The sequence below is a fragment of the Dromaius novaehollandiae genome, chromosome 1, assembly GCF_036370855.1.
Source record: "Dromaius novaehollandiae isolate bDroNov1 chromosome 1, bDroNov1.hap1, whole genome shotgun sequence".
In the NCBI taxonomy this organism is placed as follows: Eukaryota; Metazoa; Chordata; class Aves; order Casuariiformes; family Dromaiidae; genus Dromaius; species Dromaius novaehollandiae.
The window spans coordinates 32,928,044-33,170,440 of record NC_088098.1 but is presented as its reverse complement, the minus strand read 5'-3'; the positions used below and the strand labels follow the sequence as shown (position 1 = coordinate 33,170,440).

Genomic DNA, 242,397 nt, shown 5'->3' with positions numbered 1-242,397 from the left:
AATATTTTAAAAGGTATTATAGGAGCAGGTTTTAGTTATGGTTGGCAGATGAGTCAAAACTCTTATCAGTTTCTGTATTTGATTTGCACGCCACAGTGGATCCAGATTTTCCCCTGTATGCTTGATAAATGAACTGTTTGCATTTGAAGGCAAGAGGTAAAATTAAATTTATTAAGTAGACACAAAACATGTCAGTTAATATAATTCAAGAGAAACAAGTTTTAAAAGGGTGATTCATAATGTAGAGTTTAAGCAGTAGCTCCTGAAGATTTATGAAATCTAAACATAATGTAGAAGTTAGGTTTGGTAAGGTTTGCCCTTTGTATGCTAAAAATAGGCTGCTCTTCTATGAAAATAGTTGGTACTTAAGTGGAAGGAGATAATAGTGAGACTTATAGCAGGACCTAATATAGACAACAGTCAAGCTGAAGAAATTAATATTGCTGGCGTAAGTATATTTTTCAGCTGTCTAAAGTATGAATAAATTACTATTCATTTTATTAACAAAGTATCATTGAAAACCAAGAGAACATGAAGCAAAATACCGGTTTAGGATGAGAATAAATTTAAACTTTACATGTACAAACACATATGGATATGGCAACCATTAAAGCAATATCACAGTTAAGGTATATTTTCTTATACGTCGTGTAAAATTACCTAAAGACATGTGGTAGTACTGTACATTTTAGATACGTGGCTTCTGCTTTCCTATTGTAAGCCTCCTTTATAATAAAACATTACTGTTACTGTAGCATCTGATAAAACTTATTCGAACTGGGAAAATATTTGAACAGGGTGTTGGCAAAGCAAGTTATAGAGAAAGGGAGAATGTCAGTTGATCTGCAGAAGAAAAAATAATAAATATTTTGACTGAAATATCTCAGGCAGGGAAAGATTTAAAAATTGGAAGATTCCTGAATTGCTGTTCTGACCTTCCAAAATTGCTATAGGAGATTTTGTTGATGACAGATTTTTGAGGAGAAAAAGTGTAAGAAGTATGCTAATTTCATTAAATAATAGCGTTGTCTCTTGCTGGGTGTGTATGGGAATTAATAAGGAGCAACAATTAACTTGAAGTTGTGGAGCACAAGATTTGGCTGCGCTGGTGTGTGTGGCACAAAAATTCTTTTTTACTTTCTGCAGTGGGACCAACTGCCTGCTGTAAGAGTATGAAGGAAAGCTATTTCCGCTTCCAGCCTAGTGTGAAGTAGATGTCAGTGATGGTCCTGGACAGAGGTGTGATCAGCTAATGAGCAGACTGGAGCTGTGCCCACCAGCGCTTTAGGGAGAGTGTTAAAGAAACTGTTCAAACTGCCTTCTCCTTGTATGAGGGGAAGACTAGCTTTTTACAAGTCAGCTCTTCCCTACAGGCAGTAAGGTTACCTAGTGTCAGTTATTCAAGCTCTGAAAAGTATTTCCCACAAAAATAGTAGTATCTGTCCCTCATGAGGGTATATGAAAGGGGTATCTATAAAGCATGCATGCTTTAATTAACAGATTTTTATTCATTGCAAATAAAATAAATGTGAGCTTGGATGGACCAAGAAATCAGGATTACACTTAAAAAAAAAAAAAAAAAGAGCTGTCTCTGATATTGCCAAAAGCTATGCTGATTATGAAAGGAAGTAGCAGAGTAATGCAAGAAGGATGTAAACTGTTACAAACAACTAATGAACTTAAGTGGTTTTAATATTTCCTTAAATTCTTTAGTGTAAGTTAGTAACAGAATTACAAAGTTTGTACCCGTTTAAGTATGTCTAGCTAGAGGTTTGTTCTGGCATAATTTTGTAACATATGCATGATATTAATTCATAGATAACGTGAATACTGCTGGAGTGCTTTACTTAAATTTTGATGCCAGTTCTCTGTGACCTTGGACAAGCCTGGATAAGTCTTCTGATGGTCAGTTCACTCCTTGGCAGGGACTCTGTGAAGCTTCATTAGATGATGATATTTATACCTCTGTCTCTATCTCTGTCTCTAGATATCTGTATCTTAAATATAGACATAAATGGCCATTTGAAATTCTTGTAAATAGAGTATTGTTCACTTCAAACAGCTGCAAGACTCAGGCCTTTGTGAACCATTTGATGGTTGAACTATTTAATGGTCAGATTAATAGAGGACTGGGAAGGGAGGCAGGAGACTGGTTTCTGTTCTCAGCTGTACAGCTGGTCTATCATACAGCTTTCTCCCTCTTTATCTGTGTTATCTGTTATTTGGGACATTACCCAGCTACTGAGGACAAGGGCTCTCTCTTCCTCTGTGAATGGTCTCTACCATAAATGGACTCGGGGGCCATATAGATGCTTTTTTGTATAAATAATAATAGATATGTTAAAATTTAGAATTATTCTTGACTTTATGAATAAGGATTTCTTACACCATGCATTGGCCTTAAATTAATTATTTCATGGGTAATATCATGCTTTATCAAAAATTGATCTGAACATCATTCTTCTGGAATACGTGTAGAATATGTTTTTAGGCAAATAACTTTAGACCTATTCCCATGTGCACTGAGCTTAACAGAACACATTCTAAGAGCAGAAATGTAGTATGGCTATTTTGAATCTTAAAAATAAGTGGAAAATTATTTGGGAAAGGAAAGAAATTACATCTAATTAGCAGTGGAAATATCTCCTGGGTGTAAAATGAACAACAAAAGTGAAATGTGAAAATGGTACAGTTAAAGTGCATATAATTGAGGAATATAATTTAAGATGGAAATTTGATAATTGATGAAGGGTAGAGGTATATTGTGAAAAATACTGCAGACTGCAGCACATACTGCAATTAGACTGACAGGTTTAAATGTTAAAATACTGTTCTGTGACAGGTAACTAAAGAACTTATTTTATGCTCACAGAATTGTTACACAGTATAGTGTTGTCTTCTGTAGCACAGAGATGTGTTGCAGACTCTCTGAAATGGTGATTGCATCTTTTATTCCAGTGTAGAATTAGAGAACATAATTCAGAAGTTAGAAGAATCCAGAATGGTATTTTGAGTAAACGGGAGTGCAGGTGTTCGGCACCTCTGGGTGCCAGCTTGTAGCAGTAAGTTGTAACTGATTTCTCAATTTCTTTATCTCCAGAGTTTTAGTTGACTTAAACGGTGTGAAAGAGAGTGGACCTACTATTAAACCCTCTCTCCCACTTCCATATACTAATATGAGAAATGGAAGTATATTTTGTCTTAGTTCACCATCTGTGAGATTCATCTGAGATCACTTTAATATTGAAATGTTAGTGTCTGGTCTTAGCTAGCTGGTCCTTCATTTGTCACTGGAGAAACATGGGCTCTTCTGAAGGATGATTCATCCTGTCTGTGTCAGGGTGAGATAAATTGCTGTCTGGAGATGTCTTTCTGGTGTTCGTAAAGGGAACTTAGAGAAGGAGAGAACAGCAGCTAATGCTTGGTGAGATGAGTCCTACTTCAAGTGCCTTCTGAATTTTGAGATCCAGATTTGAGACTGAAGAGTAACAAGCATTGATGTCAAAACAGCTCAGAAGTTATTGAGTAGTGATGGCTGAGTGATGGTATTCTGGCTTGTATTCTTTCTAACATAAAATAATTGATTTTTTTTAAAACAAACCCAAAGTAGTTTCCTTTCAATCCTTAAGTATCCTCTCAGAAGAGTGAAACATCTTCTCTTCTCTATCTTTAAAAAACTAAGCCCCCCTGGATGAAATGCTAGCTCCTGGGAAAAAATCCTGTTGCCATGACAGCTGAAATGGTGGCTTCACTTGTTTTTTAATGGAACTGGCTTTTGTGCTTGTGTTTTGTACCAGCATTATTTATTGAGGATTGCAGTCTTTTTAATTTTATTCAGAGTAAAAGCTATATTAATATCCATTTCTAATCAGCTTTGGAGAAACTAGAAACTGGTCCTTATTTATATCCACTTTGAAGCTGTTTCTGTGTGAAGGTGATTTTAATTTGAAAATAAGTTATTTCTGAAGGATAAGGGAGACAGTGACATTAGGCCGCTGACTGATAAATTCAGGTCAACACTCCTAATTAAAAAAGCAGTAGGTATCTCTTTAGTTAGAAATAAAAATTATAGACAGGAACAGGCAAATCTACCTCACATAAACTGTGAAGAACTGAAAAGTTAAGCTTAAGTTAGGGACTAATCTGTGCATTCTGGAAAGCAAATGAATTTGCACACTTTTATGGTTTAGTTACTTTTAGGAGCTACCAGATGAACTTCAAAAGTGCTAGCAACTTTTTTTTTGGTATAGCTATCCCCTCGAAAAGAGAGCTTTTAACTAATACTTTTCAGAATGTCTTATTTGACCTCTCTTCTTTCTCCTATAATATTTTTAACCCTCAAAATAGTGAAAAGAGTTAGAGAGAGTTCACATGAACTGGCAAATCAGAGACGGAGGCAAACTCCAATGGGGAAGGGCTAGCCTTTTCTACAGGACCATCTGTGTCTAGAAAAGGACATTTGTCCACTGGAAAAATCTAGTTAAATGGTGAATTAATGGAATATTTTGAAAAATAATTCCTCTCCATTTCTCAGGGTTTCTTTTTTCCAGCATTATAGTCTGTCGACTATGTCAAATGCTACTTATTTTAGTTGATAAATTGAAGTGTAAGTCCCAGGCCTCTCAAAAATGCCTGTGGAGAATAGGCACCCAAGCAGAGGAGCCTCAGAAATACACAGGCATGGGAACCACATAAACTAGTCTGAGATTAAGCATGAAAACTGATGATTTCAGTAGGAATGGTATGTGGAAAATATGGACACTTTGACACATAACTATTTCAGAGGCAGGTTCCTTTCTTGGGAGTCCCAAGCTGTGAATATTCTTTTAGATTTAAGTACTTAAACCAGATCATATTCTTAGGCAGATTTTCTTCTGGTACATAAAGAAAGAACAGGGAGAATAAGATAGACAAACTGTACAATAGCCAGAACACTTACCTGGGATATTCGAGTTCTTTTTGAAGTCCCTGCCCTGTCCTCCTCAGGTAACAAGGGAGGGCCCAGGGCTTGGCTTTACGTTGGGGAATGCCCCCCATGCCATGCGGGGACTCCAGCAGATTGGGGATTTGCATGTACAGAACTGGAGGGGTGAAGTGGCTTACATGGAAACGTGAAAGGAGAGTATGGTAGGAGTCAAAACACTGAGTCAGGCTCAGCCCTGGAGACTCGGCAGGCTCCTTTGGCTTTGGGTGTCTGGGGTTTTGGTGTAAACTAAGCCTCTCAACAGCTTCTTAGCTGTGGTGTTATCATTAGTCACCTCACTTCCCAGTTGCTGAGTGGCAAAATCTTAAATGTCTAGGGACATTTGGACATGCGGGAATGTTAGCTGTGCTGAAATGAGAGATCTAGTAGAAGAAATCCAGCTGAAAGTGAGAATAAGGGTTGTACGCTTCAGATACAGACAGCACATACACTGAGGAGCAGACCTGCATGTTGCAGGCAAAGCTCCTGGCTTGTTTCTTGTGGCCTAACACTGGTTTGGCCTCAAATTGCCACAATGTACTTAAGCAGAACTAAATTTGACGTATTTCTGGCAGCAAACACTAAGCTGAAAAGCATCAAGTGGAGATGGGGTGCTCTCTCACTCAAGAGGTGCACAGGAGGCTTGAGGATTTTCAGTGGGGGCAGTGGGAAAGTCTGGCTTTGACAGTGTGCTTACTCGTGTAGACAGATGCCTTTATATAGATCATCAGAGGTGTTTAGGCACCTCTTTAGATACCTCACTTAAGTAAGTGCCTTAATCCCAATCTACATCTTATTGTTACATTTGAGACAAAACATACTCTAGTGTTGCTATCTGCTTCTAACTGCAAGCGTCTGTGTTCTGATTTTATCTTTTTTTTAATCTGACACTAAAATAAATACAAATTAGTTAAAAATGTGATACATTAGCAATGGAAATAAAGGTCTTCTGTTCCTTACTTGGGAGTTTAATGTAAATGCTCTAGGTTATTGAAGACTTCCCTTGAAAGAAGAGGCATGAAGTACTTCAAGAGATGCTCAGTCAGGGTAGGTCAGACTCATGTACCTTGTTCGAATACAGAAAAAATTATTCTACTGTTGACATTCAGTATGACGCTCAACCTATAATGTAATAAAAAAATTACTGATTGACAGCTAACACTGTAAAATTAAATTCTTTCCTTTTGAATTCACAAGGATCTTCAAATAAATTTTTGAAAAACTTGGGTTTTTTTGGAGGTGGCAGTGAAGAATGAAAGGTGATTTAAAAGAACTTTGGAACAAAGCTGCCTGGCAAAAACCTGCTGTAAGAGATTAAAACCGAAGCCAGAGGAGCGAGTTGGAGCTGGCAGACACACGAGGGCAGCAATGCCTCAGCCATCTCAAAGAGCTGAGCACACTTCAGAGCTTCTGCCTTCACGCCTCCGGGACTCCTCGCATTTCTATCATACAGCTTTTTGTGGGTCATCTCCCTATTTCACTTTATCGAAGAGCTAAATATACACCTAGCAAAACACAGGAAAAATTACTGGAGAGGTCTTGCTCCTACACCAGCTGTGGGACCAGATTTCTGAAGTGGACTGCAACTGGGGACAGCACAGTTATCATTGGCCTGAATATGGCCATGCTTGTACTTAAAAAAAACAACAGAAACCAAAACCCACTCCAGTATTTTACACATAATATTTACATATGAAGGGACACAGTTTCCCGTTAGAGAATTTCCCTTGGTTATAATATCATCAGGGAGAAAATAGTAATTTGGCTGAAGAAAGTGGCTGTGTTCTCAGCAGTGCCTTTCTCAGCAGTACCATTCTCAGCAGGCCTTTCTTGCAGAGCTGAGGACCCAGGAGACTGATATAAAAAAAAAAAAACAGACAGTAGGAGGAAGTTAGTGTGGATATATTTTCCCTCTTGAGATGGACACTTTCAGTTATGAAGTCTGCAGTCCTTACAACCCCCACTCCCCTCCCAGCTTTCTGTTTGAGCTGATCTGCGTGAATACAAAAGAGAATATAAAGTGCAAACAGGTGCTTAAAGCTAGAAACAGCTACACTGATGATGAAGCAGTGGTTTCTGCTATGAATTCAATGCATGTTCCACCTTTTGTCATCCAGACTTCTGCAACCAGGCCCTTTGGCTTGGATCTTGTTTAGCATTACTTCTTCTGAGGAGGTGGTGACTTTTCATCTCCCCAGCTACCTACAACCTGCACCTAATATTTCTTCAAACAGGAATTCTGGAATATGACCCACCATTGGCCTACACATGACAAACATACAAACTTCAACTAGGGCTGAATAGGGATTTAGCAGTTCACATTTCTTCACCAGTAACCCAACAGCCTACAGAACTATAGCCATTTTCTTGGAATACTTAAAAGTGTTGGCATTCAATTTGGGTATCCATAAATTAGAAATCCACTATATTTTTGTTGTGTTTAGTTGTGTTTTCCATTAGTTTGGACTAGATGAGATAATGTAGTTTATCACACTCACAGGAGCAAAAACATTTTGCTTGGTCATTTATTCTTCTCTCCTGATCTGTGACAGCTCAAGAGTGTTTATTTTCAGTGTATGCTGGAAAATCTATTTCTTCCACTTCTTGTCTGCTTGTCAGTCTGTTCAAGGGTGGTAATAGGGCAGGCAGGGAAGCTGCTTTTAATGTGTTCAGACAATTCTAATGGGCCAGTCTGACTTTTTTTTTAAGAATGAACGAGATGTGCATTTGGAGACTTGTGTAAGTACTTTAAAAATACTGTCTCATGTTAAACTATGACATTAAAATTTCATATACTCTATCAGTGTTTATGATCAAGTCCAGATGCCTCCATTTAGTAAGTGGATCCATTGACCTCCGAAGATGTGCACTGTGTAACGAGAGGGTTACTCTGGAAGAAAGGCAGATGTTAAGGGGCACTAGGATGAAAGCTGTCCTTAACTAACAATATCCACAGTATTGACAATAAAGGGGAGGAGTAAGAAAGAAGGATTTTAAAAATCTGTTGCTAAATTTTTTTGATGGTATATACTCTCAAGTTAGGTAGGATAAGCAATCATTGTAATGCAACACAAACAGCTTCACAATACAAAGGGATTAATTTAAGGTGAGTATTTAAATAATAGCTAATAAAAAACTCATTACGCTTACATTTTAAGAGCTAGACAAATCAAAGCTTAAAATGTGATGGGATAATAAAGCAAAGCTAATTAACGTAGTAAAAATACATACAGTCAAAAGAGCTGGAGTAAGCACAAGCTTATGAGAAGAGAAAAATGCTGAGGGTTTAACCTAATTCTTGTTGAAGTAATTGTAGAAATTCTGAGCAACATCAGCTGGAGTTACATCATACACAAAGTAGGCAAATCTGCTCTTCTCTTACTGTTATCAGTGCTGCCTCTTTTGCTGTACCAGATAAATGTGCAAACTTGGTGTAAAGGATGCACATGCTATCCAGCAGCTCTTTGTTTTGTAAAGAAAGGAGAAAAAAAGAGGAGTGAGATAACCCACTAATACACGATCATAGCAACTAGGGTTTCATCAGGCACATTTCAGCATATTCCATAAATTCATAATCTGGTAGAAAAATGAGGAATCATCAGAATACTTAATGGAACACTTAAATTGCCAGTACAAGTTCAGGTGTTTAAGTAATTCTAGCAGACCTATACTATAAAATAAATGGTCTCATTAATCTGAGTCTTTAGTAGACTAAACTGTCCTTGCATTTTCTTTGCTGAGTTTCCTATGGAAGCAAGTCTTGTGCGACCACAATGTCTGTGTTTCCTGTTGCCCTTATAACTTTTCACCCCCAGCTGATTTCAACCAAATTTCAGAGATGAGTAGTAGCCTTAAAGGTATTCAGTTACAATAAAAATAGATGCCTGCATAGAAGAGAGAAAAGCCACAAGTGCCTCAGTCTGAAAAGCTGTCTCTTGGGATCATCTTTACACAAAAGAGAGAAAATTTGCAGTGCCTAAGCACAGGAAAAGCTTCAGTCAACCATGAGGTAAAGTTCATAGGCAACTAGACTTCATTAGTTCTGGAGCTCACAGAACTTGTTATTATTCAGTTTGTTTGGCAGCTTCAAATTTTAGATAACGCCCAGTTTTTTATATGTTGCCTTAAGCTTAACAGGGGGTTAGATCTTCTGCTTTCTATCTGTATAAGGCTACATTGACGGCAACAAAATAAACGGGCCTTCCCTGGGTGCTTTTCTTTCTGTATAGACATGCATATACGTTACAGGAAAGAAAGAAAAGAGGAGGAAGAGAAAACATAAAAGAACTAAAGTCCTTTTGCAAGACTTCATAATGCACTGTTAACCATAAAGTCTGTTTTCTGCCTACTGATATCTAGTGGCAAAATCTCTTAATATCAGTATTTCGTCTGAATTTTTCAAAGGTACCCCACACCCACAACTCTGAAGGCTTCTCTGACATTTGTGGGTGCTTAATGCAAATAAAAACCAGGCCACTTGTGGATGATGAGGTAATTCTAGCGTCAAGCAAGGAACAACAGCAGATATACCATGAAACTTAAAGTGGGAGGAAAACAAAAAAGATTTACATAATGGGTTTATTGCTTTAGCTTGACAGGAAAATTCGCAGCCCCCTAGGCTATGCCTTAGTCCTAAACTGCTCAGAAAAGCAATTTTTTCCATGCAGAGCTTTGAGCACTCAGCCTGTTTCCAATTGCCAAGCTCCAGTCTACCTGCCTGACACTGCATCTGCCATGTATGTGTGCCCTCCAGGCTGGAGGCTAAAATGCTCATTCTTCTCACGGTGAAAATTGAACTTCTGGCCTGAAAGCACATACAGAAATGATCAGTCCTAAAATACTTTTTTAGAAGAAGCATTAAGTGGTTAAGCATTGTTAGAATGAAAAATATCTAAATAATTCTCATGATCACTCAAGATACACACATCCCCAAGAACCCAGGGCTGCCGCAATTATTGCTCATCATCCTTATGTTAGATTTGGGCTGAGTTTCAGAAAGCAGGTGTTACCCTCATCCAAGAACAAGCTGAGAGATTTAGCATTAAGTTTACTATATCCTATGTGTGAGAAAGAAATTGTAATTTGAACGGACCTTCTGCCATGTGAGGCTATCTCCCAGGTGGTGAAGCTCTTCTGGTTTGCCTGAGTTGAGGCAGTCCCTCAGGGCAGATGTTTCTCCAGAGTGTCAGCCACCAGGCAGGGGGGACACACTGTCTACAGCAAGGCAGGTGGTGACATTTCTGTCCATCCATGTATGACTATTTAGCATGGACAATCAGTTATTGATTTAATTTCACCTCAGTTATGTAAGGGTGGACTTAGTTGTAGCACCGGAGGGGCTTTCAGGAACTCTTCTGGGGAGTCTCAAGGCATCATAGTGCTGGGCCGTCATGAAGTCTGAGCTGTGTATAAGCCAAGGTTAATCTGAAGGAGCACTGAGTCCAAACTTACTCCCTTCAAAAGATAATGACAGCCACAAAGGCAGGAAAACTCAGAAGTACACATCCTTTAGCATTGCCTGCCATGTATTTGATGAGGGAGGAAAGGCTGCAGAAGGAGTGCAGAGTTCATTCGGAGGATGGCTTCCTGGCCCTGCAGAGCCTGAGATCTAAGGTGCATATGGTTTTCTTTCATATTCACACACCGAGAAATGCCTTATGTTCAGACTACTAACTATGCAATCTATTAGGTGCACATGTATAATTTCATTGAAAGGTATGGGTAATCTAAATAGAAAAATGTAACTTTTTACATATGTGGGGTTGACTTTTTTGATTCTGCATTGATCAGAAGTGTTGTTTTCAGTCTGAAGAAATAGCTGCCTGTCTTCAGCCAAGCTGAAATGTTCTTCAGTTCTCTTTCCTCAAAAAAAAAAAAAAAAAAAAAAAAAAAAAAAAAAGTGTTTCCTTGTTATTGGTCTTGCTTTCGAAAAAGCCTTGAAATCTGCAGTTTGGAACATTTAAACTTGATCATCTTCTGTTCTTGTTTTGGTGTCGTTTCCCCCCCTCCCCCCCCAGTTTCAGGCTGTTTTAGAATAAATACAGCATATATGCTAAATAGTAGCACTGCCTCTGCTCTCAACTCTTCAAAAGCTCTACTTTTGCCTATAATCAATATGCAGAAAGATGATATCAAAACACACCTTTTTGCCTTACTATTAAAACACCATAAAATGTAAAGTCTATAACAACCTTTAAGGCATCTTTTAATGCTTTTTAATCCACATACACAAGCCTAGTGCATACTAGACTGTAAATCTCTTTTATTTTTCCTTCCCTTATTAAAATATAGGTGGTTAAAATTCAGAATAAAAAAGACTTAAAAACAGGAAGAAATCCTGAGAGACAGAACAACTTATTGCTATTTAATGCACAGTATTCTGCACTGGAATTACTTACTGAACTTTGGATGGTGTTATTTGAAAGACTGTGTTGTAATTATAAAACAGAGGTAGTATTATTTCTCTAAAAAAAAAAAAAATAATGCAGGTAAGTTCACACTGATGCTTTTTGCAGCAAACAACACATCAGACAACCCCCTAATTTATTTCCCACTGTGAGGGAACTGAGTTACTAGGCTAATAAGTGTTGACACCTTTTTTACCAGAATTTGTGATGCCTGTTTTTAAAATGACACTACACAGATTAGAAAATGGTATATCATGAGATAATAAATGGCACCATGAATCTCTACAGTGAAATCTAATCCTTCTTGTAGATGAGTTCTCAGTCTGCCAACAGAGGCTTCCCTTAGTAAAGGGGTTTCAGAAACAACTAAATATGATCCCTTTTATGAAAATAGCCTGACCTTTACTTTCCTCTACTACTGTTGGTCAGCCTAACATCCTGTTTTCTCAAGGTCTCCTTTTCTTTAGTACAATTTAATTATATGAAAATATATAATTAATAAAAATAATTCAAGACATCATTTTTCAAATAGTTATATTTATTTTAAATAGTGTAGTTCCTGTTTTGGAAAAATCCCATCTGCATCAATCTCATCTATCTCCCGCAAAATTGTAAATTAAGAAGTTTAAGTTTTGTTTGCCTGTATGTATATAGGCATAATATATGCCTATATATATAATGTAACTTTTAGTGTAATGTTGAAACAAAGCTAGTGCAAGTTTAACCAAGGATAAAATATTGGTTGATTTTGAAGTTCTTGGTAATCACAGTTGCAAGACCTGATACTGTTTGATACACAGGAAAATAGGAATTGCCATATTGTATCAGATCAAGAAATACCTAAGGGCAAAGAATGAGTTCTGTCATTTACTAACTCAACTTTAGGCCGGATCTGTATGAACATTTTTTCCCCTGCTAGCAGTTTTTTAAATACAAAAAGCTCAGTGAGTCCCTTTGTGAAACATGCCTTTGCAATGTTAAAATGGTCCATGAGCCTCTTGCTGTGACAGTTTGGTCTACAGTGAGATTTTCATCTTGCAATCATTATTTGGTCAAAACTTCAGATAAATACTTTGATGGAGGACCGAAGGATTAAATAAACCTCAGAAGGTAAATTAGTATTTCTGTCTGCATTTAATGTACAGACTTTTCAGATTATCTTTCAGGTTTTTTTCCCCAATTTCTCCCTTCAGATACTGATTTAGCAATTGTTTCTGTTTCCTGCCCAAAGTCCCACAATATAGGTGGAGGAGTAGTTTAAAAATAAAAAGGAAAAATGGCTGACCTTTTTTCCCCAGATATAGTTTTGAGCTTTTCCCAAGCTTATGAGTAGTACCAGCACTATACTTAACCTTACTGTAACCTTTGTTGTGCAATAGAATCCTGTAGCCACCCAGAAATGTTTGGTGCATGGACTATTCTTCTTAGTGTAATAAAGCACATACCTGTTGCTTATGAAATGTACAATGTAGCCAAGAAAATTATTTGTTCAAAAGAGAATTTAAGACCATGTCCAAAAGATGTGTAGCAAGGCCCAGTATTGCTCTACTTTTGATCTGAGTTCTTCTGATGGTCAGACCACTGTTTTTCACATTGGTTACAGCCTAGATTCGAAAAGAAACTTAGATGTTGCAGAATTCTGAGCTGTGGTGCCTAACTTTCTGGTACATGCCCCACCCCGATCAATATTCAGAAGCTGCATCTAGCAGCATAGTGTCTTTGACACATGGAAAAAGTAAGGTACCTTATGATGATATATAAAAGACCTAATAAGCTCAGTAGTGACTTGTCAAAAGGTAGCAAAAAAAGAAAAAAAAGAGGAGTGCAGGTTTTTACATCTTCCCCCTCTAGGGACTAAGGCGCTTTATCAAGTATTAGAAAGAAGCATCATCTTATTTCAAAATAGAGAGCTATAGTTCTTACAGCTGAGGGATTCTGCTCCTTTTAGTGAAATATCTCAAGAAGTCTGTTCACAAGGTGTTCTATGGGGTAGGTTAGACAAACAGCATTTGTCCCATGATTTGGTGTGGATCTTTCTTCATCCGTGTGTAACGCTGACCTGTGTTGCACATAGCTTCAAAAACTGGGGGCCTAGTGCCAGCAGACATGAAAAAGGCTGAGATACTCAATGCCTCCTTTGCTTCAGTCTTTAATGACAAGGCCTTCCCTGCGAGGGAAGGGGTCTCCGGGTCTCTGAGGCCCCTTTGCTTTGTGGTAGAGTTTGGGAGAGTGAAGTACCACCCATGACAGAGGAACATCAATAGGGATTAAGTAAAATGAATGTGCAGTCGTCCATGGCACCAGATGCATCCAAGTTTGCTGAGGGTGTTGACTTCTGAAACTGTGAGTCTACTTTCTAACATTCTTAAAAGTTCGTGGTGACAGGGGGAGTTCCTAATGACTGGAAAACAGTAAACGTTGTGCCCATCTTCCAGAAGGCAAGAAGGAGGATCTGGGGAGCCAAAAGTAAGTCCCTGGGAAGGTTATGGAGAAAATTCTCTTGGAAACCAAATGAAGGATAGGAAGGTGATCTGGAACAGCCCGTCTGGATTTACTAAGGGCAAATTGTGCCTGACCAATCTGATTGCCTTCTGCAATGAGATGACTGACTGTGGGAAGGGGAGAAGAATGGATGCTGTTTATCTTCGCTTTGGTGAGACTTTCAGCATGGTCTCCCATAATGTTCTTGTAGCTAAACTGGACAGATGTGGACTGGTTGGGTGGATTATAAGGTGGGTGAAAACGGGTTGAACTGCCAGGCTGAAAGGGCGGTGGTTAGTCACTAGTGGTATTCCTCAGGGCTCAGTACTGGAGTCACTACTGCTTAATGTCTTCACTAACGACCTGGATGACAGAGTGACACATCCTTCCAGCACATGACACCAAACTGGGGGGGGGGGGGGGGGGCGGTCAGTACACTGGGGAGCCTGCCTCTCAGAGGCATCGAAACAGGTCAGAGAAGCGGGCTGACAGAAACCACATGAAGTTCAACACAGACAAGTGCAAGTCCAGCACCTGGGACAGAATAGCAACAGTGCAAGCCTGGTGCTGAATATAGAAAGTATCTTTGCATAGAAATACCTGTGCAAGCTGGTGGACAAGTTGAACATAAGTCAGCAGTGTGCCCCAGCAGTGGTGAAGGCTAATGGCGTACTGAGATGTATTAGCTAGAGTGTACGCAGTAGGTCAGGAGAAGTGATTATTTCCCTCTATTAGACACTTGTGGTAAGGTATCTCTCGTACAGTGTCCAGTTTTGGGTCCTGATTTTCAGCTTTCTCACCTCTTAAATGAAGGCAACAAAGTTTTGTTGACAAATAGGCATTGAATATGTTCATGTATCTGGTTTTTTGATCCTGGAAAGTGACATTACTCTAACAGAAGCATTTATGTTAGCACAAGTGATCCATGTCATTTTATACTTCAGGAGAATGGTTGTAAATGGTAAAAAATCATCACAGTGTTTCTCTGTGTCACTTATGTGCTGGAGAAGAGGAAGACTGGCTATTTCTGTTATTTTTCTGCAATCAGCTTTTTCCATGTTACATGGAAGCTTTGAAAAATCAGTGATGACCTCAGTGTTCTAATTAAACACCTTATTTCCTTCCAAATCCAATAACCAGCATGATTTTAATAAATGCCTGTGGGAGACTTGTTTAATAACCCCAGAAAAACTTTGCTCCATTGCCATTTCACCTTCCATCAGCTTTTCAGGACACTTTCTGCTGGTTAGCTTTATTTTCACATGTGAATATTTGGATTGTATCATAGCTTTTAAAGAACTTTAAATTCGGTGTACCAGACTCTTGCTTGAGTGACATAAAAATATGAGTGTATACCTGTATATGCACATATATATATAGTAAAGCTGACTTTTATGGACTGATGTACTGTCCCAGCTATAGCGACACAGAGTATCAGGCTGGTAAGCACAAATAAATTACGGCAGCTGGCTTTTGAAGCCTGTGCTTCCTCTTCCCCAGCTTTAAGGGGTGGGGATAGAGGTATATTGTAGGACTTTGCACATCATGATCTAAGCTACTACAGGACTCTCTGTATGCCTGGTGAGAGCAGGTGCTATGGTCTGCGTCCCTGCTTATTTTAGTGTCTGAAGCTCAGCATTAAGAAGGATGGAAGACCCAAATAAAATCCTAATCTTTATGAACAAAATGAGAAACCAAGTTCCTAACACCTAAACTGAAGAACAGTGTTGTAACTGGAAGCTGCAGTAAGCAGTATCATGAGTGACAGAAAGGGCATCTCTTAGCAAAGAAAAAGGAGCAAAATTGTTGGTAGACAATTTTGAGCTCATCAGTTCTTAGAGACAAAACCTACATGAGTCTACCAAAATATAAATTTTCCTTTTCTCTGTTTAGCAGAGAATGTGCATGCCCCTGAGTAAAATCAGTGTAAAAGACAGACACTTAGTAGATCAACATAAATGCAAGTATTCCTTCTGAAACAGGTTTTTATTTTCCTGATTTTTACACTGTGCTGTTCAATTTGGAATGGAGTCAGTAGGAAAAAAAATTAAAGTTGTTCCAAATACTATACCTGTTGTGAGTGCCAATGCCAATTTTCATGTTTTATGTTTTTCTTTCAGCACTACAAAGGGATGAAAAGTAGGAAATAGTGACACTAACTCAAAAATGAGACAAACCGAAGAAAGAAAAAGAGAGCAGATGTAATAATTGTGTTTCATTACTGTCTCACGTGTTCTAATGCCACAGTATTCTGACTGTTCCAATCAGAAGCTTGTGTATATGATGAGTAGGGCAAAGACTGCCAATTCAATATTTCCAGAAAATGGCAAATATGTCATCTTGCTTGTATGTAGCTTGCACAAACACACCTTTGGAGATGAGTCAGGCTTACTAACCACCTGTAAAATCAGCTGCACTGTATAGATGCAATGGATCATTCTCATTCTTCCAGGAAGTGTTGACCCTACTTATCTATTGCTTTTCTACCATTTTTTCTTCTCTTGTTTGTAGCTGGCTTGTTTGTATTATTTTAACTAGGTTATAACAGTTCTGTGTCTTCCAATATGTTTGCCCAATTCCTGTACAGCTAGACAGCAATATAAAACTATTAAGCATCCTCTGGTCTCACAATATGCCATCAGTCTAATGAGTTAATATAGGCATATGTGCTCTTAGAGTTGTAAGGTGTTAATTATGTCTACACTGCCATAGCAGCTGTAATTTCATTTTAGACGAACTTTGGCTCCTTCTAACCCAGAAACAGTATCTGTAGTCCTACGGTGACCCAGGCAACAGTAAAGACTACCCATTCCCTTATGTGTTCAGGGTCCTTGGCCACTTTGTGTTGCCAGGGCAGGAGGATCCGACCCATGTGTATCCACGTTAGTTTGGGTCTACCTCTATGTACCAGCTTTCTTCCAATGGATGAGGTTAAGACCACATTTGTCTTTATAACCAACAGTCTTTCAATTGGCTACAGTCTGCACGTAGGTATGTATTACCACAGTGCTGGCTGTAACACTGTGCTGACCAGGTACCGGGTTACTTTCAGCATGCCCTTTCCATACCAGCCTCTCTGCATTCTGTCCCACAGCCGTGTCGCGGATGGTGCGGTAGCCAACATTAAGCTTTCTTCTTCTTCATTTTGCACTTTCTTTTTTGACTGTACCTTTAGGTTTGTATTTGTTTTGAAAAAAAAAGCCCCAAACATTCTATAGTTCTTTTTTAAAGTAGATAAAAATCAAGTAGGAGCACTCACATTTGGGGAAGTCTGTTGTTTGGCTTCCCTTTTCTATTTCTCAGAGTTGACCATCAAGTTCATATATGATGTGATGATTGCTAAGGACTCAACAGAAGCTGCTTTTCACAAAACTGACTATTACAGTGGCTGGTCCAGATTTTTTTTTTTTTTTAGAAGATAACAGATGATAGACTATATGAGTACTTCTTAATCCTGCATACATTTATTCCCATTTTAACCTAGGCGGAGACAGGAGTTTGAGGAGAAAAGTGAGAAGTTGACCCTCCCTGTATCTGTTTGATACTACTGCAATGAATGAGGGGACCTTCCAGCCTCCTATGACTCTCCTCTGCTCCACTTCTCCGCATCCCTTTTGGAACAGCCCAAAACACACAGGGAAAAAAAAAACAACATAGCAAGCTATGCTTTTATTTATCCTCGCACGCCAGCAGTTCTCCTTGATAATCGGCGGCAGCGGGCTGCGACCCCCCGCCGGGCCCAGACCCGCCGGGCCCGGGCCCCACGGCCGAGCCCCGCCGCCGTCGCGGGGAGCCGGAGGCGGCGGCCTGGCCGCCCCCGGGCCGGGCTCGGCGCCGCCGGAGCCGCCGTGAACGACTCCCTTCGCCCTCTGGAGGGAGACACAGGCCGGCTCTTGGCTTTCGGCGCCACCGCGTCCCTCTCGCTCCCGCCGCGGCCCCGGCCGCCCCTCTCGGGGGGCCGCGAGCGAGGCCGCCCCACCGCGCCGCCCCCAGCCCGCCGCCCCCTCGCTGCCGGCGCGGCGCGGCGCGGCGCGGCGCGGCGCGGCTCCCCCGCGGGGGACGGGGCCTCCCCGCCCGGGCAGCCCGCGGGCACGGCCGGGCCCCGGGGGGCGGCCGGGGGTTCCCCCCCTCCTCAAGCCACGTGTGCCGTCGCCGAAACTTCGCCGCCAGCCCCCGCCCCGCCGCTGGGGGGCCCGGAGACGGCGGCCCGGCCGCGGGGGGAGCTGCTGCCGGCGCCACGGGCCCAGCAGCAGCAGAGGCTGCCGGGGACCTGGTGCCTCGCCAACGGGTTTGGCACGGGAGGAGCGAGCGGCCGGACGGACAGCGCGGAGGCAGCGACCCCCGCCGCCTCGCCGGGACGCGCCCGCCCGCCGCCGGCCCCGCTCCCCGGGCGGCCCTTCCGCCGGCGCGGTGCGCGCAGGCTGCGCGCGGGGCCGCTGCTCCTGAAGGTGAATCTCTCACTCTCCAATTACTTTTCCCAAGAGGGAGAAGGAGGCACCAGGAGGGGGGAAGTCGTGCGGTGTCTGAAAGGCAAACCAATCAGAGATGCAATAACGGGGGGACTGCTGCAGGACGCGCCGGGCTTTCCTGCCCTTCCCTGCTGGCGAGGCTGAATCGGGGCCGCACTCAGCTGCCGGAGGGGCCAGGGCCACACCGGACTGCAGGACTTCCTCGCTCTCCTGGTTTCCGATAGCTAACCCGTACTTCTTCCTCTCCGAAAAGATTTTTTTTTTAATACTCTGAAATCGTGCACGAGAAACACATCAAGTCATCCCTCCCCTTCTCACTCGCTTCACCCCTCCTCTAGCAGCTCCTTGCCGGATCCCCGGCTGCTTTCCAGAGAGGAGGGGGCAGACGGGCACCCGCAGCCGCCGCCCGAGCCGCTCCATGCCCCGGGCGCCGGGGCAGCGCGGGGCTCTCGTCGGCGATGCAGGCGCGGTGAGGCCGGAGCTGCGCCCCGACGTGAGGCGGCGGATCGCTCGGCGCTTCCAGCGGGGAGCGGGGCTGCAGGTAGGTGAGCGGCGTGCCCCGGCGGGGTGAGTGTGGGTGTGCGAGTGTGCGGGCGTGCGCCGCGGGGGCGGGCGGTGCGCTCCGCGCCGGCTGCCGGAGAGCCCCGCGATGCCGCGGAGGGGCGGCGGGCGCTGCGCGCCTCCGGCTCCGGAAAGTTGCGGCGAGCCGGCCGTGAGCGGCTGCCTCTGGCTCCCGTCTGCGGCTCCGGCCGGGCTCCGGGCAGCCTGCTCCAGCCCTGCGCCGGGGGCTTGCGTGTCTTTCTTCCCCCCCCCCCCCTTTATTTTATTCTTTTTAATTAAAACACTCTTCAGCCTTTCTGCAGAGCTCTGTGTGTGTGTGGGGGGGCTAAGTGAGCCCACCGATTTTTCAGCCCAACTACTTGCATGGGAAGGGTGACGGCTAACTCCCAGCACCCCCGGGCGCTTGGGGTGTCCTCCGTTCTGGAGACCGGCCGCTCTGCTGGACGGCGGCGGGGACGGCTTTGGAGAGAGGGGTCGCTTTACCAGTCATTTTAAAAAGAGCTATAGAGAACTGACTCATGACTTCATTTATTTCTGCGTGTAATGCTCCCCAAATTGTGGTGTATACAGTTGGAAACATATCTTGTTTCTCTGTACTGCTTTCTTTTCCATTTTGGTGAACTCATTTACCTACTGAATATATTACGGGCTCTGTATTTCAGAGTGAAAAGGCTCTCCTTTTTTTTCTACCCCACTTACACCTTTGCAAGAGAGTTTTAAAATAACCTGCTTTGTTTGTGTGGAGCTGTAGGATCGGACACCAGTCTATCTATGCAAAGGGTAAAGAGCAATAGCTTTCACTGCCCTGTTCAGAGTTGTCATCTATGTCTCTACTGTAGGTTTCATTCTTACCAGAAGTTAAAATCATTGCTTGAAGTATCTTAAATTATATGTGTAGTTACAGTTGTGTCTTTCCAGCTTTTCCTTTGAGATTCTCAATTTTTTTAAACTGCTGAGCATGTCACTCACTGCTACCACCCACCCCCAGCAGAGACCGGTTCTGTGTTTAAAGAACCGTGCTTTGACTCCTGAAGAACCGTCAATTTTAATAATAAACAAACTCAACCCCTGTCCCTGAAAGCCCCATAAACATTCAGGGTCTTAGAGTCTTCTAACAGCACTGGATACATTTAAATTACTATTGACTAAATGATAATTGTTATCTGGTTTCTCTGTCTTACCAACTAGTTTCAGGCATCAGCATTCAGCCTGCTATGTATTTAACACTTTGAAGCTACTTTATGGACTGATCCAAATGATCTGATGCCAAATGACTGAAGCCAAATTGGCAAATTAAGATTCTTTTCTGAAGCATAGCATAAAAACTTAAAATATAGTAGTCCAGTACTACTAGGAATACATCTTAGTTGAAGTTGGGAAAGACCGTACTTCTGAGGCATTTTTATCACGAGTGGCGAAGGTTACATCTGTTAGACTTTTTTCACAGTAATTATGCAGTCATTTCATACTGATGCCTCTGAATTATTTTTAAGTGTTCAATGAACAGCAGTAAAGTAATTCATATAAATTTCATAATTGAAAATTTATTTATTTCAAAGAGCTGATGTTGCTGAGGCAATATTCCAAACTATGTATTTTGTGGCTTCATATAGTCCTAATTTCAAAAACTAGCATACTATTGCTATTATAATTCTAAGCTTGTTAAGTGCCATAATTTTAGTGGAAAGCGTTGCTCAATTAGTTGATAGTAGATCGGGGTTACTATTCACTGTTTCCATATGCTGTTTGAACATAAGGGGGATTTAAAAAATATGGTACTACTTGTAGATATGCTGGTGGTAGTGGGTGACTTTGAGATAAAATCTTGATTCCTGTCATACTGTTTTAATCAGAGAATGAGGACTAATCTGGCAGTGCCTTTTATCATATTGGGGTATCCTCTTTACCTGTCTCTTTCTATGAAGTCAGGGATCTCACCTTTCTTGTAGATACAGGTAATAAACCTGATAATTCTGGTAGAGAATGCATAAAAAACTGCTTTTGTGTGGAGGTAAATAGATGTGTGTACAGATGAATATTGGAGATTGTTTTAGTGGCAAGTTGCAAAGTGATGATTCATTGAATCCTGTTTCAATTTACTTAAAGCATAAAATACTTTACACGGAATTGCGGTGGTTGAAAAACATTTAGTAGCCAAGAAGTTTCATAATTTCATCACAGGTGATGACAGGCTTTTGATAAAGGACATCTTTACAATTGCAAACTGTATGTTTTCAGATGAGCAAAACAAAACATGGAATTTTTTCAGATCTGAGTATCTCCACTCTTGCATTTATTGCTGACTGTATTACTACTTACCAACCTGTGTAAAGCATAAATTGTGCATCAGAAAAATATGTTGCCTTAATTACGTTGTATGTTTTACTTACTATAAATACGTAATAGAAAAATGCTAACCAATTTTCACACTAAAAGAAACCACTGGCTTTGGAAGACAGAAAATCACATTACCTAATACTCATCTACACAAAAATGTAATCACCATCTTGAAAAATTATTCTGAATGATACAACTGTCATTGAGCAAGCAGTTGTATGCCCCTGTTTTAACTTCTGTGGTATTTTATTAGAAATGCTTCATTAAGTCACATTATTCTGCAGCTGTTTGTTCATTGAAAATTACAATAAAAATCAGGAATTTTATCCAGCAAAGCAATATTATTTCCTTTGTTAAAGACTGAAAGTTCAAACAGAAAAAAATCCTTTAGCATCACCATGCTAGGAACACTGAGCACATTCTATTTTTGTGATATATGGGTGGCATTTACTGATGCAATTCATCAATGCATTTATTAGTCAAACGTCATCAAACAAAGAAAATAAATGGAAGTAAACAAAGACTGTATGATGAAACAAAGGCCAAAGCAAGTGAAGACTCTACAAATCTAATTAATTAATGTTCAGTCTCATATTTACAGTCTATATTTAAACATCTCATTTAAATGATGTGTTTGTTGTCTTACTCGCATTGATTTTCTACTATAGCTCCAGATAATTCAGGTAGCAATAGCTTTTCATTCGCAAATGCATTTTCCATTTTCCTTTTGAAGCACAGAATTTTAAAACGATTGAGTCAGAAGTTGTGCTTGCGTGAATATAACAAAAAGGTCCTATGTCAGGAGAGCTGAATGCTAAACTCTCCCCATTCACCACCATTTTTATGTGTTAAGAGATACACTCAACTCATGTGGACTGTCATAGCTCCATTAAAGTGGCTGAAGCTCTGACATTTTTAACCAACTGGAGGTTTGCTCTGTTATCTTTAGGTCACTGAGTTCAAGTTTGGACTTAAAATGGATTTCACTTACTTTTTTAGGATGAGAAAACATTTACATAGTGAGCTTCACAGAATCCATTTTAGGTGCACATCTTCTCATTTGAAATACTTTTTAAAGACAGAGACCCACTGTTGGAACTATGCAGTTTATTTCAACAGAAAATTTGGCCCAGTTATTTAGTTTTGTAAGCCGTTAATATACACTTATGCTTAAGAACAGTCCTCCCCATATCTCAGTTCAGACTTATAAGACTCACCAGGCATGAGCCTTTAGGATGAATGTGGCGACCTTGACAATAATGTCATTCCTGTTCCCGGCAACAGTCTACAGAGCTATCTCATTTTGCTCTTGGTAGAACCTGGAAGGGGAGTGATTATTATGCTTTGATTCTTTATACACCCTTGCCAGCCACTCTTGCTCAGCATATATAGACAGTTATTTATCAAAAGAGAACACAAAATAATAATGTCTGTCTGATGTACTTTTTCATAATGCTACTGTGAAACAGCCACATTTTCAAGATAAACAATTGAAGGTATTTTTATGGAACTTCTTTCATGCAGCATTTTTTGAAAAACACTTTAGAGATAGAAGAGAGAAAATAATAATGAGATCAGGCTTTACAATAGTAGCTATGGCAGGACACTACATACTTAGAAAAACAGGAAGAAGTTACCCAAAAAAGCTTTCTTAGCTTTTTCTTCAATTCTGGTATGTCAAAATACTTATTTGCAGAATGCTTTGTAGCTGTAGCTATTGCTTGATGTAGCACTGGAAAATGCTTTATATAGATTTGATCCTTGGTCCTACTAGCAGGTTCTTTCATGAGTAAGCATTTGCAAAAGTAGCTCCCATATCTTTTGCAGTATAAAAGTAGTCTCTTATATAATTGCATGCATGAAAAGTGGGAAATTGGGTTAATCCCTTGTTTAAAGCTTATCAAACCTCATCATCTGTACTATGTTAATAGATGACATTTTCCAGTAGCCTCATTTCATATCTTCTTGTTGATGTTGTAATATTAAACTTGAACATGAGTCTCTTAACACCCGGACAGCGTTGTATATAGCTTCCTGTATTTTGAGCCCCCCTTCAACAATGCCAAGGGAAGGGCAATAATACAGGGCAGCACACAGATAAAAGCATGTAGAGCATTTTTAGGACTCGTTGAAGTTTGGTAATCTTCTATGCTTAAATCATGAATTGGAATTAGGACTACGTGAGGTGCTTTAGATTGCCAAACTTCTTAAGTTAACAAACGCACAAACACAGTGCAAAAACCCTATTCAGTTGTTTAAATAGCAAATTGATTTTGAAATGGAATTGTAATTATGAAATGTTTTTGAAATAGATACACAACCTTTTACTTTTGGGTGGACACCAGCCTCTCCCTGTGTGGAAGATTTCTTACCTCTGCTGCAGTATTAACATTGACTATTTGCAGATGAGGTACTGGACTAGTCGGACCACTGGCCTAATCCAATAAAGCAATTTCCTTCTTGAAATGCAAGGAGACGGTTTTGGAGTATTGTATGTTTTCACTGACTTATTAGAACCAAACTGCAACTGCCTAGTGTAATGTTTTTGCTTTTTTTTTTTTTTTTTTTTTTTTTTTCCATTTTAAAAGCATGATATAATACATTTTAAAAATAAATCTCTTAGTAATGTGCAGTCTCACACTAGCTCTTTTGGAGACAGGAACACAGACCTGACAAGTCTCTCACGTTCACAATGATACTTTCATATTGGATTTTGTCCTCACGCTCCCCCACTGTGGTTCCTGCATCACACGTATTTATCTGGCAGGGCACTGTGTCACACACTGATATGTGGCCCTCCACTCGTCTCTGACGTGGAAGGGGGGAGGCAATACAGTGCTGTTTGTGGATCACCAAATGGCTTTTCATGCTCAAAGGAGAGTCCGAGCATCTTTGTAGGAGAGGCTCTCCCTGGCTCCAGTCTCTCCCTGTGGCTCATCATGAGAAACTACATGTAAGAGAGAAGCTACCCCAGAGCATCCGATGTGCAGGCTCAAGCTAGGTGCCTTCTTCTGCCATGTGACCACACACAGGGGATCGTATACATTGGCAGAAATGCAAGTAAGGAGGTCTGTGAGCACTGGGTTAAAACTATGCGCTCTATTTCCCCTTTGAGCTGAGAGTTTTTGGGTGTTTGCTGCTGTGTAAGATATCTGTTTGGCCTTTGGAGTTCTAAGCTCAACTGTAATTCATAGTTAGGTGTTGTATCATTACACTTAATGACACTGTAAAGTACAGTAGAGTGGCTGGATGGCTCCGAGGATGGATAATGTTTTTCTGTGTCATTTCTATATAGGAAACCATTTGAAATTTGGATCTTTTCCAGTAAGGGACAAAAGTCAGTACCATCTGAAGCTTGTTTCATGGTTTATCTAAAATGAGTTAGTAGTCTCAGTTCAGTTCGTACTGTAGAGGTGTCTAAGTCATGAAAGTCACCACTAGCAAAAATTAGGATGTGCTCTTGCTATATGCACAGAGAGGCAAAAATAAAGGTCTGATCAAGCAAAGCACTTGAGCTGTCAGCACGTGGCTTCAATGGGACCAGTAATATTAATTATATGCTTAAAGACTTTTCTGGAACAAGCCTGGGTAAGTGTCGCCAGCTACACTTTTATGGCTTAGAGCGATCCATGTTGAAGGCTTGTGGGTGTGGTGCTGCTCAGAAGATTACATTTGTGTCTGTGCTCTATGTATAAATTCAAAACTTGAGTTTATTCTCGATGGATTGTCAGCCCTACTTCTTTTATAGATATTCAATCCCCTTACATTTAGAACAGAGACTATATATCAGTAGGTAATTTTCAGGAAGATGATACAAGTAGCTATCCTGAATTATATTAGAAACTGCAATTACAATCATGTTATTCTTCAATGTGATATTGCTAGTGTAGAACCTAGAGCAAAATATCACTTTATGAAGAAGTATATAAGTATTCCTGTAAGAAGTTACGTCATATTTAAAGCTTAATTGGAGAAAAAAGTTCTGTTTCAATACCATGACAGGAGAAGAATACCATCTCTGTACGGTTACCTGTGTTTATTTAGCTTTGAAAATTATTTATCTATGTATTGTAACAAATAAGCTGTGCTTAAATAAGATGGGAAGTTTTATCTTGAGGTCTGGTAAAAGCAGGAAATAAAGTGAGATAAGCTCTGGTTTCTAAGCTTACTGGAACCAAGACAGAAGAAATATTGTATTTGTATGCTAACATAACACGCTATAAATTCAGATACGATATTATCAGCCAATACGGTTAATGTTGCCTGACACTTCTCATTATATGATCCTGCTTTTTTCTGTTCAAGCTAGAATCATGAAGGATATTGCTTGCATAGGAATTAAGATAATATTTAAAATACACTACTTCCAAAGTGTTCAGACCTTCATAATCGAGGCATTGCACTGATAGTTATATAATGGATGTCCCCCTCCAAAACAAGAAATGGCCTTGAATATAGGGACTGGTTGAACTCCAGTCTTGGGAAATGCTTTTTTCATTTCCACACAGGTTCATTCTTCTTTATGGCAACACAGTTTTGATATTTTCTATTTATAGACATTATAATTTGACAGAAACATTTTTGGTGATTGTACTAGAGTTTTTTTCCTTACCACACAGATCGACTTGTCAAAAACTAACAAGAAAAGAATGTAACACTGTGTGACTTTCTTCCTCTTATAAGCTGCTTGTGCTTCATCTGCAAATCTGAGCCCACAGTACTTCAGACATCACTTCATGCTTTTAGATGACTGTAAGAGGCATTAACCTTCACAGTCCTGCAGGCTAATGTGGCACGTGTGCCTTGATCTAGTGGTGGCCATGCAAGTGCACAGCCACCTTCTCCCATTTCGATGATGCCTTCATGCTCTCCTGTCATTGCTGGGGGTCACTGCTTATGTGAAAATGTGCTGGAGGAAAGTCCGATTGTAGCTTGGACTTTTTGAACTTCTTTCTCTTTGAGGCTGTGATGTAATCTTTTGGGATTTTTTTTTACCAGTATAATAATTCCTAAATGTTTCAGAATTTCTTTAGAGTTGCTCTAATTTGTTGTGTCTATTATAAATACATAACTGACATCTGGTAAATACATACTTTAGGCTCTTAAAAAATGAAGTGTGCTTTTACAATCATATTCAGAGCAATTGATACATAACAGTTACTATGTTTTCTTATTATTAGAGAAATTATAAAATCACTTGTTATTCACCTATAGGAGTTCTAAATAAAACTCCTCTGTGAGAAAAGTGCTGACACAGCTATCACTATAATTGCATGAATACCCTAAGTCTCTTTAATATAGCACCTTGTTCCCATTGCCACTATAAAGATTAAACTCCTGATAATGACACTCATATTCTCCTCTTCCTCATCATACACCAACCACTCATAATCTAATTTTGTCTCCTCTAGCTCTCCTTGCCCTTCCTTTTCTTCTCACTGTTTAAGTTCACCTCATCTGCATCGGTGTCATATGATCTTTCCGAATGTCAAGTAAATGCAGTCTGCAGTCAGCATTACCAAACTGCTTTCCTGCCAAAAAACTCTTTTCATATGCCATGACCCATCATCTCACAGTTAGCTGCAAGTCATTCTGATTCCCAAATTTACAGTATATTTTCTATTTAATGAGCTATTAAACATTATGCACTTTTAAACTTCATCTTTTCTGACTAACTGCATTCCTCCTGATAATTATAGCTTTAGAAAGAAACAATTAATTTGAAACCAATTCTGCAATAGAAGTGACATTATTTGGATAGCGTTCCTCCATTCCGTACTCTAGGGATTGTCTCATTAGAATATATATATATTTAGAAACTCTGAAGATCATTATGTCAGTCCAATAGCCACCATGTTGTCATCAATAATATAGACAAGACTACTGCATATGCTATTTTAACAGCATACCAAATCAAAATCCAAAATGGATGGATAATTTTTTTTGTTTTGAACAAGTTAAAAAAATCAGTTTATGTTCTTCCCCCACCCCTGGAGAACATTTTGAGTAACACTTAATTTAAACATAGACATAAGTAATATTCTGTATGTTTTGTATAGATGCGGTCATTTTGGCATTGGTATGTAATTTTCATGTATTTTTTCATGAATGCTAATATTCAATTTATTACAATAATATTACAAATTAAGTAGTTATCTAAAAAAAAATTGCAAAAATTGCAGATAACTCAGTAACAGCAAGTGAATTCGGTTTTCATAGCTGATAGCTTAGATTACACCAGTGTATGTATTCAATCAATAATATCTACTGGCCGGGGCTATACAATTCTGTTTCTATCATTGTGGTAAATTATATCTAGTTGATGGATACAAACTAAATGCCGTAAATGTATATGCATTCTGTTGATAACATAGCTCGTGGTAAATCCCCCAAACTCTTCCATGAAATCCAATCTTTTTTTTCCTTTTGTCTACTGCTTAAAGTTTGCACTTTGACAGAATGTAGAAATGATTAATATAGCGAAACTTTGTCCATGACCCTGTCACAGCAGCAGGTGGAAATGCATGTTCTGAAGGTCTTCATCTTTCAGCTTTGAACCCGATAATCAAGCCATAGTGAAAGTAGCCTCTAATTGACTTACTTTCTTTGTTGCATATCACTGTTTGTGCCTGGTTCTCACAGTCGCTTTATAGGAACAATATTGAAAATGTTATAAGGGGTAAATTTCCTTTCTTTGAATCAATACCTGTTAAATGCTGAAGTAAAATGAGTGCAATGCACATATGAGGAAAAAAGTGTTGGTTTTCTAGCTACCTAATATTCTTGTCGCCTCCATAGCTCAGGGATATGATATGTTTCATCGGATACTGTAAGTTCAAAACTTATCTGTGCGTTAGACTGCTTTGCACTTCCTTTTGAGCACATAGTTAAGGTGGAAGTGGCACTTCCCTTGTTTCTCTTGGAGCTGGAACTTTTTAGCTCAACGCCATTTAAGTTGGGGTGCGATCTTTCTGCTTTCTTGGCCTCTGTCGCCTGAAATAAAATGTTTCTCACTAGTCAGTGAATAAGCCGATTCAAAGCAGCATTTTTAAAGCAAACTATTATTTATTTCCCAAAACATGTTAGCCATTAAACAAAGAGATAAAACAAAATGTCTGTGTGTACCCAATCCTACCGAAACTCTGCTATTTGATGGGAAAAAGAAGCTATCATTTCACCCACAGCTATCTGGAGCTGCATATTTCAGTCCGTCTGTGCATTTCTCAGTATTTTAACTCAAGTAATTGTTGGCAATTCATGGGCTCCTTCCTGCAGAGACAGTTTGTAGCTGTCCAGTGCTTTTAATTTCTGTATATATTTTGGTCTTGTCAGAAGATCTGTATAATTTTTATCTGGCACCTGGAAAGAGGATCTTTCTGGAAAATGGCCCACCTATTGTTACTTTAAAGTTATTGTCTCTCCACAGATATATCTATTCTTTGTTTTTTTCCAGCTTGCACTTCCACTTGCCTATAAAATATGGTATAACAGTCCTAAAAAAGTTATGAACTACTTGTATATAGCATTTATATAATTAATGTCTATCAGCCTTACATTATCGACAGAAACCTAGAGACAAGTGTGCATAGTTTTGCTCTATACACATTTGCATTCCAGATTCAGCAGTGGACTATGGAGCTCATGTCGTAGTAATGACAGAATGGAAGGATTTATAAAGATGCATATTTCTTTGTTATACCATTTTCTGGGTTGTTGTTTGCTGGGTAACTACATTTTCACAATTGGTCTTTGCTACAGGACAAGTCAGGCTTTCCACAAGAGTTTCAAGTTTTAGATTATTGGTAGTTTTGGAGGCAGAATCAATGTTGGAGCACAGTAGATAATGATACATTGGCTCCTGCAGTGTAATTATTTTTAATAGATATTATTATTTTTAAATCCTTGTTCACTCTTGTCTTTTCTTGCCTCTAATGTCAGGAGTATTCTTGAACTGATATCCATGTAACTGTCCATGGCATGAAAAGTCTGTCATTGAAGTCCACTGGAAAAGGAAATAGCATAATGGATGACCTTTTTCTTTGTTTTATTTTTAACAAGAGTTGCTAAGGTTCTCCAGTGACTATGGTCTTGGTAAACACCTTTAGTTTTTATCCAGTAGGTGTCTTTGGAGAAGGACAATGGGAGTTGCCCTGTTAAGGAACTTTTGTAAGGGCTGGAGCCCAGAGAACCAGGGGGAACAGACTCTCACAGAAGAAGGAGATGAGAATGTGAGACAGTGAGAAAATACTGCTTCATATCTGGCCAAATGTTTTGTCATACTCTTTCTGTTGTTAGTGGTAAGCAACTTTTCCCATAACACTGCTATGGGAAGGCTTACATAACACTGACTCTGACAGATATTGAACAATCATTCCCATTTGGGAGGAAAGAAACCTTTACACTTTTTTCCCCCTATTTTTAGTTTGTGTTCTTTTTGCATTTATTGAAGCTGTTTCATTTGTATTTACCAGAAATCTCAAACCATACACTGTAGAAAGACAAGTCTGCCTCTGACTTTTCTGTGGAAGCCTGATTTTTCAAGGCTTTTTCATTCTTAACTATTGTAAATACTTTCTAACATTGAAGAAGACAAGGCCATAATTGGGAAAGATGAGAATGCTGAAGAGATCATGCATGTCCTTCCTTTTTTAATTTAAACAATCTTTGATATAGGCTTCTGTCCAAGAAACTCTTTCTTTGAAAAATGAAACTGAATCTATTGTTCCATTAGATTTTTTTTTGATTGTGATTGGATGAAAGAGCATCCTTGATCAGTAACTATATGCCAATAATTAAGAACTTTTATATGCTTGTAAACATATGTTTCTGCAAAAACTGGACTTCTAAGGTGAATGTCCTTCACCACAGTGAATAGTAATGCTAAATTACTTTGGTACTGGTGTAATAATAGAACAGAAATTCTGTTCTTCTCTTTCCAGGCTTACCAGCACAATAATTTATAGTAGCAATTTTCTGTAGTTCTGATTTACCAGTTAATTTTTTAATGAACTTATCATGATTTTGGAACTAAGTCCATTTTTGTCTCTTTACTGTGTGAGTGTGAATTTCCTCATAACTTTGAATGGTTTCAGCCTCTATGCCTTTCTCTCTTTGGGCATAGCCATTGTTTTGCCATTCCCTAGTATGTACTGACCTTCACCACTGGGCTTACTCAGCAAGTCTAACTAACTGGCCTGAAAGCAGTGCTGTATAAAACAACCAGAAAAATTTTAAAGCCAAAGTTATTTTTAATGCTAATATTAGGAATTAAGTATAGCAATATAAAATGGATCTAAGAATGGGAGTTCTTTTTTCTGTCTAACTCTTCAAGCTATCTCTTCCTGTGGGTAGCTCAGGTGGGCTTGGGCTCTGCTGTTGATCTGAGCAAGTATCTGCCCAAGATAGAGTAGTTTTCGGGAGAAAGTTAAATGGCTTCACCAAGAGACACTACAAACAGGACAGAGATGCAGCTAATTTTGTAACTGCTCGCAGTCCTGTCTTTAATGTTGTTAAAATATCCCTTTGTGGTTAACTCCATGTGCTCAGTTTCTCTGCTAGCCTTCAGTACTGTGAAGCTTTCAGACTGAGTACCAAATAGCTCTTCTTTAATTTTGGTCTCTGAGGTGATGAAAGAAGTTTAAAACCTGCTCAGATGGCCTAAATCTGTCAGAGAAAAGGGAGTGGAGCCTTTCACACAAGCATTGCAGATACTCTGCAAATTCACTCTATGACTCTAACACAATAAAAGCTATTTGGGTGGCTGATTTCATTGAAAAGGTGAAGGCGGAGCTACCTTTCAGCATTTCCAACACTAATAAAACTTGTAGTTGGCATTTACCTTTTTACTGATACTAGCAAGTATGGAAACTGTAGAACAATACAATTGTGTTTTACCATCATCTTGTTTTATTTGATTGGCCTGAAAATCTTTTTTCCAGTGATTAAAATTTATGATTTGAAGTGATACAGCTGGGTGTAGCAGTAGTCTTGTAGTATTGTGGTTCTTGCCTGTCCAAAAGTATGATAGCAATTTTATTTTTTGAAGCTTTTCTTTTTAATCTTGAAGCCTCTGCTCTAAAGCATATTAAATCCCCCAGTATTTTGAGAACAGTAATAATGGTGTATCATCAAATAAAATTCCTGAGCCAGCATAAAGAATCTGAAAAGAAAGTCTTTCTAGACATCTCCCTCTTTCTTCAAAAAAACAAGCTACATAGGACTAAAAGTAAATATGCCTTTAGTTGTAATTCAGTCATTTTATTGTTAGATAATGAATCTTTACGAACATACATTCAAAGATACAGTGTGCTAATTTAATGTTTATAGAAACTTCTTCAGAGACTTAAGTGATATGCAAAGGATATAAAAACTTAGTGTTTCTCGCTTTGTTGATGCTTTCTGATGTTTTATGGAACAGGCCAATGCTGCTTGTTTTCTGGTATTGGAAATTCGGTCACAGTTTACCAAAGAGGACCTCAGAGGCAGCTTGAGATTGACACCTAAAACAGATGTCTGTCTGTAACTGTCTACATGTGAGCTAGATGCTTTAAGGTCATAGTCAGCGGAGATCTAGGGTAGAATTCAGCTGCCTCAGATCATTTTAGACACTGAAGTATCTTGTCTGGCCTCCAAGTGCTACCCCAGGTGGGTGCAGAATCCTATATGCCACGCACCATATCTGCCAGTCCCTTGCCCGGGGGCATATTGGAGGGTGCTAGATGGTTATATTTAGGCATCTGAGTCCTGTCCCTGTCAATAGACTTGTAGAGTGATTCTGCTTGCCTTAAGACAGGCACCTACTTTGGATCAACTGTATTTCAAATCACGGCAAGTTAGGAAAGTTGAATAACTTGCCCAAACTTGTGATGTAACCAATAGTAGCAAGCATATTAAATGTGCCGAAGTATCTAAGATATCTGCACGGGACTTACAGTTCTGTATCAGATCTATGACATGAGACTCATAGGCATGTCAGATGGCACCAGACGACCATGTTAAGTCAACTGAATCGAGTACTTATATTTTGAATCGAGTACTTATATTTAGATGCCTAAATTTAGGTCTCTTGATCTTGAATTGAGTCCTGTCTCAAGACCCACTAGATAACAGGAAGAATTATAATATCATACAGAACAATTATGAAATTAATTAAGCTTGGGGACATTTTCCGCTCAACTTTAGTTTCAGCTCTTTGTATGGGTGTTATTTAGTGATGTAATCTATTGCAAAATCCAAACCAGGTCAGAAAATATCTCTGCTCCCAATTCAAAGGCTGGATCTTCAGCTGACTGAAAAAGCTCACAAGAAAGTTATGAGCCTGTTGGCAAAACTGAGTAAGCTAGATTTTATGTTCCTGGTAATTCTAAGAGAAATAAATAATCAGAAAATAATTTTGTTTAAAGTAGTTCTGGAAAGGTTGATTTCAGCTTTCACTTTAAATCATAAAGGGCATGATATTAACTAAATTTTATTTCTCAGATCACCTTTTGTTCCTGAAAGCATCACCTAGAAGGAGAGTTCACTTCAGCACAAGCATTTGTTGGACTATGGTGTAATATGGGGAGAGGCAACAAAGAGCTTCCATGTAAATTAATGGATTTATACTGAATCAGTGTACAAATCTTGTTTCAGAGCAATAGACCAAATGCACAAGCATAAGAGAGGTAAATTCTATATTCATTATTTTTGTGACAGTGGCATTTACCATATCCAGTCAGGATCACAACCTTATTGGGTGAGGTACTATACAAAGATGAAGCAAAAGATTTTGCTGTCCTTTATTTTGGTTCAGTTGCAGGACTGACATTTGCAAGAGGATCTTTCAGTCCTTGGCCCTTACCTTAGCTATCTGCCTCTGGGTCTATAGCTGTAAATCAGAACATCTTCCTAGCTGGGGCAATGATCCATTTGCCTTGATATATAAGAGTGAGAAATACATTTTTTCTAATGTGTACTAATGTTTTATCAAAGCAAACAATGGGAATGTTATAAAGATTTCCTTTGTGGTTTTGATTTTCCTAGGAGTGATTTGACTGTGATTCATTAAGCTTCTTTAGTGATTAGCCTTGGCTGCTATGTAGAATTTAGGTCTCCTGGCATCAGCCCCCAAACTCCCACTGTCCTCAGTGGAGCTGGATAGAATCAGTCTGCAGAACCAGAATGTGAAAGAAAAATACAGAAAACAAAACAAAGCAACTCATCTACTCCATTGTCTAACGGGAAGAAGTAATATAAGAAGTGCATCTTCTTTAGTACTCCTTAGATTATTAAAAGCTTTACCAGAGAATTACAGAGGATTTTAAATGTACTAAGTGGTTTTGCTTATCATTTGTCTTATGAAGTGATTCTTACTGTAGGAAAAATTATTTGCTACAGCAATAGTTGAAGTTACTGAGGTAAACAAAATACTAAACAAAAAGTCCCAACCCTGACGTGATTGGGCAGTATGCCCTGTCTCCTCATCCCTTATCCCTCTCTTTGTTTCTTCCCCAGAATTCTTCTCTTCACTCCTCAATATCATCAAAATAGTTTTTCACTGTATTTTAATTTGCTGAAGGTCTTCAAGTATCCTTACTATTTTTGGACTGTTAAGGAACTGCCTTGATCCTCCCTGCACCTCTGTGTGAGCAGGCGATGTTGCAGGACTCTTCTGTTAGCAGAGCATCGATATGTGACTAACTGGAGACTAAACACCCAATGAGTATTCAGTAATGCAGTTTTCTAAATTTCTAATTGATGGCAAAACACACGAAAACATTAATTACGGTTGGAAAGTTTCTACATACCGTTTTGTGAAGAGTTCTTTTAACTTTAATTACAACAAATGATGTAAATAACCAAAGATATAATATTTGAAAAAAGTTTCTAATGCCACATGTGACACAGACAGAAAATATTTTATGGCAGGTCTAATTGTAAGCTCCTGCAGGAGAAAAATATTTTAAAATTCCTAGTACATTATCTATGATAATTTACAATAACTGTTGGAGGTTTCATAACTAATGACCTAATCTGTCTTTAAATGTTAGAGTGCATAGATATACTTAGATTGATGGATACGGTTTAAAACCCTAGGGCCTGTCTATGATAGAAAGAATTAGTGTCAGCAATTTGTACAGCTGAACTGATGCTGAACACTATTTAGGTAGAAATGAATGAAGGATGAACTTTGTTCAGCCCTAGTTCAGAATAACCATTAAGTATCTGACCAGGGTTTCTGACCAAGCCATGAGCCTGCATATGCCTGGAATGACCATGAACAGTGAGAAGACAGCTTTCAAACAAGACATCTGATGCACAGCAATAAGGCGATGCTACATCTGCTTTGGGCCATCTTCTGTCTGAGTTTATACAAAGGCATTTCACAGAAATGAGTACAAAATGCTGCCCCACAGTATTTGTACAAAGTGGAAGAAGTGTGATGAGCCCTTTTCAGTCTGCTCTACGAGCCACCCTTTGATGAGGTGCAGGTACTCGAAGGTTGTAACACAGCGTGGGCTGGAGGGCACAGTTCACATGCTGTACACATGCATAGGTACCTGCTGCAAACAACCAGAGACTTTGAAACAAACCAGAAAATAAAAATGATTTTTCTGCTTTTTGATTATCTACATAATGGCTTCTGTAGGACCTACATTAATCAGGATACATATATACTGTATTCATAGTAAGTATCTGTCAGTTGTAAAGTTCCTTCTCCATATTAAACAGATTTTGCTATTAACTTGGATTTACTATTTCCACTAAATTTGAGGCATTAACTTTGTAGCTTTTGGCAGTTTTTATTTCAATAGCTACATAGATGTATTTATAATCAGTTGCCATTTTGTAATAAAAAGGAGGGAGATGACAGAAGTGTGGAAGCTGTTCTGAATTGTTCCCCCTTTCTTTTGCTCAAAAACTTTCCCAAATGAGTTAATTAGCACCATTTTCCAGAAGAGATTTTGCTACTCTTACTTCTGGTTAAAGTTACATTTCTCTTTCATATCAATATAGAAGAGAACCTTAGAAAAACTGTCACTATAATCTTGAATTTCATCATATTTCCAGTCTAAACCTAGACCAGGAAGTTTGCTTTCTGGGGAACTCATTTGGTTATTTTTACCATGTCCAGATAACCTGTTTATGCTGAGCTACATCAGCAGTACTGCTCAGTGTGAATGGGAATGAAACTTCAACATGGGGAGGCAACAGTTTTTCCATTGGGTGGTGTAGATGTCTTTCTCAGAGCCAGTGAGCCTATTCTCTCCTCCTACCCCCCCACTGAAAGCATTTTTTTTGGACAACAGGACTGCATTTTCAGCTAACACAGGCCCACAGTAGCTGATGTTAGAGATTCTAAGTCCTTCCAGTCCTTCTAAGCTTCTGTTGATCTCAGTTATAATTTGCAGTTCTGCAACTCCAAGTGGAAACTTTCTGCAAACACAAATTAAGATGGCAGCATGCATAACGTGACTTATTGTCATTTGTGCATGGAAAAAAAATACTTGCATACAATGAGGACCCATATGCTGAAAAAAATCTCTGTATTTAAATCAAATTCCCCTAATTAAATCAGATATAAACTACTTGTAACTTTGTATGCCTTGAGGAGCCCTGATTCAGATCTTTATGAAACCCTTCTCAAAGAAGCCAGGTCAAAGTTTTAAAAAATTACTTGAGATAGAGCTGACTCCAAAGTAAGTCAGGAAGTGGAGAGGAACCTTAATAAGCTTTGTATTCAAGTAAGCTACTGAAAGAAGCTGATCCCTGTTCCCCCCAAATTTTCTCCCAAATAATGTGTTTACATACTTTTCCTATAATAATAATTGCAGTGGCTTTTATTTCCGAAACCTGCTGCAAAACATTCCCAAGAGAAAGTAGTTTGCTGATTGAAAGTAGTTTGTTGTGAGCTGAATTTCTTTTTTTCCCCTTGCTTTCTCTAACATTTAATTGAAAATTTTGGCTTAAAGCCAGATGTGATTTAGAACATTTTTGGTCTCAGTCACTGAACAAGCTGTTGTAAGAGCTGCATCTTCATTGCACAGAAGATAAGTTGGCATTTCTAGTTCAGGTTATTTATTTCAGTGATTCTAGCTGGTACGCAGTACAGGTGGCAAGAAGGACCTTGGCCTTTGAGCTGTAGTTTAGAAAGTTTAGTTCTTAATTCAGTCCCCTGTTAGCCAAGAGATGCTGTCACATCAATGGAGGCTCATCCAAGGTTAGAATCACTGTGGACTTTGGGTGGTTGGGAGAACCGTTGCAGCCTTAGATACAAAGATGCAGTTCTTTAGTTCAAGAATTGACATTCCATGCATTTTTAGCTGTGACATTCACTGTTTCAGTCCCTGGTGAGACAGTCTTGAAGTAATAATCACATTAGCTAATCCCAACAGAATTTGAATCACTTTTTCTAATCTGGACAAAGCTATAATGACAGCTGCATGCTGTTCTGAAGATCAAATCTGAGCTTTCTGTGGGGAATTCTGATTGGTCCATAAATACGCCTAAACTTGGGTTGCAGGGGCAGAAAAATTTCAGCTGATCAAACTTGCATATTTTCCTGTAGTTTGGGACTAATAGAATTTGGCCATCGATATGTGATGACTAGTTCATAATTATACAATGGGAAGTAATACTTTTATGACCTTGCCTATAATTCTTGAAAATATAATGTTTGCACATCACAATTTTGGGGAGCAATTTTAAAAATCATGGAAAAGAAGAGTTTGAATGTGGATAGCCATAGATATCTATGATGACTTGGAGAATTTGTACTGACCTGTTTTAATTTTAAAAGCAAATGTATCTCTTTTAACAAGTCTTGCCTCAGTTACACATTTTGTTTCATTTCATGACATTGCTGTACTGTTGATGTTTCCATTTATATGAAATTCACCGTCTGCTGTCTGGGAACCTATCAGACCAGGCACAGTAGAGCGTTATTGAGCCTTAATAATCGCTCATGCAAACTGGAGCACCTTGTGCTGTAGGAAGATTGGATGAATCCTTTTTTTTTTTTTTTTTTTGAGCACTAGTCTGAAAGACTGAAATTTCACCAGAAGCAGAACAGAGAAGTCAGGAATGAAACTTCTTCTTTGACAAGGGACCAATGAAGGTCAAGGGAACATAAACCCTATGAGAGACAGTGTCCTCCGTTTGGCAGAAGACTCTTGGGGAAAGGACTTGAAACTGAATAAATACCCCTTACTGATGAATAACACAGTGCTGTATGCAGGTCATGAATATTGTGCTCTATCTGAAGCACAGAGTAACTGCTTTCAGATCTCTGCACAGTCAGTTAAAACTACCTACTTCTGTTATGATGTGTCCTTCAAAGGACTACCCAAGAGACAATGTCCTTGAGACTGGAGTTCTGAGGAGAAAGGGTGACCCCATATTATCAGAAAGTGTTTAGTAATAAACATAGGGGCCAAGCAGTCGAACTGAGGCATCTCGAAAGGCGATGGAAAGCTAGATGGAAGACTGTGACAACATTGAAAATACCCATGCTTATTTGAGCACTTAGCCTGGATACCTGCCTGAGTATGCTCTAATTACATGCAGTTTTTTTCATCCATAGCTCAAGACTTGTTTTTAGAATAAAATTTGTCCTCAAATGGTTAACTTGAAATAGAAAAGAACATTAAACTTGCCTTTCTTTTTTTGACCTTTCCTGCTTTATACATCTCAGCATAATGTTGTTTACAATGTAAATATATTTAAGTATTTTAGGAACAAGAAGCAAGATCTCAAGTTCTGGAAGGAGTTGAAAAATGAAGTAAAACTTTTGGCTGCCCTTCAAAACCTTCAAATCCACAAAATCTTAGATCAATGAGCTTAGCTCATCTAGAGACTTCTAAAAGAAAGTGCTGTGTGTACAGATCCATGGCCTAAGCATAGATGTGCTTTGAACCATGCTTGTGAAAAATGGATCAAATACTAGATTTCATGATCTGCTTTCTTTGATTGCCTGGAATATAAGACTGTTCATAACAATTTTGTTTTGTTTATGTTTTCAAAAATAAATTAGATTTTGGCTATGATTACAGGATATTATTTGAATTGTGATTTTTTGGTAATGCCCTTGAGGAAGTGTTAGTATGTAACTTTTTTCCATGTTTGGATATTCTGAGCATTTCTAAATGTAACTGTCGAAGGAAAAGTAACATGCTAATACAAATGACCTATAATAAGTTACTACTGATTAGAATTTTTTCTTACTTACTGCTGTGGTTCACCTGCTTCGGTTGTTACAGAAGGGGAAAAGAGTCAGCTTCTCTTTTGAATGCTCTTGAGGTATTTATTTACAATTTAGCATCTATCCAGAGTTATTTGGGGTGTGGGAGAAGTGATTTCAAAACTGATGGATGGCATTTGTGTGTGAAGCCAAACAAATGATAGAGTCCCTTTCACCATCACATTGAGAAATCATTGAGAACTGTTACAAGGGCAAAATGGCAGAAATACAGCTCTGGTACCATAAATGCTGGCAGCTGTGCCCAAATTCAGCTAGCTGCTACCTGGGATGTGGGAATCCCAGGACTAGGGTAATGGTGGGAATAGGCAGTACCAGCAGCTGGAAGGAACACAACGAGGCTGAGAACAGTCCAGGGGGAATGGAAAGAGTAAGAAGGATAGAGTGTCCAGCACAGCAGTAGTTTTTGCCTGAAATCATAAACTGTTTTTCAAAGAAGTCAATGAAATTTATTAGTAGATAGATTAGAAATGGATTGCAGGCAACCCAATTTCTGTTTGCAGTTTTTTTCTCCTGAACATGTAAATGTGTAAGATTACATTTATATGTAATGGGAAATTAGTCTGAAGTCATCACTGGCTGTAGAATTTGCTGGGAATTAGACCTGCTGAAGCAGAGGTATGAGGGGATGAATTCGCTTCTCACTCCTGTAGACCACTCACGGCAGTGTTAGCAGCTTTGCTCTCTCCCCACACAGAGCTGACCTTGTGCTGGCTAGTCTTGTATTTTCTCATTTTCTTTGTTTTAAAACCAGCTGGTTCTCTCTATAGAAGTTCACAGCTAGGATCCTTTCAGCAGATGTCTACATGGCCTCAGCAGTTCTTTTCCTCTGCCCTTCTGTGGCATCATTAGGCTTTATCCTCACATTACAAAGTGAAAGCTGGGTCACTCAACTTTCTTGAAATGTGTTAGCAATTTGGAGACTATTTATAGTTGGACTACAGAGCATATGGAGTGAGCATGGCCAGAATATTTATGACCTCCAAATCATTGCCCTTTCTTCACTCAAGCCCCCGATTTACACAAGGCATTGTAACCTTTTATTTTGGGACCAGAATCTATCCTGGTGAGTACTGTGATTTCACAAGAAGGCTATCTCATGGAAACTACGCAGATAAGCTATCCTTTCCAGCAGCATAACTTTCGCAAAAGTTTTCACACAGTTTATAGCAAGATACTAGCTGTGAGAAGAACATTCTTTGTTCAGTGTGCAAGGGAGACTGAAGACAGGCTGGGAGATGGTGTCATCTACAAGACATGCTCAGACATGCTGAGAGGTCAAATAATAGCATTGTCAAAGGGGTGCAGCAAAGGATGTCTCTATCTCTGTCAGCTTTGGTAAAAACATTTGATAGTGTGTACTTGCTACGCTTCCTCGTCGTGCATCCTGTGCAGTAAGAATAAGAATTCTTTCCAATCTAGCAAAAGGCAGGCTTGATTCACACCAGACCAGCTGCCCATACGTCTTTTAGTACATGTTGCCCGTGCTGCTGCGTGTGAGATTTCATATGGGCTTTTAGCCTCCAAGAGAGACTGGGAAACTTGCTGTGTAATGTGACGGTGAAAACGGCGGTCTCAGCAAAGCTCAGTACTTCTTACAATTCACATTTTATAACTGCTTTCTGGCCACTTGTGCACTTCTAAAAGACCTCAGGCTATGTTAGCAGGATTCAAAGCTGTCATCAAGGCCTTTCTAAATGTGCTGCTTGCAGAAATTACAAGACTGACATCTTTGTTCAAACATAAAGCTGGACCAATCTTGCTTAGACTTGAGTTTCATTCTCAAATCAAAAATTTGTTTAAGATTTGTTATGGCTGGCAGGAATCTTGACAAAATTTCATGTGGCAGTCTTTCAGTATTTCTACTCTTCTGAGAAAGAAATATCTTTATGAAGAGAGTAATAAACCCAATGGCATGATATAGTAGTGTCTGGTTTTTTTTTTTTTTGATGAGCACATGGTTTTAATGGTCATTTTGAGTGTCTTATCCAGCATTCATTAGAAGGTATCAGGGCAGAGGAATGTTTCATACTTGGGGCTTCTGATATGATCCTGTTTTCCCCATGTAGGGGCATATATTTGAGAATATTTTTGAAATAGGAACAGAAAATGGGTGAAAATTTCCCAGCCTAAGTAGAAGCCAGGTTCCCCTTGCAGTATAAATGGCCTGAGATTCCCAATGAAAGTTCAAAGTGAAAAAAAATCTTCAATATGGCCAGAGAGTATCAACTCTATTTAATTTTGAAGCTTTCGGAATTTGTTATTGTTCTGTTTGGGAGCTGAATAAAAACCTTTTCCTTTAAGGTTTCTCCCAAAGTCAGAAATCTGTTTTGGACTTTAGCATGAGCTTTTTGAATGAAGAACAGGTGTGGTGACTAAAGGGGCCTTTCAATTGTGAGAGGTACTCAGATTCAAGACCTGTAAGAGGTTATTGTGGAATGGGAGAGTATTCACAGAAAATTGTGGAAAAGGCATTGCAGAAGGCCTTCACTGTCAAGTTGGTTCCTCGCCATCTGGCTGCAGAGCGTTGGCGACTATCTCTAGTTAACTAGTCCTTCAGGCTTACAATAGCTTCTGTAACTTCCAATGTGATGCCTTGTGGAGGTTGCGGTTTCCTTCAGGCACTCAGCAGAGCATGTTCTTTTAGCTGGGGACCTCACTCAAACTCCAATAATTGAAAATTATACGTTATGGCTCCTAACTATTTGTCTCGAATGCTTAGCAATGCCAGTTGTAGGGAATATACAACAACATGCTCCCAAGATAGCCTAGGCTTTTCTTTAGCCTTGGGATTATAATTCAGGGTGATGCTATTGATCTCTTTTTACTCGAACTTGCATCTCAACTACCTAAGAAACCAGTAGGGTAAAAGGTACTATTGATATGCAAACATGTCACCCAGATAAGGTGATTTTTTCACATAACAAAACTAGAAAATAAGGATATTTATTATAAAGAGGGTAACCCTGGTGGTCTGTCAGCAAGAGCCCTGAAATGTTTTTGATCTCAACATCAATATAATAGGCAAATGACTTACGTTATTGATAATGTTTGGTGAGATCAAGCCTTGTACTAGATCAGCAATCTTCCATCCACAACTGGTCAGCCAGGGATCAGGAGATTTTGAAGTGTCCTGGTTGGACAGAATGCTGAAAGAGGATGAAAGAAACCTCTGGGTCCATGAGAGAAGGAGAAGAAAGGAGAGAAAGGAGCCTCTGGAATCAAGTTTGGTCTTGCAGAGAGGTGGAGGGCGTTCTTCTCACACTTTGCGGTTGAGCTGTGAAAGTCCTTGCTGCAGTATATCATGGAATTTTACATGGTTTCAAAAATGACTGGGCACTTACATGAAGAAAACTCCACCAAGTCTGATTAAATACAAAAATGCCATTGCTATCTGAGGAATTTCCTGAGATGCAAATCTTTAGAAGTTGGGAGCCTGTTCTGGGGAAATATCACTGCGTCCTTACCCTCTTAAAAGCTCTGCATAAACTTACAAGGCATCTGCTATTGATGGCTGCTAGAAACCATGTAGTGGAGGAGGTGGGCATTCAGCCTGACCCCGTACGGTTGTTCTCATGAGCAGGAAGGCTGGTTTTCAAAAGTGAGAAACCGGTGAAGAGCAGATTGCCCTCTGGTAAGGGGAAGGACTGTCTGATGTGTTAGCTTTCTACAGATTTTGAAACAGAGCAGAAGTCCTCAGAAAATATCTGAATCAGAATCAGGAATGATGCACTTTCTGGACAGGAGAGGGTGGTAAAATGCCTTAGCTTTCTACACGGGAAGAAAGACAACTGGAAAAATTGCATTTTGCTTGGACCAAATCCCTTCCCATAACTTCTCACTCCAAGATTTGGCTCTGTAGGAGCTGGCTGTCTTGGAGGACCTGTAAGCTTGGTATTTGGGAGGATTTGGGTTTTTTTTAATTATTTCTCATGTTTCTCTGATTAAGCGTGAGTGTGAGGAATGGTATGGAGGCCACACATGAGCTCTCCATCAACCAGGATAATAAGTGTTATCCCTCTTTGTAGACGTTTCAGTTGATTTTCTCCACAAACAGAAGCTAATTTTGAGTTATTTGAAATGAATGATGCCAGGCATTTATATAAAGGATGGATTTAAAATCCTGTTTAAGATGTCCATTTAAACTGATAAACCCTTGCTGTTTCTTCCCTGTATAAATGCTTTACATTACTTCTGATTTCACGACTTCTCATTGATCTGCTTTTTCAAAGTTCCATAACTGAGATCAAAACAAACTCAAATCAGAAAATATCAACAACAGTCAGCAAAAAAACCCACTCTAGTCAGAGAAATACAGGGCAGAACTAATTTTTTAGTAGAATGCTTAGGTTAATGAAAGGTTATCAGTCTCAAAAAAGGTTTTACATTTATTAAGTTACTGCTGTGCTCAATCGAAAGTGGATGATGCAAATTTTTCAGAATGTTTGTTTTTAGTGAGTGGGGTTTTAAATTGGTTTAAGTTGCTGTACTCTTTTTTTGGAGAAGCTTTTACTTCTTTGTCTTACATACGGTTTGTCTAACTATAAATCGGAGCTCTCATTATACCTATCTAATAAGACTAAAAGGGAAACTGTCTTTAAATACTTTAAATGTACGTTTGAGATTTTCAGTGCTAGGTCTGGGAGTTAGCCATGCAACTGTTATGGAAATCTTTTAATGGACTTTGGAAATCAACATTACAAGAGTTACCGGAGCATGCAGGTGTACAACTGTGCATTTCTCATTTATGTGCACCATGATAATATCACTGGAATGGCAGGATTTTCTCCATCTCGACCTGCAGACTGTGAGTTCCCTTCAGAGCTATATTTAGCAGAGATTTTTCTACAGTCTTTTACGGTTTTCCATGTCATGGTTTTGCTTTGTCAAGCATAGGACTACCAGTGAGGTTCCTCTATAGATGTCACCACAAAAGTGCTACTTATATGTTGCATTTTGCTAATCTTTCATGGTCATTACACTTGTTTGGATTTTCTCTCCATGTAATCATTGCATAAGAGAAAAGTACCATTGAGTGTAATGTTTGCCTTACCTTTCCGTTATCTTTTACATGCAGTCCTTCAAAAAGGGAATAATACAAACGATCAGTTAACCACAGGAGAAATAATGTGTCACCAATATTTAGAGACTATAATTTACACATTGTAACCTTTTTATTTTACACATCCTGAAATATATTTTCACCTGATTTACACGTTTGGGGATGTTATAAGGAGAGGGTTGAACTGTTTGTGAAATGGGATGCAATGTGAGAAAGTAATTTGGTTGGGAATAAAAAGGGAATTTTGAAAACATAAAAATATCCTTAAATTCTAAGCCAAGCAACTGAATTTTTATTTTCAGAGATACACAGATTGTTGTAATGTTTAGAAATGAAATCATTTGATTTTTACTCTGAAATTACATTTCTGAAGTCTTAAAAGATTGAATAACCTATCAACAAAACTATAAAAAGCCCCATATGAGTCGGGTGAGACTTATGAGTTTAAACAGATTTTTGTTGTCCTTTTTGTTCACTGAGCAGAAAACTTTTTCTTGGTTTAATTTTTTTTGGCCTCTTCCTCTTATTACCTTAGCTGCGAAACTGGAAAATCCATTTTTTGTCCAGATCTATTAAAGGGTGCTATTTGATCCAGTACGTGGGGCCTGGCTACTTTATCCTGTTTTATAACAATGGGATATAATGACTTTTTTTTCCCCCCCGTATATGTGAAAATCACAAATGATTTTTTTATGCCTGTAGGTAGTGGTGCAGTTGCATAGCGACTAGCTTATGTACCCTTACGCTATTTTTTTAATGAGTTCTGTAGTTCAACAATCTCTTTTGGCAGCTGCTACTTTGTTTCTGGAGGAGGTGGGATCAGAATCACCTCTCCCTCCAAGAAGGGAAAAGAAGAGAGCTTTTGGGGAGCTTCTTCTCATCCTGTTCCTTTTTATTCACTCTGCAGATTGGCTTGTAATACATAATACTATGCAGTGTGCAGTCCGGCTTTTCCATCGGTGTCCCGACCAATAGCTATTAAAAATAAATGCATGTCTTGCACTGTGCCAACTTGCACACCTATGATTATTTAGTTAATTATCTTAACTCCCAAATTCTTCAAAGTAAAGTTTTTTATAGAGTAAGTATGGTGTGGATAATTCAACTCTACTCTGTAGTTTTCTGTTAAAAATACTAGTGATTCAAATAAGCCCAAGTTACCAATCCATCAAGGAACTTTGTAGAATCTGGATTTTTCTTAACATTATTTATGGCTAAGATGAGTTCAGAAATCCTACGAACAGTCATTTTACGGATTAGTATTTTTATCGGTGATCAAAAATAGATCCTATGGGATTCTACTAGAAACAGCACCACTGGGGAGGATTTTTTTTTTGAGATCTATCATTTAGTCAGTTTTTAATCCATTTAAGATGTGCTAAATTGATTTTATGTAATGCATTTTCATTAGAATGTCAGACAGTGCTGTGTCAAAGGCCTCATAGATGTCTAACTATGTTATATCAGCTAAACTTGAAACTACCCTGCTTCTCAGGATATATCTCTAATCTATGAGAAATTGAATTTAGAGGTATTAAATAAGATTGAATCTAATAAAATCTACTCTGTGATTGAGGAGTTGGTCAAATATCTCTAAATCACTTCCAAGCAAACGTACCTTACCATGGCAGTTTATGAGTGTTGTAGGTATCTGTCTTTTATATAGAGATTGTAGAGACTACAGACCTTTTTCCTTTCTACATGCATTGCTTCAAGCTAAATCATGCCACCTTAATCAGAAAGAGTATCCCCTACTGAAAAACTGTTATTATTTTTGGTGAGTGGCATGCCAATTTTAAACATGGTTTTAGGCTTTCATACGGTATGCACCAGCTAACCTTTGTTACATGTTCCTGTAATCTGCCTGTTTAAACAAGTGGGTCACCCAAGATTGCTTTGAGACTGGATAATGCTATATCGAACCCTAAATTTTCTCATATGCCAGTATCATCCGGCTTTAAGTAGAGCTACCTCTAATTACAGATTGTTCCACCTGTACTCTATTTACAGAAAAATGTTTAGGGTGCCCTTAAAAATATACTTTTTGTCATCACGAATCACCTAAATACTTAGAGTTTCCTGTGCAGTTATTTTCAAATGTTTCTCTGTGTGTTTGTGAATGCATTTAGAGAAGGCATCTGCTCAAATATTTATATTTGCTGAATGACAGAATGAGATGCCTCTGTAGAGGGAAAAAAGTAGATATATTCTACTGCAAATTATTCAAGCTGACAGAAGAATCACTGAAGAGACAAAAACTGTCACATCTTATATGAATTTAGACTGATATCTATCTGACCCATCTACACTGATATCTGTATTAAATGATCCGTAACACTTATAGACATTTTGTTTTTAACTAATCGGTCTTCAAAGCTTTCTAGTTCCTTGTTCTCTAAACTTGAGAACTTCTCTGAGTTTTCCTGATGTAATCCTAGACATTTTGAAGAGTATAAAGCTATTGATTACAGAGACTGGAATCAAATACTTCTTTTGTCTACCTTCATACTGAGGTATTGCTAAAACCTGAAGAAATATGTTTGTAGTTCAGTACAATAGATAAAAACTGTCTACACGTTAAGGCTTTTCAATGATAACTCTGATATTGCTGTGTCAGCATTGCTATTCTAGCATGAAAGATAATCTCATCCTTCCTGAAACATCTGGCATATTAATAAAAGCAAACCGAGAGAAAGAAAACGTAATTTATTCTTCAAAAGACTCTCTCTGTCTTATTTGTTGTGTTTAATTTCTGGGACAATTTGCAAATAAAGATAATATGTAGCTATACACACCTGTCAAATAGTTTTAACATAATGTCTTATACAATTTGTTGTTTCAGTAGATCTGATGCAAAGTGTATGTTCTGTTGCTAACATAACCTGATTATAGTTTTCCATGGTTAGCAAAAGAACTGTTAAAAATTCTTATCATTTTAAGTTGTATTTTAGTTTTTAAAGTATCTGGCTGAGAGTATTATTATTTTTTGTCAGATTGTTTTTTCACTTTTCTCTCTCCTAAATTTTCCTGGTTTATAATGTAGATTCCCTACATAATCTCCTGTTTCACAAGAGTGTGGAAAGCAATTAAGAATGCTTTTGGAATGGTTTGGCTCACAAAGGCCTTCCCCGAGATAATTTCAACACGCTGAAAGCAAACTCTGATTCTTGGCAGCAGAAAGAATTGAACCTTTTAGAAAGCAGGCTCCCAGTAAGCACAATTAAGTTATTCGACCAAGCGAAGGTTGAATTTAGCCTCTCAAATAAACAACTCTGCCAGCTGCGTCAGTACTGCACTGGTCCCAAATTCCCACTTCTTTGATCTGGCATGGCAAACTCATGAAGAAGAAAAGGCCAGATTCTGTGTTTATTTTACAGTCGGTAGATTGGAGTATAGACTAAGGCCAAACTCCACAATTGCCTGTAATTGCAGGGGGACTTGTGCAGAGATTATGGGGAGAATAAAGCTTTTGCCCCTAAAATTTATTTGTGTGTATTGACATTTGAAGTGTCTGCTTCTTACTAGATCATTCTTACTGCCTTTTGCTTTCTTTTCTCTGTTTTTCTCTCCTTTCTTCTGTCTTAGGCTTCCACTTTTCTCACCCCTCTGGCATCGTTTCCTTAGCCTCTGCTGCAGTAGTTCATGTGAAGGGTGAAGCATTACAGGCTTGTGTGTATCACCTCAGTGGGAGCGGTGGGATGCTCCCCATTGCCGAGCCGTCATTGCAGGCTGCTTGTAGCCTCAGGCAGTCACCGTGACCTGGCGTATAGCTCTGCTCACATCTGGGTGTTTATTCTACAGACACAGAAACAAGAACCTGAACAGTGATGCCCCGCAGAACGTATCCTGCAACACCAAAAACATGCAGAGGAGGAAGCACTATTTTGTTTAATTATCCCATTCTGAATTTTATGGTTTGTAATATCATGTTCAGTCTTTCTATGATATTCGTAGAAAAGGAATAGCTATTAATGAAATATCAGCTTGTGCATTTAGTATTTCTCATAATACTGAATTCTCACCATATAATTCTTGCTGTTTAACAATGTTCAATCCTCATGCATAATCTTATGTCCAAGTACCCAAAAGAATTGTGAAATGCTGGGGCCTGCTAGTCTGAGATGGGATAGAAGAGGGTCTTCTCTTTTCCTTGGTTCACTTCCTCCTCCATGAGTAACACTCATCTTGGAAGAAGAAACTCCATTTTAACTTAGAAAGAGTTTTCAGCTAGACTAAGAGAAAGGGAGAGAGAATCTGAAGTAATCAAATATTTACTCTTAAATATAATCTTAATAACATTTTTGTTAATTTTGGCATTTTGTAATTTTGTTCCATGCATGTTTCTTTGTGCACATACTCATTTTTCTTAGACACTATATAACAGTAAAGCTAAACCTGAGAGAACAGACTTACAACAAAGCTTTCCACAGAGGAGTGTATGGCAAATCTATACTCCTGCACACTGGGGCACCTTTACAAGTGCCCTGTTGTCTGAAATGCTCTTTGAGAGAAAAAAAAATTCAACAGAGTATACCTCTATGGAAGTTACAGAGAACCACTGTAAGATAGTTAGTCTCAATGCAGGAGAGGAAAAATTGGCATCTATTACCTCAGAAATCCAAAAGTTATTATTACTTTTCTTAAATTTATCACTATTCTATTGCTTCAGACACCTATCTTAGTTGTCTCCTGACTTTTTCTACAGTCAGCGGAGCCCGTAGGGCACTTTCAGAGGGCAATTCAGAGCATTTGCATGAGGTGCTTTGAGCCATCCTTTTTTCACCCTACAGATGATCTGTGTTTCACCCTCATAAGGCTTCAGAAATACATCTTTTCATTAAAGGGGGCTACTGAAAATGCCTTAAGTTTTGAAGAGGATTTTCTAGGTCAGCTTTGTGCCACCCTTAAACAGTTGTTACTCATCTCTACTTCAAAGAATGCCCCTAATTTCATTCATTTTGTGTATGTGTAAGAGGAAAGCTGAACCATATAGTCCAACTTCTGCAGGGTGACACTAAGTGATAAAGCTGCTGATTAATCCTTTTTCTTTAATTTTACTTAAGAATTCAACGTAAAGAAACCTTGTCTTTGAGTTTTGTGGTTAAGTCTTTTTAAAATAAATCAAAATAAAACTTCTCCCTCTGTGTTGTTGTCAGATGCACTGTGCTGGACACGTGAAAGGAAAGTTATGGTGGCAGCTTCGTATTTCAGATCATTCCTGTTAAAACTTGGTATTACTGCAGCCTTCTAGTATTTTGCATTTGCAACCAAGATAAGGAAGTGACATGCAGGGATAAAACTTCTGGAAATGTTTTTTAAGAATGATTTAAAAATCAAATGCTTGCCATAGACAGGCACTAGTAAGCTTTATTTCAAGTATTCAGTGAATATTTTGTGCGGGATAGGACACTGAAACACAATAGCAAGCCATCTCATTCTAATGAGGCTTGAAAATTCATATTTAGTGGCTTTAATAGGGCCACAGATATTTCTGTTTGATTCCTGCAGCCTTTAAAAAGAAGCTGATGTCATTCTCACTGCAATGTGTTGTTTGCATTTAGAATTGCTGAAATGACTCTTACAGGAGGGCTTCAAAGGCAAGTGGTAGAACTAGTAAGATAAATCAGATCTTTTTCACTAAGGACAAGGATTAGGTGAGAGTTTCAGAGAAGAACTGAGGTAGAAGATCTCTCAGATCCTATGCTGAGACTAATGAACCTCACCAGCAAATGACAGAGCACTTAAAGAAATATTATGAATACTTATTCTGTCATAGGGGACCTCTGAGTATCAGAACAGTCCTGTGTACCTAATCTCAAACTGCAGGAGCTCCCATCTGCCTATCACCCTTCCAGTCATGTAGAGGATCTTCTATTTAAACAGTCCACAGCCACTAAAGAAATGCAAAAAGATGAGTTTTGAAGATCTGTATTTCCAGAATACATATAGTCTACCTAAAAGTGCTGCAAATTGGATTAACTATGTACTAGGTAATGTTGAATTACTTAATTATACTTTGTAACTGGTTGAGCCTATTTCTAGATTGTGATTATGGTGGTGATTGTGGCCTAATGATCTTTAAAAAGCCAAAATGTTCCCCACAGAGGGAAGTAGCTTTGCAGGAGCTTTCCAGAATAAGTGGAAAAAGTATTTTGCATCAATCAGTGAAGATTGTCATAAAGCTTATTGTAGTTTATGTGGAAGAAGTTTCTAAATCGCTCATATATAAGACATGTAGTGGAGCATACCATAAAAAATAATTCTAGCATGTTTTCTAATAATTCCAGAAAGTTTTGGGTTGCTAATAAATGTAGAAATCAGAAAAAAAGCAAGGTGATTAATGAGGGACAAATAAAATCTGTAGTCACTGACCTTTATGAATGCAACAAAAAATTTAAGAGTAGTGTTACTCTAATCATGGAACACAACAGACTGATGTGCCTTGCTGGGGCAAAAGTTCATGTGCATTCTCTCTCCTATATCAGTGAGAAAATAACTAAAGAATTGGTTGAAAAGGACAGCAATTTTTCTGTGGTTGGTGGTTCCTCAAACTGTGGAATATCCAGACGTTTCTTAGAGTTGATTGTGATTACACAGGTGAAAGGGGGAATAATCCATTATCTCCATGACTGTCTTCAAGATAACAACAAAATTTCATTAGGAACATTTGGAAATACATAAAATGTCAAAATTGAAGTATTTGAACATTGACAGGATATACTTATATGTATTTTTAATGCTAATTTTAACATAGGGAGAGAACATTCTGCTTTCAAAGTAATGGAAGTTATTTGCTTCAAGTTATTTGACCAGCTCACGCACTACATCCTATGGAAGGTACGGGAGTGTTGGGTTATCGTTTCATCTTAGGATCATAGAATCAGAGGATAATTCAGGTTGGAAGGGACCTCAGGAGGTCTTTAGTCCAGCCTTTTACAAAAAGCAAGGTCAGGTCTGAAGAAAGACTGGGTTGCCCAGGATTTGATTTAGTCTGGTCCTGAAAACCTCCAGGGATGGAGACTGCACAACCTTCCTTGGCAACCTGCTCCACTGTTTGATCGTCCTCACGGGAAAAGGTTTTTTCTTATATCCAGTCTGAAATCTCCTGTTGCAACTTACTTCTATTGTCTCTTGACCTCCTGCCATGAAGTGTCTGGCTCCATCTTCTCTTAACAGTAGGTACTGACAGGCTGTTGTTAAGTCCTCCAAAGCTGTTTCTTTCTGAGGCTGAACAATTCAACTCCCTCAGCAACTCCTCACAGGGCAAGTGCTCCAGCCCCCGACCATCATGGTGGTCCTTCGCTGAACTCGCTTTTGATATCTTTCTTGTATTGAGGGGCCCAAACTGGATGCAGTATCTAGATGTAGTGTCATGAGTGCTGAATAAAGGAGGATAATCACACCCCTTGATCTGCTGGCTGTGCCCCTGCTAATGCAGCCCAGGACACTGTGGGTCTTCCTCGCTGCTAGGGCACACAGCTGGCCCACACTCAGCTCGCTGCCTGCAGGGCTCTTAAGGCCTTCTCTGCAGAGCTGCTCCCCAGCTGTCCGTCCCCAGGCCATGCTGCTGCAGGGGCTCTTCCTTCCCTGGGGCAGCGTGGTGCTTTTCTTCTTGTAGAATTTCATGAAGTTTCCAGCAGCCCATTTCTCTATCCTGTCTGGGTCTCTCTGAATGGCACTCCTGCCCTCCAGCATATCAGCAGCCCCGCAAAAGTTAGTGTCATCTGCAAGCCCGATGCTAGTGTCCTTCATCTCCTCTTCCAGGTCAGTGATAAAGATGTTAAGCAGAACAGGTCCCAAGATAGACCCCTGAAGTTCTCCACTTCTTACTGGTCTCCAGGTAGAGTATGGCCCATTAACCACTACCTTCTGATCCCAGCCATCCCCCCAGTGTTTTACTTATCTGGTCCATCCCTCCAGAGTGTAATGTCCTAGCATGGGTACAGGAGTATTTTGGGAGACATTGTTGAAAGCCTTGCTAAAGCTGACTTAAATGACATCTGCTGTGCTTCCGTTGTCCATGAAATCAGTCAGTTTTATCACAGAAGGCAGCCAGGTTGGTCAGGCATGATTTACCCTTGGCAAATCCATGCTGAGTGTTCCTAATCACTTCTTCTGAAGTTGAACTTTTTCCTTCTCCTCATTTGCCCAGAAGTGTACTCAAAGAGTACTCTCTCCATGATTTCCCAGGGACTGAAGTGAGGCTGAGCAGCCTGTAGTCCTTCGGATTGTGCTTTTGGCCTTTTTGGAAGATAGGTGCAGCATTTCCCCTTCTCCAGTTGTTGGCAGCTTCCCCCGAGCTGACCTTTTAAAGTTGATAGAGTGGCTGTGCAGGGACATTAGTTGGTTTTCCCCGCACCCTTGGAAGCAGTCCTTCTGGTCCCAGGAATGGGCAGGGGTTGAGTTCTTACAAGTAGTCCCTGACTTGACTCTCATTCACTGCTGGCATATCTCCTTCTTGAACCCATTCACTTAGTACACGGGCCTCGGAGACCTTGTTCGTGAAGACTGAGGCAAAGAAAGAGCTGAGTGCCTCAGCCTTATCTGTGGCTGCTGTCACTAAGTCACCCACCCCATTCAGCATGGTCTCACATTTTTCTTATTCAGCCTTTTAGTACTAATGTAGCGATAGAAGCTCATTAAAATGTTGTTTTGCTCCTAATGTCTTTGCAAGCCTCAACTCCTGTCGAACTTTGGCTTTCTTAACATCATCCTTACATACCCAGGCAATGTTTCTACATTCCTTCTTTGCAGCCTGTCCCTGCATTCCCCTCCTGTATGCTGCCTTTTTGCATCAGAGCTCTGCCATGGGTTCCCTGCTTAGCTAAGCCAGTCACCTGATATGTGCACCTATCTTCCTGAATGTCAAGATGGACCCATGCTTGGAGGATGCTGACCTTAAATAAAGACTTACCAGCTTTTGTGAGCTCCTTTTCCCTTTCAGAGCTGCCCTACGAGATCCCATCTACCAATTCACTGAATGAGCCTCAGTCTGCTTGCGCAGAGCCCAGGGTCTGTGCTCTGCTGCACTCCTTCCTCCCTCCCCTCCAGATCTTAAACCCTGCTATTGAGTGGTGACTATGGCCATGGCTGCCACTCTCAGGTCCCCAGATGGTTCTTCCTTGCTAGTGAATAGCAGCACACCTAGCTGTTTGTAACTTTTGTTGCCCCATCCAGTACCTGTATCAAGAAGTTATTCCTGACACCCTCCAGCAGTCTTCTTGGCTGCTTGTGTCCTGTTTTGTTGCCCTTCCAGAAGATGTCTTGAAAATTGTATAGCACAAATTTTCAACCACTTTTCTTTATCTACCAAGAGATTCAGAATTTCATAAAATATTTCATTTGTCAGTCCTTAAAACATGAGAATTTTGAGGCGTTACACTTCAAGGTTAATTATCTTTATAAACTACAGATGGGGGGATATAATGATAAATGTTTTCTTGTTTAATATTTACTTTTGTATGCTAGGAAATAATTGGCCACTTGTAATTTTTGCCTTAAGAATTATGAAGCTGTGGGTGATGGAAAGCTACTTTCCGTGATTGAATGCTAATTATAGTCCTTCTACAATATGTGAACATTTTTTTATGCTATAACAACTCCAGCAGTCTGATCTTGTGTATACTGAAGTTTATGCCATAATGCATTCATTTAAATGTGAGAGACAACAAAGATTCAATGATAAATCATTTGTCCATAAATGTAACTTTTCTCAGAAAATGTAAAATCAAAAGGGATTTCCTTCAGTGGAACAGAACAGCTCTAAAGTCTGCCCATAGATTTTGATTCCATTGAATGAAATTATATTAGCCAATAATCATTATTGAAGGATTGAAACTTTCTAGAGGACTGAGAGTGGTTTATTTGTATGAGGAACTGAGTATATGCAGATTCAGCAGAGCAGCTATGTGTGCTTCAGGAGTCTTGTGTTAGCAAGTATTCTATCCCAATTCTCTCAATTTTTTGAACCTTGGGGAATAGAGTATGTCAATTCCTGCCTCAAATTCAGCAGTGAAAATAACATTTTCACTATGTAAACAGACTTGAATATATTACTGATACCAACCAAATATTGATTCTGTTAAGGCCAAGTTTCAAATTAATTTCAGTTCTACACATAAAGAGTTTTATGAACAGCGTTAAAAAAATATAATCTATTAGCTGATAAGTAACATCTAGAATAATAAGTTGAAGCTCATGATAATAGAATTGTGTATTTGAGGAAATGTACATTGCAGAAATATACATTGGAGAGGAGCTGCATGAATAGCCAAGGCAAATGGCATTTCCTTTCAGAATCTCTTAAAATATAATATTGTCCATCATTTTTTATTCAAGAGATTGTCACTATATTTCCCTGTTAACATCCTGACTCATAATATCATTAAGTATGATAGCTTTATAAACAATTGTTGGTTTCATTGTTGTTGCTAATTTGCCATTTTTAATAGGAAGTTATAATTGCTGGCTAATAAATGCGCAAACATTTGCTTTTTTTGCTGATCTTTTCACTAAGTTAAGTGGCTGCTTGAAGGTAGTTCTGATGAACATGAGTTTTTCACAGGATGATGGCTACATTATTAGTCTTCTTGAATTAGATAATTAAGGGTTTTTGAATGTAAGGAAGGCAAGTAGTTTTCAGGATTCTTGGATGAACATAAATACAGGAGAATGTCAACGGCCCCAGTGAAAGTTTGAAGATGGTCTCTAGAGCGTCATGTTTTGTGGGAGTAATTTAGCTGATTTTGCAAGAATATATTTCAATGAACAGTTTTTTTGGTGGAATCTCCTGTTTTTCTATAAGCTTGCCGCAAGCTGACCTCTTTGCAAGTTAGTACGTTTATTATTTAATGTTAATATCTTTAATGTCTTGCTTTTATGTTTATTTTTATGTTTACTGTTTTATTTTTCTTGGGTATAAGGGTGTCTCAGTTTCTGGGCAAAGCTAGTTCTTGTCTGAGAGAAAAATTGAAGAGGCCAAGCTGATGACAAGCCAGAATTGTACATGGCATCTCTTTATGTGCTAAATTGTTCCTACAGCTTGAGTGTTGACTTAATTCACCCTTCACAAATATGCACTCTCTGTTAATGTGTTGTTTACAATGTACTAATGTTCCCACAAAGCCCACTGAAGTAAAGCAAATTGTCCCATTTCATTAGTACAGGGTTCTAACTTTGAATAATTTTACTTCATGTCAAATAGCTTTTTGGCTCTGCATCATCAATATAACCAGTATTTATTGTTTTGTAGAACAAGTTGTTGCTGTTTCCCATTTGTCATCTTTCTGGCTTGCTGACTCACTCTAGCCTTTATTCTTCCCTCTCAAATCATTCACACTCTCCTAAAAGGATTGCAGCTGAATGTAACCATTTACCTTTATGTTCAATTTTCACTCTTTTTTTTAGTATCATTGTGTAGATGGAGTCATGCAAAGAGGGTTGAGTCAGAATACCACCTGCCTACTGCTTCTGTCTTTAGATAGAGAAGAGTAAGCACTTTTTTTTTTCTTTCCCTATTAGCTCTGTTTAGGATGGGAGAAAATTGCCGGTTTCTTAAATTGCATGGCAGACTGGCACTGTCAGCACCCTTTCTTGTGCCCAGCACATGCGCAATGTGTGGTGTCTTCCAGCCTGGTGCTTTGCCTTTGCTCCTGGCAACCTCCTCGAGTGATATCTTATGGCATTGATGTACCAATATCCTTTAGGGAGTACAGCTTCATCTGATGCATTTCAACTGTTCATATACTTAGGGTTACGAATTGGCTTAGATGAAGTTAAGAGTTAAGAATTTGGGCTGAGAAGTGTGTGTTCAGGCAGCTGGAGGAGCCGTTTTCTGCCAGCCCTCTTCTCCCTGTTTGTGTGCCATGGTCCTACAGGAAAAGCGCGAGGGTGAGGGAAATTCTGGGTGTAATGGGCACATTTCGCCACTAGATGGTGTTGTTATATGAGATTAAGTATTTGCTTTGTGGGACGGGATGCGAGGGGAAGTGGACCTTTAACGGTTGTTAGTCATGTGAGAAGGTGCCAATGGCTGCTGCCCGAGACCTGTGCAGGTGGCCTGAGAAACAATGTTTGGCAGTTAATTAAACCATAACTGTTTTTTTTTAATTTGGAAGATTCCTTGAATAGCGTAAGTTTTTGCAAGTGACTAAGCTCAGCGTATATGCTGACAAAATAATGGAAGGTGGGGAATTTCTTCAAATGCTATCACTATGTTATACAATATGATCTATATTCTGGTCCACTCATGATTTTGTTCAATAAACACGTCTCCTCTGCTTGAACAAAGTGAGAATATTTTTTTTTCAGGAAAGGTATGAGAAGGGTGGATACCTATGAGAGCAGGAACACGAGCTGTTTCGACTTTTACCCCATGCCAGGCAGTGATACTCACGTGCTATACTTCTGCCAGTGCATTGCAATGTCTGAAAATCTCAAAGAATCAGCGATGCGTGACATATTGCACTGGTTGGCCGAATTATTTTGCATCCTATTTTTTGAGGAGAAAGATAACAAGAATTACCAGTTGTTAATTGTTTGGGTTCTTAGGATGTTCCATTCTGCGAAGTACCAAGCAGATCTGTACGAAAAGCTGTAGGTAGCTATTGTGTGGAAAGCATTAGTCACTTAGCTTGGAACTGAGAAGCAGATCTTCTAAGAACAAACTCATTCAGAACAGAATGCTGCCTCCATTTGAAAATCTTTAAATAAAAGACGGGGAGAAGCATTTTGTGTTTCTTGTAATGACTTTGAAACTGCCTTACAGCTTTGCTTTCTTAAAAATATTGAGCGAAAGCATTTTACTTCAGCTGATTTGGAGCGTAAATCATTTTTTCATGCCAGGCTTTGTTTGGAAATCTGCTGATTTCCTGTTTGAGTCACAGGCAGATGTATTGCGGGAGCTCTGTAGTGACTGACATTTGAATTTTCCCGTGTTGTTGCTGTGGCAGTGCTACAGTGCCGCAGTCACAGACCAGCCCCTGTTTTCCTGCGCATTGTACAAACCCAGCACAAAATAAGCTACCTGCTCCAGATGTATTCGTTCATGTATTCAGAAACAGCTTTCAGTACAGAGTAGTACCAGTCAACTGAATATTTTTTAATCATGCTCACTACTCCCACTGTCTTCTCAAACCGTCCACAGCTCACTCTAATCTTAGGCGAGATATACGTGCAAGACCTGCATTGTCACTGGGAGAAGATGAAGCTCTTGATGCTTGCTTCTCAGTGATACAATTTGTTTTAAGTAGACACTTGGCATTTTTATGATCTATGAAAAACTCATAGAGGCGGTGTAGATACCTCATGTGTCATATGCGAGGTGAAACATGGTTTAAAGGACTGGATTCCCAGCAGGTGCAAGTCACTCTGGTTCTTATCCCACTGTGGGACCTGGCCCAGGAAATGTGGTATCAAGCTCAGAGTAATTACCAGGCTCAGATCACTCACAGATAGCAAAGTCCTGAATAAAACTGTTGCATCAGACGATGCTGCTGACTAACCTGTGACAGCAAAATGTCTTTCATACAAAAAGTCATCATGAATATTTTAAAAGAACATGAAGGCCACTGGGGTTGTAAAATGTCATCATATTTTTTTCCTACATCAGTTTCATCTTCCTGTGTTTTCCTCATTACATAGTTTTCCATCAACTGGACATGCCTGACTCTCTTCTGCTGGATTTCATTTTGCTTCTTGTTTCAGTTACCTTCCTGATGGCCTTTCAAACGCTTGAGAGCAACCATGAAATCCACATCTTTTCTGTGTTTTACCAGATTCTGATATTAGCTAGCTGATATTATTTTCTCTAATAGTTTCCAGGCCTGAGCCCCTGGAAACTGGTGAAGCAGTTTTGTTTTCAGTGAGGAAATCCACTGTTTTAGATTTTCTTCCACTGTTGGCATAACAGCTCGGTCGGAGTTGGGGAGTAATGCCTAAGCAAAGTCAGTAGCTGTTTATGAATATGTGTTTGTGTTTTAAATGAGTGATTTTTGGTTTGACAATTTTTTGACTTTGAACTTTGTGTCTCTGATAAGAAACAGTAATAGGTGTATTTTAACCACTGTAACAATGAACATAGTGAATGATTGCACTTGTGATTAATAGAATAGCACAATTCAGTTCTACCAAGAGACTTTCAAGAACACAATTGTTTTAAGCATATTGCCGAAAAAAAGATTTTTTCTTTCATTCTCTCCTTCTTAACTAAGTTAGACAGTCATAGTTGCACATGTCAAGCATGAAATTTATAAAAAAAATGATCTAACGACACTCAGCATAGGCTTATCTTAATTCTCAGGAAACTGCAGTACTTTTATGTTAAGAAAATACTAAAATAAATAGTATAACTCATATGTAACCAATATTTTTTTCCTACAGATATATCCCAGGCATGGGCAGTCCTGGTAATTACGAATTTGGTGTTCAGTGACCTGCAGTGACATTATCAAAGGCAGTAAGGCAAAATCCAGCAATTTCACAGTGACTTGCTGGCTACCCTTATTAATTAAGGCTGGAGTATGGAAAGCATATTTTCCTCACTTTTCTGCGATTTGCTGGAAAGTGGTGGAGACAATGATCAAGAAGGACAGCAATTGTTAAAAAAGATTCTATTCAGAGGAAAGGAAAACTCATATCTAGCCAGTCTGTTCTACAGGTGTGTTCTCCGATGGGTGTTTTGTCACCAGCAGTGTTTTTGGACGTATCTCAGTTAGCTTGAAACTTAGAAGAAATAGTTATGACCCCTCTTGTCCAGAGTCCTTGGGGATGCTCACTATAAAAGGGATAGCAATTTTTCAATTCATTTTCAGGTCACCGCTGTTTTCTGTTTTACCGTTCTCTGATGTTGGTGCTAAGCTGTGCACAACCAAAAGTTAAGCTGACCTTAAAACTATTAGTAACAATTCAAATAATCTGTCATCTAAATAATCTGACTGGCTGGAGGACCTCAAATAGTGCCTCTGACTTGCAGTTTAATTCCAAACTAGCATTTGCTTTTAGTATTTCATAACTCTCTTTGCTCAACCTGCCAAAAAGCAAGTTGTATTTTCCCCAGTGTGTGTGCACTTAAACTATACCATGTATTCCCTCTGCAAGTTTAGCTACTGTGCTATTATAGTGATAATATCAAAAGCTTTGATTTATATTCCTTCAGCAATACTACCTAACTTCTTGTTTGCTTTCTTTACTACAACTGGATACTTGGCTAAAGGCTTTAAAGGATTTTTCTGTAATAACTTCCAATCTCTTTTTATGCTGCAGAATCTTTCTTTTTAGCTGATAGTCTGTCAGTTTAGTTCTTTGTTCCAGGGCTTGTCACTCTGCATTCATCTACATTTGCTTTTGGCAAGACCAGGGTCTTAAATGATATAAATCTTTTCCTCTTCAATTCCAGTTTCCATATGATATGCTGTGGCTCCTCGTCTAGTAACACTTACAGACTTTGAAATCTTCCACTTTAACACGGTTGTTCAGGTCTTTCAACACAAGAAAAAGATAAAACAAAAAAGAGAGGAAAAAATAAGACATTTGGGGACACATCTCCAACTTTTATAGCATCTTTTTGCTGTATTCTTTTGTTTGCCTGTGTATGTCCAAAATTTGACCAGACCTTAAAATTGTTATGGTCTAGGTAAGCAAACCTTCCAGACTGAACTTCCATAGTTCACTAGATTATCTACTATTTATTTTTATGCCATTCCTTCTTCACTTTAAAGACCATTTCCTTTATTGTAACAAGCACATCTCAGTCTGTTAAATTTTTTTAGGTCCTAATTCAACAGAACATTTAGGTCCTTTCCTAATGAACTAAAATGCTTGTAAGTTTTAACATTTCTTGAATTCCATAGAATAAAAGAACATGGTTAAAAAGCTGAACATTTGCCTGAGGATCCTTGTAGTGCCTTATCTGAGGCCCGTTAAAAGGAGGCAGTGTGCAACTGTGGTGGGGATGGCTGTGGATATCTGAGGCCATCCTCCCAGTGCCGTGTCACATTTTGGGACAACAGGCTGCTAGGTGGCCCAGTGTGACAGAGCAGGCTGCCCAGCTGGCATCCCAGGCAGTGTGTTGCCCATGATGGCTGTATTTTTGCTAATAAGTAGAAGGGACTGGAGTGTGTTCTGTGGGCCAGAAGACACATGGCATGGTTAAACTCATCCTTTCCACTTAAGCAGGATTTTCTCATCATCCTTCCTTTTGGGAGCACTGGCCTGGACATTACCTGGGTTCTGCCGTCCACTGGTACCATGCAGGGGCACTGTCTCGGAGGCTGCTAGTTGGCGTAGCCCAAAACCATGCCTGGGGGGTGCTAATTCCTAAGCAGCAAGGGCGTTCACATGACAACTCTTAAGCCACTCTTTTGCCTCGTGTGGTTTGCTGGCAGAGGTGTATGTGTTGGAGCTGCTCCAGACATGGGGCACTGGACTGCTCCAGTCCTGGCAAAATCCTTGCAAGGGCACCACTGCTGGCCCTGAGCTGTGCCCTGCAGCCCTCCTGCTTGTGGGGATGCTCTGGCCTGCCACAGTCAGGGCAAGAGGTCCTAGGCTCTGTCAGCCTTGGCACCAACCCTTTCAGAGAAACAATCTCTTTCTTCAGCCAGACACTGAGATTCTGGGGGAAATACAACAGCGCGGGCAGCAGAAGCTAAGAGAGTGAGAGCTAAGATCCTCTTTTTGCTTTTGATTTACCAAGGAAAATCAGTGCTTGCTCTTTAGTGCTTGTTTTGCTGATTCAGCTCCTTTTGCCAGAGCCTCGCCAGTTAGAAATGCAAAAAAGTCACGGTAATTCCTACCTCCTTAGAAGTGTTATCCTTCCTAACACGAGGGGTTAGAAAAAGTTTGCTGAATGAAATGCTCAACACCACAGGCATGACAATACTTATCCTTAGTTTCTAGGAAGGTATTTTAAACACCTGAGAACAAGAATGGATATAAACTGTGAAAGGTCTCTTGCTCAAAGATATTTCCACTTGAATCTTTTACAGTCCTTCTGATTTCTGCCCTTTGGCCTCCTTCCAGTTCAGTGAATGTCTTAGTCCCACACCAGGGAAAGCTTCACAGTTTCACAAAACTTTTGTCAAATAAGTCTCCAAATAAAATGTAACTGACATTTTTTTCACTGCCTCTTTTTCGCTCCGTCGGAACAGTCAGAACAGTGAATCGTGATCATACCGTCAAGGCAGTGGCATGGAAACACACCTTGCTGGTATTTTTGGCATGGCCCAGAATGTCCTTTTCTGGGGAGATGCGTGGAAGGGACATCTAGGGGCAGAGATTTCCTCCTGTCCACTCCTGAGGAGATGGCAAGGGGTTTGCACTGGGAGGAGGGGCCCTGCCCTCAAATGGCATCTCACATGACCATCATGGCCATGTGGTGGAAGACCTGTCTCTAGTTTTGGCCTCTTCCACATGTTTATCTTGCCACTTCTATGCATCTCATTTCTCAGCTTAAATCATCTATCAGATCACCTCCCTGTAGGGAGCTGTTTTCGGTAGGGATGAGCGGAGCGTGGGCAGTGCTCGAGGTGGCATTAGCGTTTCTTGCTGTAGCCAGTTCCTGCCGGGCATGGGATAGACATTGTCCTTCCTACTTATTCCTCCACTGCCCACTTTAATCTCATGTCTGTCACTCTCTGGCATGATGGGACAACATGGACAGGACTGTGGGGACTGTGGAAGTGGACAGAGGGAGCAGTGGCACCAAGTCCGTTATGAATTTGCTGTTTTGGCTAGTGTCAACGTTAGTTCAGTGTGTGGCATGTTTTCCACAGGATCTGTTCAGCTCAGCTAATCTAACATGTCTTATTTCTGAATTTCCTTTGTCATAAAAACACACCTGCTCCTGACCTTTCTAGGAGTCACGGACTTAACCTCTATTTTTGAAATAGATTTGAAGATTACTGTGTTAGGCAGTGGAGAGCAAAGGGGACAAGACGGTTGATAGCTTTGTAACAAACAGCGCGGTCAGAGAAAAGGTGGTTTTCTCAAGAGATCTTGAGAAGTCATGTAGTCCTTCCTGGACCAAGACAGGGTTAATCAAAACTGGGACTATGTTTGTGTAGCCTGCTTGATCTTAAAAACTTCCAGCACTGAGTTTCTGTACCCTCCTGAGGCAATCTTTTCCAGGATATCACTAGTGTCTCTTATAGAAAATGTTCCTTGTGCCCACAAAACGAGGGGAAAACAAATAGCAGCGTGGCTTTGGGTAGCCTGGCCTCAGATCTGAAACTTCTAGGCACAAGATGGGTACTGAGTTATTTCCTCAACTGAAAAGTATCCCCTTAATGTGAGCAGAAGTCCAGAGTTGCACCCATTGTGGCCTTTGTCAGATCAGTATGAGAGCTTCTTGTTACTGAGAATTAAAAAGCTGGTAGGATTAACCTAGTGTCTGCACGTCACTGCCGTGAGTGGTGCACTGGCCGTGGCGTGTGGTTGCTGCTGCCCCTCTGTCTCCTCTGCTTGTCTAGGTTTCTCATGGTGGGTCCACTAGAACAGCAAAGGAGCAATTGGCCCGCTTTCCTTGAAAGGCCAGCAGTCTCTGGATCTCCAGAGAAGTTAGCTGGCTGATGAAATCCCAGGAAATGTTACACAAATTTATGCAGCACTAAACTGCCAAGTTTTGCAGGAAGGGAAAGCTGTAGGAGGAGGGTAAATGAGCTCTTCTCTCACAGTCTGTGTTGTCAGTAAATTTTTATAGAGTTGAGATTTATTCTAGTGTCAACCTTATGTGACTGAACATAGTGGGGGCAGGACTCAATAGTCTGTCTAAATAAAAGCTGTTCAGCGGTGTGTAAAGCCACTCCTTCTGAGGTTTTGTTTTTAATCCTTAATGAGCATTTTGTCTCTCCGTACTGCTCTTTCATTGTTAGCCCCTTCCATGCTGCTCTTCATCTGAGTGATCCTTTGCTTGTTTTTTTCTGGAGGGAGAGAGTGGGAGACAAATATTTAGTCAAAAAATCCTCTTGTTTGCTAATGTACAGAACCAATGTGTCAGTTAAGAGAGGAAAACATAATGACAACCAGTCTCTCACTCTTCTTTTTAGGTACCGTCTTTGCTAGCTGATTGAAAAACCCACTGTACCGCATGGGTGTTAGGCGCATTGCTGTGGCGCACACAGCCCAGCAGCCTGGCCGAGAGCCCTGGCAGGCAGCTCCGGCAGCTGCCTGGGGACAGAGGCAGCCCAAAATGTCTCATGGGGCATCCTGTGGCTACCAAGCAGCTCTCACGTGCCGCCCTGCGGCCATGGCACCGGGGCATTCCCATGAGCCAGCAGTTGCAGAAATGATTTCTTAAGGAGCGCAGCCCCCCTGCCGGGCTGCAGACATGGGCTGGGTGCAGGACAGGAGCTGAGAAGGGGCTTAGGAAGTTGGGCAAACGGTACGGCAACAGAAAGCTTCCCTTGCAAAAGCCCACTTGAAAGACCAAGACAGAAATGCATTAAACAGCCTGAACTGTCTGGGTGGAGAATCTTCAAAACAAGGAGTGATCTTTGTACATGATTAAATCAAATCTGCAATGTCAAACATAACCAAAGATTTTGATGTGTGTTGTAACGTGCTGAATAGAAATCAGAAATTTTGGAATATCTAAAGTAGAACTGCATAGCACAGTAATGCACAGTAATACAGTTTCTAAAGACACTGAGAAATTATGGCTTTTTTGGGGGAGTGTTTATTTCTGATTCTGTGCAGAGAATTGCTCTAAAAGAAGGTTAGTCAATTTAAAGAAGATTTTAGTGAGAAAAGTAAAAAACTGAAAATACAAGGGTCTGGTATTTTAGTAGGAAAACCTAAATATATGATGCCATCAGAGGAAGGTATCATTTATTTATAGAAGGAAAATATTTCAATTTTTTAAAAATACAAAGGAGAAAATAACTTCAAATTAAAATCAGCATTGTGTGAAACCGACTTAAAAATAGCAAATTGATCTGCTGAAGTCTAAATGGAAAACCATTAGGAAAATCGGCATTACAGTGGTCTTTCAAATTAGCAGCAGGCTCACATAAACTGAATTTTTGGACTTTATATTAAGAAGAAAGCACAGCAAGTTCTGATTAACTTATGTTGGTTCTTCCTCTCACCCCCACCTCTAAAAAATACTCAGTAGTGGTATTAGACAGTAGGAAGGCATCCTACCTAGTGTAACTAATTTATCACCAAGTCCATGCCACTTTACTCATTTGCATGATCAGAGGATTAGGTCCCACACTATGTGTGTGTGTGCTCTTAGTGTGTATATATAAAATAACCATTTCTTTTGTATAACATTGATTTTTCTCACAGTTTTACAATGATCACAGTCTTTATTCCAGGCAAAAAAGACTGTCTTGCAGAGAGTCAGACAGAATAACTGTGTCAAATAAGATTTATTTCAAAGAGTATAAATGCAGCTGTCTTTACTCATGTAGAAGTAAAGATTTAAAGAAAAAAGTTTTTACAAACTCCTTTTGCTTGTTTTCTCGCCTGACCTGAGCTCAGAGCCAGCCAAAGACTCCCACTGACTGAAGCATCTGTAGAAGCTAAATGAAGTTTTTAGGTGAACACTTTAAATTGAAGCTGGCTAGGAGGTTCGTGAAGTAATTTGAACTCACAGTGTGTGCATGTACAGTACATAGGTAGCAGTATTTTACCCATTATCACCTCAGAAAAAAACCCACTGGGAGTTGTGGATGTTTGCAAAATTTGTTCAGACATGCTGTCATGGAGGGCTAGGGCATAGGTACGTCTGGATTTTCTTGGATGTATTCTCTGGAAATCTTGTCTGAGCAGATTTTGAATACTTTATAAATGTGCCTGGGATTTAGGGGCATCTGGAATCCCTTGCCCAGATGCTTCTGATCCAGCTGCTGCACATCAGCATTTCATAGTAGTCACATCTGGGACTCTGGACATAGAAACAATCTTATGTGAAGCTTCTGACTGTGTGTTGCATAGCCATGCATTTTAAGTTTGACACTTCTGGAAGGTCTGCTGGGCCTGTAGTATGGATGTACAGTAACTCTGATGCAGCTCTGAAGCCTGAGGCTTAATGTGCATGTACTTTACAGCACATACACATTTCAGCCTGAGAAATTCTGTAGGTGTCCCCATCGGAGTCCTTATATATCATTGTCAACTTTGAGGATCAGGTTCAAGTAAAGTACCTTTCCTGGATATAAATGTATTTTTTAGGTTAGTCTTTAATTTGAGTTGTATGACAGTCCAATGCCATCCTAATAGCTGGGCACTCAGGTTACAAATACAGTTTTCAAAGAAATAGTATTCAGTACAGCATGTGCATTTATTTCTTTAACTGGATTGTTCTTTCTGGTCAACACCTTTCAGATGCTTGATTCCCTTTTTAACATAAAAGTCATCTCTTTTTCTGATATTGTCTCACGTGATGTAGGTGGTGACAGTAATAAAAAGCATTATCTTTTCCCTGATCAGCCTGTCCTAAGTGGCCTGCATTGTTCTTGACCTGGAAAGGAAATGTTGAAATTAAAATATAATTCTGTAATGAATTAATGTGCTGTAGATTCATTACTATTTTTGTGGAAATTATTTTCACTTCATTAGCTGGCTCTCCCCTCCCACCCATTTTTATAAGAATTATTATGAAGCCAGAACTTGATTAGTGCTGCCTTTGTCAATTTTAGTTATTAATGATTACTTAATTCTCTCAAGGAATCTAATTTTGGTGCAGTAGTATTCATTTTAAGTCATTGAGTCTCATGTTTAAACACTTTTAGCACTTACTTTTCAATTATGTAGTTACAGCAGAGTAAAAAGCCTTAAATACATTGAAACATTCTTGTGAAGCAAGAATGATGTCTGATTTTCACAGCTCTAAAAATTGTGCACAATGTTACACACTGTATGTGATAAAAATCATGAGCAAAACCAAAGTGGGATTCCAGTCATAACTTTATCTATCTCCTCTGTGCAGGAACGGAGACCAAGTGACTTTTTACTTAAAAAGAAGACTGTTATTTCTGTTCTACTTCTCCACTATTAGTGGAAATGCAAAATTATTAAGGTTATTTTTTTAATAATTGAAGTCTTGTCAACATTTTCTCAGTTCTTTTTCAGGGTCTATCAGTTGGAAAATGTGAAATTATAATGCTTAAAGAGATCTTTTCCCCCCAGTATTTGCAGATAAGAGCCTCCGTTATATGTCTAGAATGACCTGCTATCCCAAAATAACTGTACTGGGCTAAAAATGACTGCAGATTTTAAATATGAATCAGTGGGTAGAAGATGTAGGACAAATTAAGACTTCAGACAATTGCTGCTGGGGTTGTCTTTTTCTTATATCTTTGTGGAACTACGATCAGGAATAAACAGGCAGTATGTGCTTTTTGGAGGCTTTGCACTTTGTATACTGTGCATGGGTATGCAGAAGAGAGAAAGAGAGCTGCCTGCAGCATGTTTGTGAGACTATGAAGCAGGTCTCCAAGGAGTATTGTAGGGCTGTAGGAATAAGCTACATAGTTTGGGGAAGATCTAGGGCTGATGTCTCAGGAGAATATTTTCTTACCAGGTCTTTGTGTTGCACTGCAGAAATGGCAAAAGTGTCTCATGAGGATACTGCATGACAAAGTCTGCAGAAATGAGCAGTTGGGAATGTCTTTTCTCGAATTGCCAGGGTACCAAGCCCTTCAAGAGAAGTTATAGAAATTATATTTGAAATATAACAACACCCGGAGCAGTCTACCTAAGACCTATTACCTCTGGGGCAGCCTGATTGAGTGAAAGATGCATAGAGAGCCCTCTTTCTGCTCCAGAAGCTCTTTCCTCCTCCCTTTTGCTATTTATGTTAAATTCTCACTGGAGCTGAAAGGTCCGTCTGGGACTCTCCTGAGCCACTACCTCAGAGCACAGAGCTGTCCAGCTATTTCTGTTGGCTCTATGTTCTTTTTTTTCTCCCACATAGACAGGACATGAGTAATGAAGTTCATATTTTAAGTTGCTGATTTGCAGGATCAGAAAATGAAAGGCTGCAAGGTGTTTTAGGAGATTGCCTCCTCTCTGCCATTGTTAAAAACATGCATGTTCCGGAAAATTTCCAGGATCTTCTCATATCCCTTCTGCAAGTTACATGCTCACAATGCTAGCTCATAATTTTTTGTGAATTAGTACTGAATGTAAAGACTACTCTGCTGGGAAGTTTTGTTAGTCTGGTAAGGAGTGACACTATAAGTGTTCTCCAGATGGGGAGAAGAGCATTCCCCAGTGGACTGGTATGCTACTAGTATTTACTTTCTGCCCATTGATAGCTGACCACTGTTGATCTCAGTCTTGGGTATAGTAGCCAAGTTAGCAGACCTCCCTGCTTGCAAGAATTGAATTCCAAGTACTTAAAAGATGCATCTAAATTCTTCTGCACATGTTTTTTTGCTACTCACTTGTCTTATATCTAGTATAAAAGTTCATTCACTTTGAAAAATTGACCACTGAGTTTTCCGCTCAAAATTTGTTAGCCTGCTAGACTGCCTGTACAGGGAGGACTTTGGGTGGTATATTCATTTAGGATTTGTAGTGATATCCAATTGAGTTTTAAATTTCTGGGCTTTTATCTAAATCCTTAAAATACATTTGGGCAAACTTAAATTATGTCATCCATTTTTGACAGGATGGTGTTAAAGTCACTGGAACTGCGTTAACTGTTTCTTAAGAATGGTTCCATTACTTAACTGGCCGCTGGAGAGTAGATATACTGAATGGCAAGTGCTTTTTCTTTTTCTTTGTTCATTTCTGATTCATGTTCAAATAGACTATATGCTATCTGAACCAGTTTAGGTTTCCAAATATTCCCAATATACTTTTTATCAATAGCTATGCTCTACAAAGTTATCACTGCTTTTTATCTGCTTCATCACTTTCTCTCTAGTTATTAGTTGGTATAAAGTTGTTCCACGTTTAGGATTTGTCTTGATTCTATCTTCTTTTTAACGGTCTCTGTTTTTTTCCTAATCATATTTTTAAAAATAATTTCTTCTTCCCCTTCCTCAAGAATTAACTGATTTGGTTTTCATTCTCTCTTCTCATTTCTCTTGCAGATAATTCACAATTGTGCATATCATTATCAAGATAAATCACCAGTTCTCATTTTCAGCAAGGTTTCTTATTCTCAAACCTCCAATCAATCTCTGTGAAGCTGAACTGGCCTTCTTGCTGAGCACTTATGGAATAAAATCCTGTCCCTATTGAATTCAGTGGGAGTTTTGTCACTTATGTCAATGACTTCAATCCTTCACCCACAGTTAACATGTATTAGGTTTTAATTATAATGCCTTTTAGGATCCTCCAGCTTTCTTCCTGCTTCATGGATTTTAATTACTTCCTAGTGAGCACACTATTTACTCCTCTTAATTCCACTCAGCTTGTTTTTTCAAATGCATACTTTTTCTCATTGCTTGTCATTGCACAGGAGAAGGATGATACCTTAGGAAAATATAAAGATAGCCAAAAGGGAGTTATGGTAAACATTTAAGCATTGCTTTTGGAAATCATTCTGTGAAGACAGTCTGCCTATTAATTTTGGTGGCTTCATGGGAAACCTGGACTTGTGCATGCCTCCCAATGAAGGAATGGAGCCTTACAGAACATGATTATCACATCTCAAGCACAAAGTGGTAACAAGTTTAAGAATAAAGAAATGAAAAAAAAAAAGATTCATCTCTGTGACACACCTAGAGTTCCTCAGATAAGGAACTTTAATCTTTTTTGCTCTAAGGAAGACAGAGTAACAATTATGATAAATAGGAATTCCATATGAAAGTAAGACAAATTCAATTTGTAATCAGCTGCTACTTATCATGGTGTTGGTGGCAACATCGTATTTACCAAAGTGTTACGGCTTTATAGTATTTATGGGCTGAGGTTTTCTTAGCCTTTCAGAGACTGATTATATGATTTTGCTGACTACATTCATATAGAAATGTTCCAGGTCAAAAGAGTTCATAGGCCCATAAGTGAAATAAACGTGATTCACACTATTTTTCTGAATTTTCTTGTGGCCAGTCTACAGCTCTGAAATTGCAGACTAATTAAACTTTTAAGACAAAAAAAGAGACTCTTTTTATTCATCCTCACTTTTCACGATCTTACAGCTTATTTCTTACACAGGACAGTGCTGCATGTCTATAAAGCTCCTTGAAGAATAAGACGTGGTCTCACAAGTTTCTGCAACCTCTGACCTCTGAAGTTCCTTCTTCTTTACTGCATAAGACAATTCTGTATTAAGTCACAAAAAGACAGAAATAATGGTGCTACATTTCTTTGAGCAAGAAGTGCTTCTAAGAAACAGAGCTGCTGGGAATAGCAGCTCAGGATCATGATCTCCCTCTGGCTTTGTGGTATGACTTGCAATATACAACTGGTCAGCTGCATCTGCCAAGAAACGGTGTGTGCAGCTTCAGGCTGCTGAAGGGGAGATCATGATACTGCACCACCTAAATGTGTGAGGTATTTCCCTCATGGTGGAAGTGTGTGAGGTGGAATACCACGGTGTCAATCTGATGCTGAATACGTGAGACTTACAGTGTCAGTATGCTTCTTCAGAAATAATGTTAAATAAAAGTAAGAAAAGCAGGGGAAGAGAATATGTTGCCTGTAAATGTCTAATCAGAAATAATGGCCTTTCTTGTGGTCAGGTAGGTTAGGTAATTAGTAGTCTGGATAACCAATGAGGTTATGTTATATTTAGAAGACTGATTAGCTGCAAAAAGGTTTGGTCAGGATCAGTCCCAGCACACTGAAGAGCTATCTGGAATGTATATATATCTTGTCAGACTGCAAAATAGAGCTAGGTAATTCTTAAAATAAGCTACTTCTGCAATGACAGCAACAACCATTCCCCTTGTAGAAATATTATCTTTCTAAAGCATTGCTGGTGCCTAGAGCCTCACTGCGTGCAGCCATTCCATGGTCATGGGGGCTTCCTGTCCCCATCCCAGTCACATGTTAGAAGAGAAAAAAGTACTTTGACAGTTCAGTCTAAAAATAGTTTTGACAGCAAACAGGTCAAGATAGCTGGCTTAGTAGTGGACAGGGCAAGAGTGCATTCTCATTTGTTTCTCACCATGGCTGGTGCTCCCCAGCTAATTCATTTTTTAACAAAACTAATCTCCTCTCTGTCTTTTTGTCTTTTCAGAATTTAGGTTTTGACAGTCCTGAGCCATACATCAATCACTTTGCCTTTTAAGTACTAAAACAACATCAGTATTCTGAGAATTCAGCTTTCTCTTTGATGTGTTTTCTGGTGGGTAACGCTCGCTGAGTCCTTTGCTTTGGATTCATTCTGTAGTAACAGCTGGAATTAGGTCATTGCAGGATGTGTAGAGAGTGTAGTTCTTCTGACAATTTAAATAAGATTTTTTTTCCTAGTACTGGTAAATGTGACCAAGCTTTTCCATCCTTTCCCATTTTCCTTCAAGACCTAGGAAACACAATGAATTTGCTTCCTGGAACTAAATGCATGGGGGAGACATTTGAACATAGTATTTATGGCAAAGAGGTTAGGATCAGGACCGGGAGTAGTGGGAGTTGCTACTGCTGTTTGAAAGTGGTCCAAGACCTTTTCAGATGGCAGAAAATGCTACCGCTGACAGTACCTTTTTCATAATTGATACTATAGATTATACTTGGGGTGGACCGACATTCTTAAAATAGATACTTCTTTTGGTGACAGTAAGAACATTTTTCTTAAAGGCCTGTATTGAGCAGTTGCCTTATTCCTCTCTCTTACATTTCCTCTAGGTGTTTGGCCTCCAGCACAGTGAAAGCAGTTAATGGAGAAGTTTGGCCTGTGCTACTGTGACAAGAACTTACTTTTGTGCTAGAAGTTCCATTTTCATGTGTGGAAAGCAAGGCTCTTTTTTTCTTGGTTCAAGTATGCAGAATTTCAGAGCAAAACCAAAAAAAAATTGTTTACTTTGAATGTTATGATCTTTGCATTGCTGTTTTCCAAAGTGTTGCTCATCTAACACTTCTTTAATAGTCAAGAGTTTGTCTTGTAAAAGGAACAGCCCCTTCCCCAATAATAAAAATCCCAAACCACCAACTAAACAAAACCACCTCCTGACCACTATGGTAATCTGGTTTGCTTTCTGCAGCTAAGTAGTTATGACAGCATCAAGTGTATGATTTCATTACTTTGATACAATCAACAACAACAAACCATTTCCTCATGCTTTGAAATGAATTGCATTATTCATGCAAAAAATAAATAAATGGGTGAACAGGGGAAAACAGAAAAACCATGCTGCTCGGCAAATGAATTAGCCTTACTTAATATTTAAGTAATCAGTACTGCAGATGGGGACAATTACTGTATACCACATACTGGTGTTCCAGTGTCAATGCTGCCAGAGACAGCTGTGGGCTTGCTAAGGGCTCAGCCTCCAAACCCGTTTGCTGTGGACTGGCGTCTGTTAGTTCTAGTCGATAATCAGACTCGGATTGCAGCATATGTAGCTCTAATGATTTCATGGTGAGGTGAAGGTCTCCATTTCTGTATGATCCCAGACGTGAATGTAAAAAGTGGCATCAGAGCTACCTTCCTACTTCGAAGTCTCTCTATAAACCCATAATTACCATTTTTTCCTAGCTGGGGCTTCCGGAATACGGTGTGATGCAAGTGAATGATGGTATAATGAGCTTCCAAAAACTCTACCAGTTGCTCTTATTTATTAATTACTATTATTAGTTTTTATTTGTTTCCTACCTATTGCCTGTGTCTGGTGCTGTACAGAAGACGACAGAAAATAGAAATTTACTTTCTGTTTATTTAGCTATCACTAGTGCTGGCTGCTTTGGGGAAAGTAGTCTGAGGCTTGAAATTCCCACGTTTGCCTTCACTAAGCTCTTTCTGATATCTGCTATTGCAGTGCGGTACGGGAAACTGCAGATCCACTGTCTTGAACACATGTGCTGGGGCTGAGGAAAATAGGAAGAGGATTAAAACCTCTAGCTGGTGCTCTTTCCTTTAAAAAAGTCATCTGATGCCCCCCACCAGCTGATGCATGATGGCTTCAGCATATGGTGAAGCTACTGGTGAGATCACTTGTTTTTAAAGGATGCTCTTTCCAGAATACATTCAGAGTACTGCTCTGAATGTTGCCTTCTAGGACCTGAGGATTTGAGAATACTTCCCAGCTAGTGAATTGGCTAGAAATCTTTCTTAAGACTGGGAAAAAATATTTCTCTATTGTATTGAAGAAATTTGTTACACAGAGGTGAAATAGGGCAGGTATAAACCACCTCTCTCATTGAGTCTAATGCCCTGCAATTACTGGAAATTATTGTGATAGATGTCTTGTTCAGAGGACAGAATATTTTGTTCAGATGTTCACAGAGCATCTGGCTCATGAGTGATTACACTCATGGACCACAAAATGTTTCCTACTTCTCTGTGGCAAATCTAAGTCAAGACCAAAATAGCGAAAGACCAAAAAGAGACAACAATGATGTGTCACAGTAAATAAGGGAGGTTGAGGGGGTTGCACATATCCTGTGTCTCTGGGATTTCAGGGAATTTGCTAGCTACAGCTCCTAGATGATCCCGGGAGACAAGCACACTGTAGAAAGTCCAGTGATCCCTGCCAGTTTATCTGGAGAAAAAATTCAAATTCCTTCTGACGTGAAATCTGGCAGCCATTTGAACTTGGACCGAGGCAGTAGCATCCATGCTTTTCCTCTCCATCTTGCTTTTACCTGGGGCCAACTCCAATGCTTTGGAAAAAAACAAATTAAGCTCTCCCTCAAAATGAGTCCAAAGTCATACAAGAGTAGGACCCAGCTGCCTTGATGGGCAGTGTTTTAACTTCCCACCATCTCTCTGCTGATATACCATCCATCTTGATTAGTGTGAGCTATCTGTGGTTGAAAGCTGTCAAAATTACCTAGCAGCACAATTTCATTTGAGAAATCACTAATAGCATTTTTTTTTATGCTGTTGTTCCAACTCTAGATCCTTGTTAATGAAATGAGAAACACTTGTTGGTAATATCAGCACTGTAGTTTGTTTATTCCTTGTTTGCACTTTTTTCCTATAAAATTGAGTAGCTACATACACTATATTCTGCACATAGAAATGTATTTTAAGAAAATGATTTAGAAGAAATGTAGGAAATACATTTAACCCCATTTCTTTGCCTGATGAGCTAGGACATTGCTGCATATATATAATACCATATGCTGCATGTCATTTAACATAACGCTTGGTTCTGTGTCCAGGAAATTCTTCTTTCACATAGAAACTAAATAGCCTATTAGAATAAATCTATCTTATTTTGTTCATTAAAATATTCTGAAAGTTTAAATACATTGAGAAACATTTCTTATAATGTATACACTGAAAAAGATATTTGAAATTAAAATTCAATGACTGGATCTTATTCTGTTCTCTTAAGAGAAGTGAATAGATCCTAAAAATGCTTTCAAAATCTAGGATTTATTTCTGTTGACAAGTCAGCAAAAGGAAGAGTTTCCATGCTGCTGGCATAATAAATGAGATGAGGTTCTAGTAAAATGGCTACTTCTTTCTGGACTGGATTTAGAAATGACAGTCCTGATTAAAAATGTAAGGAAATACTTTGCCCAGGTCCTCAGATGATATTCTGGTGTAGGAAGAGGAGTTGCAGTGATGCAAGGCTTCCTATAAGATCTAGGAATATCTAAAAATAGTAAAAATAATTAATTATGTGTTGGGTTTCTTTCCTGGTGATGAGGGCTGATCAGGTGTTTTGTGTGTGTTTTTTATAGTGTTTGTGATCTTGTTTATTCTCATGTTAATGCCACTCTATAGTAGGAAGCAAACATTAATTAGGGCATAATTTACAGTAGGAAAAGCAGAGTCTTGGGGATTTAATAAATTTAACAGAGGATTTTATCTGGAGTTGTTTGTGGGATTTCCCAGTACTGCATGCTCACATGGCAGGTTTTTATCCTCCTTGCAGCTGATGCTGTATTAAGAGTGTCCATAAATAATTAATCGTGGTGTGCTTAAAAGTCTGATATGAAGTGTATGAGGCAGTGCACTGAAGTTTTGAACAAAAAGACAGTTAAGGCCAAATTCAGAGGGGACGTTTTATTGTCCAGTTCCAGGTGGACAAGCTACATGTCTCAGTGAATTTAGGGTCTCCAGAGATACAAGGTTACCAAGTATATGAAAAAAATCTTTGGGATGCTGTTTCATCCCAGAATTTCAGGAAGGACCTGGGATTTTCCCTGCCTCTTCCTGCTAAAGAATGAGTCTGTAATTAACCCATTAGTTGCATTTTCAATGCTTTTGCATGAAAGAGGGCCCCAGGTATCACTGTTTTGTCTCTTGACATGGCAGAGAAATGCCTCTGGTCTTCTGTCTTTGTGCCAGGTCACACAAGCCAATACAGAGTTTTGTCCCTTTTCATTTGTCTCAATACAAGGGAGCGTGTCACTTGTCATGTGGCCCAACGTACCCCTCTTTTTTCAGACAAATATCTGGTCAGGCTAAATATGTTTGCTAGGGTCTATGTGAATGCTTGGGTATGCCTATAGTGCCATGCTCAGATATCTCTGAGCTGATCATAAACAGGGCTGGGACGATGACCACTGAATGGAGTTTATTGTCCAGAGTTCAACATTGTGGTAACATCATTTCAATGCTGATAAAAGGTTATAGATAACAGGGACATCCCGACATAGTGCTGAGCTGTATTATTTTAGGAATATCCAGAGGTCCATGTACAATCTTGGAAAAGGTCAGGGACTGAAGAGCAAGATTTGCAAGTGTCCATACACACACTCTGTTTGCTCTATGCGGACTGTAGCAGCACAGGACATGTGTTTAAGCTGGCTAAAAGAAAATAGCGAAGAAGTCTGCATCTGAGAAGCACCGCACTGCCCGTGGAAGGGAAGAGCCCCTGCAGCAACATGGCCTGGGGAGGGACAGCTGGGGAGCAGCTCTGCAGGAAAGGCCCTGGGGGCCCTAGGGGCAGTGAGCTGAGCGTGGGCCAGCAGCGCGCCCTGGCCGCGAGGAAGGCCCGCAGTGTCCTGGGCTTCATTAGCAGGGGCACAGGCAGCAGATCAAGAGATGTGATTATCCCCCATTTCTCAGCACTCATTAGACCCCATCTAGATCCTGCATGCAGTTTTGGGCCCCCAGGACAAAAAAGAAATCAACAAACTGGAGTGAGTTCAGCAGAGGGCCACCACGATGGTTGGGGGCTGGAGCACTTGCCCTGTGAGGAGCAGCTGAAGGACCAGGGCTTGTTCTGCCCGGAAAAGAGATGGCTTTGGGGGGACCTAACAGCAGCCTGCCAGTACCTACAGGAATCTTCACGGGAAGACAGACCCAGGCTCTTCCCGGTGCTGCATGATGGGAGGACAGTAAATGCTGGGCATAAGTTGCAACACAGGAGGTTCAGACTGGGTATAAGAAATTTTTTTTCCCCATGAGAATGGTCCAGCAATGGAGCAGGCTGCCTAGAGAGGTTGTGCAGTCTCTGCCCTTGGAGATTTTCAAACCATAATGGTCTTGAAACCTGAGCAACCAGGCCTGACCTCAGAGCTGAACCTGCTTTGAACAGGAGGTTGTATTGGAGATCTCCTGAGGTCCCTTCCAGCCTGTGTTACTCCAGTTTTGTGAAATTCTGCCTCTTTTGTAGAGGGAAGGGGATATCTTCAGCCCAGAGGTGGAGGTAGAGATGCACACAATCCTTACTTGGGCCTAAGCACCGTTTTCACCCTTTCCAGGACTAAAAATTGTGTCAGCTGCTTTTTTTTTAAAACACAGTCAGATATGATATGATGTCAATGCCATTTTATATCACCTTTTGTTTTTATAGCACTCACCTAAGAGCGAGAGACTTTATTTAAGAGGTCTCGGTGGTCTTCTCAGCCTGAGGTGGTTGAAATCCACATCTTCATCCTCCCAAGAGAGTACTCTTAACCTCCAGGTCATAGTCTGTGTATTCCATGCACCTTCTCTCTTCTTGGAGCTGCACAACTGTGCAGTCAAGAATGCAAAATCCTTGGGTCAGAGAGAAAAAAAGCAAGAGAGGGTAAGATTCATAGTGAATTCCCTCTACAGGAACTGTCTGTTTTGGTCTAGTCCTGGGTTCCAGACTCTTTTTCTAATGGTGCTTCTGTCTTTTAGCTGGCGACCATTTATTCCCACACATATGAGCACTCATGGAAACAAACTCCATGTCTTCCCGTCTAAATAAATGTCTTAATTGTGCAGACATGGAGTTATGCTTGCTTGTTCACTCTCTTCCTCCCCTCTGCTTTTTCTGACCTGCATAAATCTCACACTCCTTACTGCACAGCTGGAGCAAAAGAGGTGGAAATTATGTCCTTTGCATAATTCCCTCTAGTTCCACACAAAAGTCTACTTTGATGGCAAGGATGTTCTCTTTGGAAGATGGAAATGCATGCTTGTATTTCTCAGGCTACAGAAGCCTTTGAGTCCATCTACTTCTTGCTGATACCTTAAACCATGAAGCAGTATGAGTCTTTCCCCACTCGAACTGCAGCTTTTAGGTAAAAATGGTTATGGTTGTTGTGCTTTGGCTAAATTTTGTCCTGTAACTGTGTATTAGACTTGCTACAGGTACTTCCCAGATCACACCTCAGATAGGAGCAAGAATGCTTTCTATATGAAAGTTCTGCTCTTCTTTTGCAACTTATATTCAAATTATGAATTTTATATCCCAAATTATTTATGGTGATCAATAGTGACCAATGGTTAGGTCACATTTTCTTAAATATTGGTGATTTGGCCAAGAAGGATCCTCTCCTAGAAAATATACAATGTTTTAGCATCTTCAGCAAAGGTAATCTCAATTATGAGTGAAGTCGCTGAAGGGCAGTCAGTGGTTTATCTGCATTTTCACTTGCCAAACATTGCTCATGGCCTCAGCCCCTGAGAAATCCATGGGGCTGTTTGTTTTGCTTGGGAAACAGAATGTCTTCATTTACTGAGGAGTACGTGGTGGAAATAGTTTCATCAGAGGATGTTAAATCTTATAGTTCCTTCATCAAATGTGTCAGTTTAATAGGAAGAAAGTGTTTTAAATGGTTGACTTTAATTAGAGGAACGGTGAAGTCTGCCAACAACAATAATCCATTTTTGGTGACCAAGTGTTTGAGTCATTTTAGAAGTTATTACATTTATTCTTAATTATGTTCTCATTTATTGAAGTTTAATCTATTTGGAAAAATACCAGTCCTAATGGTATGCTTCACGGAGCACAAATTATGTTGCAGAATATTTAATTTTTTTTTTAAATTTTCTATTGTCTCCCTTTTGCTATTACCTTCTGTGATTCTTTTAGCATCGTTTGATACATTTGGTCAGAAAGTGTCCTATTGCTTTTAGATTTACCATTTGATAAGTATTTGCATCTGTTACAAAGGCTCCTTTTTACTGTCTTTGTAATGTTGCCAGATTGAGACCTTGATCAACAGTAAAGATACAGTGATACTGATTAATGCTTTTGTTATCACAAAGGCTGATTACTGTAATTCACCCTTTTAGGGACTTTCAGCCCATGCTATTAGGATATTGTAACAGACGTATTGTGCTGCCACAAGGGTTCTTTCCAAAATGAGATTATTTGAATGTATTGCATTGGTTATTAAATTTCAAAAAAAAATCAGAATTTGTTAAGTAGAGAAATTTCATATTAATAACATGTAACATATAAAAACATCTATTTGGGAGATCTTAGAGCATTACTAGTAGGAGTCCGTCAAATGAGTAATCATTTTGCTACTCTCATCTTTCATGTAGATCATCCAAATTACTGAGCTGTCTTAATGAAGTCTATTAAGATTTGTACATCATCAGTAGAGTAAATTTTCTACTGATATTCTCTAAGCTGAATCTGGTGGTGTTTTTCAATCAACATGGAAATGCTTTGTATTTACCCGAACATCTGAATTGCACATTTTCCTATTCCTGTTTTTAATTTGTGAGTGTATAATTATGAGCTTGGATGAGCCTTCCTGAAAGCTAGTTATGGCATAATAGACATTGCAGTTCACAAAATGACAGTTCAGACTATAAACTACAGACTGGATGATTTTTTGAATATTAAAATTTAATGAAAGACATAAAAAGTGTTATTTTTACATTTTTTCTGAACCTTCAGCCATTTCAAATTTTGACAGAAAACGGACAAATAATTCTCTTTCTGAGGAAATCTCTTTTTCATTATTATATGGATGAGACAGCCCTGGTTTTCAGCTGTCCTATGAAAAATCATCAGAGTGGTTTTAGTATGATCAGCATGGGTAATAGTGCTAACCAGTTTATTTATGCCAACCAGCATTGCCTAATTAGCAACCTAATGTTAGTGAAGCCTTTTTCCTTTAAGAGGAAACCTGAACTTCTAAAAGGTCATTTTAAAACATTGCTTTCAAAGAAGAAATGGTTGATCCTCCATATTATAATGATTAGACAAAAGCTTTCCATTTGAGTGGGATTCTAGCTCACCTGTTTTTTGGTCACTTAAAAAAATAAAGTTCTATAGCAATACACAAACTTTGGAAAAGCTCCAGAAATCTACCCCAGTGGATCCACTGGATCAAAGATAATTCTGATAGTTTCAATTTTAGCCTGAGCTGTATAGCATTTCACTTCAGTCTTTTGTGCCTAAAGAAAGCGTCTTCCAATATATTCTCTGGGTGTTTGAAATATATTATATATAAAATATATCTTGGCCAAAGAGAATATACAGGCAGAGGAGCCCTGAAACGTGGGAGTTCAGATCTGATTTATGCTGAATAACTAGTATCTAGCCTTTTTTCACCTGTACCAGATAGTAGGAGGTGAGGAAAGTCTATACCCAGCAGAAAATAGTGGCAGATTGCTGGTGGCTATTTACTGAGTCTGCTGGCCGTCAAACAGAAATACTTTATTTGCACTGAAATGGAGAGGGAAGTAAAGTGTGGGAGCAGGGTGTGTTTTTGAGAGTGAAACTCAGAGAGAAGGCACAGGTCCAGCGCCGTACTCAGAGGCTGAGGTGTTGCTGTGTAGATCCCTCCTCCGGCTTTGAGCTCCGAGACGTGTGTTAAAGGATTTTTCGCATGGGATGCTAAGTAGCCAAGAAGGACTCTAGAAAATTTTCTTTTCATAACCTTGTTCCCAGTCTTGCAGTTCAGAGGGTGAAATGTCTTGCTAAAAGAAACATGGACTATTTTGCAAAGCCTTTGAGAGTCCCAGTTAGGCTGATGGATGGGATATCAGATTGTTCTAGGGGTAACTGAGGTAAGTAAAGCAGCATATATAGGCACCTTGTGCTGCACAGACATATAAAAGTACCCGGCGATGTGCAGGGGACCCCGGCCTGGAAGGTGTTCCCTTGCCAGATGCTGAGGGCAGGTGTGGGGCTGGGTTAGCCCCGGGGCTGGGGAGCCAAGTGCTGCCTGTGCGGTGGAAACAGCCCCTGCTCGTGTTGGTCCGGTAAGAAGCAGACGGCAGAGATTCAAATCCTGAACCAGCACAGGGAGGAAGGCAAAATAACTTACTTCGAAACAGACAATCCTCCAAACACAATAGAAGGATTTTCTTCCCTTTCATCAGACTTAAGACTCGCTGAAGACAATAAAGAGACTCCTCACGGGGCTCTGGCAGCTCTTTGATTGGGTGCTTGGTGCTTTGATGCCTGCCTGCCTCTGTATTTTTGGGCTGTAAGTTCGTTAGGGCAGAGCTCATACTCATTTGCATTCAGTAGAGTGCTGCGTGCTTTTTCTGGAGTGTGCTTATGATATTTTTAAGAAGTCTTCTGTTCACTAGAGGAGCGTGGTTTTCAGCTGTGGGATTTGATTTGCAGACATGTTTTAGTGAATGTCAACATTTATTATTATACATTTGTAATATAAATTATTGATCTCATATCCACCTTGGTCATTAGCTATTTTGGGAAGTGAATATCTTTTCATGTGTTTATTTTATTAACTTTTCTCAGTTAACAGCTTTTCTGATACCATCACAAGGGGAACAGGGTTGAAATACACAAGTTTCCATGCCCCAGTCTCTTGAACAAACTCTCATTTTTTTCATTTTAACTACTGCTTAAAAGAATAGAATTAAAAATTTAAAGAGTTTATGCATTATAACATTATTTTGCTCTACATTATAAACTTGGAAAGCAGTATCCTCAAGTCCTCAGCAAACCTATCAGATTTCAAGATATTTATTATAATTAATTTAATAGATTGGATACATGTTAAAATCTGTTAATGTTTCATCAAAATTCTGGGAAACATCTTATATTAAATACCTGATATCAGTTTATTGCACAGTGTTTCTTAATGTGTGTAATTTATTCTATAAATATAACCTAAGAAAAGATAGCATTTTAGCTTAAGTGATTTGAATATGCCACATGAGAAAGTTTTTTTCCCCATGAGAAGTTCAGACACTAAAAATGTATGACCTGTTCAAAGTTTATAACAAATTGCTGTACAGGTGTGTAGCAACCTGTCTTACAGCAGTTAGGGCTTCAGTGGCTTCATTTGCTTTTACACTTTGTCGAATAGCAGGTAAAAAATAGATAGTTGTATTGGAGATAATGGTCATTTCTTTTGCTGGGAATGGAAATTTAGCAAGACAGTAGTTTTAGAACTAGCTGAAACTTGTCTTTTTAAACAGACAATTTGTAGGTCTGTTCAAATAAACTCTTCTTTGAGATCGTATCTCTCCCTACTGGCTGGCTCACTAAGCTACTTAATCTCTGTTTCAGTTCCTTGGACAGCAGTGTGTGCTATCGGTGACAAAGCTGCAGGATTGATTCCTGCCGATGGTAGCAATGTATCTTTATGTGCCAGTGCAGCTCCTTATGTGACTGAACGAGGCAGCTGAAGAAAGAGCAGAGGATTGAGGCCGTTAACTTTTCTTTAGCATGTCCAACTTTTTTTATTGTTTTAGTCCTGGCAGAACTCCTTCTATATTGTAGTTTATAGCACTGAATTGAGGAGATAAGATTTGCTCTGATATGCTGAATCTCACTGCTCTGAATAGTGGAAAACTGGATAAAGAATGATGATGACAAAAGAGGTATGCTTGCAGCTGCAAAACAGTGAAATAAAATCCCTCCTTAGCTTACGCAGCACCAGTGGTGTGTCAGTACTAACTGAGAAATCCGTTGTGTACTGAGAGAGGTGATGATTCCTGGCTGGAAAAGTATTGAGGAGAGTTAGTGTAGCAGATTATGCGCAGCTGCTGCTTTTTATGGATATCATGGTTTGGGAGGACTGGCTAGCCTAGGAGCTAATTCTACGTGCTGGGGGAGCAACTGTGGCCTGACTTTGACATTTCCACAGTTCTCTTTCTCATCAAAAGGTTGTTCTTCCTTCTTCTGGGTGTAGAATGATTTTTCTGTAGTCACCTGTGTCTTTGTAAATCTGATAGGAGTCTGCTGTGGTTCACTCAATACTGGGATTAGTTTAGAATAAACTCACAAGTTTGAAGGTATAGCATGCAGCAAAAGCTTGCTTGAATACAACATGTCTTTCAATATATGTTATATGAGACAATTTAATGATTTTCAGCTATTGGTTCTGTTGCATAAGACTGTATAGTCTGGGATGGGTATATTCTAAAATAATACTTTTTAATCTTTATGAAAGTCACCTGTTTGGGACTGGCTAAAGCAGAGAAGCTGGATCCTCCTTTGTTTAGATGGTGCAGTGGTGCTGGAAGGGCATCCCTCAGCAGAGGGATCCAGGTATCTTGGATTTGGTTATCATATGTTTTCTAGTCACTTGAGGTTGTTGAATTTCAGAGTATTTGGGGAAGTCTAGCTGCTTGTATCAGTATGGAAAGGAGAGGACAGGAGTGGTCCATGTTTCTGTGACTGAATGGTTTTTTTTATTTATTTAGTCATGCCTTGGGCTAACAGGACAGATATCTTACTATTCTGTTCTTTATAATGTTATATTTTAACTAATACAAGGCACCTTGTTTTACAGTAAATAGAATTTAAAGTCACCATGTGTTTCTAATGCCCTCCAGATATTCCCATGAAGTAAATACAACTTTGAAATATCCCTTTTTCTATCCTCAAAGTGACTTACATGCTACAGAAATAAGGTGTCACTTCATTGTTATAGAATTATGAAATAGAAGCTACTAAAGTGTTAACATTATTTAAAAACTTTATGGTGTTTTCTAATACATTGAAGAATTATTTGTATTCTAACTTCCTTGAAGTGAGATTTTTTTGCATCAATCATTTCTGCCATTTATTGCATGCAAGGATCTATATTTGAACCATAGCAGCTTGAGGGCTATGAGTGTAATCGAGCACTATAGATGAGACGATGGGGTTATGAAGCTTGGAATTTTTAACGGTTTTTAATTTTTGCTCTTAATGAAAAAAAAATTGGCATTGACATATTATGAGAGTAGGATTGTGATTATGAGCTATTAAATGAAAATGAATGTAAAATGCTTCCTAATGTTAAATGTCCCAGTTCTATAGGGTAAGCTATGAGCAACATGGCTCTTTGCTAAGACTTGAACTTCAGAAATTTCTCACATTCCTCTTCTAAGATGATCTCTGTACCCATCAGACTGGTCTTTATTTAATGACATTTCAGGTTTATTTTAGAAGTTGTAGAAGTGGGTATCCCTGGGGATGTTCTTGGAGAAAAAGGATGCTAATTTGGGGGGATATAGATCCCCCCAAAACAGAGCATCAGAATATCCCATCAGTTTTGTTTCTTGATAAGACGTTTAGGAATTGCTGAACCACTTGTTTGAATATTCATATTTCAGTTTTATTATCTTATATAGAGCAGTCTTGGAAAACGTAGGGGTTAATTCTTTTATCAATTATCTTTAGATTCACTAAAACTGTTTTTTGTAAAGTAAGTAAGTCCTAACAAAAAATGACTTATGTATCAAGAGTTCTTTTGACTTTTCAGGCAGGAAGCAGAGATGTAATCCATTGATTTATTACTCAGATAATGACAGTTATCAAACCTACGACATGGAAAAAATTGGGAATACACAAAGATGTCAAGCTTCTGAGTTAGCTGGGCCCATTATTAGCAAATATACAGTAATTCATGATGAACTTTCTATAAATATCTTAAAAATGAATGAGGGCAATCAAGAGAAACAGGTTTAGATCAATATAATGTACTGCTCTTTGAATGGAGGACAAATCACAGACAAATAGGAAATATAAGTCTTGCCGCTAACTTCATATGATTTTGGATCAAGCCCATTAGGAGCTCCTAAACTGCTTCTGTAGAAATCACTCTGAATCTTTTCATTCACTTTCTTGTGGTCAGCAGCATTCATAGACTTTATTTTCTTCTGAAATATTTTTAGGATCACAAATATAACTGGTATATAATTCTTAAAATAAATATGCCTCATTAAATACCTGCTGGTTCATAAGAGTCTGGAGATCTAATGATTAGAAAAGCTGTGCTATCAAAAATAAAATCTGTTCAAAATATTTGGTGGGAGGAATCCATTAAAAAGATTATCTTCTAAAAATTATGTTCTAAATACTTACTACAGTTTGACTCTGTGAAGCTAATAACTATAATCCAATGGATAAGATATGAATTAAAAGCATATGCTGAAAATATAAACAAATAAGGAATATTCACAGTATGAGAAAATTTCAGTATTACTGTATCTATGTCATGACTATATTTTCTAAGGAACTCATTTGTAAATCTGAACTTAACTTTATGGCTGGAGTTTAACTTTGCTTGTATCACATGAAATCCTTCATTTGCATCATCCCTCTTCATGAATATGGGACTCATCTGGAAGAACTTCTGACTTGTCAGTAGAGTTGTCATCTGAATGGGGGATATAAGAACAGTTGCATTTTTAGAGGTGCAGTTTCTTGTGCCCAGTGATCAGCTTATACTTAGCTTTCTAAAAAGATTTTTAGTCTTTTTACAGAAAAATAATCATGTTCCAAATTCGGTTCTGACATCTGTAGTAATTTACAGTTCCTTAACACTTCTTGCAGTACACTCAAATCTTTCACCAGATATATCTTATATTAAGACAATGCCTCTGAGTCTGTGTGTGAGACAGAAGGACAGAAAAATAATCTCTGTAGCTCAGTAATCATTTGCCATAGCACATCTCAGTGAATGTTCAAGAGATTAGAGTAAATTCGTGTTACGATTTTTAAATTGTTATTGTTTACTTCACTGCAGTCAAAAGTGCGATGACAGACCTCTTATACAACAAAGTCCTTGCTTTGGCAAAATAAGCTAAAATCATACTGTGAGTTAGCTGCAGAGTGTCTTAAGGATGAAGGGAAAAATGCTGAATGAAATGACAGTAAGTTGATTTTTGTGATGAAGTAGCCTCTTTTGTAGTTGAGAATGTAAGATATTCTTTGGGTAGAGCATTTGACTGGGACTCAGGAATCAAGCTCAAATCCCCTGCCTCTCCTATGAATTTATTGTACAGTCCTTGATGTAGGAAAACAGGACATCAGGGCACCTACTGGATCATCAGACAAGCTCCATATTGTAACATCCTTTCCATAAATCAAGTCATCTCAAGCTTAATTTTCCTGTTCTTTGACTCCTCAGCTGCAAATGTGACTAACATTTTCCTACCTGATAGGAATGCTCAATAGAAAAATGGTGAAGGTCAGTCCAATAAACAAATTAGTTAGACCCGTCGGTAATAAGAGCTAAGTTTAAACAATTCAAATGCATAACACGGCATGTCTAGCTGTCACAGTACTGCTCTCCATGCCTTCCACTGAAATACTGGTTTTGGCTGTTAATTTTAAATCCATCCACAAGTCTTGCTGTGCAATGGGAGCATGAGAACAGCTGCGCTGGGTCTGTCCAGCCAAGCTTCCTCTTCCTTGTTTTCTGTAGCGGCTGGAGAATTGGACAGGTTTTCAGAGATCACCAGACTGTGTGTAGGGGCTTTCTGAATCAGGGGTTACATCTCTGTGTTTAATAGACTCTGATGGGAGTTTTCTTTCACTTCCTCCAACTGCTTTTTGATCCCATATGAACTTTAGGTATCTACACATCCTGTGGCAATGATTTCTGTAACTACATGCTCTTTCCAAAAGTAGCTATTTGTATTTGCTTTTAACTTTCTGTCTGATATTTTTTAATTAGTATTTATTATTTATCATGAAAAAACAAAGGATGATAAAGCCCTATTCATTTCTCCATGCCACTGCATGTCCATCTTTATTACATTTCACCATTATTTTCATGAAATCGTACATTTAATATCCATTTTCAGTTTCACCAGAGAGTAACATTCAGGAGCAGTAGAACGCTATCCAGTTAAACTGCCTAATTTTTTGACACAACATAGGAAAATGCAGTTTTAATATTTCAAGAGCTGAAAGGAGATAGTTCAAAGAGTGTAGGCAAACAATGACAAGAATGTGTTGACAATGTATAAAATCTCTGATGTGGATTGCTTCATAAAATAAAGCGATTTTTCAGGAATGCAAAAGTAACCTCCAGTTATAAGTCCTTGGAGGAAAAATTCATGTCAGCAACCTTGGTTCTTTGCCTTTAGCATTGCTTCCCAGCTGAAGTCATCCCATGGATGATTTCTGATAAACATCCTGTAGTGCAAAGAAAATAACAGAGGTTGTCCTGACGCTGATGAGCCATTCTGATTTTTGCTGATTTGCTTTTTGTAGGAAATTAAAATAAATTAATAGAAGGAGGGATTTTTAGAAGGAAAGAATAGGATTCAGGAGATAGATAGGACAAAACTGATACTTTATTTATACAGGTGTGTAATATTTGTCAATTATGGATAAAGTTTTACACACTTTTCTTGTATACCACAAAAGAATGAATTGTAATTTGCAGAGTAAGTGCCCCAGTGGAAGCAATGGGCATCTGATTTATGCACACCTTAGACCCAGTTAAGGAATGAAAAGTTCTCAGTTTGATTCCATCTTACAGACCGACTTTCACAATGGTCATGCTGTACTGTGGCTTGCAGGAGCATCAGAAAGCATCTGCCTTGGAAAAGTTGTGGCTAAGCCACAATTCTGCAATTCATGAGAGAGGAATAGAGGTGCTGACACCTTCCTGCTGCTCCCTGAGCCGCCTAGGAGGTCTCCTAGCACTGCAGAGTCTTTGGCCTGTGAGAAACCTTCCTTGCAGGCTTTGGAGGGAAAGACATGTTGCTTCCTACCTTCCCGTTATGCAGCTAATCAGAAAGCGAGCAACAATGTGATTTATTACTATGAGCAATTGTATCCTATAAGTAATCTCCTCAAAAGTCCCGTTGTTTGCTTGGGGGTCATGGAAAGGAGGGACCTGATCAGATTGCTCCTGACACTTAGCAAGCAGATATCTGCACTCTGTTGCTTAGAGCTCTTTGGTGCTAAAATAGATAGGCCTGATACTTGAAAGTGCTTTTATGGAAAAAAAAAAAAAAAAGTGCTTGTTATGAAAATAGCTGAGAGATGGTTGCTGTCTTTGACTTGAGCTTGTGTTTATATCTGAATTCCCTAGTGGGAGAGCTGAGCTGGGAGAACTTTCTAACCTTCCAGAAATGCATCTGGAAAGATAAAAGTAAGACATGGGGGTGGATTTCCTTAGAAAATTTGATGGTTTGTATGGAACTTGTGAAAAGCCTCTTTAAAATGTGGTTGCACACAAGACCTCAGAGTGTAGCAGCCAACACGATCATCTCCCAGCACCTCCAACTCCAAAGCGTTCACTGCCCTGTTCGCGACTGTTAAGAGGGTGCTCTCAAAGGAACAGCGCTGGTTTTGTTGTGCTTACAGGTAGGCATCCATCAGGACTATGTAGGAATGGAAGCATAAGTGTTATATCTGAATGATGGTCTCTTTTAAGTAATAGCAGCACTCAGTTCTGCAAAATTCACCATGAGCCTCTAGAATTCAATGCTTGGAGATAACCTTTTCATTACATATTCATTAAGACTTTAATTAGCCCCTGCCTGTTTTTCCACCCCTAAATGTTGCTCAACAGTATTAGGATCTTTCTGATGAAAAGGGGGAGATATTTTTGCATGGCATTAGGCATAGACAAGCCCTAAACTAGATATCTTGCTCAAGCCACGATGTCCTTATTCACATGAGTTCTTTAAACAATGCTAGTCCTGCAGCAAACGTCTCAGAACAAACACAAAGACCACAGGGAACTCAGCCCCTGATATTTTTAATGTCAAAAAACCAGATAAAACAGATAAGCAGGGAAAAAAAATGGCCCATGCTCTGCAATATTAAGAAACTATTTCTCTATGGCTTCAGGAACTTTGCTGCATTTGTACCTCTTGGAAACTTGCTTTGCAGCAGACTCAATTCCCCAATAAAAATGAGTGCTTTTTTTTCCCTGATCGCTCAATATTCATGAGTCTGCACCACAATGTGTCCCAGTCATATCATAACTTAATTAGAGGTTTATACATTAATGGTACTTATATGACTCACCTTTGTTAACACAGTGTCTGAGTGTTTCACAGTTTTACTTTATTCTGTAAGAAGATTATTTATCTCATTATGTCTTCATAACAGATAGCCAGTTTTATGGAGGCAGCCTTGTTATAAAGAGATTGACTGAGTTCTGTAAGATCCCTAGGAAACTCGTAGTAGTTCAGAGAAATGAAGCAGATTCTTCTAAATTTGCAGCTGATGGCCCAGTCCCTGGACCATCTTTCCCTTCTATCTGAAATTATGTTTGCTGCTCAGGATAAAGGAAACTGTGAAATGACATAGCTGTTACAAACCAGCACAGTGTTGCACTGAAATCAACTTACAGGAAAGGATGCATAATATGTGAGTCAAATTCTTTCTTTATCTACACCTCATGTTCACAGGGATAAAAATATTCTCACTTTTGATTAAAGACTACTGAAATACAAATAAGGAAGTTTCTTTCAAACATGCAAGCAAACATCAGGCATCGAGTACCTCTGAAAATACGTGAATAGTGAACACTTCATTATCTGAAGGAAAAGGACATTTCACAAGATGGGAAACGGGGTGGCTGAAATTGGCAAAATATCTTGCTGAAAAGTCCTGAGCAATCTTCAAATAGAGTAAATGAGAATTCTTTGAAAGATCTGAATTTCAGTCAAAATTAGTGATTCTAAGGGAATAATGTCCTTGATATGACCTCGAAGATATAGTGGCTTGGAAAGGGGTGTGTGTGTGTGTGTGTGTGTGTGTGTGTGTGTGTGTGTGTGTCAGAGAGAGAGAGAGAGAGAAATTGTTAGGTGCAGCAATACACTTAATTAAAACATTGCAGCTGTTCCATTATTATTTCACCTTCAAATATGACTGTATTGTACAATGCATATTGAAAAGAAGCATATTGCTCTTAGGATCATAGGATCACAGCATAATTCAGGTTGGAAGTGACCTCAGAAGGTCTCTAGTGCAACCTAGTGCTCAAAGTGGGGCCATCTCTGAGGTCAGGCAAGGTTGCCTGACGGAGGCTGCACAAGCTCTTTGGGCAGCCTGCACCACTGCATGACTGTCCTCATGGGGAAAATGTATTTCCTTATATTCAGGAATCCTTATCCTTATATACTTGTTTTAGTTAATGCCCATTTTCCATGTCCTCCTGCCATGCCCTGTTAAGAGTCTGGCTCCATTTTCTTGTTGAGATTCCCATGGGAACTGGCAGGCTGCTGTTAGGTCCCCCTAGAGCTGTCTCTTTTCCAGACTGAACAAGCCCTGGTCCTTCAGCTGCTCCTCACAGGGCAAGTGTTCCAGCCCCCGACCATCGTGGTGGCCCTCCACTGAACTCACTCCAGTTTGTTGATGTTTTACTTGTACTGGGGGCCCAAAAATGCATGCAGGATTTAGATGGGGTCTAATGAGTGCTGAGAAATGGGGGATAATCACATCCCTTGACCTGCTGGCTGTGCCCTTGCTAATGTTGCCCAGGACATTGTGGGCCTTCCTTGCGGCCAGGGCGTGCTGCTGGCCCATGCTCAGCCTGCCCCCAGGGCCTTCTTCACAGAGGTGCTCCTCAGCCATCCGTCCCCAGACTGTGCTGCTGCAGGGGCTCCTCCTTCGCTGGAAAGTGCTGGCTTCCCTGGCTATGCGTTTCTCCTTGTTGAATTTCATGAAGTTTTCATCAGCCCATTACTCCATCCTGTCTGGGTCTCTCTGAATGCCCTGCCCTCTAGTGTATCAGTGTCCCCCCTCTTCCTCCATCTCCTCCTCCAGGTCAGTGATAAAGATGTTAAGCAGGACAGGTCCCAGCATAGACCTCAATGGTTCTTCACTTCTTACTGACCTCCTGGTAGAGTATGACCCATTAACCACTACCCTCTGAGCCCAGTCATCCCACCAGTGTTTTACCCATCTGGTTGTCCATCCCTCCAGAGTGTAATGCCCTGTAATGTCCTAAGCTGACTTGTAATAGTACTCCCCAGATCAAAAAATAAAAATAAAAATTTAAGAACAAGGTAAAATGAAAGCTTTCCTGGATTATTGCATTACTGGGTAGAAACAGACAGAATTTTTAGATGGAGCATGACTTTCTCCTGAATAAAAAAGTAATCATCATGTAAAGAAATGTCTGTGTTGCAATATATTGGGATTTCAAAGCATGCTTTGGTTCTATACCAAGATTTTTCTTTTCAGAAAAGGTAAATCCTTAACAACTTCCCAAAGTGTTAAACTCTCCCAAAATAAAATTCATTAAAAATGCAAAAATCTGACACCAAATCCCACCATATTTAACTTCAGCAGACTCTTAAAAATAGCTATAAGATTGTTAATAAAAGGGATCTATCTGAAGAAAGGGATTGGGCCTGCTGTTTCATACGATGGCTTAGGTTGTGACTGAAAGAATCGAGGGATGATTTTTTCCTTTTACATCCCTATCTGAGGGGGAGAAGTGGAGGATGTTTGCAAGAACTGGGATGAGAAAAGAAGGGAAATGTGGGTCATTAAAAGGGCTGTGGTGTACAGCATTGGGACATGCAGATGCTCAGTGAACAGCACTGTTACTTTGGTGGCAGTCCCTTGTCATTTTACGTAATTCAGGGAAAATACTTGAGATTCACCCAGCTATTGCCAAGATTCACACTTGGTCAGACTCTTCTATTACTCTTTGAGTATCTTTATTTTTTGTGGAGCTGTTTTAGTCCTGGAATTGAACATGTTAATTTGCTGGTTTAAGATGAGTTTTCCACTCAAAACGTCAGTCTCATTCTGTATAAATGGTGCTCGCAAGGCTGTGTGAGGTGGTTGTTAAAGAAGAGCTGTGCTGCTGGTGTGCTTGGAGCACTTGGCCTTTGCCACGTTTCCTCACTAAATACCTGGGACTTGTATTATTCTTCACAGGTGACTATGCATTGCTAGTGTAATGATGTCTTAATTTTAGTGAAGGTAATATGCTTAGAAAGGGAAAATGAAACAAAAATTATACTTTTGCTTAATCAGCCTGCCATAGAATTCTGTCTCACTGTAACACAGACGTGTTAAGAGTGAGATTAAAATGTACATCCCTTGGGTAATGTGTGAGGCTGGCATTTGGAAGCTCTTTTATGCTAGAAGGGATAGTGCTTATCAGCTGGAAGTGTTCTGCGTGTCCTGATAAAAGCTAAAATGCTGAAGCAGTGACTAGGTTTCTTTTGGCAGTGTCTGAAATAAAGAAGATTAAGAAAAAATGTAATGTGAGTTAGTGTGTGTGGGGAGAGTGTCATTAATTGTCTTGGTGGTGTGCAGACAGTATTTTACAGTAGTTCTAGTACTACCAGTGGAATATTAATGGAATGTTGCTTTGACCTGCTATCAATCATTGTGGTTTGCATATCATTTGCATAATATTTTGCCTTAGTCACACATTAATCACTAGAATTTTGTACTGCTAGAATGTTGGGTTAAAAAAATGACTGTAGCAGTATTGTTCCACAGAAAGAGTCCTCTTCTACGTTTCATGTTTTCCTACTATTTTCTCAAATATTTTATCATAATGTTTTTAGTATTTCAGTACCATTTTTATCATGGTTGGTAGAAAATGCTGGACCATCAGCAGTCAATACAGTTCATTGTTAGTCTCTCCTGTTCTTTTTCTTTTCTTTTTTTACCACTTTATCTAAATTTATCATGAGAAATTTATTCTATGGTCTATCAGACCTGTGTATTTGAGAAATATTTAAACAAAATTACTTTGACTGTTACTATTAAAACAGTAGATTTCACATATCTAGCATACTATTTCACCCTTTGCCAGCAAAGAACTCAAATAAATGTGCTTTGTTTGAAAGCCCAGACTTTGACAGACGAGCTATTGATTTGGTATCCATAGCTGATAATTAATACTTGAAAAATAGTATACACAGTATAGTAAAAAATGTTATGAAACCTTCTGACTTGATTGAAAGCTGACACAGCTAGCAGGGAAGGTTTCCAGGATGAAAAGTGTGTCCAGTGTAGATCTACAGTGATTCAAAGTGTGTAGTACTCTTACTTAAATCAGAGGCAAAAGACAGTCACAGACATCATATATAAGGTGGGTTATTTCTGGCCAGGAAGTAGACTTGTTGGTTGAATATGTCCCAGACAGTCCTGTTGCAGTTCCCATGAGAAAAATTGTTTAAAACTAATCACAAGTTGATTAGTCTTGAAGGTCATTTTTGTTATTCAGCTTTGGCTTCCTGTGAAGTAACCTTTTGGGATAGATCTACGCTGAGAAGTGCAGACTGAATTTGAGAGAGTGTTTGAGTTTGGCTGGCCTTCTGCACTGTGTGCACACTGCAGGTCTTGGACCCAAAGCATCTACCCTCTGCTTTGAGGGAGTTGATCCTGGGCTTTTTGCTCCTGGGTTGATCTTTAGCACACTTGGTCATGACCCTGCCTGATCTCTCCAGACCACACGAATAAGAATCCGGACCTGTTCTAGCAGTATTTAGGTTCTTTCTGTCTGCATATTGGTCTGAGCTGGTTTCTTTGCTGGGCAGTGGGAGTAGCTGTTCTTAAGAAGAGGTTCAACCCTGAGTATAACGGAGAGTGTAGCCATATTCCTAGAAGCTTGATCTTGAGATATCAAACTCAAGGACAGCTTTTACATCAAATTAAACAGTGAGAGGGTGACAGCCAAGTTTGTGGCGCTTGGCTCTGCCCCTGTGTATCTAGATTTTTACAGAGATATCTTGTGGGCAGGTACTGCATAGAAATTCAGAATGGCCACAGATTTCCTTCTACCTGAGTACAAATGAAAATTATTGCTGTCAGTGTTTATTTCTTCTTAACTTCTGAAGAGTATAATATACAGCAAATTTAAATTCCACCAGCCCATGTTGAAACTCCTGGTTGTGCCAGGTCATTGCATCAAGTTCAAAGAACATATAAGCTGAAGATTTCACCCGTGAAGCATTTGTTTCTTTTTAGTTGAAAGGTTACATACATTTGCATTGATATGGCAGGTTTTAAGTTAATGTAAGTGCTGTTATAATGTCAACAGGTTTTTTTTCTCTATTTATTTATAAATTCCAAAAGAATGACTACAATTCTCAGTAGAGCCATCTCCTAGAGTTCCAGTGACATCGAAGCTGTTTTGTTGTTAATAAACCTTCCTCACGGCCAGGCTTTGACAACTGAGAGTTCCCAAGGAGCCTTTTTGCTTTCAATGGGAGGTGTACAATTATTTTTCAAACATTTACTTTTTTAACCAAATTTTTCATCTTTATTTAAAGAAATAATTTTTCGTATATCCCAAAACACCTCTCCTCAAGCAATGTGTCTGCATTTTCTTTTCATTCTTGAAATGGATTAGTTATGAAAAACTTGCTTTGTATTATTTGATTTTACAGTGTAGCCAGCTATTTTTTGTGTATTGTATATTTTGGCTATTATGGCACTTTTAGTAGCCTGTGTATATACTTCTGCTGCCCTTATTCTTAACTGTTCCTTAGTTAATTTAGAGATGGCCAGCCTCTCATCTGTCAGTCTCATACTTTCCATAACTACCATCATCATAAGAAAAATTCTGGGAGGAATGGTGTAGATTCAGTCCCAGTGTATATATATGAGCCAAAATATATGAACTACATTTGAAATATATGAACTATACATGAGCTATATGACTCAGTCACTAGCCAAGCAGAACTTAAAAGAATATTGTTCAGTAAAATGTTTTCATATAGGTTTAATCTAGATTTTAAGTCCCCAGTGAAGGTATGTTACATATCTGTATAAAACTACCCCTTCTTTGAACAAATCCCATCATCTCAGAAGCTGCAATATATTTGGGGAGTAATATATGGACATCATAGAAATTAATGATAGAATTTCAGTCTTGATTTAAAAATTCTGTTTTTTTTTTAAATGGAATTCTTATCTTGGAAACTTCTTAATATACTTCCCCATGTACTGTTCAGGTATGAAAATTGGTTCAAAGCAAGTATATTTCATGTCTCTGAAAGTTTGTAAAGGAAGTACTGTGGATGCTATAATTATCTGAGATATACATGGAGGGTAAGTGAAAAATATACCTCACCAAATTTTACTTCCAGGTGTTGCAGCTGTTCCTGTTAGAGAACTGGGCACTGCCATGATAGGGTGTTCTGAGAAACTGAGACACTGGGCAAATCTCAGAACTTCAAACAAGCTCTTATTTATGCTCAACAGCTGGAAATCAACCATTATTCAAACATATTAGCCAAGCCTAGGGTAAACAATACTGTCTGATGCCATGTTGCTGGCCCTGATGGCCAGAGTGTTTTGGTGGGTCTTAGTCTCTGAGGTCAAGATGTCCCGCCTGGCTCAAGAATGATGGAACTGAAATGAGTCTTTTTCTTTCTCAAGCTCCACTTGTGCCAGTGGTGTCCGGATAACATTTTTCCATGGATCAGGACAAGTCTGGTCCAAAGGATTAGCTTCTCTTTTCATAGACCAGAACTAATCTGTTCTGGCATGTCTGCAGTGGTGTTACCTCTGCGAGCTTGTCTGTTCTGGTCTCTTCACGTGTGTGTTACCTGTCGTCAGACTGGTGCAGGTCATCCAGTCCCCTCAAGTAGTTGCAGACCAGTCCTGTTATATTAGTTTTACTATTTTTATACAATATGCCAAGCAAGCAGATGTTACAAAATAATTCTCTTTCTACCCTAAATCAAGTAGTCTTGTGGTATGTCTGAGTGCAAAACAAACAGGATATGTTTCATGTTTTGCCTTAAACCAAGCAGGTTTGTGGTATATTTGAGGTGCAAGGAAAACACGTTAGGTTTGGCAAATAGGCCTTCGTGCTACACAGGGGTAGACTAATATGCTATATTGATGGTACTATGTTGAATCTACATTTTCAATAGGACATTTAGCAATCATACAAAAAGAGAAAAAGAAGAAAAAAGTCCAACACTGGCAGATAGGTAGTGTTTTCTTTATATGACTACAAGTTTGCCAGAAAAAGTTAGATTAAATCTGTTTTTTTAGGTGGGTCTAAAAATAAGAGTAGCAACGAAGTAGATCTATGTAATAACAGATTCACTTTAGCTTCAAAACTCATATAGTTATCCCAAGATCTGATGCACACAGTGGATGTGAAACATATGCATTCAGAATATAGTGAAATATCTTCTTTTACTATTAAATAAAAAAATTCTATCTTACTTATTGCATGACTGAGCAAACGTCTCCAGTCTGCTCCTACAGAATTTACTCTCAAAGCTTTAGCAATTTTTTGTCTTATGTTGAAATATTATACATACTATGAGATCCTTTTTTGCTTTATCCAAAAATGGGATTAATTTAGGAAAAAAATTACTACAGCTTTTGGAACATAAGCAAGCCTTTTCTTTGTTATCATAAAAATTCAGAACAAATGGATCTGTAATTGCACCAAAATGGATTTTGCCTTGAAACAATGATAAATAGTTTTTTTGCAAAAATTATGAATACCATAATAAGAGTGATTAATGTAATATAAAATTACATTTTTTTCTGTAGAATTTCACAGAATTCATACTGTGGATTTGCACAGCTCTGCTTTGCTGTAATGATTAACTTTAATTCAGATCCAGTATTAAGTGAACCAAATGTTATTAACAACAAAACTTAGAATATAAGTGCTAATTTAATAAAGAATGATGGATTCATTGAACTCAGCATGGTCATTCTCTTTCCTGAGTTTTCTCATTTGCTTTCCGTTTGCAGTGTCTCATGGCAGAAATCAGGAATAGGTCATGCATGGTTGCTTAGTGATTCCTTAATTAGTATTATAACCCATTTGCTTTCTTAATAGCTTTGCACTTGCAAATATCGTATCTCGTTTTCCTAGGAATCATCATTGCAGATATTCAAGAATAGACCTGTTAGGTACCGGTAGAAATGGAATCCTGAATAACCTTGCAGAACATATTTGTCATACTCTGTGATCCAAGAGAATATTTTCCTTTGTAGTCTTGTTGTCTATCGTTCTGTGAAACCTGGGCTGACGTTCAATCTGGCTATTAGACTGCTTCCTTAAAAGTGCTGTTATCATTCACTGTGGCTTTAGCTAAAACATATTAAATGGAAAAGTTCTTACTACATGTAAGCCAAATATATAATCTCTAGTAGTTTTTCTTTTCTATTAGAAAGGCGAGCAGTGTGTTACCAGAAGGAAAATGCCTAGAGAGCAGGGAGATCACTGCATTGCTTACTGTTTAAAAGCTTTCTTAAAATGCGTGGCATTGCTGAGAAGAGTACCTGTGTTGATTTTGGGCAGTAATGGGAAGCTAGAGGTTGTGACATATCAAATCATATCTCTTGGGGGCAAAGGTTCACCATGGCTTTGTGATGAAAACATTCAGACATGCTGTAAGTTAAGCGCGTGCCCGTGTTGGCATCCGTGGGCCAGTGGTACTGCACAGCGATGGAGGTGTCTGCAGGACTGAGCTCTGTATTCGGTGCCAAGCAAAGCCTGACTTTGGAGGAGAGCCGTGTAGCACCCTTCAGCGGGCTACAGATACGCACTGATACATTGTGCTAAAGGGGAATAACTATGTACTTCTGAAAACGACAACCTAGCTACACAGAGGACACAATTACCAATTGAAATGTTTTAGTTTCTTTATGAAGAAATCCCATTTTAGCATTAAAAATCACCAATATATATTAAATAGAAAAATATTTCATTTCTTTTTTTAAGACAGGGAAATAAGTAGAGTTGTGATGTATGATTTGAACTAATTTTTGGTTTTGTTTAGTGATTATTCACCAGCTCATGAAAGTGGATATGGAATATAGCAGCGCTGCAGTTTGCTCACTCAGCACTTGGTCAGAGGTTTATTTGAAGTTCATGCTGCACAGATGGGTAATAGTTTGAAAGCACAGATGGAGTTTAAGGAACAGCAAGTTCAGTGGCAAAACTACTGTATTGAAGAGAGGGAGAAAACTGAATGAACCAACAGCTTGAGACAAAAATATTGAGAACCAGCTAGTTATTACTCAAAATGCTGCAGCCCCTCCTAGCATATAAACTGTGAGGACAAATGGCAAATGTTTTAAAAGACTTGGCACCTTCCTCACTAGTCTCTTAAACAAGCAGTGTCTCTCAAAGCTAAAACACAAGTTTTTTTTTTTTGATGAGTGATGTTTTACTCTCTGTAGTTTTAGCCTAAGCCTTGGGATCTTGGCTGAAATGTACAGTCTCCCATTATAATCAAGTAATTGAGTTCTGTATTACTGTTTATTTTCAGATTCTCACATCACTTTTTTTTTTGGAAAAGTCTCATTCAGTAAATGACTTTCTAATATTTCAGTCATAAATATGTGATAAATGTTTTTTAGCTAAGTTATAAAACAATGAATAATTATGGTTGAGTACTGAATTCTGTTTATATGAAATTCCAAGAATAATGTGAGATCCATCATTCAGAACAGGAAGAGAAGTCTCAGCAATAAATTCATTCCTTCAAGCACTGATTTAAAAAGAGAGAGAGAGAGAAAGACTAAAATTATATAATCAGATGATTTAAGACTATAATTTCTTGCTGTGCTCTGATTTATCTCCTGCCACTAGAGGTTGCCTCATAAGTGAAGGCACTGTGGTCTAGCATTTAAATTCAGATTTTTTAAATCTGATTTTTTTTTCTTCAAAGGTGTGTTTTTCTATACATTTAAATTTTAGTTTATAAAACACAAAATAACTTAGAGCTTTCAAGCTTATTTGCTGAATTTAATTATTTTTGTATGCATATTTTCATAACAAAGATAGATAATAACTGTAAAAGCCCCAAACAAAAATTCTGTCTTGTAATGTGTAATGTTGTATATAAAGCATTCTTCTTTATGACAGTGTCTCTGTGGAGGCCTGCTGTAGGAGCTGAGAGCCTTCCTTTATAAATAAGAGGAAAACATAGTGAAGTTATTAAGGATTTTTGTGTGTGCTTGTTGGATCCAAAGCTCAGGAAGCAAAAATATTCCTGGTTTTTATTTTTCCATTAGCTGGGCTAGTTCTTCCAGAACAAAATTGAAATTTACTGTGATAGCGTATCATTCTTTTGTTTCTTTAATTTTATAAAGGCTGTGTGTTGTTTTTTAATTTTTATAGTAATTGTATTTTTGTGGGTTTTGGTCTGTTGGTAGTAGCAGGGCCCTTATTGGTCTTTGATGGAAAAAAAAAGAAGAAATATTTTTAAATATCAATTTTTAACCCCTTTTAAATTCAAAGGGTCTGGAGAAAGGATCTTTTCTTTTTTCAGTCTGTTGAGGGGTATTTTTCGTAACATTTATACTCAGTACCAGGAAAGTGAAGGCTGTTTGCCATCTTCTTTTTGGAGGGGTTCTTGATGCTCACAGGATCAGAGAAGACCTTCTTTCTGTTAAACATTATGGTCCCTTTCAGGGTACTGTATGGAAGTCCCACAGTGTGAAGCTACATCAGCCCGACATTTAGAGAACAGACACTTGCAAGGAACATTCTTTAGCAGAATTTGACTCACCTAATGACTCTAATATTATTAGATAGCACCATCATTTATCAATTTTGGTCATCAGCTCATAAAGAAATACCAAAGAATGTCTATGTATGAGAAGCTGGCTGAAACAGGCTGTTCATACTGTGCTAATGACTGAAACAGCAGCTTTATAAATAAAGAAATTGGTGTCCACAGACCTCTGCTTTGTGAACCTGACTTTAAGAAGCAGATTGGATTGAATGAGGTTAAAACCTCTGGCAAGTTTTTTATCGCATTGGGCTTTTGGCACCTTAGGCTCCCTGTATAGCTGGTGAAGAGAGTTAAGCATGACCAACTTCTGTGCTTTCTGCTCTCCAACTAATAAAGACAGATTTGACTGAGAAAAATGATAGCCCTTTGAAAAGCACAGGAAGAATAGACCTAGGGGGAAGTCACTTGCATTCTCCCAAAGGACATGGTGCTCAAGGGGGATATTAGCAAATAAAAGGCCATCGAAGAGACAGCACTGTCAGGAGAGTGGAAAGCACTGGTGCTGGTCAGCAATCAGGCTTGCACCCTAGCGTGCCAGGTGCTGCAGATGCCACTCTCTGCTGCTGATTTTGTGGTTGTGTTGAGAAGCACAGGAGCCCAAGACAAGGGATTAAAAATTAGATGGCGTGGAGGAACAGAGTTTCCCTGACTTGGCTATTATGAATATAGCACATATGACTGCAGCTTCCTTTATTTACAGGAGTATTGGCCACGAACGATGGTCAGGGGCTTTTTTTTGTTAACCTCCAGACCTTCCTAACTTCTGCAATTATTTATGATTTTTTTTTTAAATGAAAATCAGAATATCATCAATTTTTCTCCTATTTCTGGCCTTTCACTTTAGATTGTAAATGTCCTCTTCTTTTATCACAGTCTTCTTTTCCAATTGTGGAACAGAGACAGAAGAAAAGTGGATAGGCACAAAATACAGAGGTACATTCTTTGATCTTTTCCCCACCGTAGTACAGTATCTTCCAGTTTTATTTCTAAAGTCCTGTTCCCTTCCTATCTGAATTGCAGTGTAGTACTTCCTTGCTTCTCTCAATCCCCAAAAAGAGAAAGAAAAATCTGTGCTTTCAGCACAGATTTGACATGCCCTTAAAGCCTCCTAGCATAGAGCAACCCAGTTTAAAAACCATGATGCTTATTAGTTCTCTTTAAGCAGAAGAAGAAAAGGCTCTGGCTTCCCAACTTGAGTAAACTAATGGTTAAAAGCGTTTATAAGAGAAGCACAGATGTCGGCTTGTCCTTGTCCTTTTAACATAAAGAGCTTTCTCTGTCACATTCAGTTCAGACTCTTGGGCTGCAGAGAGGAGAGGCCTCTAATGAAGGACACTGCAGAGCTCTCATTTTGAGGGACTTCACAAGCACTGTCTAGATGCTGTCACTTCAATGGTCTTTTATTTGCTAATATCCCCCCTGAGCACCATGTCCTTTGGGAGAATGCAAGTGACTTCCCCATAGGTCTGTTGAGTTTTGCCCTTTTTTTCCTGTGCTTTCCAAAGGCCTATCATTTTTCTCAGTCAAATCTGTTTTTCTTAGTTGGGTCTGAGTAGCTTAAAACTTATGCTGTTTTATCATTCTCTGATTTTCCTTTCTGCAGAAGAAATGTATACATTCCACTTGAGCTAGGTGGTGTCAAGGTTCTGTCAACATACAGAAAAAAAAAATTTTTTTAAAAACTGATAACTTTCTGTCTTCATTTCCTCTGATACAAATTTCAGCCTTTCCATCTGTGAAGATTTTAGTTAATTGTTTTAAGAAGAACAAAAGGATATATATGCTTTGAAGTCGTTTGATAAACCAAGGAGGATGAGGATTGAATGGGTTTTAAGTACAGACTTCGAGGAGGTCATTAGGGATTTTACTGAGGGCAGTTTTAGTGGAGTGCATAGAGCAGACAATGCAAATAAAAGGATAGTCACACAAGGATAAACTTGTATGCTCTATGTCCCTGGAAATAAGTTTTTTTCATATATCAGAGATAAAATGATGAAGTATAAAAATAATTTCAAAGAATGAAATATATTAATAAAATTAGCTATCCATATGTAATTACCTATAAAATAAAGTGAAATAAATGTGTTTAAAAAGTGCAGTTAACTTGTTCTCTGAAGAGTAAACTCAATAAATTACTGCTTATCTTTAGCAATGGAAATTGATTTTTCTGTCTGTCTGTTTACAGTGTTCTTAGTCTTCTGCTCTTTTGTCACTGAAGTACTTGGGCTTTTTACCATATTCTGATCAATAGACTACATGGAGAGCTTTAACTAAATAACTTTATTTCTGCCTGATTCTGGAAAGGAACAGTAGGCAGATAGCTGTAGTGGGTTTTGCTTTCCTGCATTTTTTTCAATTTTATCAAGTAAATGTTTTTGTCACCAGAGCTGCAAAATTTTCAAAAATTAGTATATTCTAGAAATAATATTTTTATTTTACTGATGTTTATGATGTTTCTGAAACTTCATATCATTATAGTACCTGCTGATATCACTACATCATATAATTTCCCATATCTGTGGGGGGTTAGACAGGGTAGTTTTCATTAACGGAAAATCCTTCATAAATTCCAAGTTTCTATTATATTAGATGTTACTGGGAGACTAATGCAAAAGAGCTCAGTCTTTCACTGTTCATGGCTGGAAAACTTTGCTCCCTTAAAAAATAAATCTTCATATGGCAGGCATGTCATAGCTGGAAGTACTGTGTTGTCCAGTCGTATTAAGAAAAAAAAGATTGTGATAATGTTGAAATACAGTATTTTAGTGTGGTTTCCTGTTCTCTGGTAGTGCCAGAAGTCGTAAGAAAGCTGACAACATGAAATTTACAACATAATTAAAAATTAATTATCAACATCATTATTGCAATTACTTGTATAACTATTCTGCCAGTACTGATTGACCATAGCAAAGACCAGATTCAAGGGGTTATTAAATCACTGCACTGCCTTGAGATCTAGAACACTATGCTATGATGAGACTTGGGAATAATACTACCCTAGGTGTTCGGTGAGACATGCTTCCCCACTCATCAAATTAAACAGGCTTGTACAATCAGTATTTTATTGGTTAGAGAGAAAAAGAAAACCTAAAATCATACTATCTGGGAACCTCCCCAAAAATAAAGTGAATTTAATTGCTCTCTCTTCTTCCCTCGTCAATAATTCTGCCTCGTCTTCCTCCATAGCTTCGAGGGGCTGCTGCCTTACCAAGTGAGGACCCCACTACTCTGCAGACATCTGCTGTCCTAGGCTCAAAAGAATCCAGCTGTTATGTCTAACAAGTGTGTTGAATTTTCTACATCTTGTTGCCACTGGATAAAATTCCTGTTCCCTCCTGCTGGTTGGGACGAGATGCCACAGCTGGTGGTTCTGTAAGAGCCAGGTTCTTGTAGGTGTTCTTACTGGTTGGGTTCATAGCCCATCAGTTCCGTTAGTTGTGCCTTCATGAAGATGCTCCCGTTTCTTTGCTCTCTTGCTCTTGACAGTCTCTGCCATCATCTGTGGCAATGACGATAAGTATTATTTTGCACTTATCTTCAGCTGTGTTTGAATGAAATGACCCCCCCACCAATGCATCACTCAAAGAAGCCTGCCTGGACTGGCACGCTGACCCTTTCCGGTGATCTGTTAAAAATGATCCACAGATGGTGACAAAGCACAATGCTGCAGGCCTCTGTCCACCTGGAGCACTCAGAAAGGAGCTTTATTCTGTCCTCAGGCTTCAGGCGACCACATACATATTGATTATACTAGTATTTCTATTATTTTAGGCATTGTAGGTACAAGATATTTCCTTCCCTCTTTTTATCTCCAGACAAGCTGGACCCTCTTGACTCAGAGAGAAACAAGACGTTGGTTCATATTACAAAATTATTTAAATCTTTTTCTGATGAGTTGTAAAGTATGAGTGAAAACAGAGATGCAAGAGTGGAAAAAAATGTGGAACAGTGGTACATCATCTGAAGAGACTTGTATAATGAAACACCAAAAGTCTGGAGGCAGCATGCTTCTAGCGGCTATAGTAATGCCTCAACATTCAGAAAAGATCTAAGTTGGGATTCACCTCACCTAACTGTAGTCAAAGTGAGATATTGAACTAGTTTAAGCTAGTAATCCCAGGCTCCCCTTAGTCAATGGTGAATAAGCAGCCAATTGCAGAGAATGATTCATCTGGCCTATTTTGGAAGTAGATCTCCTGGGCTGAAGGCAACTACGTTAGATTTAGACATCTAAAAGCTTTTGTACATCTCTGTGTACAGATGATTCTATACTTCTCTCTCCAAATATCTAATTCTAGCTCTGCCACAGATCTTGAACTTGTTACTTTCTCCTTCTGCTTTCTCCTTCTCTCTTTTTCTTTTTTTTGTTTAAATTTGACCATCTAGACTGAGAGATTTGGTGTGAAAGGGTCCAGTAGGGTCCTGTTGCTGATTGGAACCTCTTTGTGCTATTGGCAAACAAATAATGAGTAAAATCCTATTTTACCCTTTATTTGATTGCACTACATCAATGTGTGTCTTGTTCTTTCAAGGCTGATATTCTTAAGGCCTCTCTGACTGGTAAAGAAATAAGAAGACACTGTCCTTTAAAAGAAGCCTGGAAGCTTCTCTTCTTTCTAGAGTTTTCTGTATGTTTTTTCTCCTCTCTATAGGTTGAAGTGAAGTGTTACTCTTAACAGATGGAAAGGTAAAATAATCTGTCTCATGAGAACTGAAAAAAAACCTATCCTAGAAAATAGTGTGTTTACACAGGCATATTATTTTCATTTATGGAACCTGAAAGCATGTGGTTGCTGTAGGAAATGTAAAGAAAACTAAAAATGCATTTAGGTACATTCATACACTTTCTAGTATAAATGTTTTATTGCTGTCTTACTGCTTGGTTGGCTACTGGAGTAATATTGATTCTTTCCTTGTTCTTCCACTTGTTATTGTTGTAAGTGTTTAGACAGAAAGTTAAACCATGAACCTACTAGTGCTGCATGCATAACAACCAAGCAAAGAGTTTTGTTTACAATTTTTCCTTGCTGTGTTCTAAAAAATACAAAATTACTGAGTTTTGCCCTAAATGCTGCTGTAATTTAAAAAGTGCTTTCCAATGTACTTGTAAGGAGAAAAACGACTGCAGTCCACAGTGTCTCCTCCACTACTGTGCCATGAAAGGACAGGAAGAACATTTGAAAATAAAGCAGAGGAGGTTCTGAGACAATACTTCTGTCCCAGTTCTCCTGGAACATGTTAGCCTTCCCCAGCTTGTCCTTTTAATTTCCTCTACCCTTTTACTTCTGAAGTTAGAAAATTTCACCTTTGCACTCCCTTCTCAGCACTGCTCTGCCTGGCCCTCCCCTCTCCATCCCTCCCTTTGCCTCCACTTCTGTTTCTCTAAGTGAGTCTACAAAGAGACCCTTGAATTGACTTTGAACTACGCATTTCTATACCAGAAGCATTATCATGTATATGAACTAGAGGCAAGGAAAAATTCACGGTAAAGTGCCTACTAAGGAATTTCTACATTGTATAATGAATACAGCGTCTTTTTAGAGTAATGTAAGTTAAATTCTTTCCTGGTGTACATGACACAACACAGCATTGTATGGAGGCACTAGCTTGAGCCTAGAAGTCTTGTAAGCACATTATAAGGTGCTGCACTCAAGGTAATTTGCCCTGCCTCTCAGATGCAGTTTATCATGGTTATGTGGCTTCTGAATCAACAGCTTCCTGTGCTGTGGTAATTTGGGGAATGTCTACATTGTGCCTCACAGTATGTCTTGCAAGAACAGCAAAGAGGAAACTGAAGATAACATGAAAAAAAAAAAAAAAGCAATGAGAATATATTGAATGCCTACGTGCAGAGAAAGGCTGGCATATGGATGTCTGATTTTCAATATTTGTTATCCTGCATTTCCTTTCTCCCAATATTATGGCACAGTTGACAAAGCTTTCCTCTATTAGTGTCTTTGTCAATAGCCTTTAGTATAATTCTCATATTCTTGTACAGCTGGATGCTTCTTAATCGGGCATCCAGTGGCACCATGACTTCTAATTATATCAACATTGAAGATAAAAGATTGACCAATTGCTATATACTGCAACACTGTTGCATCAAATACCTGCGACTTCCACAAAGTGTTGGGAAACCATTTGAAATTTAGTCCATTTTGAAACTGAGCATCTTGGAGATTAGGCAAGTATCTGCTTTCTTGGTAATGGACAAAATACATCTGAAGTACTTTGAGAATACGACTTCATATGAGAAATATGAATGACTTTTGGGTCATTCATAAAGCACTTACAAGACTTCTAAGCCCAAGCTAGTGCCTCCGTGCAAGGACTTTTGGGTCATTCATACTTGGACTGGAGGAAACCATATGGTCCTTGGATCTACTTGTCGGAGTATAAGGCTTCCTTCATTGGGCTATTGGTTATATCTTGATGGCGTCTGCTCTTCTTCACTGACACTTTTCTCTCCCCAGTCCTTTAGGAATTTTACATTAAAAAAAAAAAAATCTAAATCTATTTATCCAGTGAAGCTGTGCCACTCTGTGGAAAAAGATGTATCATAGGACTAGGACCAAATCGGAAGTCCAGCAATAGAAGCAGTTCTTGTGGAGGAGAGGTACTCTAGCATCCAGTCCTTGCTTCTTGTAAAGTTCACACACAAAACAATTGCTGGGTAAAATGCACTGGGAGCAGAGACTTGAATCCAGGATTTGAACTCCTGGATATATTATGTACTCACTGAAGGATATATTACTGGCAGGAATCTGGATGTAGGGATTTTGTGGATGACCCATTTTGACTAAGCCAATTAAATGGTGCCTAAGTCCTATTGTTGATATGGTCACCAGTACTTTTGGAAGACTGAAGTAGACAGTCGCCTACATTTTTAGGTTCATAATCTTCTTAAAAATTTTATGTGGATACATAACAGCTCCTAAGGGAGTTAGTACATGACACAACTCTTTGTGACCCAGTTGTGGGTGTGTGTGAAATGCTATACTAAGAAGACATCTTCTATAAAAGTATTTTCCTACAAATACCTATTTCCTGCAAATACCTTCTGACTGATCCAATAAAATCATTGACTTCTACTTCCAGCAAAAGTATTGCGGGTCTAGAAGTGACATGTCAAGATCAGTTAGTCTGGGTTTGCAGAAGTAAAGTATATGGTGCTCACAGAAGGGGTCTACCTGTCCAAGTACACAGGGCATCTGTATACATTTGGTGTGCAGTTTAGTATGGTAACTCCTGACAGCAAAGCAAAATGTATTTATCTTAGACCTCCATCTAATTCTACAATTACGTATAATTTCTGACTCCAGTTTAAATACGCAGGTGAGACCCTCATGAAATTTTTGGGGTGATTCCTTTTGAAGTACTGTAAACAAAATGCATTTTAAAAATCATAGCTCCTGGGAGAAATGTTTTGAAACAATCTCTATGAACATTATTATTTTATAAGAATGAAGCTAATAGTTTTTTATGTAAACTAATTTATTTAGTAAAACCAGATTTCCCTTCAGTTTTACTTTTTACTGCAGTTTTTAAGCATGTTTTTGACACACAAAGTTTCTTGAAGGAGAGAATGAACTATCTTGTCTCTTGATTTTATGGCATATTCAAATATTCAAATTCAAATATTATTCAGAAGAAAAGTGTAATTTACCAGTTGGAGACATGAGGAACCTGATCATTTGCATTCACATTTCCCTCTGCAACAAAAAGAAAATGGTCACATTTTCAAACATTGTTTGTAATGGTACAGAAAACAAACATTTCATAAGCCGTTTGAACAGATAGCGCCAGCTTAATTGTTAGTAATAAATACAAATAGCCTCTTACATTTCCGATGTATTTGTTCATTCCACATCACCTAAAAATAAGCATAGAAGAAAGTATTCCTAAAAATATTTTTATCATTATTGTAAGACTATATCCCACTTGTTTGACCATTTTGAAGTTGCCTTTGGACAGGACATCAAGGATGACTTAACAGGAGATCTGAAGCATGGTAATACGTGTTGTGCAAATGTAAAATTTGTATGACCAAAATACTTAAGACACTACTAGTAATAATAGGGTTTTGTCAGTAAAGTGGTATTAATTGCATATTAATACATGCCTTCCTACATGTCTGACAACAGTTTTGAATATATTCAGACTTCTTATTAGCAGCCTAAATTTTCATCAAACATATTATCAAAAGAGCTCAGCTTCTATAATGCTGTAGCTAGATACTCAGATGTTCTCTGCTCCCAGAAGCATGCACTTGTTCTCAGTCATTCTTAGGAACAATGGAAACTGCTGGTTGTTGAACATTTAAGAAAACACAGTGTCTTAGTTTAGGTGCCTAACCAGAAGCGAGGTTCATCTGAAGCGCTCTGCTACTTCAGTATGAATTGTCAACCATGGCTCTGCTTCCCTCGGTCTCTTGGAAGTGCAGTAGTAATGGTTAGCTCTGTAGCTTGTCACCCCAGTAATGCAAATTTTTGAAAAAAAAAAGTATTTGTATTAGAGTGGGCATAATGTTTTGGTCTGCTGTGAAATAATGTTGCAGAAGACACAGTGTTGCAGAGAAATATGCAGTACGCGTCTCTGGTCTTTCTTGTGCTGTTTTATTTCTGTTGTTTTTTTTTTTTTAATTTTCATTTACACAGTAGCAAACTCAGATCAGAATTCTGCCATTGGTGTTTGCAAGATGTCAAATATCTAAGAAAATAGTCTTTAATCACTGCTGGAGTATAACTAAGAGACAAACATGTCATATGCCATTTGCTGAATATGCAGTGTAATTCAGTCTTCAGTATTTCTTCTATGTGACTGTGCACTGTGACCTCTGTGTAAACCTGCAAACGGCTCTCCTGTGTCTATGGAGATTGTTTTGTGTAAGCCAACTTTGCAGCACTGTGTATTGCTTTTGTTCCCTGGTTGTTTAAAGTACCTCTCCTAAAATAAGACTGGAAGAAAGAAACATCTGATAAATCCTTGCCCTAGAAAGGTTAGAAACCTGTATTCATTCAATTTTCTTAGCATGCCTCATCCCGACTGGATTGTGCAAATGGTTCTAGCCAACTCCACAGTGTCTAAGTGACCAAACAATATGCCAAGACTTAATCTTTTTTTCTTATTATGAAATGGTTATAGCTATTGCACAGTTAAGGTTGAAGCTAGCTCACATTACAAGCCTGATCTACAATTCCCATCAACCACTTGTCCCCAAAATGAGCCATTCCCTGTGAAATTTCACATGTCACATCTCATGCAGAGTTAAATGTTTCTAGGAAGGCTAAGGAAAGAAAACAGAAAAGGAGTTTTCAAGTTACAAAGCATGATTTTCTGCTGCTGTGAACACATTTAGTCATAATAAACAGTGAATGTATCACATACTGTATATGTGTATATGTTATAACTGGGATTGTTAGCTCTACCTATTGTCAGATTCCCTAATAAGTTCCATTATAAGATGCCATTTTCAGCTGCTTATAGCTTTGACAAATGTTTACTGTCTTGGGTATTTATCTCAGGCTGATGTGTGTGTTTATGCACGGAGGTATGTGTAAAGTGTCAGCCAAAACCATGCAGCTATTCATAAGACACGAGCACAGCAGATCTGTCCTTAGTTTCCATAGAATATACGAGCTAAAAGCTATGTTTTAGCTGCTAAAATAAAGTATAAATGAATCCTGGATCAAAACAGTTAGAAAATAAGATCTCAACAGCGGTTTTAGAAGAGGAGGAAGCATACAGTGATCCTCAAGCTTGTGGGTTATGCTCTGCGTGGCGCTGGCACAGCCTAAGCGTTGTGTTCTGCTTTGCAAAGCTGAAGGCAGTTTTTCAAAAGGTCCAAATGCACACGTGGAGATCAACTAGCTTCAATAAATGTTCAGCACATATTTTATAATAGTTTTATGTTTAATATCAAAGCTCTGTCGCTTACTGTATGTTGCATAGAAGCATATGTGAGAATCCCCCTTACTACAGTATGCATTTGTATTGCTAATCTGTTGTACATTGTTTCTATTGTCTGATTAAATTATTCTTTTGATTTAATTAGTAACCAATTCTGCTAATTTCAAATTATAATCAAATTAAAAAGATGCTTTTTGCTGTTCTTTATCAAGACATTGGCTGTTGCAAAATAATCAAGACTTACCTCTTGAATTCCAAATTTTTGAATATCTGTGGTAATAAACCTTATTTTTTCACAATGGCAGAATACAAATATAAAAGTGGGAGAAACATTTTAATATTTTTCAAATTTAAACATATCTATGTAAAAAATGTTAGATGTATTCACTTGATCTTAGATGCCTTGCAACAGTTTTTATTTCCTTTTTTACCTCATTAGACAGAGTCTATTGACAATTTTGAGGTGTTTTGTGTAGGAGTTTCCCACATAACTATGACAATTTTGGCCTGGAATAACCTTCTTCTATTTCACTAAGATATATCTATTGAACAGGCTGTCAGTTGTGACAAATTGATTTTTTTTCCTGAAGCTCACAGACTTCCTTTGGATTAGCTGGATGAAAATAGTAAAGCTCATTTTCAGTTCTGATTTGAACTCAGTACCAAAGAGCTTCTGCATTTAACCCACGTAGCTTCCCATGAGCAAGTTTTCTGCAATAAATATATGACTAAGACACTTGATTTCATTCTTCAAAATCTATTCTATGTTGAATGAATTTCTGAACTCTTAGCTACTCAAGTAATATATCATCTTCATATATTTAATAATGCATATAGTTATTTTGCATGGAGGAATGAAATAATTCTCATGTTATGGATCAGTACTGATGAAAACAAATACCAGAAGCTATGTCTCCTTATATGTTTGGAATGGATATGTCATGAAAATTATCTGAAACAAGTAATAATAAACATACCAGATTGTGCATTTTATAAAACTCAATATAAGGATATACTGTGGAAGTCTAATTACTGCGATTGATAATAGCAGCCATTTATTGCATATCTTAGGGAATCCGATGACGTGTAGTGCTTGAATTTTGGTAGGCCATATTAATTATTAAATAGAGCTTGCCATTGATTTCTTCGTACTGTTCTATTTAAAAATTGATGGTGTGAAAGGAGCTGGTCTTACCAGGGCTGAGATAAAACTGAAGCTCATAGCATTGTTTAAAACCATAAGGTGTAACAGACTGTGATCATCTCAGGAAGAGACCTCTGTAAAATAGATGTCAAACTGCTGTCCTTGCCAGAGAAATTAGAGACCTGACTTTTCTCTATTTACTTTCCTATTCATGTATGTTAGAGTGGAATGATACATTTTTAACAGTGGGAACTCTTCTTTTTTTGTCCTCTTTACATTTACTGTACTGATTTATTTTTAAAAAATGTTTTACCATGAAAACTTCTTGTTCCACCATTAAGTTGAATTCTGAGGATATAATAAAATATACTTGGGAGTATGAATCTTGATTGCTTTTGTCCATCTAGAGATCAACCTATCTGCCTCAAAATTTTCAAAGTTTGAGTTAATTCAGTTTTTTCTTATAAATTGTAATCTTGCTTAATTTACTGTTCTGTGTTTCCATTGCTGTTTGTAGCAGATAGTCCCAGTGAAACTGGTAGGTGTCTGACAGTGAAATGCAAAGGTTCAACGGTAAGCTTAATATGCTTGACAGCATCTTTAGAAAATCTAAACATTTCCTTTCAGAACATGCATAACTTTAACAGTAGGGCCATGAAAACCTCCTGGGCAAGGAATTAGTTTTCAACACTGTAATAAAAAAATGGTGTGTGTGTCAAGGGTATGCAGCTCTTTTGTTAACTGGGAAAATTTTACTGCAGTGTTTGTCTGCAGCAGGAGTATACTTGCAAATCTACTCTGCAGTGAAGCTACAATCCTCCCTCTTCAGAGTACAGACTTAAAGGATTTTTTCAGACTCTCAAGAATGTGATGAAGAGAGATTTTGAAAGTTTTTTGGCTAAGACAGAACTCTTGGTCTTTGTTTATTTTTCACTAGTTGGGGAACCTCTCATAGTTTTCAATAAGGCATTTTATCTAAGAGAGGCTGAAGAATGGACTGAGATAAAGCCACTGAAGAATGACAAATATAGCTGTTTCTCTCTTTGGGGAGGGAGAGCATCTATATGTTCTTCCTGAAGTCTTTTCTATCCCTGTGATTCCGTGAAAAATGGTGCATTTCCCAGTGGGATCTAGATCAGAATTCCTTGACTGTAATGGTTTGAGTTTTGGGCTACTTCATTACTGAGATTAGATTATTTCAATAGTGTTTTGGAAAGGAAAATTCAAGAAAGACAGTGATTGGTTTCGATATAGTGAAATCTGTAGTCAGTGGTTTGAGAGGCATCCAGACGGTTCTAAACAGGTGAGCAATTTAAAGAGTAAAGAATATGTTCAAGCAAATTCTTTTCTATTTAGCTTGTCTCCGTATTTGTAGTCTGGAAACAATGTGTGAACTGGTGGAACATAAAGGGATTTTGAGATGCCTATATGTGTAGAATAGAGAGAATACGTACATACATGCATATATTTATATATCTAGACACACACAAATATACACAAAATATATCAGATAACTAACAGGTTTATTTTTGAAGAGGGCGTTAGATAATTTGTGAATATGGACTAATTTTAACATCATTCACTCAGTGGAGTTCTGCTAATCCATGTCAGAGGAGCCTAGCCCCGAAACATGATCCCAAAATAATGATGGCTCAGTTTAGCTGACCTTTTACTGCATTCTCTCTTTTCTTCCATGGAAAAGAACACATGTTAATGCTGACGGAGCATTTCCAAATTTAGCAAATAAAAGGCAACTTCCATTAGTCAGCTTCATCACGCCGTGCCTAAGAATATGATAGAGTGGTGATTGCTGTTTGATCCATCTGCTTGTGTTATGATTCATGATAATAGAACATGCAAATGCTCTGATGAAGATGAACTCAGTGCAACTAATTCATTTAAAAGATATTCTCCAAAAGTTTTCCTGTTCTTCCAGTCCGTGGCTATTTTTGACTCAAATACTGACAACATAAGGTCAGCTCCTCAGCTGGGATAAGTCAGCTGATAATGATATACCAATCCATAGTAACAAATGATCAGCATTTTAACACACAGCGTTATTAGAATTTGCCTAATATACTTAGCTAAGTTTTGTGACAATGCATTATGTGGCAAGCACAGCTAATAAAACAGATATATACAATGAAGAAAAGATAACATCAACCAACAATAGGATTATTTCAGAGGCATATTTCCCTAAGCATAATTTTTTTCTGTAGATTTTCCCAAATCCCTCTCTTCTGTGCTACTTAATCTAGGGCTTAAACACATTTGCCACCAAAAACATATCAGGAGAGTCAGCAACTTTTTTGCAATTTTAAAGCATTTTGGGTTGGATTAAACTGAAATGTTAGGAATGTCCCTGGTTTTTTTTATAAAATTCTAAGTGAGTTAAGAGATAGTTTCAGAAGAACATATGAAATTCAAAGAAAGATGGGAATTTCAAATTGAAAATTTTGACAGCTTTCTTTTTTTCTTTTGTTATGCCTCCATTCTTTCATTAAGAATGTTTATTTTCACTTTTGAACTTGACCACAGGAATGTCATTGGTTGTTAAAAATATATTACCATATTCATAGCACATTGATACAATTGAAATCTACTTATTTTCTCTAGTGCTTCTGTGCAATCCTATTGTTTTAGAAAGTAGTGCCATTTTAGGATGTTATCCTAAGATTTATCCTATCTTATCTATCCTAATGTCTATTAGGACATTGTCCTAATAGATAATGTATCAATATTCATGGCAGTTATTTATATATAAAAAGCAGTTATTTGTATATACATTTTAATTAATCCATCTGTCTGGGAATGCTGCCATGTCTCCAAGCAATATTTAAAGTTGTGGAACGAAGTGTTAGTGTGCAACCTCTGAGCGCTTGGCCAAGCAAGTGTGCATGTGTGGAACAGTGGTGCTTGCTGGGGACTGGCAAGGGAGGGAGAAAACCTCCACTGCTGCATGGCAGGGAGTGAGGTGCCCTCACTGCCCTTCCCGTGGTCCCACATCGCATTTGACTCTTTGCCTGATCCAGAAAAATGGAGAGGAATGACAGGGAAGCTAGAAAGGCTGTTAGCTTCTTTGGCGCTGTTGCATGACCACGGCTGCTGGCAGCACACAAGTGACGGTACATTTGAAGTCTGAAAATGCAAACCCTTTTAAATGTAGACTGTTGCTGTTAACTTTAGTTGATAAATAAAAATGCCTCACTGTATAATGGAATAAGGCTTACTTCTGTCACACAGTCAATTTTATTTGAGATTCTATTTCTGGAATTAATTTGCAGTATTGCAGTTTTCTTTTCAGTTTTTTTCTTTTCTTACTAATAATTTTGTTAAATATTATGCAAACAATATGAATATAAACAAGGCTTCTGTTTTTTACAAGGCACACAGATTAATGGCTTTTTATTACCTTTATTTTATTTGATTAGAGGACTGTTGTTCCTTGAGTTTATCAGAGACGAAGGTCTTTAACAAAAAGAAATGAGGTGGTTGGTAACTTGGACTATGCAGCGGAATGGGGAATGCATGGCAACAGCTGTGCAAAAAACTGTGTTCTTGTTTTACTGTTTGAGCAGAGATACTGGAAAAATACAATGTTTTGGAAGAATCACAAATATATTTTGTTTTTTAAATAAAGCAAAAAACTACTGTGTTTTGAATCAGAATGAAATATTTTGATTTTTGAGTGTTTTAAACTTAAAACAAATTTTTAGATACATTTTAAAGTGAAATATTCTTTAAAAAGTTCCCAAATCTTTCTTTAAGACATTTTGATTGCTTCAACATGAATTCATAAATTTGTTGGTTGAACCACTTATGCAATTTTCTGCAAAAAAAAAAAAAAAAAAGTTTTCCTGACAAGTTTCATGCAGCTGAAGCTATGCTACAGTGCTTTTTTCATCCTGTGTACAGCACACATAGCTGTCGCATTTCAGAGCTCATGGTAAGAGTAGGCTCATTCTAAATAAAGTGATGAGATTTTTATAGCTGCCATTAATTTTTGTGAACTCTTTTTTCAGTTGGATGGTCAGTATTGCAGTTGGATTTCTGTATTGATATGTGCAGACATTCTTAATATGCTGACCAGAGAAGGATACTAAAACGTGTGAAAATGTGTTCTTCCAATCTATGTTGTATTATCGCCCTGGTATTCACAACTCCCAAGGATACTTTAGGATGGGAGAATGGACTGTGTAGTGAAATAGTAACAGGATTTGAAGACTTTCACCTCTAGGGCATTGATTTATGTCCCAGGCTAGGTTGGCACCGTCTGAAAGGAGTTATCACTTGAGAGCTTTTGTTTGGCCTATGTGAAATGAAAGTCTTAAATTTTTAGTGGACAGCTGTCCAAATCGCAAAAAAACCATCACATTTGGCACTAATTATGGCCTTTGCAGCTTCAATAAAGAGGCAAAGGATTAAACAGACACTTAAACTTCACACCCCTCTTATCCCTGGTGAGAGATCTTTTCTGTTAAGGCACTTGGCCAGGATATCCTTGAGAGTCATATACTGCCGTCACCCTGCCAGATGCCTGTTTATCAGTAATGAAAAAAACCTTCAAGACTTGAATGACCATAGCACTAACTTAAAAAGCCATAGAAAAGGTTCAGGACTCAACTCAACTGCATAGAAAACTGTTATGTACCCCTCCAGGACATGAAGGGGGTGGTCACCTCAAACTCACAGTCGCCCTAAATGGTTAATCATCATGTGTCTGATTTCAGTGAAGAACCACATGCATACCTGCATGTGTACATGAATCACATCTGTATGTTTGTATCTGCTAGATTACAGGCTGATATAAAATAGAAGCTTCACTGAACAGAAGCAGTTGATGCTGAAATATGGACAAAGATTTACGGCAAATTGGCCCAGGTGTGTATTAAATATAAAAGATAGTTTCTGGTCCACTGAAGAAGGCTTTTCTCCTATGTACTGGGTAGTTTGTAACTTGGGGGAGTATTAAAGCTTTGTTCTGGATTTGCTGAAGGTGAATAAGCCTGGGGGGAGACCTGAGCACTGTGCGAGAAAGGTTAATATGTACATATAGCGAAGACAGAGACAGACTTCTGGGAGAAGGTAGGATGGAGGCAATGGATGCAAGTTACGACATGGAAAACTGAGATTAGATTTGAGGAATATTTTTCCCCCGAAGGATGATCAAACACTGGAACAGGTACCTGAGCAATGGGTGATTTCAAGCATCGGGACATTCCAAAAGCAAAGGACAGTGATCCTTAAAGCCCAGCTGCTGCAAGAGTAAGAAACACCCAGATCCCCAGTATGTGCGGCATGAGGAAATCTGAAAGGGAATGGGCTATGTCTCCATGTGAGCTACATAGGCCAAGACCAGGACTGGTATCCAAGGGATGTGGAGGGGCAAAACTGTCTTCCAAGGAGAAGCAGTAACCGGGAAGATTCTCTGAAACACATCAAGTAAGGGAGAAGTCTGCCGGATCTTGGGGTCCCAAAACATCATTTGTCAAAGACAGAAGATAATTAAAAGCTAACCTAGGTTATTTTCAAGCTAATGACAGCTCTCCTTAATCCTTGCTGGTAAACCACATGGCAATCTATGTAGCTGTAGTGGGAGATTTAATGTAGCAGAACTCAGTGGTAGATACTGTGGAAGAAGATGATGATTTTATTTTAAACAAAACTGATTTCATTCACACTCATTCTCTCATAGGTTCACTCATTCCTGCTCTCACACACCTAATCACAAGCACTGAGATGTGGCTGGCTAAGTGTTTTGGCCAGAACTACTCAGGGGACAAAGAATGCTGGCTACTGAATCCTCATCACATCCTGCAAGTTCTCTTGACTGGCGATGACAAACTGGGTTTTGGACAGGTCTTTTATATCCTTTAGGAGTCAGCAGTTACTATGGCATGATCCTTTTGCCTCAGAATTTTGTTTACTTCAGCTTCTATAAATTTTAGGCAAGTTTGCTGGACATTGTTTATGTTTCCTCATTTTGGATATCTCAGAGTTGTAATCTATCTTCCTGAATGGCCATCAGAAAGAAGAACAGCGCATGTGATGTGCGGTAACCTTGCTGTCCTCCTCCTGTTGTCAAAGTGTCGGGTCTTCCACTGTTGAATCATTTGTACTGTGGTTTTACCGGGGCGCTCTGCTCTTGATGAGAACAACACCTACCTGAGTGTTTCATTGCTGTCATTTTGTCCTTGGTTGTAAGGACTGGCTAGCCTTCTTTTAATCTCCTTTTAACCCTATTCTTCTAATTCTTCTGGTGTTTTCAAAGGCATATTTCCATCCCTGCTTAACTCCAATTTAATATTTCTGTTACAAATCACATGCATAGTTCAGGGCACATCTTTTTTATTGGGCAAGAGGATGAATCAGAGGAAAGAACTGGAGAATGTAGTCTCTTGAGAGGTCTAACTTTAAATTGTGTATGTGCTTACCATAAGTGGAAGAGGATTTTTACACTCAACAAGAATAGTGAGCTTTTACAGAATATAGCTCTGAGGCAAAAAAAAAAAAAAAAAAAAAAAAAAAAAAAAAAAAAAAAAAAGCGTCAGTGTTCTGCAAAGTGAATCGGTTGCATATTTGGAACCTGACAGACTTCCAGTGGACATCATGACACTTTTTTCGTAGAATGGGAACAGAATATGCAATAATGTTTCACATTACAAACCAGACAGGGGTCCCTCTCCCTAAACTTGAAAAATGTCAGATTTGTTACACTTGTTTCTCTAGTTGATTCATTTACCAATTAAATCACATCTTGTAGATGCAGCTACACTATAAATACATCACTGTATCTTTCTACTGTATAAGCTACTAAACTGATAATTGGTTCTTTGAAATTAATTGTTTATTACCACATTTGGGTATTCTTTTTTGCATTTTCTTACTTGCTGCAAGTTACCAAATTGCCTCATTTTTATGAAGCCAGCTTTTAACATTGGCCGTTTTGTTGGTATCATTAAGTAAAAGACATTAAATGATTACTGCAGTTGCAGGGAGTTATACAGTGTAGTTTCAACCTCTGGTAAGTAAACCTACCACATTTGCAAAATTTTGCTAGTGAAATCTGTTACTAGCTTCATCAGCTAGCACAGCAATATACTGGGAAAAAGAGATGCTGTAATTCTGTTAAAATAGTGCAGGTAATAAAGTAGGTGGCATTTTCCTTTGGAGAAAGCAAAGCTTGAAAGGAAATAATTGTGGCTTGCATTGTTCATGGTACTGTTTTCCTTTCCAGCTTCTGCCAGCTTCAGTGTCGAATGCTCTAGTAGGTTTTTTTTTTGTTTTTTTTTGTTTTGTTTTTTTAAATATGGCTTTAGGAGCTCTTTGGCTGTACATTTTGTATAGATCTAAAAGGATTCTCTTTTGTGGGTTTCCTCTTTACTAGGGACCTCCCCCCAACTGAGAAGCCGCCTCTTCTCAGAATGGGGACATTCTGCAATGCAGGAGGTGAAAGGTCCATTTGGGGCTAATGAAAATGGTTGCTGCAGAAACAAAATGAACCTGGCCAGACAGCTGGGGATGGTAAATTGTAGCTTACTTTCATTTCTGAGGCAGCTCTGGTAGGTGAATTCCCCAAGCACCGGTTGTCACAGGTGTGGGGCAGATCCTACGGGCCTCAGCACTGCAGCTGCCTCGATGCACTGCTGCTACCCGCCTGCCATTGCCTCCTCATAGGGCTGGCTCAGCACTGTTGCTGCCACCTCACCATCTGGGTGAAGCCACTGTGAAGCACTGTGAGGGAGAAGGGGAACAACAGAAAGCACAAGGCTGTGGTTCCTCGGTTTGATTGAAACAGAAGGAATTCACTGTTTACCTACTGCTCAGTGACAGACACAAGCTTGCTCTGTGTATGCGTGTGAAAGACATCGCACTAGACTTCAGCCAACATGTCCTATTTCTCTATAGGGCTGTTTAACTAGATTTGGCATCAGGCAAACTCTGTCCACAGCTTCTGGTTAGAGAACGTGCTTGGAGTGTGAGGAGGGCCAGCTCATGTCTTCTTGCAAAATAGGTGTTTCCAATATTGAGCTTACTGAAGGAGGACTTACCGACTTTGCAGTCAGAGAAAAGACCTTAATCTCCTCCTGAAGTTGTTGTCAGAGTATTTTCTGATTGCACAGAGGTAACTGTTAATCATGTTCAGCTTTCAGGATGGGCTCTCTGCTGTTCTTGTCAGATTAGGGGCTAACAAGATGATTCCCCTTTCCCTGAGCTACTGGTTGGACTTAGTTCTCATTGAGATTGCCATTACTATTCCATGAAATAGCCTTAAGAAAGCCTTAGAGTTGCTGTCTGTACCCATCATCAGTCTGTCTGAGCTAGCTGGTGCGGTGACTGCAATTGGAGCTGGCTCTGAGGCCCTGCCCCTGAGGCTGCAGCAGGGCCACCGCTCACGTCCCCAGTCCAGCAGCTGCTCCCACTGCTGTGACCCTGTTGTGCAAACAAATTGTTCTGTTGGGCAGACAGCTATTGCAAGAACTTCAGTTCCTCCTGTTGCTGCTCATCTCAGTTATTCATTTTAGCAAGCTTTTTAGGTCCATATTACTTTAACCAGGCGAAAAGCCCTGCAGTGCCCCAGGGAAGGAAGAGTCCCTGCAACAGCATGGCCTGAGGATGGATGGCTGGGGAGCAGCTCTGCGGAAAAGACCCTGAGGGTCCTGGTGGGCAGGGAGATAAGTGTGGGCTAGCAGTGTGCCCTGGCCATGAGGAAGGCGCGCAGCATCCTGGGCTGCATTAGCAGGGGCATAGTCAGCAGATCAAGGGATGTGATCATCCTGCTTTGTTCAACACTCATTAGACTGCATCTAGATACTGGACAAAGTTTTGGACCCATGATACAAGAAAAACATCAAAAAACTGGAGTGAGTTCAGTAGAGGGCCACCATGATGGTTGGGGCCTGGAGCACTTGTCCTGTGAGGAGAGGCTGAGGGACTGCCACTTGTTCAGTCTGGAAAAGAGTTGGCTTTGGGGGACCCCACAGCAGCCTGCCAGTATCTATGGGGAGGTTAATGAGAAGGTGGAGCCAGGCTCTTCATGGTGCTGCATAGTGGGAGGATGAGAGACAACAGGCATTAACTGAAACAAGAGAGGTTCAGGCTGGATATATGGAAAAGCTTCTTCCTCATGAGGACAGCCATGCAGTCATGCAGGTTGCCCAGGGAGATAGTGCAGACTCCATCCTTGGAGGCTTTAAAGACCCGGCTGGATAAAGCCCTGGGCAACCAGGCCTGACCTCAGAGCTGACCTCGCTTGGAGCAGGAGGTTGCACTAGAGACTTCCTGATGTCCCGTCCAGCCTGAATTATCCTATGATCCTAATGAAAAATCAACTTGCTTAGCCTTGCCTAGACAAAACAACCTTTGCCAGTGGGAGAGGAAGGGAACAAATGAGGGTGAAGAGGAAAACTATGCTTGTATATACCATTTTTTGCCTAGGCCACCACATACCACTTTTACACAATATTGCTGTTGCCTGTGGCTTGCACTGTTCTGCTAGACTGCCAGACTCATGCATTCATAAGAGATCAGTCCTGCGGCTGGGTCTGTGAAAGTCCGTTTCTTAGAGGGTTATTGACAATCCAGAGGAAACCAGACACTAATGGACTAATATAAAAACGTGACAGGATTTTTTTCCTAACGTCCTGCATCAATGTTGCAGCCTTCAGGTCAAGCAGCGTTTCCTGGCATGGCAGCCGTTCTCCTGACTGGGACTGACTGGCTCCGTGGCTTAGCCACAAAGAGGGTGGTGGTTTTTCCATTTGCCTCTAAGTCAGACTCCGCTGTTTAGTTTTTTGTTTTGTTTTGTTTTGTTTTGTTTGATTACCTGACACTGCTGTACTCTATTCGTTGCATGAAATATTTTGTTCTGGAGTATGGTCTTTTGCATGCCTGTAGTTCAAAAATATACTTTTTACCTGATCAAATACTTCTTAGCAGTTCCTTTAATGTTTATGGGTCACGGAACATTAGGCACCAAATAAGGGCTGTCTCTCATAGCACACGGTGAACAGTCCTGCTGCTGCAAGGCCTCACTTATCACTGTCATAAAAGAAGCAAAGCAGTATAGCACGGTGGGCACTGTTTGCTGATGCTCAGAGAAATCAGCAAGGCACTTGGAGCCTTGGGAGTGGGGGAGAGCCCTGCAGCTGTACCACAGGTGTTGCACACTATGTGAACGGCAGCTCTTTATATAGGGAAAGGTGAGGACAAAGTTTTGGCACTTGTGTTCTCATGAAACCTCAGCTGCTGTCATAAAAAGCCAGGATTACAAAACAAAAGGCTGAGAAAGAAGAGGACTATTTTTTAAATGTAAAATCTGTCTCCTCAGAAGCCTATTGGTTCTGAAGAAAGAAGAGCTCATCGCTTATAAATTGCTCTCCTGAAATTCAGAAAACAAATTAGTATGTAAAGTTTACTTTTGGGGCATAGGTTTGCACTAGTGAGTATGGCCTTTACTTGATCATGTTCCAAACTTGTAACTTGTAAATAACTATCTCTAACCATGACAATCTCCATACAGAGTAGAGGAAAAAGCAACAAAAAATTTATAATAGTAAGCTTGCATCTCAGTGTCCATTGAACCTAGTACAGAGACTGACACAGTGGTCAGATGACCAGGTCAACTCATAAAAAGCCACAAATCTGTAGGCATGGACTGTAGTGTTGTTTCCTTCAGATTGCTTTCATACCATTTTTGAAATCAATTCCATCTGAAAAAGTTTTTTTCCAACACACATTGTGCCACTGCACACTGAATTTTTTCTTTTATTTAAATTAATTCTATTTTTATGAAAGGTTGCATCATTTTATAGATATCTGTGTAGGTGAATTTTTCATGTCTCCCCTCAGAGACAAATTAGTCCATTTATTCTGAGAAAAGCTTTGGTTCATTATATAAAACAGCAATGGTATACTACCATCTCAACAAAAATTCTATTTTTCTCAAAATTAAATCTCAACAATGAAGGGTTTGGTTGGAATTGCCACTTGCATATGGCGCTAACTTCCTGAATCATCTATATTTGGAGGTGAACCCTTTGTAGGATCTGATTTTCAGGGGAACAATTGTTATGGCTCTAAGCTTTAATTTATGGTTCAGTTCTCCAAAGCACTATTATTACCTGTTAGGCTCTGAGCAAAGATAGGATGTGAAGGGTGGTAAAGCATGAATCTTTTATTGTTTTTCACTATTTTGTTAAGAAGAGGAGATCTCATTGCCTTCAGTGCGGGAGGTAAAGTTTGACAATGTTGAATTCTTCTGAAGGTTGCCTTATCTTGGAGAAACTAACTATGCAATTAGATGTCTAGTATAAGATTCACATTGTGTTCTGATATATAGCAAGAAATGCAAACATTTGCATGTGTTATGCCCATCAGAGTAAGGGTTGATTATTTGAAAGACTACAGTATTGCATATGAAACTCAGTTATGACTATCCTCTGGCCTGTGGATTGTGCATATGGTGAAAAATATTTTATTTACATTTTTAATCACTAGACAGAAATACTTCACTTGACATAAAATGAAGTTTTTAGAACAAATTGAAAACAAAAAATTACATAAGACAAATATCAAAACATAAGACTGACTTACAAATCAAAACATCATCAATACTATACAAGATAGAGTAGATCAGAGTAATTTTTGATGAAACCTCTTTCAGCTGGAAACCATTGATGTGGAAAATAGCTGTTTTTGATTAGTTTCATAGTTTAAAACTGTTTTGAAAAATTAAGAAAATTATGGAAACATCTCATTTTGCCATTTTCAAAATGAAGAGTTTGGTCTTTCTTAATTGAAATAATTGTTTTGCAATGCATATTTGTTTTATAGCAATAGCAGTGGGATGAGAATTAAAAAAATGAAATATTTTGACTTGCCAAATTGTATCTTTCGTTGGCATTTTGAAGTTGCAAAAGTTATTTGAAATTTTTGCTTTTACTTTCCTATGTATGAGACAGGAAGGCTGTTGAAATCATGAATATTTTTATGGGATAGGAAAATAGTTTCCCTTTGAGATCTGTTACAGTAACCTGGGTAGAGGACTCGGCTACCTTTTGGCATCCATTGGGTGCCTAAGCATGAGTGGTGTTTGCGACGTGCAGTCGGAAAAGGAGATTGCCTTCCCACACCGTTTGTCCCTTCCTGGCTCGAATGCGCCTGAATCTCTCTAGAGCAAATATGGGAGTTGGGTAGGGTCTTCTGTCATTTTCTGTCCCAGGTTTAGAAAGTGCTAGAAGAAAAACAAGAAGAGAGTGTGCAACCAATGCTGGGAAACAACCAACGGAAAAAAAAAGAAAGGGTTTCAGAGTCGTGGTCTCAAAAATGGACCAAGCGAGCACAGGGGGAGGGCATGGAGCGGAGCATGCCTGCGAGTGCCCATCGCTCCCGGAAGGCGTTTGGTGGTGCTCTGCTCAGAGGCATGAACCCATGAGGCAGCAGAAGCAGACCCATGGCTGCTGGGATCCCCATGGCTGATTTTCTTCCTCGCGGTAGTGTGGGTGGCCAGGATGCCAGGGCCAGAGGAAGGTGAATGAAGAGGTGCAATGAGTTGGTGGGACCTCATACAGAAAGGATATAAGAGGAGGAGTGAGGGGAGAGGTGCAGCAAGAGCCTCTGCAAGAGGATCTGGAGGAGCTGGAAGGGGGATAATGACCTGGAGCACTTGGGGTTCGTGTGTGCCAGGGTCTCTCTTTCTCCAGTGAACACACAGGAGTCGGGGAAACTGGAAGTATGCCAGGAACAACATGTCTGTGCCCACTGCTTTGGAAAGATTTTGCAGCTAATGTTCTGGCATGCCATGGGAAGAGGACTGAGCAGAGGCTGGCCCTCCCTCTTAGGGTATTACAATACTCTACTAGTAGAGAGGAAAAAAAGTAGGAACTTACAGTAAATTAGTGTAGTTTGGGAGGCTGGAAGCGAGTAAGAGCGAGAAATGTAGAGACTTACGAATCTCCCAGTGGGAAAAGATAGAGAATATGCCAGGAGACAGGCATATTGCAACATGGAGAAAACAAGTGAAATAAAAAAGCAGGGGTCACTGCAGTAGGGAAGAGAGGGGAGAAATGGGGAGTAGCAGTATTACAGCTGGGGTTGAATTCTCTAAAGACCTACTTGGTTTGTATTTTGGTATAGAATAATAGAAAACAGGAACCAAAAGGAGTCTGCTAATCCATGTACCTGCTTCTGAGCAAGGTTACTATACCTAACCATGAGTACTTATATCATTTACATTAGTATACTTCTGGTGTGATTTCATGATTTCAACATCATTTTAACAAGTACTGTGTTGCTCAAGAGGTCTTTCTCCTCAGAGATGCACAGAGGACCTGAGGATGAGCATATCTGAGTTTTGAGTATCTGAATAATTTCAGATACATTTTTTCTGCTTGTTTTGTATCAGTCTCCAAAATTATTTCCCCAAGTGAAAGTGAAATTAAAACAAACAAATATCAAATTCCTTCCCTAAAAAATCTTGAGAAAAAATACTTGTTCTGTGTAATACTTAGAGAATTTAAGCTGTGTAAATGATCTGAGTGAATAACTGACAGAGCAAAGAGGATTATAATACTACAACAAAAGCATAAGCGTATACCATTTAAAATGAGTTCTGCTTAGGCAGAATATTACTATTTGTTGCAAGAGATGAACATTTCCTTCTTTCTACTTTTTTATTTTATTTTGAGCATTTCCATTTTTTAGATTTGGTCTTCATCAAATGAATTATCTGCAAAGAAACAGAAAACAGTATCAAGTTGCATTGTTATATGTGCTGATAAGATGAATCAATGATTATTACAACCTGCAGCTTAATTTGCTTTCTTCTGCTGACTTGGTCTTTGAAGGAACAGCAGATTAGCCCTTGATTGCTAGGGGCTGAACAATTCACAGTGAATAATTTATTTGGCAAATAACATATGACTTAGAATAACTTATTTTCCTAAATGCATTCATTATATGTTGCACTGGTTTAAGGTGAACAATTTTCATTCTATAGATTATTCATAATGAGTTATACTTTCCTTAATTATATAAATGTGTATATTGGAAGCAAGATAACTGATCGAATTATCTCTCACTCTTATCCCTGCTGTTGGATCCTTTGGGATTGTCCATGTGGCAGAGGCAGGGCAAAACTGTGGAAAACAACAAGAATCAACAGGAATTCTGGAATTTGGGGCCAAATTTACAATTTTCATTGATTTCCTGATGGTCTACATTCTTATTTTTGCTAGCAAACATCGCTTTCAACTTGTAACTAGTCAGCATAGATAAATGGTTATTGCAACTGTGGAGCTATCTGTGTGATAAATTTGCTGTTCATCTGTAGATGACATTAGCTTTGTAAGTCATGCTGTTTACTACCAGTAGTGAACAGCTTTTCCAGTAGTTTCGGCAGGGTTGCCAACAGCTGTGCTGCTTGTAGTGGCTGAAGCAGCAATAGAGTGATAGAGAGCAAGGACAGCGTGCGGCAGAGAAGTACACAGAACAACAGTGTCTGAAGGACCATGTCTTAGACCAATTTTATTCAAGGCAAAATATGGGCCCGTGACACAGTCATGGACTGGTGGATGAGGAGGAAGGTGCAGATCTGGAAGTACCAGCAGTAGTTTCGAAATTTCAGAATACCAAAGGATATTTATTTGATATTTATGGAGTTCAGCATGAAGATGCACCACAATAAGAGCTCTTATGTTATTTAGTAGTACGTATGTAACACTGTCCAGAATTGCTACCTTTAGCATTAGTCAGTTGGTAGCAATTAAAGTGCAGGCAGATTGACTGTTTAAGCTCCTGCGATGGATATATATGCTGAGAGAGAACCCAGTTCTCAGGCATTAGCTCAGGCATTTCTGGATTTGTGTATGTGGGACTGCTGAATTACAGTAGCTGCTGACCCATATTTCTCTTTGCTTGTGCTTCAGACATCTGAGTATGTTAACAGAAAGATGTAATTTTCCATTGAGCTGCAAGGTCCAGCTGATCACAATAGAAGACTGAGTGGTCTGATTATTATTATTTTTTTAAAGGAACTGAGTTCTTTACTCGGTGTACATTAAAGTGGTACAATTATATTTACTGTCCTGGGAGACCCAGTTTATCTTTTGCTATACTGACTGAGTGAATCTCTTGCTGCCCAACTGGATTGAAGAAAAGGGTGGTTTAACTGTTACCTGCAGCCTGAGCAGCAGTGTGTTTGGGAGACTGTAAGGGAAATGATACTATCTCCTGACAGAGCTAGGGTTTCCTCAGTAATACTTCCTGGAATTATGACTGTCTGATGTGTGTTGCAAAACATCTGTGAGTGCAGAGAAAGCCTTACTGCAATTTGAGAGGTAATATTTGGAGACTTTCTAAGACTTACGACCAGCCAGTGAGACATCTGTGCAAAATTACAATCTGCAGGGATACCTGGTCAGGGATATTTTGTATTTCTATTTTGAGAAAATAAGTTGATTTAAAAAAAATTAAACTATAAGTCAAATTTCCTTGACTTATAGTTAAGATTATTCATAGTTAATGAAAATTTCAGGGATTATTTCATGAGTGCTTCATAAATTATTTCATAAATTGTTCAGTTGTCACTGAAATATTTTAAGCGTGAGCAGTCTTACTGAATGGCAGTCAGCATAGCTGCCACTTAATGGCTGTGTTCATACTGGGCTCTTTACACTTTGATACTGGACTTGAAAAAGAAACAGACATGGTAACGAGATGTTGCACAGTTTGGAATAGGAACTCATTTCTCCACTTAAAAATTAGTTTATTTTTATAATGTTTTGTGTAATTTATTTTGCTTTACTCATGAATGTTTCATGAAGGAAATCAAGTACATTTCATGTACTTTTCAATAATTTTTAAAAGAAAATTCTTAATATAGGATTATATTTTCCTGTTTAGGGATTTTTTTATGGAACTTTAATTAGACTAAAAAAAATCAAATTAAAAACAAAAGTAAAAATGAAAATGCTTTTATCACCCTAGGAACCTATGCAAATGTACTGAATTAGAACAAAAACCAAAAGCCAACTGTGACAACAGTGCTACAATTTAAACAACTAATGACAACTAAAACAGTTTGAAACTAGCAGTCAGACACTCAGAACATAAATTGCAGGGCTTGAGACTTTCAGCTCACAGTGAGGACTCGCCGTATGCTCTGTGCTTGACTGCCCTTGGAGAAACTGAAAGTGGAAATGCATCTAGGTTGGACGGCAGCTGGTGCCGAGGAGTGTTGTTTGGAGGGGTCTGTACGGGTTACTGATTGTATTTCGGAAAGTTCTCTGCATTCAGGAGTACAGGACCTGAAAGCAGTGCTGTCACACAGCAGAGAGGAAGAGTGAACCTTAAGGATCCTTGTGTTCATGACAAATCTCTTATTTTCCCTGTTGCATTACCTCCTTATACTTCCTCATTCCTGAGACTCTGCCCATCCATCTTCACCTCTCCATGTTTCATTTGTCTAGCCTTGTTTCTCTGAGTATTTTAGGAGTTCACCACTTTTTCATTTCCTTTCCCATTTTTCTCTTCCTTCTCCTAAAATCTGCCAGATACTGAGAGTTTGTGTGTCATATTTTTGGAGTTCTGGCCTTCCCAGCTGTAGTTTCTGTGGGAAGCAAGAGAAATAGCAAGCAAGTTAACTCTTTGTTCTATTTCCATATAACAAAAAATATTTCTTTCCTCCCTTTTTTTAGTATACAGGCTCACTTTCCACTGTTTATGCACTTCTGAACCTCGTTCATGTGAGTTACTGCTGTGTTTGCTGAACTGCAGTACCATGAGATGCATGGTTCTTTGTATGTTGAGAAAAGTGAGCAGTTAGGGTCACTGGTAGCTTGAGGGGAACAGGCGAATAATTGCATTTGAATGTCTTCCAGTGTTTTGTGTTTTGGACAATGTGTAGCTGATCCCTGTGGTCAGAAAGCAAAGAAGAGGCCTGTGTAGGAAAGTAAGGGAAGTTCAGATGCTGATGTTGTTAGCCAGAATAGTTCTTCCAACTTCCTTTTGTTAGAGAGACCTCGTAGGAAAGTCTATCTGTTCTGAACTGAGTGACAATGTTAATTTGCCCTATAGTATTTCAATATGATAAAAAAAATTCTATAGTTATAAGACCTAAATTTGCTGCAAAAGAAGAACTGTTTTGTAGCAACTGTTGAAGTTAGATATTTGCCTCGTTAAGAAGAGTTCAAGAGGGCAAGCTGACTGAGCTCAATTTGTTTATTGATTTGGGCCATAAAGGCTGTGAACAAGCAGAGATGTAAAGTTGTGTTACCAATTCCTTGTTCCTTTGTGATGCTTCAGTGACTGGAGCAGAGAAATCTCTGCATACAGTTTTACACATCCTATTTATAACTTGTTTATAAAAATATAGCACTACAGTTTCCAGTCTTCTTCGGCTGCTTATCTGAAAAACCAAAGCATCAAGAAGTGCTACATTCACAGATCATCCATGTTTGGTATCCGTTTGCAATCTCAAAAGAGTAAATATGAAAGCACAGGATGTACAAATCATCTGGTTAATTCAAAATAGAAAAACTAATCAAGTTTTTAAAAACTCTGGAAGACTAATGGTCATACAAAGTTCAGCTAAATCTCTTGATATAAATCCTTCAGTGTCGTGGGAGTTGTGTTCATAATATGACAGCATAGTCTTATAAATATCTGAATTGTATTGAATTAAAATACAGTTAGCATAAACTGCCTAAAGCTATAGTATTAGCTAGCATTTAAGTCATAGCAGCTAATGTCGTCCTGTGCTTCTGGTCTTTTGGCAGATTACTACCTGTGCATTTTCCTGTATTTCAGAAATAATTTATTTGTTGCTAAGGTTTACACCAGAAAATTAAAACATTTCCCCTCCTCTCAGCCTTTTGAATGAGAAGAAAGAAGAAGTTTGTTACTGCTATGCGAAGCCAAAATGTTAAGAAAAGCAGTAAATGGTCTTTTGGATAGGCGTTGAAGGACAAGTGATATTCTCATAATGGAGTGATCGTTTTGAAACAGACTCCTACCACCTTGGTGAGGCAATGTTATGGATACCTAAGGGCAAAAGTAGGCATGTCCTTGTGGGACAGGGGAAAATGAGAACTACCACTGTGATATGTGTTCTAAAATTAGCAAATAGTTAAGTAACCACTGAATCCCTCATTCATGACAGATTTTCACTATAGCATGGTTACCTTTTTTGGCACATAACAGGAAGGTTAAAGCTTGGACAAACTACTAACTCTCAACATATCAGCATCCAACATACATGAAAAGCCAGGGATATGATGGAATGTGTCCAGAGGAGAGTAACTGCGGGCTGAGGTGCTATTCTTGAGCTTTTTGCTGTATCCACATACCATCTTTTCACACATCCAGCATCCTTTTGGGTAATGAAGGGACCCTGCTTTCCTACTAATGCTTGTTCACCATTTGGATCCCTGTTGGTACTTGTCATCCTCTGCTGACTTGGCAATTTCTTCAATGAATTGTAGCTCACAGCAATATTCTGGGCAAAAGTCCTGATCTGCTTCTTTTTATACAGAAACCAATGCATGAGCTTTGCTTTTTTTAGACTTCGGCTTCCTTTTAAGCTGTTTTGCGTTCTCTGCTCTCAATCCGGTATGTGTAGGTGTCCTGGGTGTCCATGGCATTGTCTTCGGTAAAGTTAAAAAGTCTTCTCAGCTATTACATATTATCTCACTAATAAATTACATGCAAATAGTGATATTGTATGAACTATGGTCATTTCAATGCGTAGAAAGAAAAATCAGTGAGAACTTGCATCCACTGCCATGTAGGCAAGCTACTTGTTTTGGTTTTTATTACCTCACTGTTTGGTCCAATTCAGAAAAAGTTCAATCTTGTGAAGGACTTTTTTGGAAGTACTTTTTTGAATGTAGCTACTCCTATACTTAAGAGTTAAGCTCCCTGGCAAATGGAGACCAGAGAGCTTTCGGAGAGGTGTCTTTCAAAGCAAATGCTATCATGAATCTCTCTTCATCCTTGGATTCATAATGTTGCTTCTACTTTCCTTGAATTTTACAGAAAAGCTTTACTTATCCAAATCTTCATGAATAAGAAAATGAGAGTGGTGAAATGAAAATGAAACTAGTGAAGTGAGTTGCTAGGGTGTGAAAACGCCCACAAATAATTTCTTAGATGTATTCAACCAGCTCAGTTCTTGGCCAGCATGATGCAGTGATTTACATCCAAGTAGTTGTACTACCTGGCTGTCATCAGAAAGAAATAGAAAATTTATAATTAAAATAAGATTTTTATTTGAGAATAGGAAAAGATTAACTAAAATTATTTTCCTTAGCACATAATGAAACCAAACGGAATTATTTGCTCCTGTATTTTCAATCATTCATATGTCACAAAGCCACAGTGCACAATAGTGTACCAGAGGCAGCAAAGTAAGCAAGAAGGAAACTGAAACCATAATTGTCATTTAAAATATTTGATTAACTTATGTAATTTTATGGAAAAATTAATTTGGTCAACAAATTCAGAAGACAGAATTCAAATTCATGAATAAATTTGGTTTCCAAAATCACATAAAATAGTTGCCGTTTTTCCCCAATTGTATTCAGTAAAGATAGGCCTTTAGGAAGATTGTTCATCATAACTAGTGAAAAATTAAGCTGCTATGAGATAAGAGGGAAGGTCCTCTCATGGACTAATATATGGTTACATAGTAGAAAATGAAGGGTAAGATATTATCAGCTTTCCCAGTGGGGAAAGATCATTAGTGGAGTCCAGAAGAATCTGTGCCCGTTTGTTAAAGATGCTCATCAATGATCTGGAAAAAGAGGTGAATAGTGAGGTGACAGAGTGTGCTGATACTAATCTATTCAGTGAAGTGCAAATGGAAATTAACTGAAGAGAGCTGGAAAAGTTTTCACAGTGCAGGGAGACTGTGTGATAAAGTGCCAGATGAAATCAAGTGTTGATAGTTGTATAGTGATGCATATTGGGAGAAAAAGCTAACTTTACATACAGAATGATGGGCTCTGAATGTTATTTCTACTCAAGGAAGAAATCTTGGAATTATAATAGATCAGTCTATGAAAAAGTCAGCTCAGTGATTAGAAATGGGCAGTGATTCAACAGTGCGCAAAAGCGGCAAATGAAATGAAAAGATTTGTTAGGAAAGGAATATAGAATGAAACGGGCAACATCATTATGGCATTGTGCAGATCTTTGGTCTGTCTTCAGCTTTAATAATTTGTACACTTCTAGTGTCCTACTCTTGAGAAACATATAGAAGAATTAGAAATGGTAAGGAAGGACAATGTGATTGATGAAAGGTGTGTAATGATGTCTATAAATGTATGAAGAGTTACTTTCTATGCCAGTGCTCTTCAACCTGAAAAATGGCCATTTGACCAGCCCTGTGCTGAAGATTTCTTTACGTAGGGAGAGTTTATCAGGCAAGTACCGTTCTGTGCTCTCTCGTGTATTGACTATTGCCAGAGATAGGATATTGAGTTAGATGAAAGTTTGATCTGACATATATGGCTCTCCTTCTCCCTTTGTTATGTCGTATTATGCTACTATGAGGAGAAACAAGATGAAACATTTTCTTGTGATTCTGTGTTCACTTGTGAAAGAAGAACCGACCAGCGTTCCTGGACTGTTAGAAGTTATATGTCTGTCTGTCTATCTGTCTATTGATCTGCACAATAATTATCTTGACCTTGTTAGTATAATCTGTGTGATCAATATAGTCCGTTGTATTCTTGACGTGGAGACATTTCTCCTCCAAGCATGACATGATAATAGCATATACAAGAGACCTGGAGTCAGTGAAGTGTATATATGATTTTATCTTCAACTTCGCCTCTGGAAGACGTTTTGAAGTGTGGTGTTCATATTATAAATCTACACTTTCCTTTTTATATGCTTTACTATTGCATATTATTCTGTGATTAGTTGTAGTTTGACCAGCTTACTGTTGTAATTGAGATTACCATTTGAGATTTCTATTTAATTAGAAGATTCAGCACAAACTAATATCATAAATCTTTGAATTAGAAAGAGGAGAAAGGAGATATTCACACATCCATGAGTTTTTGCAAGCACATAATAGTCTATGCAAAGCTTATTTTAGTGTCGCAGTCAAGTGTTTAAAGTTATATGAAGTGAGTAACACTGTGTTTATGTCGTATAAGTTCTTACAGAACAGTAAAAATAGCATATTTTAGGCCCAAAGAAGTTAATAATTTGGTTTGTGAGAAGTATTTTTGAAAAATTATTGAAATGCAGTCTTTCTGATTAATGCCATATATGGATACTCTTTTATAATTAAACTATTTTGTAATAAGATGTTCTTATTTTAGAATAAGAAGATCTGCACATGGAATTAGTCTGATATAGTTAATATGTTGTAAATAAACACCTTTTCCCAGTTAATGTTTATGTATTGCGTTTAGAATAGCTATTTTATAACCTTGCAGTTATCTTGAGTAATCAGAAGTACAATGCCATGTATCTTCTTGTATATGTCTTCCAGGTTCAGTTCCATGTCTACATTTCAGCTCTAAACCTCAAAATGAATTAATGGAAATTGCTAGTTCTAAATGAATGTATTGATGTAAAAGGCACCGCTAAAGTAAAATGGAAGGAAGATAATCAGAGACATTTAGTACTGGAGTAGGAAGTAAATAGAAATGACATAGTAAGTCATGATGTGGATTAGTGGGAGTATTAAGTCAAATAAGGCACATTTGTTAAAATATATTACAGATTTGCTATAGTCTGGCATTTAATGCCCAAACAGGGAAAGAACTGTTGTTTTACTACATTACTGAGCACCTAGCCTAAAAGCTGACAGTTCCACAGTCTGAAGAAATACTGGACGAAAAAGAGACTTCTCCTTGCTTGTTTTCAAGTTGCCACTTGACAATTTTATTGGGATGCCTCTAGTTTTTGTAGTGAAAGAGATAGGAAATAAGGATTCACTTGTTGAGAGATTTCAGTTGCCTCCACATATGTAGTATAAAAATTCTAAAAAAATCCATTGTACCTTTTAATTTTAAAAAGTTGGATTATGAGAAAGATGAAATGCAAAGAAGCTCGCTGAAAGGAGCAGCAGCAAGGGCAAAAATGCTTACAGGTTACACTGATACTTTTAAAGAAGCAATAAACTTATGTACTAATCAGAGAATACTTTCAAAATACTGAAAGGATGTTAGGTAGCAGTATAGAGAAACTGTTAGAACTTACAGTCATGCATATCATATCCAAAGGAAGAAAATGGAAAAAAATGTAATCTCGACAGGTTAAATATAAAATCACAATAAAGCAAGCCAAAAAACATTTTGAGGAACAAATTCCTAAAGGCAGAAAACACATCAGGAGCAGGAAGTCTGCCAAAGAATCTCTGAGCTAGATAGATAGATAATCAAAGTCATTGAGTGTAATAAGGCCTTTGCAGAAAATCTGAATTAATTATATGCATTTATGTTCACTACAGAGGTCAGGAAGATTCCTACTCTAGAGTCATTGTTTATGGATGATAGGTCTGAGGAACTGTCTCAAATTAAAGTGTCAATAAAAGAGGTTTTGGAGCAAGTCAATAAAATGAACAGTAACAAAACACCATGATCCAATGGCTTTCATCCAAGTGTTCTAAGGAACTTAAATATGAAGTTCCTGAGCTAGTAATTGTAGTGTGCAACCTACAATTTTGAATGAATAGAAGGTGGAAAATGTGATGGCAATTTTTAAAATGGGGTCCAAAGATAATCTTCTGAATTGCATACTAGGAAATCTGACATTTGCACTAAGCAATTTGAGAGCCATTATGATAGTGAGTAGATAAACATATGCAATAAACATCAGAATGGCTTGGAAACTAGAAGGAAGTCATGCCTCAAAATTTACTAGAGTTCTTTGAATATGTTAGCAAGCGTAGGGAAAAGGTGGTCCAGATCATACAATGTAGTTAGGACTGCAAAAGAGTTTTTGAGAAGTGCCTTCTACAAAGATCCATTCATTGCCAGCTTATTAAAAGATTATTAGGTAGAAATGAATGGTTTGTTCTTATAATGGAATGTAGTTACAAATGAAGTCCTGCAAAAGTGTGTGCTGTGAGAGTATTGTTCAGCATATTCATAAATTGGAATTTCGTAAACTCATTAATTATACAGAAAAAGAGATGAGTATTGTAGTGACAAAGTTTGCAGACGAAACAAAATACTGCCCAGTTTTTAAAACAGACTCTGATGAGATGCTGAAGGTACAATACTGAGTTACTGGGTAATAAAACAGCAAATGAAATTCAATGCCAATAAATACCAAGTGATGCATGTAGAAGAAATGGTCTTAACTACACAAACAAAATAATTACCTCAAAATTACCATTGCTATTACCATTTGGGTTAGCAATATTAGAGGCACGGTAGACATTTCATGCAAAATGACACCTCAATGGTGAAGATGGAAAATGGGAATTAGATGTTGGAAATTTAATGGAAAGATTTTGAGAACAAACTCCCAAACTTCATTAAACTACTATAATTACATGTTGCATAAGCTGATTTGAATGCTACATGCAAATTTCATTCATTCTATCTCAGAAGAGATGTAGCAGAACTAGAAAACGTATGGAGAATTTAATCAAATATGGACCAGAGGCATGGAGCAGCTGCCCTTTTAAAAAAGACAATGGAAATTAGGACTCTCTACTTTGGAAAAGAGACAGATGAGAAGTAATGTGACAAATATCCATGAAATCATAAATGACCACTCTTTCTTATTACATTACAACTAGGTATCACCAGCTTAATTTAACAGTTTAAGGCAAACAAATGGAAATGCTTTTTCCTACAGCTCAGTTAAATTACATAACCCAATAAGATATTGTGAAGGACAAACACAGAAATGGTTTCCAAAAGGGATTAAGCTTTTTCCTGCAAAATAAGACATTCATAGCTATTTTACTGAATGGCCTTGGTACAACATCAGAGGCAGTAAGTCCTACGCTGCTGGTTGCTGTATGAGGGAAACATTCTGTGTGAACTCTCTCTTCTGTTGATGATTTTTCAGTGCAGGATAGTGGGCTAGACCAGGCAGTCCTTAAGTTAAATTATCTCAAAGTTCACAAATGAATGCTGAGGACCTCATTCTCCTTGCCCCCACCATGTAGTCATCAGCACTTATGGAAAATACTTCTAATATGTAACTGACAGACATGTAGTGATGACAAGTTTCTAAACAGCAGAGACTTGAGTCCAATATCTTGTTTTCTGAGGTGATTTAGGTATTTAGACACATCTGTTCACTGCATAGGAATCCATTCAATAATGAATGCTTTTAGTATTGTGCAAATAATTTTTTAAATGGCTCATTGTACTGAAGAGCAAACAAATTCATTTATCCAATAATATCTGACAGCATAGTATAGGTTCAGGTTCAGCATGCATTTAAGAATTTTACTCGAGCTAATAGAGTGTATATAAGACAATGCTTTCTTGCACATTGTGGAGATATAATGTACGTATTGTTTACTTACAGGGTAATAGCTTAATACTTAATTATGTGTGAAACAGTGACAAAGCTGTGTAATTACGCTGAAAGGGCAATGTAATTATCCAGGCCCAGGCCTCCCCTCCCTTTGAGGAAAGGAAGGGAATAGAAAAACTGGCAAGTTTGTAATCTGACAGTTGTATTTTATCTGCAAAGAATTTCCTCAGTTCTTAGACTCTCTTTAAAAGTTACCAAGGGACATGGCCTTTAGTCTCCTTTGTGCAACACAGAGATACTTAATCTCCTGTTAAACGAACTAGCTTGAGTAACAGAAGCAGTCCAGCTGCAGGGGCATGGAGCTATGTTGAGGCTGGCTACTCTATTACATTCAAAGTACAGGTCTGTCCCAAGTATTGGGATTGCTAGTTCCAGAGAGACAAGCGAGGCTATAGGAAAGGTAATTATCTTTCTTTCGGTGCTGCTTCAGCAGGAACAAGGTTTTCACTGTGTTGTTCTTAAATTATATGAATCATCACCCACATATCTATTTGGAAATATATTCCATTTAAAAGGGAAAGAATATGTTTAGAATCAACCTTATGTGGATAGAAGTATTTCATGCTTTCATCCTTGCGTGTGTCCCTAGCTTTAGAACTCTGAAGCTCCCCAGAAGGGTATCTAAACTACAGATACCAAGAAAACAAGGGACGAGAGGCTGGGAGGATGGGAACCTACAGAAGGAATGCTTCTGGTCACCATCACCATTTGGGGTTTTGTCTATCAGAAGCCAAACGTGTTTGCTGTATTCATGTGCATGTAAATTGCTGAATTGGGGAGAAGTATGTAGTTAGATTAATTTGAGTAGGAGTCTTATAATGTTGATCAGGTGAAACTGATTTCCATGGATCTTATTCAGAATTGGTGCTTTCCTAAGAAAGTACCAAAATCAAAATTTCCAGTTCAAACATGCTGATGAATGAAGAAAGATGCTCAACTTTGCACCTGAGACCCAAGTGAAATAAAAGCTGAAGCTGCGTATATCATTATTACAACTTGTGATAAAATGTCTAGGAAACAGGACTGATTTCCATGTGGGTGCTATTTTGCATTAATTCTGTCTCTGAGTAAGAGGGAAGGTGAAGTAATTGAATGCTGTTCTTGAAAAAACAAAATGGTTTATAGTGTCAAATGAACCCCTCCTAGATAACAAAACCTGCTGTATTTTTAAATCTTAATGTTATCTGGCTTAAAAACAGGAAAAAATATTCCAGTGCATATTCCAGTGCCAGGACAGGTTCAGGGCTGAATTCCCAGAAGGAATGGCTCAGTGTATGCTTGCTGGCAATAGCAACTCACTCCTCATGGATTTTGTCAACTTAGAATCAGTAAAGTTTACTAGTTTAGTGAGTAAGTTCAACCTTATGCTTGAACACTAAAATGCATCTGTGTTTAGTATGTTTAATGACTTCCTGAATATCTTTGCAAAATAAAAAATGTCAACGTTTCAGAAAAGCAACATGTAAGGAACCAAGTCCTCTCTCCCAAAGTGTCTGGTTTGTGGCCCAAAGGATATTGTCAGCTGTCGACGTAAGATCTCCTTGAGCATTTGGATTGTGATCATTATTGTGGGAAATAAAAAGGGACCGTCACCTGCCAGACTGCCCCTGGTGATAGGCTTGAGAGATGGGGAAGAGTCCTGGCTGCTCTATGTATTCTCTACCTGTACTTTAGAGAGCAGGATAGGAGCCTGACTAGCAGAAAATTCGTTGTGATCCCTGAGCTTTTTGGACATATCATTTTTAACGTTCCAGGAGAGAATGATCAAGAGTAACTGAAGTGTCCAGTTTTACAGGTCAGACGTAAGACTGGTCCACATCTGTTACGGCTCCTTTGCAGTTCTTACAGTGGTATTGAAAGAATACTGAAACCAACAAAGGAATTTGCCCTGAGAGACCAAATTACTGTCATAGGAGCTCTTAAAACTGTGAATGGAGATTTGAACTGAAGTCTGACACAACAGACCAAATTCCATGTTGTATCACACCGTGGACAGCTTTGATTCCCATGTGACTAGAGGGGACCTGCGTCTGGGCAGAAGGTATATTTTTGTTTCCTCTTCAGGCTACAGAGATAAACATTTCACATTTTGAACTTAAGATGGCATATTTTGGCCTAGTATTAGCTTACATATAATTCTTTTGCATTTAACTGTGTAAGTAGTGTCTTTGATTCTTTTTCCCTCTAATTTTAATGTTGGTATTTCACCTAGATATTACTGTGGTCGATAATTTCCTCTTTGATACTAGTTCATACTTCTGAACGATTCATTCCTAAAGCAGAAGCAGTAAGTTCAACGAGGTATTAAAATCAAGGAAATTTACTTTTTTATCTAACTATCAAAATGGCAATTTTTTTCTGAAGCCTTTCATTTTTACATTTTGATGAGCTAAAATTCTGCAAGTCCAAAGAATTGTTGTAGGCACTTAGCAAGGGACCGATACAGTCCTTTCGCCGGTTTGCTCTGCCCATTTTATAGTAACAGCACACTAACAAATCCTGCCAAATTTTAGGCATGTATTTAACTTTGTGCCCAATGAATATCTCCAGTGAAGCCCCTGGGGACTAGGAAGGCAAATCCACTGCATGGCTTGGAAATCCTGGGCCAGCTTCCACAGACGTGGAAGAAACCAGTCTCAAGTACTGCTGTTGCTGCTGACATAGCTGGCGCGTTACAACTGCTGCCACGCTCCACTGCCCCGCGGGGGGAGGTACCACTTGTGTGAAGGTTTAATGATACCATTTAGATGACAGTGGAGTTTGACTTTGTAAATAATGGGCTTGTAGTGTTCTCTGGTTAACAGGCAGATGAAAGCACATAGCATTTCCCTTGAAATGCATACCTGACAGTTTTGAAGATTGCAGGTCTTTTTCTGCAAATTATTTTGATATCCTATTCCCTCCGGATGTTGGTATGTAAAGACTTGCTGTAGTTAAGATGGCATTCTTCTCCTGATATGTAAGCTGTGACCATAATGTGGCATTCAGCAGATCCCCTGACAGGCGTACGCACAGCTATTTACATTTACGAGATCTGATGCATTCTGAACATTTAATTGGCTGCATGGATGTTCTGTCTTTAGCATTATTTTAATATACAGCTTTTTGTTTGACAGTATATTGCTATTGTAATTGCTAGTAAAACTAACTGGTGATAACCGATGCTGTTACCAGGCGGTTGATTTGCAGAAGGCCAAGAATTAACAGTTTTGTTATTTATGTGGCATGGTAATTTTTCTGCAAAAGGAAATCCACATTGATGAATAATTTAAATCACAGTCTCCCTGCAAGTCTATAATCACGTGCCCTACAGAGACTGGAGTACATTCTACTGTGAGTATTGTGCAAAAGATTAGCAGCTCCATGGTGGTAATGCTGCTATAACAGTGTGAATTGCACTTTTAATTTGTCTTCCCATCTGGCAGAGCGTCTCATTATATACTTTACAAAATCTTTTTAAAATTATACTTTTTAAATTCTTGGTTGAAAGATATTTACACAAAAAAGGTGAAGATTAAATATATTAAGTCACATCAGCAAATCATTTTAATGAGAGAGTCCTTTCTTCTTCCATTTGAAACAGAATGTGCATTTTATTCCCACCATGTTTAGTTCTAGTCAGTCAAAATCAGCAATGACTGGATACAGCTTTTTTACAATACAGTCTAGATGTAAAATATGTGATAAGCCCTGCTTTGTGTCATAAAATTATACAAGCTCTTTAATAACTAACTTGTTAGCTATCTTCAGACTGAATAGCATTTTATATAAAACCTTATATAAGACCAAAACTTGTTCTTTCACAAGTAGCACTGAGCAGAAAATTATTACTTTTTGTTAATCAGATTAAATTGCAAAGGAGTATACACGCATACACCTTATGCACACATTTTAAATAACAATGTTACATTTCTTTCAGTCCTTCCTTTTGCACTAGTCTCTCTCTCTCTCTTAAATACATTATTGAAAATTAGGAAACATAATAGCTGATCTCTTTAATGGCACATCATTATCTTTCCATAACATAATACATTTTATTCATGCTCCCTCTTCGTCTATGCATGACTGTGTAAGGAGTCGTACTTTCACTATACAAATGGAGAACATTTTCCAAATACTCAAAGATCCCAGCTAGTATCAGTGACCTGTTAATTAGATTGTTCAATTGATGGTAGGATTTCATGTTACTTGGACAATATTTGTTAAAGTTCTTGTTCCTTAGTTTGAGCATCAATCTATCAGAGTTTATTATTGTGCAAGGTGCAGTGCAAAAGCCATTGACTGACAGCTTCAAAAATATTGCAAACTCATTGAAAAGAAGAATGATGTTTTTACAACCAGTGGTCATTTATATAAGGCTTCTGTGTGAACAAGGATACATTTATGTGAAACAACGGTGTTTAATACTTTCTCTTATAAAATATATGGGCCAAATCCTTTGAGGTAAGTGGCATTTAGGAGGTAGCTGTAGGAGGTAGTGTGGCTGAGGTCAGGGCTGTCTGTGCTTTGGCGGGGTGGCAGTGAGCCAGCTTTGCCGGGGCAGAGCTCTGCGATCAGGTCAGGACAGACAGGGTGCTCTAAGTCACCTCCCTAGCCAAGTCCTGGGCAGTATATGGGTTGGCAAGGGTTTGTTAGACTGCTTGTTTTAATCTAAAAGTTACTCTAAAATATTACTTTACAGTTATCAATTATTGGCAAGGCACTGGGTTTGGGTTCAGATCCCGATTTGAACTTCAGAGAGTGCTTGGAGATATTTGGATCTATATTTCTGATTTATGTCAATTACTACTTTCATTCATACTTCCCATTTGCCAAACTATAAAAATGAGTTTGTGTCAATTTTTTATTTTAGGCCACTGTTTTAATTCACTCTACATTTTACAGGAGGACTGATTTTGAGAGTTTATTATATGTAGCTTTTTCCTCACCATTTGCACAGCAGGAAATTTCATTTTTGTAGATAACGGAATAATATTTTTCATTCAAAATAATAATGATAAAAATTATTTTTTTAAAAAAGAAAACATTTCAGGTGATGCTTTTGGTTTGAGATTTTTTAAATATAAAGGAAAATTTTGAAAAGCAGTATTTCAATTGCCAGTATTAATCAGATTTTTAAATTTGGAAGTTTGTTCTTCAGCCTTTTCCTCTTTTTTTCTGCTGAATATTGTATACACCAATTGCACACTTATTATTGGAATGCATAGCACCTGACAGAAACTTGCCTAATTAAACAGATCTGATGGCATGTCTGAGCCTACTTCCAGAATTTAAGCCTGTGTGTAACTTAAGCAGGTGCTGAAGTCTCAGAGACTTCAGTGAGACCAGCTCTGTGTGAATTTGTATATGCACAGGAAGACTGAGTGAATGAGATACTACATATACAGCCTACATTGTTAAATCTTTTCTTGCACTGAGATGGAAGCTTCTGAATTGGGAAGTAACTGATATGTTGAGGAAGATATAAGAAACGGACTATAGAAATGGTCTTTTTTCCCAAAATAAAGACTTACAGAGTGTTCTGTTACACAGTGGGACTGCAGGAACAAAATATAATTCATGCTCATTTCAAAGGCCAATGCCTTAATAGGCTTTGCCTTAACCTGTACGTTTACTTTAGCAGTCAGATAAGATTCATCCAGAAGTGAGGTTTTGTTTCATGCCTTTCTGAGTTATATTGCTATAAATTCCCCATACTTAAAAGTAGTAACAGAAGGTATGTATAATAAAAGAGTAAATAATAAAGTCCAAAATGGAGACTGCTGTGTGTTAAGACCTCACATCCCCCAGGTACTGAAGGTGTAGTCCCCATTTCACAGGTACTGGAATGTGTGTTCAGTTTTAGATAAAGTTTTTCTAGTACAGAGATATGGGCTACCGTGCTCAACACTTTGCATATTTGGACCCTAACTGCATGGAAGGTATGTGCTCATGAATTGATCTGTTATGTATATTATCTGAAAAGGGAATAGACCTCATAAAGCTATGCAAGCATTTTGGAAAAGAAGCCTCACTACTGTTTTAGAAACAACTTCCACCATCTGCTTGAGAAAAGCAGTGGGTCGGTTTTGTGTGAACTTGGCAATTAAATATGCTAAAATACAGTAGTAGCAGGATAAAATGCCTGCCATACCTATTAGGAACAAAAGCGGAAAATCCAGCTAAATAACAACAAAACCTCAGACAAAGAGCTGCCATCTGGTTATCAGTTAAAAATAAAACTCTTGATACTCCTTAAACACCCTAATTGAAATAGATTTTTCATGAGGAAGTTTAAAACAACAGGAGTTAAGTTCTGATTAGAAAAGCAAATTTTCTACTTGATGTCTTTAAAATGCTGTAAAATATTTAAGACTATGTATCATGTTCTCTTTTATGAAGATTGTGCTTTTCTGTTTTTGAAGAGAGGATAGCAAAAACTGTAGGAACTTTGGCTGTTCTCTGATCTTACACAGATTGTGATCAGCACAAAGACAAAATAGACCCAGTGCTCCAACTCTTGGAATAATGAAATCACAGCTTTCACTGGGAGAAATGTAATTTCTACTCCTTAAAGCAATAAAGAAAAGATAGCAAATACAGAATACATTTTGGGGGGATGTCACTAGTCTTTAGACCCTGTCTGAGTCTTTAGATATTCTGGCAAATGGTGCTGAACCTGTTTCGGCCCCTCTAAATCTCGATGGTATGTTCAATTTCCAGAGTTGGTACCATCAGGTTTATTTTTGTGGAAAACTCTGTATATGACAGAAGAAGAATACAGTGGACATAGTACTCTCAGACATATTGTGGCAGCTGACATAGGTATGCAGTTCATTGCTGCTGCCCTGACCAGGAGGCAGTACACAGTTGTCATAACCATGTGAAAGGAGAAGATCGCAATTGGTTAATATACTCTTGCTGGGTAAAGAAAGGACTCTGTGAGTGGGTTTCATCTCACCTAGCTTTAGAAATGTAAAACGCAGATATGTCTGTTGACACTAGTTTCTCTAAATCCCTTTACAGTCCATGGAGAAAAACTACCATCTGCAGGGGTGATTCAGAAGCCCTTAGATAGATACCTGTCTTCATCTGCAGTGAACCAGCTCCTGAAGCTGTCTGTTTCCCTCCATCAACTGTAAGAGAAAGGTAGAGGCTTAGATATGTAATCTTTAAAATTTCATGTTAGAAAAGGTGAATCCCACTTTATGTTGCTAAAACCAAGTTGGGTCTCTACTAAGAACAGTGTAGAGAGTGGCTGAGGCTGCGGTTACTTTTCTAGCTGTGTGCATGCAGACCAGTTCCAAATGCCTTTTCCAAACTTTTCTTTCCTGGATAATGTTTCATCTCTGTGATTTGATAGGCCAAAGGTTACCTGTACATAGCTCATCTCAATGACATGTCCTTAAATGTTCTGAACCAGTTTGCCTGAAGGTGTTCTTGCCACTTCTAAGCTGCTGATCCTTTTCAGTGGCTTGACCCTTGTAGTTGTAGTCTTATGTCCCTTGGGGCAGGAGGTGGAGGAATCTGTTGTTAAACTCAGCTTTTCTTTTGGATGTTCAACCCTTGAAATATGCTTCTGCAGTTTCTGGAGTGCCAGATAGGGCCACAGTTATAGTTTTTACTTCCCTCTGGCTTGACAAATTCTCTTGTGACACTGAGATCAAATCCCTGACCCTGACTTGGCTGGGAGAGAGTGGTACTCTTTGCAGTCAAAATGTTATTGCACATCACAGTCAAGTGTGTCGGCTACTGAACTAAAAATGTCCAGTGATAATATCTCTTGGTTTTTAGAGGTTATCTTCATTTTTTTCATTGGATTCAGAAATGATTTTGTTGCCCATGATCAGCACCAGACCTCATTGCCTCATTCAGTAATTTTTGGGGTTACTCTGTGGTTGGCTCTTCAGTTTAGCTAAGCCAAATGTCATAGAAGTACACCCAACTGAAAGCTTATTTATGAAATAGCATATTTAGAAACATGGCAGCAATGTACTTTAGTGAAGACACACTAAAATTTTAGATCTGTTAGAAGTGACTGCTTCCATATGTTTCATATGCTGGTATGTAGGAGGCCATTTCGAAGAAGCTCTATTAGGTTTTTAATAAAAGAAGTATTTTCAGGACTGTCTGTGTTCCAGCAACCTGCAAATGTCTTGCTGTTTATTCCAAACCTTCACTGTGTGCATGCCATGTAGTTTTTGTGCAGCCTTCTGAACAATAATGTTTCTCTTGTTTCATGAATGGTTGGAAATTTGTGCAGTTTTCATAAAGAAGGTGACAGGCCTGCTATCACTATGTATGATTTCAGCACTTATGCATTATGCTGGGGAAATAAGGAAATATATTTATTTTGGAAGTGATAAAGTATTCTCTGTGTTTCTCTTCTGTATTATATTGGTTGTAATATACTCTAAACTCTCCTAATATTTTTCTTCTAGCAGTAAGTTCTTTTCTGGAAAAAAAGTCTAGGAAACTGAAAGGGCTTTGCCCAAAATTGTGAAGTTCTAGTATTTGTGTCAAAAGCAAATTTTGCCTTGCCAAAGTCTATATATACAGTTAAAACTTAAATGTAAAGGATACCAGAATTATACAGGATGTGGCCATCAGACATTCACATTAGAAGATGTCAGCTGATCTGAACAGAATAGCTGGTTCATGAGGACTGCGCAAGCCTGTGAAAACATTTTGATTTGCTCCATCCCCTTTGCTCCCTGCCCACCACAACACCCACCTTCCTGCTCAATATCTATGGTGGAAGCAGGATCAATGTTCCACTTTTTTGTGGTTATGACGTTCATAAATTCTGAGTCACTCTGAATTGTATTGAAGTGGTGGATATATTTAAGAGGGTAGATAGATATGCATGGCTCAGATTTTTTTGTAAGTAAGTTTAATCACTTCGCTTAATTTACCTTGATCACTTCTGTAAAAACTTGATTAAAAAGAAAAGGTTACTGTAGCTCTTTCCTCTCGTGCTTCTGAAAACATGTTATGGGCACATAAGAAATACAGTGACTTTTGAAATTGTTTCTCTTACTTTTTTTAATGTAGTGGCCTTTATAAGCTTCAATACTTTCTGTAATTACCCTGAATATTTTTCAAGAGTCAGAGTTTTCAGAGACATTGAGTGGATTTTAAAATCAGCACTGCACAGCAAATCAGCAACATCATAAGCTCATAAATAGATGAATTATCTCCATGATTCTTGGATTATAATGTCATTTTGGTCTGGTGTGTTTTTTTGATGAAATATAGCTAGGTGATTCTTTTATTGATGAACTATGAGGTAGGCAGTTGCTTTCCACTGATTCTTCTATTGATAGAAAAATAGTACTTCTGGGAATGTCAATTTGAAACATTTCTAATCATTCTGATACTTTGATTTCTTGACATGCATTATTGAACATGTAGCTATGTTATATTTTTCATACTGTTTTTTTACAGTTGAGCTATAATACCCTTTTTCAGTACTCGAAGTATGCTGTGCGCTTTTAAGTTGTATGTCCAAAGTTCGCTTTAGCTGTAGCCAACTAATTTATATTTCTAAAGATACCCTAGAATACTGTAAAAACAGGGGAAATCACCTACAGGGTTTTACAGGTTTCTACTTCTACTTGAGGGGATTTGAGTTTACTTTTGCATGATTATGTCATCATCACTAATGGCTGCAGCATACAGTTTTCACTTCTCTCTTGGGGAAGGCAGAGCTGAACTGAGTCTTTTACTTGAAATCAGTGTCCTAACCGCCAGGAGAGAGGGTACTCTGAGATGAGGCTCCTGCAATACCTCCTCATGGAGCTTCATATATGTTAAATAGTCTCTGTATCAGGGAATGACTCTTTAGTCCGATAGTTGCATCACTCAGATCATTCAGCTTGCGCTGGGATACAAACCTTTTCCCTCTATTCTGATGAATATTTTATCATCTCTTCAAACTGGAATGCCTTCAACCAGAGAACTTGCTCTAACTCAGAAACAGATTGTGACCAATAGCTGAACACGAAGTAAAACTGCATTTTATTTCTAAAACTCATCTGTTCCACAATGTAGAAACCATATCCTGCAGTATATCTAGCCATTCACATGATTCCAAGCTAGCTGAAACTAAAGCACAGCTTCTGTGACAATATTTGATAATCACTTTATCTGTGTAGATTTGAAATTATGTATTTTGCATAAATAGTCTTGAAGATTCATTTCACATACACTGAAAAATATAACTTTAGGGTAATAAGAACTATCATGTTTTGTATTCAAGTAATTTTCAGAATCAAAGCATTAAGTATAATATTTAAAATACAAAATGTTTTCAGAAATAAAATAAAATAGCTCAAATTTTGATGACAAAATAAAATAAGTTACCTAAGGACTAATTCAGTGGACTTCTATCAAGGATGCATTAGAGATCAGAGACAAGGTAGCCTTTCTAAGGAATGATGCAAATGAAAAATAATACTGAGTTTGTGTCATTTAGATGATACTATAAAGAAATTTTCAGCTTTATGATTTTTATGATTGACAGCCTACTACTAGGTTGTTGACCACATAAATTCAGTGAGTAGGGTAGCATAACTAGAACACAGAACCTGCCGTGGAGAACAGGAGAGTTTCAGGCTTTTTCCATTAAACTGTTACAGTAAATTGAGTTGGGCTATGTAGAATTTTTGTCCTATGGGCACTTCTTGCATCTTAATTTTTCCTGTTACTACAGTTGGAGATAAATACTTAAAATATTCTGAACTTTGATTGTACCAAAATACTTAAAAGTGGAAATGCTGAAGTGGCTTCAGGTTGTTATCAGTCTGTATGCTTGCCTCACTCCCTAAAGAGTGTTCCTTGTGCTTCCATTATCCCGCTCTTAAGGACTTTTTCTCCCGATAGGCGTTACAGTGTTTCCATGGGACTAAGCAATCCTGATGCTGTGTTGGATTTCCATGTCTGGCTGCCAGTGTCGCTAGGGTAATGCGCTGGCACAGACACACTGGTACACTGCACTGTACTACCACATGCTGAGGGAGACGCAGATGTAGATGTATATTGGGGAAAGGGCTAAAAAGGTGAGGGTCTGTGGAAGCTGAAGAGATCACCCTGCAAGGTCCTTTTGCTATAAAATAATGTTCATTTGATAAAACATAAATAAAAATATTTCTTTTCTTTTTTGTTGTTGATGAAATATGTTTTTGTTTTGGTGCATTTTCTGTTTGCATTGAGCAAAATATTTGACCCCAAACAAGCATTTTATTTCTTTTGCAAAGAGTATAAAATAGCAAAACAAAAGGTTCCCAAAAATGAAAAGAAACAGCTGCTCTGATACTAAATTCTTTCAAGACACAGGTCACCTGGGTTTAGATTTCTCTTTTACTCGAAGGAACTTGTGCATGCTCTGAAGGTGTGAATGACTTGCTCCAGAGATTTTCACTTGATACTTTTTCTGTTTTGTATGGAACATAATCATTCAGAGAAAGACTGACTGAAGTCTGGTGGGTGAGAGATTCAACTAGGAGATGGAATGTATATTTTTGATATGCTGCAATGAATAATTCCAGAAAGAATTCCAGAAATTCCAAAGAATTCCGGGGACAACATTTACTGGAGAAGCTGGTAATAACCTTTATCCAAATAGACTGCATGCTGATTAGGATATTCTTTGGGGAGATGAAGGTTCATATTCCCTCAGGTAGATGACAGACGTAAACCTGCATTCTCCACCTTCTGGATGAGTGACTTAAGCATTGTCCTTAAATTAAAATTCTGCTGTCATGCCCTTCATTTTGTGTATTTAGCTTCATTGATTGTTTTCCTACTCACACCTGTTGGGTGACTTCAGCCCAAATTTCTGCATACTTTTAATCAGCAAAATTGTATTTTCACAGAAAGTAAACTATAGAAACTTTCCTACTTCTAAGAGAAATAAATTCTACCTCTCTTTTAATACAGTTCAGGAGCTGAAAATAAGAGTTAGTCTTTTTTTAGTTGGTTTGGGCTGAAGTTCCTTTCTGGATTTGAACTTTGTCAGAATGTTGTGGTTCTTTGATCTCAAGTTTTAATTTGGGCTCATTTTTATTTTTATCCACTACCTTTCAGATCAGTAATGCATATATACCTATAGGCATCATTCAAGCTAGAAGACAACATTAATAAAACTTAGCATTTATATTGCATTTTCATTTTCAAATAGTGTTTGGCAACAATCACATATAGAGGAACATGGCAAAATAGAAAAAAAATTACTGAGACCCAGAAAAGAACTTTTTTTGTTGTGGAGGCGTCTTCCCTTACTGCTTGCAGATGAGTATTTCTGAACTGCAGCCATCATCAGAAATCTTCTGTTTATCTTTTGCCTCACATAAAAGATTTTCATTATAGCTGGACAAAGAATTGATATTTGATGAGCTTAGTCTGCCTGCGAGAACATTGCAGACACATACTAGTTTGTATTTATGGGAGCAATACATTTTCCTTGAGTTGCTTTTCCACTACAGGCCATTGTTTGTTCACATTTATTCTTTGCACATCTTGCAGTTAATGAGATGATGAATGGTTTGAGATGACTGGTAACCTTTCAGGTCATGGTGCACAACTTAGGTTCACCAGCTCCATTATTTCTTAGGTGAAATCCAATGGAAATACAAGATTTGAAAATGATACCAGTCTCATTTAGTTGTGCAAAGAAATGTCCTTAAGACACTTACTTTCTTTTAGCTGGATTATGTTCCTACCTGTTCTACTGAAGAAACTTGAATTGCCATAATCAAAAATAATATATTAAACTGGGTGTACAAAGGCAGCCCAGTTACCACTGAAAGTACTGGAATACAATAATGTAACAATTTCATGGCTCCTATTTTTCAAGTTTAAATTATAGAAATATGTCCATGCAAATTCATTATTATTCCTGCCATTCACAGGAGACTGAGCCTTAGGATTTGAGTTGGACAGTGAAAACAATATATGTATTTCTGTGATTCCAACAAAAATGGGAGAGGCAACTTCCATTATTCTATTAATAATAATAATAATAAAACAAAGCAGAAGAAAGTGAAAGAAACTGTTTTATTCAAATTAATCAAGGAAGCTCAGTCAAAATCCTGTTTCAGGTATCAGACATTCACAATTATATTTTAAGTGGCTGCAGCAGTCACATTACAGTCAACAGGTTTCTGAACTTCTAATTTGCTGGAAAGATGTACCCTGGTAAAAATCATCTTGCTTGTTCTTTTTGAAATGACTGATAGATCTGATTTATAAGGATACATTTATTTTCCTTTATCTTCATTATTCCATTTATCTTAATGGATTTTCATTTAAGCTGTGTATTTCTGCAGTAAATACTTTTCTTAGTTCAGGCTGCACTTTTGAATTCACTTGTGGGCTAACATGTCGTGACCTTGAAATATCAATTCCATGTTTCTCTGTGAAATTTCTACGTGTACACAAGGAAATGAGGGAAAAGTCTCCCTTTCTAGCATTTGTGACTTGTTTTATACAAACTCTTTCTATTCTCACTTGGGCATTCGGGTTAATTAGACATGAATGACAATGATGTAAGTGAATTTATCATAATTAATGTAGCTATCCAGAATAAATTTCCATGCAGCATCTGTGATAATTTGAACAAAGAAAGAAGCATAAAATAAAAATATAACCTCCACTGCTTATTTTCAAATCAAAAATTTGGCAATACTTGCTGAATATGACTGTCCAGAAATTTAGGTTCATCTTTCTCAAATTCTCAGGAATTTAAAATAATTCATGAAAATAAATCCTCTTGTTTTGCAGCCTTTATAAATCACATTTTATCTGCAACTACAAAGGATAATTAAAATTGCAATTCTTACCTAATTATTGAGTTCTTAAAGCTTTCAGAGAAACACTAAATATTAAAAGAATCAAGAAATCACTGGGGAAAAGTTGTACTTGCTTCACTGTACAATACGTTACTGAAATGGAAGCCCATTGTTAGCAGTCACAACTGAAAATTATGCAGGAAAATATACAAAAAGCAAGCATCCTTTATTGCATCAGTGTCATAAGAACAGTTGTCACCTTTTACTGGCACCGACTGTCAAAAATGGAAGGTGGATAGCTGTTACAGTGAAACAAAAAGAATTAATTGACACAGAAGGAAATACACATTGGCTTAGACTGTGCTTTGGTTCTCGTCAAGTTGTGAAGACTGCAGTGATTTCTCAAAATTTTAACAGCATACAATGAACTGCTGATGTTAGTATCATGCATATAGTACCCTACAAGTCTGGAAAACACATAATCATTTCCTTTGGTGGTAAAAGCAGTATCTGTAACTGTGCCATAACTGAAATGGCATGAAAATATTATTACATCATTTTTTTTCCTTGTACATTATATATATATATATATTATACTTGTCTGTGTTCTAATCAACTAAAATCCTCCCTTATTAAAATTAAACCTTGATTTCACAACAGCACCATTCTAAGTCTTTCTATCTTACCATTTTTCTTTAGAAATTTGGGTTATTTGCTGCTCTTTTTCATTTACGGCTCTTCCTGTGTCATGCTAGCTAATTACCATTCTTATTGAAAGATACTTTTCAAGTCTTGTGCATTTAGAGAATAATGCTCTCTCTTTGTATAGGAGAAACATAGAAATCTTTTATATAGATGGCAGTAGGAGAATTCTAGTAGTCTCTAGGACACTTGTATGGTACCAAATTTAGATTGTTACTGACAGCAAAATAGGCTTTACTTGGCTTAGTTCCTAGACAGTACCAGTTAATTGTTATACAATGAAGACTGAAAAAAATCAAAAATAGCTCTATTTAATTATAAAGACTACAAACACTGGATATAAACCCCTTCTTTTGAAATGAAATGCATAGAATCCTTGTGTCTAACATTAGCCTTGTTAGTGCAATCATTATGAAAGTATAATGACATAACCCTCTTTGATAACAAAATACAAATGAAAGTAAATAATATTTTTGTTCCACTGAGCATGAATAAGAATGCAAATGAAGAGTTTGTTAGAACTAGTTAATCCTCTTGTAAATGTGGTAACATCTGAGGATTTTCTCAGCCAAAGTTGTATTAAGGAACAACAACAAAAAAATCTTGGGTCAGATTTAATTTACTCTAATAAACCTCCAATTCAAGGACAGTTTGCATTGCTAGACTGGAGTAAAAGAATTTTAATCTAATTATGACTATGAGCTTTTTTTGGGGGGGGGGGGGTATGACATGCACTTGGGCTCAGCCTTCACCTCAAGTCCTGTCTGTAGGGCGCCGCGGGGGTCGAGGGCTCCCTGGGGCCGGCAGCGGATGCTGGCGGGGCTGGGCAGGGCCCATCCTCACAGGGGCCTGGGTCACCGCTGCGGGCCGGGCCGGGGTTGGGGCCACCCTACCGCGTCCCCCCACCCGTGGCCGCCCAGGAGCGATGTCTGCACCGCTGGGAGAAGGAGCCGGCCCTGGGCGACGCCGGCCCTGAGCCCTGCGGCCAAACCCCCGCGGAGGGCATCCCCAGGGCCCTTACATCTTTGAGGACTGAAATTTGTTACGCTTTCTGTAAGGAACAGAGAGTTGCCTCCATGGCAGCTCCTGCCTGTGGTTCTCTGTTGTTCATCTGTCAACCCCCACCTCCTGAAGCATGGCTTTGGGTAGATACCACACTCGGGGAAAACCTGTCGGTGCTACAATAGGTGGGAATGGCAGGCACGGAGCCAGTAAAGTATCCAGTTTCTGCCAGTTTTACAATGAAACGTACCTTCCTTTCACAATGGAATTGCTTGTAGATTAGGCAGTACTCAGCATGAAAAAGGACAGCAAAGCTCTTGTCTTTAATTTTCTGTATTGAAAGACAAGGGATTTGCTGTGTTACAAAAAGGAACAATTCACCGAGTAATTTGCAGTTATTTATTCTATACTTTATGTTCTAAATTAAGGGGATGTGCTGCAAGTAGCTGCTCCTTGATTTTGGCAAGCAAGCTGCTCTTCCCTTTGCTGTAGTGTCATGTTGGGAATAGTGCCCTAAAATGCAGATCGGAAGATCTAGGTTCCACTTTTAACTCATTGGAGGACCTCCTGAGTGACACACAAGTCCCTTTTCACCTGCCTTTAATGTCTGCTGAAAATGCTTTTGAGTTTAATTGTGACCAAAGGGCAGCTTCGGAGCACATTGGGTGCGCTCTTGGAGCTCATCTTCAGGTTTATTTTCATCCGAAAAGAATTCAGTTCATGTGCTCCAGAATTGTTCCATGATGTGAACCAAAGCATAGTAAATGGAGACAACTGGGAAACTGGTTTCAAAAGTGTAGTCTGGATCCAAACTTAAATGCTGACATAGATACACTCCTAAGAGTCTCTGATCCAGGGAACCAGAAAAACACATTATTATATTTATTGATTTGTGTTATCATTCACATACTTTCTGCTGTTGTGTTACACTCACAAACTCCAAGCTACTTATCATGTAGCAGGAAGGTGGGTAGAAACTTTAAGGATGCACAGGTTATGACTGGCTTTTAATGAGCTCCTAGCCATATTGAAAGGTCATTGCAAGGTATTCTGGTGATACACTTCCCTGCGTGAAATTTAGGAGAATATATCTCATATAGCTACTGGTACCCTTCAAAAGAAGATATTTGAAAGGAGACTGGAAAATGCATTGTTTTTTTCTAGGAAGACTGCCATTTAGATACTTCGACCATCCTTGAGCAAATCCTGATCTGACTTGAATTTGTTCCTAGCAAGCCACAGCTGGAATACTGAAGATTCTTCAGTATCAGCTGTTAATTAATATTTTATTATTTCACAACACTGATGAGGAAGCAGATTGAGAGGAAACTGGAAAGTTGTGTGGCATGTAGCATGGTTCTCAAGACAGCATTGATTATTATAGTCTGTGTGACAGGTCAGGTAGCATATCAGGGCCAGACAACCTAATGTTTGATAAAATCCTGTGCACAGACAGAATACTTATCTACCGGTAAGTTAAGAATTCAGATTTTCCTTGTGTGCCCATGTGGGCGTACCTCTGTTGAGTACAAGGCTCTGTATCTGCATATGCTGCCTGACTTCATGTTCTACTTCGCGACTAGTAGTTTAAGGTTGTTTGTGCAGCCTGGCTTGCTTTCTATATCATCTCTCGGCCTGAAAGAGCTTTTTCCCTATGCATTGGCTCTGGAATGGAGATTTTCATTATGTATTAAATCCACCACATGATGTTTTGGGGGAGCCTGGCCCACCTTTGTCCAGCTCTGTTTTCCCTGAAAGCGATGCCTGTGGTGGCTGTGATGAATGAGTACATGTTAGGTCTTGACATTAGAAGGCAGAATGTGTTCCAGCTGTGTTCCAACTAGGTTTGCTCCTCACCAGCAACTCTTCTGTCTTCCTAGTGCATTATGTGTGCTCTCAGGGCTATTTTGGTCACCACACAAGCTGGCTTCATATTTTTCTGTGATTTGAGCAACCTGTCATTTTTGATTTACACTTGAAACTTTACCTTAAAGTGTGGCCCAAAATGTGTAGGAGTCAGATATAAAACATAGATTGGGCTCAGACATGCCTATAATTTGTCAGAAGTGCTACCCTGTCTATTGCCAGATACAATTGTCATGAAAATAGCAGAGGTGAACTTAGTCTGAGTCTTACTTCTCTGTTCATCCACAGAGATCTGTCACAGTGTTTCTTGTCAGAAAAATTCTTTGGAATAACAAAATTTAATCTTCAATTGGGAAGTCCAACCCTAAAACTGTAGTAGTAGTAATCCAAGCAGTCCATATGAACATACTACACTTCAGTCTGGCAAGACCATGTAATATAACCAAAGCAGTACATCCACATTCTTGCATATGTGTAAGATTCCCCAAATTAATCCTCCAATATTCCTTGAAAGACATTCTGCTTAGGATGGTAGTCATTTTAAGCAGATTTAGTAATATCAGAAATTTAAATTCCATGAATTTACATACTTAAAAATACTTTTAGTTTGGACTCAAATCCTTCTGTTTCTTTTAAACATCTAAAAATGTTTAGTTAATTCCTGGAAGCACATAGTTTTTGTTTTCTACATTTTTGCCCCTGAGGAAAACAGGACTACTTCATATCTTGATCATTTTGCTGTTTGCCAGTTTCCATGTTTCCGTGATGTCAATGTTAAAACCAATCCGTTATCACAATAGGAAGATTTTCAATTTAAAGTAAGACTGATGGAAAAGAGAGTGAGCTCGAAACAAAGCAAGGGAGTGTTAATCATAGTACCATCGCCCGTGTTTACCAGTGTGACTTTAATTCATTGAAGCCTAATACAGTTTCAGTACTGAATGGTCCACCAGCACAAGGACTGGGACTATTTGGGTCATAATGTTATGATGCAGAGATTGGAAGTATGCTTTGAACACACTGAAGACTAAGAGGAAAGATATTCGTCTTAATCAGATGTTCATCAGCATAGTCCTACTTCGGTGAATTCAGCTACAGCGCTGGTATGGCTGTAGATACAAGGCAAACATTAAATATAGTAATTCCAGAGGAAAATGGCAGAGCAGAACAGCTAATTGGACTCAAGAGAAATGCCCAAATAGTTCTGAAGTTGTAGCTTAAGATCCACATGTGACATTTTAATAATTTTTTTATGGAACACAACATGGTGAGTTCAGGCCATTAATGGGGATATTTGCAGATGTTGTGCATAGGATGTCAAAGAAAGAAATGCTGTGACTTTTGTTTTTTTAAGGAGCATGACATGGCTTGGGGAAAAAAAAACTATACTAATGCACTGGGAAAGGACTGCTTTACTGTTTTCTTCTTGAAAAAAGCAGCACTTCACTTCCCGTACTAATTTATGAAAAAGGGACCATGACATTGACATTTGCTTTGCTCCACAAGCCAGGGTCTTTCACTCTCCTGCTGCGGTAGGGTCCGTTTCTCTGATCACCACAGAAGATGATCCCCAAAAGTTTTCCAGATTCAGTTTCTCTTTCATGAATATGATTGACTAGAATTATACAGATAATTCTAGGTGATAGTTTAAGAAACTGCACAATCATTCTTTTCTGTCTTTATTAGAAGTATATCATCTATTAATTTACAATCATCTGTTAATTTACAGGACTTGCCTTTTTCACAGCCACCACATATCACATTCATACTGCTGTATCCCTGGTGATCAAACAGTATAAGCAAGCTACTCTTTACCACAGTTATTTCAAATGATGAATTCCCAACTTGTTGCAGAAATGGTATTAATCTCTGATACACCTTTTCAGTATTACTTGCTGTTATCGCACCTGGATCCACCTTTCAATCTTGTAGTAATCCACAGAGTCTCCAGCTTAATGTATAAGTTTTGGAGTGGCACTGTATGAAAAGCTTTATCTAAATCCAGACAAATTACATCTACTTCATTTCCTTGTCTAGAAAGTCAGTTATCTTACCAAAAAAGCTGTCAGGTTAGTCTGGCACAATCTACCATTGGAAAAACTGTGCTACATTTTATCCTACGTTCTATTTACTTCTCTGTCTTTTATTTATCTTTTTCTTCAAAGATTGCTCTGAAGTCTTACAAACCAAAGAGGTCAGACTAAGGGGCTTAAGCTTGCCCAGATCATTTTTGCCCTTGCTTTAAATATGGGCACTTCAGTTGCCACTCACTGCTAATATTTGATACTCTCTCTGCCTTGATAGATTAGGAAGCTTATCTCTGCCACTGTAATAGCATTTATGAAATCACAGTATACTTAGTGATTCAGGTCTCATTGAGACATTTTGTTCAAAGCTCATCGAGCTGCTATTCTTTTTTTTTTCTTTCTGTTAAAGTTTTGATATAGTAGTAAGATGTGAATGAAGAAATTTAAATAACCATCTGCAAAAGGATCACATGTAAGATATGAGCAAATACTACTGCTGTGATGATGAAGTGAGTAGATAGTACCCCCTACAACTTCAAACCCCTTAAGCACTGGAATGGAGAATGAAAGATTTTAAAGTGGCATAATAGTATCAGAGAAAGTTATGTGAATTGGAGCCTAAGTTCCTTCTAACATTGAACTCTTAATTGTGAGACATTTTACAAGTGTCTAGAACATCACTGGGCAAATTAGAGATGTTGGAATATTTTGGATTTTTAAATATTTTGTAATGCTTTATGTTAGGTACTTAAAAGCATGCAGAAAAAAACTTATGTGCAGGTCTGATGCTGGATCACTCTTCATTTTATTCCTACATTTTCAGAAATTTATAAAAGTACAGAATCTAACCCCACATAAAAATTCATGGCATTTTCTTCCTGTGTATTTGATGATGTATCAGCATCAATGTGCATCAGATGAACACTTTTTTACCAGTCCTGATGAACTGACAAAGAAAGAAATTTTATATATACACAGTTAAATGTTTTTGTGTAGGTTGAGTTGAAGCTGTCTGGGAGGATAGTGCACTTCTTGTTTACTCTTTCTGTGGTTTTTTATTGCTTTCAGTTAGGTGTTGCATCTGAAAATTAATGAAGGTGAAAATTGCAGTCAATTGTGTCTAGAAAGAATTGGTGTTAATCTGGAAGCAAGGGAGATTAACATTGATAGTGGCTTAGAGGGAAAGCCATTCATCAGTATCATCTGAGTTTTCAAGGCAATATCATCACATGTATGGTTATACATGCCCCTTTGGAAGAAAAAAACCTTTCTCCTAGAATCTCAGTAAAACACCTATGGGTTTTAGCTGTGAGGCTGTATGTAGCTAGGTCCCTAAAGCATTTTATACCTCTCGCATTTTAAGAGCCCTGCTTATCAGATTTTTGGAACAATAATATATACGTAAATTTTGCATCCAGTAGTGTGAGATACTGTAGGCATATGCAATTACTTGTATGTGCTTCTGTTTGCAGTATATAAAGTAAAAGGTTTTTCTTTCCTGCATATTTTCATATATTTTGTTTCTTTAATTTTTTAGATATTTGAGATATTTTCCTTTTTCAAAACTGTCCCTTTTCATAAAAGCACACTCTCTAATAGGTTTTCAGGAAAACCCATGTTGTGTACATTGATCTCTGTTTAGGAAAGTATGTGCTTAACTTTAAGTATGTGCTGAAGTCACACTGATTCCAATGAAAGATGAGTATCATCTTGCATGATAATCATATGCTTAAGTACAGTCTTGAGGATGGATTCATTTGTCTTGGTGTCTTGAGTCTTCACACAGTAACCTTTTAAAAGCCCCGCTTATGGCATTAACCCTAAAATTCTGCATCCCGTGTCCACTGGTACACACTGCTGCTGAGAGTAGCTATGACAATATTACTTGCATTGATCTGCCAACAAGCTTTTAATTATTTCTGGCTATTTCTTGATAGCATGACTCAGCTTCCTCGTGCTTCTTATTCTGCTATTAAAGAATCCAAACTGGTAAATGATATTTTTTTGAAAAAACTCCCACCACTTTTGCTTTGACATATAGAGATTTCCTGTGTGACTCCTATGCAAGACTTGTGTGTTTTACTAGGTTAAATGCCTATTTTCTTTTGTTTCTTAGCCATCTAGATCAAACAAAGCAGCTTCTGAGAACAGGTCTGTGTTTTTCCCCCAGCTTCATTTCAGAACCAGAAGGTACTTTGTGTCTGTTACAGGCTGTGATGTATGAAGCAGAAAGAAGATTGATTTTCACAAGCTACTTTGTACCTGAAGTAATGAAAGTGGCAAATTACTTGTTCACTGAGCAAACATGACAGGAATGTCATAGAGGGAATTTATATATATGCAAACACATAAGGGTCACATAGGTGTTACTTTTACAAAGTGACCTTATCCACCAGAGGGGCACTTTTAAATCTGCATTAGCTTACACAGGAAAGGCTAAATAAAGCTGCAGATACCTGCATTGCCTGGGATTTAAAAACCAAGACAACTAATACATAATGTAAGATTCAACACAGCACAGAACATAGTTTAAATAGCTGCATTATTCCTCTACAAGAGACTTGGGGTCAGAATTGATTGCTACTACTCATTTAGGGTTTCTCTGAAGTAGAAAATAAAATAGCAGTTGTAAAAAGAAAAGAAAGAGAATTTGGCACTAATTTTCTGTCAGAATTTTTTGTGTTTCTTAAACATTTAATAAGGATTCAGCAGAGAAATAGGCATATACTTCTCTTTGTGAATATGTGCATTCACAGGGTATATATGTTTGCAGAAGGCAAATGGATCTTACTGACACTGAAAGTTTCTAAATAGGTAAAGCAGGAACGAATGAATGCTAAAAAGCTTCACAGAGGCTGATGTTTATTAAAAAAAAAGAAAGAAAAGGAGAAACAGAGAAAAATAACTTTAACTCCTAGGAAACCTGTGAGAATTTTATTTGTATTTAAGCCCTTAAAGGAAGAATGAAAGCTATTATTTTCTTACATTCTTTTCTTTTCCTCATCAGTAAAGATTATATGTGGTTATGCTTCACTTTTAAAACAGGAAAGCAGGGCAGTTTAATGCTGGCCATACAGTGTAAGGTAATTCCCCTGTGACTCTGCTCTCTTTCTGAACTGTTGGGAAGGTGACTGATTGCAAGCACAGCGGCACAGAAGGAGGAAGGTAGAAACTCAGAAGCTCCTACGAGAGAGGATTTGTTGCTGCATCGCTGCAGTGAATATTGAGGATACACACCTGCACGTGCCGGTTTTAGCACAGCTGAATAGCTGGGCCGTGTCTGCTGCTGGGAGAGGTCGGCAGGGCTGTGAAGCAGCGACCAGGAGAGCTTGCACACACCTATTAGTATATTCGCAGTTTGCTTTCCATGAGCCACTGGGGACAGGGCGAAGCATTTCTGCTGACACACCAATCTGTGAAGCTTCTCTGCAGCGTCAGATGCATTTTCACCCTGAGAAAAAATCCTGTGCTTTTTTTAGCTATTTTTGTCTCTAATCTCGAAAACAGTGTAGCCTGTGATGCGAGAGCACGGATGGGCTCGTGGAGTATGCATTAACAGAAAGGGTGTTCTAGAGCAAAAGCACCGAATCCGATGAATGTATTGACTGTGTGATGGTGTAAGTGAAGAGCTGGTCACAGTGCAGTCATCTCATTCGCCACCACTGGCTTGGATGATGCTGGTGTCTTGTCTTTTGTTTCATTTTGCATGTGTGCCTGAAACCACAGAACAAGCTACCTTTGCTTTCTCTTGCCTCTAAGCACGCTGGAAATGAACTCAGACATGGCAGTCCCTCATTTCCTTGTTTGAGTGAAAATGCTGAGAATTCATTTGGTTTATTTCCAATATTTGCGGGTTAGAAACTGAAGGAGATATTTTTTATGCATAAAATTTATGCTTTTGTGTACATCTGCTTTTCAAATATAAACATTTCCTATAGCCTGGCTGTTCTCATTTTTGATCTCCTGTGTCTTGCGTGGCGTTGTTGAAGGCTGTAAGGATCGCAGCAAGGGAAAGCTTCTGAAGAAGGGTAGGAAAGGAAGATGTCTCACAGGGAAAACCATTCAGGTTAGTAGCCATAGTTTGTCTGTGCAGCTCTGCATCACCTCTAGGAAAAGCAGACCTCATTTCAGGCCTCATTTGTTCTATTTAACACAGCCTGTTATGTTAGTGTAATAACAGTATGACGCAGAGGAGCACTGGTAATGAACTGAATTTCCTGGATCCACTTACCTGACATGGCGCAGGGTTGCAATAGGCTAATAGTTACGTTCCAAACCTGAGGTCAAATGCTTTTCAGTTTCAGTGCCTTCTCAGTGCTACACCTTGGGCTGCTTTGGAAATCCACACAATAATAATCAGCATCGCAGTTTGGAAGTCCAGATAGTAATGCACACACTCAGATACTGGCTGTGTCTCAAAACCTCAGTGATTTTTGGCATTTATGATCACTTCTTATCTAGCTGGTTGCCGGCTTTGCTGTTGACATGAATCTGTCCCACCTCCTTGAGTATCTCTGAGCACAAATCCGTCATTTTTTATTTCCATGGCTGTGTTGCTCAAGTGTGGCTTCTGCCTGTGTGCCAGCACTGCCAGGAGCATTCTCCCTTTCTCAAGGAGCTCCATACCTGGTTTTCGTCCGTGCAGCTGCCCGTCTGTTCCTGGACTGAGCATTGTGAATGACCCACACGCACAACCTCAGGTCTAGTGCTATGCTGCATAGTCAGTTTGAAACTTGCCCTCATCTCCCATTTTCCTCTTCCAGCTGCTGCATGTTATAAGTGGTTTAACCACTGAGAGATTGTTTTTGTACTTCTGCTGATGGCCGCTGAGTCCCAATCTAGAACTGCTACTTTTACTGACTTTTCTGTTAGCCTGTCCAACTGTGCCTATTAGGGGACAGCTAAAGGACAAAGTTATGATTTATGTTCTTCTAAAGGTAAATTCAATGAATAAGTAATGCAGAATAGTGCAACAGGCTTGAGGTGCAGAAAAGATGTATTGTTTTCTCAGGACTGGAAAACCTGGCAATGGCAATGGTCCTGGATTTGCTGCGTCAGAGCTGAAACCCTTCCTTTAGTGGACAGCACAGCCCTTTCTAGATTCAGTGCTGACTTACCTCTGTCTGTTGCACTGGGCTATGGGCAGAGGTCTCTCCTCACTCTGCCGCTGCCCAGAGGGGCTGCTGTTCACAGTCAGATAGGCTGGCTTTTTCTCTTTGCTCCTGCTGCTACTGTTTTTCCTTGTATATTTGCATTTTCTGCTGTATGCTTGCAGCCAGTCTCGTGGCAGAGCAAGTGAATCTGGTAACAGCAGAGAGTACAGGAAGGAACTGCATTAGAGTCTACTTTGCTTAATGGTGCGTCCCCCTGGGTTTTGAGTAGAGTTGGGTATGTGAGGAAGAAAGACTTGATTTTAAGGAGAAATGACTTGGCACCAGCACAATAACAGGTGTACTAAAAGAATCTGGGAGTGAAAGAGTTAAATTGTATCCTGTTCACAGAGGCGGCTGTGAAACAACATATGCTGAATGTGCACTTCAGTTCAATTTTTTTGTTCTTATTTACAATGACAAATAACGTGTTTCCTTTTAGCTTTGAGTACTTCATAACCCTGGAGTTGATGATGAATATGCAGTTTACACTAAAGGAACTGGAATCATGGTGCAAGAAGGCATGACTCGTTATGGTTCGCAGAGCGCTGTGACCTCTGCAGTGATTATTAATCAGTCAGACTTTCAGGGACATATCCACAATCCCAGATATAGCACTTGCTTACTCCTCTCTATTTTTTACCTGATAACTGTGATATATGGACCTCTGGAAAATACTCCTGTCAAAGTATATTGGATTCTGTTTGCTCTGAAGTCAGATGTTAAGGGGTTTGGTACACTCCTCAGTGGCTTGTTAATTTGAGTCATAGTGTTTTGTTACACACAGCCTGGTGTGGAATCTCACCAGTGTTTGACAAGCTCGCATCCATCTCCCGAAGGCAAGGTTGACAGTTCTGGGGCAAGTGGTCTGATTATGAGTCTTGGGTGGGGGTGGAGGGGGCTGCCTCACCAAGGTGTCCTCTTAGAAAATATTTTGCTCAACGGAAAGGAATTGCTCTGCAGGAATGAAAAGAGATTTGGGACTTCGAACAGACCACTGGTTAATTCTGCATTATAGCACAGTCTGCCTTTCGCAGAGTTTGTGGTTGCCTAAGATAGTGTTGTATATCAACAGAGCAAAAGAGAGAAAAAGAGATACTCTTTTTAATTCTTGCTGGCTTCTTATGAATATAATAGGAAAGAAATGTGTAACTTTATCGCAAGTTTTTTTTCTGCTCAGGAGAAGGCAGCCTAGCTTGAGGCACTGTAAAGTGGCAATAATTTTGTTCAAGTGATCAAGTTTGCAGCTTTTCTAGTGTAAGTGATGTGGAATAGGCATCCCCATCCTATTGACCTATCAGCAGAAACGTGACCATCCTGCAGAACTGTTTCTTAGCCAGCTCCCTAGGGCTCTTCTATAGAGAATGAAAAGTGAGAGAAGGTTTCATCATTATTATACCTCTGGCCACCCTCTGCAGAACTGTAATCCTTAAGCACTAAAGCCTGTGTTCCTGAACTTGTCTTTTTGGCAGGTGGAGAGGCATTTTGTCCTTGAAGTAGGTTACTGAGAAATAATCCACGTTACCTTCATGGTGGTTTGTTGACACAGTGACATCACTGAGCAAGATGAGGGTAGCTGTGCACAGTGAAGGTAGCCTTTGGTGCAGTAAATCAAATCTTTTCGTCACCTTTTGGATAAGCAGGAGAGGGACTTGTGAATCTTCCCTGTTTGGGGTCATGTTTCCACACCACTCATATCTCCCTAGCAGGATTTTGCTTGTGGATGGGTTGGTATATGTGCTGGAGGTTCTAGTCGAGTCCATCATCTGCTTGTGATGTGTGGCTAGAATCCAGAAAGAGCTGCAAGCCCCAAAGCTAAAAGCTCCACTGCATGGAGCCAAGGAGGACCACATCGACCATGGCTGGTCTTGGACGCAGTGGTGGAGCTTCACTGCCCAACACACCCTACTGCGTACCTGCATGGATGCTTCCTCCTTGACAGCTTTTCTATTGCTGCATTTCTTTGGAGGCTGCTGTGGTTATGAACACTGCTTGCGCCCTGGTAGAAACCTGAAGCATTGAGGTATTAAATACTCTAGGTACTGACTTAGAGTGTGGGGGAATGCAGACAGACCAGGGAAAGAGGTAATACTGATGCTGTATGTGACATACCTTGCTTAGAGCTAAGCAGAAATCAAGGCTTAGGGATTGTCAAACAGGTACTTTTCAAAAGCACTGAATTCCTTTCAAATTAAGAAATTTTTTTTTAAAAAATACTTATTTTTGTATATTTTTATTTTCAGGATGAATAAGAGATATTTACAGAAGGCAACAAAAGGAAAACTGCTAATAATAATATTTGTTGTAACACTGTGGGGGAAGTTAGCATCTGGTGCAAATCATCACAAAGGTAAGAAATTCTGCTCCATTTTGCTATATTGTTGTATGTGTATCTCCCATCACCAAATTCAGAAGTATCTATTTTATGGGACCTGTATTTCCTTATGCTTGTTTGTGACTCCTGGTACTGGTCCACAAACCAGTGTCAAGGGAGGAGAGTTTTCAGTGAATAGTATTTTTAAAATTTCCTGAGAATTTAAATATATCAGTCCAGTTTTCAGCATTGTCTGATTTTAGCATCTTGGTCATTTTTTAATGCTCATGCAGTTGAAGCGATGGTAAATTTGACAGTAAAAGAGGATGGTAAAGTTGAAAAAACAAATAATAAAAAAACACCTCTCTCCTAAAAAGAGATACATCAAATAGCACATATATGTGCTGCAGATGAATTCCTGGAATGAATCTTGGAAGCAAACCATCTTTAGTATCACGAATGCTAGCTACTGTATGTGGAAATCTGTCAAGGGTAACTTTGTGGAGAATGTGTGCTGAATACGGTTGTCTGTTTCATCACTAAAAAAAGACCCTTGCTTCCCGGTGTTGCCTGTCACCCTGTGCCTGCCGGTGCTTTATTCCTAACACTGGACCAGCAACTCTAGTAACTTTGACAATGTGGGATTTGTTTCCTTCTGGCTCTTCCAGCCCCTAAAATGTGTATATACAAGGCTTTACAGTTTCTAGAAGCTTGTAAAAAGCTCTCCTTTTCTATTTTCTTTCCTTTTGTGTGTGTGTGTGTGTGTGGCTGTGGGCCCCTAATGCAAGGAAAAAGCTCCCGAGATTCTTGAATGAATGTCTTCTTGTAGGCAAATATAACTTAAAATGTGATGTGCAGTATAATTTGATTTTGAAGTTCCCTCCTCATCTTCATCTAGTGTCTGTCGACTGTTCATTCTCCTGTTCCAGATCGGAATAAACTGCATCAGCTTGAGTAAATCAAGTGTGGGACATGAACATTACTGAGAGCCAAGGAGTTAAATATTAGGGAATGATGCTAATAAAATAAGTCAGTCCATCTCTCTATGTTAATTTACATTTTATAATGTTCCCTCCGATGATAGGATTTTCTGAGCAGGTATTTTATATATCTATCTGCTGGATGTTTTTCTGCTGTGTGGAGATATTTTTCTTTGAGATACCTCGCTGATTAAGGACTTCAGGATGTAGAGGCTCTTTCCACAAAATCTCTTGTGAGTTGTGATTTGGCTGCAGACAAAACAGGTTCTGATGTGATGCTGCAAGCCACCGAAGGTGGGCATCGTGCCAGATAGGAACCGTGCTGACACCCTTTACTCAGCCTGTTACCCCTCGGAACGAGAATATGGATTTGTACTGTGGCTCACCAGTTTGGTCGTCCATTGGAAAAGAGCCAAGGTATCTCAGCCTGGATTCGGAATTCTTTTGTCTTTGATTATCTTTCTTTAAAAATCAAAAAGCCCATGTCCAGATCATTTTGATTCCATCCACAAAGGCTGGCCAAGCTGTGTTTGCCTCAAGTGAATTTAAACTTTGCCAAACTGTTTGCCCTTCTTTTTGAAAAACTGGTGAATAAAACCTGTCACCTAGTATTTCGTGGAAAAATGATAATCTTTGACTTTTGACTTTTGAGGGAATTAGTGCTTCATAACTAAGAATCAAATGATCCCCTACCAGTTTTAGCTTTCCATATGTATTCATGCAGAGGGAACCCCAGCAGAGCTATACTATTTATTATCTGGACATTACTTGGCATTTTGAGCCCCAGCCTTAGAGCAGAAATAACTTGAAAAATATTAAATTTGATGTTTCTAGATTAAAGGTATGCACACAAGTCCCCCTGTAAAACCAGCTTACTAGCTCTAGGGACTTCTTTGTGTTCCTACAGGTTAACAAAAGCTTTGGTTCTTCTTTTGGTTTAAGTTATAACTTTTCAGGCCTTCAGCAAAAATATATGAAGAAGTCTTGCAGAGAAAAATAAAAAGAAGAAACATGACTTGAGTGTTTAATTTAGAAAAGCAACTATTGTACATGTTTGGGTTCTTTTAGAAAGAGAAAATATGCAGAAGGATATGGCTTGTGGATTTAGTAGATCTGCAGAGCAGCTGCACTCATCATATATGAGGGGATTATTTTAAGGCGCAAATCATAGTTAGACAGCTCAACTACCATTCATTTTAGAAGAAACTGGGAGTTAACTTCCCATTGTGCCAAAGAAAATCTTCCCCCTACTCTACTAACAGAAAAGGAGCTAAGGTGCAGTCAAGAGCTTGACACTCTTCACCTTTGAATACAATTTCCAAATACTGAGAAAAGTGAGAGTTTCTTCAGTGATAATTATCCCTTGCATTATTAATCTTAATTTACAGCAGTCCCTACTAACATATTGACATGACAAATTCTAATGACTTTGAAGGAGCCCCTACAATTTCATAGATCAATAATCTACATTTAAAAAAATCTTTACTTTCCTATTGACTTAGTCATACTGTGCATCAGTTGCACCAATTCTTAAACCTATGTCTTTTTTCTGAAGGCTATTGCAAAAGAAAAAAAAGAAAAAGAAGAATGAAAGATCATTAATGTGTGAAAAATTGTTTAATGAGCATGCTGCTCTTCAGACAGACTTCAGCAGTGATATAAACATTTGATTTTGACAAGACCGTCTCTATGTTTGTTGCACTTATTTCAAGGATATGTCACAGATGAGAAATTCCAGGTCAGTAGCAAGAAAAACAAAAGTCCAGGCAAGGCATGTGGGACCAGACTTTGAGACTCAGGTTGAAGCTGCAGCCACCAGGGTTACAATCTGGAATTTTAGAATAACGCTTTTTAGTGTCAGATGAGTGGTCGGCAAGTCCATCCTTCTTTCTGTTAAGGAGTCTGGTTTGGAGACACTTCTGTTCACTTGTTACCTTGGCTGATTATTACAGATTCATCAGTCTGGACTGAAAGTCTAATCACTGAAAGAGATTAGAACTCACAGAGTTTAAAACAAAATGCAAAGCTCACGCTCACTTTTTCTCCCAGTAGGATTGTGAGTTGGCCTGTGTTGTTCATGTGTGTGTGCATGCTCGTATTCCACTTATCTTGTCTTCTAGAAAGAAACAGGAATTGTGCTTTTTCTTTTTCGGTTCTTTGGGGGGCTCTGGTACTATAGCAATGTGTGCCTTACCTGAGCATGTGTGTCTACAGATCAGCCTGCAGTACCGGATACATTTGTGCTGCAGTAGCTGTGTACAAGAAGACAAATAAAGAATGGAATATCAATCTCCAAAAGGATGTTGTCAAGGTTATGCATCTAGAAACTGATCTACCTTGAGGGTGGCTCTAACTGAAAGATTTTTACTTCAAGAAATCCATAAGGGCATTTTATTATCAGACTGATCCTGATCCTCCTCCTCCTCACTAGCCCTTGGAAAACAAATAAACCTGTGCAAATATATAGTGTTCACTGACAGAGATGGCAGACAGGCATCAGTTCAGCATCACTGCTTGTTTGCTATTTCTATCATAGGGAACATGAATTGATTTGGTGAACTTTGTATCACAACCCATTTTTAAGGTTTCAGATTTAAGGAATGGTCCTTTGGAGAAAGAAATATACTGACAGTGCCTTATAGGCACTCCTTTTTAGACAAGAGGCTACTGTGAAATGCAGTTTCTACCCTACAACTAAACACTCTCTCAGAATTTGGATTTCTTTGAGCTTTCTGTGATTATGAAAGGTTTCTTTTTACATTGATAATGCCATGAAGTGATCTAACTTAAAAAAAAAAAAATTAAGGATGATTTTGAATCTGAGTATAGTCTAATAAACCTCAAAATGCAAACCAACAAACATTTTATTGAATTTTAAATCCCTGGACAGTTTTCCGAAAATACTGCTAATCATGAATGTCTGTTTTCCAGAAGAAATTTGTTACTCAGCCAGAAATTGCTCCAGGTAGATAAATAAAGCAATTGTCAATTTCTGGATGTAGATGAAACTTGGTAATTTATTTTCATTTTAAAAAATGTGCAAAGACTCGGAAGATGAAATTATTCAGCTGATGCTGATCATATAGTTAATTTTTTTAAAGTATAATCATGCTCCTTATTAACTTGCCATGTTGAACAATGGTTTTTGAGGAGATTGCAGTTAGTGTGTAAGGTTTTATAACAAATGTCAGACCACAAGGATATGACTGCTAGTGGGCTTGGGTGTAAGATTTAGTCTTGGAAAACTCTGTATGCTTTTTTGATGTGGAATTGCTGCTTTTGTGTCTGTTGATTTGCACTAAATTAACTAGAAGTTTGAGGAAATGTCTTACTATTCATAAGGAGAAAATAAATCTTGGTTCCTCCTTGCAGAGGAGTAGCTGTTCTGAAGCCCGGCTGAAAAAGAGCAACTAAGCCTCTGCCGCTGCTAAAACGATGGCAGGAAGAGGATCTGAACAAGAATCAGAGGAACACTGGTGAAATTTCACTCAAATTCCCACTTTCAGCCCCAGTGAGGTAGTTAATAGAGACTGCTATTTAAAAGATAGTTTTTGGTATTACCACCCCATGGAAAGAAGTAAGGGCAGTTTGTGCCTCTCTCTCCAGATATACTGAAATAGCAGCAGAATAGGTTAGAGTCAGGATATTTTTCTTTCTGATTAGATTACCCTTCCTGCATACATGTGCCTTTCTCAGCTGCTTTGCTGGAGCAGGAACACTGCTGATACCAGTGTTATGAGGTGGGACATAGCTGGTGTCGCACATGTACCTGGAATTTGGGAATGGGTATGGTGATATGATGCTAGAAACCAATTGTAGCAGTAACATGCTCCTGCTTTTAAGTGGTTATGATGTGTTTTTTGACTTGGCTGGACCTTCATTAGTGGTTCTTTTTCTCCCTGATCACAAGATTTCTTTTGTTTTGTGAAAAGAGTACAAATGAGATGTTCAGGACAGTCCTGGAAGGCATAAGGAACTGGCCAAAGACTTGCTAAGTCTTTGTGGAATTGAGTTAGAATTGCAGTTTAATTATAATTATTGTCTCTAGGCATCTTATTTTACCCTGCATATAGTTAAAATATTACGTATCTTACAAGTATCTTTGAATGACTGATTATTTCAAGAAGTCCATGAGGGATAAGGTCAGCTCTATCTGACCCTCTGGACTGTGGAATTGATTTGTTCTGAGGATAGTTAATACAGCACTTTGTTAAAAGGTATGGTAATGGCCTGTGTGCATTCCCTCAAAGCCCTGATACCTGTTTCATGCACAAGAGGCCAAATTCAGCGGTGAGATAGGACAGCTGCTTAGATGGCTTACTGGCTTAGTTATGCCGTATTCATTGCTCCTTTGCACCACTAGAGCAGCACAAAAGGCTGGGGGTGTGCTAGTGAATCGTGTGTAATGCTTTGCGAACTGTCAGTGGTGTGAATTGTGCTTTAAAGATAGAGTTAGTTGCTCCTTTGATTCTTGCAATGGATTTTCTCCTAGCCAAACTTTCTTCTTACAGTTATCCCCTGAATGACATTCATCTAGCCACCTATGTGTAACTCCATTACTATGCATGTGCTTCCATGTTGAGCACAGATATTATTTAATGTCTAGTACCAGTTTGCACTTCCTGGGCAAAACCTTATCAGCAGAAGTATCGTACATTGCAAGCATGGGTAAATGTACCTTAGAAGTTTAATAAAGATGATACCTAAGTGGAGAAGCTTCTCAGTGCTGATGAATAGTTCTGATTATTTGTCTTCCTGATTTGCTGTTTGCTGTATATTTTAAATCTGAAGCAGCAGAGTGGAAGAATGATTGTTTGCCTTGTGCTGACTGCTTGCTACAGACCAAGTGAAACCATCTTGAGTGCGCTGGGAGAAAGCCTCCTGAGGGCATGTTTGGTCAGGTAGAAAAGGAGAGAGACCAGCTTGCAAGAAGCCTTCAGCAAGAGCGAAGTCTAGGAGACTGCTGTGAAGATCGATGAGCAGACAGACAGCTAGGCTCAGGAAGCAGTGGGAAAAAAGGGTCTTAAGGAGCCAGAGGCGACTGTATGGGGGGTTTCTGGTCTGAGGGCAGCCTTAGATAGAAGAGCCCATCCCACATGCTCACAGAGGGCAGATTTGTTTACAAGTTCTTCTATTTCTGTTCAGCTTTACTCTGCACCACTGAGTTTTCTCTGTTTTAAGATATGTTTTTGTCTAGTATATGTATTAATGACTTTGGATTCAAAGCCCTGCTGAAGATTTGCCTGTACCTTTGTCCTTTCTGTTGAAGATTTTTCACTGTGTAAAATGCAGCATTCATAAAGCAGAAATAGAGGGTGTTTGCATTAAATGTTAAAACCAATAATTGGTTCTTGGTGCAGAGGACAGAAACCAGATCAAGGAAATCCCTCCTTCCAACTGAGTGGTTTAACCACTAGATAACCACACGTTCCTCTTGTTCGCCTTCCTTCTTGAAGGAGTCCTACTGGAGGTAACGGCATTCTCTGGGGACACAAGAAATGCAGTTTGAACCTCTCTGAGCTGAAGAGGGCACTGAATGTGAATCTCCCACTTCCATGGTGTGTGCTCTAATATAAAAGGTATGCAGCAGCAGTACCATTGCTTCATCAGTTTGAGCTTTTTTAAAGTGTCTATACCATAATATTTCCTAAGAGATCTGATCCCATGGGTAAATTTTATCTGTTCAACATGCGTCTTTTAGATGCGTGGGCCTATCAAAGTGTGTAAAAGTCATTCTGTGTATTTCCAGGTTCTTGGCTGGTAGGAGAAAATCATCTAATATTTAGATGAGGGAAATTGCAAACAAGCACAGAAACGTGTATGGATACTTTATGAGCTGCCAGGTGAGGCTGGGAGAACTCTATGGGGTCTGCCAAAATATTAGATGGAGGCATCCATTCTTCTCTTGTTGGTCTTTCAGTCCTGTTTCTTCAAAACCTTTTGTCGTATTTGCTAAATGTGTTCAAACATGGATAATCTTATCTCTTGTGGAAGTTTGTCCCAGAGATAGATTCTCTTAAATGAGAAAGCTTTGTCTGCAGCTTTTGCAAACTTAATTCTGGGTGTAATTAATGTTTAAATATAGAAACAAAGGAATACGATAGTCATTTTACCAGGCATGGGTAAGAAAGCTATTAGTTGTTCTTATCTAGCTTTGGCATTAATTGAAAGTTTCAGTTATATCAGGATCAGAAGCTCATCCCAAAATTGCCATTTGCTTGAAGATAAATTAGAACATAGCCAGTCAAACACTTTCATATCAGTTTCTGTCATTGCAATCTAAAATGTTAATACGATATCTGTTAGAATTCAGTAGATAACACTATTTGGCCTTCTGCCAGGATATAAAAAAAGTAATTCTCTGCTATTGCCAAGATGCCAATAACCATGATGGTTCAGCGGGACATGGGTGCAATCAAGAGGACAGCAGAGTTATGCCTGTTTATTCTCTGCCTTGCTGGCCCCATCACAATAAAAGACAGCCTTGCTATTTTGTGCCTATTCCCATTGCCACCTTGAGGACTAAACTTGCTGTCTGTAAGGCAGCCATGGAGAGAGAAGGTGTAGAGTTGCAATAGGATACCATGCATTTTCCTTTACACTGATCAATTAAAAATATTTCTGTTTGGCAAGAATTATAGTTTCTTGATGTTTTTCTAGGACAAATAAAAAAGAAGTGCATAAAAATTCTTTATTTTGGGCCTCATCCTGTAATTCCAGTGTCAAATTTTTATTACCTTTCCATGAATAAGTACATAGGATCTCTTCCTTATACATTCAGAATTTGTGTTGCAGTGGACAAGGTGATGATAGTGTAAAAGCTTATAATCTTGTAGAAGCTATATACTTAGTTTATTTTACAGTTAGAAATGCCAGACTTTTTAACATTTTTCAGTGCTTTCATTTATTAGTAATGTTATTTTCCCTTGATGAGTTAGCTCACCAGTCAGCAATATTAAATTCTTTAGCTGATTTCCATTTTGGAAGATTAAGCATTCCCTTGCTTTTTGTTTGAAAAATATTGTAAGATGTTAGGCCTGATAAAACATGGTGTTATGTTTATCCTGTGGTTACTTCTTCCCAGCGTAAGTAAACATATTGTCAGGTCCCTAATTTATGAATAAGATCTACTTTTCCAGTTTCATAATTTTTGGTTTAAAATTACTGCTGTTGATTTGTTATGTATTCTAAATAATGCATTTGATTAGATTCCTTTATTCTTAAACCTAAGAAAAGAGAGTGCTTATGATAGGATGCCACAGTTTTGATTAAACCCATAAAAATAATATGAAAAGTTTTTTAGCCCCCTAGGTAGTTGTCCTCATTCAATTAGTCTTGTTTTAATGGCACCACTTTCTTGAAACTGACAATCAGAATTTTTCCTATTGTTTTGTTAACTTGTTACGTGCTAAATTAATATGGAATATTAATTTGAGTTAATATTAATTATTATCAGAATTCATGTTGTTAGCATTTTCAGATTGAAAATATTATTTCTCTGGGTTGACAGTTATACTATAAGTTTATCATTTGCCTAAATATAAATCATGTCATAGATAATGTCTCAAACCAACTTTTCCTCAGAGCAGAAAAGTAGAGAGATTAATGCTAGATGCAGTTGTGATCAGGGCAGAAGGAAAAAGGAACATTTTTTAGTGACTCAGATATCTATCTTGCACGAAGCAGGATACCACAACACTCTGTGCTGATGGGGTTGCTACAGGTGCCTGTGCTCACTCCCCAGCCCCTTGCCCCCCTCTGAAGATATCATTACTCATTGGCCATGTTAGCTACACTGACTTTAAAGAGGATGGTTTCAGTGTATAATACAGGAACTGTAAATACTTGAAAAAATAATTACAATTTTTCATGATAAATATCAGAGGGAATTCACACAAATAGAACCTTTCTAGGACATGCCATTCTCTATCTATTTGATACATACACTTAATGCTGATAACAAGAAACTATAGAGTTGCTCCAAAAGTATGAATCCTTATGTGCATGAAAGCTCTGAGTATGACTCCTGGTTGAAGTCTGTCCAGCCTTGAAATTTTACATGCACTGTAGATGAGCAGTGTCTGGGTCTTCTGATGTCTTTGGAGTTCAGATGGTAGGAATGACCTTTCATATAGATTTTTGATTAGACATTTAGGAAGATCATGACTAGTACAAAGTTTGATCTGGGACTCTGAAACCAGCTTTCTTTGGTGGAGAAACCAGGTAAATGTTTCTCTGCTGGCATGATAACCTTGTTTCTCCTGCTCTTCTTCCTCAGAGAAGCTCTTATGAAATTTTGTTAATGTTTGGGAATATCAAACAGGAATATCAATGAAAAGAAAATCTGAATATTTCTTATATTGCCATTTTCTCCAAATTCAACACATAGGATTGTTGTATCATTTTTATAGGTCTAACATAGTGAGTCAATATCAGATTACAATTTGAGTTTGATCCTTATGACTATCCCAGTATATAAAATTACTCTTGTGGCAGGATTAGAGAAATTTTGCTTTTATAGTCTTGAACTGGCTTCAGTTACAGAGGATGTACATCACAGTGCTAGTCTAAAGGTTTTCTGCACTGCCTCTCAAGCTTTCCAACATACTTTCCATACATACTAGTGAACTCACATGACTGCCCTATGCATATGCTAGTATGTGCTGCACACCCCTGTTATATCATCCTACTCAGGGGATTTCACATATTCAGAGACAAGAGAGGTTGAGACATTTGCGCTTGGAAAATTTCATTGCAGTTGGAGATTATTTCTATAGCATCCAGGGGATATGTTAATCCAACTTTTATCTGCATTAATTTTCTGCTGATGATGTCTAAAGACTATGCCCTTCTCTCTTGACACTATTCACTGAATCTATTCTATACCAGTGTAAGGGATTGCTTGTACAATGTCATATTTTAGAACAGCTGCTCTTTAGTGATACAAGTGCCAAAGACATGTTCAGAAACAGACAGCTATTTTGGGCAATAGCAGAAGAAAAATCCTTTAGGTGCTTTTGGGTTGTGATTTGTAAAGTTTCTTCCTGAACCAAAGTTTTTAGTTCTCTTTGGGGGTGTGGGAGGAGGAGAGTTTCACCATTTTAATGCTCCTTAACACTGTCTTCACTGTAGTGGAGATTCATGAATGGGTCTCATCTGTTCTGAAAATCAGGGGCTAGGTCTGAGACCAAGCTACACAAACCAAGAGCCCCAAAACAGCAAAGCCTGTCTGTGTGCATGCATAAATGCATGAGTATGCATGCAAAGATATGGGGGACTTGGATGAAAGAGAGAAATGTAAAGTCATCACTGATGAAATAGCTTGTTGTGGATCTTTTCAGCATTTTTGAAATGCGTATCATTTATTTATGGGAGCTTTACAAAATACTGGGTGCTTTTCAAACATAACTGAAGACTCAAGGGATTTTTCACAACATCTGCTTTAGGCATCTGACTTGGGTGCTCTGAAACACCCTTCAGAGCTCCTTTCTTTGGCAGAGTGGGAATTCAGACTTTTAATCTAGGTGCTCTGAATTGCATCTCAGATTCCCAAAAGTATATGATGTGGATACTTTCTGAATTCATATACCAAAGTGCTTGCAAACTGTTGAAAATCTTTTGGAACTTTCTTCTGTTCCAGAGTCATAATGACCAAATAAAATTGTAAAGATCTTATTTTATTGCTGCTGTTCAAATGGAATCTAATGTTGCATTTCAGAAGTCAAAGGAATTTGGTCTATGATAGATTCATTTATATCTGTATATCATGTCTCAAATGTCATTTTGTTTTGTGAAAAAAGTTTGGGTTGTAAAATCTGGATTTGGCACCTTTGTTCCTTATCTTCTTATTGAACTAAAATACACAGAAGCTGTCAGGAAGAATTCTTGAAATTTACAGAGGTATAATACTGCAATTTTGACCTTCCAATTAAAGTGTGGAAATATTTGAAAAAGAGGTGACCGTGACCAAGAAAAACTCACTTCTTCACGTAGATGGGAGCAAAACTATGGAATACCTAGTGGAGAAGGTAGGCTGGCTTGGGAGTTCAGATGACAGAAGGTAGGAAAATCATGAAAGAGCAGTCTGCTTTGTTTAGCCTTCTTTTACCAGGCAGAGCAAGAATTCTCTCTGTAGTCATGAGGAGGCTGAGGCAGGAGCTGCCAAGTCTGTCTTGTTCTTTTTTTCCCCGTAGATTGGTATAACTCTTGTACTCAAATTGTTCTCAAGTAAATGCAATAGACTTAGAATTCCTTTTGCAAAATGCTTCTGGCTTCAATATCAAGTGTCCTTGAATGACTGAACCATAAAGCTGAATGCATAGGGTATTCTGGGTCAATGCAGAGCTATGGAAAGGCTATGCCTGAAAAAGTTTTCTGTTAAGACCAACACTAATCTTGGGTGCGTTGTGCCATTGAATTTTAAGGTCGAAGTTATTCAAACTGGTTCAGCTGAGTCTGTGCTCCAGGAACATGTGTGAGGTGAGAGCTAGGGCTCATAGGAGGCTGCCTGAGTTGCAGGGGGGTTCAGCATTGTTCTGGATCCTGAATTTGAACCCAAGTCTACAGGTGTGATGAGAGAGGAGCAGGGACAGATCAGTGAAGCCTGTGATACAATCTCAGTGAAAAGAGTCACTCATAGAAAAGACTGAAAAAAGCATCAAGACTACAAGGGCTAAACTTTTATCTAAGATGCATTGGCATGTGTCAGATTAACTGTGGAAACTTTCTGAAGTGGAACCCAGAAGGTGTGCTAAATGCCAGGCACCAGAGAGTGAAAAGTAAATATATTTTGAATGAGCGAATATTGAGAAAATAAGACATCTAGAAGAAATGGGAAATTTGGATTTTTAATTGCATCATTCACCCCAGAGCATCTGCCAGAGATATTAAGAGCAAATATAACTGTATCTGAGAGAATATATAAGTTTCTATGAGGAAGGAGGAAGGGTAATATTGTGCCATCTTGTTACACTGTGGCACACTGTGCGTATGAAGGCTGTGTAAATCTCTGTTCTCCTTCTAGTTTTGGTTCAAAAGCGCTTTAGGAAAATAAAAGGACAGTTTCCATTATATTTACTTTTTCAGATTTCTGCAACATGGGAAAATCCAGACAACCTGGCCTCGTGGCCATACCTTTAACGATGTGCCTAATGTTTAAAGAAGAAGATGGGATGGGATGTAGACAGCTAAAAAGTTCTCACTGAGGAACTAGGGGGATCCCCATTAACTTGGTGCATTAAGACAGTGCTCACCAGCCTTATCTCATGCCTTTCTTGACTTTCCGATTTTTTGTTTTACATCATAAGACTTGGTTTTCTGTTAAGTGATGTAAAATCAGTACATATTTCCCATTCTATTTCTGTTGCATTACTGTCATTCCTTTTTTCTGGGCTTACTCTGAAAAGCAGCTTATGTAGAGGGAAAATACTGAAGAACTCAACTGTCAAAGATTAAGTAGGTACACTGTATGTTACAAACCCAAAATAAACCCTAAATTTGAGAGAAAAAGAAATAATTTTTAAAATGATGTCATTTTTAATTTTCTTTTTAAAAATAAATACCAGAAGGACCAGTGCATATTATTGCCTGTAAAAATGCCATATTCTAGAACAGCTGTTCTTTAGTTATACAAGTGCCAAAGAAATGTTCAGAATCAGTCAGCTATTTTTGGATATAGCGAAACACAAAAATCTTTTAATTATTTTGGATTAAGACCGCCTTTAATAGAATATCAGTGTTTTATGTCCATTTAAAACTTGATTTTATAGCAGAAAGTTAGAGTTACTCAATTACAGTAGTCTGAAGGGAACGTGAAAATGATGTTTTTAAATCATACTCTTAGTTTTTCTAGTTCGTGTGATTTATTTCATGATGGGCCAAATTTTACCCTCATTATTAATTTTTCATCTTTTTGAAATAAACAACGGTAGTCTGTTGGGTACTATTGACAGCAAATGCTGAAAGTACTTCTAAAAATAATGATTTTGCCTAAACAAATACCTTCCTCAAGTTTAGTTCTTGCATCTACCTCCAAACATAACTCAGTCTAATGAGTGTTATTTAACCTGTATATACAATAACTCCTGTGAAGATCTCACTTTTAAAACTGTCATGAGAATTTACTCCTGAGCTAAACAGTGGTAGAAGGAAAAAAATGTAAAAAACCCACTTATCAGCCTGATCTTGGCTGCCAGAAAAGCTTTCCAAAAAATCTGTTCTATTGTCTGAACAGATCTGTGGGAGTGATTTTAACCTAATTTGCTCTCCTGGTTGGAGCTAGGAATACAATAGTCTACACTTAAACAGCATTATGACCCACACTAAAAAATATGAGAAATTGCCAAATTATGGCTCATCCTAAATATAGTCATTGTATCCTGTAGGAGAGGAGTGTTAAACTATAAAATGTCATTCCATTTCTCATAACCGTGATCATCTGCGGGCAACAATCTCAATAGTTTTTAATGAAGTTTTTATGTTTGGTATTTCTTTTGTACTTTATTTATTTTATGAAAAAATCTTCTAGTTTCATGCTTAGAAAAAATGATAATTAAAGAGGAGAGATGGGAAACATGAGTTTTCTTTCTTACAGAAAACCTTCAGGAAATGTGTGGGACTCTTTCTGTGTCTCTTTAATAAAGTGAATTGTCTACGGTGAGGAAATAAACAGTGATATATTTTAAATCCAAGAAAGCTATCTGAGTCCTCTAAGTTTCATTTTTTTTCTTTGAAGGAGAAAGTTCACTGTATAAAGAGAGCTTTGAAAAATCAGTCTTGATATGCTGCTGCCCTAACAGGTAGCATTTTAAAAGCTCCTGAAATAATAGCTAAGGGAGTATTTTCCTCAAATATCCTTTTGCATCTTCCTTTGACTTTAGTGTTATATTTGGCCCTGAATGTCACCCCTCTGCTGAGTCCTGGCAAATATCTGAGATCTTAGAGGCTGACTTTGCAGTGAGGGAAAAATCAGTGGATATATTCTAACTTGTTGTAGTTATGTGCATACATCAGTCCTGGCACATACATGGTCATACAGCAGTGACCTTTTAGGCATGTTTCAGTAGTGTAGTAATGACAGATTCTCATGGGGTTTATCTCCCAAAAGAAGTGACTAACTAGAGACCAAGTCAAGAGCAAATTCACACCCCTGCTGATATAGCTCTTTCTGTTAGGGGTTGGCCTCTCAACAGATCAAACCCAGGTCCCTCAGGGAGGGGTCTAATCTTGCTTGCCTAAAAATTAGGTGTAACTACTCATTTGTTCTCCCTATAAACTCAACAGAGGACTGTGAGCTGCAGATGATTCCTCCTCTCCCAAAATAGGTAACTAAATTTGCTGGGCTATATTACTTTGCGGGGGTGCTTCTCTCTCTGCCTCTGCATTGATTGCACAGGGATGGCTGGTTAGATTAGATGTCAAAGCTGCAGATATCCAAGCTGTGGTGACAGGTGTCTTTGCTTTTGTAGAGCATAGGGAAAACATTGCTTTCTTTTAGATGTTATAGCAAAATAATAAATGATGGTTTAAAGATCAGAAAGTGAATAAAATTGTTAAGTCGTATTGCTGTTGCTCCTTCCACACTTTCTTACATGTCTGTGATTGTATAAGTATGTATGTATGCATATATATAATACCTGATAAAAATAAGCAGGGATTAAACTCTAACAGTGTCTTCAGTTTGCAGGTTTGCCGATGCTGCTGTGCATTGTTTCTGAAGGTCTGATCCTCACATGTGCTATTGACAAATTTGGCTTCCGTTCATTCGAGTGACAGCACGTTCTTGTAATACGCATATTGCTAGACTCTAAAAATGCCTGTGTGGAAAGGAAATGTGGCTGAGCGTACCACTCCCTCGAAGAGGTGATACAGAGGATCAGAAATAATTGACCAACTTCCATATTATGCAGTGTATTTTATTTACAAAACTAATCATCCAAATGAAGAGCAGTCACTAACCATAAATATCAGAGTAGTTCTGTGTGAAATAATGGGTAATGCACAGTTTCCATATTTACTTCTGTGTTGTGTTTTTTTCTCCTTAGAAGGAGTTCCCAGTTGTAATATAACTCATAGGCAGTGCAGTACTTTGACATAAAGAAATAGCTGCTGAAGCAAGGCTGTCCCACTGAAGCCTGGAACGGCTAGCTCTCTCTGGCTGCATATTCAGTTTCTGATTTCCCCATCTTTATATTTTGTTTTACAATGCTCTGCTAACTACAGATGCACCTGGAGGATATGTGCTAAGATTATTCTCAAGATTTCACTGACTTGTGACCCCAGTGAACATAAAATTCCCGCTAGATTTGTGTAGGCGATCAGATAAGGTATTTCCTGAATGGTGTTCTGTCAAATCCTGCAGTGCATCCTTTGCTGCTCGGCTTTTTAAGGTGGTGAATCGAAGGGGAAGGCAATTGTTGTTTTGTGACAGTCTTCCACACACTAAGGAAGATTGCGCTTGGCTCCCTTCAGAACATATCAGTGCCACAGACCTGGACAGCTATTTAGCACTCATCTTTTTTTTTCCAATGTCGATATAAGAACTAAAGCAGTAAAAATATTGACTGTGAGTCAGTATAGGTACTCCTAAGGAACTATGGGTAATTGGTTAGTTCCCTATAACAGTTTGATCTAACCTTGAAAAGAGACTGAATACTTATAAATGATCAACTCCTCTGTTGTCATTTATGACATTATTAGGCACTGTAAGACATATACACTGTACTATATGTACCATACCTGACATTCGGCTTCATACTCGGGACTTTGAAAGAGTTATATGTTAACTAGCCCACAGATAATAATTACTTATCGAGCTACTGGTCTTCTGGTTATTTAAATCAACTTTAAACAGTTCAAAGTGATCTGAGACTTGAAGTTTTGAGGTTCTAATATTGACCTCTATGATGAAAATCCTATGTTAAAGTATCAAAAAGATCAAAGAATAAGGAACCATAAAAATGTGTACAGTTAGTATACAGAAACTGTCATTGTATGTGCAAATGGTAATTTGCTTATACATTAAGTGCTTCCTTGCAAGTTCTGATTAGCAACCTTTGAATCAAAATTTGACCATTTTCTTTTTCCTTAATCTTTTTTAAAATTACTTCCTTAGGGTCCACCTCTCTCAGTATTCCCCTTATCCGTTCACAGTGGTAAGAAATATCTGAGAATTATGGGCGCCTTGTCAGTCTCTCCCTTTGCCACAAGCAGTCTTTTTGGCATTGACACCTTGGAGGGTTCTTCGTTCCCAGTCTTTGAGGGAGCATTGCACTGGGTCTTGTGAGGAGGGTGCATCTGGGGTGGTGGGTAACAGGGCAGAGGAGGGGCTGAGGGAGCTGAATCTGGTGAGGGGGAGCGAAGCTTGCCTTGCTTGAAGGTGGTGCCTTCACCACCCCTTTCAGCAGCAGCAGAATGCAGCAAGGCGTCGTAGCCTTCCTCCTGCTCTGTGGCATGGATGATTGGCAGGTCTTCGAGTTTCCTGTTCAGTGCAAGAGATTTGACCAGTGTGGGTAAATGTAAAATTAATATCCTTACATTCTGCTCCAGGTTTGCTTTCTGTAGTGCTGGAAGCTCATGCCCAGAGACTGCACAGAGAGGTCCACTACCTTCTGCACTGGCCCCTCAGCAGCTGCCTGGATGCGCGCGGTGCCTGGCGTATTCCTTGGAAGAGCAGCAACTAGAAGTAGGCGTGGGTTGGCCTGACATGGCATCTCGCATCCATCTCAGCTTGACAGGGTCCCTAGGTGCAATGTATGAGCTTCTGTAGAGATAGAGGGTAAAATAACAAGCGTGAAGCAATGTCCTCATTCTCTGGAAAAAAAAACCCTGTACGATTATAATTTCTTTCTCTATACCTTAGCTTTTAATAGGTTTCTCTTGAAGGTGTGGATTACTTCAGATGTTTTCATTACCTGATAATTTTTGTTAAGCAGGCTTATGGAGTTCTGGGAATTGTGATATTTTTGCAGCTTCTGGCTTTGGGTAGCAATGAGAGTGATATTTATTTTTCCTATCAACAGCTTCTATTAACCAGGGTTCCTTCAGAAACAAGTGCCAGGGAGTCTGCCAGGAATCTTAAAAGATACCAGTTCAGCAAGCAGAGGTATCTGAAAATACTATATACTGGGGATCCTGGAGCAAAAATAACTCTTGATTGAACAGCCCTGCCAGTTCTCCTGCCAGTTTCTCCTCTTTTATTTTGCTTGTTGAAAAGTGCTTTCTTTTCCTCCTTCTTGAAGAATAGCCAGTTTCTTCCCAGGCCATCCAGTTCATAGACTCTGTCGAGATACTTATTGATCCATCATGCCTATGGCTTAGAGACTTGCTATTTATATAGAATCAATAATGTAGAGGGAAGGTTGTAGCCGAGGAGATCATTCTAAGAGAGGGGATTTCACAGGACTAGACATGTGCCTTGTTAGCAGTTTTTTTTCTAAAGGCCTGAGTTAAGTTCCTCCCCTGACTCTGCACTTCAAAGAGCTTGCCTGGGGCTCTACAGAAAGAAGCTGAAACTTAAAATTAAGATCTTTCTTTCAGATGGTGAACTGTGCACAGGGACATCCTACAAAGTTGCTCTTAACACATTTGGGGAAGTCTAAAGTACTGTAGGGAAGTCCTAGAAGGCAGGGGTAGGAAAGGACAAGAAAAAAAGTGTTAACGTAGTTTTCATCAAGGCAGGTATGCATATACGCACTTGCAGTTCGTGGGAGGAATATTTCGAGGCAGATAGTTGATATTTTGGTTTAATTGACAGACTAAGTGGAAATGCATTAGAGAGCAGCAAAAATGGCATGTGATGTACTGGAAAAATGCACTATAGAATTAAAGAAGCTTTAAATTAGTTCAGATATACCATTCTACCTAGATATGAAAATAGATAAGGCAAAGCAAAACAAAGCCAAAACAAATCCTAAAAGAAAAAAATTCGTCACACTGACTAAAACTCTATGAAAAACAAGCAAGCAACCAACCAACAAAATCCCACATTTTTTAAAATATGGAAACGTGGAATTTCAAAAATTAAAGGTTTTCTATAGATAACTTTGGTTAAATTTCATCACATACATATGTATTGAATGAAAAATATTTAGAGTATCTTATGGTATATTTTTATTTAAATATCCTTTATAGATGACTGTGTGCACACATTTACATAATTGCTTTTCTGTATAAAAGATGGATATACTATAGCTCTGTATTATGAATTTTATGTTTTGAAAAATTCTACGAAGTAGGAATCTTGAAGTTAGCAGGGTTTTCAGAAGTCCAGCTTGACCTCACTGAGTGGATTATATAAGGTAATTACTAAAGTCCCAAAGTGCTTCTGACACAGAGTGTATTCTAAGTTTAATCAGCTTAATTGTTCTTCAGTATAGATGTCACCTGTTTAAACACCTGATGTTCAGGTACATCCTTAGAAAAAAATCTTTGTGCTGACGACTTTGAAAACTGTTACTTCCTCTTTATTTTTCTTTTCTTCTGGAATTTATTAAAGAGGTTCCAAATAAATCTGGAGGGCTGTTACTCCTCTAACCTTGGAGAATCTTAGTGTGGGTTAATAAGAGGTGCTAAGCATCTTTTATAAGAGGAAAGGGGATTAAGACATAAAGACTTTGATACTCAAATTCATGGTATTATTCAGGTCCTTAAATATGAACTGAACTTCAGATTGCTGAGGTCTATTACCTAAATACCTTTCTGTACGTTAATAAAGAAATACCTTAATTTTGGAAACAAAATCACATGTAAGCAACTAGTTGTGTGTTGAGATGGAAAAAAAGCACAGGATCTCAACTGTATCTTTCTTTGGGAAAACCACAGTCACCTTTTCCTAGACTTCATTTGCTCACCTTTAGTCTGCTGAGGTGCTTCAGCTATTTCTAATAAGCATGAGAAGCCTGGAGGCTGATCAAAGGGACTATTGAATTTACCCCTCCACTTCGTTAACCCAAAGCTATTTTATACAGACTCCCATACACAACACTTTTCTTAAGATGTTACTTTAGGTGAAGGCTATGTGCCAGAGGGTCATTCAGATATTTTGGGGGTGGGGAAAAAGCTTTCTTTTTTTTTCTGATGCATGACTGAAATCATGTTAATTTGTCATCTAGTAAAATGTGCCCTGAAAACATTTGGGTCAGCTGGAAAGAAAAGAAGATTAATGATGAGAGTCATCTAAGGAAACAGGGAAAACATATTCCCCATAAACTGTGTAAACTACAAGCTTCTGAAGCACTGAGACAGAGGAAAAAATGTGGGTTTTTTTGTAGTCTGTCAGATGCTGAAGACTGCTCTGAGACATGTGCTTCTGCTTCTTGCTGAGTTGAGATATTTGGCAGAAAGCCCATAGACAGAGTAAGAGAGAATAAAAAGTCTTTGTGCCAAATGTTCTTTTGAGTGCCTGAGAGCTGGATTGGTCTTTTTTCTCTGTGAAATCATATAATTAGTAATCTCAAACCTCAGACTGTTAATTTACAAAGTGCCAGCACACTTTACTGTATCGTTTGCTTAACATGTTTGATAACAACCTCAGAGATACTGGGGCTTTTGACTTCCTGTAGTATTTATAAACCATGTTTCATCCTGGGTGTATTTACGCTGATTCTACATGGGCTTGTCTGGTGGGTGGTGTCAGCCTACAGCAGCTCAGAAAAAATGCAGGGAGCCTCCAGAAAGCAAAGCAGCTCACCTCCGTTTCTGGTCCATAAGGGAGCACACAACCTTCGTGGCTGTCAGTACTCATCCCTGTCTGCTCGGCTGTTTAGCAAACAGAAAAGTTGGTGCTGGGGTTCCACCCATGGCCACCTGCCCTGTGTCTCTGCTCGGCTCCCACGGCTGGGTCTGAATAGCAAGCCTGCCCCTGGCTACATACGGGCAGCTCGGCTTGTCGATAGGGCTGGGCAAATGGGCAGATGCCTCTTCTGCTCTGTCTGTTCCAGTGAATGGACGTATAAAGTTCTGCAGGGTCCCAGGCGATCACTGCCTCTCTTCCTCCTAAATCTCGCTTCTGAACTCTCTGTGGTTGCATAAGGGGACAATCACTTGCTTTCAAAATTGAAGGTGGGACCCAGGGAGGGAAACACTGTAGGCCAAGAGGGAATCATTTGAAAAAGGGGAAAGCATCCTTCAGGCTACCTGAGAATTAATTCTGTTTTGAGTTCCTGTGTCTTCCGTTAAAACTTTGCCATGAATCTATCATTTGTAGCCACTGCCACAGAAAGGCCCTGACTTTAGTTAGCTTATTTGAAATAAGCTTATTTGAGTTACGATGGCTTATTCCTGCCAAAGGACTGATTGAATAAAATTAGCCTCAGTAAGGCCATGAGGATAAAGTCAGATGGCTCCAAGCTCTCTACGTCCAAGAGATTCTACATGAAGTACTCCATCTGTGGCTTTATGTTTGTAAAGGTTGCGTGCCCAGATGGGACCGTGCCAGCTCCTTGTGTTGTTCAGTAAGCCTTTTTCTCGCTCAGTGGAGATAACTCAATCCTTCAGTCCATTTCAGTGCGTAGGTAGTGCCGTGGGAATATCTAAGGCTTGATCTCACTGAGTCATTAGTGAGCTCTTCTCAGGGGGAATGCTTACATTGTAGTTTTCCTTGATTTTTTTCCAAAAAGGAAAAAGTCTTCCCACACAGATGGCTATAACTGGTGGCTGGCAGACAAGCTGATGGATGAGATTTTTTCTTTGGCACTGTGCGGAAAAGTATGCTTGGCAATGTGACTGTGGCAAGCCATTCATTAGCTCTGTTTTTAAAGGCTACCAGAGATGCTGTCAGCACAATGTTGTCATATGAACTCTGCTTACCATCCTTCATCCAACGGGACTAAGTGGGTTAATTGCATGGTAGAGGCAACCCTATGAGAGGAGCTAGGCTAACATCTGCAGGATAAATGCTTATCAAGAATTACTCTTGTAATTTTAGAATGGGTCTCTCAGGAGAGAAAATACCACACTGAATCCAAAAAGGCTGGTAAAGGCTGCATTGAGCAGGATCTTTTGTGTATGTATTACCTACAGGTGGCAGTACAAAAATAATCTATCCAAGCAATCAGCTCTGTTATTTAACAACTCAGCTGAGAACCTGTCCCAGGATACAAGTCCCAATAGAACAAAAGAGAACTGAATATCAATGCTGTACTTTTAAGTAAAATTAATGGAACTCATTCTCCACTGGTGTAAGCTGCATACAGTGTGCCTTCTGTCTGTTTGGACTTTATAACTGCCCAAGGTGACCAAGCAACTTCTAATAGCTATAGCAGCTATGCAAGGTATGGAAATGTGAATGCGGTAAATAAGATGTCTAAGCCCCGGTCTGAATTGGAAGGAGTTGCCCACATCACAGCACTCTCCAAATCAAGCAAAAAAAGAGGTCTGCATGGCTTATGGCATGGGATGGGCCATTCTGATCGAACAGCGCAGCTCTCCTGTCTGACCCGCCGCAGTGCTTTGGTGTGTGCCTCTCTACAGCTATTGATCTGCTGATCTAGCAAGTAAACCTTCTAATATGAGAGGATTATCCTGACAGTCTGTGTACATTTCTTAGGAGCAAAGGTTGAAGGTTAAATGTTATTTTGCCTAATGTTGTCTCTGTCTTCCTTGCTCATTTCTTCTTTCCAGAATGTTTCTAATGCTCCTATCTGTTAGAGGTTGCTGAATCCAGTAGCTGGATAGATGTGAGGCTGCTGCGGCTCCTTATCCCCAGGTTCTACCAATAGTGATGCTGAGCACGTATGCTTTATAAACATGTATAGATGAACACAGACACACAGACACTCACGCACACAGTACACAAGTGGCAAGCCACACAGGTCAATGCAGACAAAACACAGAGTCTTTGGCATTAACACACACAGCGGTCACACAAACATGAGAAGCAGCACAGATGGCACAGTCCTGGGCCTCCTCTCCAGGAATGAAGTCAGCTAGTGGAGAAAGATACACATATATGTACACACACACAATTTGTATCACTCCGATAGCTGGTCTTAGATGCTCGACCTAACTAGTAGCTGGTCCCAGATGTGCTAGTCTCCCCAGCTGCATTCTTTTGGATCAACAAGCCGTGAGGTTTGTGGTTCCACTCCAGATTAGATCCTTTAGTTTGCACCAACTAGTCCAGCTTGACTTTCCCTAGTATTCATGCATGCCCCCTCAGAACAGACAGTACATGCACAATAAATATAGCTAGAAATAGAATATAATGAGAATATAGCTTGCAGTGATCAAGCACAGGGCTCAGGCAGATAAGTGTACTGACCAGCCCCCGTTTACACTTGAACGGCCCCTTTTATCCTTTCCCTTTTATTTTCCCACACTTGTTCCTCCCTAATCCACCCCGATCCCCTCCCTTTCCCCACGCTTTGTACTTCCAGTAAACATCCCAGAATGAATCTCGCACATTCCCAGAACTCCCTTAAACTATCCAATAATACATTTTATACAATCCCCAAACTTTGTTCCCCCTGCATCCCCTAGTAGGTCCTATACCCTTCTAGGCAATCGGGATCCAAATAGGGTCCAGTATCCCTCTGGTCTGCAAGGTGTTCTGGGGAGACAGTTTCCTGGGGTGTCTCATCTCGGCGGGTTTCCCACCAGGCGCAGAGGCTAATTGCTGCCTGTTGCTAGCCCTCTACCCACTCAGTATGGGACTGCCCAAAGCAATCTCTAATCTAGAGCAGATTTTCTGTTGCCCTCTCAAGGGCCATGGCGCAGGTCCAGGGCTACCAGAGTGGAACTCGTCTCTGCCGGATTGCCCCTCTCTCCTGACACTGCCCCTGCATTCGCCATGGGATGAGATTTCACCAGCTTCTCAGGTCCAAACTCTATTCCTATGGTGACTACCCACAGCCATTTTCCAGTGGAAAAATGGACATTTTTCCTTCTATAACATTGCCATGCTGAGGTGAGGGTAACTGTCACGTGCTCAGTTCTAGATATTTGGAAAAGTAATGATCAAGAGACAAAGAGCAGCTTTTGTCTATGGAAAATTTTCTCTTTTCAAAGGAAAATTTGGTATTTGATTTGAATTTTGCACTAGTTTTGAATTACATGAGTGTTTTGGATGCACATGACATCTGTGGAATAAATATCTAAGCTACTATTTAAGTAGTCATGTGAAATGTAGCAATAGCATGGAATAAGACAAGATGAAATTATCATTTTTTTCCTGCTGATTCTACAGTGCTACTCCATGTCTCATGTGGAAAATGAAGCAGCATGAGTGCCCTTCCTGAGATGCACCACAACCATCGCATGTCTCATTGTCACCACTGAGGACACAGGGGTTACTGCTGTGTCTGTAATTGATTTTTCAGTTCACTAGCCAAACAGGAAAAAAACAAAACAAAACAACTAGATTTTTTTTCAGGTTAAATTAAATGTTTTGTTTTGAGAATTTTCAACATTTAAAAAGTCCTTTAAATATGTTTTAACATTTTCAGATATATTGTTAAGACACAAAAAATCATTTTTTTTTTAATGTGGAAGCAATTATTTTTTGTCCCTTCTCAGGATGTTAAGTTTTTGTTTCAATGGGTTACCGAATTTGACTAGAATTCACAAATAGTTACATTTCTTGGATATTGCTTTCTTAACAAATGAACCATTCATTAAAATGACAGCTCTAATAACAGCTTAAAACATGATTTAGTAACCTTATTTCATCATATTTTTCAGTCATATAGCTGGAATATATGTCATCATTCAATCCATCACTGTAACAGGTGCAGTATATGCAATCATCAGAATACATATCTCAGATGCAAATCCAGATACTACTATTATTGATAGTGCAAAATTTTAACTCTGTCATTGAAATTCTGATCCAAAACTGGTGTATTTTGTTTTCTGTTCATGCAAGCAGACCTGAAGCTTGTATGCCCAAAAGCTTCTCTGATTTTTTTCCACTTGCAGTAATGAATGGTCTAATAAAAAATTTTACCTCTAACAAAACTTCACATTTCTTCTGTTCTTAGATTATTACAACTACAGCAATATCACCACCAGTGGTTATAGAGTTTGAGTAAATTAAATTCAGTTTCTTCCTTACTTGCTGTCGGGTGGATATAAAAGAAGGATATTGCAATTAATCGAATGAAGGAACTGGTCAATATATTTCTTTTTGTACATCTTTAACTGGCCTTTAACAGGGAAAGCTTTTAAATCTTGGCTTAGCTGTGGTTGCATAAGATTTTGATTGCTTAGATGTGGCAGCTACTAACTCTTATTAAACTATTGAAAAACTGTGCAACAATACTCTGTGTGTGTGTGTGAGAGAGATTTTGCAAGTTGATTCATATGTTTCCTATCTACAGTGACATTAAGAGTGATGTGACATATTGAAATTGCTGAAGTATAGAGGAAGGATATTGTACAGTTGTTTTCTGTGTCAGTCTGTATGAACAAAGAAAATAGCCTGCACAAAAAAGAAAACTCATTTTTTTTCCAGGTCACTTAACAGTAGCACAATGATTTAGAACCAAATATGGAAAATAGTATAGCCAAACCACTAATTTTATTTATTTTTCTGATATCAATAACTCCTTCCTCCTCCCCCCACTTGTTTAAATATTGTGGTATGGAATATTGACTAATCACTCAGGCAAAAGGATGAAGCATGTTGATAATCTGCTGAAATATTATGTGCTATCCCTTGCAGATGGTTACTAAAAAAAGTAGTTCCATTATAGTCTTAAAGTAATTACTCATGTGGTTAAGGTTTACATGAATAAAGAGTACTTATGTGAATATTTGAAAGACTGGATCACTATAATATTTCATGTGGGACATCTTGCTGATTATACTCAAGATGCCAAAGATGCCAAAGTCTATATAATATTAGATGTAATTTGGATTGAAATTCATGGCTAAAAGACAATTCCACTCATCTCCTTGTTGCTGATCTGTTGCTTCTTGTTTCAACTAAAGCTTTGATTTTGTGAAGAGCTTTAAAAAAATTGCAGACACATGCAAACAAAGCTTTGCACACTTTAAATAATCTCTCTGATCACAGAATAATTACCTGGAATGCAATAAAATAAGATAGATACATTGCATGTGAGACTGCAGATCTGCAGTGCTTGCAGGACAATGTAGAAACTGGTTTCTGCAGGGGCAGGTGATGGTGCTCCCTGTCTCTGTGCCCAAGGCTGCATGCTCCTGCTGCTGCTCTCCGGCTGAGACTGCTTCTCCGTAGTCTCTGCATCCAGTCAGTTGTAGGAGCTTAACCTGTGGAGAAGTAATCCTACAAGAAAATGTGGATATTCTTTTGGCAGTCTAAATCCCCGGCTTACCACAGGGACCATCAAAGGGCAGTGTCAATGCAAGCAAGGGATGAAAAAGTGTGAGAAAAGAGGCAAGTATTCTCCTTTTTTAGTAGCTATTATTGATTTAGCCGTATCACCCAACTACCGTACCTGCGTCTTTGCAGAAAGCATATAATAGAGCTTCATTTTGGACATATTTTTTCTCATTCTGTGTTTGTACAGTGGCTACTACGATGATGAGGAGCCTGGGGCCTGAGGACAGATAGAATCTGTGACTTAATTTCATGTAGTCCATGACAACACAACCTTTTCCTCGTTGTTAATGGCCCGTGTATGTGTTAATACATGACCTATTCAACTTTCAGCAAAGAACAGGTTCAGATAGCCTAGCAGATAGGTATCCAAAATGAATGTGAATATTTAAGTGACAATGTTAAGAAATGGTGATAAGATCTTATGAACAGTGGAATTCAGAAGACCACTTTTCCTTGAGTTAGTATTAGATTTGTGTATAACACTGTATCTATGCTATATGAATTATATTCACATTTGTGAGTTGCAAAATACTAATCTTGAATAATAACTTCCCTTCCAGACCCTCTGGTCTGGAACAAACTTCCCAGAAAAGTAAAGGAGTAAGGGCCATAATTTATTGCCAGATGTACTGTGCATATGTGATGAAAATTTCATTCACCTGAAGGAAAGAAATTTAAAGCTGTCATGAATGAACAAGAAGAGACAGAAATTCTATACATTTAAAGATTTTTTGTGTATGTTTAAAGCTACTCCTTAAACACATTCAATCTGATATAAAATAAAGAATAATAATTAACTTCGCTTTCTCCCCCCCCCCCGAGCATAATTGCAAAAATTAAGTTTTCAGTGTACCAAAAGCATACCGATTCCTGTGATAGCCAGTGACTCTTTCCTATATGAAAAATGCTATAAAAATGACAGGTTAATTACAGCATACACCATTAATGGGAAAGATATGATTATTTCTGTTTTCCAAGTTGTGCTGATATTACAGAGGTACATCTTCTGGAACTGTTATAAGTAATTATTGGAGAACCTGCACAGTCTGTACACATAGATGCCTCTGCGTGTCTTTCTTCAGTCCTTTTTCATGTTGATTTCAGTAAGCGTTACGTGCGTTAGTAGAGATTGCAGGATTGAGTGTTTGCAGTGGTTTTGAATAATGAATTTCTTTAGGATTCCAGAAGTGACATTCAATTCCTCAAATATTTTCTGCAAAGCAAGCAGCATACTTTGAAGTCTGTATTAGGAGAAGAAGAAACAAACCCAAAATGTGACTTTCTTAAAGTACTATTTCATTTTGGAATGGTTCAGTGGTTTAATGAGGTTAATTTGTATTAGGTTGTGGGAAATCCTTTATCTACTGTATAGAGGCTTTCATTTCACATGAATGTGACAGATATTGTACCTACTGCACTGGAACTTAATTATTTGATAGCATAAGGAGCTGAAATCCCTACATTTCCTCTCAAGGAATAGTCATAGCATACTCTAGATGGTGAACAGAAACTAGAGGATAGTTGGCCTATATTTTCAATATTTGAGATACCTTAGTATACTTTTCTAGGTTGTTTTATTATTATATCTAGAAAACATCAAAGTAGGCTTATTAAAGATGCCCCAAATACTATCAATAGTATGTCTTTTTTTTGTTCCATCCCACTTTTCATGTCTTCACCCTTGAAACGCTTTGCCCTACTGTACATGAGTGTAAGTGACCATTTCATTTAATTAGACTATTTTCCCACAGAAGTCTTAAAATACCTGATTTTTCTCTCCTTAATTACTACAAAGCAAGACTTTCAAAAGTTTTGTTTTGGTATGGACTTTTCCCTCAAAGCATTTTACAACAATTCTTTTAATCGGTTGCCGTTCCAGGTGGCTATAGGAGCACATAATTAGTACTTTATTTTTTCTTAGCAGGTATATTGTGGCATTTCTGGAGACCTGGTGGAGCTGTGTAAAGCTATTTAATAAGAGACTGAGGAGACAAAATTTCAGGATCAGAGAGACAGATCAGAATACAAATAAGGACTGAAAACTAATATAGAGAAAAACTAAGTGAGAACAGTCACTAAATTTACTTGCTTGTGTAGATTCAGTGTCTGTTTTGTTATATACCTCTTTTATATACCTTTGTTATATACTGTTATATTCTGTTATATACCTTTGCATGTTATATACATAACATGTGAATCCGTGAATTTGTGTTAGCATATGTGGGTATAAAATGCATAATTGCCTATCAAAATAAAAATTAATGCAAATTTACAAAAGCAGAATCTATTTCTTCTAGTATATGTTATACCTAAATATAACCTAGAATCATTTTTTATCATATTAACAAATAAAGATACCTTCAAAAGTTCTAAAAGTTATATTGAGAAAAATGAATGCAATTATTCAAATTGTCCTATTGGAAGATCAACCTCTGTAACTGTTTGGAATATAAATAAAAGTAATTCTTATAGCAGAAAGCACTGTTAGCTGTAAAAATGTTTGTTTAGCCTCTCTCAAAGGTATGAAGATATCAGATACTGCAAAGTTCAGACAGATAATATGAACTGCTTTCCTCTTCATCTATTGCATTAAAAAAGCTTAATAGTTAAAAAAAATTATGCAAAAGGAGAAATTTTTTCTCCTAGGTTTCTGATTTGTGTATCACATTTCAGTGTATAACAATGTGACAGGTCGTGGGTTAAGTGGTCACATTGTGTTACATCATTCTGGCTGTAGGACAGCATGATACAAAAGAGCATAATCTAACCTGACATAGTACTATGCAGCAAGTGATTACGAAGATCACAGACTTTGTTCTAGTGAAAACTGCAGAATTGCTTGAATGAATATTTTAGTAGTTTATGTTTTGTTGTTGAGGAACCAGATCATGATTTTCCTCTAAATGACTGTGCAGATGCCTGTGGCTTTTGTCTCTAGGCACATTCTTGGGGTCCATATCCTACCTCAAGTATATTTTCCATCCTCAGCCCTTTTGAGAGCTGGTAGTGTGCAGTAACAGTGGAGTGGGTACAGTGATCAGTGTTGGGCCCCTGCAAGCCCTTTAGTAGGGCCTTTTCCGTGTGGAAGCTCTCATGTATGCTTTACCTTTAGGGATATAAAAGTAGCTGAAGCATATAATGCACATGCTTTGCAAAAAGGTTTCAAATTGTTATGCCACCAAAGAAATAGAGGGACTTAGATATCCTCTTAAAACATCTTTTTGGTTTCCATGATTCAGATTCCTTCCTTTACTAGGTTGTACATCAATACCAGCCAAAAATTGGTATTTCTTTTTCTCTTCCTTCAGATGGAAATGAACTATCCCCAGAAATATCTTTTTATTTAGTGACCAGTGAAAGTTCTTTTAAATTTCAGAACACTTGTTAACTGGCTGCTGAACCATAAGGGTGGTTTGCATTTGCTTTCCCCTCTTACCAAATTGGTCCTCTCATAGAAGATATTTGGATATTGGATAATGGATGATGAAAATTGTCCTGTTGCCCCTTCTGTTTGAGAAGCTTTGATCCCCCACATTCCCAGACTTTATTTACAGTGCCAGGTTTAAATGTGATTCCTTAGTAATTTTTATTTTTGCTTTTCATTTGAAGGCTGTCCCTATATCCTTCCCACTTTTTTCTGTCCATCCTCAGGAAGATTGTGGGATATCAAAATCTACATCTGTCTTGGACATAAAGTCTGGAGACAGATTCTGAAAACATATGAATGTATGTGTATTTTAAAGTTGATACACTTCTATTTCAAGGTTTCTCCCTCAGGAAGAAAAAAAAAAAGATAAAGATACATAGCTGTTTATGCCAGTATGGAAATTAATATAGTTTCTGTGTTAGCTTTATAATGCTTCTGCTTCCTGGTTCACTGGAACAGTCCCATACTTCTGCAATTGTTCTTCTTTACCCAGCATTTTCTGCCTGAGATAGATAGTTACACTACATTTGGAAAAGAAATCAGCTTTACACTCCAGTGTTAGTACCATTGTAATTTTAGTTTCATGCATGGCAGATTGCCTGATAGAGCTAAGTTTAATGTATCTCTAATTAAAAAAAAAAAAACAAGCAGTATGATGCTACCTAGCAATGTTATCAAATTACGCATCTTCTTATTTGCACAGCTCACCATGTTAAAACTGGGACCTGTGAAGTGGTGGCGCTCCACAGATGTTGTAATAAGAACAAGATAGAAGAAAGGTCACAGACGGTGAAGTGCTCCTGCTTCCCTGGGCAGGTAGCAGGTACCACCCGGGCAGCTCCTTCTTGTGTTGATGGTGCGACTTCTTCTATTGCTTCCTTTTGCTGTATTTTCCTAGGCGGGGGGGTTGCCACATTTAGGCATCAGTGAGAACCACTCCATTACAATTAACAGTATTTAAAATATGAGTAAGAAGGCTTCTGCATTTTGAAGGGCATGCCCAAGGTGAATGGGAGGAAGATAGGAAAAATCATTATTTGCAATTACTCTGTGGAAATGCTAAGCAAAATTATTAGATGCCAGTGAAGGAGACCTCTTGAGAGGCTAAATTTGATCTAACTAACAGAGTGCCCTCAGTGTTGTATCAAATTCACTTAATTAAAAGTGTTTGTGCAAAATCTACATAATTTTCATATGCTGTAGACTTGCACTTTATATATTTATTTTTATCATAGAGAAAGAAACAAACAAATATAACGTAATTCTGGCTTATTTTTAGTCTTTTTACACCAACACTTTTTAGACAACTTTCTATTCACAGTACAATATTAATGTTTTCCTTACAAATGTGGCATACGTTCATATGTTTTATGTGGGAAAATACTGGCTCATTTTTCATACCTCTTTCTCTGAAAGAGGAGCAGGACTGATTCACCCTTTACATGATCTCTTTACTGTTGATATGTTGTTGGCTGTCAAAGGAGCTGTGAATATGTCAACTTTGGGAAATAAATTTAATTAGCCTATACTACACGGTACAGTAGTTCAGGCAAAATATACTAACTCAAAAGAAGAGACTTTGCTTAAAACTTTTAAATCTGGCTGAGCAAGAAAAAATGAGGATTGGAAAGGAATGCTGTGAAATTAGTTCCAGAAGTGCAGTAAAAAGGGGAAAAAAAATAGCCCCGCAGTAAAGAGACTGACTTAGATGCAAACAGCACCTTGTAGAAATTGCGGCTCATTTTGTTATGAAGATTCTGAGCTGGCTGCAAATCACAGAGTAGCCATCAGTCAATATATTTCTAAGATTCTCCTGGGAAATAAAACAGATGATGCAACATAATGACTTACTGAAGTATCCATTTCAAGAACAAGCAGATGTGTTTGTTTTCTTCTCTTGTAGCTTCAATAGTGGAGCAGAAATGGTGGTGCCACATGCAGCCATGTCTTGAAGGGGAAGAATGTAAAGTTCTTCCAGATCGGAAGGGATGGAGCTGTTCCTCTGGAAATAAAGTGAAAACAACTAGGGTAGGTATGATACCAACCTGACGTGTTACCAACAGGTACAAAAAGCACACAGGAAATTGGGTGCACTCAGAAGACAACAGTTTAGAAGAATAAAGAATGAGGGAAGAGAGTCATACTGGGATTGGACTTTGTGGTCTTGCACATTTTTCTCGGCATACTTTGCAATTGCTTGATCATGGTAAGCAGTACGCCAGACACTCTCAGGTGAGCAACAGAGACAGCAGAGTTGACTCCTTTACCATCAACCAGTAATAATCACATGTATTGCATTTTGGTATGTATTTCACTCTGCAACCACTTGCGCAAAGCCTATATGCCCTGCTAAGCTCTGTGTAATATTCAAAGTGCACAAGACATTCATTTACAGGATGGAAGACAAACAAATTTTTGTCAGCAACATGGAATTACCATGTTTCTACACTGAAACTGCTGAGCATGGTAAGTAAGCATTTAATGTGGCGTTACCAAACGATCTTCTAGTTCTTTCCGTCTTGTATAACTGAGATTTACTACAGAATTTTGACTGAGTTTCAGTAAGTTCCTTTTCTCTCTTTGATACTTTTTATATTATTGGTTCAAAATTAGATTAACAGAAATCCATCTAACATTCATCATATACAGTGCCTGAAAGCAAAGTAAACCTATTGTAATCTCAGCTTTCTAGTGGCTAACAGAAATGAAAAAATAACAAATTCCTCAGATAACTCTAAGCATTATTTACTCAGATGTCCTAAAACTACAGCTTTGGAATCTATGCAGGGTCGATATAGTTCTTCATCTACATAGAACAGATTAAAAATCTGTCCTGAAGAAACACATGCATGTGTGCAAGCATAAACACCTTCACCCCCACACATGAACCAGGCATACACGATGACTGTTTTGCTCATGGATATTTAATAATTGTTTGTGGTATTAGGCCATAACTGGCTAGTATGGTATTTACGCTGTGTAGGTGTGTTTGTGTGTCTATGTCATTTGAATGAAATCTCTGTGTAGACACTAAATCTGTGGTACGCCCTGGCTATAGTGCACTGTAGTGTGTACAGACTGAATTATACTCCTGTTTCACACAGAGCTCTGCATGTGTGAGTTTCTCTATGTATGAATATTTTGCCATTTTTTCAAGAAAGAGTGCTTCCTCCATGTTTGATATGCCATTCCACTCCTGAATCCTCTCTTGAATGTATTTCTTCTGAAGCTAACCTTGCTTGAATGCTGCCGACATCTAACTTTGAACATGCCAATGCAAATTGGATTATGTGCATGTGAAATGTGTGTGTGTGTATAACATAACCAAAAGGAATTAGATAGAATTTAATCGTGATGGAGGAGAAAGAGAAGGAATTGGGAGTGAGTGTTTGGAAATGTTGTTTTAGCGAGTCTTTTCTTCTTTTCTTTTAATTTTCTTTCTCATTCCTTCCTCATAAATTGCTATCTTCTACTTCTGTGTAAATTGTCTTGTTTAGATCCTGTGATCTCAGGGCTGGGACTTAAAGAGATATATGTATAGCGCTACACACATTTGTCCTGGCTAGTACTGCATTTATACATGGTACTATTAGCTTTAAAGCACACATGCCATTTTATATTTAATGTGAGTGCTTAAAAAGCAGTAATTAATAATGTGGTCTGGATAGCAAAAGAGGTCACAAAAGGGAGAGAGCTCAATATGAATCTCTTTAAAGAGATTTTGTTGTCAATATATCTTTGTCAAAAGATAGACTTTTCTCTACTGGTTGAGATTATGAAGTTCTGTCTGCTTTTAGAAACAGGCAGAAACCCAGAGCTCTTGTCCTCAAGGGCTGATGCCTCTGCTGCAGGATGGGTTCTTTATGGGATTCAGCCTTCTCTTGTCCTCCATGGTGGCAATCCTCAGGACTAATTCCATGGCTCTTCAGAAAAGATGCTATGGAAAAGCCAGTCTTTTGCTCTGTTTGCCATCACCATAGCCTGCTTGCACTCTCACTGGAAAGAGAATAGTCCATCTCCTGAAGTTCCCTCTATTTATTCTGCTTTCTAGTTTGCTCAGATCCTGCCTGTTGCCCCTTTCTTCCCTCATTTCCCACACATCTGCAAAGCTATTTTGAGAAAATACCAAACTTTATTTCAAATTTTTGACTAACAATTGGTCTCAGTCACTGGAACCAGGTGGTAGGGAATGGAGATCTGTCATTCCAGGTGCAGGAGGCTGAGAATTTAATGGACATCACTCCGATGCTCAGAAAGATATACATTGCTACTAGGAAGGTGAGTGATTCCTTGTGTTGAGAGTAGCTTAGTATCAAAAAGCAAGCACTTCTCCCTAATATGTAGTGATTACATTGTTTTTGTAGTTCCTGTTCTGTTCCCCAAAGGCTAGAAATAAAAGGAAGAATTCTAAAGCTCTCTGTAGTTTCAGACACCCTTTTGAGACACATGATAAAGAACTGTACAGAGTCAGTATTAAGAAATCATGAATAATAAGCCTCTGATTGTCAGATTAAATATCCCATATGTGATTATCATGTATAATGTAAAAGCATAAAGAAACGAAGGGAACAGAACAGTTTGGGTGATTTAAGTGTACTGTGGAAAATCCTTGTGAAAGTTTTCCTGAAAGGCCTAAAAAAGTATTAGCTCTATATTCACCTCTAAAGATTTTCTGTAAGTTTGCCTTCTTCATGTGTAGAGAAAGTAACTCAATTAACTTCTCAAATACTACCTCCTCTTCTACAGGATAGCAAATTCAAAAGCAGCACCTACATTTTCACATCTCAAGCTGTTCATAGTTGAGTATTATGCTAGAGATAAAACCAGTAATAGGAAGGAAATGTTTTAGCATACTTAATCACACTGCTGTAGAGACTGATGATACCAACTTCTTGATGCTTATGATATCAGTCACTAAGCAAAAAGGACAGGTAAATAATGGGAGAAAACTAACTGATTTTTAAAAATGTGGTCTACTTGAGGTTTTGCATTTTGTTCAGATATAGGGATATAATAAGGTTAGGCATCAATAATGAATTAGAAAGAGTGTGGATGCTGTGGTAATCAGAATTCAAATGTTAAGAACAGTGAGGTGGAAATTATTTACCCTAGGAATGCAAAAACAAGTGTTATGGAAAGATTTTACAGCGAAACCACATTTCCTAATTTGCCTGCATGTAGTTTATAGTGGGAAGGGGCTGACATCAGGAATTAATCATGGAAAAGCAATGAATACAGGGGAGGAAAAGTGTGGGTTTGTGAAGTGATCATGAGTAAACCTGTATTGGTTTTGAACTGGTTATTTTGGATCTATGTAGCCTGCAGGAGGGAATAGGAGAGAGGAAGGAATGACAGTTTAGCTAAAACAATAAATTTTTTGACTTCACATAAAAATGTGTGTTTGCTTTCCTAAGCATTACACTAGTACAAAAGAGGATGTTCAGAAACGGTTTAGTGGGATTATGAAATGGTTAAGTGCATAGCTGAGATTTACTAGGAACATTGTGGCATTCTCCTCCAGACTGAGACACTGCCTTGAATGGAAGTGATTGAATTTTTTTCTGTATGCCTAGCCTCAATGTTTTGATAAATAAAAACAATTGTTTTTGTCGTGTTACTCCCTTTACGTGATGAAAACACTGTAAAAAAGGAGAAAATAAAAAATTGTTTACCTTTGAATTTTTTTTCCTACAACCTTCTTCTAATACAGTTACCTTCATTCAAAATTTTCTCTTGACTGTGTTTTCTTTCCTTTTTGCAAAACAAGGAAAATGTCTTTTAAAAACAAATGGATTTTCCCACTATTTAGAAACTCCCAAATATGGTTAATATTATGAATGCAATTGACAGTTACATTTTTTATTACATTTCAACTATTTGAAGAAAAAAATCCATAATCTGTTTTTTAATAAATTTGTATATATATAAATATATATATATAAATTAAAGATGTAAAATGCCACAGAAAAGTCAGCCACAGATGAGATTATTTTCTTATCAAAAAGAGTCCATTGGAATACTGAATATTGGATTCATAAAGATGCTTCCAAGAAGGGGCAAGGAATGTTGATATGAAATTACTCCATGAAAATACAAACATAGCATCGCATGAGGAAATAGGCTGGGAATAACTAAATGGAGACATACTAATATGACATGATTGTGCCAATGACTGTTTCTCCTATTGCTTAGCCATTGGTGAGAAGAATGCGTGTTATACAGTTTCATGTAATCATCCTTCCTTTGATCGTAGTGGTATATGTAACTGAGATCTTCTTTTGTGTAATACCTTCTGTGTTAATCATTGTTTAAAAGTGAGGAAAAAATATACAAGTAGTGAGAGTGAAGATCTTTCCACCATGCGTTAGCCTGGCAAAGTTTGCAGGTTCACCATAAGATATTCATTTAAAAATTACATTCTTCAGGATGTATTATATTCATCAGTAGATCCTCATGAGATATAAACTACTACATCTGTAAAAAGTTGTATGCTATTCAAAAAAAAGGATGTTTAAGGGGGAAATATCGATGTATAGATGCTTATCATAACACATTGTACAATGACTTAGAGATTCACATGCCATGTGTTACATTGTTGCAAATTTGTCAGTATTTCACTAAGGCTGGGCCAAAACTAAAGGCTTTGAGATAAATGCTCAAAGCTTCATGGAGACTGAATTATAAACTATCGTATTTACAGGTTTCCAAAACCTGTGACATTTAAGGCATTTAAAAAGTATATCTGAATGTAAATTATACATTTATATTCTTTCTTACCTTTAAAGTACTATTTTTTCCCCACATAGAGATAGGGAGAAAAATAAGGGGAGATGCAAAATGACCACACATTTATCATTTTCAATGAGGAAACTGTTTGGGTAACTTCTTTTATGTCCTGGCAAATTTAGAAGAATTGAACGTATTTAGTAGAGAAGTACTTTAGATTTAGTTTAGGAGTAGAGGTCTCTGGAGAGCAGTGTTTCAGAAGCAAACTCACAGAGGTCAGCCTTTATTTGTATAGTTAAGAGTGCATTGTCCATTATCTTTATGATACAAGCTTACTTTAAATAAGAGTGCCAGAAGCTACCTGTAGCCTGTGAAGGTGAATGCTGCAGCGCTTGCTGCGGTGCTGGTTCCCCAGACATCCACCCTGCAAACAGCTTGGAGCATGCCATGGTCCTTGGGCAGCCCACAGACCTGTGTGTCTTTCCTGCAGAAACTAGAGTGCAGAAAAACCTGGGAAACGATGCATGCTGAGTCTTATCTTGAGATCTTGGAGCTGCAACATAATGGAAAAAGTGTGCACCCAAGCCCACCCTTGGAAGTGCTCCTGGTTAGGCACAGCCTGAGATCTGTTCAGAGAAGGTGACTTGATATTTTATCAGGATGTAGGGAAAATATACACTGATATTTTTCATGTGAAATAGTATCTTGTCCTTAAGCTTTTAGTTTGACTTGGGCAGAATGGCTTGCGGAATAATCTAGAATTTAATGCTAAGTAATGTACTAAGATCTGGTTAAAATATCAAGTGGAATTCACCTGGCTTTGCTTGAGTTAGGATTCTCTAAAGTAAGGTGACTCAGCCTATGCTCTAGGCTGTCTTTGTAGTTTTGGAGGGAATTGTTCACTTCCAGAGGACAATTCATCTCGTCAGATCAGTCAGATGAAATACCTTCTGGAGGTGCTTCTTTCTCCCCAGAGCACTAAAGGAAATCTACGATGATTATCTTAGCATCTACTATTTAGATGCTTAATGTAGAAGAGGAAGATGGTGGGTAGGAAACTTTAGTCTCTTTGACATGGCCTTAAAAAAGACCCCCTTCTTTGTCAGTTTGGGAAGCTTTAGACTTAGACCACCAACAAATGCAATATAATGTAAGAGAAGTTTCAATAGTGTTCATGTTCTGAAGATATGCAACTGCAAGCTAAATAGGTTAATCATGCTGTGATGAGCAACATGCCCGATAATCTAACTTTCAGGAGAAATTGGCAACCAGTGCATGTCTTTTAGAATTGACTTGTTGGTATAATAATAATAATGAAATAGAAATTAATCAAAAAGACCTTAAGTGCTGCATACTGGCAGTTGATTATTAATCTCGGAAGATCTCTAGATGGTGCAAGTGACCAAAATAATATTTTCTTATTAGCTAGTAGTGCTAGTAGTATTTTTACATAGGTTTTAAAAGGCCGCATTTTGGAAGTGAATGTCCAACTTCTGCAAGTGCTGAGCACCTACACTTTTATGAGGGACAGAAGGAACTGGAATTGTCACTCTGAAAACTGGCTATTATTTTTAATGTATGGGGAAAAGACACTCCAGAAGAGAAAGAAATCAATATTTAATATATTACTATGTAACTATATCCCAAACCAATATTAGAAATAGACTACTGTAAAAAAATATAAAATAAATATTTCAGGAACAGAGAGATATAAAAGAGAAATATTACAGGGCCAGAAATAAATCCATATTGAGTATATTTATCTACATTCCAAATCCAAATCTGCTTTCCAAATCAATACCAGAGATAGACGACTAGTGCGAAAAATAACAGGAATATTGCCAGGATGGAAAGAAATCCATACTCAGAGTGTTTATCTACATTCCAAAACAATATTGGAGAGAGCCTGAAGTCAGATATTTATAATATTCCATTTAATATAATTCCGCATTATGGCATCCAGAACTTAAAGAAGCTAAAAATTGAATAACATTCTTGGACGAGGAGAAGGTATACCATCCAAACACACCAACTGGCTCTGCATGAGGCCAAATGGTGTTCAGCACGTGAATTCCACTGCTCTGAATCAATGCAGTCCTGTTGCTATTGACACCGCTTATACTTCTATCCTATCTTCCTCTTTCTCACTTGCAGATGCTGGTTTGTTTCTAAATTCATTACAGCTGCTGATAGCAGAGGCAGTGATTTTATTTATGTTTCAATTTATAAAATACATTGTTTATAACTCTTTCAGCACAAAAGAATGAAAGTGCTTCCATTAGATATCTTATAGCAATGCTTTGCTAAGGCGGCCAAAGGAAGAGGGCTAAAGGCAGGTGGTAATTACCAAGCTTCCCAGTACCAGCAGTCAGCATTAATGATGTCCCAACTGCTGTGTGTGCATCAGCAATGCAGCTATGTTAGGTGTTGTTCTGTGCCTCTTTGCAGCAGCAACAACAGATGAAGGGGCACTTTAACCAGCAGCAGAAGGAAAAAGTGGAACGAGTATTGCTGTTTGTTCTGCCAAGGTTGAAAAGAAATACTGCCATTGTGGTAGCCTCTTCTCTCACTTCTTTATTTCCCTTCCTTCCTCCAGGCTTATCAGAAACTACCGTAGTGATGACATATAGTTAGAGTAATAAAAAATTCATAATATAAGCGTTATATATAGTGCTTTCTAGAATGTTTCTGATAAGCCAGATGTATGGTAGTTGTGGTCAGTCCATACTAATATGGCAATGCATTTCTCACATGACATTTTTTCAGTGTAAAACTACTACTGACCTCCAGCACATGAAACAATTTGCCTTTTGCTTTGACTATTGTGAAACTTGAAATACTGACAGTGTAAAATATTGATCTGCCAGGTGTCAGTAGTAAATAATTGCAGAAATAGCTTCTCTTAATATTCTTTAAGGGGCTGTACTAAATAAACTACTTCATTGTAAAACTGCTTCACTTCAGAGCCTCTGTCTATAGACTCTTCACCTTGTACCTTAATTTCTGGTGAAGATTTATAGGAACAATTTGCATATGTGTACAGTGTCTAGCAGTACTTTGTGGTTCATAAAAAGGTTGTGATCACAGTACAAGCAAGTGTACAGACTAGCAAAATATTAGCCATGGAAAAGAGAGATTGCACTGTATGACAGTCTCCGCATTGCTTTGGAATCTCTTTCCAAGCCTGTGGCTAATCTGTCACTAGAAGAAATTTGCAGCTGTCTCAGCATGTTTCTCATTGCTGCCTCAGAGACCCACTGTATCTAATCTGTCATTAAAATAGCAATATATATGTATTTACACGTTTTCACAGTATGTACAAATTTTCATAAAAATATATACACATTACAGGAGGCAACTCAACTGCGAATGGAAATAGGATGAAATTTCCTGGGTCAAGTTAGCTTCTTCTATTAGTCAGAAATTATTGCTCATCATAATTCTTTCATACTGAAGCTCTCTATTTCTTTGTAGGACATTTAAACACTACTCTTTTGGGACACTTAGGCACTTTGATGAAAATAGCTAGCATCCCTTGCCAACCCATGTTACAGTTTTCTAAGTGTAGCTCTGAAGAAAGTTTGACTGAATCATCAATATTCAGTGGCTATGCAATTCACTGGATCTCAGAAAAAATAGCTGCTATTTACCAAATTTACTTCTTTACTGTGAAGTGGGCACACCTAGTTCTAGCTTGTGAAAAAGTTCCTGTTACAAGTCTACTTCTGATGGGAGTTTAGCCCTACAGCTTGATGATGATCATTTATAGGTCACAGAAATCTGGACTAGTCACAGTCCTTGTGCCAAAGGCAAATTTTTACAAAAAAATCATAAGTCAAAGGGACTAATAATCAAAAGGACTAAAAGAAGGAGGAGATCAAGGTAGTGACAGAGGCAGTAGGAGTATTCCATAATGCTATGCAGATGCTTTGAAGCAGAAGTAACAGTTCACTACTAAACTTTTACACTACCACATGACCCTAAATGAAGAAAATCCAAATTATGTATGAAATTAAATACAAAGTTCTTTAGATATACCTGAATGCCAGAAATGCAAAAGTTACCACTCCAGTGCTGTCTAGCTCCCATGCTGGACCTGGTTTCCAATTTGGTCTTAATTTGTTTTCATTTCATACTCACCATAAATATATATTCTATAAATATAGCATAAATATGGATTGACTTTAGGAATTTTTGACCTGATTATCAGGTGGAAATAAGGTCTTATTCGAAATCCTTTGAACTCTGGAAAAAAAAGAAGTCTCTTGGACTCCAGAATGTTTTGAAATGGGCCAATAAAAGCCTGAATGTTGAAAATTTTGGGCATGTTGACTTTTAACTGTGAAATGTTACAGGCAAATTCACAAAATGCAAAGTGTAGTAAAATTTTCTGGGTCAAGATAACCCAAATATTCAACACCCAAGCAAATTTTTGATATCAAATTTTGTTTTGTTCATTTCTGGCTTTCAGAGTCCTATGGATACTGATATTAAAGACTCAAAGTGAAGAACATCAAGAGCGAATGGGATAAGGGCAATGATGATGGGTATAGCTCTTTTGGAAAGATGGGGCTTGTTAATACATTACTTGAAAGAAAATGATTTCTAAACACAGGATAGTATTATTATTTTTTTAATTAGAAGCTTTTGCCTGGAAATTTTACAATTTGTCCTGACTGGTTTTCACCCTAGCCGCATATTCTTGTGGTTACAGTAGGTGTTGATGCTAGCTGTTCAGAAGGGTTCCTCTTTAATTTTTTTGTGAGAATTTGTACATTTGTACACAATGTACAAATCATGAGAAATGAAATGTATTGTTTATATATTTTTATGAGGGGAGAGTTTTTCCTAAGATAAGACTGCACACAGCATCCATTGTAAAGTATTATGTTAGCTTCTGCAGAACCTGAAATTGATGGGATTACGCCAAAATCAAAAGAAAATATTTCTATAATATTTGAAGAAAAACATAAATGGATTTCAGTTGCATGTCATTAATTAACTAATCAGTGATTTTTGCAAGCATTACTTTCTTCCACATGAGAATCGTCCACTCCATCAGTCCAGCCAGGAGGTTTTCTGCCTTTGTCCCAAAAGATTCTTCCTTTTATTTTTTATTTTCAGTTTTCCCTTTTCTGGCCTGTTTGAGGTACTGTCCTCATGTCTGGAGAATATTTTCTGCTACTACGATGGAAAATAAAAATGAGTTCTGAGGCTCTATGTAAATTTTTGGTTTCCTCCACTTCTCCATTAAGTGGAAAAGGCCCAACACTGAAATCAAAAAGATTTCTACTCTCATTTGCAGCTCCATTTTCTGCCAGTCTCTTACCCTTTTGGGGCTGTAATAGGACAGTTCTTTGAATATCCAGTGGTCCTTTTAAAGTTTTCCTCGGAAGTCCTAGTGAACTTCTCATTAGCTCCGTATAGGAAGATGACATATAAATGCCAGAACCATGCTAGCATGCTCTAGAACTAGCGCTTCTTCCTTGTCTCACTTCCTTTCTGGTCTCTGAAGGCTTCTTTGGATCATTTCTGCAAGTGAGAAATGATGCATTTCAGCTCAGAGGGACTTAGGTGTTCTGAAATCTCACATTATCACTACCTAAATAGTAGCCTCTTTCCATGAGTATTTGGCACAGGGTTCACAAACTATGCATCTGGCTTTTCATCACTTAGTTGTAGAACTGATATGCAGGAGTGGAGCAGTGGCCCCTGACTGTTCAAGAGCTATTATTTTCAATTCTACCGTAGTTCTCTCCAGGCATCTCCTTACGCATTAGCACTGTTTATAGGATACCTCAGCACTACCGCCCTGTCTCATCTGTGCTTTTCTGCCTTCAGGTGGGGAAGGGAGGAAATGGGTAATGGATACCAATCAGAGAATGTCAGTTATACAAAGAGTTGCTCACAATTGCCAGCAGAGGAGGGAAAAACTCTCAAACTAATTGGAATCAAATTACTCAGCTATTCTTCCCCTGCAGAACAAAGTGAATGTGCTGGTAGATCTTACTTGTTTCTCCTTAAGAATAATGAAGATAGTCCTGTCCTGTCTGTGAACTGCTCAAAATGAAGCAAAAAAATTGTTTCAGGCAAGAAGAAGTGGAAGATTGTTGCCTAGAACTACATTAAAAAAGAAGAGGACCAACATGAAGCCATTTGCATAAAACTTCCAAAATTGTTCATGCTTCCATAAATTGTAGTTTACTCCTACTTCCACCTTGGTGAAGACCAGATTCATCTTAGGAAAAACACACTGTTGTAGATAGAGAAAAGGCTCCAAAAGTCTTTATATATTCTATAAAATGGATTGTGAGCTTTCCTCTGCTGATTAGCATCTACAGATGACATCTTCTGAGATCCACAGTCCTGACTGTCATTCAGCCCCTTCCATGTCTATAGTGAGGAATCTCATAGAACTTTAACGCTGAGATTCTAGGTGAAGCTACAGAATCTGATTCGCCGTGGTTTCTCTGTATGATGTGACCTGCAGCTTGGATATGATCTCAAGGAGACAATGGACTGTGTCTAACCAACCTGTATCTACAAACTCAGTATGAATAATAGATTCAAATGATGTGATGGAGCTGCATTTTTTAAGAGGTCCAAGACATCTTTGCTTCTTCCAGTTTTAGAATGCCAGAAAATATCTTGCTGATGCCAGCCGGAAGAACAACAGCTTGTTCCTTCATCTTGAATTGAAGCTTTTTGGCTCAGGAACATGTTTCTGCCAAAAGAAGACTGGAAGACTTTACCTATTCTTGTGCTGTTACCAATTTAGGCATATGCATCACTGAAAAAAATCTCAGTAGTTGGCCTTCTAGAATTTTGAGATTGCTCTGTCCTGCCTTCTTGTCACCTTTTCTGAGTGATCTTAGAAAAGGAGAGCATAGCAAATTTATCATATTCAAGGCATCATTCTAATTCCAGTGGTCAATAATATTTGTTCAGTATTTTCAAAGTACAAAAAAGGAACAGGACACTGCAACTTGTCAGAGTTGAAAAAGACTGCTTGCAAAGCCAATTTAGTTCTAGAGAATCATTCAAGAGATTGCCATTCAAGAGTCCTTTTTCTCTCTCTTGATCTTATATCACAACACCATTGATACTTACATCCCTGAAATTTGAAGACAACAACCTGCAGAGCCTTTCAGCCTTTCCTTCATTTCTCCATATTTTAAAACATCAGAGTCTAATTATGATTCGCTACTCTGACTCAGTCATACTTACTTTGCCTTGGGTCACATTCTGGTCAGGGGACAATAAGAAGAGGCAGGTATGAGGAGGAATGTCGATATTCTTTAAGAAATACAAATTAAATTGAATACCAAAGCAAATTATCAATACATTTTCTATGGTTCATTTTTCTCTTAGAACAGATATGTCTTTTCTGTTTACTGTGAAATCCAAAATATTATCAAGATGATTCCCAGTGAATAGGAGTTAAAGGAAGTTCTAACTTCCCCATGGAAATGTCTGTAATACTCAAGCAAGAAGACATTTCTACTCAGTTCAGCAGTGATGATGGTGACTTGTATCAGTTTATCGTGGAAAACACACAGTTCAGGACAGATGCCAGGGAACGGCATTAGGCTACCATTTTCTGGAGTTAAGCAAATAACAATGTGCTATGACAACTATTTCCAAGAATGCTACAGGAACTCATGACCGTACATGTCAAAACCACAAAAGCATGACAGTGAAATTTCTCATCTACTACTCACAACTTCAAATATGGATGGTGGATTTGCGCTCTGTTTTATATTCTGATTTGCTTTTTGAGCCAGCAGTACTAGTTTTTCTCTTTCCTTCTTCTGTAATGACCAAGATGACTAGAACTGTTAGTTGAGAATGAGCAACCATAATCTTGACTACTTCATAGTGAGCCAGACTTTATGTACTTTTCCCTAGGCAATGAGGAATCCTCCTAATTGCTCATCTAAGACAGCTTTTAGGTGAAAAGTCTTTCAGTCTTCTCTTTCCTACTTCTATTAAAACTTGAGACAAGGTGACAGGGATTTTTCTGTAATCTTCCAAATCTTCCACCTTTCATCTGTTTCTTGTGTGTATTAGAGTGATGGCATGATGGGTACACATACTGGAGAAAATTAAAATTAGATGCTCTTAAAATAATTTTATATTCTCTAAGTGAGTACCCACTACTCTGCCAGCCCCCTCTACTTTGCCTAGGATTTTTCCAAGCATGGGGAAGTCTTTTCTTCATTTGGAGATGCTAAATGGATCAAAAAAGAGAGGAGAACGATCAAAACGTTTCAAGTTGATGACTGATTCCTTGTTTTTAAACATTTTTTTTTCCTGCCTGGCTATTGCTCTGCTGTTTTCTAACTTGTTTTTTAGTTCTCTTATATTCCCTCAGCTGTGACAGTATTCCTGGAGCCAAATGTGGGTGCACTACCTCAAAAAAACAGCAGTGGGAGCTGGTAAGAGTGGGGAAAAATCATCAGAGGAATCTCTGAAGCTTGGGACAAAGGCAGAAAACACATCAGTACTTCACTAACAGAGCAGCAGGTACCCTCATAGAGAAGATAAAATTACAGGTAAGGAAATAATTTATGTTTCTATTTTGGTCTCATCCAAATGGCTTATCACTCTCTGTTCAAAATCCCTGGAAAAATAGTGAACTACAAACATATGAGGAAAACAGTTCTAAAATGTAATGATTTTTTTACTGGGGATAATTGGTAGCTCAGTCTTATCCTTGTCTCTGGAAAAATACGTTAAAAGATGAAAATACATTATATCTATTAGCCAATTTAAAACCTTAACCTAGCTTTAAAGCAAGGCTAGGCTTTTCTGGGTTTTTTTTGTTTGTTTTTAGAATATTAGACATAGGAAATTGCTTCTTAGAGGTTTCCCTTTCCAACAAGAATAACTATAGGCTTTTCTTTAGGTAAGTGAGGTAGGATTAAACTGAAAGGGTAAGAACTGTGTTCCTATCTCTGCTTCTCCTTTTACTTTCTCACAGCTGACAGGGTAGTATGACTCTTTATTAAGCTTCCATTTTCCCATCTTTAAAAAGGAAAGAGGCTACTTTTGTCTTCCATTTGAGATGACTAGATGGAAGAAGTGCTGTGAAAGTGAAGAAAACTACAGTTATTTAATTAATTGTCTTGCAGTCTTTTATCTCGTGATGCTGCAGTCCCAGTATGGAGTTGTGATCACCACAAAAACTACAAGAGGATACTCTTGTCTGAATTTCTACAGTTATTACCTGTTACAGAAAGTAAAACAAGGTTTATGTTTAAGTCTTTTTCACTTAAAACTCTGTTGTCTAAAAATGTTGAATTTTTATGATCTCAAAAAATTCTACCATAAACTTCATTTCTCTGCTAAGTCATGGAAGCACTAAGACAGTCTAGGCATTGTCCTGAATAATGTGCATTCTAGTGGCATTACCCTTTGGAGGAGAATAATGATGAAGTACATTGGAAAGCCTAATGAATTAGATTTATGCTTGACATAACTCATATGTCTTCATCAAAGATACATTATAATAATTGTTTCAGTGAGTTGTGTCAATTAAGTTCATTTTGTAAACTATCGAGTTCAAGGAAATATGAATCCAGACCCATATTTATTTGTTTTATAGTATTTAAATGTGTAGAGCCTTTATAAAAGCAACAAGTTATTGAACTTGTGAGCCACAGCTTAATCTTGTAATAGATGTTTCTAATGATCTACAGCATGACATCTAAGTTAAAAGGTCTAAAGAAAAGTAACATAAAAAAAAACAGTAATCTTTTTTCAGGCATTGTTTAAATAAAAGTAGGCAATCTTTTGATATGCTGTGCACCCCTTTTTGAAAATGATCATTATCAGCATGTCCAAAACCAATACCATATGTCTAAATAAGGAACTAGCTGCCTAAGTTCAGTATTGTCTTCTGAAATGTGTCATCTGTTATTTTATGGTAGTTCCCATAGCCTACTAACAGTAGTAATAATTGTAAATAGAGTTCGTCTCAGAATGTTTCTATCTTTCAAACGTTACACTGTCGTGTTTTTATTTTAAACATATGTAGGAAGAACACATCAAGTCTTTCATTTAGAGGAAAACAAATTCTGACTTTATGCCTTTTTTCTGTACCACAGGTCTATCCATGGACTTATTTTCAAAGGGCTTTTCAAATACTGTTTTATCATAATTAAAGATTGCTGATATACTTGGACAAAATGAGTGTTATCTATCCTATTTGTTTTTGGTGACAGATCAATGAGTTTTTGGTGACAAATCAATGAGTTTGTTAAACTTGAATATGCTTAAAGTTTTTCCCTTGAGATTATTGTTACTGTTTGTTTGTTTTTTCTTTGAAAACATGCTGTTTTGGTAAGAGAAGTTACTCTGATTCTAAAATATGTTTTTCCTGTCATTCTGTACATTTCCTTGTAAGTTAAAGAAAATTCCATCAATCCCCATTTTGTTTTCTGTAACTAATTCCGTAACAGTGTAGTACTTGACATGTGTTTGTTTCTTAGGCAAACGTGTAAAACTCTTCAAGTCCGAATGGAGAAGTAAAAAAGGAGGTTTCTGCTGTGCTTGATGACAATTTTTGATTTTTCCACACACACAAAATATTCTGGCTCCACGTTGGAGCAGCAATAGTTGTGATGAATCCTAGTCTTGGTCGGATTCTAAGGAAGGGCCAGACGTTCGTTGAGGAACAAAGAGTCAAACCACTCCAGAAAATGTGTTCCAGCCCTGGTTTATTACTCACAGAGCAGCAGGTGTGTACAAATACAGGTTTACACAGTATTAACAGGAACTGTTGTACCTAACTCTTCATTGTAGTTACTTAGTTTGCTGCAGATGCCCAGGAATCGTGGCTTATTTGGGCAGAGCTTCAGGAGGTTGGTTCAAGAGACTCTGCACTGCGCTGCTAAGCAGCCTCGGTGTGTCAATCAGATACTTCTGGGAGCCTTTAAAGGTCATTCTTCACTCACTGTCCTTTTGAAGGTAGACCCAATTCATGACCTTAAGTATACTCACTATTGTAGGAAAGCAATCGGGTGCTCTGGAGAGGAGAACAGAGCTTAAAAAGGAAGTACAACTTGGTATATCCACTTAGGTGTTGTTTATAGTCATAGCTCAAAGCTCAGCATCTTGTACTGGATTTCTCAAAACTCAGAAAACAATTGGAAAAAGGGTGTTTCCACTATATTCCTAAGGTATGGTAGATGTTGTCTGTTTATCATAAAACCATATTTAAGATAGAGGATTCTGCCATTTTCACAAATGTATGCCGTGCTGTCAAATGTTTTTTCCTTTCTATTTTTCTAGTCCCACGTTTAAGATCATTTGGCACATGCTTGTCAGAAATGGAGCAAGTGGAAAGCTCAATTTACATGCAAAAGGTTTCCATATCCTTTTGGTTTTTACTTATGATTTTTAACACTGATTTTATAGGCCTGCATTCTTTAGCACCAAAAGCTCCCACTGAAATCATTAAGAGCAGTGGGTAAACTTGAAATACAGAATTATACCTAAAATAACATTGTGTGAACTGAGTTTCAATATGTTTGTTTCTTCCTTAATGGAAATTCCTAAGCACAAGAATTAGCACAAATATAATTCTGATAAGTCACAGTGTGATAAAAGTATGAAAGAATTAGAAGCTTTAGAGTCTGGTTTTATCTAAGGCATCAGAAACTTTTGAATCATTGAACTGTATTGGGAAATGTTCAGTTTAATTAATAAAATGAGCTAGAAATGATAACTAAAGGAGAGACCTGAGGATCTGGAACTCTAACTTTCTCTGTTACGGGCTTGGAAACTTGTTTAAACTAACACTTTACATACTACAATGCCTAAAGTAAAATTTTGTAAAAAAATTTACAGCTCTCGAGCCTTATTTTCAGAAGTTAGAGAAGGCCAAAGTTTTACGGGCAGGAATGAAACATTTAAAGACTTTTGAAAAACTTGTCTATCAGCACATAACCCTCACTGAAGGTAAAGACCCTGTATAATTATCATTAAATATCCATTTTCAGATCTACTCACAAATCACTCAAATTTTGCCTGCTGTCATTAGCCCAAGTCAAATAGCAGTCTCTGATATTGAAACAGCAGCCTGTTTTCCAGCTCACAGTTCTCTGCTGCAGGTATTGCATCAAGAATACCTGCGAAATATGTTTGAATCCTCTAACCTTTCCCAAAACTTTGCAAGAGTTTCTTGTGCACTGAGAAACTTAGTTATCAACCAGAGACACCCAAATCCACACCTACTACTATAAAGTGCCTATGAGTCCTGTTACGGAAATGTCCTTAACAGCTCTTTGCTCCAGTTTCTCCACTTCTTTAGAAAATAAATTACAGAATTCTCAAGCTCTGAGGACATAGTGAGCCTGTCTTTGTTAACATTTGCAAAGCATTTTAGAGAATCACAGGTAGAAAGTATGAGAGAGGTACAAAGTAGTCGTATTATATGAGCAAACACCTTCCAAGCTTACAAGCTGATCTGTTTCAGTGCATAAACATGCACAAGTGGCAATGCAAACTGTCATTTGCTTTCATAAACCACATATGAATGATAGTGCCTGGCAAACACACTGTCCAGATTTTGAAATTCCAAAAAAGAGTGTGCTTCCATCTGTTCAAAAGATTCATTTGCAGTCTAGACCTTCATTTGCACAGGGCATGAGAGGAAAAAAGCTGTTGACAGATGTTTGTTTCTGGTTATGTGGGCCCTTCTGTTTGTGCATTGTGATATGCATATCAGGTTTTCAGCACTAAAACAAAGTTATTTCTCTCATAGAAATATATGATTGGTATAGCCTTCTCCAACGGCAGTTTCCTTCCCTGTTAGGAAAGGTTTGCAAAAGAATTACTTTGCTTGTCCTGCTTTATTAACTTCATGGTGCTCTGTTGATGCATGGTATAAGAATATAAAAATAAAGATAGAAAATGGAAGGAAATATGCTATGTACAAATATGTACAAATAACAGTTGTCTTGGTACAAGATCTCTGGCTGATCTACACATCTTGGAGGACAGTAGTAATCCACAGCTAAGCATTTTCATAATGTGTCTTTTTCATAAAGCATTTATCTAAGGAAACCTTACAGCATTCCCTGTATTTAGCTTATTGTTGTCCATTAAAAAGATTTGTAGGACCCTTCTTATTTTTTAAGGAATCCCCACATTATTATTGTTTTTGATAAGCTGTTAAAATTTGGCAGAAGAAAGCTATGGGTGCCAATGTCTTTTCTTTATTTCATGAATTTCCACTTAGCTCAGGGTGAGTTATTATTTTTAAATCCCTCCTCTGTCTTGTGTATCTCAGGAAAAAAAAGAAAAAGATAGCTTTGAAAGTTCTTGAGTATTCTGAAATATTCTGAGACAATGCTCAGGCTCTGACCATGCGCACAATCCTATATCTTGACAGAACAATTCTAATTTAAGAGAAAAGACCAGCATTAAGTTCTTCCTGTTTCGTGTATTTATTTATATTCTTTGGCAAACACCTGGAAAGGAAGGTCCACCAGACTTCTGAATCAAATGTAGAGGGAAGAAATGCGGCTTAAAAATTTCCTGCAATCTGCATTTGCATTAATACACGATCCCACTGGCATTATAATGGACTTCTCCCCACCACTCCCTCCACTAAATTCTATTGCTTACTGTTCAATGGCAAGTTCCTAACTTTCAAGTACTTGACTTTGCAAACTGAAGAGTGTGTTTTAATGTAGATTTTGGGTATGGTCTGTCATAAACATAGAAAATAATCAAAAGAGCTGCCAGCCAAAAAATTAGTAACGTACGAAGCTGTATTATGAAATATTCCAGCACACACAGATTTCAATATATTGTACGTTATCTATTTTCTGCTATCATTAAATAGTAATTAAAGTAATTAGGTGCCTCATTTACAAATATAAACTATTCTGTAGTTAGCAAATACACAGTGGTGTATTTGTCACTCTGAAGAAATAGAAGAAATGTATATGGCTAATCTTGACCCTGTAACTGATGCTTGGAGCAAGGAGATGTGCATTACTGTTTAGAGAATATTCACTCAGCCGTTCATTATAGGCTTGATTTTGTTCCCTTCCTCTACTTATGTCTTCAGGAAAAGTATCAGGCTGGGTTTTGTATGGGAAGCTGTTCTGACAGGAGAGAGGGTACAATCATCTGCAGCATTCATCGGCTGGGGGCTTTCACAGGTGAGGGCATTTTTCACCCGTTGTCAGCACTACTCAAATGAAGGCTGTCCAGAAAAATCTCTTGAGCTTGTTGCTTTTCTAATGGACTGCCTTTGAGGTCTCTTCATCTCTGGCCACTCTGGGTTACACTGGCAAAAATGTTCTACCCAAAAGCTGAATCTGTTTAATGAGTAAAAAAAATGTGGAAAACTGCAGTTGTATTTAATTATGTATTGTTGTTTTAAAATAAAACAAGTGAGTTCACGTACAATTATAGCCAATTTACAGCAGCCACTCACCAATTTAAATTAAAAAGTCTGCAACTGCAGAGTAATTATGCTTTAATTGCACATTTAGTAGAAGAAAGTGAGGAGAGTCTAATGCGTTGTATTTATGATATAACAACCATGTGAAAAAATATATTAACATAAAGGAAGCAATTTTGTTCCAAGTATGAGCAAATTAATTCAAATCAATACCTAGAATGCTTAAGGTGTTATGTCCTTTTTCCATTTGTATTGTTCAGCAGCAGAAAAGTTAATTTTCATACGTAATAATTATTAACTGAAAAATTGATTAGACTCGATTTGCTCCCATTCGGTGTTACTATTCTCTTAGGATTTTAGAGATCAGAACATGCCCCCATGTTATCTTTTCTCCTATTAAGACCATTGGCACAGTATCTTGCTTCCTAGCTGCTCAAAATGCACAGCTTTTACTATAGCCAGAATTAAGCGTTTCTGAAAAAAACATCACTAGATATTATCTAAACTTTCACTGCTTCTTTATGAAAATGCCTTTTCATCTAAGGGGTCCCTTTTCTCCTTAATGTGTGTGGATATATAACTTCCATTAATGTTAATGGCTGCTGTGTGCTTGCTTAATAAGTATTACCTTTCTACATAGAGGCAAATGTGGACTACTATGCGAGTTACTCAGAGTTAGTGTGTGTGACCTATAAGTTAAAAGGAAAGAAAAAGACAGCAGGGGGAATAATATAAGTTCAGGCAAGGGAAAGCGGTTAAAAACTGCAATCATGTAATCATAAAAACTAGGCATGTGCAGCTTGTTTTCCTATACAGTCTGTATAAATATGATGAACGGTGTGTATGATTAGACACCCACTATACAGCAGAGATTTGAGCAGCTAACTGAAGCTGTTTTTCTTCGTATCACCCGTTTATTCTATGTAAGAGTGCATGTTGCTTGTATATGGATTTTTTCACCATGTGGTTGTAGAGCTAGGCTGAGGGCAGTTTAGGCCTGCAGATTATAATTTCAGTGGCTTTCTTCCTGGCTTCACTAACTGAGGAGAACACTTTTGCGCTTGCAAACAGCCATGTAACTGAGCACTCCTGTATGTGTGAGAATGCTAGCTCCAGTTTATCACTGTAGCTGATGCATTGAGGTGGGTGAACTGGATATTATAGAAATAATAAATAGACTTTCATGTCACATTTCTACCTAGTTTCAAAAGATTTTGATTTGGAAGTCTAACCATATAAAATCACCTTATATACTACTCTGGGCTTGGCTTAATGCGTGTGATAAGTTGCAGTGTCATATGGGTAAACTGCATATTATCAAAGACCATCTCACTTGAATTTTGTCAGAAAATCTGTTACCCGGAAATATTTTCTGCCATTTTGCAACTCTGAGCTGTTTTAAATGGTGGCCAGCAGGGAAGAAAATGCTGCCACAACGATGTTTCTCTTCCTCTACCAGGGTGTGCTAGGCAGCTTGATTCAGCTATACGGTTGGTTCAGCAATAGCTTAAAGGCTACTTGTGTTGTGAACCCTCAGGGCTAAAAGACCCCCGTATACATTGCCTTTACTTTATATGACTGCAAAGCTGCCAGCCTCTCTTTTCAAAAGCAAAGGTTTACTCAGTGTGTTTGTAGGCAGAGCAGATAATTCATGTGAGTTACTGAGGCTGTGCTTGTTGTGTTGTGCCTCTGAGGAACCTTTCTCGGGTTCTGCTTTGGTTCTGGGCTATTCTGTGGTGCAGATGTAAGATGCTTTGACCCTGCATGTGTATGGCCTCTTTGGGAGTCTCACATCATTTGATCAGTCTTCAGTGTGCTTTGCATCGGTTGATTTACCACAGCTTTATATGTATATATCAAGTGAAGCTAATAAAAGTCCATCTGCGGATAGGATCAGGAGATGTGTATTTTACAATATGCAGCACAGTGGCACCTGGGTCCATGAGTAGAATTCCAGCATGTTATAATAACATAAAGAATAAATAACAATAAGGTGCTGTGTCAGCCTTTTGAGCTTTGGTGCACAACATAGAAATATGTTGCTTGACTTTTAAATTAATTCTTCATTATTTTTTCAGGCAATCTTACACTACAGAAGGGACCACATGAGGCTGTTTCCAACAGCAAGAACAAAATAAAATAAGAGCAGTGTAATAAATAAACCCATGTATCATAAAAATCACAAAGCACAATTTTATTATTGCCTTCTTAAGTGAAATTCCTAGAAACTACTTGGTGGAGAAGGCAAACTAAAGTAATGAACTCCTAGGACAGTCCTTTTAATATTCTGCTCAATGTTCCTGCTCTGCAGAGCTGACAAGAGCTGTATGCAAATAGTTTTGCTGAGGGCAAAAGGATGTTTCATCATTAAGGAGCATGACCCTTCTCTTTGCGATCAAAATGAAAAACATATGCCCCTTGATGCCAGAAAGTGTTATTGTGACCGATCCAATGGGTTGTTCCTCAAGAGCTGGGATGGTGTCCCCTGATATGATTTGATATTAAAATGTTACATGATCATTAATTGTATCCACTGACACAGCAGAAATATTCCTTAAAGTTATACTTCTTTGATATGACAGATTTTTTCTTCCTTTTCATGTTTAAAATCCAAATCAGACACAGGGAAAGTCCAATTACTGTGAAATACTTTGTCTCCCGCTCTTTCTATGTGGTCCTTCTGTTCCACTCTTGTTTCATGTTAGCCTGGGTGAAACCACTCCAAGTGAACTTCTTGTTAGTTATTTTATACCTGGTGAATAACAAGGTGTATCTATCTCATGTTTATGTATGCATGCTTTCTGTCCTGTTTCCTCACTAAGTGATTATTGCTTGCTAAAATGTATTTAGCCCTCAACAGGACATTACATTTTAAAGTAGCATGCAAAGAAGAGAAGAATATATCTCCAGTTACAGTCAATATTAAAACTCAATTACTAACATTTTAAAAGCATAGTTGTTAAGATACAGATGTTCTAACACTGAAAAAGATGAACATAATACATACTGTTTTCTTGAATCCAGCACTTCTAACTTTTGTGGAATGATAATCTGTGACCTTCAGATTTTTCTTATGAAATGTTTAAGCATGGTTATATTTCAGTTTCTCCTTGTCAGGTCCCATTCCAACAAAGCACTTCAACACACAATTTAAGCAGGGGAGCAACCCCATCTAATACCACTGGGTATTTTTCACTTATTTAAAAAACACATGAAAGAGCTTTGCTGGACAGAGATCTTATATTTCAATCTCAGTTTCCAGTACTTCAAAAGTAGATCCTCTATGTAAAGTTTTGATTTTCTCATTTTCTTTTTCTTTACAGGTAACCCGATAGCTAAAGACAAATCAAGTCAACCTCAAGGCTGATAACATTAAACACATCACACAGGAATTTCATTCCTCCATGCAATCCTTGAAGTGAAATTTTATACTTCTGGGGTGTATCCTTCAGAATCAATTGTTTCAGTGAGAACCTGGCTTGTAATCAGCAAAAGCCTTGAGATCAAAAATACTGGAAAGTTATTTTGAACTTCTGTGTCACAAAGATTTCAACAGATTGAACTGTGTACACTTGTAAAATTGCACTTGCGGAAGAATTTGCAGCTGTAATCGCAGGAGGTGATATTCAAAAGGTGGAGAAAGGCAGCAGTCTTTCAGATTCTCCATTCCAGACTGGTGGCTTTTCATCTTGATGAAGTCAGCCTCCAAAATGTACTGGTTCCTTCTCTCTAAAATGAACCCTGGTGCAGCATTAAGAATGCTGGTGGACTGCACACTACTTTAATTAAATTTCTGTTGCAGAAATTGTCCTCTGGCATGGCACAGTTCTAGACATTTTTATTTGTATTCTAATCTTGGAGCTCTGAAAGGTACATATTTCAACATCTTGAAGTTACTTTTGTTATAGGAATGGAAATATATATCCATTGTTAATAATTATTGTTGACAAGTAATAGTTATCTGAATACATCAGTCATATTAGAATGTATAGTCAGGCTGACATGTTTCCCTAAGGCTAACCAACTACTGCAGCTCTTTGGCAGTTAAAAAAGTAGTGGTCAAAACTCAATTACCATTTCCATTATAAGGCATTTTATACCTTTAAGATATACATTTCCATTTAGTTTGAAGGAGATGGGTGTTCCTGCTCTATACTTTACTCTCCTAGCCTTTAATTCTTTGAAATTCATGGTAAGCACTCAATGACACTATTTTATCCCTTTTTATAAAGGTAGGCAGGGATGTATATGAGTTTTGCAATTCTGAAATTGGATGGTACTCATTCAGATTGTTTTTATTAAAAAATAAAATCTCTTGCTTGAACCCAAGTACTGTTGGATGCTTATGTAGATGTCTGCTCATTCTATTTGCTATAAAGGAAAAAGCACTTACAATCATCCAATTCAGATCTTCTGATCCTTGCCAAAATCATTATCTCATGACAACATTTACTTTTTATTTTCTATTTCAGTAGCAATTTTTTGAACTTTGTGATGTGCTGTTCCATGAAAAAAATCTTCAATATTTAAAGGCCTTAAGCATCTATGAGCTTTTTTCTAAGTTATTACAGAATGTATAATTTTATAGTCCATTTAATGTATATTGTACCATCTGTAATATTGATACAACAGAGAGCTGGCAATTCCTTTTAGTGACACTGCATAAGCATGCTGACTGGAGAGGGTGAGAGGGTTCTGACTGTCTGCTTTGGTGCACTGAAATGAAAACCACGCACACTTGTTGGTAGTCAAAAATACATAGGGGCAAACTTATCTAAATGTCCTGTGTGGTTACCAGACTCTCAGAGAAAGAGGGAAACCCTTTTATCATTGCAAGCCATTGACATGGTTAGGTAGTTATAAAATAAGTTCCATGATGGATGAACACCCTGGAGTGCTCTGTCTGTCACAGTATCCCCTGCTGTTCCAAAACCATTTCATTACCTCTGCTGTATTATTGCACAGGAGAGCTTAAAATAAATGATTGCTGGGAATAAAATTGAGATGTATATTTTATCATTCTGCTGAGGAATAATCAAAGATGTTGGCAGAGAAAGATATTCTTTTCTGATTAAAATTTAATTAGGATAAACTGTAGCAGCAACTAGGTATCTCAGTATTTTAGGATGGAATAATATTGTATGGATTTGTGCTAACAGGTGGGAGAGAAGGTAGCATCTTAAAGAGATTCTTCGTTTGGGACAGTGCAAAGTATAAATGTGCTATATTGTAAAATCTGAATATGGCCTCTCTTTGGTCAAAAATCTGCATCATGCTTCTCAACATTTTTTTTTTGTTTCTTTGTTCTTAAAAAAACACTGAAAAAACTGTATTATATACAAGTGTAACACATGCATATCAATAAGTGAAAATAAATGGATTTTCAAATATACTGAATAGATTATCTGCAGTAGATTAATGTTGTGAATATTCATAACAAGTGAATAAAATTGTGATATAAAATAGAGTCCCCTGTATGGATGTGTCCTTTGACGATTTATATTCTGTTTACCCATGGAACAAAGGATTTTTCTTCAGTGAACAAGAATCACAAGAGTTATAATAATTTTGTATTTTTTCAGTAGAACTGGGAATATCTTTGACCATTCTTAGAGGTTCTTTTCCAAAAAAGAGAAAATGATGTTTAGCACAACTGTTCTAGCACTATCTTGGGAAATTCTGGTGACCATACTGTTGTTTTCATATGAGGTTGAATAAAAATGTTGCTTTTCTTCACAGAATGGGAATCCTGAAAAAATCTGATTTAGATCTTTTCACTAGCAATGGAACATTGTAGATCATCCTGAAATGGTAACACTTCAGTTTAATTTGTTGAATTTCTATCTGGGAGCAAGCTGGGAACCATAGTTGAGCTCTGCATCAATCCCTTTTTACTTCTGTCTTTAAAAATGGTGTATAATTGACTAGATCAGGTACGGACATTCATGTTGTAGGCATGTGGAGATTAATCCTGCTTCAACTGCTTCTTTATCCCCTATATGCTCGTTCCCAGATCTTTTGATGTACCCAGCTTCATCTGATTACAAAGATGTTCAGGCATTATGATCAGAGGGAAATCACGTTACCTTTTGAAATCACTAATCTTCAAGAACTGTGAAGCATAGGAGAAAACAGGGTCCCAGTCTGCAGTTCTGTATGGCAGTGCATCGATAGGGAAAGAAAACTCACTGTTTTGTTCAAATCCTCCAAAATGAGATGTAGTGGATCAGTTCAATGAAACAAGAAGGAATTCCAATGTGAGTCTTAATGAAAGAAATTTCCTAATCAGATCTAATAAATATAAAACAGCGCTTAAAAATCTTTCAAGCCTATTCTTGGTTTATCTGCATTATTGGTCGTGGTAAGAACTAACCTCTGAGATAGTGCTCCTACAGATACCATTGTTACGACCTTTAAATCCATCTATTCCAGTGTTCTGGCTACTCCAGCTCTGCTTGAGAATGGTACTGTTGTAGCATTTTAGTACTTCACACAAGCAAATGCAGCTCTGTTTCATATAGTATCTATGTGCTTTAAAACTGGAGACAGAAGGCATCAGATAGGTTTGTTATAAAACTAAAGAGCTACTATGAAGTTGTTATTTTGCTAGAATTCATAAAAATGTATGCAGTTTTTTGTTTTGTTTTTGTTTTTGCTGGTTATGATTGTACTCCTGGCATTATAGCTATCCAGGTAACATGCAGATATCTCTAACAACAAATTGGAAAGATGTGATTGGAATCCTTTTCTCTTAATTTACTGCCTCTTCCTTCATGCCTGGAATTTTGACACAACTGTTGTTAACCAAGATACTGGCAAGGGAAAGGAGCCCAGTTTTTGTTTGTAATAGAAGGGTTGCCTTAATCTCTAGTTTCTTCTTGCCAAAAAATAAATAGCTCTGTATCCAACATGTCACAACTGAACAATCTGATGGCATTAAATGGTTTCTTATGATTTCGGTGGTATTAAATGGCATAATGAGCATTACTTAATCACTCTATTAGCCTTTACAAGGCAGTTCTTATCCTGATAAAAGAATTTTTCTGTTTATTCTTTTATAGCCTTAGAAAACATTCCCAAATTGCATCCTTGATATTGTTTGTATGGGGTGTCACAAAACTTTCTGCTACTGTGTTATGCTCAGCTGTGCTATGCATCTTCTGTGTTTACCTGAGTTGTTTATGTGGTTATGATAAAAGGTTGTATATTGTTGAAATTCCCACAACATTGTTTTAATGCCAAGTGTTGCTAACATCTCCAAATGCAAACCAAACTTAAGACTGTCTAGCAAGCAAGCCATTTCTGATGACAGCTGGAAACTATTGGATTATGAAATGACTCTGTTCTTTTTTCTCAAAGTGCTGTTAATGGGGTGCCAGGCTTGCAAAAGCTAGGGCTGGTCTAGGACTATAGTACAGTTTTTTCAGCGGAGATGCTGAAGAGGTTTTGGGGGTGTGGTACCTGCATGGGACTGCTGGAGTACAGTTGATACCCCACAGAAATCCAGGACTGGGCTCCATATGGTGGTGACAGCAGGTCCAAGGACCTATTCTCTAGGAATAGTGGTGGGAAGATCTGTCTCATGTGTCTCTGGGATTTCCACCAAAGCCAGGAGGCAGAAATGGCAAGGTGCATTGGTGATTTTGCAAGGAAAGTCCTGAAGGAGCAGGATCACTAAAGTACACGTGCCTGTCACTATTTGAGTTAATGGTTAAAGAACCTTCCTTTTATTTCCAGTTCCTCCTTGCTACCATACAGGCACTGCTATGTGGTAATGTAGGGGGAAATGAAATCCAGTTATTCCTTGATAATAGATTTTCTTGATTAAATATCACTATCAAATGAATATTAGCCTTGACTGAAGGACCTGAAAATAGCTGAAAGCCAGTTTATTGCCTGACAAACAAACTTCAAGAAATAGTTTGTGTAATAGAAATATTATTGCCTATTTGTAACCCTAACTGTAAAAGTTCTATATTAGATGTGTAAGTTATGTTTACAGCTATAACTATAAAATTCTATTTAAGCCCAATATACAAGCAATGATATTCTTTTTTTCCCTGCAGTACTGAGGCACCCCGAAGTCTCTGTAGTGTGTGATTTATGGTTCAGCCTATGCTGTTGCAACTGGGAAAACAGTTAGCTGGGAGAACCAAATGTAAAAATAATGATGTTGCTTGCTTTACTGAGACATCTTTATTGAATGAGATAAGTAGGTGGAGCTGCACTCTATTCAAATATCAGTGTATCATCAGTGGCATTTCTTGATCTTTTTCTCCTTACTGGTAAAAGAAACATGGCAAAAACTGAAATGATATTATTCAGCCTTATGTTCTAGTATTTAGATCTCATAACCAGAACTCCCACAATGTATGGAAGTTATTTTAGTCACTATGTCTTCATATAAAGTTTTTTTTCCCCTTGTTTCTCTCTTTATGATTAATTTTGGATGCCTTGGGAATGTTTGGGTGTAGAGAATATAACTAACATTTCATATTACTGACTTAGAGTTTTAAACTCTTTATGTTTTTTGTTCTTTTTATTTTTCTTTGGTCATTTTCTCCTGAGCTGGGATCCAGTCAGTTCTTACCAAATTTCAATAGTAATGAGAAAAATTAAGTTTCTTTTGTAAATAGTGGCCCAGACCTGAACACAGACTCTCTGTAGTTCTTCTTGGAGAGAAGATGAAGAGAGAGATGATGTGTTTCTATCATAAGCTCTTAAAATGGTTTCCAGTTCACACTATTCTGTCTGAATAGAAGCATTTTTTCCTAACTATAAATGGTCTGCGTTTCAATATGCTCTGTGATCATAAAGCTGATGGAATGGTCCTCTCTGTATGGCAGATTATCTCAGCAGAATTTACAAATGGAAGATGATGATTTTGCTAATGTCCATGGGCAGGTAGACAGAATTTGGTCCCAGATGCTCTGCCTAATGTTCATGGCAAAAGCGACTCAAAAACAATGCCTCCATATGCCGTAATTGCTCGAATTATTTCTCAGGCATATTCCCTTGTCATCCCTCATATGCAGAACTCATTAGATTCCTAGTGGGAGAACATATGGAGAGGAGAGATGATGGAAAACATTGTAAAACAGACTGTATATTTAAATTTATATAATAAAAGACCTCTGTACACAGGGAAACTTGGTGGAGAAAGTTTAAACTGTTTTGTCCCACTTCATAAGAAAATCAACTTTTATGGAGCTGTGGTCTCACTGGGGGGAAAGATACCTAAAGACAATGGGTGAAATCCTGGCCTTAGGAATATTAGTGGGAATTTTGCTTCTAATTTGAGGGCAGCTTGTCTTTCCTGCATTATTTGTCCAAATAGTTAAAACATAGCTATGTAAGTTCTTTTCACTAATAAGCATGACCAGAAGTCAAAGCTCAGTCCCTGCAGATCTGTTGGCAGAATCAGGCCTTTGGCTATGTGTTTGTAAATTCAGTGTCGAACCAATGACTATTAGGACTGCCTAATGGTTTGTTGATTCACAAAAACTTATAAAATTCCTTTCATCCAGCTCAGCTGAATGATGGATTGGGATTCACATCCACTGCACAGCTCTATGTTTTTCAATGACTATAGAATATTAATAATTAATTATTTTCCCTTTCTTATAGTTCTCCATAAGAAAAAGAAGATAATCCAACAGGGATTCAAAATGTTATATGCTGTAGGTTCTGATGCTTTTTAAGTTACACTTAGGATTCTTTCCTGTTTTATATTAAACTTTTTCTCTTCTTATTCTTGGCTCAATACTGAGCATAAAGCTGGTTTCAGGGGGGGAGCACCTGGGATACTATAAAAGGTACCAAAGGTGAAGGTTGGCAGTAGCAAAAGTTATCCAGTAGATGGGTGGGAGATGGATAGACTCATGTTTGGGAACACTGTGACTTTACCCCTCTGACTGGTGAAATATGGTCTATCACCTGGAGAAACCCTTCTACAGATGCCATTGTTGCCCAGCTCCTAAAGCAAAAATATTGTCAGTACAACTCTTAGCTCAGGGAACTGAACACATGGAAATGAATACTGGAAGGACATAGAGAGCTGTGGAGAGGGAGCAGGCATTGCTCACAGTGGGGTTTCTACAGGCCTTGAAAATGTTGGGTACTTCTTCAGGACGTTTGCCTTTGATCCACAGGATCATTGCCTTTCCAAAAGGAGACAGATAATGGCTGTTCAGGTAGCGTTTGCAGTAGACTGGGGTGTGTGTGTGTTTTGGCAAATATCCCTGTCTACAGCCAGCATTTGGTGTCATGGTTTGAGAGAGAGGGCCAAAAAATTCAGAACTGACTCTCCTCTATTACTGTTGAAAATGGACTATATTGTTATACATATTCTTCTCCTAAATTAGGATTGCACTGTATGCTGCTGGCAAGCAGCACCATTTGCCCTGCACCTTTCAGACCAGAATAGTTGCTCTGACAAGCCTCATCAGGAAGCAATACATGCATTACTATACGTGCTCTCATCTTATACTGACATGCCTGATTATTCTATAGGCTTTTTCTGACAGTTGCTGGGTAAATAGTTATTATTAGATGGAAGTTTAACATTTATTATTTTGCACCAGTACAAACAATGCACTTAAAAGATGCATTTTCCAGCTTCTTGTTTGTTCATCCTATTACAATTTATTCATTTGTGCGACACATGTATTAGCCTGTCAGCTGCTGGTGGCACGTGTTAAAATCATGTCATCAGTTGGTGACTTTTTAGTCACTGCAGGGAAATGCTGTTTGGGTTGTAAGCCTTTCATTAGCATGTCGTCGTTTTCCATTTCATCAGTACCAGGGGTAGAAGCTAGATGATGAAGTAGTAAAATAGCCTTGAAGATGTACTGATTTAATTACTCTCAGGCAGGCAGCTAAACCTTGCTCAGTGAAGGAAGTTACAGCTCACGTCCATAAGATTGTGTTCCCTTATTCATAATATGCTTTGATTCAAATTTGATTATATGGAAATTTTTGCAGTAGTAATATTAATATAAAAAATTAATAGCTACTTGAAAGGTGGATCCTTAAGCACTGATGTATGCAATGATTTCTGAAATTCAGGACTTAATGTTCCTGCTGATTTGGTTAGGAAAGTAGCAGTTATTTTCCTAATTTTTATGTCTTTGGAAGGATATATAGGTACACCAGAAGACTGGGAGCTAAGGAAATGATTTAACTGGGCTTGAGTGAACAATGGCTAAAAGTGTTTATTGTCCAGGTCCATATAGCTTGGATCCTACCTCACATTTTGTTAAAGCATCTAACATAAGCACATTAAGCTGATCAAAGGCATTTAGCAATTTTGAAAGGAAGCACAGAAGAAATAAAAGGCAGTTTGTGCTTGGGTTAGCTCTACTGTCTTTAGTGAAGTTATTCTCTAGGTGAATCTATTCTTAAGTGTTTTAGCTATATAATTCAAATAATTAAGCTGCAGTTCATTTGAAAACCTAGGTGAAAGGGTAGATGAAACAGCATGAACTCAGAAAACAGCAAAATGCAGGTAACAAAAAATTTCGAATCTTCTTTTCAGTTTCACCAGATACAGTATTGCTGTGCTGCAATTGAGAATTATATGGCCTTTGGCCCCACCTCCAGGTGAACAACGTGTGAAATCGAGTCCTACTCTTACTTCTACCATAAAACACATAGCAAAGGACAATTTAGGAGAGGTATTTGGATTAAAGTTTTTCCTGTGCAAAGCTCCAGTGCAAGTGTCTGGTCCTTTTCTGTGCTCCTTAAATCTTGAAGATGGAGATTTCTTAGAACCTCACTGGTGACTTAGGCTTCTTATGGACTTCTGCTCAGATTTAAATTTCATACTTACTGCCTGTATCAGCCATTCCCAAGGCTTTGTTGGCAGCTCATACTCCTTACAGCAAGTTGTTGTTCAGTATGGTCAAATACATACTTCGTAAACACTGTCTTTACATTTGATATATTTGATCACCTGCAGCAATTCCAAAATGGCTTTCCCTCTTTTGTGCCAAGATTGACGATTATTAAAATATCCTGCATAGTCATAAACTCAGTCAGCTCATTCACAATAAAGAGCTGTGATGCCTTTAGCTACTTTTTCCCGGTCAGAGAATTGCCAAGGTGACCTTTCATGCTGTTTCAATTGCATAGCCTCACCGTTATTTAACTATTAGAATGATGGAAAGCTTGCACTTTGCTATTTGAGTGGCAACATTTCCAGAGAGGGGGACCTGAAAGAATGAGCATACGAGGGGCTATAATTAATGTGTCACATTAAGGAGTTAAGGATAAGCAGCCAAAGAAAGACTAAACCTGGTGGAGCAAAGCAGCTGCAGTCTAGTCCTGAAAACTAAAAATCCATTTGCAATGCTTTCTGGAATCTCAGTATCTCCTACTGGTGACAAAGCGTTAATGATAGCTCATTTTTCCTGCACTATGTCTATACCATCTATCATTATTGAAATGTACAGAAAAATGTAGCCTCTGAAATGCTATTAAAATTCCTCTCAAAATTAAATATTGGTGAGGTTGTAATAGACAGTTAATGCCACACTGTAGGTTTGCCTCCTATTTAAAAAAGTGAACTAATTTCTATTTATTTAAAAATGTTTACATATTTATATTTACACAAAGAAAACGGGAGAGTTAGAGAACACTGAACATCTGAAACCTCTATTTTGTGTACAAATAATGAGTATAAAAAATATTCTAAGCCACAAAACTTCCCTAAGGACGGACATACTAGGCTAGAATCAGTGATAATCCATGTGGTTTAATCTTATTTGGCCCACTCAGGACACACCCACAGTGAGGCTAAAGCAAATAGGACCAGTTGTACATGACCTATAATTCTGCAGATGTATGTCTTCAGGGTAGGACAAGGGATTTCCTATAATGATAAGGCAACATGAAGCAATCATAGATGGAAGCAAGAAATCTAACCCATCTTTTCATGGGGTGAGAGGGGGGAAAAAAAGGAAATAATTCTCTTTCTTAAGTAAAATGCAAGTTTAAGAAAATTGTTCTTTTTTTAAAGTGAATTGAAAAGAAAAACAGGAGTTAGTGTACTTTCTCAGTAGGTAGTCATTTGCCTTCTAGGGAATGCTTTCACTATAATTTTGAGTTTGCTTACTACCATGTTAAAATGTAATTATTTCATGACTGTATGATTAAATGTATTCTGTCTACACGAAGCTTGAATTGTGTTGACAGCAAGCCAAATCATTAGAAAGACGTGGCTCTTGGAAAACCTTTTGTCTTTACAGTACTATAGGAGGAGTGTGAACATCACAGACTGTGAAACCTGTGTAAAAAGCAGAAGAGAGAAAGGTTCCTTTCTCCATCAGTGGTTAGGTGATTTATATACATGACTCTCATTAACATTAATGGGAGTTATCTGCCTCATTTTTTATGAGCCTGATGTGAAGTTAATGGCAGTCTTCCCATTGTCTCTAGTGGGCTGTGGATCAAGCACTAAGTGCACAAACTAGTTTGTTTGAAATATTGGTGCTCGTAGGCTTAGAGTTTGAATGTGTTTCATTCACATTTACAACACAAAATGCTGTGTGAATGCCTAAGAGTACTTAAAGAGTGTGAGCTAAGGAGTTTAATATTGCAGAGTGTGCTGATCTGTGCCCACTTTGGGGAACCCACACAGCAGACTGCAGAAATGCCTGAGCCAACTTTCCATGAGATAACATGAATATGAGAAGTAATCTGCCCAGCAGCATGAGCTGATTTACTTTTCAGACATCTGAGCAGCAATAGGTGTAATGGAGTCTGTGGTGGGGACCACACGACAGGAGGAGTTGCTGTGCCATGCTATGCTCTATGCCCATCAATAATATACTATGCAACCCTGCTTTTTGGAAATCTACCCTGGGATCTGCCTCTGTGCTGTGCTCACCTCTATCTTTTTCCGTAATAGAGAAATCATGTTTTCTTTGCAATAATCCTTTCATTGACTACTTATGCTTTACAGGTTTAACTAAACTAGACTGTACTGCTTTTTCTTCTGTGGGGGAAGGGAAGGAGTCCTGATATTTTTGGCAGAGTTGGAAGGACTTCTATTTAAGTTCTTTACTATGAGCTAATTGTTACAGGGAGAGATGCCTGGCTTTGCCACCTGTAAAGAATGTTTGTGGCCCTGCTAGGTAGCCTGGCTGCGGATTGTGAACTCTTCTCATGGTGATTCACATTCATGTTTAAGTATTACCAAGAATGCCAGGTTTATCCTTTTCATGATGCTACATTGGTATATGCATGCAAAACTGGCCTCCGGAAGAACTTATAGTTCAAAGGTGAGCTTCTGGTAGTGTTATGGGAAGCTCTAAGGCTCAAGGTGTGTGAGGGCTTTAAGACCCACGGTGTTTCTCTTCTCTGCCAATTAAGGCTGCTGCTGTTCCTATTTCCAGGTCCAGGTGCAGCCAGTAGCAAGGCTGAACATGTATTTTGAAGAGGCAAATACACATGCTCTACAAACATGGCTGGCCACACAGCCAAGAGACCAGTGCCTTTACCAGCATCTACACAAACACACACATAAACATGAACAACGCCGACGGCCCAACTCTTTCCTCCTCTCTGGCTGATCAGGATCGAAGGTTATTAGTGGGCCATATACACACCTTCACTCTCCCAGTTTCTGGGCACTCCCACATCTGCAGGTCCATTGAATACTAGTGTGGACTTTAAGTCTGTCGGCTATCCATGCTTGGACACTGGGCCTCTTACCCAGTCACCAGCTCTGACCTCAGGTCATTCCTGATGCAGGTCTCCTCCTACTCACTGACTAACCCAGCTTGATTGAAGTTTGCCAGTGAATTACCCACACCCACACAGAACAGAAAACAAACTCACACAGAAAATGGCTAGAAATAGAGTTTAATAAGACCAGCGGTCAGCTTACGCACCATCAGCCCCTTTTTTCCCCTTCCACTTCAATTTTACAATGCTTGTTCCTCCCTGATCCACCTTTATCTCTCCCTTTTCCTGCATTTTTCCTTCCCTCAAACATTTCGTAAGTTTCACACATTCCTGCAATTCCCTTACGTCATCTTTTGATAAGCTTTACATGGTTCCATAGCTCTTCTGAAATATCCCATATCATAGTTGCTCTTTCCCATGATTATCATTTCCCCTTGCTCTTCTGTTATAAAGTTGTGTATCTGTGTGTTTATTTTATTACTTTACTATCTCATCTTTATTTCATATGCCAGATAATCGTTAATCAGATGACCTCACAGACCATATATTCTTACATTCCGGATATCCTTACAGATACGTGTACTTAGACTGAATGATGGCTGCTGAACTGAATTCAGTTTTGCACCTCCACCCTGCCATCCTTGTGAAAAGTCCCATCTCTTCATTGTAGTATATGCAATTTGATAATGTGGGGAGAATACTTCATTCCTTTAAAAGAAAAAGGCTGGATTCTTCTTTTCCTTTCCAGACACTTTGAGATCAGATGGGCCAGACATCCTGTCAAGAAGCCCACGTAAAAAGCTGAGATTGAAAGCTTCACAGAGATAATACAAAAAATGTTGCTGAGCAGCTTCTCTGCAGGGCCTGGGAAGAGCAGTAGCATGGAAACCTGGACAGGCTTATGGAGCAATGGCCTACAGGAAGGGAATGGACCAGAGCATATAGATGAGCTGATCTGGACATCATCCAGCACACCTGTGCACTTACACATCCTTGTGCAGGACTTGGCTTTTGCTCACTTCAGAGACAGTCTCAACCCTAGTGATAATTTGTCTACATGGTCAGCTTTATATGCCAAACCTTCTTCCAGGCCTGCCTGTGGAAGGCTAAGTATTCACAAGCTACGGTGCTGCACTGTCTGACTGCCCAGGAGCAGCGGTCCTTCACCATGCCAGAGAAAAGTCAAGGCTGTTCGTGTAAACCAGCCTTTGCACTGTGTTCTGGAGGCACAGCTAAGGGTCAGGTACAGCTGACATGTGGTTACTACCATGCCTGTACCAGCACCTCTCCCTTGCTGTACCGGGAGGGCAAATAAGCCAACTCAAGCTGGTGGGTGGCTTTGCATTGAAATGGAGTAAATGTACCTATATAGCCAGCTGCAGCTGAAAGGTGCTATAAAATGCTGCTAACTTCCACCTCAGCCTGAGATTTTGTTAGTCATTCTATCCATACCACATCATAAAATGTCAGCTTTCACAGATGGGTTGGATTTTCTCTGGCTGTGGGTTCTTCAGAGATTTTCAAAATGTGAGCAAAGAGAATCAGGGAAGGTGCTGCACAGTGTGGGTAATCCATCAGCTAGGGTACAAGCAAGTACCCAGATATGTGCTTTACTGGCCACATTCACATATTTTAGGGCAGGCACAGCTTAAGCAACTACAGGAGGAACGGGACAAAAATACTCCCTACTTATTCAGCTCTGTGCTGAATACTGTTCAGTATGGCTCCACACTGTGCAAAAAAAGAAAAGGTAGGTGCAGAGAAGAAAACAGAGGTCCTTTTACCTTTAGAGAATTTTTAAATGTTATTTACAGGTCGTACTTTAGTTTTAATTTGCACTTTGTTTTTTTCTTCTGTTTTTTTCTCTTTTTAGATTAAATCGGTTTGATAATTTAAAAAGCACTTTTACATCTTGTTAGCAATCAGCAGGTTGGACTGCAGTGCTCTGGAATTTCTTATTGTGTGTATTTGTGAGTTTAATAAAGTTCTGCTTTAATATAAAGCATTTGTTGTCTACTTAATTGTTAGGAAACGGGAAGCCACAGTAACTCCAAAGGGTTTTATTAAAGTATCAAAAATCAGCAAGCAATCTACATGAGCCAATTAAATAGTACCCTACGTCCCTCAACTAGAAAGCACAGAGGCTTACACTTAAATTGATATTCTCTGACAAAGAAACCAACCCTTACCCAATCCAATCTATAAAATTTATCAGGCACAGCATACCAAGTGCAGATTAACAGTCTCCTCATCCTAGGAATTGAAAGAAAATAAACACGCAGTCACTTAAAAACCTTGTAACATATCAATACAGCAGGTTTTAAGAATTTCTGTTAAAAAAACAATTTGCAGTCACTGTTCTAAACCACCATGTGCACTGTAGAAGTAAGCATGCACCTGAGTGCTGAAGTTCCCTTGCCGCGATTCACCTCGGGTTTGTGGCCTGCTTCTAGGGTGCTGTCTAGGTGGTGTCATATTTCTATGGAGTACACTTCAGTAACGTGTAGCCAATCCAACAGAAAAAAATGCTACCCTTAATAACAGAGATGCTTCTTGGATGCCTGAAAGCTGGTGCAGCCTCTTTGAAAGACAGTTTTATATGATTAAGGTCAGAGCATAGTTAACAAGAGCTTTTCCAGTGGATCTTGCTTTTGACTGTCGCCAGAGACACACAGAACTGATCAGTGTGCTTAGCCAACAGAAATCCCCATCCCACCTAGACAAGTCCTTCCCCACAGTGTATCATGTAGCTATTCTTTGTACGGTGCTCTGTACATTTCTAGGAAACCTGGGATGGTCCTCAAAGCATTCTTGTGCTAGAGATAAGAATCAGTAAGGAGGCTCGGATGTGGGTAGTGAGATCTCGGTACTTTTTGGACAAAGTACTGTGAACAGGAGAAGAGGAATTTTGCTCTTTTGAAGAGTTCTGTGTCCCAAGTGTAGTTCTGATAAACCTTTCCTGGGCTGGAGAAGTTTACTATGGAGCTAATAACAACTACAAAGTAGACTACCTCCTTGCAGTCTGGCTCTGAATCAGAAGGTGATTTCCATCTCACGGGGATTTTTTTTTTTTTTTTGTGGATCTTACAAATCTGTTCACTCTTTCACTCATTTCTATTGGATGGGTGTTCATATCTCAAAATCGTCATTGTTAACACCTTTTGCTGTCAGCTTTATTGCAAAGGGTAGGGGTAGAATGAGCATGAAGCCTGAAGTCTTCACATAGCCTTTATTGTAGGACAGAAGCACATCATGTGAACTATGGACACTATTTGCTCACACTAAGTAGTGGACTGACAAAGCCTTTTAGATTCCAGGACTGTCATTAATCAGCTGTTTAACCAAAAGCATTAAGGCAGATTTCCTGTTAATTATTAAGAGAAAAAAATACTGAATTTCTTAAATGCTTAGCAAATAAAGCATAATTATTCTTTTGTTATATCACCACTACACTTTACCCTGTTTTCCTCCAAGAAAGCATAAGAAATGAGGTTCAAAGAGATTCCAATTAAGGTTCATTTGTCCCAGCAATGTTTAATCTCCTCAGTCCACAAGATGAAGTGAACTGATGTAATCTAATCTATGTTAATGGAAAATACCAGCTAAAGATATTAACAATTATCACATCTGAGCAACAAACAAAATACATGCCATTATTTGATACACTCACGTTTAATATAAATTTTAGATTAGCTAGAGAAAAAGATTAGTCTCCAGGAAACTGAAATTGTTTAATGTGACAGGATTTAAAACACATGAAGGCGACTCTGGGAAGTTAATATACAAAGTCTGAAAACCGGTGTAGAAGATAGATTCACAATCAACATCCATCTGTATTTAGTGCTCCATATGTGCAACTTTAAAAATTTTTAACTCCGTACCCTGTATTTGTCTTTCCAAAACTCTTCTATATGTGATATTACATAATATACTTTCTTGGAAGAAGAGAATAAGAGTCACACATTTATAGACAACCATACAGACACTCCATTCCATTGTAAGGAAGTTCTATACCATTGCCACAATCCTACTGAGATGGCAAGGAATAGACAAGAAAGAGTCTGTATACAACTTATATGTCTTTTCAAGGAAGGTGGTATACCTCTCCTTTCATACATGTTCACCCTAATTAATCTTTTGTGAAATGCTTCATAGCTTTTAATTGCCATGGCCATAATTTAAATGGAAAGAACAGCCCTATTCTCTAAACAACTTCAAGAAGCATAAACCTTTCATGCCACAACCCCCTCCTCATCTTTATTTTACTTTTCATATAGTTTTTCTTCAAAAATGTCTTGTCCTCACAGAGAAAGCATGACATTTGAGCATCCCACCAGCTGCTGCATGTTCAGCATAGGGAGAATTTTCCCTAGTGTTGGGGATGATGGTTGATTTTAAAGGGCATCAATTTCTTGCCTGAATGGAAATCAGAATCTTGTACACAGCAAGTTTTCTTGTTTTTCTGTCAATACTCATAGCAACATAATATTCAGGGAAAGGACATCGTTTTGTCAGTAACTGTTCCTGTTGCTCCCAATTATTGCATTGTTGTATGATCTCTCACATTCCCTTCCACATGTGCAGAAAATTTTAAGGTAGCACTGAAAGAACTTGGAATAAAAATACGAACCATTCCAAAGCGGTGTGGTAAGAGCCAACCAAACTGAACAGGGACACCAGGAGCAGAGTTTTATCTACATGTGATATTTACTCAGGTGCAGTGAGGAGACTGTTTACAGCTTTTTATTTGTGCCTCCTATTGCTGGCGAAACAGTTCCCACGGAGCATCTCCAGTTATGCCTGAGGTACATCTTTCTCAGCTGACTTTGTGCACTGTTTCATCTTCCTTACCGTGAACTTTTCCTTCCTATCCATTAACTGAACAGTATGGGAGGAGACAGTTCTACCTTCAGTCTTTTGGCCAGTGGGGAGCTGCTTGGCACAAGCATAATTCTCATCAGTTATCAAAGATATTCCTTATGCTGCTTGAACGGTGGAAAGTAGGCTTAGCTGACAGAAGAATCCACCATCCCAGAAGGTCACAATGAAGTGGAAAAAAATAACGCAAAGATGAACTTTGCAGCAACACTATTATGGCAACCTACTACTACAAGAGCCTGCTCGTATAGGATCATTGTCAAGATAGGAGATATTGGTCCAAGATTTATTGCATGAAGGCCTCATCCATGCAGGATAAAGAGGGTGATATCTCCTCTAAGCGGATTGTCCTCCCTGAAACCCACTCTCTTCTTGTGAGCTGGAATCATGATTTGATGATATTTGGCACTCTGGCAAGTGTCACAGAAATGACATCTCATGGTAAGATAGTTTGGATACAGGCTCAATATACTTTTTGATTTGAACTCAAAAGTTCTTAAAAGCATACTAAACCTCTATGCCCTGCATCTATCCACAGTCATAACTGATAGTCTGCAGAAAGTGCATGCATGCCTATGACATGTTTACAAACTTCTGAGAACCTGCCTGCTGCCTTGGTGGCTTTCAGACGTGCAAATGAGTGTTCTGATGTAAAAAGCATTTTAGGATCACAGGATCATAGGATAATTCAGGCAGGAAGAAACCTCAGGACATCTCTAGTGCAATCTCCTGTTGAAAGCAGGGTCAGCTCTGAGGTCAGACCAGGTTGCTCAGTTTTATCCAAGCTGATTTTGAAAACCTCCAAGGATGAAGACCGCACAAATTTTTAAAGAAACCTTTCATTGTTATTTTCATAGGAAACCTAATTAGAGAAAAGTGATGTTATTGTATCTTTTATGCAGGGAAGCTTAGTGTAGAGAAAAGGTTTCTGACAAAATGAACTTGACATCTTTTCCCTTTCCTATTGCTCAAAATGTCCATTTCTATTACTCTTTCCTTTTGTTTGCCTTCCTCTTGTGCAGGCTTTTCTTCCATTACACACAAAACACTGCAAAGGGCCATGATGTGAGGCATGCATAAACAGGCAAACATCTGGCAGGCTTTCTGTGGTGTGAGCTATAGGGCACCTCCCATGCTGTATAAACATCACAGTCCCACAGCTGCTTTTCAAGTAATGGCTGGGAATTTTGCTCTATATTGTTTTGCTAATCCCAATCAAATTTTGGGGTAAGTAACCGTGATGAGTAAGTAACACTCCAAAAGACTAGTCTTGTTCTTCTGCCCAAAGTATGTTTTAGCAACCTACTCTTTAAGAAAATAATGTGTCCATGCCACTGTGCCCTGTTGCATTTGTAGTTTTGAGAGCTTCCTGACAGAGCAGTGGCTAGCAAGTGTCTACTCAGTCCATACCTCTTCTCTGTGGGATAGGTGTTTTTGCTATTTTGAAAACCAAAGACCATAAATCCCTATCCTGTTTCCTTCTGCCTTTTATTTAAGAACTCTGTCCCATCGGTTCAGAGATAGCCTCACTTTTTCTACAGCTTTTCCTTCCTTCCTTTATAATCTTGAATGTGCTTTTCTCCTGCCTAATCTGCTTGTTTCCTTCCCATTCCTGAACATGATTCCTGGTCATTGACTCTTCTTCTCTCCCTTTTACTTCAGGTTGTGAGCTGACAATAGTGCATTGTTTCAAGAGCTTTCTCACTCCTTCAGAATTACGATATGGTTCAAATTCTCATAAAATTTGCAGCTCACTGTATTGGTAATGATGAATATGAGAATCCCTGAAATGATGAATGTGAGAATCCCTGATACCAGAAAAGAAACACTGTGATTTATACTATCTTCTTTACCCCCTCCTCCATTAGAAGCAGTCACTTTACTGCTTGTCTCTTTCTATTTGTCTGCCTGTCTTTGATTCCCTCCCAAATAATGAGAACCCTGTGCTGTAGTATCAGACAGCAGCCCAAAAAGGGAAACAAAAATACAAAGAAAAACAAAATTCACTGCCAAAACTACTAACTCTCCAGTTCTTATTTACATCTTTTGATGGGTCGCCACTTTGTCCTAGCCAGATGTGAGGAAGGTAGGAAGAAAGATTGTCTACAAGGAATATATACTGTGAAATCTGGAGAGGGTCTCTCCAGCAATAGAAAACCAAAACTGAAGAGACAGTACACACTTACCCTATAGTCGTAGAAGAGAAACACCATTATCCAACCAAACAGTCAGTTCTGCAGGTTGTTCATGTCTAGTGGCTGGGGTCTGGTCTGCAAATATTCCAACATTTATCTGATTTTTACCTGAACATCGAAGTGAATGTTCCTTTTGACATTCTCCCTACTGACATAAAAAGGGTGCAGTACAATTATACATCTAAGTCAAGGCATACAGGATACCATTTCTCCAGCTATATCTACGAGTGTAAACACAGGTAGATGTCTGTCCAGCTGAAGTTCTTCACTTACCGAGAAAGTCAATTAGAAGTGAGGATTACCATATACCTCAAGTCTTGTAAGGAACTTTACTGTGTTGAAGTGTCACTAATGAGCTCAGTTTCTTCTGTGAAAATGCTCAATTTTTTACGGCACTATGGGAGCCATTCCAATTGATATGATTTTGGAGCTGATTTAGAGTGGCTTCCTGATAACAGGCTGTATTTTTATCTTTATCTTGCATATCATTAATAAATCTCACAAGGATTATACATACTATCAAGTATCTGGGCCTAAAAATCACAGATCAACTTATGCTCATAAATGTCCCAATTAATAAATCATGCATTGACCTAAATCTAGATGGTGATGTCTAGTTGCACTGTTTCAAAGACAGATTAATTCACATGCTACAGGCACGGGGTCATTAAGAAGGGTTGGGAAAAATCAGGATTTAGCTGGGGAACTCTAAAGATGGGACAATAGGCTTGTAAAACTAAATGGGGTGTTTCAGTTTTAATTCTCCCAGCCATTGGTTTGCCAATAAGGAAGAATTTAGTCTAGAAACTTTTTTTTTTTCCCGATTGACAAGGTAAAGAGACAGAATCAGGAGGAGTCAGCTTAGCACTGAAGATCATGACTGAACCTGGAGGGGCAATGATGAATTAAGATCTTGTCTTCCCTTCTGACTTTTCCAGCCTAAAAATACTCTGTTCTGTCTCTTCTTACAATTCATGTTTTCTAAACCATTTCATTGCCATTGCTGTCTTCTGCACTTTGCCTGGTTTATCTGCGATTCTCTGGAAGTGTGCTACTTAAAACTGGACAGGACGGGGCAGTGGGCAGATGGCCCTCTACTGCTTCATAGAGCAGGATGATTGCCTTCTATTTCTTACATGCCACACTCCTGGTAATATATCCCAGAATTATATTTAGCTTCTTGGCAACAGCAGCACACTGTTGACTTGTATTCAGTTTGGGCTTCTTTATATCATGCAGATCCATTCTTGCAGTAAAACTCTCTAGTCACTTATTCCCCATGTTATATTTGTGCATTTGAGTTTCCTGTAGTACTTCACAGAAGTCTTTATTGAATTTCACCATATTGATCTCAGCCCATTTCCCCAATTTATTGTGATTATTTTGAATTTTAAACCTGCTCTCCAAAGTGCTTCCAACCCCTCTCAGCTCAGTTATACACAAATGTTGTAAGCAGCTTTTCTTTTCCTCAATTCAGAAAAAGCTGACTAGAATTACATGCAGTACAGACTTAGGTAGTCCCTACCTAATACAATCTCCTAGTGTGAGGCAACCGATTGATAACTGCCTTAAAGATCGTTCTTTGACTTGCTATGCATCTGTGTTCAGGCAAAACAGAAATGCCAGACATCTATCATTCTCATTAATTCTTCCAGTTCCTGGTGTGACGTCATGGCAAACCATTTTGCCCTGCTTTTTCTGAGAGTGACTATGCCAAAAATATACCCTAGTTCCGTATGCAGCTCAGCTAATGCCTCGTCTCCTTCACTGAGAGGGAGATGGCCAAAAAAGGCCAATAGGTTCGTCACTGACATGGTTTTGTCTCAAGAAATGGATAGTGGATGCCTAATGTTACTTTATTGTTTTTAGGTGCTTACAAATTGATTATTTAATCATTTGCTTCAGCATCATTCTGCATAACAAAGTCATGTGTACTGATCTCTAATTCCCCAGGTGTTTATTTTTACTTTTCTTAAAGGTAAAATCAATATTTATCCTTCTCCATCCCTTTCAGATTACATCTATTCTCCATGAAGTCTAGAGGATAATCACTAATGATTCAAAGATTGCTTTACTCTAAGACAAATTTTCCCAGGCCTTGTGACTTGAATATATATAACTTTCCTGAATACCTAAATATTCTCTGATGTATTCTTTTTCTAGTCTGGCCTATGTTCACATCCCTTTGTTGTTAACAGCAATCTTGTGCAGCATCTGATCACTATTAACCTTTTTGTGAAAACTGAAACAAAAAAGCCTGAGACACTTCTGCCATTACCATGTCATCTGTTAATAACTCACTTTCACAAAGCTCAGGACATTTTACTTTGCCTTTCCTTGCCCTCTAATGTATCTATAGAGGGTTTTTTTAACCCATTGCCAGATTTTACATGTTTGCTCCTACCCATTCCTCATTTTGCCTGTGTGGGCTCCTGTACTTCTCTTTTAATCACCCTATGCAATTTGTCCCTGTTTCTAGTTTTTGGACAACCTCTTTTTGATTCTGAAGTACTCAGAGAGCTCCCTGTGAACTCACATTAGTCCTACTGCACGTTGTCTGATTTTGCACTGCTTTCTTTCCCAACCATATTTTCCCTCATTATTCCCTTGCCCAAGACTTTATTAGCCAAATCCTGAGTTTAAGTCTGTTTTTGTCAGTGTCATAATTTCTCAGAAAGGAAGAGTGAGAGTAGGAGAATATTGAGTTCTATAGAAATGAAAGCTTCTGTTGCAGGAGGTTTTGAAAACACTGGGGTGTTTTTCTGTGTTCCTGCTGGGGCATCATACTACTGAAGAGGATTAATCTACCATGGTAGATAACTTGTGATACTGAGCATAAGAGAGAAAGAGGATATACTACAATGCAATAGTCAGCTGAAAAGTGCTAACTCTGTGTTACAAAGAATGATCTGCGAAGGGACTAATAAAAAAAAATGACATTCTACTTACATGATTTTTTTTTGGCATATGCATTAAAGAGAAAATAATTTTGCCTCTCATTGAAATGCAACCATTCCAGTGGGCAGAAAGCAGCAATACCATATATCTTAAGATTAAAACTGGTAGAACCATTGTCAGGAAGGATGAAAGCCCTTTTCTGGAAAAGTGTTATTTGTGATTCACAGATTATTATCTTTGAAACGAACAGACCAGGAGTTCAGCTCCCATTTCTGAAAATGGATATGTTTTTTTATCACTACTCCATATTATAAAATGAATTTTGCATTCAAATGTATCATAATTATTCTATGTTGAAAGCAGTTTAATTTCCTCTGAAATTAGAGCAAAAATTCCTAACTGAGTCAGTGTATTAAATAAGGATATTAAAGCTGGCAGGGGGTATGTAAGCTGATGGAGAACAGATCCTGCTTAACTCTGGGAATGGAATTGAAATGCCTACATTATGAGATGACCATGTAGTGCATAGCTGTCCACCTGCCTTAGGATCTGACAAGGCTTCTCTATCTCATTGTCTTCAAAATCCTCTTATGGGCAAAAGGTAACATACCATCTATGCAGAGCTAAGAATTTATTGCTAGTCCAGTTAATGTTTTAGCAGTCTAGTAGTCCAAACTAATACAGAAAATCCTCATTAATGGTACTTTTAAAATTTTTATACTGAACCTTGCTAGTATCTCTCCCTGTGCTTTGATGTTGTGCTCACCCTTTCAGTGCTTTGATGTTGTGCTCACCCTTTCAGTGTCCCTCTGGATCCAAGGGTGATACTTCAGTCTTGCTGAAGAGGAATAGAGAAGGGGGCACTATAATGAGTTGTCAGACTCCTGAGATTGTGGGTTTCTTCCTGCTCAGTCTTTCACCTGCCTGGAGTTCTTTTGATACATCTTAGTCACACAGTTTGCTCTTGATTTTCATTGGTTCCAGATTATTCAGCTTTTCTGGTCCCCTCTTAAAAAAAAAAAAAAAAAAAAGTGTCATGTGACTCGCAAGGCTGCTCTGATACAGTTGGAACTAACTGACCATTGTAATTTGTATTTACAGCCTGGGACCTCTGATATCACCCTATGTCTGCACTCATCCACACCACTTTTTGCCCTAGAGCCATAGACTGTTCAGTTCACATCGAATAACTCCTTGTTGTTACTACAAACTGAAGCTTCGCTAAAGCAAGTTGAGATAATAGTTACCTCGCTCATAGACAATTGATACCATAGCTGAGCAAGAGAAAATCACTTCATGCCAAGACAAGCCCTGGCAAGTCCTGAGACCTTGCACTGTAAGGTCAATACAAAGCCTGAAACCTTTGGCAAAAATCGTATTTACTGGGCCATTTTCTATCTCCAAGAAGCAAACTTGATATACAATAAGTGCTGTGAAATGGATCAGTGCCATCATTTCTGTTCTTTTCTGTCTTATATCTGATTCACCATATGAGTTTGGACTAATAGTATAGGTATTCCTGAATTTCATCAGTTTAAAATGCAAATAATGTTATTTCCTGGACTCTCATTTGTAATGTAATTCAATAGCCCTGGGGGATATGCGTCTTATTAGAGTACTAGTATTACCACAGTACTAATATAGGGAGGGTCCTAAAATAAGTTTTCTACCTCTGCTTCAGACCACTTAATTATGTGGTGTGGTATTTAGAGGCATTAATATAACCTTTCTCTTTCTAACAGTCTTTTGTGTTTAAGGTACCAAGAGAACTAATGGAGCTCTGAGACACACAACCTGCATTGCAGCTGATTGATTTTATTTGGGAGTTCTGAAACAGGTAATAATAACAGAGTAAGTCTGTTGAATCACTTTGTCATACTGTATTAATTTATCTTGGGTAATGGAACTGCAAATTGTGGTATGCGCTATAATTTTTTTGGCAGCTGTAAAATACATTTTATATAAATATTCAGCACAGAAAAGATGAGAAACCTTAAATCCTCATCTACTATAGAATTAGTTATTGCTTCTCATCTTGCCTTTAGCCATGAAAATCAGCCAAGATTCAGATGGGCACTATTATACTGCTACCACATCTGTTTTGCTATGACGTATTTCTGCTGAAATGTTTCTTACACCTTTAAATGGTACCATACAAATGGTTATACAGACACTGTACAGTCAACACAGGGTTAATGAGCTGTGGCAAGATCAAGCAGCTCTACCTCAACATACCAGTAAGAAAATCAGATTTGAATGGCGGAAAAGAAAAAGAAAACATGAGCCAGTGGCACAGGGAAGAACACAGGCTCGTGGGCAGTCCTGAGTGCCTGAGGGAGGATGGGTTAGGACACAAATCTCTGCAGTGACTGCTTTGCATTTTTGCAGAGGGAAGAGTCCCTGCTAGCTGACTTTGTGGTTTAGGTGTTTTAGTGCAACTACAGTTGAGTCCCACCAGGGAATCTCTGAAGAGCAAGAGTTCTCCTCTGTGGTTTGTTCTGCACCTGTTTTTCCTTCTGATCACTGATAAACCTGGAAAGGAAGGACTTTCATGTTCATAGCTGGAGGGCTAAGTTTCTCACAATAAGTGTAGAGGACCTTATGGATGATGCAGGCTAAATTCTGGGTGAAGATATAAAGCCTTTTTACCCTTTTAAAGCTTCAAGAGAAGAAACCCATTAGAGCTGTGAAACAATTTACAGTTAACATGCAGTTGGACTGGGAACAAAAAATGACTGATTTTATTCATTAAGGCAACCGCAAGAAATGCCATCATATTCTCTGTAGAAGTAAACATCCCTCTGATCTCTAGTGGTTCTGAATTAGATTCTGACTTGTAAGATATATAATTGTACATATTTATATGTATATTATCTACTATATGCATATTTACTAGTTATACTAGTTTGCCATAATATCTGTAGTACTGTACAGCTTCTAAATGATTGCATGAAGTGATTATGTTCAATGCGGCATCCATACAAGTATAGCAACCCTTATGAGAACTAACATCAACATCTTGAATAAAAGGGGCAACGAGGAAAGGGCACATGAGGACATCCAAAAAAAATGCTTGAAATCAGACATAAAAAACCACCACGTCTGTAGCTATAAATGGTCTGAAACACTGTGTGCTCTCCTTCCATCTCTTTCTGGCCTCCTCTGATTATGAAGGCAGTACCACTGAATCATTAAAAGAGAAGGGCTTAGCCTCTAGTTTCACACTGGTAGTTTTCTAAAAGGAAAGGTTCAGCTAGTGTTCTTACACTAGTGTTTAATGAGCTGATATGTCTATAATCAGAGCAGAGAAAGGTAGCAAATGTACCTGTAATGTTACATGAGTGAGCCATTTGAAAATACTGCATTCAGTCTCTTGGAGTAGAATCAACGGGATGACTTACACTTAGCAATAGCGCATTTATATGAAAAGCAATTTTGAAATATAATTAATAATAAAAGATCTATTAATGTCTTATAACATGTCAACAGGGTCTTAACAGTGAATTAGTGAATGATGCAAGTAGAAAGTAATAATTAAGAAGTTGGAGGTTAGAATGTTAATACGAGGCATATGCACGCATATAGAAACCCCCCAGTAATAAGATCACAAAATCTGATGGCTTTCAGTGGACCTGCATGTCCAGGTGTGACAGAAACATCGTGTCATGTCATGTCATGGGCAATTTTTAAGGATATTTTCTGTTTTATTCTCATTTTCTGTGGAGAATAGAACTGCAAATTGTAGCACACTGCAGTTTTTGGCAACTGCAAAATGCATTTCTAAAATATTCAGTAAAGAGAGGATGAGAAACCCTAAATCCTCATTTGCCGTGGAGTTTGTTATCACTTTTCATCTTCCTTTGGCCATGAAATTCATCCAGGAAGAAGATGGCTACTCTTCTGTTTACTACTTCATATATTTCTACCATAATTCTTATAGCAGTAAATTGTATCCTGTGATGGGTTATGCAAAGCTCATAGCAATCAAGTCGGAGTTAATAAGAAGCACTAACTCACTGTAACAGTGAGTGGCATCAAACTGAGAGGGAGACACTAAAATGTGAAAACATTACACAGCTGGAAAGAGACTAGATAAGAGAGCAGTCCCTAAATCTTGGGAAGGGGGACTGGCTAGCAGAAGTCTCTCTTGGAGACTGATTTCTGATGGTTCTTCACTGACTGGATGATGAATCAATTCTTTGAGCCTGTTAGCCAAACTGGAGACTTGCCAGCCTTGCTTTCAGTTCTAACAATATATGGTGTGATTTCAAAAGTTCTGCTACCAGCTTTTCACAGAAGCTAACAGAAGCAGAGAAGTTGCTAAGGGAGAAGATAAACTGATGCAATGAGTCAAGCTGCACATGGATCTGTGGTATCTTAACAAGCTTCATCATATCTGTATATTCAAGGGGGACAAGCTAATTAAAAAACCTCTGGCAAACCTTTGTGTTACCATTATCTTCATACATAATGCTTAGAAGCCTGGAGCAGAGGCCACAGGTGATACCCCTCATAAGCAGTCAGTTTTACCCCAGGCTCTCTCTGCAAGTAGGATCACCAGCACTCTGTGATCAAAACACAACGTACAGGAGAGTTTACTGCCTCCCGCTGAACTCACCATGCAGATTTTAACCAAGAAAAGAGGGCACTTCTCAGCTTTCTAGATTTCTCTTGATCTTACTACCTCCTGTTCAGAGAACATTTAGCATAGACATCAATGAAGCTTCATATATGTCAGGCTGAATTTCCCCTTTTACTACCAGGGGAGTCCCTTTGATTTAACTGGTCAAAATTAATGCTCTAGATTGGAAACACTTGTCACAGAATTGCAGCCAAGAGCAAAAATCAAGTTCTTGCCAACACTGTTAGCTAGTGAATATGGCTAATAAAAGCCAGCATAGCAGCTTTAGTAGCTTCCCCAGGCTATGGCTTAGAGTGCTCTCTTCTGGGGCGCTCTTGGTTCTTGTCAGGCTGGGACAGAAGGCTCAATAGGGGGGAACATATTGCAAAAATAATCCACTTGACTTTGACTAAGCCACTAAAGCAGCCAGCCATAAACAAACATTTTTTGAAATGCTGTCATATTTATAGTAACATGCCATACATTTATATAGCAGAGGCGTCATAAAGCAAGCACAGGCATAGGAGTTTTGAAGCAAAAGCTAAATTAGGCTTAACTCAATTATCTTCTCCTATGATTTTTACATGACTCCCCTTGACTGCTTTTCTTGTCTAAAGAATTTATCTCAATCTCAGGCTTGTATGAGCTCACACAGAGAGGGTGTGAGACAAAGACTCTGTCTTATTTAAGCAAAACCCTCCAAGTGACAACTCAGGAATCATATAACATCACTTGGCAAACAACTGTTTTGCATGCATTCCCTAGTCATGTGAACATAGAAAAATTCCAAGTATGTAGGACTTAAAAGTGCTTTACCCATGTAATCCAGTTGATGATTATTTGCAGATTTAGGAGCAAGTTTATTGAAAATACTCTCCCGTTGCTATAATGTTCCTTTTGAGTGCCAGGTGTATATCACCTTTAGGAAGAATAAGAGAAGGAATGTTCTTTGGACACAGGCAAACTAATTCAGCAGTGCCTGCCACTGCAGTCTACCATGTGATAGATTCAATTAACTCTACATTTTTCTGTTATGGCACTCTACTTTGTGATAGATTCCTTTTCAAAATGTAGAATTTCCAGCCTAAATTTATTCATTGCCACTTTATACTCATTTGTTACCCCTCTGTTCTCGTAATGTATATCATTATAGCCTCTGTCAGTCTAGGCTAAACAATTTCCTTTTCCCTGATCTTCCTAGTGACCATGCTCTGTAACTGTTCTAGTTTGAATATATCTTTCTTAAGCATGACTGATTACAATTGTACTCAGAATCCACATTTCTCATTTTAATTTAGTTTCCTTATTTAAAATTTTTCTGGCTCCACTGATCTAATCTTCTACATGGCAATCATTTGTAGGCCTTCAAAATTTGGATAATCCAACCTGAGAAACAAATCTTAAAGTTCTGTTCTTCAGAAAGCTCTAGGAATTTCCTCTCTGATCTCTCTAAAAGGTTTCAGTCCTAGTGCTCAAGATTGCTAAAGAACTGTGAGCTCCTGATACTCTAAGATATTTTATATAATTGATAATATGTCTAACTCTTTAATAACTGGATTATTTTTGTATATATTATCTGCTGGATGAATAATGGAATTTTTAGATTGTGGATAACAGCATAAATTAGAACTTGAAAATGGCAAATTTCACAGAAAACCCAATCCCCATGTTTTGAAATGGTGTAACTATTTGATTTACTTAAAATCAAAACAGATCTTTCCAGCATGATACACTGAAACTGCCAAAGCAAAGCATTTAACTTTTTTCCAATCTGAAAAAAGATGTTAGCAGTTGTTCAACTTGACTTTCATTTTATTGCAATATGGGAGGTAGCTGAGTGGTAAGCTGAAGATTTAACTCCTGTTCTGCAGATGTTGATACATTTAAAAGCCTAGCTGGGATAGAGAAGGTCTGTGTGAGAATCAGGAAAACAGGGAGCTGCACTAGCACATTACATAGATGAGAGGGTTTTGGCCCAGGAAGATGCTTGCCCTCTGACCACAGACCCAATACTTGGGAGTGTTCCACGGTTGGGAAAATGTGGTTGCATGCTACTCACTCCTGCTCCTTCGTATGTTTGGGTGGAATAATGCTCTTTCGTGTGCACCAAATGGTGCTTGGGTCCTGTTCTTGAGCAATGAGACAAGGAATGACAGTGCTGGCACAGGAACAGTCTTGGCATGATCCTCTCTGGACCAGGAGAAAGAAGGTGTAGGTTCATGTTGTGCTAGTTGGGAAAAATAAGAATTAATTGTGGACAAGGAGTGCATCTTGGCATCTCAAATCTGAATTGAGGAAAGTAAAGAGATCTTTCCCAGGGGGCAGGATGAGGTTATGCCCAATTTCTAGACATGGCTGTAGTCCTGAGTTCTGAGCTATCCCAGTTTTCTCTGTATATATGTATGGTAAAACAAACACAGACTATTTTATTATTTAATTGTTATTTATTATTAGTTCTGTTTTCTGCATTTCTTCACTAGAGATTGGTAGCCTCACTTGTTAGACCATAGGTTAGGTTATGGTATAAGATTCACCCTACATACTAATGTAATTATATTATTATTAATGTAATGGAAATACTGTTTCACATCCCTTTTCCCCTCAATTCTGCAAAACTGAGGAAGAAAAAATGTGTTACAAATATGCTTTGTAGGGAGCCAGGAGGAAGAAAAGAAATATTTTTAAGACGGAGAACCTCTTTTTCTAGAGTTCTGCTGCAAAAGATGTGCCTATCTATGAAGAGATGGGGGTCAAATCTGGAAGATCTTGAGCTTGCACAGTGGAACTCAACACAGTTGTAGTTACAGTGAACATGGGGTGGACCAGAGCAGAAGGACTCCTGCCTCGCTGCAACTGCAGCTTCTTGACAGGAGCAGCATGTGGAGTTGCAGCCATGTAGGAAATCTTTCTGCATGCGGAGTGAATAGAGCAGTTTTCCCACATAGCAAGATCATAAGCATACATCCTTAAATTCTGTTTTGAAGTAACATTTTTTAAAAATGGGACTGGTTTAAAAAATGCCTTTTTGTATGCTCCAGTAAAATCCCAAGTACTGCATCCTCTTTCAGAAGTGGTGGTAAACCTGAACTCCCTCTGCTGCCTTCCTGTAGCAATCTGTTGCCTTCCAATGACTGACATATTAATAAACTATTAAAGCAGTTCTCCGAAGGAAAGTAATGTAGTGATTGTTCAGTATATGCCTATCATTTGTTTGAAGAGATTCCTCTGTGCATGCCAACGTTTTATTTTATCACTTAATTACAAAATCAAGTAGTAGGCTTTTGCCACTCTAATCCACATCAGGCACATTTATGCTTTTTGATGCATTTATGTACAAAAGAACATTCTTCTTTTGTACAAGCTTTGTCAGTCTCAGTGAACAGTCCATATTATACATTCCTATCTTCAAAAACCTAACAGAAAGATATTGTGCTGTCACTCTCCTGTACCATTGTAATAGTACAAACAGAG

The 242,397-nt window shown here is 38.4% G+C and overlaps 1 protein-coding gene across 5 annotated transcripts; it reads left to right on the top strand.

Moving 5' to 3' along the window:
- The first annotated feature begins 17,714 nt into the window (after positions 1–17,714).
- TAFA2 (TAFA chemokine like family member 2) lies at positions 17,715–215,113 on the top strand. 5 transcript variants are annotated; one of them, XR_010388170.1, is made up of 7 exons: positions 17,715–18,861; positions 159,720–159,826; positions 189,202–189,354; positions 190,402–190,526; positions 203,580–203,779; positions 205,718–205,966; positions 212,970–215,113. XR_010388170.1 is itself a non-coding variant. In XM_026092369.2 (6 exons), exons 2-6 carry the CDS (start codon positions 159,721–159,723, stop codon positions 213,011–213,013), a joined length of 522 nt encoding a protein of 173 aa, XP_025948154.1. In that variant the 5' UTR covers positions 17,715–18,861; position 159,720; the 3' UTR covers positions 213,014–215,113. The 5 variants fall into 5 exon arrangements, 2 of the variants coding, with proteins under 2 accessions (XP_025948154.1, XP_025948156.1); XR_003257985.2 differs by lacking the exon at positions 205,718–205,966; XR_003257981.2 differs by lacking the exon at positions 212,970–215,113 and having other exon boundaries at positions 204,359–205,777.
- Positions 215,114–242,397: the final 27,284 nt, after the last annotated feature.

Coding starts and splice junctions, on each gene's coding strand:
- TAFA2 (XM_026092369.2), top strand. CDS start 159,721: ATGAATAAGAGATATTTACAGAAGGCAACAAAAGGAAAACTGCTAATA. Junction 159,827..189,201: donor TGGTGCAAATCATCACAAAG/GTAAGAAATTCT, acceptor TTATTTGCACAG/CTCACCATGTTAAAACTGGG. Junction 190,527..209,307: donor ATAAAGTGAAAACAACTAGG/GTAGGTATGATA, acceptor TTATGTCTTCAG/GAAAAGTATCAGGCTGGGTT.